Here is a 214,433-nt window from a genome sequence, read left to right as displayed (position 1 = left end):
CTAGAGAACAACAGTTCTCTATCAGAGAGCCCAAACTACCAGATCCCACCTTTTCTGTGTGTATGTGTTTGTGTTTCCTTCACTCCAGTCAGATCCATCCTTGGAGCCATGTAACAGACTAGAGAAACATTCTCACTCAAATCTAGCTTGGTAAACCTCTGGGTTTAATTGGGGTTACTTACAGGAACATGGGCGAGGAGTTCAACTGTTTTCATTTTAAGGCAGCAGTGGCAATTCCGTGCCTGGAGGACAGCATTCCACAGGGAAGTAAATTCTAGAGGAACAATTGTTCAGGTGCATTCTACTCAAAAGTAGTGCTCAGCATAGTGTGTGGTTGATGAATATTTGGCCCATTATCACTTTTGGCTAACATGAAGTTCTGTATGTATTCTCAATCAGTTTACAATCTGGCATGACCTTTATCTGAGGAAAATGTATTAAATTAATTTTTGGAACAAGGAGATGGTGTTAGTATTCAGGCATCTGTAGTGGCCTGACCTTGGGGTTCTGACAGGATACGCCCTCAGCTGCAACCACTAAGAGCACCACCTGTGCACATTCACTGTGTTCCCCTTTAAAAGGGCCCTGCCCACCTCCCATCCTTCCCTTTCTCTCCCTCTCTCTCTGCCTATTTGTCTCCTCCCCACCCTGCCTTTCTTTTGTTTTCTGCTGCTCCTGTCCCCAGAGGCTGGTATCACCCTCCCCTCCCCTCCCCCTTTCCTGTTCCCTTTCCCATAATAATAATAATAATAAAACCTCCACGTGTTCTGTGTGGCATGATGTCTTTTTCTCTCATGCCATGCTGCTTCTTGCTTTTTAAGAATTACAATAGTTCCCTGAACTGGAAAGGCTCTCCTGGCGCTTCCTCCGGCCTGCGGGCAGTTTGAGGCACACCAGGATCCTGAGACCTGGTCCAGAGAAGCCTCGATTCTCTGGATCACTGGCTCCCTCCATCCCAAACTGGCAAGATCCCTGAGCCACTTCCCCTTTCCCACCTCTGGCTATTTCCCAAGAGTGAGGACTCGGGTTTTTCGCTTTGGGTCTGGCACCAGGCAACCACGGCTCTTCTGGGTTCAGAGCCCTTGGCAACTACCTTTGCATGACGACTCACTGGGCAGCCTGTGCCTGTCTCAAAATCGACCCTCTCTGAATTCCTGGGATGCTGGAATTGCAGACCCTTGGGTCTTACTTCTCTGCCTCACTCATGGGAACTGTGTCATTGTCTACACCTCCGTGCTCTCATTGGATGTGTTTTGGAGACCCACTGACCATTCCTAATCAGCTATTGGTGCAGGACTACCAGCTGCTGACCACAGAGCTATCAAATATGCCTGGGTGATGTGGTGATGGGAAAGGGTCAGGTGCTTTAGGCCTAGGGAGTCGATTTGGATTCACCTCCAACAGATTTTGCCAGGTCCAGGCAGTGCCTGATGGTTCCACAGAGCCTGGACAGTGAAGTGAAACAGGTGGCCTCTTTCTCTCTCGTGCTGCTTTTTAAAAATTACAACACTGTGAAATATCGGGATGTGGAGTGCCGGTAAGCAGCACTCTGGATTAGACACAGTTCCCACAAGTGAATTGAAAATGAGACCCTGTGATCCTTTAGTTGGAAAAGTGATGCAGTTGAAGGTCCCGGCGCACCTCTGGGCAGGCGACAGGAGGGGCCTGCCAAATTTCACTGCACTGTGATATGGTGCAAGAGGGACCTTGGTGGGAAACTTCACTGTGGGTGAGAGACAAATACCCCATGCAGACAGAGCTTACATGGAAAGTTTTATTGGGGGAAGGGAAGGGAGTGAGGGAAGGGGAAGGAAGAGAGAGACACAGAGGGGGGAGAGAGAGAGAGAGAGACAGAGAGAGAGAGAGAGAGAGAGAGAGAGAGAGGAGAGAGAGAGAGAGAGAGAGCAAAGACCTGCCTGCCTCTTCAGAGGAGCAGCAGAAATAGCAGGAATGGGAGCAGCTTGTCCCTTAAAGGGGCTTTTGCACCTGCATATAGACTACTACATACTGACATAGCAGCCTTAGGAGACTGGACTGGCCAGGTTACTGCCTGAGGGCCTCCTGCCAGGTGACAGGGGGCAAGGCCAGCATAATGCCGGAATCCTAACAGATGGATAACTGGTTCTGTCCATGCCATGCATGAATCTGGTATTACAGAACCCCCTAGGAATTCATTCTTTGGGGGGGGATTTAAAAAATTGGTATGTTACCTCTTATGTAGATGACTTTGAGCTATCCATGGCCTTCTGGCTTACAGATCAAGAATAAATGCTTCTGTTCTCCCAAGTTCCTGGTTGCGCTGTTAGCATCACTTGATCCCAGCTTCATTGTCTGTATGTCTCTCTTCATTCCTTCAAAGCTCCTAGCCAGGGTTTGGACCCAAGCCTTTCACCAAGGCAACCAGGGTTGCTGAGAGGAAGTGACAAGAAAAGAGTGGTCACAAGTTAGGAGGCTGGGATCTGGGAAATGCCATTTGTGGGCCTGCTCAGGTTGGGCCTGCCATGTGTGTGATGGAGAAGGAAGCATGAGATTCCCCCCAGTTCTCCAAGTGTCCCTTGGCCAGGCATGGTTTGATTCCAACAAGGGCTCAACTGAAGAGGAGCAGGAAAATGCTACTTCACAAGGTGTTTGTGCCCTGGAGCCCAAAGTGTTCCAATGATAGCAGCCAAAGGACTTGGGGCTGCTTCCTGATGCCACAAAGTGCTGCTGTCTACAGCAAGAAGGCAGGGTGCACCTCCTGCAGCTGCATATCATTCAGGACTGCCAGATTGGGTTTGGGGATCTCAAGAAGACTGTTGTTCATACTAAAAAGGCTATCAGAATGGTTTGAGGGCCAAGAGCTGAAAGACTTGGCTTCTGGGGCTGGATAGATTGCTCAGTGGTTAAGAGCACTAGCTGCTCTTTCAGAGAACCTGAGTTCAATTCTTAGCACCTACATGGTTGCTTACAACCCTCTGTCACTCCAGTTACAGGCGATTCAATGCCCTCTTTGGACTCTGTAGGCACCAGACATGCATTCAGTACACAGACATCTGTGCAGGCAAATACACACACACACACACACACACACACACACACACACACACATATATATATATATATATATATTTGTTTTAGATTTGGCTTTGGCCAGCTTTTAATGAGAAGGCAGGAGATTCTCGGAAGGTCAGGTGGTAGGATGCTCACACAGCAAAGGGCATGCAGTAGGTGCCAGGGATCAGATCCCATTACCTGGGGATAACTGCAAAGACTTAAAATCCTGAGAGCAGCCAGGCGTTGTTGGCGCATGCCTTTAGTCCCAGTACTTGGGAGGCAGAGGCAGGCAGATCTCTGTGAGTTCAAGGCCATCCTGGTCTACAGAGTGAGTTCCAGGACAGCCAGGGCTACACAGAGAAACCCTGTCTTGAACCCCTCACCAAAAAAAAAAAAAAAAACTCCTGAGAGTAAGCTTAGCAGATGGCCTGACCTCTAGAGCCACCTATGTGCCATGTGGTTCACTACTAGTCGGGCTAAGAACTCAGGGGGAAAGCTTCTTCAAGTCTTCAGCCTCTTTCCTACCACAGGGTGTTAAAAGCTAAACAGAATTTGGAAGCACTGAGTCTGGTCCTCCAGTCTAGATCTGGATGCTCTGTCTCCTTCTTTTACTTCCCAACACAGGTTGCAATAATCCTGTGTCTTAGAGTTTCTATTGCTGTGATAAAACATCATGACTACAACTGAACAAAGCTCAGAGAGAGACTTTGGAGCACTCGCTCATAAATGGGATGTCTTTACCAAACTCAAGGATATACTCAGAAGAGGAGGCAGAAAGATTGTAAGAACCAGAGGTGTTGCAGGATGCCAAGAAAACAGCATCTTCCCGACACAACAGGGTGGATACACATAGGAACTCACAGAGACTATGACAGCATGCCTAGGTCCTGCAGAACTCCAAGCCAAACACAATCCCAACACGAAGGGGAAGTGGACCTGAAGTCCCACCCCTTAGCAAGAAGCTATATGCAATTGATAGCTTCTGGGAAAGGGAAAATCCATTGTCTATAAAGGAGTGTCACTGGGGGTAACCAAAGCACTCCAGGCAGGCCCCATGCCCAAGAGTAGTTGGCCGACACAAAATGGACTCCATGTTTTTTATGTGCTTTTTGTTTTGTTTTGGTATCATTTATCTTACTATTTGTTTTGTTGTTGTCATTGCTTGTTTTGATTTTCAGTTTTGTTTGTTTGTTTTCTTTTTGGGAGAGAGAGATTTGGGTGGATAGGGAGAAACTGGGAAGAGTTTGGGGTGGCAAACAAATATGATCAAAGTGTACTATATGGAAAATATTAAAGAAAACCTAACACAACCAAAAGCAACTTGGCAAGGAAAGGGTTTGTTTTTGCTTACAACCCTGAAATCACACTTCATCACTGAGAGAAGTCAGACAGGAACTCAAACAGAAGCCATGGAGAAACATTGCTTACTGGCTTGTTCTCTGTGGCTTGCTCATCCTGCTTTCTTATACAACCCTGGACCACCTATCTATGGGCTGTACCCTCCCACATCAATTGTTAATAAAGTCTGCCCCACAGACTTGCCTGAAGAAGGTAACCTGATGAAGTAATTTTCTCAACTGAGTTTCGTATTTCAGGATAACTGTAGCTTGTGTCAAGTTGACAAAAAACTAACTAGCACAAACATTGAAATGGCAATATTAGCACAAACATTGAAATGGCAATATTCATACATGGTAGGTTGTTGCGTGATGTCTTACTCTTTTTTTTTCTTTTGGCTCTTTTGGGGGGTTACCACCCAGCTTCCAAATCATTCACAGAGGCTTATTCTTAGTTACGAATGGCCAGTCTCAGCTTGGCTAGTTTCTTGCCAGCTTTTCTTAAATTAATCTGACTACCTTTTGCCTCTGGACTTTTTCCTTTTCTTACTTCTGTATATCTTACTTTTACTCTCTGGCTGGCTGTGTAGCTGGCCCCTGATGTCTCCCTCTCCTTGGTCTCTTGCTCCCTTCCTTGTTTCTCCTGTATTTATAATCCCTGCCTGCCAGCCCTGCCTATCCTTGCTCCTGCCTCACTATTGGCCATTCAGGTCTTTATTAGACTATCAAGTGTTTTAGACAGGCAAAGAATCACAGCTTCACAGTTAAACAAATGCAGCATAGACAAAAGTCACACACATTAAAATAATACAAAAGTCACACACATTTAAATAATATTCCCCTACAGTAGGCATTGACTCAAGTGTTTTACAGAGGCAGAGAAGCGAAGAATATCACCAACACCTAGTCCCTTGCAAAAAAAATCGTCAAATACTGCCACAGGGAGGGCCAGATTACTCAGCAGGTAAAGGTGCTTGCTTCTAAGCCCAATGGCCTGAGTTTGAGCCCTGGGACTTGTAATGGAAGGAGAGAACTGAGTCCCACAAGTTGTCCTCTGACCTCACAAATACCTAAATAAATGCAAAACAAAAGAATTTTTAAATTGCTGCAACAGACTTGCTACTTAAAAGGGACAAATACTCAACCTCTGTGCTGGCTAGTCTTAATGTCAACTAGACACACAATCTAGAGTTATCTGGTAGGAGGGAACCTCAATTGAGAAAATGTCTCCATAATATCTGGCTGTAAAGTTTTTTGTTTAGTTTTTGTTTGTCTGTTTGTGGCTTTTTTGTTTGTTTCGTTTTTTTGATTTTAGAGTTAGGATTTCTCTGTTCTGGAACACGATCTCTAGTCCAGGCTGGCCTCAAACTCACAGAGATCCACCTGACTCTGCCTCCCGAGTGCTGGGATTAAAGGTGTGTGGCACCACCACCCAGCTTGTTTAGTATTTTATATAGAGAAAAATTGTTGGGCTTAATGAGTGTCACATTCCCCAACAAGTTCTTGAGAGGACACTTCTGAGCAGATGGAGTTACAGTTTAGATTACTGGATATGGGTACACTGAACTTATTTGCCCAGTAGGTGGCAGTGTTATAAAAGGTTTTAATTCTCCTGATTTCCCAGGATACATTAAAGCAATGGTCCTCAAACTGTGGGTTGTAACCCTCTTTTGGGGGGGATCGAATGACCCTTTCACAGGGGTCACCTAACACCATTGGAAAACACAGATATTTACATTATGATTCACAACAGTAGCAAAATTACATTTATGAATTAGCAATGGAAATAATTTTACGGTCAGGGTCACTACAATATGAGGAAATGTATTAGAGTCCCAGCATTACGGAGGTTGAGAACTGCTGCCTTAAAGGGATCTGTGTATGCCCTAATTGGATGTGACCAAAAATGGACCTCAAGGGGAGTGGCACTATTAGGAGATGTGGACTTGTTGGAGGAAGTGTGTCACTGTGGAAGTGGGCTTTGAGGTGTCATATATGCTCAAGCCACATCCATTGAGACAATTCAGTTCTGTTACCTGTGAATAAAGATGTAGGAGTCTCAGCTCCAGTACCATGCCTGCCTGCAGGCCACCATGGTGATAATGGAATAAAACTCTGAAACTGTAAGCCTACACCTCAATTAAATGTTTTCCTTTAGCCGGGCAGTGGTGGTGCATACCTTTAATCCCAGCACCTGGGAGGCAGAAGTAGGCAGATCATTGTGAGTTCGAGGCCAGCTTGACCTACAGAGTGAGTTCTTGATCTACAGAACAGCCAGGACTACAGAGAAACCCTGTCTCAAAACAATAAAAAACAAACAAGCAAAATCCTTTCCTTTATAAGAGTTGCCATGGTCATGGTTTTTCTTCACAGCACTAGAACCCTGACAAAGACAGAAGTTGCTATCAGGGAATGGACTATTGCTGTGGTTAGTCCTATTGTAGTGGAATGTGGACTTGGGACTCTGGATTGGGAAATCAGTTGAATGCTTTAGGCCGGGCTTGATGAGCCACACTAATAGTGGTGGGAGCAATTGTAGATTATGACAATCCATCGGAAGAGGTTTCAGAGGGGAAGAACATTAATTAGTAAGTAGTCTAGAGGTTGTTCTTATGAGCTTTTGGCAAAGAATGTGGCTGCTTTCTGCCCTTGTCCCCAAAACATCTGCAGTGATATTTTCTTTGCAATCTTACAAATAAAGCTTGCCTGAAGATCAGAGTGCAGAGCTAAGCCACTAGTTAGCCACACACCTAGTTGAGAGCTAAGTCACTAGTTAGACACACACACACACACACACACACACACACACAAAAAAAAAAAAAAACCACTAGTCACACACCTAAGCAACTAGTTAGGCAAAGAGGATAGACAGTGGTGGCCACACCTTTAATTCCAGCACTCAGGAGACAGAGGCAGATGGATCTCTGTGAGTTCAAGGCCACCCTGGGCTACATGACAGTGAATCAGTCTGAAAGAGAAACAGAACTCACACCTTTGATCTCAGCACTTGGGATGACATGCCTTTAATCCCAGCACTAGAAAGGAATATAAGGGCAGGAGCTCAGGTTTGGTGGAGAGCATTGCAGTCTGCAGTCACTCTGAGGACAGGATCGCCCCCCCCCCCTTTGGCCTGAGCTTTGGTAGATGTAAGAACTCTTTAGTGGATTGGCTGCTTTTTTTATGATCTTCATCTTGAACCCCAATATCTGTCTCTGGGTTTTTATTATCCATGCTACACATGTCTGAGGCTAAACCGAAGATTTTGTATTCACGTTGTTGGCAGCCTAGTATTGACTTTGTCATGTAGTTATTAGTGTTCACTCTTATGCAGATCCTAATGAAAAGGAGCAACCTGAGCAAGGGAAAATACAAACTGTGCAGTTTAGGAGAGAAAAGGCACCAGGAAGTGCAATGGCTCTAAGACCAGTGCTCAAGGAGATAAAAAGTTTAAAAAAAAGGTCTGGTGCTAAAGGGGATAAAGGGACTGGTGACCTCAGGGCAAGACCCAACTCAGTTTAGCTTGCAACTTATGAAAAGGAATTCAAGAAAAGCTTAAGTAATGAAGGAACCAATTAACAACACAACACTGATGCAGATGTAATTGAATGAGGGGCCCATGGTCCAGCCCCAACAGCAGAACTTGGCAGCTTCAGCTTTAGAGTCAAATATCGAAGAAAGAGGTTGTATAATCTTCATCCTTGGCTAAGGAAAGCTGCAGAGGGCAGGCATGTCCCAGAGAGGCCATTGTGTGAAGCTGTGAAAGGGAAGTCATTGGAGACCCCAAGATGTTAGAGATACCAGAGGCATGGGATACCTGCCAAGAAGAGCTGCTAATAGGGCATGGAACCAGCCCAAGAGAGGGAAGTGTGCTGTAGTTAACCAAGAGGTCTGTACAGACAGATAAGAAGTGTTATGGCTGGGTGGAGAGAGGAATATAAGGCTGGAGGAAACAGGAACTCGGCGTCTTTCAGCTGAGGAGTTAGCAATGTAAGAGTTGGTTGTGGCTTGTTCTTTTCTCTCTGTGATCTTTCAGCATTTTCCCTGATATCTGGCTGTGGGTTTTTATTATTAAGACCATCTAGAACCTGTGTTACAGTGTTTGGAGATTTGAAGAGTGCTTTGACATCAGATATGGAGATGCAGAGTTTGGAGTTTGCCCAGCTGGTTTTCAGTCTTGCTTTGGTCCAGTATTTCCTCGTTATGCTATTTTTTCTTCCTTTTAGAATAGTAATGTATATTCTGTACCATTGTATGTTAGAAGTATGTGATCTGTTTTTACTTTGATTTTACAGGAGATTACAGTTAAGAGATTGCTATGAGTCTCAGAAGAGACTTTGAACTTTGAAGCGATTTTAAGACTGTGGTAGACTATGGGGACTTTTGAAGTTGTACTGAACCCATTTTTGCAATATGGTGTGGCTACAAGCCTATAGGGGTCATGGAATAGAAAGGTGTTTCTTTGTAGCAATAGGGCACTGACAAAAACAGACACCTAGCACTGAGATTGTGACAGCCCTTATTGACTTGTTATTTGGCCACTTGGTACGTGCATCAATGACTGATGAGCAGAGAACTTTTCACTGTCCTGGGAACTTAAACTTCTCTTGGTTCCCACTGTTGATGTGGTTTACTTGAATTACTGTTTGCTCATCCTCCTGCTTACCTATCCAGACCTGCCATCTGTTCATCCAGCTGCTCATTCATTCTTCTGGAGCTAGTTCTCCCCTTTCACTCCTGTAGCTGGACTCAACTCAACAGCTCATCTTTGATCCTGTGGCTCTAATCTAAGGTCGGTGGTGTCCAGCAGCCAGTTCTCAGCTTTGTTCACTTACCGATACAGCCTCCATTTGAACTTTCATCGGTTTCTGTGCTCCTCATTTCTGAAAAACTCTTGAATGCTACTGTAGCCTCTGAGCTCTTTATAGCCATTCTACAACCTTTATATCATATATACATATATGTGTCTACACACACACACACACATATATATTTACATATATTTACTGTATGATGTGTAATATATGACCTGAGAGTTAATATTAGTAGCAATATTGGAATAAAAGAATATTATGGCTGGAGAGATGGCTCAGCAGTTAAGATGGAGTATTGCCTTTGTAAAGGACTTTGGTTTGGCTCCCAGCATATAAATGCCTGTAACTCCAGTTACATGGTATCTGATGCCTTCTCCAGAACTCTGCAGGCACTTGCATGCACTCTACAGTTACATGTAAATGGAGTTCTTAATTGATCTAATTAATAAAAACCCAGTGTCAGATATAGAGGGAAATGCTGAGGGATCAGAGAGAAGGAGCAAGCTACACCTATCCTCCTTATCGTCTCAGCAGACAAGAGAGTGAGTTCCTGTTTTTCCCTGCTTATATCCTGTTTCCACCCAGCTAGCTCACTTCCTGTCTGTATAGACGTAAAGACCTCTGTGGTTAGCTGGTGGTAAGCTCCATCCTCTGACCTTCAGACAGGCTTTATTTGTACAAGCAAGAGATCACCACAGATCCCCCCTTTTTGTCTAAAAATTTAAAAAGGTTATAGTTAATATAAGAAAAACTATATACAATAAGTATAATAACTATATACAATATATACATGGCAATAAGTACATCAACAACGTCTAGTCCATTAGCATCTGACAAATTCCGAGAAAATACTACATTATCTATTTTTTCTTGATGAGTCCAAAGCCTTGTACCTAATTTATGGAACAAGCTTGTTTCACATGTAAGTCCCTTCTCCCTCTCCCTCCCCTCACCACCATCCCTCCTCCCCACCCCCAACCTACCCCCACCCCATCCACCCACCACTCCCCAGGCAGGGTAGGGCCCTCAACTGGGGCTCTGCAAAGTCCACCAAATCTTCCAGTGTTGGGCCTGGGCCCTTCCCAATGTGTCCAGGGCCAGAGTGTATCCCTTCATGTGGGATGGGCTCTCAAAATCCCTTCTTACACCAGGGAAAATACTAATCCACTTCCAGAGGCTCCCTGGAGTGCAGAGGCCTCCTTATTGACATCCATGTTCAGGGGTCTGGATCAGTCTTGTACTGGCCTCCCCGACAGCATCTGGGGTCGATGTGCTCTCCTTTGTTCAGGCCAACTGTTCCTGTGGGTTTCTCCAACCCGGTACATCGTCGTCAATCTCATTTTAGGGGAAGGGCTTTTAGGTTATCCTCTCCACCACTGCCTGGATTGTCAGATAGTGTCATCCTTGTAGGTCTCTGGAGATCTCCCTAGTTCCAGATCTCTTCTAGGACCTATAGTGGCACCCTCTAATATGGTATCTCTCATCCTCCTCTCTCTCCTCTATTCTTCCCCCAACTCAATATTTCTGCTCCTCCATTTCCTCTCCTCTACTCCTCTTCTCTTGCTCTTATTGTGGCAGCTCCCTCTCCCCTACCCTCATGCTCCCAATTAGCTCAGGAGTTCATGCCACTTCCCATTCCTGGGGACCATTTATCCCTTAGAGTCCTTCATGTTTCCTAGTTTCTTTGGTGAAGAGGATTATAGGCTGGTAATCCTTTGCTCTATGTCTAAAATTCATATATGAGTGAGTACATACCATGTTTGTCTTTTTGTGACTGGGTTACCTCACTCAAGATGGTTTCTTCTAGTTCCATCCATTTCCCTGTGAATTTCAAGATTCCATTGCTTTTTTCTGCTGAGTAGTACTCCATTGTGTAAGTGTACCACATTTTCTTTACTCATTCTTCAGTTGAGGGGCATCTAGGCTGCTTCCAGTTTCTGACTATTACAAATAATGCTGCTATGAACATGGTTGAACAGATGTCCTTGTTGTATGAATGTACATCCTTTGGGTATATGCCTAAGAGTAGAATTGCTGGATCTTGTGGTTGACTGATTCCCATTTTCCTAGGAAACCACCATACTGATTTCCAAAGTGGCTGTATGAGTTGGCACTCCCACCAGCAGTGGAAGAGTGTTCTTCTTTCTCCACATCCTCTCCAGCATACACTGTCGTTGGTGTTTTTGATTTTAGCCATTGTGATAGGAGCAAGATGGTATCTCAGAGTTGTTTTGACTTGCATTTCCTTGATGGCTAAGGATGTTGAGCACTTTCTTATATATCTTTCAGCTATTTTAGATTCCTCCATTGATAATTCTCTATCTAGTTCTGTACCCCACTTTTTAATTGGATTATTTAGTGTTTTGGTGATTAGCTTCTCGGAAGATTGAGTTGGGGGAAGAATAGAGAAAGACAGCAAGAAAAGAGATACCTTAATAGAGGGAGCCAGTATAGGTTTAAAGAGAAATCTGGCACTAGGGAAATGTCCAGAAATCTACAAGGATGACCCCAACTAAGAATCTAAGCAATAGTGGAGAGGCTACCATAAATGTCCTTCCCCTATAATGAGATTGATGACTACCTTAAATGCCATCCTAGAGCCTTCATCCAGTAGCTGATGGAAGCAGAATCAGAGATTGACAGATAAGCACTGAGCTGAACTCCTGGAATCCAGTTGTAGAGAGGGAGAAGTGATGAGCAAAGGGGTCAAGACCATGCTGGGGAAACCCTGACCTGAGCAAGTGGGAGCTCACAGACCCCAGTCTGACAGCTGGGGAACCAGCAAAAGACCGAACCAGGCCCCCTGAATGTGGGTGTCAGTTAAGGGGCCTGGGCAGTCTATGGAACGTCTGACAGTGGAACCAGTATTTATCCCTAGTGCATGGAGGGATACTCTCTCAGCCTAGATACACGGGGGAGGACCTAGGCCCTGCCACAAATGGTGTGACAGACTTTGATGATTCCCTCATGGGAGGCCTCACCATCCCTGGGGAGTGGATGAGGGTTGGTAGGGGACATGGGAGGACAGGAGGGAGAGGGAAATGGGATTGGTCTGTAAAATAAGATTGTTTTTAATTTAAATAAAATTTTATTTAAAAAATAAAGACCCAAACATGAGTACACATAACCTCATCCACTTAATATCTGACAGATACCAAAAACATAAGCTGGAGCAAAAGAAGTATCTTCAACAAATTGTGCTGGGAAAACTAGATGTTCACGTTCAAGAAGACCTGGATCTCTCACCTTGCATAAAAACAAACTCCAAATGTATCCAAGGTGTGAAATATTGAAAATGCTAAAAGAAAAGGTGGGCAGTACCCTACATGATGGAAGTGTGGGGAAGGACTTTCTGAATAGGATTCCATTTGCCCAAGAATTATGCTCTGCTAATGAAACAACCAGGTGAAGAGGAACCCCACAGAATGCAAAACAATCTTTGCCAGCTATATGTCTAACAGAAGTTTAATTTCTTTTTGTGTTTTCGAGACAGGGTTTCTTTGTGTAGCTTCGGAGCCTATCCTAGCACTTGCTCCGGAGACCAGTCTGGCCTCGAACTCACAGAGATCCATCTTCCTCTGCCTCCCGAGTACTGGGATTAAAGGCATGCGCCACCAACGCCCGGCCAGAAGTTCAATTTCTAGAATATACAAAGAATTAAAAAAACAGAATCAAACACCAACAACAAACAAACAAAATGACCTATTCAAAAACTGAGCCTGGGTCCTGAACATAGAGTTCTCAAAAGAAGAAAACATGGCTAAGAAATATCTCAGAAATGTTCACTGTCCCTAGCAATTAGAGAAATGTAAATCAAAACAACTTTGAGATTTCATCTTACACTAGTCAGAATCAACAAAACAACTGACAGTAAATGCTGGAGTGGTGGAGGGAAAAGGTTTCATTTACTGTTGATAGGACTGCAAACTGGTCCAGCCACTCTTCAGTTAGAGTGGAGAATCGTCAAAAAGCTCAAAGTAAATTTACCATATGATCCAAACTATATTACTCCTTGGCATATACCCCAAAGACTCAGCATCCTACTCCATAGATGCTTGCTCAGCCATGTTCACTACTGTTCTAGTCACAGTATCTGGGAAATGGAAACAACCTAAATGTCCTTGAACCAGTGAACGGATAGTGCAAATGTGGTGCATATACACTGTGGGATACTATTGAGCTGTAAAGAAGAGTGAATCAGGAACTATGCAGACAAATGGATGGAACTAGAAAAGATCATATTGAGTGAGGTATCCGAGACCCAGAAGGAAAAATGTTGTATGTTCTGTTGTCAGAGGCTTCTAGCTCCAAATCTTTAGATATGAATACATTTTCTTCAATAACTGCAGAAACTGGAAAAGCAAAAAGGACCTACTGAGCCAGGCATTGATGGCACAAGCCTTTAATCCCAGCACTTGGGAGGCAGAGGCAGAGGCAGAGGCAGAGGCAGAGGCAGAGGCAGAGGCAGAGGCAGAGAGGCAGAGGAGAGAGGCAGAGGCAGAGAGGCAGAGGCAGAGGCAGAGAGGCAGAGAGGCAGAGAGGCAGAGGCAGAGAGGCAGAGAGGCAGAGGCAGAGAGGCAGAGGCAGAGGCAGAGGCAGAGAGGCAGAGAGGCAGAGAGGCAGAGGCAGAGAGGCAGAGGCAGAGAGGCAGAGGCAGAGGCAGAGGAGGCAGAGGCAGAGGCAGAGGCAGAGGCAGAGGCAGAGGCAGAGGCAGAGGCAGAGGCAGGCAGATCTCTGTGAGTTCGAAGCCAGTCTGGTCTACAGAGCGAGTGCCAGGAGAGGCTCCAAAACTACACAGAAACCTTGTCTCAAAAAAACAAAAAGGGGGGGCAGTTACTGCCAGGGTAGGGGGTGGAGTAGCAATAGAGAGAGGAATAGCAGGGTACAAGTGATCTATCTGATCAGGGAAATGGGAAAAGGGGGGCCCTAATTAGGATGATGAGAGGGAGACAACTACAGAAGAAGGAAGGAGGATAGTAAAATAACAGTGAGAATGTCGGAAAATGTCATAGAGAATAATATATACCTACTATAATATCTACCTAAAAATAAACAACTACAATGCATGTAAGTCTCTCTCTCTCTCTACACACACACACACACACACACACACACACACACACACACACACACACAGTTTAAATGAAAATATTTCAATTGGATTGATGTTCCCTCTAAGAACCAAAGACCACCTAACAAAAACCCCAACACAAACAACTCCCAAACCTTACAGACTTTTGCTTGGTGTCCTCTCCCATCTCCCAGAGATGGAAGGTAAGTCCCTATTGCTGATGACACTATGTCTTTTAGAAGCAGAGCCTAGATGCTGCTGAACTGGAACTGACCTCAATGTCTCCTCCCTCAGGACTAGCTAGCTAGCTTGCATGGTATCAGAAGGCACCATGAAAGCTTCTAAAGGAGGGAAGCAACTAACAGTCACCCAGCTATGATACATATGAACCACAACAACCGCAGTATGGCTCAATAACCCTAAGGATGCAGGAGTGGCTCATATACCTTGGCAGTAACCAACAGCTCTCTAATTGGACCCATTCAACAAGAGGGAAATTGTAGTGGCATCTTGTTCCACCAGTGAACTTGGGGTGGTGGCCGCATCCTAGAGTAGTGGCTTCAGGTGTGTGGATGTGACCCCTTATAAGGAAGAGGAGGGGCTGGCTTGCTCTCTTCGGTTGTGGTCAGAGCATCCGGAAGGGCAGAGGCTGCATCTTCAGGAGCAGGAAGACCCTGTTATTTACCATCATACCCAGACTCTGAAATCAACATTTGAATGCTGACATCAATCAATACATAATCCTGGTCTTGATCATGAACCTGACCTGTCCTTCACACTAACCATACCCTTGAAACTCATTCTAAATCTGACTCTAAACTCTAGCCCTAGATTTAACAATGAACTGGATTCTAAACATTACCTCATTATTACCCCAACTGTCTCTAATGCCAAACTTGATCTTTACTCTAAGCATGAACCTGACCCTGCTATAACCCAAGTCAGAACACTAACACAGACTCTGAACTATGCTTAATACTTAACTCTAGCCTTGACCCTGATGCTAACACTAAGTATAACCCTAATGCTATCTTTGACAATAAACTACTCATTATTACCTTGACTCTGAAATTTTAATTCACTTTGACTGACCAAGAACCTGTTCCTGGCCTAACACTAACCAGGAATTAACTTTTTTTCTCTGACCTTGAGCCTAAATCTAGCTATAACCCTAATCCCCCTAGTGTAGTCTTAACATTGATTTTATAGGAAAATGTGTATATTATGATTTCATTTTCAAATATACTATTTTTGCTTTTGACACAGATCCTGCTGTATTGCCCAGGCTGGCCTCAATCCTCCACCTCAGCCTCCTAAGTTCTGGGATTGCACACATGTGCCCTGCTTATTTTGAGGGTGGCAGGGCATTGCACTTAGAGATGACAGTGCAGGGCCACAGAAAACTAGGCAACTGGGGTAGAGCAGGTGGGCCAAGGTGAGGGGTTGTGGCAGCTCTCCAGACTTCCCCTCTGGTTCTTTGAGACCATTATTTGCTTGGACTACCATAACACCAATAATAAAAGCCCAGAGACAGATATTGGGGTTCAAGCTGAAGATCAGAGAAGCAAAGCAGCCAGCCACTAGCTCTTACCTCTACCTCAGGCTAAAAGGGCTGTCCAGTCCTCAGCGTGGCTGGAGAATAAATGTCTGAGACTGAATACCGAATGCCCCACTCAAATCTTACATCCCTCTGTAGAGCTGGGATTAAAGGCATGGGATCCCACGTGCTGAGATCTTCTTTGTATGAGCTATGTCTCTTTTAGAGTGATTCACTCCAGTGTAATCCTGGGTAGCCTTGAACTCACAGAGATCCATCTGTCTTTGTCTCCCGAGTCCTGGGATTAAAGGTATGTACCTCGATTGCCCAGATTCTATAGCTAACTAGTGTGGCTGGTGAATTAAAGGTGTGTATCGCCATTGCCTGGCTCTATGGCTGTGGCTAGCTTTGCATTTTGATCTCCAGTTGCTTTATTTATTAGATCATAAACAATATATCAGACTACTGGTCGTCTGGTGCCTGGATTGACCACTTTGGCCTTGAATTTTTCCCCACCTTTCCACATTGCTGGTGAGATATATTTGCCTGGTGCAGAAGTCTGTGGGCATTGAGGGAAGCTTCTTCCAGGCTGAGACCCGTGGCTCCTCATAGAGATATTTCATAACTGTGCAAGAAGGGCTTGCCAAACACAAGCTAACCATCACATGTAGCAATGGTAGTGCAAACAGAAGTGAACCATAGCAGGACAATTGTCACCCAGGAGACATCAGCACTTACCAAAGTTAGGCTTTTCCTCTGATCCATCCTAATGTGCTTTAAATAATAAATATTTGCAAAATCAGAACTGGCTGCCTTCCAATGATGCTGCCTGGCTGCCTGGAAAATGCTGACAGTGCCCCCCCTCACAGCTCAGTGTAGTGGTTCTTTTAACTTCAATCCTCACAGAAGACAGAAGACAAGACATATAACACAAGCAGGATTTCACATTGCTGTGGCTATGGGTGTCTGTTCACAGAATAGAAACCATAACTAATGTAGGTAGCTAATGAGAAGGGGTTCACAAAAGAATTAGTATCTGCTTTGTATCCAAAGGACCCCAGTAGCATTGTGTATCTGGGCTGCTGGACTTCTTCATTTTCTCCTGAGCATGAGCACTTGTGGGTGGTTGGGGTGTCTGGCTAAGAGGAGGCACCACCTGGTAACAGAAAAGAAAATTTATCCATGGGAGCTGGTAGTTCACAGTGTGTCCCTGCCTCTCAAGCTCGTCACCCAATGCAGAGTATAAAATATGCAAGTGACATCAGGGTTCCCTGTTTCAAAGGACAGAGATGGGGCTGTGAGGACAGACCTAGGGAACCTATGTGTTAGTGAGTGTTGTTTAAAGGAACAGAAATTATAAAAGGGACACACACACACACACACACACACACACACACACACACACACACGGATTTTTTAGAATGACTCACAGGCTGTGATGCAAGTAGTCCAACAATGGCTGTCATACAACATAAAGGCAAACAATGAAGTTGTTTAGTTCATTAGACTGTACGTCTCAGAAATCCCAATCTGGTGCTGGAGTCCTGGGAAATTTCTAGAGAGCTGCTAGTCTTCAGTTATGTTAGAATCCTAAAGAGGTAATTTCTAACACCAGTGAATAAATGCCTCAGCAGCAGGGTAGATGAACTTGTCAGTAAGGATGAAGGCAAGCAGGCAAAAAGCAAAGTAGTTGCTCAGTATAGCAGGGTGGATGTCTAAGCTGGTCCTCAGTATACACTGGAACCCTGAATAATTAGGCTTTAATACCAGTGAAGGAATGGACTTCCTAGGGAAAGAGAGAGCAAGCAGGCAAAGAGCAGAAGCTTCCTTCCTCCATGCCCTTATATAGGCTTCCAGAAGAAGGTGTGGCTAAGATTAAAGGCGTGTGTCTTCCTGCCTCAAAGATCTGGATTAGAAGTAGATTTACCTATTTCAAATAAGCAAAAGTCCCTCACAGGTGTGCCTTCCATTTGGGGGTTTTAATTAATTCCAGATGAAGTCAACCAAGATTAGCCATTACAACCCACCCCTTGTCAACTTGTCAACTTGACCCACAATCATTTCTCCTTATTGTTATGCCAAGTTCGTGAGACCCCCTCCCAAAAAAAAAGACCACCAAGGAGCTGACTCACTGATGAAAAACACATAAGGTTTAATGTTAAGTTACAAGCCTTGGCAGGGACCCTGTCCAGCAAATCTGCACAGAAGCTGCAGGAAAGGGGGTGCCTAGCCTCAATTGCAAGAAGTTTTTAAAGGAAAAAACCACAAGCAGGGTGGTATGTGCCTTGGCTGTTCAGGATTGGATATGAGTAGGTGGCCTTTGGATTCTTTGATGTGGGGGCTAGGGGAATTCATAGTTTTGGCAGTACAACCTGTTATCTTACATATTTTTTACTGGTTGTCATTGGGAGGGTAGTCATGGGAAGGAAACATTCTATGGTTTTGGGGTTGTACCGTGACCTTTTCACTTTTCCCAAAAGTGGTCTGTTTTTTTTTTTAATTCCTTAGGACTGGGTAACTTGGAGGTCAAGGTGGAGTTGCTCTACTCTGAAAAAGTTGCTGAAGTTTATTTGATTTTTAACCCTTTCACTTATATTGTGATTACTTTCCAAATGAAAACAATAGGCCGGGCGTTGGTGGTGCATGCATTTAATCACAGCACTCTAGAGGCAGAGGCAGGTGCATCTTTGTGAGTTTGAAGCCAGCCTCCAAAGCTACAGAGAAACCCTGTCTCGAAAAACAAAAAAGAAAACAATAACCAGGCCATAATAACACCTAAGCATAACATAACTATTTCACATATAATCACAAACATTATATATTTAATCAGGTCATAATTAAACCTAACATGATATAACTATCCCTCATATAGCCACAAATGCATTATAAGTATAGAATAGGTGGCATTGTCTCTTGAGAGACATTCTTTTAGTATCACAAACTTAAATATGATAACCATTGACAGTTCTTAATTGATGTTACAACATACAATAAAGAAATTGAGGAAAGTAAGCACAAATACTCATAAAAATGCATTCTTCACAAAATACAACAGAAGCACTCATGGCAACTATAATCCTGGTTTCTGTAACTGGTCACGTGGCCTTAGCCGGTATTTATAACTACTTCCTCTACTATTCATCCTGTATTTCCTCCTCAGCAAGGACCTCAGCAGGTCTTGGCTCTTTTCCTGAAGGAGTGACCCACACCTTCATTCCTGATGGGTCGGTGTCCTTTGTCATCCTGGCTGGATTAGGCTGTTGTACTTTCCCATTGACTTTAATCACAGGACATGGTAACACCAAGAGACGCCCTAAAGGATCTCCTGCACTCCAGACATAATCCTTCTTACCACCATTGTGGAGAACCAATCCCATTTCCCCATGGTAATCTGGATCAAGTACCCCTCCTAACACTGTTACTACTTTCTTAGCCTGTTGGCTTAAGGGCGTCAGAAACCCAAAGCAACCAGGGGGAAGGCTGAGATTCCAGCTCAATGGAACGTTTGCTATGGCTCCTGGCAGGAGTGCTCCCCCTCTGGAACCAAAACTTCTAGAACTTAAGGTCATAGGAACAGGAAGCAAAGATTTTCCTAGTGGGTCACTAGGAGTGATAGTGAGTGAAACTATTCCCCTTTCCAGTCCTTGATTCCTGGACCTGTGGATCCTGGCTATGGGAGAAACCATATCATATACTGGACATTTATTCAAATCATACACCTCCTTCTGGAGAACCCTGCTCCTGCCCTCCAGGCTGCTGCCACCTAATTGGCACTTTAACTGTGTCTTCAAAAGGCCATTCCATCTTTCTCTCAGGCCAGCTGCTTCAGGATGGTGAGAACATGGTCAGAGCAGTGGATTCCATGATTGTGGGCTCACTGTCTCTCTTCTCTGGCTGTGAACTGAGTTTCTTGGTCAGAGCAATACTGTGTGGAGCACCATGTCAGTGCATCAAGCATTCTCCAAGTCTGATAATGGTGGTTTTGGCAGAAAAATTATGTCCAGGAAAGGCAAATCCATAACCAGAATAAGTGTCTACTCCAGTACTGACAAAGTGTTGTCCTTTCTATGGATGAAGTGGTACAGTGTAGGCAACCTGCCATCAGATCACCAGCTCATCACTCCAGGAAATGGTGCTGTATCTGGGGCTGTATTGGTCTCTGCTGTTGGCATGTCTGGCACTCAGCAGCAGCTGTCGCCAGGTCTGTCCATGCTGTTGAGCCCATGCCAACTCTCTGCCACCATGGCCACTTTATTCATGGGCCCACTGGGAAATGACAGGAATGGCTGAGGAAAAAAGGCTGACTGTCCACAGAAAGGCTCATCCTATCTACTTGATTATTGAACTCCTCCTCAGCTGAAGTCACCTTCTGATGAGCATTGGCATGGGACACAAGTGTCTTCACATCCTTAGCCCATTTGGAAATCTATCTACATATTCCTTCCCCAGGCATCTTTCTCACACATTTTCCAATCATGCTCCCTGACCATATATATATATATAGCCATTTCTCCATTCAAACAAACTGTATGACCATGTGTACTGCCTGAGTTCTGCGCACAGTGAAAATTTCTCATTGCTAGTATCTTTCAGGGTTGTCCGAGAAAGAGGCTGTAATCCTCAGCTGTCCACTTCTGGTTGCCTGTATAACATGCAGAACTATCAGTAAACCCGGTCCCGGTCCTAGTCTTCTCTTCCTCAGTCAACCAATTATAGGGAACACCCCATGAGGCCGTAGGTGCATGCTTGGCAGCAGAAGGCACTGTAATGGGAGTAGAAACCACAGGCATTTGGACGACTTCTTTACATAACTTGCCTGTGTCTTCAGGACCTGCTCAGGCCTGACCACGTATACACCCTGATCATGTATACACCACTTTCTTTTGGTAATAGATTGCTGCTGTGCCCATCCTACATTATGACTTGGTGAGTAAAATAACACCCAGCTCATGATGGGCAGCTAAGGTCACATGGTAACTTGTTGGCCATTGTCAAAAGTTCAGTTTCCAGTAAGGACAAATAGTAGGCCAAGTGCTGTCTCTCAAAGGGAGAATAGTTGTCTGCAGATGATGGTAGAGCCTTGCTCCAAAGGTCTCTTCTGTGATTCTCCTATAGGGGTTTGCCAAAGGCTCCAAGCAGCATCCCTGTCTGCCACTAACATCTCAAGTACCAGAAAGTCTGCTGGATCATATGGGCCAAGTGGTAGTGCAGCCTGCACAGCCTGGACCAGTTGAAGAGCCTTCTCCTGTTCCAGGCCCCACTCAAAGCTAGCAGCTTTGTGTGCCTCTTCACAGCAATAAAACCTTAACTAAGATACCCCCTTTCGCTCCCCTAATTAACAAGCACAATCAAAACAAGCCAACTCATCCTAATGCCGGTCTTCCCTTTTCCCTTTATAAACTGACATTTATCTAAACACCAGGCCTGTTTCCTTTATCCAGACGCAGTCCTTCACCCCTCTTGGTAAATACTCCTCCCCCTCCCTTGTTCCTTTCCCCTTCTTCCTCATTGTCTGTCTCTTGTCTTTGTTTCTTACTCCCTGCCCTTTATCCCTCTGGGGCAAATCTCCTTTGTGCTCAGTACTTGGTCTTCCGATGTCTCCCATCCTGTCAATATGAACCCACAGAGACTGTAGCAGCACACACAAGACCTGCACAGGTTCAAACCAAACCAAACAAAATCCTAACACTGATAAAAGGACCTGACACAAAGACCCACAGCTAACCAAGGAGCTGTTTGTAATTGATACCTGCCAGGAGGGAAGGGCTGTTTTTTTTTTCCAATGGAGTGTTACTGGGTATAAACAAAGCACTCCAGGGCAGGCCCCATGCCCAGAATAGACTCCATGTTTGTGTGTGCAGTTTTCACTTTGCTTTGATATTTTTTTCTTATTGGTTCTTTTGTTTTGATTTGTCTGTTTTGATTTTTATTTTTTATTTTGTTTTCTTTTTTCTTAGAGAAAGATAAAGAATGCAGAGTTGGGTAGACAGGGTGATGGGGAGGACCTGGAAGGGGTTGGGGAGGTGAAAGGATATTACCAAAATATATTACATTCAAAATAATTAGTAATTGTAAAAGGAGGATAAAGATGTCCATGCTGAGTTTCCTGGTTGTCCCTATTGTATATGTGACAAAGCCAGTGTGTTTCTCCTATATTAGATTAAGGTGGCAATACCAGACCTCAGCAGTAAGGTCTGTCTTTGACTAAAGAAATAGTTTCAATGTGGTTCCTAAGGTTTTTTTGGAATTAAACTCAAAGGAATAGATCACAAAATTCAAGGGTGCTCTATACATCCCTAATTCAGATCAATACAACCCTTTGTTAATAAGACAAAATTGTAATTAATCACATTAAGTTGTTTTGTTTTGTAAAGCTGATTTCGATTATAGATATTTATAAAGAAGAAAAAACAGTTTCATCCAAGTCTAGCTTAATGAATCAGTGAGTTTATTGGAGTTACTTTCAAGAGTATGAATAAGGGATTACATACAGGATCATGGGTAATTCGAAGATACCTACATCACCAAAAAGCTCAAAATACCTGAAAGATGTATTTATTACTGGAGCTCTCTACGGGACTCAGAGACAGATGGGCCAGTTGGACTCTCCTGAGTTCAACAATTTTTACTGTTTACATAACCTTGTGGAGGGAGGCGTGAATGTTGTAAGTTTCAGGAACTCCTTGAGATTTGTTAGGAGTTTTGCTTCTTGTGCCTTTTAAGTTTCACTAACTTCTTCAGTCTTTAGGAACTACCCTACCACAGGAAGAGATACTCCATAGAGGGTGGGGTTTTCATTTCTTTTCCTGATCCGTGACAAAGTATCTTTAGAAAAGCAACTTGAGGGAGTTTATTTTAGCTCACAATTCAAGATATAATGGTGGGGAAATCAAGGTGCTAAGAGCTCACAAGGCTTCCACAATCAGGAAATAGAGAGGGAGGAATGCATGCATGCTAACACTCAGCTGCCTGTCTCTGTTTTATACAGTGCAGGATGCCTAGCCTAGGGATTAGTCCATTTACAATTAGGATGTGTACTCCTCCATCAATTAACACAAGCAACATAATACCCACACAAGCACAGGTGCGCCCAGAGACCGATTTCCCAGGTGAGTCTACATTCTGTCAGCTTGACACGGAACAGTGACCATCACAGGTAGGGTCTGCAGGGTCAGTGACTGCTTGTGAAAGTTGAACTTTTGTAGAGCAAACAAGGGAGTGGGGACTTAACTTTGGGCTAAAACTGGGAATTAGCATCGGGAGAGGGAGTGCAACTTTGGTCATTGGAGGAGGACTTAGTGGCACAAGTTGGAACTTGTTCTCTGAAGGCAGAGATCCTGACTGGCTTTCTGGCAGGAGAAGTGAGGACAGCATCTCTAAAAGGAGAGACTAGAACTCATTTTTTCCAAGCAAACGGTGAGACTTGGTGGAGCCAATAGGGGAGGTAGCCTTTGGGAAGGAACATAAGTTGAGAGTTGAAACCTAGCACAGGGAAGACAGGACTGTAAGCCAGGTAGAGTCAGGTGTTAGCATCTGGTTTGAGGACCTCAGACTCAGTGTCTGACAGGTGAAGGTCAATGTCCACAACTCTAAACTTTAGTGTCTGAAGAGTCTGAAATTTCATGAACAAGCTGTCTGGCTCCATGGATACAAGTGGAAGCCTGAGACCCTGATCAGAACAAAAGATGTCTTTAGGATCTGGAGAGATGGCTTAGTGGCTAATATTGCAGAGGACCTGGGTTTGGTCCAGATATCTCATAATTAACCCCAGCTTCAGGGCCAATGCCTTCTGGCCTCCACAGGCACCTGCACACATGCCTCCCTATACTTAAAAAGAAATCTTTTAAAATGGAAAAAAAAAACAAAAAGAATCAAAGGATTTATCATTCATAGTAAACGCAATAGCCAGAGTATTTGTAGCATATTCAGATTGGTTTTCTACATCCCTCATCTCTGGGGGGGGTACAGATGCGTACATGTGCATGGCTGCACATGTTAGTGCTGGGTTATAGAAGAGGTGCGCTGATAGGACATTTAGTGATGTTATCATGAACAGGTTTCTGTAGATGTTACCCCATTTCCCAAGGGCACTGTCTGAGAAATGACCTGTGTAGTGTAGCCAGGGCTTTGCATTTTCGGTGTGCCTAGCCAAAAAGATGCAGACAATCTCAGGAATTTTTGCAGATTGTCATTTTTAGGAGACTGATTGAGATGCTGAGGAGATAGCTGAGTTGATAAAGTGATAGACTTATAAGGACCCAAGTTTGACCAGAACTCGCTTAAAAAGCCATGCATTGGGGGACTGGAGAGATGACTCAGTGGTTAAGAGCACTGACTGCTCTTCCAGAGATCCTGAGTTCAATTCCCAGCAACTACATGGTGGCTCACAACCATCTATAATGAGATCTGGTGCCCTCTTCTGGCCTGAAGGCATACATGCAGGCAGAACACTGTACACATTTAAAAGAGCCATACATGGTGTGTATTTATAATCTCTACACTGAGGAGTTGGAGATAGGTACCTAGCTGGTCTAGCCTACTTGGTCAGTTCTAGGCCAAGAAAGACCCTGTTGTTTTTTCCCTTCCTTTTGTTTATTTTTATGTGTACAGGTGTTTTTCCTGCATGTCTTTGCACTATGTGCATGCCTAGTGTTTGAGGAGGCCAGAAGAGGTCATTGGGTCCTCTGGAGTTACAGATGGTTGTGAGCTACCATGTGGGTGCTAGGAATTGAACCCAGGTCCTCTAAAAGAGTTTTCTTAACCACTGCACCGTCTCTACAACCCCAAGACCCTGTATTAAAACAAAAGGAAGCCTGTCAATGGTGGTGCACACCTTTAATCACAGCACTAGGGAGGCAGAGGCAGGTGGATCTCTGTGAGTTTGAGGCCAGCATAACATACAAAGCAGCTTTCAAGACAGCCAGAGCTGTTACACAGAGAAACCCTGATTTTTACTTTAGATTTCTCTACTTTATTTTGTGTGTATGAGTGTTTTGTTTGCATTTGTGTTCATGCAATGTGTGTGTGTGTGTGTGTGTGTGTGTGTGTGTGTGTGTGTGTGTGTGTGTGTGTTTCCATAGCAATCAGAAGAGGGTATCATATCCCAGGGACCTGGAGTTACAGATGATTGTGAGCTACCATGTGGGTGCCTGGAATTGAACCTGGGTCCTATGCAAGAGCAGCAAGTATTCTTAACTACTAAGACAACTCTCTGGTACTGTTCTAGTTAGCTTTAACTGTCAACTTGACACAATCTAGACTCACTTGAGAAGGGAGTCTCAACTGTGTGTTGTCTAGATCAAATTGACCCATGTGCATGTCTATGGGGGATTTCCTTGATTGTTAATTGATGTAGGAGGACCCCGCCCACTTCGAGGAATACCATTTCCTGACCAGGTGGTCCTGGACTGTACAGCAAAGCTAGCTAACTAAGCATGAGCCTGAGAGTGAACCATCAAGCAGCCTCCATGGTTTCTGCTATATCCTTGGCTATGAGTTCATTCCTGCTCAAAGGTAGTGCTGCATGGAATAGCAAGCAGTCCTGCCTTCGTATTCTTGCCTTGAGTTCCTGCCCTGACTTCCCTTCATGATGCACTGTGACCCACAAGCGTGAAATGAAACAAATACTTCCCTCTCCTAAGTAGCCTTTAGTCAGAGTGTTTTGTTGAAACAGAAAAGCAAATTAGACCAATAACTGACAGGAAAGACAGACAGTGCAGAGGCAGTAGTGTTTGCCATGGGTAGAGTTCCATCGCTAGGGAAAGGGCTGTAGTCTATGTCCCACAAGACTGTGTTTCCAGATTGCAGGTCCTAGACAGAAAAGTTGGGCTAAACTGGAGGCTTTTCCTAGAGGTCTGTTCTTCAGAATTTCTAGAATCCTTCACCATGGCCCCTAGAGCTCATTAGCCATTTCACTGTGCTCTGACCACCTTGATGGAGAAACTTGGCAGGCGAGGCACCTGTACTGGGAGAGATGCCTGTGTCGTGATTCTGCCATTAGATCATCCCTGATCACCTGAGGGTTCACAATGAAGTTCTTTTGCCCTCTTTGGAGTCATGGGTGTGTGACAACTCTGTTGCCAACTGAATTCCCCTGATTGAGGTATGGGGTTCAGAAGGAATCAAGTAGCAACCAATAATCTGAGGACAAGAGTGGGGCAAGGTAGAGGAGACAAGTCTGGTCTCCAGAGCTACCATGCTCCCTCAAAAGCCCCAAAGGGGAGGCCTTTGTGGACTGGGCTTGAACCCAGGTGTTCATAAATAACCTTGTGGAGCTGCTTCTCACAGCTCCTGACCTGTGTGTGCAGTGACTAGATCCTTAATGACATACCAAAGACTGAGAACTGAGCTAAAGCTGGACCTCCATCCAACTCCAGACTACCCGCTGGGTGGCACACACACAGGACATCTGAACAACACTGTAAACTTAGGAAACTGAATTGACATCAAAACCACAGCTGCAGGAACTTGTGGCTAGAAGCTAACTCTAGACTATCCACTGAAACAGACATATCCACATTCCTCATGTGATTTTCCACAAGTTCGGCCTCATAATGTACTATACAAAATGCCCAGGGAATATTCTAAAATTACTCAGCATACAGAAACAATGAAATGGGGAAAGATTACCAATACATGTCAAGAATGAGATCATGCAGATGTTAGAATTATCTGATAAATAATTATACAGCAGCCACTATAAAAATGATTGAAAAAGCAATCTTGAAAATTCTGAGGAGAAATATTCAAATGGGTTGAAGAGTGTAGCTCAAAGTAGAACACTTGCCTAACATGCTCAAAGCCCTACTTTGCACCCCCAGTGTTTCCAAATAGACATTATTTGAGGCAGACGGGGCACTTGGGAGACTGAGCTGGGAGCTCTTGAGTTTCATGCCTACCTGGGATACCTACCAAGACTCTGTCTGATTCATGATGCACACCTTTAATTCCAGCACTTAGGAGGCAGAGGCAGGTGGATGTTTGTGAGTTTGAAGCCAGCCTGGTCTCCACATTAAGTTCCATACCAACCACAGTTATACAGTGAGACCTCTCAAAAGCAAACCAAACCAAACCAAAAAGAAACATTAACTCTATAATTTAAAATCCATAAGGCACTCATTAAAAAATGATGTAAGATTGGAGAGATGGCTTAATAGTTAAGAGCCCTGCCAGCTTTTCCCAGAGACTAGGATTTGTTGCCAAGAAGACACATGGCAGCTCACAACTGTCTATCAATCCAGCCTCTGGGGTATCCAGTATTCTCTTCTGGCCTCCACAGGCACTAGACATGCATGAAATGCCAACACACACACACACACACACACACACACACACACACACACACACAGAGAGAGAGAGAGAGAGAGAGAGAGAGAGAGAGAGAGAGAGAGAGAGAGTGGGAGGGCAAAACACTCATACACACAAAAATTTTAAAAGAAAAAAATTGTACAAATAAATATAATGAGAATCAAGAGTCAAGTATCTGTTTAAAAATCCAAAAGAAGGGAGGGGAAAAAGAAGAATAAACAGGAAAATAGAGAAAATAGATGATAAAATCAAATATACCAGCAATTGTGCCAACTATAAAAGGTCTACATATACCAACTAAAATCCATGTTAGTAGAAGGATAAAAAGAATGATAAACTATATTCTAGGAGAAAAAGCCACTTCAAATGTAATGAGATAGGTAGTTTAAAAGCAGGTGGGTACCCTAAGAGAGACATACATAGTCCTCTGGAGAAGTGGAAAGAGACAAGATCTCCTTAGCAAATTGGGAGCATGGGGGGAGGGGAGAGGGAGCTAGGAGAAAGAGAAGGGGAGACATAAGGGAGCAGGAAGGTTGTGTAGGGGGAAGAATAGAGGAGAGCAAAATAAGAGATACCATCAGAGAGGGAGCCATTATAGGTTTAAAGAGAAATCAGGCACTAGGGAAATGTCCAGAGATCTACAAGGATGACGCCAACTAACCATCTAAGCGAAAGCGGAGTGACTACCTTAAATGCCCTCCCCTGATAATGAGATTGATGACTAAGTTATATGCCTTCCTAGAGCCTTCATCCAGCAGCTGATGGAAGTAGAAGCAGACACCCACAGCTAAACACTGAACTGAACTGGAATCCAGTTGCAGAGAAGGAGGAGTGATGAGCAAAGGGGTCAAGACCAGGCTGGTGGAACCCAGAGAAATAGCTGATCTGAACAACGGGGAGCTCTTGGTCCAGAGACTGATTACTGGGAAACCAGCATGGGACTTATCCAGACTCCATGAATGTGGGTATCAGTGAGGAGGCCTCAGAAATCTATGGATCAGTACTTATGCCTAGCATAGGAATGGACTTTGGGAGCCCATTTCACATAGAGGGATACAGGAGGGCCTAGGCCCTATCCCAAAGGATTTGACAGACTCTGAAGACCCCCCCCCCATGGAAGGCCTCACCCTTCCTGGGGAGCAGAAAGGGTATGGGATAGGTAGGGTGTTAGTGGGGGGCAGGGGAGGAGGGGAGGGAGAGGGAACTGGGATTGACATGTAAAACAATCTTGTTTCTAATTGAAATAAAAAAATGGAGAAAAAAAAGGCAGGTGGGTAGATTCCCTCACCTCTCAGCTCCTGATGCAGATACATACAATATAACGAGCACCTCAAGCTTCTGTTTCTATGTTTTTCTAGCATGATAGACTGGACACTTGAACTGTCAGTGGAAATAAACTTTTCCTGTTTAAAAACAAGTAAGACCTGGGACTGGAGAGATGGCTCAGTGGTTAAGGGCACTGACTGCTCTTCCAGAGGACCCAGGTTCAAATCTCAACACCTACATGCAACTCAATGCTGTGTATAACTGCAAGATCTGATACTCTCACACAGATATACCTGCAGGCAAAGCATATAAAATAAAAGTAAATAAATTTAAAAAATAGGTGAGACTTCAAACTGGATTTGGCCCATTTTATTTTTTAAAAAAGTAGGAACCTGGCAAGGTTGTTCAACAGGAACACTTGCTGCTCTTGAACAGGACCTAAGTTCATATCCCATTACCCACATAGAGACTCACAATCATCTGTAACTCCAGTTCCAGCAACTTTGTGCCATCTTCTTGCCTTTGTGTACCACAAAGGTACACAAACATACATGAAGGCAAAATACTCTTGTACTTATAAAAATAAAACTTTTAAAGGAAGATGGTAGAGAGTTGAAGACATGGCTTATATTGGATTTACAGTGGTGGGTAACCTTCCTAGTACACACAAGGCCCTGGCACCATATACATGCATGCAAAAGTAAGAGGTTGAAAGGTATAATAAAAGATATAAATATGAACCAAAAGAAAACTGGGCAAATTGGACCTTAGAGAAAAAATATCTCCAGGGATCAGAGAGGTGTAAATAATGAAGAAGGATCAATTCACCAAGAAGACTTACAATTGAGAAGCATATGAACCAAATGGCCCAGTGCCAAAACACACAAACCAAAAATTATCCTATCCAGTAGAGAAATAAGCAAATGAAATGTTATAGTTGTAGTTTTCTGTATCTTCCTGAGTTAGAAGAACGAGTAGACAGAATCATGGAAGGGCCAGGACCTGGAGAGATGGCTCAGTCAAAAATGTGCTGTCAAGTCTGAAGACTTGAATTTGGATCCCCAGCACCCATGTGAAAAGCACACGTGGTAGTACAACTTGCCCTGTTAACTTCAGTGCTGGGAGTGCAGAGACAGGAGACCCCTGAAGCTCCCTGGCCAGCTAGTCTAGTGAATTGATGGGCTCCAGAATTAGTGAGACACCCTGTCTCAAACAATAAGGTAGAGAGAAATCAAGAAAGACAGTTGATGGCTTGACCTCAGGCCTCCACGTGTACCTTTACATGCATATGTGAAAACCCACATGAACACATACATGGATACATGCACACACACACACACACACACAAGCAAGGACACAGAAGAACCTCCTAAATTTAATGGACATTTAGAGAACATTGTGCCCTAAACAGAATATACATTTTTCTCAAATGCATATCGATCAGTGAGATAGTCTATATGAGATAGTCTATAACTTGGCTCATAGATCCAATGAATTTCAAAGAATTGAAATCATAGAAATCATAGAATCTGTATTGTCTTTGGAATGAAGCCAGAAATCAATGTCAAAGACCATAACAGTAAACTCCCTGAGCATCTGCAAATTAAACAACACATTCTAGGGCTGGCAAGAGAGCTAGCTGTGTTTGCCAGAGAGCCTAACAACTTGAGTTTGATCCCTGAGACCCACATGGTGGAAAAAGAGAACAAACTTCTGACACTTGTCCTCTGATCTCCATGCGTGCACTGTGGCTATGCATATGTACACACACACACACACACACACACACACACACACACACACACACACACACACAATGAACAAGTAAACATGGGATGCAAATTTTAAAATGGGCTGGAGAGATGATGGCTCTATGGCTTCGTGCATTAGATAGTCTTCCAGAGGACTTGGATCCAATCCTAGCATCCGAATTTCACTCACAACCATCAGAAACTTGAATTTCAGGGATGTGACATTTTCTTCTGGCCTCTGCAGACACCAGGCATTTAATTATAGACATGTATGCAGGAAGAAACCCATAAAATAAATATAAAAATTGAATCTATTTGACAAAGAGAAAATCTAGAGTGAATATATATATATATATATATATATACATACATACATACATACATACATATATATATATATATATATGGTTTTTCGAGACAGGGTTTCTCTGTGGCTTTGGAGGCTGTCCTGGAACTAGCTCTTGTAGACCAGTCTGGTCTCAAACTCACAGAGATCTGCCTGCCTCTGCCTCCCAAGTGCTGGGATTAAAGGTGTGTGCCACCACCGCCCGGCGAAAATTAAAAATATTTAGAATTGAACAAAAATGAAAACACAAGCGGAGCACGATACAAGGCATGTAGTCCTAGCTCCTGAGGATGCTGATAATTTAGGCCACTCTGGGCAAAATAGCTAGACCTTATCTTAAAACAACTCTGGGTTCAAATTGTTTCACTGGTTAACTTTGTTGAATATTAAAAATGCAACAATAATTATATACATACTTTTCCACACACATGCAAGATCGATGTGCTCAAATTTATGAAACAGTAGTGAAAGACACTGAATAATTAGTGAGACATGCCCTGTTCGAAAATAAATGCCAAAGACCAAAGCTCTCTGAGCACTGAAAAGTATAACGATGCTGGCATGTTTAGTCTCTATTGTCAACTTGACAGAACTTAGAATAACCTAGGATATGCCTCTGGGAGTGGGTATGAGGGTGTTTTCCACTGAAGGCAGAAACCCCACCGTGAATGCAGGTGGAACCATTCCATGATCAGGGATCCCAGGCTGAACAAAAAGGAGAAACTGAGGTTTAGGTTCTAGAAAGTAGATGTAATAAGTCTCACACTCCTGCTTCCCCAGCTGAGTTTCCCCTCCCGCCATACCTTCCCTCTGTGATGAACTGTACTTGCACACTGAGCCAAAGGAAATGGCAAATTCTTTCTTGTAAGGTATTTTGTCACAGCAACAAAAAGTCACTAGTGCAGGAGCCAATTCTCTCAAATTGTCCAACAACTTTTAAAGAAATTCCAATTAACATTGGAGCATGTTTTATTCAAGGTGATCTAAGAATTTATAAATGGGCTGGTGTGCATTTCAGTGCTAGAGCACATGCTTAGCATGTATCTAAGTTCAATCCCCCAAACCCAGACATGAGTAAAATTAAATATTATTGGAGGCTATACTAACACAACTAAAACCATTCTGATGTTGGAAGCTGGTAGTGGTAGCTCATGTCTATAATCCCATTTCTCCAGAGGTGGAGGCAGAAGGACTAACAGGGGTTCAAGGTCTGCTTGGCTGACAGAGTGGTATTTTGTCTCAAAAAGAGAAACAAAACAAAGCAAAACTTAAACAAGACAGAATAAACCTGGAGAAATCACACTAACTAGTTGTATGTGTGTACGTTTGTGTGCATTGCACGTATGCGCGAGCGTGCTTGCTTGCGCATGTGCGTGCGTGCGTGTGTGTGTGTGTGTGTGTGTGTGTGTGTGTGTGTGTTATGCATAGTGGGCAAGCCCTTCACCACTGAGCTATATCCCCAGCCTGGCACTAACCAATTTTAAGGCCAATTTAAAGGGACAGAAAGAAAGAATGACAGTGGGGCACAAGTCAACTTTTCGGGGTAGTGAATAGATTCATTATTTTGCTTATGTCATTGATATGAATACATATAGCATATATATGAATGTATCATAATTTTTCATACTTTAAATACGATCAGGCTAATTATAGCTCAACAATATTACTTTAAAAATTCTTTCCAAGCTAGGCATGGTGGCATACACCTATAATCCTAGCACCTGGGAAATGGAAGCAGGATGATTAGGAGTTCAGGCCAGCCAAGTTCAAAATCAGCCTGAGCTACATGAAAGAGACCTCGTCTCAAATGAGGAGGAAGAAGGGGCTGGAGAAAAGGCTCAGTGGCTAAAAGCACTGGCTGCTCTTCCAGAGGACCTGAGTTCAATTCCCAACACCCACAGAGTGGCTCACAAACATCTGGTGCCCTCTTCTGTCTGATGCCCTCTTCTGTCGTGCAGGCATACATGCAAATAGAGCACTCATAAACATAAAATACATGAATAAATATTTTTTAAAAGGAGGAGGAGGAAGCAACAGCAACAGCAGTTAGATGGCTCAGCCAATAAAGGTGCCACCTGAGTTCAATCCCTTGCTCCCACACAATAGAAGGAAATAACTGAGTCCCATAAGTTGTTTTCTGACCGATTTGTGCATTCGTGTGCATTCACACACACACACACACACACACACACACACACACACACTCTCTCTCTCTCTCTCTCTCTCTCTCTCTCTCACACACACACACAATGAATAAATAAATGTAAAAAAAAAAACAGTAAAGAAAATTCTTTGCAATGTGATGTATTCATTTTTATATCCAGTAGGTGGCAGTAAGAACCACAGATTGTGCCACAGTGATTGAATCATGTCTTCTGGTGGAATTTTAGCTTGTACAATTACACACAGGCAGAGTCACACAATCATTATAAATCATCACCAAGTTTCAATGCATTAATTTTTTGAAGCTTTAGGTACAGCAAGTATGGAATGCAGAGAAACAATGGACACGGTCCCATTTCAACCCCAGAGCAATTTGCAGTCATCAGGCTGATAGCTGAATGACTTTTGGAATTTCTACAGGATTCTTTTTAATAGAAGACCTAGAGTATGTTATCAAAGCCACTCCTTATCTGTGAAAAATGCTCTACCTTAAGACAAACTAAGAATGTCATTCACTGTTACAATATGTTCTTAATATGCCACATCCTGGGTTTATTCCCTAGCACCCAGTCAAAATTATGAATTAAAGCTTAACCCTGCTATAATAATTAAAAAAAAGCTAGATTGAAATTTCATTGACTTAAGTCCCTTAATTCTCCAGTTGTCTTCAAAGCTTTTTCTTCTGACAGCAAGAAGGACATGCAGTTCACCCTGCATAGGAATATGGGGCAATCCCTTTGACCCCAAGACCAGTTATCTGTTGGAAAAAAAAGAATGAAACTGATGAATTATAGTCTTCAAACCATTGTTACAAAGGCTAGCATGGAGCTTATACTTGTAATGTCAGCACTTGGGAGGCTGAGGTAGGAGGGCTGCTGTGAGTGTGAGACCAGCCTGGGCTATACAGTGAGAGCTTGTCATACACAAACATCAAGCAAGTTAAGATTTAAAATAATATGTCTAGGGAATGGAGAGATGGCTTAGTGGTTAAGAACACTGACTGCTCTTCCAGAGGTCCTGAGTTCAATTCCCAGCAACCACATGGTGGCTCACAACCATCTGTAATGAGATCTGGTGCCCTCTTCTGGCCTGCAGGCATAATGCAGGTAGAACACTGTATACATGATAAATAAATACATTGAAAAAAATAATAACATGTCTAGCTACCTTTAATCACCTCTGCTTTATTTTCTATCACAAGAAAGAATTAGCTGACTAGGTATTATATGGTTCAACCAGTCATTCACATACATTCTAGTTCAATGAGCAAGCATGCACACTAACACAAAACAATTTTATCATTTTCTCACCTGTCAAGAAAAGTGTTTCTATGTTTCTACTTTTTTTAAACCTTTTTTTCATGTGCATTGGTGTTTTGCCTACATGTGTGTCTGTATGAGAGTATTGGATCCCTTGGAAGTGATGTTATAGACATTAGTGAGCTGCCATGTGGGTGCTGGGAACTCTGGAAGAGCAGCCAGTGCTCTTAATTACTGAGCCATCTCTCCAGCCCCTGTACTGTATTTTTTTAAAAAGAAGTATTGTGTTATATAGTCCAAGCTGGCTTTGAGTCCACCATCTTTATGCTTCAGTTTTTCCCAAGTGCTGAGATTAGAGGAGCTTACTGCCACAGCCAGGTTTCCACAAGAGTTTGCAACCCCAAAGTGTGCATGATTTTTTAAATCAGTGTTTGTTCTGTCACAAAAGTTGTTAAAAACCTGCATATCTTTTTACAACATCAAAACAATCAGATGATCTTACAAACACTATTGAAGCCTGAGAATACTTTAAAATAGTAGAAGTAGGCCAGACACACTGTCCTGAACTTTACATAACTTATAGTCTAGAAATAAAATAATTAAGTTTAGTGTGACTAGCTTAACATGCCAATCACATGTTTGTTTGGGAAATATGCAGAAGCACCAATCGATTATGAACATAATATCTCCCATCCTCCCCCAAATAAGACCACATCACCTTGAAAATGCCACCAGCATCAGGCTGCTTCAAAAGTCTTTCAGCATCCATCCCGTCCCTGGCACAGGTCACGTACATCTCAGAGTAATCTTTTCCTCCGAAGCAGCATGAAGTTGTCTTATCAACAGGCAACTTTACAGTTTGGAGTCTTTTCCCTAGGTCATCAAATACTTCATTTGAAATTTAGCTGCAGAGATTTGCAACATACACAACACTTCTGGACCTTTTATGAATGATAGGGATGGTCTAAGAGACCATGGAGGTCAGAATTCATCCCTTGGAAGGGGTTAATGTAGGTTTCACTCTGAACCCTCACATGACTTGGCTGCCTCAAACTCTTGTTCTAGCCTCCTGACTTCTAGGACTATAGCCACCATATTACCTGGCTCCCATCCATGCATTACCTTGTCTTCTCTGACAATTAACTTTTGGCAGAGAGACTTACTTTCATAGGAAAAGAAGCTCTGACTATAAATTTGGGGTTGTGTATTTTGTCTCCATTTCCAAAATCACCAGTTAAGACCACTAATATAACTCTAACTGTATTAGTAAGGTCGCTAGCACTGGTGTTTTCTGAACTGGCAGGGATTTTCTATTTTGCCTCCATCCTACCTGTCTCAGGATCTAGGCGAATTACTCTTCCTCCATTGTAACAGGCCACCCAAAGCTTCCCCTCAGCATCAATGCACATTCCATCTGGGATTTGTTCATCTTTCTCCATCTTGTAAACAATTCTGCGGTTGGCTGCGGTTGAAAAACAAAACCAAAACATGACAAAATAATGGGTCACACAATGCTGACAAGTGGACAGTGCACTTGCAAGCTGGTTATAAATACTGGTCACTTGGGCTTGTCTAGTGGCTGGCATGTGAACAAAGGATTTTTATCACATGATTTGGGATTGATTCACTCCCTTTGTCTTTATAAAGATATATCTGTCTAAGATTTGTAAGATTTCAGAGGAAAAGAAATGCTTTCTTTCCTCCTTTCCTCTTTTTTTTTTTCACTTCTGGAGAAATGTAGACAAGTGTCCTAGTGCTAGTCCAATAAAGCTGAATTATTCGTTTATCTAGAGACAAGGTCTCATTTTATATCTAAGGCTGGCCCAGAGCTCATTGTGCAGCCCAATCTGTCTTCAGGGTTTTAAAATAATCTTCCTGCCTCAGACTTCCGAGTACTAGGATTAGTCTTGAAGGATCAGTCAGCATGCCGTCTCAGAATTTTTAATAAAGTAGCAATAGGTAGTAGCTCTCTAAGGCTGAGCTAAACTAAAGCTTTGCAAGTCTAACTCAGACACCCTTCAGTCTGTGCTTAGATCACTATCTTAGTTACCAAAATTCCTACTTCAACCAAGCTAAAGATCTACGTGGCAGCTTAGTGGTACCATATGAACAATGCACGCACAAAACCTGGGGAGACACATTATTTTTCTTACTTGCTACAAAATCAAGAAACAATATCTAAAGGGGTTACTTCTTAATAGGGGTATTCTAAAACCCACAGGCTGCTTAGAGGAGATGCACAGGATATAAATAGTAACGCTGAAAGGTAGAGGAGGGCTGGAATGGCCCCTTAGTGCACACAACAAAGAAATGAGTTTGATCCCCAGCACCTCAAAAAAACAATGCAGAAAAACAGCCAGCTACAAAATTCAGGTCATTCCAGCAATCAGATTGAGGTAGAATGGAAAAATGTTAAAACCATGTGTAAGGAAATTGAGTAAGAATAGTCATAAAAAGAGCACTGCATACTTCAAAGAAGAGCATCTGTACTGGAATATTTTGCCCTTGATTAAATCTACATAAAGCCTTGTGACTTTTTTTCAAGTCATTTTTATGATTGGTTTTGCTCTTCCTGTCTGGCACTTTTCATCAAACAGTTTCAAGGTCTCCCTTCTAAATTCTTCTAAATAATTTCTTCCCTAGAAGTTTCCAGTTGATGGCTCATTTTACAGAACATTGATGGAACTGAACCAACCTGGAAGCACTTTTCTGTTATTTTTCCATTTCAAAGGTTGTTCATTTGCCTCTGAATACTTGCCTATGGTTAACTAAAGATCAAATAAGAATCAGGAACCAAAAATGTTCAGAGTTTTTCCCCCTTTTATCACGTTCTGTTGTATACTGTGTGCCTCTAGGCACTGTCTGATAGGGTAAGATTCTTTCTCCAGGGAGGCTCTTTCCATTGATGGAAAGAAAAAGTACAGGCCTAGCTGCAGTAGACCAGCTAAGCCCTAGTCCCAAATACCAGAGTTCGGATGTGCTGAGGACCACAGTTTGACTGGCAGCCCAGTCAAGTCTGTGTCATCATTAATTTCGAAGTTCTCTACTTGGCAAATAAAGACTTTTTCACATGGGCTGCAGGAGAGATCCCTTACCGATAACTAACATACAAAAATGATATGAGTGGTATTATAAAAATAATAAAGATGTTCGTACAGATCTGTCCTGTTTGCAGGTCATAGTCAAAGGCATCCACAGAGTAAGACAGGCTGTCAATATAGTAGAAAATCTTATGGTCCAGGGACCAATCCAAACCATTGGAGATGTCCACTTGGTCAAAGTATTTCTTTACACTGTGATCAGGAAAGAGGGAGTACAAGGACCCTTGGTGGCGCTCAAGAACTGCTGGGGCTGTTTCCTCAGCCATGGTGCCTTTGGGAAACAAAGAACATTGGCTCAGTGCCACAGTATTTATGTTAAGAGAATTTTATACAATCTCAAATTTAAACTGCCTCTTTTATATCTTTTAAAGATGGTAACTGCCTTTCTTATAATGAAGATTAAAAACCTGCCCCAAGGCTAGGTGTGGTAGCACACACCTATGATATCAACACTTTAGATCATGAGACAGGATGGTGAATTAGAAACAGCTTGGTGACTTTGAGGTCCACTTGGGCTACATAACAACCCCCTGTCTCAAACTCCTCTCTCCCTCTCTCTCTCTCTCTCTCTCTCTCTCTCTCTCACACACACACACACACACACACACACACACACACACACACACACACACAATTTAGGAATTTAGAGATATGGTTTCAAGTAAGAAGGGCTAAACATGAACTTACCTTTTCTCCTACTAAGCACAAGTATAAAACCTGAACAAAATGTACGGTATAAGCCTCCCCTGGACCTCCCCTGTAATGCTAGCACTCCGGAGGCCAAAGGAAGAAGATCAGGAGATTGAGGACAGCCCGAGATATGTAAGAATGTAACCCGTTAAAAGATATTTATGAACTCCTAGGCTCATTCTCAGCTTGTGTCACATAGATCAGATTGTAATCAGCATTGCAAAGATTTGGGGAATGGAGCTAATGGGTACAAGTTCTCTGCCCCAAATTAGGTGAGAGGTACACATGTGGAACACATCTTCCTTGTGCCTAACGCAAAGCAGGTTGGGATGACTGGCCATACTCAAATTGCTGCTTCCTGAAGTAACTATAACATGCTCTAAAGGATTTAAACTATGTTCAGGGGCTCACAACAATATTCATAACATCTAGGATATAACCTAAAATTATTTGGTGCTATATTTTGGTATCGAATGCCTCCAAATGCCCATGTGTTAAAGGCTTGTGAGATGCTGTGGGTCTTTAGGGGGTGGAGCCTATTAGAAGTCTTCCAGTCATTGGAGGCAAGACCTTTAAAGGGATTGTGGAACATGGGCAGTCTAGTCATCCTTTGCTTGCTGACTCGAGACATGTGCAATTTGCTCTACCACACATTCGCAACACAATGTGTTGTTTCACCAGAGGCCAAAAGCAATAGGATCATGGACTAGAACCTTTAAAATACGTATCACAATAGCATTTTTTTCTCTTTGTAAGTTAATAACCTCAGTTATCTCATTATTGTGATGGAAAGATAACTAATAAATTCAGCAATACAAGGGTAGATGACTCAATCAGTGTAGGAAATCAACAGATTCTGAAAATTACATGGCACAGATGTTGGAAGGTTTTGGTAAAGACTAATGCAAGTTTTATAAAACTAATTGTAAACAGTTATGGAACTCAAAATAGAACCCGTTACCCAAGTAGTAGAAGCTGTGAAGAATAACGAAACAAAACTATCGAGTGCATTGGAACAACTCAATAGCAGAAGGACATCAACAAGAGCAAAGAGTCAGTGGAGCCTCTGGCAGATCAATAGAAATCAGGTGCAGGGAAAAGCTGGGGAAAAACTTTGGAAGACAAAAAGAACAGAGCGTGTGGCCATGGGACAGCAAAAGGGCTAAAAGCTCACTGGATGCCTAGAGAAAAAGAAAAAAGGGCAGGGCCACAGGTTCTTAAAGATTACATGGCTCAAAACTCCCCAGATTGGGGAAGAGTATAGAAATTTTCAGTAGATTTTTTTTAATTTAAATTTTATTTTATTAGTTCAAATTAGGAACAAACTTGCTTCAGATGGCAATCCCTTCTCCCTCTCCCTCCCCTCCCCCTAGCCTAGCCCATCTGCCCCTAGCCATCCCCCCTCTACTCCCCAGGCAGGGTAAGGCCCTCAAAAGGGGCTCCCCAAAGTCTACCACATCATCCTGGGCCAGGCCTAGGCCCTTCCCCATGTGTCCAGGTCAAGAGAGCATCCCTTCACATGAGTTTTCAGTAGATTTAAGAAGCTGATCAAATCCAAAACGGAACAAACAGAAAGGAACCCACACCCAGACACACTGTGATCAAACTGTTGAAATCCAAAGTCAAATAAAAATACTTGAAAATGATGAAGGAAAAATATCATATTACATATGATGGGCAAAGAGGGGAGTTACAGGTTGAAAATGGCCAATTCACTAAGAATATACAGTAATTCTAAATGTTTATGTGTTTAATAGTAGAGCTTTAGCTGGGCAGTGGTAGTGCACACCTTTAATCCCAGCACTCAGGAGGCAGAGGCAGGTGGATCTCTGTGAGTTTGAGACCAGCCTGGTCTGAGTGAGTTCCAGGACAGCCTCCAAAGCTACACAGAGAAACTCTGTCTTGAACAAAAAGGAGAGCTTTAAAATACACAAAGCAAAATTTGTCATAACTGAAAAGAGGTAGAAAAATACTGAATTCTACTGGGAACAATCAATATCCTTCTATCAATGGCAGACAGAAGCTGACAAACTTTGGCAAGTGCAGTAGAAGAACAGAAAGCAGAGAGTTACTGATGCTTGCAGAGTGTTTCATCCAACAGCAGACTGATATGCATTCTTGTCACACACTTCATTCACTGAAGTCGGTATTCAGTATTCAGGGAGATGGACTCGGGTATCACATGATCTCAGAGGCCAGAGCAGACTCTGATTAGAATGAAGAAACAGGAAAGCTATTATTTCATACTTTAGTTGAAAGAAAAGGACAAAAGCTTGCAAATAGGAGAGGCAAGCTTGAGTGGCAAGAGGATGGGGTGGGTTCTCCTTCCCCGGGGAGGATGGGTCACTCAGCAGTTTCCTGCTCTCTCTAAGTCGGTTTGCTTTATGAACATTCTCCCACAGCAGCTACCTCACAGGAAGCTATTGAAGAGCATGTAAAAGGGCTAGCCTTCCTCTTTCCCTCCTTTTAGGCTGTGCTATATAGCCCACGTTGGCCTTGAACTTGCAATATTCCTGCCTCAGTTTCCTGAGTGCTAGTATAACAGGTGTATGGCATCAAGATCAGCTTCTTAATTCTTTGTCTGGCAGAAATTACTGGCACAGGGACTCTCCATGGGTTCCCATCTTTCATCTTTCAACCTGTGTTGGGTAATAGCTGTGGTTGTAAATAGTCCAACAGGGTGGGGACCAATATACAGCCAGTTTCTGAGAGCTTACCTGCCTTTTGTGGTGACAGTGAGCCACTATGGGATGGGTGTCATAGCCAACAACATGAAAAGGCAGTGTAGGGAGGGAAGACTAGAGATGGTGAATCAACTCTGGCTAATTTCCAGGGTGGCTGTGATGGGAGGTAAATGAGAAATAACTGTGATATTTTAAACTACAGTTAAAAGTCTTTTAAAGTTATATATAGTCAGATGTGGTGTTTGATGTGTGTCTACAATCCCAGCATTTGGGAGTTTCCAGCAGGAGGATTGCAAGTTCGAGGCAAGCCTTGACTGCATAGCAAGTTTGAGGGCATCCTGGGCCTCACAGTAACACTTTTTCTCAAAGCAACAAAACAAAAGAGCAGTTACTCTGAAGCAGAGGAATGCAGCCAGCAGTGCTTCAACACTGCCAATGAGGGGCAGGAGGACAGTGTGTACCTCCAGGCTGAATGCCCTGGGAAGGACAGAACATCACCTCCACATTATTCTAGCCAGGAATGTCTAACATCAAGCTAATCGCAAGGAAACATCAGACATCTACAAAATGAAGAATGTTCTATTATTAAAGAGGGTGGGTGGGACCATATTCTTTAAAAATGGCAATACCATAAAAGAGAGAGAAGGGGGGAGGGTCAAGGAGATGTTTCATATTAAGAGGATGAAAAGACAAGTAAGTACAGTATGTGATTCCAAACTGGATCCCTCACTGGAGGGGAAAATTCCATAAAGGATGTTATTTGGTTAGTTGACATAACAGGAATATAGGCTTATTGAATTTCAAACTTCCATAAGATGCTTTAGTCCCAGCACTAGGGAGGTGGAGGCAGGAGGATCTCTGTGCGTTCGAGGCCAGCCTGGTCTACAGAGCAAGTTCTAAGACAGGCGCCAAAGCCACAGAGAAACCCTGTCTCGGAAAAACAACAACAACAACAACAAAAAACATGCCATTCTCAAACTGGGCAGTGGTGTTGCCCCAGCACTTGGGAGGCAGAGGCAGGCAGATCTCTGTGAGTTCAAAGGTAGCCTGGGCTACAGAGTGAGTTGTAGGATAGGCTCCAAAGGTAGAGAGAAACCCTGTTTCAAAAAACCCTGTCTTGAAAAACCAAAAAATAAAAGGAATATGTCAGTCTCACTAGGCATGGTAGCACATATTTCTAATCTCAGAACTCAGAAGGCAGAAGCAGGTGTACTATGTGAGTTTAAGGTCAGCCTGGTGGTACATAGCAAGTTCCAGGCTGGGAAAGGTTGCATAGTAAGAAAGACCCTGTCCCAGGAAAAAAAAAGCCATTTCCTTAGAGAACACACACACACACACACAAATGATTCTGCAGAGAAATAAGTTTAGATAGAGTACATATTGAAACAAGAACAAAATGTTTATAAGTAACTAATCTAGGTAAGGATATATACATGTATCTGTGTGTGTGTTCATTATATAGTATTACTTATTGTGGTAGAACACTCATCTAGCATATATACATCTTTTGTTCCATCCCACAGCACCACACACACAGAGCAAGATTCAAACACAACAAATAGGGGCAAAAGAGAAAGAAATCATACCAGCAAAGTATCTCCCAGCAGGATCCACCTTCCCATCATTGAATCGATTGTTTGTCTTCTCTTTATCCACTGTAGCTAGGACAGATACTGATTGATTTTCCCAGTTCAAAGCACAAAACTTGGTCCCAATGGTGGCAACATAGCCCCCCAACTGCCGAAGTGCCACTGAGCTGACTGGGGCATCTGCAGAGGAAAAGGCAATACCTAGAAGGTAGTAAGCACTCTGGTGGTCCAGCACAGACATCATTGTGTCATGTAACATCTCTTAGGAAGGGGTCTAGTGATTCTAATGGTACCAAGATGTTGATTGACCATGTAGCTGAAGGTAGCTTCAATCTATAGGTTCTCTTGCCTCCACCTTTTGAATGCTAGTATTATAGGTGTACACTGCATATCTAGTTCATACCATTTTCAAAGGGTCCTATTTTATTATACTTAATTCCAAATTGCTTCTCATTTCTCAAATATTCTTTGAAAGTCTGCATGGTAAAAATAATACAATTGTATATGCAATGAAATACAATCTTTATAACTCTTTAATATATTCCTATATTTTTTATTTTAATACTTTAGCTTTTCTGGTTTTAGTATTCTTTCCTGTATTAAAAAAAACATTTTAAGTGGGGAGAGTTTAGCATGGTGAGTATCACAGGAAATACATTTATCTGAGTTTATTTAGAATCATTTCCTAAGCACCTCATCAAAGCTAAAAGCTCTTAGCTCAAAGCCCTGCTCAGAAGTTGACTCAAGTCCTTGGGGGCCCTGAGAATATGCAAGACCCTATAAGGAAGGTCATGCTCTTAACAAGGAATCTAAGCCTGACATGTCTCCTGGTAGTTTAGCTTTCTAAGCTCCTGCTAGCACACAGACCCTTTGCAAGACTCAGAGGCTTTGCAGATTAGGGGGAGGAATTTGGTGAATGCTGGGAATGAGGGACTGGGGGAGGCAGAGGCAGAAGCATTCTGCTTGGAGCTAGCTAGAAACACGTTGATAGGTAAATTAGAAGCTGCTCCAGGTGGAACCTGTGAGTTCCACATTACTCAGCAAGTCTGATGATCTGAGTTCAATCCCCCAAAACTCCCCAAAGCTGTCCTCTGACTTGCACACATGGTGGAAGGAGCAAACCTACTCCTGCAAGTTCTTGTCTGACCTCCGCATGTGTGCCATGGAACCAGAGCACCCCCACACATACAAAATCAATTTTTTCAAAGAAATCTGCTTTTAGTCTGGGAACAGAGCTTGTGGTATGCACACGTCCTGGGTTCAGTCTCTAGCACCAGGGAAAACAAGCTTTAAACTCACAGTTGGATTCATGGGAAGAGATAGCAGAAACCAGAAATTCCTGTAATCTTAGGAAAATCCTGCTATCTTCTTCCCATGAATCCAATAACAAAAACAGAAACTTATTTGTCTACTGATAATCACACCAGGCCCATTGCCTTGAGCCACAGAAAACCCTAGAAACTCCTCTGAAATCACAAAGCTCTCTTGGGAACCTTGTCAGTAAGCTCACATTTGTGCAGTGTGTAAACAGTCCTGGTTGATGCTTTTGAAGCCTAGGAACTCTTCTTTTCACAAAGAAGTAATACATCTGTTGCTGTTGTTATACTGTTGCTTTTTTTTAAACTGAGGTCTTGGCCTAACCAGAGTAGATAGCTTTTGCCATGCCACTAATGAAGCCTTTGCTGTGAATGATGTTATCTGAAGGCGATCAAGAAAAAGACACTATAGGGCCTCAGCATCAAAACAAAGCCAGGGCACTGGAGATATAGTTTCGAGGTAGAGAACTTGCTGAGCATGCCTGAGGCTCAGGGTTCCATCCCCAGCATCACAAAATAAAAAGAAGTTGGGAATGCTGTGCTCCATGGAAGAGGATGAGAAAAGTATTGATGATCCATCATTGGGTTCAAGTGGGAACAACACATGAATCACAGACACAGAGAACATGACAACCCGAAAGGTTTCAAAGCATTTTCAGTCAGGCTTTAACAAGAAGGACCCAGGGCAATGATGCCCCTCTCACCTCCCCCACCTCCCTCTGGGAAAAGATGGCTAACTTCGAGGAAAGGAGCTCAGCTTTCATTCTTACCCACAGCCACTCGCTGCACTCGCTTGCTCAGTGAATCCCATAGACAAACCTTCTTTGCAGGGATGTCTACAAACAGCAGAGAGTTAGATGCTCCCTCCCACACCGGAGACTCCCCACACCTGCAGTTCTCCCGTAAAACACATTCAATCTTGATGGAAGACATGGTTGCAGGAAAAGCCTATTAAAGGTAACAATAAATGAAAGGCAATTACATGGAGCAGATTCAGCACAAGACACAGTACAGTTGGTAGATACTACAGTTTTCACAAATTGCAGGTTAATGGCAATCCTGCACTGAGCAATTCTATCTGCACCAGGTTTCCAACAGCTCAGACAGTACTTAGAATTTTGAGCAATAAAGTATGTTTTTTAGTTAAGGGATGCACAGTAGCATTTCTGTCCATTGTAAATGTAACTTTTGTATGCACCAGGAAGACAAAAAATCTGTTATTTGTTTTATTATAAAATTAATTTTATCAAAGCAGTCTGGGACCAAATCTGAAATCTGCTAGTGGTATTCCAGTGTTGGATCAGAAGAGAAAGGTGAGTGTATTTTCCCCCACCCCCAATCAGCAAGGTGTGCAGCATGCCAGGAGGTGGTGTGTAGGAATAAGAAGAAAGGGTTGACAGGACAGGACATGAGACATCTCCAGTCAACTTACCAGTGAAGGTTTTTTCAAGCTACCTTTAAAATAGAACAGAAAGGAAGCCCTCTGCCACCCACACCTTGGAGGTAATAACTCGCAAGACTACCAATCAGTCCGTGCCCTTTATGCCAGCTCCCTGACCTCCAAGGGGCGGGCAGCTCCCTCATTGGTGGCCCCTCTGGGTGTCTGCAGGTCACCTTTTTATGTTGTCACCCTCCCCTCATCCATTGATGCTATTGATCTCCTTGGGGCTAGCCAGTTTTAGATATGTGTTCATCAGCGATAATATACTGAATTAACAGCCACAGGTTTGGTGCGTGCCTGGGTAGAACAATTTCCTAGCCTGTACTAAGACCTGGGGTTAATACTTAGCATCATCCCTACCTCCCCCGCCCCTCCCCCCAAAAAAACTATGTCCATTTTCCAATTCAGACAAAAGCAGATATGAAGGGCATTCTCCCTGGTGTGTGTATATTTTGTAGTGGAAGTGCTGGGGATAGAACCAGGACGTGGAATGCACTCTGCTACAGATCTCCACCTCCAGCTCCACCATGTGTTGAATGGATTCACAGCTAGCTCCCCTAGTTGAATCTGGCCTTCTTGAGGCCAGTTTGGCGGGGAGCCTTGAGCCCCACAGGCAAAGAACATTCTCTGCTTGGACTTTAGGCCAAAGACTGTGACCAGTGAACTGGGAGAAATAAAAAAAGAAAAATTATCAGAAAAATGGAGATCAGTGGAGAATTCTCCCTGGAAGGAGCAGGGAACTTTGCTCGGCAAGTCTGCTTGGCTAGGCCTTAGTGCTGATGGAAATTGCCTGCACCTTCACGCGCCTCCCACGTGTCTGCCTGCTTTGAACTAAGCGGTCCTATGCATGGGTAGGCAAATACAAGGCTGGTGGGGGGGAGTTTTGGTTTAATGTTTCCTTCAATAAATTGCATGTTTTTGGAAACACAGCACAGACCTGTCTCACACTGTAGCATTTGCCATGTTCATTGGCTGTTAAAAATTGGCCCAGGCTCCAAAGGGCTTTCGTGCTATCAATCTTAGATAAGCCCCAAGATCAGACGTGGGACTTTTGCAATAGCATTTTTAACCCCACAGTCTGTCTGTCCTGCAAGCAATGTGTGTGTGGAGGGGGGAGGGGCAGTGCTGCCAAATGACCCATTTCTGCCCCGAGTGGGAGGGTGCATTCTGGCTGCAAACTAGTGGCTTGGGCAGGGGTGGGGGAAGGGTGGTGGTAAAGGACTGCTGTCAGGGGTCCCCGCTGCACGTGGAGTACCTGTGCCAACCGGGGTTCTTCGCATAAGCTGGTAGCGCTGCTGCAGCCTCCCGGGGTTGGGGAGAGCTCTGGGAAGCTGAATGTCACCGAGTCTGCCTAGCTCCTGGCACGGCTCTCCGGCTGGTCACAGGGCAGTCTCTGCCTCGGGTTGGGAGACTGGGGTGGTTGAATCTAGCTTGCCGGTCGCCTGGGAATCTAGTTTCCTTGTCTTCTCCACTAATGCTGTTCTGGCCTGGATATTCACGGGTCTAGTGTGACTGCGCAGGCGACTCAAAGGTCAGGCAGAGAACCTTGGGAAGGGGAAAAAACTCGCCAGGGCCACAGAGGCCAGGTAGGTGGATAGCAGCAGGTCTGAGGACTAGCAGACCCCTGAGGGCTCACCCTTCTCGCTCCTGGCACTCAAGCTGTCCCTTCATCTCCTACAGCAACTGAAAGCTCCCGACTGAATCCACCCTGGGCAGGCGTGAGAAGCTGCAGGGGTACAGCAAATGTAAACTTTGGAGTTTGGACAGCGATCTAAAGTTAATCTCTTAGTTCAACAAACAGAAAGAAGTTGTTAAAATGCCTAAGGGATTGGGACAGGATCTGGTTAAACACAAATAGGTTAAAAAGGAAAGAACAAAGCGGTTAAACAAACCCCTTCGTCTCCCTAGCTGGGAAGACCTTGGTGGCAGCAGGCCAACACTTGCAAAATAATTTTGGAAGGGGAAGAAAAATGACTTTATTTGATATGGTTTAAAAATCACACGGAATGAATGCTCCTAAACAGCGTTAGCTTTACAGTCCCTACTGAGAGCCACGCATAGCTCCACTCTTCTCCAGAACACCCCTGAATTTGGGCAGGTGCTAGAACTCAGTATAGTGCTCACGTGGTATACCTGCAAGTTTCGAGGGCACTTTCATGATTTCTCTTCCCTTCATCTTTGTAGGGTTGGGGTGAAACTCAGGGCCACCCACCTCAAGGTGTTCTACCACTGATCCATACCCTTTGCCTCTAGTGGTGGTGGTGACACATGCCTTTAATCCCAGGAGGCAGAGGCAGGGGTAGGTAGATCTCTGTGAGTTCAATGCCAGCTTGGTCTACAAAGCGAGTTCCAGGACAGGTTCCAAAACTACACAGAGAAACACTGTCTTGAACCCCACACACACAAAAAAAAGGAAGAAAGAAAGAAAAAAGAAATTGTTGCTTGACAGTGTCATTGTGTATCACCAACCCCAAATCAAAACTCGCCCCCCATTTCTTTTCTTTTGAGACAGTCTCAGGTAGCCTGGGCTGACCTTAAGCTAGTTATGTAGGTGAGAATAGCCTTGAATCCTCCTGCCTCTGTCCCACTTTTTCTTTTTCTATAAAAGTTTATTTTTCTGTGTGTGAGTGGTTTGCTTGCATGTATATAAGTGCATGCATACATGCCTGGTGCCTGTGGAGGACAGAGGAGGGTGTGGATCGGGTGCTGGATGGGGTGCTGGGCATATAATCCTAGCACTCCAGAGGTGGAAGTCGGAGGTCACTGAAAGTTCAAGGACAGCCTGGTTTACCTGAGGGTTTCCAAGCCAGCCGTGGATGTATAATGAGATCATTTTAGAAGTTCAAAGTTAACACAGGGGCTGGGGAGATGACTTATTTGTTAAAGCCCTCACTGCTCGAGCATGAGGACCCAAGTTTGGATTCCCAGCACCTACTGAAGAGACCTGCTGTAGCTCTCGTCCTCACATCTGTAACTCTGGAGCAGAGAACAGAGCATCGCTGGCCGGCTAGCCTAGCTAAGTTGGTGAATTCAGTGTCCAGGATCCATATGGTGGAAGGCAAGAACAGACTCCCACAAATTTCCCTCTGACTTACACACACAGACTATGACATAAAGCATAAATAAATAAATAAATAAATAAATAAATAAATATAGCTAAAAATAAAGCATCTAGTCTTGTACTCAAGATTTGTGTACTTTATTGTATGTATATTTTCTAATGTTGCCTATCCTGAAAATACTGTCCCATTTTTTGCCTTCTGAAGTATGCTAAAATCCTCTGACACATTTAAAACACCATCAGTTTGGCATTATAATTTTAATTCACTAAGGAGGAAAGGAAGAAAATGAGCACCCAAAGCACAAGAAAATCCCAGACATGTTGGACATGATTAGAAGAAACTCCACTCAAGATTTTCTGTCTTTGGGCACAGCGTGCTGGGGAAGGAACCTAGGCTGTGTCCATATGCAGCACACTCAGTAGCGCTGAGCTGCACCCCTAGAACTCAATTTAAAGTTTAAGGAAAGGAACTTGGAAAAATCAGTTTCTGGCTTCCTTCACCCAAGGACATACTTAAGACAATCACTCCACTGTGTTCTCAAACATCTGAAAAGCAAGGAGACTCCAAAGCTGTATGGCCAGCTGGAGAAGAACATCTGCCAAACACACTAAGCCATCTAGAGAAATAGGACTTTTTCCTTGGAGGGAGTGAGACAGAGTTTTACTCTATAGCCCAGACTGACCTGGAACTCACAATGTAGCCCAAACTGGCCTCAAGCTCAATGGGATCCTCCTACGTCAGCATCCCAAATGCTGGCATTACAAGCACATGTCACCACACCCAACTTCTGCTGTACTTTCAAGGCAGTCTCTTATTGTTCCTGCCCTGTCTTCTCCTGCCGCCTGGAATGCGTGTGGCTGCCTCCCTAGGCTGTATCTCAGCCCAGATCTTTCCCAAAACTACAGCAGATCAGCCTCTTTCAACAGTCAGCAAGCCTGATGAGCAATCCGAAAGCAACCCCCTCCTCAGCAAACTTCCTGCTCTGCCTTCATGCATGGGAGCACCTGAACCGGGGCATCTCACCTCTGCTTTCCTAATTCAAGTCCTAATTCAAGTAGGAATGGCCCTTCTGACAACAGGAGATGGACCCCACCCCAGAACCCACATGGTCATGGTGGAAAGAGTGAGAGCCTATTCCTGTAAGTTGTCCTCTGACTTCCACAAGTGTGCCCCCCCCACACAGAAATTCCCTGTATCAAAGTCATAGCTAGAACCTGGGTCCTTTACTCTGGTGTAGGTATTTACAAAATAGTTCAGATGTGTAAGGAGCCTTGTAATCAGGCAGGCAAAGGCCTGGCTGAAGAGAGATTGGAAAGAAAGGGAGTATAGGCCCACTACCCAGCCACTGTAGATAAGAGTGAGATTGTGTGGAGTGTGGCAAAGTGTGATTAGCAAGATTTAGCAAACTATTTAAGGGACCAGCAGAACTGGGAACTTTAGAGTATACCATGACTCTAAGTCCTGGAGCTCTCCTCTGCTAACCTGAGACAACCAGTCCATCAAGCTGAGTTCTGAACCTGATACCATGACACCACCGGGCCCTTCGCCGGGCTGAATCCAGAGGAACAGAAGTTTCCAGCCCGAACCTGCCTGTGGCGGCAGGAGAGGCACCCACTGCTGTGAGCCTATTGTCTGTGGTTCTTAGGATTGTTTGCTTATGCTTGTGTGTTACTTCCACATAAGTGTGAAGTAAAACTTATATACTCAAAACCAACTTGCTGAGTTTGTCACTCCTCCCAGGTCAAAACCTGGTAAGGGCTGGAGACAGTGTGTCAACAAGTCTGGCTTTGGTGAGGTTGCCCAAGGCAGCAGTGTGGCCCCTGACCAAAGTGCAGCAATCAAGCAAAATCAACCAGAATTGTTGCCTTCTTCATTTAGCACAGGCGCTGGGAGGGTCCTAGGCCCTCTGGGTAGAGACCAGGTGCAGTAACAGAGTCACCCTGCAGTGGGTGTGGTTGGGTCTGGTTGTTCTCTCAGAAGCTTCTCCACACAGACACAATGAAAGCTGGGCCAAGCCAAGCCAAGGGACTGCTTATGTGCCAGCATGATCTTTATTGGGGCTGGGGATGTGAATCAGTAAAGCCCTTGCTTTGCAAGTGTGAAGGCCTGAGCTCACTGCCTAGAACCTGCCATGTATGGAGGCATGTGGTTGTAATGCCAGTGCTGGAAGGTGGGGGCAGGAGGGTCCTTGGGGCTCAATGGCCAGCCAGTCCAGCATAATTAGTGAGATATGAGCTAATGAGAGACCCTGTCTCAAAGGAGGGACAGCCCCAGGCAAAGGTTACTTCTTATTTCTTATTGATCTCAGACTCTTGATGGGCAGAGAGGGGAGACAGAAGACCTCCTGTATGCATTTCATCTAACCAGATGGCCTCCACCAATATGTAGCCGTAGTCCAGGGCTAACCACCATGGCCTGAGGCTGCTGCTGAAACGTACAGGGAAGCTGCTGTGGCCTGCAAGCCTAGGCCCAGGGCCTTCATGTCCTCCCCCTGTATTGGCATCATCTGCCATTTGGTGTTATCCCCAGGAAAGAAGAGAAGTCCCCCTTTAATGGAGTGATGGTTTTGACATGCTTTAATTCATTCAGGCCTCCAAGATCTCTCTCCTACGTTTCTGTCATCCTCCTGGGGACTTCATGTCAGCTCTCTGGATCTGCTATTGAAAAGACTCAGTGGTGTTTGTCACCTTTGTTTTTTGACACATAGTGGTTGTTAAAGTAATTAACTACTGTTTTATTTTTCAGGGAGGGATAACCTTATTTTTTTATTTTGGCTTTTTCTTTTGGTTTTTCAAGACAGAGTTTCTCTATGTAACAGTCCTGGCTGTCCTGGAACTCTCTCTGTAGACCAGGCTGGTCTCGAACTCACAGAGATCTGCCTACCTCTGCCTCCTGTGTGCTGGGATTAAAGGTGTGCGCCACCACCGCCTGGTTTATTTTGGCTTTTTTTGAGACAGGGTTTTATTATCTAGTCCTGGATGGCCTGGAACTCACTATATAGACCAGGTTGCTCTTAAACTCTCAGAGACCTGATTGCTTCTGCCTCCTGAGTGCTCGGATTAAAGTTAAAATTTCTCATTTTACAGAAAATTTGTGTCCTATTTTCATTTCTGTTGCTATGTTAGCATTTATAGAAGAGGCTTATTTGGTTACAATTCCAGGCTATAGTCCATTATTGAGGAGACATCAAGACAGGAACTCAAGAAGCAAGGCACCTCAAATCAACAGCCAAGACCAGGAAGAAATGAGCGCACGTGCTACTCACTTGCTGGCTCTGCTAGCTGTCCTCACTCTTGTGCACTTCAGGGTTTAGCCTAGGAAATGGTGCCTCTCACAGCCAGCTTCAGCAATTAACAATCAAGACAATCCCCTAGGGACTTACCCACAGGCCAAACTGATCTAGATTAATTCCACACAGTGATTCTCTTCCCAGGTGACTCTAAACTAACCAGCACATGTTGCAAAACTAGTGTAAAGAATTTATGATTATTCTTCATCTGGATTCTCCAAATGTTGAGTATTTCTCTCTCTCTCTCTCTCTCTCTCTCTCTGTGTGTCTTTGTCTCTCTCCTTCTTCATGGGGGGCACTTGAATCTAGGGTCTGTGCATGCTACTGCACTGCTATATAAACTACACTACTGACCTACATCTGAGTCCCTCAAAGGTGTTCTCTTCCATAGCCACAGCACAATAGCCACAGTCAATCAAACTTGAGTTCTCTGAGTCATGGCAATGAGAAAGGAGAACACACACCATGGGGAATGGGGCCATATTGCAGCAACACAGCTTTGGACAGCAACTATTGAAGGATTTGGCCCTGTGAGAGTCTGAGGACTGGATGCTGTCAGGGAATATGGGTAAGTTTATGATTAGTTATTTAAAATTTTAAATTATTTATATTTTATACATATAGGAGTCTTGCCTGTCTACAAGTCTGTGTTCTATGTATACCTGGTAGCAGCTGAGGCCAGAAGAGAGTGCACGATCCCTTGAACTTGGAGTTACAGATGGCTGTGAGCCATCACGTGGGTACTGGGGATTGAACCTAGGTCCTCCAGAAGTGCTTTTACCTGCTGAACCATCTCTCTGGGCCCTATTTAAAATTCTTTAAAATGTTTTTTATGTATATGAGTCTTTTGCCTGCATGTATATCTGTATACTAGCACATGTCTGGTACCTGTGGAGGCCAGAAGAAAGAGGTGAATTGCTTAGCTGTAATTGGATAGGATAGTTGTGAGGCACCATGAGGGCACTGGAATTTGAACCCAGATGCTCTGGAGAACACCTTAATCATTATCAATCCGCCTCTCCAGCCTTTATGATTGGGTAGAAGGCAAGGACAATGATAGAGAAGTAGCAAACATTAGTGCAAGCCAGGGTAGGTTAGTGTTTGCTCACTTCTGTGATTTGGACAACCTCTATGACTAGTCTTTCCTTTTATTTTTTACATTTATTTATTTGTGTGTGCGTATGTGTGCACACACAACCACATGCACCACAGCATAAATTTGGAGTTCCAGAGACAACTTATAGGTATCTCTTCTTCCTCCATGTAGGTTCCAGTTTCCAGGGATCAATCTCAGGCCATCAGGCTTGGCAGGGCAAGTGCCTTTACAAAAACAACCAAGCCATCTTTTGGCCCTAGTCTTGTATTTATATTGATCCATCACAGTCACAGAGCGGCTCTGTCTGATGTTGGTGATCTATGAACCAATTCATATTCAACAGGAGAAGATGAAAGCCTTGCTAACAGCACCATGGCAGCTCCTGACTGTCAGGGGCTGCACTGGTGTGTGTGTGTGTGTGTGTGTGTGTTGCTGGGAGAGAACCCAGGGCCTTGTACATACTTGGCAAACATCCCATCAATGACCCCTAGCCTGGAACAATTTTGTAAGACCAAATTGTAAAGATGGGAAGAACTTCACAAGCAGAATGAACATCCAAAAGTAAATGGACTTGTTAAAGTGTTTAAGGGAGAAATAATGAAATTTTTGTCAAGCAACAGTCAAATTCAAAGTAGTGTCTCTGGTTCAGGAAGAAAATCATCAGAGTGATATCTGTTGTTTTCAACCAGGTGTGGCACACCCTGTCATCCCAGCATGTGGGGTGGCTTTGCCAGCAGCAGTAGAGGCAGACACACAACACAGCTCTACACTGTGGCGCGTAGCAGGCTCAGGAGTTCTCATAATTGTTTAGGGACCTTGACTAGGTAAAGCCAGACCCCTGTCCCCAATACAGAAAAGACTTTCAGGACAGGCCAGTAGGGAGCAGAGTTGGAGCTCATTAGGAAGGGGAAGAAAGGCAGGCAGAGGAAGGAGCCAGTGTACCCAAGAGAATGGGGATGAGCTGCTTTCTCAAAGAAGAGTCACTTTGAAGTCTCTTGGCATTGGCTCCATGTACAGTTTTGATGGCTCTCAAGTTACATTTCAAAGGGCTGCTAAGCAATCCTTGCATTTTTTGATAAATGAGATTATAAGGTGGCTTTGGAGGAGCCTGGGATGTGACTATAACTGATAAGATAAAATCAGGAGCCACCAGGGCTACACAAGGGATTAGAATGTGTCTTTTTTACTATAAAAGGATATCTGGTGACATTCCTAGAAAATTGGCTGTTTTCATCTGGGAAGGGAAAAAAGGCCTTCAGCAATTGTTAACTGTGGTGGGAAGTTTTAAAGATTTATTTTAGTTTTAATTATGTGTATGGGTGTGTCTTTGTGTGGCTATGTGCACACAAGGAGGCTGGAAGAGGGTTTGGATCCCATGACGCTTCCATTAACGGTGGTTGTCAACTGCCTATGTTATTGCTCGGAACCACACCTGAGTCCTCTGCAAGCAACGCTAACCACTGAGTCATCTCCTATACCTTGTGTTGGAAATATTGATTCTCAGTTGACTTTGGGGGGGAGGGACTCCTTTCCCTTCATATGTTCCCATAATCTCCTCTTGTCTTTCTAACCAGCTTTGGGGGCCAGAGTCTGGTCTGGAGTTCAAGGACATCCTTGCCACTGACAAACAAAGAAACAAAAGTGATTTGTTTTTTTCTAAAGAGGGAGAAGACTCTCAAAGGTAAAGAAATCACTTAGTGGTTAAATAAAGCTCTGTTCTGCTGCCTATGGAGCTGAGAATGACTTTCAAGCCCTGATATTTCTGCCTCTTCATCCCAGGTGCTACTGTTATAGGCATGCACTCCCACACTTGGCTGCTCTGTTTTTTTTATTTTTTTTAGTTCAAATTAGGAACAAGCTTGTTTCACATGTCAATACCTTCTCCCTCTCCCTCTCCCTCCCCTCACCCATACCCCTCCTACCCCACCCCGACCTACCCCCCAACCCATCCACCCTCCACTCCCCAGGCAGGGTAGGGCCCTCCACAGGGGCTCTGCAGAGTCCACCACATCATCCTGGGTTGGGCTTAGGCCCTTCCCCATGTGTCCAGGGCAAGAGTGTATCCCTTCATGTGGGATGGGCTCTCAAAGTCCCTTCTTACACAGGGGAAAAATACTAATCCACTACCAGGGACCCCCTGGAGTGCAGAGGCCTCCTCATTGTCATACATGTTCAGGGGTCTGGATCAGTCCTGTGCTGGCCTCCCAGACAGCATCTGGGGTTGATGTGCTCCCCCTTGTTCAGGCCAACTGTTCCTGTGGGTTTCTCCAACCTGGTACAGACCCCTTCGATCTTCATTCCTCCCTCTCTGCAACTAATTTCCAGAGTTCAGTTCAGTGTATATCTGTGGGTGTCTGCCTCTGCTTCCATCAGCCACTGGATGAGGTCTCTAGGATGGCATAAAAAGTAGTCATCAGTCTCATTATAGGGGAAGGGCATTTAGGTTATCCTCTTCATCATTGCTTGGATTGTCAGTTCGTGTCATCCTTGTAGGTCTCTGGAAATCTCGCTAGTGCCAGATCTCTCCTCGGACCTATAATGGTTCCCTCTAATATGGTATCTCTCATCCTGCTCTCTTCTATTCTTCCCCCAACTCAATATTTCTGCTCCTCCATTTCCTCCTCTCCCCTCCTCTTCTCCTGCTCTCATTCTGGCAGCTCCCTCTCCCCTACCCTCATGCTCCCAATTAGCTCAGGAGTTCCTGCCCCTTCCCATTCCTGGGGTCCATGCATTTATCCCTTAGAGTCCTTCATGTTTCCAGTTTATTTGGTGAAGAGGATTATGGGCTGGTAATCCTTTGCTCTATGTCTAAAATTCATATATGGGTGAGTACATATCATGTTTGTCTTTTTGTGACTGAGTTACCTCACTCAGGATGTTTCTTCTAGTTGCATCCTTTTGCCTGAGAATTTCAAGATTCTATTGCTTTTTTCTGCTGAGTAGTATTCCATTGTATAAATGTACTACATTTTCTCTATCCATTCTTCAGTTGAGTGGCATCTAGGTTGCTTCCAGGTTCTGGTTATTATGAACAATGCTGCTATGAACATGGTTGAACATATGTCCTTGTTATATGAACGTGCATTATTTGGGTATATGCCCAAGAGGCTGCTCTGTTTTTAAAAACAAGATCCTACCCTGTAGTCCAGGCTTGCCTAGACATCACTATGTAGCCAGATTGATTTCAAACTCTGGGCAATCCTCTTGGCTCAGCTTCCCTGGTCCCAGGACTATAGTCATATGCCACTATGACTTGCCATCCATCACTGAACAACAATAAAAAATTATTTCTCAGAGTCATAGGATAAAAAAGGAGCATATACTGAGAGGCCTTCCAGGTGGTTGTTGAGTGAAGTACAATAGGTGAGATAAAGTGGGGCAGGGGAAGAAAGATTGCTGAAGAATCAGGAAATTAGCCTTGGACTGCAGTGATCTGTTTTTCAGCGGCTTCTGGAGGGCTCCTAACAATTCTTAGAGTTGCTAGAAGGTGGTGGTGCACTCCTTTAATCCCAGTACTCAGGAGGCAGAGGCAGGGGGATCTCTGAGTTTGAAGCCAGTCTGGTCTACACACAGAGAAACCCTGTCTCAAAAAAAAAAAGATAGAAAGCTAGAAAAAAACTCTTAGATTTTTTTTGGGGGGGGTGAGGGGGAGAAGTTGAAGGCTAGAATTCAAATAGGCCCTGGTGCATGCTGGTTAAACACTACTTAGCTATATCCCAAGCCTGAATTCTTTAGTTTAAAGTGGCCCCAGGGAATGAATGTTCAGTGGTCACAACAAAGGGATGTTTACTTGTCAAGTCAGGAAACTGGAATTTCACACAAATGCTTTGGAATTCTGTGAGATGTCTGTAGCTGACAGTGCCAGATAAGGTCTTTTCCTTTAAGGCTCCAGGGAAGTTTTTCTCTGGCATCTTTTAGAAAACCCAGCCTTCAGGTTTGAGGTTTTTTACAGACTTAAGGGTGTTTTTCCTTTTTGTAACTTTGGTGATGAAACTCAGGGAAGCCTTCTCCTGCTGAACCCCATTCCCAACAGTTGTGCCTACTGGGGATGAAGCTGTGGTCGTATCTGAGACCCTGAAGTAGTTGGTCATATCCTCTTGGGATGAGGTAGAGTTCAGAAGTGAGAGTATTTTCCAAGTACCTGGGCAAACTCATTATCAGCTCAGAAGGAACTAAACTTGGGACTGCTAGAGGAGACAGCTTTTTGTCATCAAGACGACAGGAAGCCAGGCATGGTGGCACAAACCTGTAATCCGAGCACTTGGCAGGTAGAGACAAAAAGATCAAAGCTAGTCTCAGCTATATAGAGAGTTCAAGGCTACGAGAGACCCCATCTAAACAAACGTTTTAAAAATGAGTCAACTATTTGCTATAAATGATTAACTTATCTATTTTAATGGCTACATTTTAATTTTCATCTCGGTTGCATTCATCTGTGAATGCAGTCGGTAGAGGAAAATGCAGCCACATTTTTTGATAGAAACACATGTCAAAAGCGAACATTTTGAAGATTTTTAATTGATGAAAGAAATTAGCCTAGAATAATGCTTCCAGAGGTGGAATGGAAATTGCCCCTTTTAAGGTGCTATTCTTCTTTATTTTGATTTAATTAATTGTGTGTGTGTGTGCATGTCAGTGTGTGTTTATGTGTGTGTTTGTTATGTGTGTGTTGTGTGTGTCTCTCTCTGTGTGTGCTTATGTGTGTTTTTTTTTGTGTGTGTGTGTAGGTTAGAGGAAAACTTTCAAGAGTTGGTTCTCTCCTTCCTCTTTGTGGGTCCTTGGAATGAAACTCAGGTCATCAGACTTGGCAGTACACATCTTTACCCTCTGAACTATCTTGCCAGCCCTGAAAGCACCATCCTCATAAGCTAAGAATTTGGATTTGAAAATTCATCTTCAGGGAATGACACGTAATATAATTGAAATAAAAGTCTAACCTTAAGAGTATTACATCTGAAGACATTGTGGGTGAATTTGTTAGATGTAATGACTTTGATAAAATTTTCACACACAGGCAAAATGTATACATTAGATTCTCATGTAGTGATCTGTTTTTACTTTGGAATTTGTAGTTCTCAAAGGCTTTTATTGCAAAAATAAAATCCATCCTTATACTTATGTGTCTCTTTCTTTCTTTCTTTGAATAATGTCAATATTTTAGGCTGCTAATGTCCTAGTGGTTTCTGGAAGTCTTGGTAATTGTAATTATACAATTCTCATTAATTTATGATAAGAGTGGTGTCATTCTAGAAAAGAAGAATAAAAGATTGCATTCAGTGGCCAGTATATCTATTTTTTACTTTGAACTATCAGTTTTTAATATGTTCAGTATATTTATTAACCAATTTAATAATTTTTTAGTTTTTCGAGACAGGGTTTCTCTGTGTAGCTTTGGAGCTTGTCCTGGAACTTGCTTTGTAGACCAGGCTGGCCTCAAACTCACAGAGATCTGCCTGCCTCTGCCTCCTGAGTGCTGGGATTAAAAGCGTACGCCACCACTGCCCGGCCCCAATTTAATACCTTTTTAAAAAAATCGTCTTACATTTGTTTATTTATTTAGTGTGTGTGCCTAAATAAACATGTGTCTGGGCACACATTTGCCATGGCACACATATGGAGGTCAGAAGGCAACTTGTGGGAGTTGGTTCTCTCCTTCTATCATGTGAGCCCTGAGGATAGAACTAAGATCATGAGACTTGGTGGCAAGTGCCTTTACCTGCTGAGCCATCCTGTTGGCCTCCCAACTTAATAATTGTATCTAAGGGTTAGAATCTGAAAATGCCCGGTAGAGCTAACACATGTTATCATTTCTAGCATCAATGTAAAAGTTTGATAAAACTGGACTTTTTCTGAGGCATCTGTTATCATCATTCCATTTAGCTGTCCTCATGTGTATGTAATTGTAGAAACATGGGGACTCATTTAACCCGTGAGGGTGGAGGGGGCTGGCTGTGTAACTAAGTTGCAGAGCACTTGCTTCATAAGCATGAGTGTGCCTCCAGGTTCCATCCATAGCATTGCCAAACACACCAGCAAAACCATAAGAAAACAGAACAGAGAATTTGAAATAATGTACCCCTATTCTGTATAAACTGATATTACATATATGATGCTGACAATTTAATTTTACTTAGTTTTTTTTCAATGCTGTGGATGGAGTCCAGGGCCTTGTCCATGCTGGGCAATATCTCTTCTACAGAATTTACACCTCCAGCTTTTGCTATGGTAAGTGAATGCTCCATGACTCCCAGTTGTGGGTAAACTAGTGGTGCACACAGGCCTTTATTCTCAGCACTGGGGGCGGGGGTGGGAGGCAGGCAGATCTTTGGAGACTAGCCTGGTCTACATGGTGAGTTCCAGGTAAGTCGGGCTATGAAATGAGAGCCTGCCACAAAACAACAAAAACAAAACTACAAAGGACTCAGTTGTGTCAGAAGCAGTTCTTTGTTTTGGAATTATGTTTCTTTCTTTTATCATAACCATAATAACAAAGACTTCTTGTCATGTAAAAATATTCCCAGGACCCACAAAAAAGAAACACAATTTAATAACCTTTTCTTTCCTGCTTTTAGATACACTGGATGTCACATTTGACATTTTGCCTAGATTCCTGGAGTGTACCTTCAGCAACTAAATGGTCTCTCTTTTGGATTAATCTTTAACATTTTCCTAAGGAGAGCAAAAGACAAGGAAGACAAACAGCAACACCAGAAACCTTTGCACAGTGTGCGGTTATCATTGTAAAGGACTTTGTTTTTTCTTGAAGGACAGAGAATAGAGACACAAAGTTCACTGTGACAAAGCACTGTGAGGGAAGGGACCTAGAATACAGCAGCTTCATAAGACAGTTTGGGCCCTTGACATTTCTTTCTTTTCTTTTCTTTTTTGTAGCTGGGGACAGAAGCCAAGGCCTAGCACATGTAACTCAAGAAAGTGCACTGCCACAGAGTTCCAGCTTCTCCACAGAGCTCTAGCTTCTCTCATTATTTTGACATGGGTTATCTCTTTGTAGCCCTGTTGAATCTCAGACTCAGTGTGTAGACCAGGATAGTCATAAACTCACCAGCCTCCTGCTTTAGCCTACTAAACTCTGGGATTATGGGCATAAACCATCATAGCCAGCTTCAACACTTAACAATTTTATCAATCTGAGGAAATTTAACTACTCCTTAATTCTTGAAATATGTTACATTGATTGATTTTTCCTTCTTGAGAAAGTTTCTCTGTGTAGCCTTGGCTGTCCTGGAACTCACTCTGTAGACCAAGCTGGGCTCAAACTTAGAGATCCACCTGCCTCTGCCTTCAAACTGCTAGGATTTAAGGTGTGCGCCACCACAGCCCAGCTTCAATTGATTTTTCAAATGCTAAACTGACCTTATTTCTGAGATAAATCCCACCTGATCATGATGCAGCTTACCAAATTTTTGTCTTGGTTAAGGTTTTTCTTTCTTTTTCTTTCTTTTCTTTCTTTCTTTGGTTTTTCGAGACAGGGTTTCTCTGTGGCCTTGGAGGCTGTCCTGGAACTAGCACTTGTAGAACAGGCTGGTCTCGAACTCACAGAGATCTGCCTGTCTCTGCCTCCCGAGTGCTGGGATTAAAGGCATGCGCCACCAACGCCCAGCTAAGGTTTTTCTTAAGAGCTTTCCATATATACTCACACTAATAAATGTGTGGTTTTCTTTTGTGTTTGTTTGGTCTTGTTGGCAGGGTAATGTAGAATCAGTCATATCCGTTCTGTGAAAGCTAGTTGGACTTTACTATCATGTCATCTGGACAGGGAGTGTCCATAAGAAAAGTTTTTAGCTGCATTATTCAATAATAAAGAGCTATTTATGTATCAATTTCCTCTTTAGCGAGCTTTCTAACGCATCTGTCCAGTGTCCATCTGGCGTTGACCTTTTAGGTATGTTTGTTCATCATATTTTGCTGGTATCCTTTTAGTGTCTAGATCATCTCCTCTCTCATTTTCATACTGATAATTTGTGTTTCTTTTGTTTTTCTTGATAAGTACCACAAAATTTTGATTTGCCTCATTTTAGTTTTCCAAAGAACCATCTTTGGAACCTATATTTCCAGCATTCAGGAGGCTGAAGCAGTTCAGTTTAAGATCATCTTCTGTTGCATAGCCAGTTTGAGGCTAGCGTGGGCTACCTTGCTTCAAAAAAACAACAACAAAAATAAAATAAGTAAGCAAGTAGACAAACAAAGCAACTTTTGGTTTTAAAACTTTCACTTTTTTATTTCAAGGCTGATGTTTATAGTTTCCTGTCTTCTACTTACTTTGAATTTCTAAACAAGTACTCATTTGTTTAGTATTTATGTGTGTTTATGTGGCATATACACTTGTTTATGTGGGTGTGTGCATGTGTGTACACACGAGTGGAGAGGCAGAGCTCGACACCTAGTCTTTCCTAGATTGTTCTTGACTTTTCTTTCTTTTTTCTTTTTTTTTTTTTTTTTTTTGGTTTTTCGAGACAGGGTTTCTCTGTGTAGTTTTAGAGCCTGTCCTGGAACTTGCTCTGTAGACCAGGCTGGCCTCAAACTCACAGAGATCCGCCTGCCTCTGCCTCCCACTGCCCAGATGACATTTGTTTCTTGAGACAGGGTCTCTCTTTGAATCCAGAGCTCATCAGCTAGGTTTATTGGTCCACGAGCCCTTCCTGTCACCACCTATGTGCTGTGGTTCCAGGTGTGCATTGCTAGGCATCTTACGTGGTTCTGGAGATCTGAACTCAGGTTGTCTTGCTTGTGTGGTAGACACTTTACAGACCAGGCCCTCACCCCAGCCAGCTGTTCTGTTTACTTTTTATTTTGAGATAGGATCTCACTATGTAGCCCTGACTGACCTGAAACTGTGTAGACCAGGCTGATCTTGGAACTTGTGTCAATCCTCCACTCTACTGTCATAGCATTATAGTCTGCCAGCACCCCCACTGGGCCCTTGCTTTCTAATACAAACACGAAATGCTCTAGAATCTCCCCAATATTGCTTTAGTAGCATCCAACTTAGGTTTTCTTTTCATCCCACTTAGGGTTTTTGTTGTTAAGATTGAACCTAAGGCCTATTCATGCTAGGTAACGTACTCTTCCACATAACTACACAACCATTCAAAACATGTTCTATAATTTCATTTTGAAAAATTATGTACCATGTATATATGTATGTATATATCTGTCGTCTGTCTGTCTGTCTGTCTATATCTATCATCTATCTTCTATATCTACCATGGTTCTGGGGATCGAATCTGGCATCTTCAGCATACTACATACTGAGTTCTGTCACTGAGCAACATCTTCAGCCCCCATTATTTCTTTTCTTTTCTCTTTTGAGTCCTCTGACTAATGTATTATTTAGAAGTGTGTTTTTTTTTGTTTCCTCTACTTGGATTTTTTTTAGGAATGCTTATAATTGATGTATAATTTCATTTCATTGCAGTCAAAGAACCTACTCTGTTCAACTTGAATCCTTTAGTTTGTTTTGGCTTAAGTTGAAATTTATTCTCTCTCAGTCCTGGATGACAGAAGTCCAAGGTTACTTACATTGGACTAATTAAATTGTTGGCAGGAATCACTACTTATATCGTCAAGCTTTGGTAGCTGTTGGTATTCCTTGGACTGTGTCTTTTGAAAGTAGTAAGACATGGGCATGGTGCTGAATACCTGAACGTGGTAGTACCATTTGGGTGCTGAAGGAGGATTGTGAGTTTGAGGCCATTCTGTCGTATATACTGAACTGCAGACCAGCCTGGTTTATAAGTCACTGTCTCAAAAGCACTGATTTGAAGCCAGGCAGTAGTGGCACACGCCTTTAATCCTAGCACTAGGGAGACGGAGACAGGTGGATCTCTGAGAGTTCAAGGCCAGCCCGCTCTAGTGAGCAAGTTCCAGGATGGCTTCTAAAACCACAGAGAAACCCTGTCTCACCCGCCCCCCAACCAAAAGTATTGATTTGAGCCAGGTGTGTTGGCTCACACCTTTATTATCAGCAGTCGTGAGGCAGAGACAGGCAGAGTTTGAAGGTAGTGAGTTCTAGGACAGTCAATGCTACATAGAGAGACTGTCTTAAAACAAAGCAAAGTTTTTTTTAAATGTTTACTGGCCTGAAAAATGGTCTTTTTGCTTCAGTAATATTCTGGGTCTTTTAAAAGTTATATTGATTTTAATGGTTTTGAACCTGGAGCATATGCATGTGCTTGGAATAGAACCCAGGACTTTGTGTATGCTGCGCAAATGCTCTGCTCTTGAGCTACACTCACAGCCTTGTTCTGTCTTGAGAAAATGTCTCTTGTTCACTTGAAAATGTGTATTTTGGAGTTGTTAGTTGAAAAGTGTACATTAAATCTAGCTATTTGAGTTTTATTAAAATTTTCTACATCTAACTCAGGTGTGGTGGAGAGCGCCTTTAGTCCTAGCACTCGGGGCGCGGGGGGCAGAGGCAGGCGGCTCTCTGTGATCTTCGAGGCCAGCCTGTCCACAGTTTCAGGACAGTCAAAGCTACATGGAGAAACCCTGTCTCAAAAATCAAAAAAAAAAATCTACATCTCTGATTTTGTGTACTCATTCTATTATTTAGATTATAATTGTGCAATTGTCAATTTCTCTTTGTAATTCTATCATCTATCATTTAATGTATTTAAAATGTTTAATTTTATTAACATGTATGAAATGTAAGGAGAGAGAGAGAATATGCACAGTGCATATGTATAAGTCAAAGGACAACTTTGTGGAGTTAATTCTCTTTTCACCTTTACTAGAGTTTTAGAAGTCAAAAATTGGATCATTAGGCTTGTGCGGAGTTTTTACCTACTGAGCTACCTCACCAGCCCTGTTTAGTGTATTTTATAGCTGTGACAAGGTATATAAACATTTAGGATTGTTTATGTTCTCTTAATGAATCTATCTTTGTAGGTTATTCAAACAGTGACCCCAGTCTTTTTTTCTCAGTAGCCTTGGCTGTCCTGGAACTAGCTCTTGTAGACCATGCTGGCCTTGAACTCACAGAGATTTGCCTGCATCTACCTCCCGAGTGCTTGGATTAAAGGCATGCACCACCAACACCTGGCTACATTTTAAGATTTCTTACAGGCATCAGAGTCATATTATTTGATTCCCTAGCTCTGACCAGGTATTTGGGCTCTCCAAGAACTCCCTCTCAGGCCACTCACTCTCTTTTTTTGGAGGAGACTTTGCTAACTAGAGCATCATTCCTCACAATGAGCTAGTACTCCCTCTTATCCTCTCATCTGGATGAACACTCAAGGATTTATTTATACTTTCCAGGGATACTTGAAAAGTACTGAGGGATACACTGGAAAAAGTTGGGAAGGCAGAATTGAGAAAACTATTTCTATAGAAGATTTTACTAAAAAAAAAAAATCATGTGTTTTCCATTTCAAGGAAGTGTTTCAGTTAAGAGCAAAAGTAAGGACTGATATGTGGCCCAGTAGTAGAGAGCACTTTCCTATCATGCACAAGGCCCTAGGTCCAGTCCCTAGCACTACAAAACCAAAGTGAAAGTACAATGCCAACTTCAGGGTATTTCCAGTCCAGATAGGTCTGTTGGGGATTAGGAGCACCTCTCTGAAAGGTTGGGGAGCATTTACTCTGTGCTCAATGTATTTATTTCCTACAAAATTCGTTTCCTACAAAATATCACAAATTCAGTGCCTAGTCTTATTCTTCAGCAGTGTTAAAATCACAGTGGGGGGGCGGGGGAAGGCTGAGTTCCTTCTGGAAACTTCTAAGGAGAATGTGTTACACCTGGCCCTTTCTGGAGGCCATTGGATCATGGCTCTTCCATTGTCACATATCCTGCTAGAACTTACACCCTTTTACCTTTCTACTTTGTATAAATATGTACTCTTGTGATGGTATTGGATGGGCCTGCTTAACAATACAAGGTAGTCTCCCTATTTCAAGGATCTTAACTTTAATTACATTGGGAAGGCCCCTTTAACTATGCAAATAACATAGTAGGTTCTGGGGAATACAGTGTGGGTACATTTGGAGAGCTATGGCTTAATTTCTATAGCCAGGTATCAACTAGTTAGCAAGAAGGCAGGACCTTCAGGTTCTAGATCTGATGTGGAGATTACCTTGCCCAGATTTGTGTGAAATATCCTGTTCTTTGAATATGAGTTTCTTGTTTGCTTTTGTGTAAGATGTCTAATTTTTCGAAGATTTATTTTGTGTACGAGTGTTCTATGTGCATACATGTACCTGCACTAAATGCATTCCTGGTACCCATGGAGGCCAGAAGAGTGTGTTGGTGCCCCTGGAAGGTTGTGAGTCACCATGTGGGCACTGGGAACTGAACCTGGGTCCCCTGAAATAGCAACAAGTGCTCTTAACCACTGAACCATCTCTTCACCTCCTAAGATGATTAATTTGGTTTATCAGTTCTATCCAAGATGGCAAGGATCCAGAGGCATCAAATTCATAACCAACCCTCAACAAAGGTTGTTTTATTCAGGGAGAAAATAGTAGGAGTGCTTGGAGAAGGTACCCTGCATATAGGAATCAAGCATGATTGTACTGTCTTCCATCTTGATGTATACTTTTCTATAGGGCCTTAAAGAAGTCTTAACAATTTGGCCTGTTTTCACATGTGCCAAATGGAGCCAACAGTCTCACCTTTACTATCTGAAGGCTAAACTGGCCCCAAGTGTGTTTCCTGGGTTGTTCTGTAAGGGACCCATGTAACTGTCTTGAAAGTACCCTTTATTTACTCTATTATTTGCCCAAATATTTCTGTCCATTTGGGGGATCTTGAGGGCAAGACATTGGATAAAATTCTCTGAGATATAGGCAGGCCTGTTTCTCATTGCTCCATCATTACTATTTAGTTAGCAAGTGTAACTGAAAAGGCTGAGTGGCCACAGTATTGACTTAGCCAATAGCAGCCTTGTGAACACTCATTGGTTTTACCCCTCTAGACCCTGTTTGCAGAGACAGAGAAATGTGAAAGAATTTAACTAGAGTTTCTGTTTTCCAAAGTAGAAGAGGAAAAACTCAGGAAAAAGGCCAGGTTTATCAAAGCAGGAAGAAGCATTTAATATTCATACCTCCATGAAGCAGTATCTATCTATCTATCTATCTATCTATCTATCTATCTATCTATCTTCTATTGTTTTAGGGCTGAAGGCATTACTTCTGTATAATTTTAATTTTCTAAATTTCAATTTTTAAGAGTTTAAGGTGAGAAATGACTAAAGTAACCATGATTTTCACATGTGTTTCAGGAAAGTAGCTCCATTACAGTTCAACACTTTGCACAACTCTGCAAAAGGTGGTTCTGAAAATGTTCTCTCAGTTCCAGCCACTGGGTTTGATGATCACAGCTTAAGCTGCTCAAAGTTCATCTTTCCAGATTTTTCTAAGCTACTCGACGCTTATCCTAACCGAAATGGAAGGGAATTGAAGGAATAGTGAAGGAGGGAAGGATGTTTGGAGCCTGGTGGCTAGGCCTTGCAAAATGCTCACACCCCAATCCACCTCAACAAGATGATAAATGTATTTGGAAGCATAAGGTGGAGGAATTCACCAGTGACTAGACACAATGGGTTGTGTAGTTACCTGCCCATTTCAGTGCAAAGACAAAGTCTTTAGATCATACAATTTCTTCCATTTTGTGATATAAAATCAACTGAACTCCCAGAAGCCTCCTTTAACAGTGCTAAATTGAGTGTCACACAGTTGGCTATATGGAGGGCCAGCACCAAGGTGGGATTTATTAACTAAACCTTCCTTTAAAACCATTATCATACAACTGCCAAGAAATTCAAATGTTACATAATACAGTTTTTGAAATAATACCACATCCAAGTTAATGGGTGCTTTTGCTGTTGTGTACTTTTCTTCAGTTCTTAAAGTTAGAAGGGGGTTTTTGCAACTCAGTGGGAGAGAGCTTATCTAGCATGCTTAAAGTCTTGGTTTCCATTCTCAGCACTACAAAACAGAAAAACAAATAAAAAACCAAATAAACAAGAAAACATATTGAGGATTTTGAACTTGCAGGGAAAAAATGGGGCATTTAAATATTTCTTCAACACAGACAAATGTTTACCTCCCACTGGAAATCTACACAGTCTTATAAACCCAACAGCCTTTGTTGACTGTAACAGGATATACTTTGTAGTTTAGTCTTCAGAATGAATTACCAGAACAGTCACCTGTAAACAAGCAAGCGAGGTAGACAGAAGCAGAAACAATCATTTTTACCTATTTTCACCACTGATTTACTCCACTGACAACTGGAAAATATTTACCCTCTCAAAGTCCTGTCATGAGACCATATAACTCTGATCACATGACAGACTCCCAGAACTCTATGTAGAATGAGCATTATAAACAACACCCTGGTGTATCCAGGATATATGTCCCTGGCCATTTTAAATGATGAACCTAAGGTCTTTATCTTCCTGGTCTGCTGAAATCATGGTTTCTTGGCAAAGTACAAAGGGCTCCTGGTGACTTCTGGTACTGACCTGAATTGTGAATACGTGCTTTTGCTTTTTTGGGACAGGGTCTTGTTATGCATCCCAGGCTGTCCTAGTAGTTATTATCTTTATGCCTCAGCCTTTAATGCTGGGATTCTAGACATGTGTCATCATACCCAGATGATTTGTGCTTCTAAACATTCAATTCTTCATCCCTGAACCTCCCTTTTAACATAAATTAAATACCTAGATTTAAAAAACAGTATGCCAAAACAGAAAATTACCACACTGACAGTAGTTAACAGTTTTCATAATTTAATGAAAAAGTACTGATAAAAAGGTGACATTTGAAAAGATTGAATTCATCTTCAAAATGAATTATGTAAGACAAGATGAAAAACATTAACAAAGGTTAAGAGGTAATACTTCAAAGAACAAAATGTTGCAGATGCATTTGGGGCATTTGGAATGTATACAAACTGAAGGCTCATTTATTTACTCAGGAAAATTCTGTAAAAAATATTACCATTTTATCTCCCTGACTTGAATGATATTTCAAGCAATACTCTCCCAATAGCATTACATATATAATTTGGCTAGAACACTGTTTTCCTGTTTGCTTTTCCCCCTACTCAGAATTCAAAGGTATAAAGGACAGGCAACCGATTTGCCTTTAATGTAAGGAATTTACCACTGACCTCAATTATACTCTCATTGCCATGAAAGTGTCACATTTATATGTACCTATGAGTATTCAAATAAGCACAGAGGCTGAGAGTATTAAGAGGAAATTCTCTTCATTTTCCAACTACAACAAAATACAGGACACCTACTACACATGTTCTGGTATGTTCATTCACACATGTTCATAGGCACAAAGGAAACATTCTGAAAATGCAGCCAAATGAAAGGCAAAATATAGAAGTTTTCAAAAAAGAGAGGGAACAAAACTCCAAAGAAGCCTTTAACAAGGTTCTAAGATCAAAAGTGGGAGAGAGGCAAACTGCTCCACAGCATTGGCTAGATAGAAGGCTACTGCCCTCTCACTGGCACCTATTGCAGCTGGCTTCTTTCACTAGCATGAAACTTCAGAAATTGAAAATGGCCTCTTGTTTGAAAATTCTCTCTATATGTTCCCAAACTAGAAGAAAGAGAATATTATTTTAAGGCTAAGAAGAAAAGGGAACTGAGAATTACAGTCTGCCTCACATTTTTACAAACTGTTACTTTCCCCTTTTTCTTAAATGAGAAGCAGGCCTGTTTTATCTACTGCTTCAAAATTCTCTTCCTCTAGAAATTAATCAAGGCCAATTATTTGGTAATGTGGTATAAGCAAGTTCTGAAAAATGGCTCCGACATTTATGCTTGGGAAATTGCCTTGTATTCAAAATTCATACAAAGCTAAATTATATCCATGTGCTAAACACATGCTTTCAAATTTGTCTGACAATAAAAATCTGTTTCAAAATTAAAGCAGGTAAGAATACTTAACCCTCTGTGCATTACACTATATTTTAATTATACCTCAATAAAAATTTTATAAACATTAAAGCAGGTATACAAAACTGTCAGCCAACTTTAGTCAAACTTATTTGAAAACAACACAAAAAACCCTGACCTGGTACAAATAACCCAGAAAGGTCACACTTTGGGAAAGGCTCTGGATGTCTTCACAAATGCCTTGAGAAGCAGAGCATTTTCCTTGGAAGTAGTACTTTTGTACTTTTGTAAACACTATCCACAAGTTAGCTTGTTAGCTGGATAAGAGAGTTATGAGTGTGTCCCTAACAAGCAGGTCTAGGAACAGGCACTGGACACTTAGGAGAATTGCCTTTATACTATACGATACTGTGAAAGAAACTCAACCTTGCATGAAGCAAGGAAGACAATAATAAGTGACAGTATCTGCTGCTCTCCTGGTCTCTGCCTTGAAGAGGTTTTATAGATACCAATGAAATTAGAAATTTTCTACAGACACAACCTTTAATGAGTCACATGTTATAGTTTCAAAAGATAAGTAGTTTTATTGTCTGCCATGTTATCCATCAACAATGCAAAGATTCTTAACATGTAGATTAATCAGTGTGTTAATGTACCCGGAAAGCAGTCCTTAAGTACTCACTGAGCAAATACTCTGGGCTCAAATGTTCCCAGCAGCCTCCAACAAAGCAACCCCAGACAATCTGCAACTCTTGTAATGTGCTTATAAAACTATACCTGAAACCTTTTCAAAAATGTCAAACCATTATTTTCCCTGCAATTCCTCCTAACATACACTAGAATGCTTTTGGTGTTTAAATTTCCCCCAGTATGTGGGGCAAAGGCAAAGGGTGTATTACCCTTAGGTGTTTCTGATCACCTTTGCATTGAGGTATGGGAATGAGGGTACGTCTTGCTTTTCCCATGGCCCTCCCGTGCAGAATCATGAGGATTTTCTCTGTCAGAACTTTCTCTCTTTACCCTTGCTTTTTCTGTATTCCCCTCCCCTTCTGCCTCTGAATCGCTTGGCTCTAAATCAGGGCAATACCCATCAGCTTCCTGATATGGAGCTCTTCCTGTTGACCGCCTGAGAAGCTGTCTACCCCACAACTGCTCCTTAGAGCTCACATTCTTAGTTGGCTTAACACAGTATTGGAGGTCCTCAGTGGGCCTCACCCATGTATTGGTGGCCTCCTTAAAGGACCTGCTGAGGTGTTCTATGCCAGATTTTCTAATGTTGCCCTGACTGGGCAAGTGGGAGCTGAGCATGGATTCCTGGTCACAGAACATCTCATCTGAATCATCTTTCTGGGACACATTCCCAGACCAGTTGCCCTCCAGTCCATTGGAACTGGCAAGCCTGGGCTGACTCTTCCCATTACCAATAGAAGCCTGTCCATGGAGGGCAGCCTGAAGGGCCAGAGGCTTCCCTAATGATTGCCCACGATAGAACTCTGCAGATGGAGCTCTCTGAGCAGGACTGGAACTCTTGGCTTCACTTCGAGAATGGCTGCGGCTAGCTGGAAAACAGTTACTATTGATTTCTAGTGGATGTCTTGGATATAGTTTTACATTCATGTCCAGTGGCTCCTCAGGCATCTGTGGGCTCCTTTTATTGTGACCAGGCGAGCTGCTGCCAGGAGAGGAGGGTTGGTGCTCTGTTTCTGTGGAGCTGCCTGGGCAGTCTTCTGAGGTTGATTTAGGCATTTTCAACTTTAAGGTAATTCGTGGTGGTGGGTAAAACAATGAGTTCTCTAGTGCATTTGTCACAGAAAGTCCTGAAATCAAAAAGATTTGTTTAACAACTGACTGAATTAATAGCATATATGTATATCACTATATATGTTCATGAACCCACTGTTCCAAACATCTAATTAGCACCTGTCTTTGATTAGCATGTATACCATGGTGAGCTGCTGAAGTGTGCTGCAGTAGAGGATGGACCCAGAGTCCCACAGAAAGCACTATCCATGGCTCCCAACATTTACATCTTTGCTTTCCTAACCTATAAAACAATAGCAACAACTAGTGTGCTCCGTCTTATGTCTCAAATTCCATGTCTTTCATTTCTTTGTGTATGTGTGGGGGCAATTGTACATGTGTACATGCATGTGGAGGCCAGAGGTTGATGCTGGATGTTTACTTCAATCGCCCTCTACCTTACTTTTTAAGACAGGGTTTTTCACTGAAACCTGGAGCTTATCAGTTGGCTAGATTAGCAAACTCTTGGGATCCTCTTGTCTCCACCTAACCAGTGCTAGATTCACATCACAAGGGTGTGCAGCGCACAGGCTTTTTATCTGAGTGCTGGGGATTGGACTCACTAACAGAGCTCTTGCCCTAGACATTTCCTTACCTTTCACTACTAAAAAGAATTCCAGAGAAACCCTGTCTCAGAAAAAAAAAGTTAGGTGGTGGCGGCACACACCTTTAATCTCAGCATTAGAGAGGAAGAGGCAGGCGGATCTCTGTGAGTTCCAGGCCAGCCTGGTGTTCTAGGACACCTAGAGTGAGTTCTAGGACAGGCTCCAAAGCTACACAGAGAAACCCTGTCTCGGAAAAAAAAGTCATTCACAGTGGTTTGGAATGAATTCTTTGGGTGTTTATGATTGGGCACATGGGTAATGAGCAAGACTGAAGATGTGCCTCAAACACAAGACATTTCAGATTTTATTCCGCTTTCTTCTCCAGGCATTCCCAAACAAGTCAAATAGAGAACTTCAGAAGAAACACAGTACAAGATTTGGTAGGGGAAAAGTACCTAGGTATTTTAACTTGGCATTAGAAGCAGTGGGTAAATATTTTATGCCCTTAATCTATAATATCCTGATTATGAATTGTCATTATGAGGTATGAGATAATTACTTGCAATAGCATATGTGTAGAGGTAGATGATAACATTATAAAGTCAGTTCTCTCCATCTTTACATGGGTCCTAAGGATCAAACTCAGGCCACCAGGCTTTTGAAGCAAATGCTGTTACCTGCTCAGCCATCTTGCTGGCCCTGGGGGAGGTTTGATAGTGGTAAGGGCCAGCAGCAAACGATCACAACATATAGGATTATCCAGGGATGTATTAATTACCTAGAATATGTCACCCTACAACTGGTCTTTGCCCATTATATTCTTACAATATATAGCTTCAAAAAATGAGATATAAAGAGGATGGCTTACAAGTATACTAAAGGGTACCATGCATTCCCCAACGGTCCATTTTGAACAACTACAGCCTCCATCTCTGCTAGGGCTTGCCACCTGTTGATGCTGTAAGCCATATTCTTATAATCAGAAGCTACTTGGCTAAGTCCAATCTTGTCAGCACACAGGGACTCCTCTTGTTGTCCTTCACTTCTTATTGCTTTGACAGTCATGTTACAGGGTAATCTTGTAGCTGAGTATCCCTGCTACTTCCTGCTATACTAGCATGCTTTAATGTAGTCACAAATACCCCAGGAGCGTTTGATACCTACCTGACATCTTGTTTCTATGTGTTTATTATTTTATGGTTGGCTTTTAGCAGGTGTGGATTCTATACATTTTGCCCAAGTTACCCTTAGTGTTCAGGTTCTCCCACCTATTTCTTTCTTTTTAAAAATTATTTTTATAGCCAGGCAGTGGTGGCACACACCTTTAATCCCAGCACTCAGGAGGCAGAGGCAGGCAGATCTCTGTGAGTTCGAGACCAGCCTGGTCTACAAGAGCTAGTTCCAGGACAGTCTCCAAAGCCACAGAGAAACCCTGTCTCAAAAAACCAAAAAAAAAATTTATTTTATTTGCATTGCTGTTTTGCAGGAATGTACGTCTTTGTGAGGGTGTCAGACCTGGGGTTACAAACAGTTGCTGTTAGCTGCCATATGGGTGCTGGGAATTGAACCAGGTCCTCTGGAAAAGCAGTCAGTACTCTTAACCACTGAGCCATCTCTCCAGCCCTCTCCTATTTCTATATTAAAAGAAACATAGGAAAGTATCACTGTATATGACTGTCATAATTTCTAGCCAAGGTTCTACTTTGGGTACTGTAATTATCATCACCTCTCTCTCTCATCAAGTGGGCAATGCAGGGATTCTCTGTTGACTGCTCTATCTTCTAGTTTAGTCTTAGTCCCTAGTACAGTGGTTCTCAACCTTCCTAATCTGCAACCCTTTAATACAGTTTCTCATGTTTAATGGCTCCCCAACAACAAAATTGTTTCGTTACTACTTCATAACTGTAATTTTGCTATTGTTATGAATCGAGATGCAATAGCTGTGTTTTCCAATGGTCTTAGGCGATCTGTGTGAAAAGGTCATTCAACCCTCAAGGGTGAAAACTACTGCCCTAGTATGTTCTCAATAAATATTAGTGAATATTTCAAAAGATTAGAAATATATATTTTTTGGTTTTTCGAGACAGGGTTTCTCTGTGTAGCTTTGGAGCCTATCCTGGCACTCACTCTGGAGACCAGGCTGGCCTCTAACTCACAGAGATCTATCTGCCTCTGCCTCCCGAGTGCTGGGATTAAAGGCGTGCACCACTAATGCCTGGTGAAATATATCTCTTTTAACTCCTGGCTGAGGATCTATTTTAACAAATGACCTTTAAGATGAGGAACCCTCTAGGCTTTGGTGCTAGCTTCTTGATTTTAGAAGTGAATTTGATAATTAGAAAACACTTTCATGGCTATAATTACTAGATTATCTGCTTTAGACTTGCAACTGCTCCTTTACTCCTATCCTGGAATTTCTTTTCCTTCCTTCCATGTTTTCTGGGAGGGGGGTTTCTACCCAGGAATTAATTTCTCATCTTGAAAGTTGACAGTTAAATAGGCTACATAATTATCAGGTTAGACCGAAGCAAATGAAGCAATTTAACTAAATTGTAAAAATGGATATAATCAGAGTTTATATATGCTAGGACAATTTTAACACACAGGTTCTTACCTTCTGTAACTTCTTGGTTGATAAGCTGAACTTGCAAACCAAAGATCTGTTCCTGCACTTTGGTGTGTGACAGTTTCAGTTTCTCTCGCCTGCTTATCATGTAGCATAGATTTCGGACCTGCAAGCCCAATCCCCAGCAAATGAAGATGTTTGTTATATTAAGCAACTTTACAGTTGAAATTGTTCAGTTATATTGAAGGTCATGAGTTCTTATGGCTGTGGGAGTAAGGAGTGAAGACAAGATCCAAGGGCCACAGACCACAACCCAAATCAAAGGAATTACTACACCATGAACAATCATGGGGACACGGTTCCCATGCCAATCTGCTCTAAAAGCAAGTGCTTCAAGCTTCCCTATAAACCTATTCTCTAGTCTACAATTTAACGGATCAATATTTACATATACAGTCCAGCTAAGAAGATAATAGCATCATATTTTAGCCTTCCCTATCTATCCCTGAGTATGAATGATAGCACTTGGCATCTGTACCACCAGGTCTTATTCATTTCTAGAGATTAGACAATTATGGAATTTCCTAGGGTAAATACAGCACCTAACTTTTCTTTGAATTTTTATAGCACTTAATTTATCCAATGAATACATCATGAGTTAAATTACCTGGTGAAGTGGCTGTCAATCAGAGATGATTTTAACCCCTAGGAGGAATCTGGTAAATTTGGAAAACAATTTTGTTTGCCAGAACCAAGTGTATAAGAGGACTGGTATATAGTGGGCAGAAATAACTGATGCTGCTAAACATCCTATCCTGTCACTCACAACAAAGGTCAGTACTCCACAATAAATAACTACTCAGCTCAAGATATCCATGGTGCTCAGTCTGAAAAACTAAGACAGTGCTTTTCTGAACAAAATTCACTCATCAGGCTTCAGTCTCAGAAATATGTTAGTAAAATATAGCTGAGCCATTTTAGACTTGACAGTGAATTAAAAAGTAAATCAACTGAGAATAATAAATTCAAAGTCAAAGTTCATAGAGCAAATACATGAGGTCTTTCCATTCACATGTCAAAATTTAAATAGAACCCAATGTCTGGGACCACAGAGAACTCAAATGATAAGGAAGGACACAAGCTTACACTATACAATGGGGCTGTCATTTTAAAATTGGAAGTGGTATCTCCTATCTCTATATAGACAATAGAGCTGGTCACCTTACCCTCTCTAGGTCCTGCCTCAGGTGCATAAACATTCTCATACGAGTATGAATGCTTTCTTCTTTTGGCTGTACCAAGACATGTTCTTCCTCTTCTTTTGGAGGAATTAATGGCTTGTTGAAGTTGCTTTTGCGCTTCAGTTTCCAGTAGTTATAGATAAAGTCGACAGTTAACGCAGATAGCCCCAGCTCTTTGGCAACATCATCTACCTGGACCAAGGTGTAGAATTCTTCTTCTAGTTCACGAAGCTTCTGTGCCCGCAGGCTGGTTTTCTCACTTTTTGCCTGGCTCTGCTCAGCAACTCTGTGGTGGTGGTACTCAGCTTCCCCAACTTTTGGCTTGTTTTGGCTATGCTTGAGGCAAAATGACTTGAACTTTACTTCATCACCCTCATCTAGGATGGTCTTCATTTCTAGACCGTGCTCAAAGGCACAGGTAACATGGAAGGCAGTAATACAGCTTTTCACAGAGCACTAAAGGAGAAAAAAAGTGTTAAGGCATTAGATGGGAAGAGGATAGGGATCCCCTATGTTTCTGGGACCAAACTGTGAGCTTTTATAGGAAGCAAAGGAAAGAGGGAGGGAAGGCTTGACTATGACAAATATTTTACAAGTAAAGAAAAAAAAGATGAAACAAAAAGAAAAAGAGAAAAATATTTTACATGATTTTTTTTTTACAAATAACCGAGGAAACTTGTTCATATAGAAAACAGCAAAAACAGAGGCAAAAATATGAAATTCCTATTTTAAGGTTTCAATTCAAGCAGCAAATAAGCGTTGAGCTGCTTTTTTTGAGAAGTCTTTGCTTTATTTAGTTATGGTTTCTTCTCTCTGTCCTCCATATTACCTATATATGCTTTTATTGTAGTACTTTTCACACACTACCTACTAATAGCTGAAAAATTCCTGGACATAAAGTTATGACAGAAGCTATGTCAACTACCTGTGCACCAGTATGTCATCAATTCAGGCAACACCATAAACTACTGAGAAAGCAGTTGCTCAGGATAAATGAAAGAAAACACACAGTCAAAATTATTGCTAGGACATCCATGGCTCTAAAAGGTCACAGGAACTTCAGTATCTAAGCAACCTAATTTCCTGAAAATTTTCTAATACAGCTGATCTATGCATTAGACTAGACAACTAGTCATGAAAAGCTATTTAAATATAAATTAATTTAAATGGGACCAAGATGATGAGCATGTTAGACCCCTTGTATTGCATGTGTGAGGCCCTGTGTTTCATCTTATAACTATAAAATGTTAATTAAAACTATATACTACAAGGAGCAATGGCTCAGCAGATAAGGGGGCCTTGTCAAAAAAACTGATGATGAATTAAATCCCTAGGACCCACACGGTAGGAGAGAGTTGACTCTTGCAAGTTATCCCCTAATCTCCACATGTGCACTCCCCTCAATAATACATATTATTTAAAATGACATACAATGAAAAATTTAACTCCTTAGTCACATTAGCCACACTTTAACCAAACTACACACACACACACACACACACACACACCCCAAAACAAACAGAAACATTTCCATCACTGTAGTCAGTTACAGAAGAATTTGGTTACAAGACATTTTCCCTTAAAGAAATGGAGGAAAAGACAAAAATGGGAAGAAAACAATAAATCCCCTAAAGAAAGCCAAAGAAAGCAAGGAAAATAATTGAACAAGTGAAGAAAACAGTCCAAGTCTTGAAAACTGAAATAGAGGCAATAAAGAAAACACAAACTAAGGGGATTCTGGAAATGTAAAATCTGCACAAATAAGCAGGAACTAAAGATGCAAGCATAACCAACAGAATGCAAGAGATTGAAGAGGGAATCTCAGGCATTAAAGATATACTAGGGGAAATAGATTAATTGGTCAAAGAAAATGTTAAACCCAACAAATTCTTAGCAAAAAACATCCAGGAGATCTGGTCCCCCATGAAAAGACCAAACCTAAGAATAATAGGGGTAGAAAAATTCCAGCTCAAAGGCACAGAAAATATATTCAACAAAATCATAGAAAAAAACTTTACTAGCCTAAAGAAGGAGATGCCTATGAAGGTACAAGAAGCTTACAGAACACCAAAGTGACTGGACCAAAAAAGTCCACTGGGCATATAATAATCAAAACACTAAACATACGAATAAAGAAAGAATATTAAGAGCTGCAGAGGAAAACGGCAAAGTAACATATGAAGGCAGACTGATCAGAATAACACCTGACTTCTCAATGGAGACTTTCAAATCCAGAAGGTCGTGGACAGATGTACTGCAGACACTAAGAGACCATGGATGTCAGCCCAGACTACTATACCCAGCAAAGCTTTCAATCACCACAGGCAGAGAAAACAAAATATACCACGACAAAATCAGATTTAAACAATACCTATCCAGCCCTACAGAAAGTACTAGAAGGAAAACTCCAACCCAAGGAAGTTAGCTACACCCATGAAAACACAGACAATAGATAAGCTCATAGCACCAAAACCCAAAGAAGGGAACACACAAACACTACCACCGCCAAAACCAAATGTAACAGGAATCAACAATCACTTGTCATTTATATCTCTTAATATCAATACTCAATTCACCTATAAAAAGACACAGGCTAACAGAATGGATACAAAAACAGGTCTCATCCTTCTGCTGTAAATAAGAAACCCACCTCAACCTCAAAGACAGACATTACTTCAGAGTAAAGGGGTGGGAGAAGATTTTCCAATCGGATGGACCTAAGAAACAAGTGGGTATAGCTATTCTAATATCTAACAAAATAGACTTCAAACTAAAATTAATCAAAAGAGATGGATTAATCACAATCCATCAAGATGAAGTCTCAATTCTAAACACGTATGCCCCCAATACAAAGGCATCCACATTTGTAAAAGAAACATTACTAAACTTAGCTCAGACATCAAACCCCACACATTAATAGTGGGAGACTTCACACCCCACTCTCACCAATGCACAGGTCTGCCTGACAGAAATTTAACAGAGAAATAAAGGAACTAACAGATGTTATGAATCAAATGAACTTAACAGACATCTTTAGAACATTTCACCCAAACAAAAAGAATATACCTTCTTCTCAGCACCTCATGGAACCATCTGGAACCATCTCTAACAAATCAAACCTCAACAGATAAAAAAAAAAAAACTGGAATAACCCCTTGTATCTTATTGGATCACCATGGCTTAAACTTGGAATTCAACAGCAACACTAACTGCAGAAAATCTACAAACTCATGAAAATTGGACAATGCTCAATTGTATCATCACTGGGTGAAGGAAGAAATAATGAAATGAAAGACTTCCTAGAATTCAATGAAAATGAAAGCACAACATACCCAAACTTATGGAACACTGTGAAAGCAGTGCTGAGAGGAAATTTCATAGCACTAAATGCCTACATAAAGAACATGGAGAAATCTCACACTTGCGACTTAACAGCATACCTGAAAGCCCTAGAACAAAAAGAAGCAAACTCACTCAGGAGAAGTAGACAACAGTAAATAAGCAAATTGAGGGCTGAAATCAACAAAATAGAAACAAAGAGAACACTACAAAGAATCAATGAAACAAAGAGTGGTTCTTCGAGAAAATCAACAAGATGGACAAACCCTTATCCAAACTAACCAAAAGGCAGAGAGAGAATATCCAAATTATCAAAATCAGAAATGAAAAGGGGGTCATGACAACAGACACTGAGGAAATCCAGAGAATCATCATGTCATACTTTGAAAACCTGTACTCCACAAAATTGGAAAATTTAAAAGAAATGGACAACTTTCTGGATAGGTACTACATACCAAAATTAAACAAATCAAGACCAGATAAACAATTTAAAAAGACCTATACCCCCCAAGGAAATAGAAGCCATCATCAAAAGTCTCCCAACAAAAAAGCCCAGGACTACACGGTTCAGTACAGAATTCTACCAGAATTCCAAATAAGAGCTAATACCAATACTCCTCAAGTTCTTCCATACAATAGAAATAGAAGGAATATTGCCAAACTTTTTTTTATGAGGCCACAGTTACCCTGATACCCGAACCACAAAAAGATACAACTAAGAAAGAGAATTACAGACCAACATCACTCATGAATATTGATGCAAAAATACTCAATAAAATACTGGCAAACTGAATCTAAGAACACATAAAAAATCATCTACCATGATCAAGTAGGCTTCATCCTAGAGATTCAAGGATGGTTCAACATATGAAAATCTGTCAATAAATAAATAATATAATATAAATAAACTGAAAGAAACCACATGATCATCTCAGATGCTGAAAAAGCCTTTGACAAAAATCCAACACCCTTCATGAGAAAGGTCTTAGAGAGATCAGGAACACAAGGAATATATTGGAACATAATAAAGGCAATATACAGCAAGCCAACAGCCAACATCAAACTAAATGGAGAGAAACTCAAATAGATCCTAGTAAAATCAGGAACAAGACAAGGCTGTCCACAGTCCATATTTAATCAATATAGTACTTGAAGTTCAGGTAGAGCAATAAGACAATAAAAGAACAGCTAAGGGGATACAAATGGATGGGAAGAAGTCAAACTTTCACTATTTGCAGATGATATGATGGTATATACATGTGACCCCCAAAGTTATACCAGGGAACTCCTGTATCTGTAAACACCATCAGTAATGTGACAGGATACAAGGTTAACTAAAAAAAACCAGTAGTCCTCCTATATACAAATGATAAATGGGCTGAGAAAGAAATCAGAGAACCATCACCCTTTACAATAGCCACAAATAGCATAAAATATCTTGGGGTAACTCTAACCAAACAAGTGAAAGACCTGTATGACAAGAACTTTAAGTCTTTGAAGAAATCAGAAAATGGAAACATCTCCCATGCTCTTGGATAGGTAGGATCAACATAGTAAAAATGGCAATCTTACCAAAAACAATCTATAGATTCAATGCAATCCCTATTAAAATTCCAACACAATTCTTCATAGACCTCAAAAGAACAATATTCAACTTTATATGGAAAAACAAAAAACTCAAGATAGCCAAAACAATCCTGTACAATAAAGGAACTTCTAGAGGCATCACCATTCCTGACTTCAAGCTCTACTATAGAGCTAAAGTAATAAAAAAACAGCTTCGTATTGGCATGAAAACAGATACATGGATCAGTGGAAGTGAACTGAAGATCCTGATGTTAATTCACACACCTATAAACACCTGAGTTTTTGAAAAAGAAGCCAAAATTGTACAATGGAAAAAAGAAAGCATCTTCAACAAAAGGTGCTGGTGTAACTGGATGTCAACATATAAAAGAATGCAAATTGAACCATATCTATTCCCATGCACAAAACTCAATTCCAAATGGATCAAATACCTCAACATAAATCGAGCTACAATGAACCTGGTAGAAGAGAAAGCTTTGAATACATGGGCACAGGAGATCACTTCCTAAATATAACAGCAGTAGCATAGACACTGAGAACAACAATCAATAAATGGGACCTTCTGAAACTGAAAAGCTTCTGTAAGGCAAAGGACACTGTCAATGAGATAAAACAGCAACCTACAGAACGGAAAAAGATATTCACCAACCCCACATCTGACACAGGGCTGATCTCCAAAATTTATAAAGGACTCAAGAAACTAGACACCAAAATGCCAAATAATCTAATTAAAAACTGGGGTACAGATCTAAACAGAGAATTCTCAACAGAAGAAACTCAAATGTCTGAAAGGCATTTAAGGAACTGCTCAACATCCTTAGCCACCAGGGAAATGCAACTCAAAATGACTCAGGGATATCATCTTATACCTATCAGAATGGCTAAGATCAAAAACACTAATGAAAGCTTATGCTGGAGAGGATGTGAGGTAAGGGGAACAGTCTTCCATTGCTGGTGAGAGTGCAAACTTGTACAGCCACATTGGAAATCAGTATGGCAGTTTCTCAGAAAATTGGGAATCAATCTACTTCAAGATCCAGCAGTAATACCATTCTTGGGCATATACCCAAAGGAATCACAATCATATCACTAAAGATGTTTGCTCACCTATGTTCATGGCAGCACTATTTGCAATAGCCAGAATCTGTAAAACAACCTAAATGCCCCCCCAATCAAAGAATGGATAAAGAAAATGTGGTACATTTACACAATGGAGTATTACTCAGCGGTAATGACACTTTGAAACAATGACACTTTGAAATTTCCAGGCAAATGAATGGAACTAGAAAAAAAAATCCATCCTGAATGAGGTAACCTAGACCCAGAAAGACAAACATGGTACATTCTCACTCATAAGTGGATATTAGATGTAAAGCAAATCATAACCAGACTATAGTCAACAACCCCAGGGAAGCTAGGTAAAATGGAGGACCCTAAGAGGGACACACAAGTAGGGCTCCAGGAATGGGAAATAGTTAAGATCTCCTGGGTAAATTGGGAGAGGGGTAGAAAGGAGGGCATAGGAACACGAGGGACTGAGAAGGCCAAGTTGAGGGAGGAACGGATGGGGAGAGCGAGGAAAGAGAAATCTCGGTAGAGGGAGTCATTATGGAGTTAGGGAGAAACATGGTGCTAGAGAAATTCCCAGGAATCCACAAGGATAACCCCATTTAAGACTCCTAGCAATAGTGGAGAGGGTGCCTGAATGGGCCTTTCCTTTTAATCAGATTAGTGACTACCCTAATTGTCATCATAGAACCTACATCTAGTAACTGATAGAAGCAGACGCAATAACCTACAGCCAAGCACTGGGCTGAAATCCTGGAGTTCAGTTGAAGAAAGGGAGGAGGGGTCATATGAGCAAAGTGGGTCAAGATCATGATGGAGAAAATCACACACAGCTGACCTGAGCTAGTGGGAGCTCACAGACTCTGGACTGACAGCTGGGGAAGCTGCATGGCACTGAACTAGGGCCTCTGAATGTGGGTGACAGTTATGTGGTTTGATCTTTTTTTGTGGGAGGGTTAGCAGTGGGGCCAGGACCTATTCTGGGTTTATGAATTGGCTTTTTGGAGCCCATCCCCTATGATGGAATGCCTTGTTCCGTCTTGATACAGGAGAGAAGGGCTTGGTCCTGCCTCAACTTTGTAGGCCAGACTTTGTTGACTCCCCAAGGGAAGCCTTACCTATTCTGAGGAGTAGATGGGTGGTGGCAGGGGAGGAAGGTGAGGAGGTGGGAGAAGGGGAGGGGGGGGAACTGGGCTTAGTATGTAAAATGAAAAAAAATAAATAAAAATTGCATCTTATGTCAGAAAAAGCAAAAACAAAACAGTCCTGGCTGTCCTGGGACTCACTTGGTAGACCAGGTTGGCAGAGATCCACCTGCTTCTGCCTCCCTGAGTGCTGAGATTAAGGCATGTGCCATGCTGTCCAGCAAGAGTTTATGTTTTTTAAATGTAAAAATGAAAAAAATGGTATTTTTCATAATTAAAGCAAGTACTAATTCTTTTGGAAGCCTGTATTTGGAGGCCACGGTGCTTGCTATATATGCGTTGGAGTCTTGACAAATAGAGAATAAGCCTGGATATAAATAAAGAATTGCATGACAGGTTTCCTTAGAAATTCAAGATACCCAATAGAAACCAAAATAAAATAATAGCATTATTTTATAATAGTTGACTTTTCCTCTTTACCATCAAAATGTACAAACTTCAATTATATCACATGGCTTTTAAAAAATTTGTTTTATGTGAACATGTGATTATGTTTACTATGTGTGTGCAGCCCCCATGGAAGTCAGAAGAGATGTCAGATCACCTGGGAATGTAATTACAGAGTTGTGAACAGTCCTATGTGGGTGCTGGGAACTGAACCTATGTCCTCTGCAAGAACAACAAATGTTTCTAACTGCTGAGCCATTTCTTCGGCTCCCACAATGATCTTTCCTAGAACTACTAGATGGTTTGATGGCAGTTTGCTAAGAGACATTCCTAATTATCATCTATGTATTTTTTATTTGGTGAAGTTTATATTTCAATATTCTGTATCTTTCAGCTAAGAGACAATCTGTTTTTAACACCCTATTGATAGTTGTTGAAGAATGTCTTTTATTATTTGTTGTATAATTATTTCATTTCTCATGAGTATTCAATCCTCTTCTCCTAAGACAATACTGTCAACTATTAAAGCATTCTTTTTTTGGAGACAGGGTTTCTCTGGGTATCCCTGGCTGTCCTGGAACTCACTATGTAGACCAGGCTGGCCTTGAACTCACAAGGATTGTCTGCCTCTGCCTCCCAAGTGCTGGATGTTATCACTTCTGGCAGGAAGATTACACTTAAACAAATTCAACAGGATAAAGGAATTTCAGGAATGGGACACAATTCTAATATCATCTAATCCAGCCTCACATTTATTATTAATTAAACTTCTTCAAAAAGAATCTGATTGGCAGGGTGATGGTTGCTCAGGCCTTTAGTCCCAGCACATGAGTGGTAGAGGCAGGCGGATTTCTGTGAGTATGAGGTCAGCCTGGTCTACAGAGAAAGCACCAGGATAGGCTCCAAAGCTACAGAGAGAAACCCTGTCTTGAAAAACCAAAAGAAATTATTCTGAATTAGACATGCCCCTTTCCAATGAAGTGGTAATCTAGCCACATAATAGATTCCTTCACTGACAAAAGCTCACAAAACAGTCCTCCTTAGCTTTGGATAGTTCTTTTGGAAAATTTGGTTATATTAGATGGAAATATGTATCCTTAAAATTTCCACATATTTGACAAACCTCATGAAAATGAGGATGAAGCTAGGTTCAAGATACATTTTTATCTGAGTATTTTTTATTATTGCTTGGCTAAAAATCTATACAGATACTTAAAAACCAAACAGTAAAGGGCCTTTTTTAGCAGCAACCAATAGAATGTTAAAAACAGATGTCTCCCAGGACAAACTTATAGAATGTAGAAAAATAAATTACACAAAAGGCAAATATATGGATGATAATAATGAATGTCTCTTAGCAAACTGCCATAAACTATCTAGTTTTAGAAAAGGTTATTCTGTGGTATTTATAATTGGAGGCCTGTACACTTTGGGGCTAAAAGAGCAAAGCCCAGCCAGGTTTTGGAGTCAAACATTTATTTATTGCTATTATAAAATAATGCTGCTGTGAAAATTCATGTAGAAGATTTTATTTTAGATTCATATTTTCATTTCTTTTGAATACTGTGTAGCAAAGGATTAACCTTGCACAAAGAAGGGTCTGGTCCTTTGCCTCTAGTACCTGAGAAGCAACAAAGTAAGCCTTTGGACTGTTCTGCTACATAGTCTGTGCTAACTGTGTGACTATGGTACATGCTACCAATGTGACTTCCAGAAGTACCCAAGAACAAGGTGTCAGGCAAATGGATAGTTAGCTCTTTCTATGTGGTGAATCCTCAATATTACCCCTGGTCTCCATGGCTCTGATGAGTGGAGAAATAAATACTGAATGCATGGTTTTGGGGGTGGTGGTGTGGTAGGGAGCATAAGATATACATCTCCTTGGACAACCTGGCATTTAGGCAGGGAGTAGAGGATCACTGTGATGAGTCATAAACCCAGTTATCTGCAGATTCCTGTGGAGACTGAGAACACAGAGTGCTTGGCCTTTGGGGCTGATACTTGGGCATTAGGTAGGGGTAGCAACTTATTTCTGTAGCCTCCTTTGGGGTTATTAATTCCTGGGTGGGGTCTGGCGGGCAGAGTGCTGTGTTTTCTTGATTCTTTCTGTCCAGTGCAGAACTCAGTGTATTGTTTGCCTTCCCATTCTTTGAAGCACCTGCATGTAAGCCTTAAATCAAGTATGAGGATTTGATGTGAATCTTGCCATATCCCCACACAAAATGAGTGAGTGAGTGTGTGTGTGTGTGTGTGATAGAGATAGAGAGAGAGGGAGAGAGATTCTGTGTGTGATGGAGAGAGGGAGGGAGGGGGAGGGAGAGGGGGAGGGAGAGGGAGAGGGAGAGGGAGAGGGAGAGGGAGAGGGAGAGAGAGAGAGAGAGAGAGAGAGAGAGAGAGAGAGAGAGAGAGAGAGAGAGAGAGAGAGAGAGAGAGACAGCTTGGCTCATGGGCTACTCACTACAGACAGCAATGGCGTCTAGTATCTAAAGAGGGGAAGCTTCTAGAGCAAATACATTTCTGATATGCACAACATATCCTGAATTAGTCCAGCCCTATAGGAGCAGTAGCATAGAGCACCAATTTGTACTGTGAGAAAAGAGGTATTAAGATAGATCCAGTGCCCTCTCTTCCCCAAAGCTGGTGCATTCTAATATTTAAAGACTGGGAAAGGAAGCTGGATCAATTATATATTTTTTAAAAAAATTAACCTATTTATCTCTTTATTATAGTTTTAAGCCTTTCAAAATATTGTTGTTTATAGTTTTATTCATATTCTTACCTTTACTTGATTTTATTTACATTTTTATATCTGTATTTTAAAACTGCTTACTCTTCTTCAGCTTCATTTTTTCCACTTTTTAACCTTGCTGCTGCTTCCTTTTTCCTGTCCCTTCTTTATTTCATTTATTACCTTTATTCATTTTTTTAGTTTAGGCTTGCCTTGAACTTCCAATCCTCCTGCCTTCCTCTCCATGTGCTGGGATTACAGGCGTGTACCACCTTTACTAATTTTTTGAGACAGGGCCTCCCTATATGAAACCTGGCTGGTCTCTACTTGCTATGTAGACAAGGTTGGTCTGAAACTCACAGAGATATGCCTGCTTCTACCTCTTTAGTGCTGGGATTAAAGGTATGTGCCACTACAACCCAGCTCTACCTTTATTAATTTTTAACTCCATAGTTTACTCCACACTTTTGGCACTTTCTTATCTTTACAAAGATTAAATTTAAACTTTCAATTCTGTATATTTGCATGTCTATATGTGGCTAAATGCATAAGAGTGCAGTGTCTGTGGAAGCCGGAAGGTGGCTTTGAATCTTCTAGAGCTGGAGTTCAGCGGCAGCAGTTGTGAGCAACCCAATTCATGCTGGGAACCAAACCTGGGATCTTCTGGAGAGCATTCTATACTATTAACTACTGATATATCTCTATATCCTCTACCTTTCTTTCCTACAGCTACTGGTGATATAGTAGCTTGACTTTTATTATATGTTTCATATTTGCTTTGTTTTGGTATTGTGATGATTAATCACCAATGTAAAATAACAGAGTTTAGAATCATCATGAAAACATCTCTGTGGTGTCTTTGAGACTATTTCTAGAATGTTTAACTGAGTAAGGAAGGATGGCTGAATGTGGGTGGCACTATCCTACTCGGTTAGGGTTTCAGAATAAATTAAAAAGGAGAATCGAGTTGAACATTCATCTCACTTTATGCTTTCTGACTAAAGACACAATACGACCTGCTATCTCATTCTTCTGACATCATGCTTTCCCTGCCATGGTGGACGTAGCTTCAAATTGTGAGCACAAATAAACCTTTCCTTCCTTAAGTTGCTTTTGTCAGGTATTTTGTCACAGGAACACATAATAAATAACTAATAGATGTGGATTCCTGCCTTTCCGCTCCACCCTCTGGTAGAGTGCCAGGGGGGTCCTCCAGTCAACCGGCGGAGGCCACTAGACCCTTCCTGCCACCAAATCCTGAAGAGGTACCTGGAAGCAGTCCAAAGTAGCCAGCATCAGCTACCATTCCTGCCTTGCTCCTCCACCCTCCAGTAGAGTGATAGAGAGTGAGCGAGCAAGCAAGAGACAGAGCGAGAGCGAGAGAGACAGGGGGAGGGAGGAATGGAGGGACCTGAAGGCAGAACAAAACATCCAACATCGGCCTCCATTCCTGTCTTGCCCCTGTATGATCTGGGAGAGAAGAGAGGATAGACCCTTGAACCCATACCCACCAGAAGAGGGAGAGACCCTATCTATACCCACTGTAAGAAGAGAAGGGAAGATAACACTATAGGGACACATCCAACAACAGAAAGACTTATATGACATCACCAGAATCTAGAGACTCTACAACACCAAGACCTGAACATCCCAACAAAGATGAAACAGAAGAGAATGACCTTAAAAACAACTTCATGAAAATGATAGAGGCCCTCAAAGAGGATATGAGAAAATCCCTTAAAGAAATGGAAGAAAAAACAAACCAAAAATGCAAGATATCAACAAATCTCTTAAAGAAAGCCAAGAAAAAACAAACAGATGGAGGAAACAATTCAATCAGTTCAAGACCTGAAAACTGAAATAGAGACAATAAAGAAAACACAAACTGAGGGAGTACTGGAAATAGAAAAGCTGGGTAAACGATCAGGAACTACAGATGCAAGCATAACCAACAGAATACAAGAGATGGAAAAGAGAATCTCAGGCACTGAAGATAAACCAGAGGAAATAGATTCATCAACCAAAGAAAATCTTAAACCCAACAAAGCCTTAACACAAAATATCCAGGAAATATGGGACACCGTGGGAAGACCAAACCTAAGAATAATAGGTATAGAAGAAGGCGAAGAAGCCCAGCTCAAAGGTGCAGAAAACATGCTCAACAAAATCATAGAAGAAAACTTTCCCAATCTGAAGAAGGACATGCCAATGAAAGTACAAGAAGCTTACAGAACACCAAATAGAATGGGCCAAAAAAAAAAGTCCCCTCACCACATAATAATCAAAACATCAAACATACAGAATAAAGAAATAATATTGAGAGCAGCAAAAGAAAAAGGCCAAGTGACATATAAAGGCAGACCTATCCAAATTACACCCAGTTTCTCCATGGAAATCCTGAAAGCCAGAAGATCCTGGATAGATGTTCTACAAACACTAAGAAACCATGGATGCCAGCCCAGACTACTATACCCAGCAAAATTCTCAATCACTATACATGGAGAACACAAGTTATTCCATGACAGAAACCAGACTTAAACAATACATATCCACCAATCCAGCCCTACAGAAACTTCTGGAAGATAAACTGCAACCCAAGGAAGTCAACTACACTCAGAAAAAACATAGGCAATAGATAATCTCACTTTACCAAAGTCAGAAATAAGGGAAAAACTCATACACAATACCACCACTAAAAACAAATCCAAAACAAACAAGAATCAACAATCAATGGTCATTAATATCCCTCAATATCAATGGTCTTAACTCACCTGTAAAAAGACACAGACCAACAGAATGGATACTAAGGCAGAATCTATCCTTCTGCTGCATACAAGAAACACACCTCAACTTCAAAGACAGATGGTACCTCAGAGTCAAGGGTTGGGAAAAGATTTCTCAATCAAATGGCCCTGAGAAGCAAGCTGGTGTAGCTATCCTAATATCTAACAAATTAGACTTCAAACTAAAATTAATCAAAAGAGATGAAGGTCATTTCATATTCATTATAGGAAAAATCCATCAAGATGAAGTCTCAATTCTGAACATCTATGCCCCAAATACAAAGGCACCAACATTCGTAAAAGAAACATTACTAAAACTCAAATCACACATAAAACCTCACACACTTATAGTGGGAGACTTCAATACCCCACTCTTACCACTAGACAGGATCACCAGACAGAAACTTAATAAAGAAACAAAGGAACTTAACAGAAGATATGACACAATTGGGATTAACAGACACCTATAGAACATTCCATCTAACCACAAAAGAATATACCTTCTCAGCGCCACAAGGGACCTTCTGTAAAATTGACCACAAACTCGGCAACATAGCAAATCTGAACAGATTAAAAAAAATTGGAATAACCCCCTGAATCCTATTGGATCACCATGGTTTAAAGTTAGAATTCAACAACCAAATTGCAGAAAACCTACAAACTCATGGAAACCAGTAATACCCAATTGCACCATCCCTGGGTCAAAGAAGAAATAAAAAAAAGAAATTAAAGCCTTCCTAGAATTCAACCAGAATGAAGTCACAACATACCCAAACTTATGGGACACTTTGAAAGCAGTGCTAAGAGGAAAGTTCATAGCACTAGGTGCCCACATGAAGAAACTCGAGAATAGTCACACTAGAGAATTAACAGCACAACTGAAAGCTCTAGAACACAAAGAAGACAAGGCACCCCGGAGGAGTAGACACCAGGAAATAATCAAATTGAGGGCTGAAATCAATAAAGTAGAAACTAGGAAAACAATACAAAGAATCAATATAATGAAGAGTTGATTCTTCAAGAAAATCAAGATAGACAAACCTTTATCCAAAGTTATCAAAGGGCAGAGTGAACATGTAAATGAACAAAATCAGAAATGAAAAGGGGGACATAACAACAGACACTGAGGAAATCCAGAGAATCATCAGGTCATACTTTGAAAACCTGTATTCCTCAAAATTCAAAAATTTAAAGGAAATGGACAATTTTCTGGATAGGTTTCACTTACCAAAATTAAATCAAGAACAGATAAGCAATTTAAATAAACCTATAACCCCTGATGAAATAGAAGCAGTCATCAAAAGTCTCCCAACCAAAAAAAGCCCAGGGCCAGATGGCTTCAGTGCAGAATTCTTCCAGAAATTCAAAGAACAGCTAATACCAATTCTCCTCAAAGTATTCCACACAATAGAAGAAGAAGGGTCATTGCCAAACTCTTTTTTTTTATGAGGTTTCAATAATTTTGGTACCCAAGCCACACAAAGACACAACTAAGAAAGAGAACTACAGACCAATATCCCTCATGAACATTGATGCAAAAATGCTTAATAAAATACTGGCAAATTGGTTCCAAGAAAACATCAGATCAGAGAAATCATCCACCATGATCAAAGCAGGATTCATCCCAGGGATGCTGTCTGGGAGGCCAGTACAGGACTGATCCAGACCCCTGAACATGGATGTCAATTAGGAGGCCTCTGAACTCTAGGTGGCCCCTGGTAGTGGATTAGTAATTTTCCCTGGTATAAGAAGGGATTTTGAGAGTCCATCCCATGTGAAGGGATGCACTGACACATGGGGGAGGGCCTAGGCCCAGGCCGGGATGATGTGGCGGACTTTGGGGAGCCCTTGTCAAGGGCCCTACCCTGCCTGGGGAGTGGAGGTGGATGCAGTGGTGGGTAGGTCTGAGGTTGAGGGGAGGGGAGGGAGAGGGAGAAGGGATTAACATGTGAAGCAAGCTTGTTCCTAATTTTAACTAATAAAAAAATTACAAAAAAAGTGGGGTACAGAACTAAAAAGAGAATTCTCAATAGAGGAGTCTAGAATGGCTGATAGACACTTAAGTATTCAACATCCTTAGCCATTAGGGAAATGTAAATCAAAACAACTCTGAAATACCATCCTGTCAGAGTGGCTAAAATCAAAAACACCAATGACAGTTTATGTTGGAGAGGATGTGAAGAAAGAAGAACACTCCTCCACTGCTGGTGGGATTGCCAACTCATAGAGCCACTTTGGAAATCAGTATGGCGATTCCTCAGGAAAATGGAAATCACTACCACAAGATCCAGCAATTCCACTCTTAGTTTTATACCTAAAAGAAACAATTCATACCACAAGGACATCTGTTCAACTATGTTCATAGCAGCATTATTTGTAGTAGCCAGAACCTGGAAGCAATCTAGATGCCCCTCAACTGAAGAATAGATAAAATGTGGTTTATTTACTCAAAGGACTACTACTCAGGGGAAAAAACAATGGGATCTTGAAACTCGCAGGCAAATGGATGGCACTAGAGGAAACCATCCTGAGTGAGGTAACCCAGGCACAAAAAGACAAACATGGTATGTAATCACTCATATAAGGATTTTAGATATGGAGCAGGGGATTGCCAGCCTACAATCCATACTGCCAGAAAGACTGGGAAACAGGGAGGACCCTAAGAGAGACATGCATGGTGCCCCAGAGAGGGGGAAAGGGACAGGATCTCCTGAGCATATTGGGAGCATGGGGGAGAGGAGGGGGAGCTGGGAGAAAGAGAGGGCCAGAAGAGGAGGGTAAGAGGACGAAATGGGCAAGCAGGAAGGTTTGAGTTGGGGGAAGAATAGAGGAGAGTAGGATGCGAGATACCATAGTAGAGGGAGCCATTATAGGTTTGAGAAGAGATCTGGCACTAGGGAGATTTCCAGAGACCTACAAGGATGACACCAACTAACAATCTAAGCAATAGTGGAGAGGCCACCTTAAATGCTCTTTCCTGATGAGACTGATTAACTACCTTATATGCCATCTTAGACCTTCATCCAGTAGCTGATGGAAGCAGAGGCAGACCCATAGCTAAACACCGAACTTAACTTCTGGAATCCAGTTTCAGAGAGGGAAGAGTGATGAGCAAAGAAAGGGGTCAAGACTGGGCTGGTGAAACCCACAGAAACAGCTGACCTGAACAAGGGGGAAAGGAAGGAAGGAAGGAAGGAAGGAAGGAAGGAAGGAAGGAAGGAAGGAAGGAAGGAAGGAAAGAAGGAAGCAGGTAGGCAGGCAGGCAGGCCGGCAGGCAACATGAGCAGATAATATCTACCCGGGACACCCTAACCCTGATATATGTATCTTTAGCAGTTCTTGTCATGCCATGGGAAGTGTATCCATTTTGTTGTCTTTAATCCTTAACAAATAGATGGTGTCAGAACAATTTGACACCAGAGTTAAGTGTGGTAGCATATATCTTTAATTCTGGCATTCAGGAGGCTGAAACAAGTGGATCTCTGTGAATTCAAGGCCAGCCTGGACTACATAGGGATTTCCAGGACAGTCAGAGCTACATAGTAAGACTGTCTCAAGAAACAATACATAATTGTTTACTGTAGACAGATTTCTCTTTGGGCTGCCAGCTCACAAAAAACCAGCACAGACACTTATTAATATGAAAGCTAGGCCTAAAGATTAGGCTTGTCCCACTAGCTCTCGTAACGTAATCCATTTATATCAATGTACATTTTTGCCTCGTGGCTTTTTACCTCTCTTCCATCTTGCACCTGAGCCTAGATTCATCATCTTTTTCTCTATCTCTCTGCCCTGAAGTCCTACCTAACCTCTTCCTGCCTAGCTATTGGTCGTTCAGCTTTTTATTACACTGATCACAGCAATACATTTTCACACAGTGTACAAATATCCCACAACAGTTTACAGAATTAATGTCATAAATGGTCTAAATTGCTGTACAAAACTGTTTGCTACTCTTAGGCTCTAACATCTACAGTGACTATAAGCTCTTATCTCTCAGCCCTACAATATGAAAAGAGATGTCACTGAAGTATTACCTAACTTTTCCTATTTTTTTAACAAATGGATGGCCTAACTATACAGCCAAAGCTGGCTTTGAATTCCTCCCAAGTGCTGGAGTTACAGGCATGTATCACATCACGTTTGGCCCATGTTTATATTTAAACATTTAAAATGTTTTGAGCTCCCAAAGGCAGGAAGATATTATAACAGTCTTAGAACAAGAACAACTTGTATTAACAAATTGTGAGATATGTGGAAAAAAATTGAAGTGCTTTTCTAGGTAGGTGGAGGAGAATGCCCTTTTATGTTGTTATGTGCACATGTGGAGACTAGAGGTCGATGTCAGGTGTCTTCCTTACTTGTTCTCCACCTTATATTTGAGACAAGGTCTATTTCTGAACATGAACGTCAGCATTTCAGCTGACTGACTAACCAGTTAAGTGATTCCAGGGTCTGCTTGCTTCTGCACGTCACTTCTAGTGCTGGGGTTACAGATGTATGATGCCAAACATTTAGTTTTAAATAGGTGCTGGGGATTCAAATCCAGGTCCTCATGCTTGTGAAGCAAGTACTTAACCACTGAGCTATCTCCTCAGCCTTCCTTTTAATCTTAGTATTTCATTTTCTTCATTGCATCACTTTAATAGTCATTGAAAATGTACTTTCTTATTTACCAGTTCCCCACTTGTTGAAGATTTTATCTTTCAGAAGTTAATATCCATAACAATTGAACTCATATTGGGCTAACAGTAAACTCATACTAATTTTCCAATTGATATTAAATTCTGTATACTTGTATGTGACTTCAGACAGGCCCATATCACTCTACCATCAATCCAAGCCACAAATTCTGGATGAGTCTAGTTTGGCTGGTCAAATGAATGTTAGGAATTTCTATCAGCATAATTAGACTTACTCTAAGGAATAATAATATGGGCATATACAATGATTAGCAGTCCCACTAACACGTATATTTATTTCTTAGGTACTAAGCTAATCTCTCTGCCATCTTAAGTAATTGCTATTATAATCTCCATTTACATATGTGAAAGCTTAAGCCCAGATGTTAAGGTAACTTTTTTAAGCTTACATAACCAGCAAGAAGACCAGGTTTCAAATCCTGGGAGACTGGAACCAAAGAGTATATTCCTCCTTTTCTTCTCTCCCATCTCTACCCTTTCCCACCCCCTTCCTCCATCTTTTCCTTCTTTCCATCCTATGTTCTAAGACAGGGTCTAACTATATGGCCTAGGCTGGTCTTGAACTGGCAGTACTACTGCTCCAGCTTTCCAAGTGTTAAGGCATATAGGTGCATGTTATCATCCAGCTTCAAAGCCATTATTTTCTAGACAAGGCTTTTTGTAGACTAGGCCAAGCCTCAGGATCTAGATAGAATGGGAACCTCAATGTAAGATACACAATAGAAAAATTTGGGAAATCTGGCAATTAGAGCAAGTATGTGTAGAAGCTGGGCAAAATCCAGGGCTTCTTAGACATCTAGCTTGAACTCAGACTATCATTTGCTAAAGGATTATCAGAAGCCTTCATGTTAAGAAAAAAAAGGCTCTTATTTGTTTAAATATTATCTATGGCTGCCTTTGCATTGCAAAAGTGGTGTTGAACAGCTATGACATGAAACTACATGGTCCATAAAGCCTAACATATTTACTATCTTGCTATTTGTAGAACAAATTTACCAGTCGTTGCTCTAACCAATAAGGACCTACATAATCTCTTTGATCTTCTTTTCCCAAACATTCCATTCTCATCTTAGTGGATTCTTTCTTGTTGATCAAATAGGCCAGGCGCACTCCTTTCTCATGGCTTTTTCAATGGCTGTTTTCTCTATCTGGAACACTTTTTTGTTTTATCTCAATTTTATTCTTTAGGATGGAAATGTTAGTACATCATTTGAGTAGGTAAGAGACAGGACAGAAATTCACACACAAATCACTAAGAGTTGCTACCCTTATTTTTTTATCTACTATTTTTGTATAAATTCTTATAGTTTTTGCTACATTAACCATCTTACTGCTTTTCAAGATAAGCACATGCTAATGGTAAACAAAAGAAATCAAATTGAAAAGAAATTGTAATGGAAACTCTCCCTTGTGCCTATAATTCCTGCCATCGAAAAGCCAATGCATTACTAGATTAGATTTCTTTTTATTCCTCTCCTTTTTTAATTAGAAAGAAAATTATTTTACATGTCAATCCCAGGTCCCTCTCCCTCCCCTCCTTCCCTGCCCCCCAACTAATGCCCTACCTATCCCATACCCTTTCTGCGCCCCAGGGAGGGTGAGGCCTTCCATGGGGGGGGGTCTTCAAAAATCTGTCATTCTTTGGGATAGGGCCTAGGCCAACCCCCTTGTGTCTAGGCTCAGGGAGTATCCCTCATGTGGGATGGGCTCCTGGAACACTTTTATACTAAACACCTGCATAGCTTTTTCTCTTGCACTGAAGTTTTTGTTCAAATGTTTACTCCATAGTTAGTCCTACCCTAACCTCTCAGCTTAAACTTGTAACTCATGCTCCCTGCATCTCACTTCCCAACTACTTACTGTCCTCCAGTCTTTTCCACAGCAGTCATTACCTTCTAACATTTTAACATCTATTGCTTACTGTCTACTTTTACAACTAAAATATAAGCTCCACAGTGCAAAGTTCTTTGTTATTTCATTGGTAGATCCAAACCCTAGTATACAATTAGGCATACACATTTGTTGAGTAAGCCCTTTATACTAAAGTTTGTGATAGGGATGTAGTTCAGTGGTAGAGCATGTACTTAGCATACTTGAGATCTTGGGATTAATCCCTAGCACCACACAAAAAATAAAAACATGCATAATAGCCTTAATTTAGTAAGATTTCTCTAAAATCAAGGATCTGAACTTTAAGAAATAAAAATAAGAACCATTGGTCTGCAGATGAGAAACCTCCTTTAATATGTTCCATCTACTCATCTATTCATCCAACATCCATGCATCAATTTATTGTATGTCTATGTATTGTGTGTTTATCATGTCAAGGTATGGAGGGAAGTGAACAAATCTAGGGAAGAAAAACTCATAGATTAACAACATAATAGAAGACAGAATGTGGAGTGTAAGCTGCAATGCAAACTGAGATCTGCAAAGGTTAAGGCCAACATTCTCTCTCACTAGTTGTTACTAATTACTAACCAGGATGAAAATAATCTTTAACAGCAAAATAGTGGGAAATATGGGTACCACAATGAGAATAAGTTATTGAATATAAATTCAATCTCTACTATAAAATTATTAAATAATGCACATGGAAAAATTTGTTTTAATGGAAAATATATATTATAAATTGACACAAGGAAACATATGTATTTATTCAACACACCCTAAATGAACACTAATGGGGGAATGGTATATCTTCTTGGACTTCAAGAGGCTCATATATGAAGAGCAAATAGGGAAGAACTTAGATGAACATATCATGTGTGAGGTTAGTGGTTTAGGGTTTCTATTACTGTGACAAAACACCATGACCAAATATGGTGTGCTGGTCCCATACACTTAATCCCAACAGCACTCAGGAGGCAGAGGTGTGTGGATCTTTGTGAGTTCAAGGCCAGCCTGGTCTACAAAGTGAGTTCCAGGACAGCCAGGGCTGTTACACAGACAGACCCTGTCTCAAAAAACAAAAACCAACCAAACACATGAAAAACCAGAAAAAACAAAGCACAAACAAAAACCCCACTAGACCAAAAGTAACTTGAGAAGAAAAAGATTTTTTTTTTCATTTTACAACTTGTATTATCCAGGGAATTAGGACAGAAACCCAAGGCAGGCATTGTTGCAGAGGCCCTGGAAGAGTGTTGTATACTGGCTTGCTCCTCATGGCCTGTTCAAACTGCTTTCTTATAGCATCCAGGATCATTAGCCTGGTAGTAGCACCCCTGTCCCCAGGGTGGGTTAGAACTTCCCATATCAGTCATAATCAAGAAAATGGACCACAAGTTTGTCTACAAGCCAATTTATTTAGGGGCATTTTCTCAATTGAGTCATTTGCAAAATGACTCTAGCTTGTGTCAAATTGAGATAACACTAGCCAGCAGAGTCAGTATATACCAGGGGGACATTTTTCCTTTATAAATACTAAAATGTTATAGCTAAGATACATAAAATCAGCCAAAAGAAATTTTTAAAAAGCAAGATAAGTGCTCATATTTGTTAGATAAGTCTGTAACCTGTTATGCTAAGCAGCAGTGAACTAAACGAAACACCTACTAGAGTCACTGCCCTAAGTTATGACATTACAGAGACTCCTTTCTCTGAAGGTCTTCAGGAAAATCTAATTTCAACCAGTTTACAGCTTACACACAGTAAGTCTGTGGAATGGAAGGTCAGTCCTTCCCACTTACAGGCAGCACCACCTTATTATGTCTGGGACAGAAAGTGAAGTGATATCTCAGAGAACATTACTTGTACTACTACATGCAACATAGATGACTATGAGAATGATTTTCAAAACTTGTCACCAGATTTTATCTATTCAAATGTACCTTTCCACCCCCAAGTGGTTACAGAGCCATCTACCTAATCATCCTGGATCTTAAAGGCATTGCCAATTAATGGATGAAGCTCTTCAGATCATGGGCCAATGATTTAGTTACCACTTGTTCCCACTCATAATGAAGTTGCTCAACTTCATAGTTCACTTAACTCATGAGCTGACACTAAAAGATAAAGGTTAAATACCATTATGAGTATTATTTTGAGAAAGAGTCTCACTATATTGTTCAGGCTGGACTTGAACTCCTGAGCTGAAATGATTCTTCTGCCTCAATTACCTGAATAGCTGGGCCTAAAGTGTGTATTATTATGCATGACAAACAATATGAATGTTGAAAAGAATAGGTCAAAGGTAAGAGAGATGGCTTAGTAAGAACATTTATTGCTCTTTCAGAGGATCTAAGTTTAATGCCCAGCACCCATGCTGGGTGGCTCACAACAACCAGTAAATCCAGCTCCAGGAGATCCAACACCCTCTTCTGGTCTCTGGGGGCACCCTCACACACGTGGCACCCCAAAGTACACACATAAATAAAAATAAATCATTAAAAAAAAACAGGCTGAACAGCCCAGAAGCAACAAAATTTCTACAAATGGTCTGTGGAATGGCAGCACCCTGCATATGAGAGGGGAAACTTTTTTTTTGGTTTTTCAAGACAAAGTTTCTCTGTGACTTTGGAGGTTGTCCTGGAACTAGCTCTTGTAGACCAGACTGGTCTTGAACTTACAGAGATCCACCTGCCTCTGCCTCCCGAGTGCTGGGATTAAAGGTGTGCACCACCACCACCTAGTGAGAGGGGAGACTCTTAAGTGACTTCTGGGTTAATGGGGCACTCTTACTGGGACCATGATTCAGGTCAACTTGGTTTTTAGATCATTACAGTACTTCTCAGGGCACTTACCTGAATACAAGCCCCTGTCTTCAGCTTGCACAGGCTGCAAACTAAGGCCCACCGGCTAGGTGGAATATGGGAGATTTTTGTAATAGGTTCCATTCTCTCAGGACAAGCAATGCTGACCTACAAATAAAATATCATCATAAGGCAGAAGCACCAGGACATCTTAGAAGCACTTTTCACAAAGTATAAATGATGTTATATGAGGCTGAGAACATTAAAACAATGAAGTACACCGTACTTCCAAAATTAGTATGAAACTAATAACAAAACACATCTCTTTCCATTGCTCAGTCCTCTAGTCATTTCTAGTAATGTAAACAATTCATATATGTGATGATAGTGCAGGAGTGCAGACTAGGTAGGCATGGTTACCTTAAAGAATCAAGATATATCCATTTTACTTATGAACTAAAGAAAGCTACTAAGGAAAGTAAATAAAGTTCAGAAATTCTAGTACCTGCCTTTTGTTAGAAGAGATGTTATCACATGACTTGCTATTTCATTTAATCAACTAAATCTGACAGATGGTGACAGATCTTTATATTTGGTTCACAAAGCAGGATAATATTGTTGGAAAGTAGCAGGATATCTATGTAATAAAGAGACTGCAGCACGTAATTAGAAAGGATGAGGATGATACCATTTTTAAACTCCAGTCTTTAAAACTATGTAACTATTATCAGCTTACCCTACTCTCTCAGCCAAAGTAGCTTCAAAGTGAAATTGAGTCTTTGGGGATGCTGAAAGGAAAGGGATACTTTAAAAATATGAAAAAATAATTTCCATATGGAAAGAAAGGGTCATGTGACTACTGGTAAAAAATGTGTTCTCCTTTATCTCTTGTAGTTTTGGTTGTGACCCTAGCCTTTAATGGCTAAGCCATCTCTCCAGCCCCTCCTTTATCTCTTTTACAAAGTTATACATGCCTCATTAAAGAAACAAGCTTTTAATTATTATTTTTCATTTTATTTTGCATGCACAAGTGTTTTGTCTATGTGTATGTCTGTGCAACACATGCATGCAGTACCCACAAAGGCCAGAAGAAGGTATTGGATTCTCTGGGATTGGAATTACAAATGGTTGTGAACCACCATATAGGTGCTGGGATTTGAACCTAAGTCTTCTGAAGAGCAGCCAGTGGTCTTAACCCCTGTACCATCTCTTTAGCACCAGAAAGAAACAGCTTTTAAAAAGTGAATAACTATCAAACTAAGGTGATTCATCTAGTACAAGTTCTATCTAGATGAGAAAAGAGAGATTTTTAATAGTCCAAAATGTACCAGAAATAAAGAATTAGAAGCCCCCAGAGAAGGTTAATAGCTGTGAAAGTTTATTTTTAATTTCTGAGATAGCATCTATGTATCTCAGGGTGGCCCTTAACTCATGATCTTATTCCAGTCTTCTGAGTGTTGGGAATTCTAGGTGATTTGTTTTATTTTTATCTATGTGGTATTAGGGATCAAGCCCAGGTCTTTGCAAATGCTAAGCAAGTGCTCTACCTCTGACCTACATTGCCTAGCTTTTGGTTTTTTTTGTCTGTTTGAGACAAGGTATAGCTATGTAGGCTGACTTTTCCATGGAAAATCTGACAGCCAGAAGGTCCTGGATAGATATTCTACCTACACTAAGAGACCACGGATGCCAGCACAGACTACTATACCCAGAAAAGCTTTCAATCAATATAGATGGAGAAAACAAGATATTCCATGACAAAACCAGATTTAAACAATACATATCCACCAATCCAGCTCTACAGAAAGTTCTGGAAGGAAAACTCCAACCCAAGGAAGTTAATTACAACCAGAAAAATATAGGCAATAGATAATCCCACTTTACCAACAACCAAAAGAAAAATGAGGTGGAAATCCACACAATTCCACCACCACCACCAAATTCATAACAAACAAGAATCAACAATCAATGGTCATTAATATCCCTCAATATTACTGGTCTAAACAGGCCTATAAAAACACACAGGCTAACAGAATGGATATAAAGACAGAATCCATCCTTCTGCTGCATACAAGAAACACACCTCAACTTCAAAGACAGACGGTACCTCAGAGTCAAGGGTTGGGAAAAGATTTTTCCAATCAAATGGACCCAAGAAACAAGTGGAGGTAGCAATCCTAATATCTAACAAATTAGACTTTAAACTAAAATTAATCAAAAGAGATGAAGGAGGTCACTTCCTATCATCACAGAAGAAATCCATCAAGATGAAGTCTCAATTCTGAACATCTATGCCCCAAATACAAAGGCATCCACTTTCATAAAAGAAACATTACTAAAACTCAAATCACACATAAAACCTCACACACTTATAGTGGGAGACTTCAACACCCCACTCTCACCACTAGACAGGAACACCAGACAGAAACTTAACAAAGAAACAAAGGAACTAACAGAAGTTATGGCTCAATCGGGTTTAACAGAACATTCCATCTAACCACAAAAGAATATACCTTCTTCTCAGCGCCACACGGAACCTTCTGTAAAATCAATCACATACTGGGCAACATAACAAACCTCAACAGGTACAAAACATTGAAAATAACCCCCTGTATCTTATCAGACAATCATACTTTAAAGTTAGAATTCAACAACAACACAAATTGCAGAAAACCTACAAACTCAAGGAAACTGAGTAATACCCAATTGCACCATCCCTGGGTCAAGGAAGAAATAAAAAAAAGAAATTAAAGCCTTCCTAGAATTCAACCAGAATGAAGTCACAACATACCCAAACTTATGGGACACTTTGAAAGCAGTGCTAAGAGGAAAGTTCATAGCACTAGGTGCCCACATGAAGAAACTCAAGAATAGTCACACTAGAGAATTAACAGCACAACTGAAAGCTCTAGAACACAAAGAAGACAACGCACCCCGGAGGAGTAGACACCAGGAAATAATCAAATTGAGGGCTGAAATCAATAAAGTAGAAACTAGGAAAACAATACAAAGAATCAATATAATGAAGAGTTGATTCTTCAAGAAAATCAAGATAGACAAACCTTTATCCAAAGTTATCAAAGGGCAGAGTGAACATGTAAATGAACAAAATCAGAAATGAAAAGGGGGACATAACAACAGACACTGAGGAAATCCAGAGAATCATCAGGTCATACTTTGAAAACCTGTATTCCTCAAAATTCAAAAATTTAAAGGAAATGGACAATTTTCTGGATAGGTTTCACTTACCAAAATTAAATCAAGAACAGATAAGCAATTTAAATAAACCTATAACCCCTGATGAAATAGAAGCAGTCATCAAAAGTCTCCCAACCAAAAAAAGCCCAGGGCCAGATGGCTTCAGTGCAGAATTCTTCCAGAAATTCAAAGAACAGCTAATACCAATTCTCCTCAAAGTATTCCACACAATAGAAGAAGAAGGGTCATTGCCAAACTCTTTTTTTTTATGAGGTTTCAATAATTTTGGTACCCAAGCCACACAAAGACACAACTAAGAAAGAGAACTACAGACCAATATCCCTCATGAACATTGATGCAAAAATGCTTAATAAAATACTGGCAAATTGATTCCAAGAAAACATCAGATCAGAGAAATCATCCACCATGATCAAGTAGGATTCATCCCAGGGATGCAGGGATGGTTCAACATATGAAAATCTATCAATGTAATCCACCATATAAACAGACTGAGAAAGAAAAACCCACATGATCATCTCACTAGATGCTGAATAACTGTTCGACAAAATCCAACACCAATTCATGATGAAGGTCTTGGAGAGATCAGGGATAAGAGGAACATACCTAAACATAATGAAAGCAATAAATAGGAAGGCAACAACCAACATCAAAATAAATAGAGAGAAACTCAGTGTGTTTCCCCTAAAATCAGGAACAAGACAAGGCTGTCCACTCTCTCCATACCTCTTCAATATTGTACTTGAAGTTCTAGCTAGAGCAGTAAGACAACAGGAGGAGATCAAGAGGATACAAATTGGAAAGAAGAAGTCGAACTTTCACTATTTGCAGATGATATGATAGTCTACATAAGTGACCTGAAAAACTCTACCAGGGAACTCCTACAGCTGATAAACACCTTCAGCAAAGTGGCAGGATACAAGATTAACTCAAAAAAATCAGTAGCCCTACTATATACAGATGATAAATGCTCAGAGAAAGAAATCTGAGGAACATCACCCTTTACAATTGCCACAAACAACATAAAATACCTTGGGGGTAACGCTAACCAAAAAGTGAAATACCTGAAGTGAACTGGAATCCAGTTGCAGAGGAGGAGGAGTGATGAGCAAAGGGGTACAGACCAGGCTGGTGAAACCCACAGAAACAGCTGACCTGAACAAGGAAGAGCTCTTGGTCCCCAGACTGATAGTTGGGAAATCAGCATGGGACTGATCTAGACCCCATGAACGTGGGTGTCAGTGAGGAGACCTCGGAAATCTACGTGGCCCCTTGTAGTGGATCAGTACTTATTCCTAGCATAGGAATGGACTTTGGGAGCCCATCCCACATAGAGAGATACTCCTTGAGCCTAGACACATGGGGATGGGCCTAGGCCCTATCACAAAGGATATGACAGACTCTGAAGTCCCACTATGGAAGGTTTCACCCTCCCTGGGGAGCAGAAAGGGTAGGGGATAGGTAGGGTGTTAGTTGGGGAGATGCAGGGGAGGAGGGGATGGAGAGGGAACTGGGATTGACATGTAAAACAATCTTGTTTCTAATTCAAATAAAAATGCAGGAAAAAATAAATGATTTTCAAACATTTGTTTTTTTTAAAAAGTAGTTTTATTTATTTTAAAATATTTGTTTTAAAAATTGTGCATATATGTGTGTGCGTATGTGTATATGTGTATAGGTGACTCTTTCTCTGGGAGTCAGAATTAAAGGCAGTCAGTTGTGAGCTGCCTGACATACTACTGGAACTGAACTCAAATCCTCTACAGGAGCAGTATGTGCTCCTAACAGCTATGCCATCTGCATCCCCCACACTGGTCTTTTATGCTACTCTTCTCATACAAGTTTATCAAATACCAGTGAAAGCAGCATCCACAAATACATAAATATGGGCTAATGTGCACATTTGTGTCCAAGGAGACCTGAGGAAGCACAGAAATTTCAGAAATACAGTGAGCAGGAAGTATTTCCATGTCAAGTCTGAGTCTGTCTAAACATCATGGGAAGGAGGGCACCCTGGAGTAAATAGGCCCAGATTTGAATAGTTTCTTACCTCTGGAATCCATAAGGCACAGCTGACATGAGCCCATCTAGTTCCTGTCCTGGTGGTCTTCATGGCTCCACCTTTCTTGGGACATAAAATACACTGTGGATAAATGCCCAGGACACAGGAGCGACACAACCAGCTGCCTTCTGGAATCTTAAGAATGCCATAGCATGCCTGTAGACACGAGGAAGAGATGCAAGAATGGTCAGTGTCTTTGTATTAGCACTAATACCTGTTTTGACACAGTTAAGAGAATACTCTCTGTTTTGGGGAGAAAGATATATATATAGCTGAACATGTTCTTATCCTGGATTTAGCAATTATTTTTTGGTTTTTCAAGACAGGGTTTCTCTGTGGCTTTGGAGGTTGTCCTGGAACTCGTTGTTAGCCCAGTGTGGCCTCAAACTCACAGAGATCTGCCTGTCTCTGCCTCCCAAGTGCTGTGATTAAAGGTGTGTGCCACCACTGCCCAGTCTCTTTAAATTTAATTTTTTTTATTGAAAATAGACTCTTTTTCCTGTTTTTCAAATTGTCTTCAATGTTTATATATTATAACAGGTCAGCAAAGCAGTAACATGTCATGTACTATTGCGATCAAGAAAAAAGGTGTTGAAGCACAAGTAAGCTAATGTTTATAAAGAGTCTAATAGTACCTGGTGCATAAAAATATTCAGCAAATTGTAGAAATTATTTGCTTGGGTTGGACCCAAAGACTTGTGAATTGAGTTCTAGGAGCCTTTTTAATTCTTTATGGAATGATACTGGAAAATAAACAACTCAGAGAGATGGAAGATTATTTAGAAATTATTCTAGACCCCCCATCTTCAATTTTGTTCATTTTCCCTCTTTATTACTTTAATCTATTTCAGAAGAAAACTGGGTGCCTCTAGGTTCCTTCCATTCATAATTAAACCCTATACCATCAACTGATTTACCCTAACAGTTCCAAAATTTGTGGATCCAAGAGATTCATCCGTAGGTGAGATTATTCATCTCTTTTCCACTTCATACCATGCTTCCTTTTCCATCTTTCAGACCAATTCCTGGACTTTTATTACCTAATTACCTTCATCCACTGGTCTCTGGTACTTGCTTCTTACACTGAGGTTGAACTTCCTTTCAATCCCCATCCTCAACACTACTGCTCTATCCAACTTGTCACACTCTTCTTAAATTTATTTCTAAATTTGTTTATTCATTCCTCACACCTTTAACCCCTACTCTATTGCATTATCAAATTCTTCTCAGTAAAATCAAGCACAACAGTAAATCTTCCAAGGATTTCTCCTGTTCTTATCTCATTTGCCCACCATCACCTAAACTAGGTGTTGGCTACTATTTAAGACCTGTTTTATAAGGCTAACACATTGTGAATGTTTTTCACATTTTAAAGAGTTGTAAGAGAAAAAGGAAAAAACACACAATACAGACCATATGCAGCTGGAAAAGTCTAAAGTGTTTCTGGACCTTTAAAGAAAAGGTTTAAAACAAACAAACAAACAAACAAAGGGTTTGGTGGCCTCTGATCTGAAGTTTGTACCTCCTCACACCTTCTCACCTCACATTTCAGTTAAACTCATGGAAAATAATTTGTATAGGCAGGCCTCTCAGTTTTCTCTATAACTGTTCACTCTAATTCTCATGTCCATGTGTCTTGTATCTGCCCTACTGCCTGAGTCTTGTGCTCTACTTCATGTGATTTCACTCATTAACCACACAGCATCTGTATTCTACTCTCCTGTTTTTTTTTTTAACTCTCCTAGTTTTGTTCTTGTGCTTCATAACCTCAGTGAGAATGGAAGGTCACTAGGCATAGTTTTCATCATTGATTTATATCAAATGCCCCTTTCCCCTGCTTAGTTTGAGTAGGTGGGTTGTGAGAACAAATTATTAATAATGTGTCTCAAGAACCCAAGCTGAACTTCCAATGAGGCTAGATTTGAATTAGGCTGCTCTCATGATAGCAGGGCATCATTTATACGGTTCCTATCTTTGAAACCCCTTTTTTCTGAGGCCTAGAATATTGCCAGGAAATGAAAAAAACATCCCCCCCCAAATTGGAGCCTGTTTGAGGCCAGTTGTTGGTTCTAAGAATGCCCGTGGTCATTCTATGGAGCACAAAATAATTTACAGAGTAAGCTCTTTTATAGATATAATAGTCATAAAACCATAATATATATCATAATGATTCTCAACTTTTCATGTATCACAAATGATGATGGTTGCAAATTCTGTTGAGAAAATAGCATGTTTGCTAATATGTTTTAAGGATAATTTCAGGATGTCAGACTCAGTGTCAACTATTAAAACTACAGTTATGTGCTATTTGTTAAATTTAATCCATTATCAATCTAAGTATTCAATATTTATACTAAGAAGGACTTGGAATGGTTTTAATTAACTTTCACATAATTTTAAGGAAAAAAATTAAGTTGTATGATGTTAAAATCTGAAGTCTATTGATACAAACTTCTAAAGTAATGTATTGTTGTCACTGAAGAACAAACACTGAACACGATGTGGTGGAGCAAAAAAAGCTAAACTGTGTTTAATAAATCCAGATGCCAATATACCACTATTCTTTTAGAGAGTGAACCAATAGTCTACATTATTAAGTGACTCTATAGCCAACAGAGGGAGCTCTAACCTAAGTAGTTATTTATGATCCAAGTATACCCACTCTATAAGAATCTCAGTATTTTACCCATATGCTTCCTGTTTTTCTTGAGATATTATATATACATATGTATATATGTACACACACACACACACACACACACACACACACACACACACACACACACACACACACACGATTGGCCTGGAACTTGCTATGTAGCCTATCAAACCCACAAATATCCTGCTTCAAGTGTACTGCCATGCCCAGATTGGAAGATGCTCTTTTTCTGAAATTTCATTTGGTAATAAATTCCTACCACCCATACATATCAGTTTATAGTCTACAAGGCCCAGTCAGTTGTTATTGCCAACGTGTGAGAGGATTATCATTTATAGTGATGTGGTGTGTTTCTAAAACAAATGCCATATTCTTGGGGGGTGGTTATTATGTTACAGCTAATTTTGTTAGTTAAAAGAAACTGAAAATATTTCTTTAATATTTTGCCCTAATTGTAAAAGACAAACAAAAATAGAAAATATATACAGGTGACCTTTGTCTTATTTCTTTCAAGTTTACTATAGATTCAATAATTATTTGAACCTTCTTTGACGAGAAATATCATGAAGTTCAGAAGTGTTTGGATCTTAGGAAAGTTAAATATATGGTACATTATAAGCCCAGTGGTACCAAGGATAATACCATATAATATGTTAGTATTTCCCTAAAAAATATGAGTAGTTACAGAAAATTGGTAAAAACTATAAACAGCCTCATATTAGTGAAGTTCTGGTATTGTCCACCAATTAGTTCTGGTTCAGTTTTTCAGCTAAAAGTGTAATCTTCAGAGATTTTTAATTCTTAAGATTTTAATCTTTGGAGAAATTAATTGTATGAGAGACACTATGGATCTGTATTATCAGATCATAGTTAAGTCAAAAATTTTGTTTCTGCTGAGAATAAAATATAAATGTCAATAACTGATACAATAAAATGAATTTTCTAAATTCATCATTTTTTAAAAGATTTATTTATTTATTATGTATACAGTATTCTGTCTGCATGTGTGCCTCCAGGCCAGAAGAGGGCATGAGATCTTATTATGGATGGTTGTGAGCCACCATGTGGTTGTTGGGAATTGAACTCAGGACCTCTGGAAGAGCAGTCAGTGCTCTTAACCTCTGAGCCATCTCTCCAGCCCCCTAAATTCACCATTTTAAAGATAGAAGTAAATAAATAAAAAGGCTAAAATGGTGTGGTGGTCTGAATAATAATGGCCTCCATAGGTTCACATATTTGAATATTTAGTCACTAGGGAATGGTACTATTTGAAAGGATAGAACTAGGAAGTGTGGTCTTTCTGGGGAAGTATGTCACTAGGGTGGGCTCTGAGATTTCAAAACCGAATGGGGATAGAGCATGCGCTCATATTCTCTCTCTCTCTCTCTCTCTCTCTCTCTCTCTCTCTCTCTCTCTCTCTCTGTCTCTCTCTCTCTCTCACACACACACACACACACACACACACACACACACACACGCTCAATCCCCCCCCCCATCCCCGTGGATCGGGATGTAGCTCTCAGCTACTGCTCCAGTGCCTGCCAGCCACCATGCTCCCTGCCATGATGATAATAGACTAAACCTCTGAAACCGAAAGCAATTGAATGCTTTCTTTCATAAGAGTTGTCTTGGTCATGGTGTCTCTTTACAATAACAGAACGGTGACTAAGATAACTAGAGACAAAAAATTCTGAGTTCCTCCTACGATACAGAAGATTAAGGTTAAGCAGTCCAAAGAAGGCTTAAGTCCTGGTTATTTTCTATCTCCTATGTTATGTAGTCCTATCACTCTGGTAGTTTTGACCAAAATGGTCTTTTGAGACTACAAATATCCTTTTAGAGTTGATGGAATAAATCAGAAGTTTATTATTTTGTCAGAAGAACCTTAACATGTGTGCCTTTTTTCCTTCCATACCCTCCAGCTCCTGGCTTTTCCTACTCCACTCCTCTATTCTTTTTTTCACTCCTTTATTCTTAAAGTACTCATAGATGGTTCCAAAATATTTTGCCCACATTGACTACTTGTCATGAACATATTTTCTTCTGACTGAACAGACCTCTCTTGTTTTTACTCATTAATGACATCTGTTTTTACTCTAAGATTCAGCATGAGCAGCCGGGTAAAGGTGGCCCACGCCTTTAATCCCAGCACTCAGGAGGCAGAGGCAGGCGGAACTTTGTAAGTTCGAGACCAGTCTGGTCTACAAGAGCCAGTTCCAGGACAGCCTCCAAAAGCCTCAGAGAAACCCTGTCTTGAAAAACCAAAAAAATAAAAAAAAAAAAGATTCAGCATGAGCATTATTTGTAATAGCCAGAACCTGGAAGCAACCTAGATGGCCCTCAGCTGAAGAATGGATGGAGAAAATGTGGTACATTTACACAATGGAGTACTACTCAGTGGAAAAAAAAAACAATGGAACCTTGAAATTCACAGGCAAATGGATGGAACTAGAAGAAACCATCCTGAGTAAGGTAACCCAGTCGCAAAAAGACAAAAATAGTATGTATTCACTCATATATGGATTTTAGACATAGCGCAAAGGAGTACCAGCCTACAATCCATACCACCAGAGAAGCTAGGAAACAAGGAGGACTCTAAGAGATACATGCATTCCCCCCCACCCCCCAGAGAGGAGGAAGGGACAAGATCTCCTGAGCTAATTGGGAGCTTGGGGGAGGGGAGAGGGAGCTACAAGAAAGAGAGGAGAACAGGAGGGGAGAGGAGGACATGGGAGAGCAGGAAGATTTAGTCAGGGGAAGAATAGAGGAGAGCAAGAAAAGAGCTATCCAATAGAGGGACCCATTATAGGTTTAAAGAGAATACTGGCACTAGGGAAATGTCCAGAGATCTGCAAGTCTGACCCCAACTAACAATCTAAGCAGTGATTGAGAGGCTACCTTAAATGCCCTTCTCCAATAATGAGACTGATGACTACCTTATATGCCATCCTAGAGCCTTCATCCAGTAGTAGCTGATAGAAGCAGAGGCAGATACCCACAGCTAAACACTGAGCTGAACTTCTGGAATCCAGTTGCAGAGAGGGAGGAGTGATAAGCAAAGGGGTCAGAACCAGAGTGGAGAAACCCACAGGGACAGGTGACATGAAGAAGGGGTTTCTCATGGACCCCAGACTGATAACTGAGAAACCAGCTGGGTTCCAGACCCCCTGAGCAAGGATGTCAGTTAGGAGGCCTGGGTAATCTATGTGGCCTCTGGTAGTGGATCAGTATTTATCCCTAATGTATGAATGGAATTTGGGAATAGAGGGATACTCACTCTCTCAGCCTAGACATTCAGGGGAGGGTGTAGGCCCTGCTCCAAATGATATGACAGACTTAGAAGATCCCCCATGAAAGGCCTCGCCCTCCTTGTGGAGTAGAATACAATTGGGATGGGGGGGGGCAGGGAATGAGGGGAGGGAGAGGGAACTGGGATTGACATGTAAAAGAAGCTTGTTTCTAATAAAAAATGATTCAGCATGGGTGCCACTTATTGGGAGTTTTTTTTTTTTAACCTTTCTTTCATTAGATGAATTTCATGGATTTTTCAAAAAAATCCATTTTTCACACGGATTTATAATCTATAAAATCACCTGGCACTCTGGTAAACTGAGTTTCTTTTTAGTCATTATACTATGGTTTTCCTGAGGACAAGGGCAGGAAGCATAGCTGGTTCGTTATCACTGTGTCACCATAATGCAGCATAGTCCTGGCTCATTGATGGTATTTAGTGTGTTTACATTATCCTGAATAAATTAGTAATATGAATAAAACATACAACATATCCAGAAGAGTAAAAATTTAGTTAGGCAGAAGTCAAGAATTGAATTGAACAGCCTGGAAGATATGTACACTTTGATAAGGCAGGAGACAAGACTGGGTATGGGTATGTTCATGTGTACATGGGTGCTTGTATGTGTGTGTGGAGGTCAGATGTCAATGCTGAATGTCTTCCTCAATTGCCCTCTACCTTGTTAATTGAACTAGGGTTTCTCAAATGACTTGGAGCTTGATTCAGCTAGATTAGCTGGCCAGCAAGTACCAAGGATCCTCCTATCTCTGCCTCTCCTTGTGTGCCCCTGTCCATGTGTTTTGGGAATTCAGGTTCTCATGCTTTGGCAGCAAGTACTTCACCAACTGAACCAACTCTAGCTCTCAGAAGAGATTTTTAAATTCAGATATGGCTATAAAATGGAGATAGGATAGTGTTAGCAATATTCATTGCTGTACTAATTTATGTGACCTTGTTTCACCACAGAACGGAGCATAGGATATGGGCAAGAGTTGAAGTGAGTGCCAGTATCATTAACATTGACATTATTATTATAACAGTGTGACTGAATTAATGTCAATAACTAACTTGGGTAAAGTCACTTAACCTTTTCTATTATTGTAATACTAAGGTGTTAAAACAGTCCTTTAGAGTCCTAGAATATATGGTCTCTAAAAGTGGGGTTGACATAGGTTTCTGGGAATAGGGAGAGCCTTGGGTACTAAATTAGAAATGTTGCCTTCTATGTATGTGTGTGTGTGTGTGTGTGTGTGTGTGTGTGTGTGTGTGTGTGTGTGTATGTATGTATGGATGGATGTATGGATGTATGGATGTATGTATGTTACTGATAATGGGTCGGTGATGATGTCCTAAAGATTCTAAGGCAGAGGAAAATCTCCAATGTAGAGGAGAGTCTCCAAGGCAAGAAGCATAGGGACTTCCTGAGTGAATCAACTGAGAAAATCTGAATGGTTTATAGACATGAAATGACACAATAAAGACCTCGGTTTAGCCTCGTGGGGGAACATTAGTAGGTAAAGCAACTTAGAGATCATAAGTAGGGTTTCTAGAGAAGTATTGAAGAACAGCAGAGCCTAAGTTTTATTTTCACTTGTAAATACAAGACATTACCTAGATGTGACCATTGGACCAATGAGATGGTTCATCAGATAAGGGCACGTGAACTAAACCTGATGATTTTAGTTTAATTCCCTGAACCCCAACACTAGAAGAACCAACTCCTAAAAGTTGTCTTTTGACTTTGACACTAATGTTGACCCTGTATGAGGGGATGGTCTCCATTTTCACTAACCTGATGCACACAGACGTTACACTTATCACAGAATACCATATCATTCCCTTCTTCACTGTCTGGAGACTGGCACACATCACAGATCACATCTTCATCATACTCTATTCCTAGTCCTTCTTCTGTCTCAATAGCATGGTTCATATTTTCATGGCAGTGGCGTTCCAGAACCTCTATTGTCTTTTCCATAAGAGTCTCATCGATTGGCCCATAACCTGCACAAAAATAAAAACAATCAACCATCATTATCTGTCCGCTGTCATTGCCAAATCATCTACTGCAGGGTTAGGTAGGGCGCTAAAGGATAAACCCATCTTTTTTCTGGTCTAAAGCAACCAGACTTCAAAGAACTTTTTTTTTTTTTTTTTTTTTTTGGAGACAGTGTTCCTCTGTGTAGCCTTGGCTGTCCTGGGACTTGATCTGTAGACCACACTGGCCTCGAACTAACAGAGATCCATCTGCCTCTACCTCCTGAGTGCTAGGATTAAAGACATGTGCCACCACCGTCCAGCAGTAATTTTTTTACAAGAGAAATTCTAACACTTATCAATTACAAGAAAATTAGTGTTTGATACATTAATGAAGAAATACATTTTAGCACATTTTCTTAAAACATTACAGACCCTTTCATTAAAAAAAAAAACAAAAAACTAAATCCTAGTCAGTGGATAAAGGCACTTGCTGCTAAGTCTGATGACCTGATTTTCATCCCTGGGACCCTCTTGGTAGATGCAGAGAATCTACTCTTCAAAGTTCTCTTCCATACACATGCATATGAGATATGTTATATGGCTACCCCTCCACACAAATAAATATAAAATTAAAAAATAAATCCTAGCCAGTCTCCTGATAAAATATTAATTGATTTTCTCTTAGTCATACTAATAGGACTTTCACAAAAAGGTGTAACTTTGAACATTTTAATTTGTAGCATTTAAATCTCTTACCTCTTTGAACACAAATAGTGTTATTATTAGTAACTTAACTTCACTAAGAACACCTAGTGGTTATACCAGGAACTTTTTATATGATAATGTATTTACCCATAAGAGAAAATTCTAGGATGGATATATATATTATATATATATATATATATATATATATATATTATATATATATCAATATATCACACACACACATACACACACGGCTATGTATATGAAATACTGTTTTTCAAACCTGATTTTTTTTTTCAAGACAGGGTTTCTCTGTGTAGCTTTGGAGCCTATCCTGGCACTCGCTCTGGAGACCAGGCTGGCCTCGAACTCACAGAGATCCGCCTGTCTCTGCCTCCCGAGTGCTGGGATTAAAGGCGTGCGCCACCAACGCCCAGCTCAAACCTGATTTTTTAAAAGAAGCAAGTACTATTTTTCAATGACAAGCAGTAATAGAAACCTCTTAACAGTCACAAAGATTTAAATATAATTCTGAAATCACCTCTTTTCATTCTGATTTCTTTTTCTTTTTATACTTTTCTCTCCTCACCTTCCACTCTTAACCTAACTGAAAGATTCATAGGGCTGATGCTGCTAAAAAAAAATATTTTTCTTCTTAAAAGGATCAATGATTTTTTGGACATTATTTATTCTTAGAAACTAAGGAATAATTTTCAAAATGATCCAAAATATATTTAATATTTGTAATGTAAGACACCATAAAAAACTTTCAAATCTGTATTAATTACCTTTTAAAATTTTTCTACTTATGAAGCAAAAAGCTTACTCAGGCTTATTTTTCAGCCTAGACATATCATATACACACACATACACTTACTTACATACACATATATGTATATATTAGATACACACATATAGGTATGTAGGAACAAAGAGTATAGTGTCTAGTCTGGGTATATCCCCAAAGAACTCTGTATTTCATCACACAAATATTTGCATATCCATGTTTTTTACTGCTGCTGTATTAACAATAGCAAGGAAATGGAATCAGCCTAAATAAAATGCCAAACTGATGAATGGATGATAAAAATATAGTACATATATACAATAGAACTTTATTAAGTCATAAAGAAAAATGAATATCACAGGAAAATGGATATAACTGGAAAATATTATATTAAGTATAGTAAACTGGTGTCAGAAAAATAAATACCATGTTTTCACTCATATATGGAGCCTAGAGATAATTTTTTGGTGTTTTTTTGAGACAGGGTTTCTCTGTATTGTTTTGTAGGCTGTCCTGGAACTCGCTCTGTAGACCAGGCTGGCCTTGAACTCACAGAGATCCGCCTGCTCTGCTTCCCGAGTGCTGGGACTAAAGGTGTGTATCACCAAGGCCCAGCAAGCTAATTTTAATATATTTATATTTATGTGACAGTGATTATGTGTAGAGTTCAGTTATTTCTCACTGTAAACCTTTTCATATACCTTCCCTATTTTCCTTCAAATTCATAGCTATTTTCATTAATTGTTGTTCCACGGATATATGTATATACATATATGCTCCTAAATATAAATCTGTTCAATCTGTATAATATTACATTTATTTATGTTTTTAGGGTTAACCATCTGGTACTGCATAACCAACCATTGTGCTTTTCTCTATTTCTCTTGCTCTCAGCATTCCTTAGTTGCCTGTAGTTTTTGTGTAGTTTCATGTGAGCATGGTATAATAAATTGAACTTAAAGCCCACTTAACAAGAGGGAAACAATACTGGAAATCTAGATATTTTCTCAGTGCAAGCAAAGTCATGGCTATTGAAGGAGAACCTACAATCACTACTTTATTAAAACAGTAAATCCCTAATTACATTATAAAAATTGTCCTTATATCCACAGGTAAGTGTAGTCTTTACCCTTCATCAAGGAAACTTGTCTTTGAAACAGATAGAGACCACCACAGAAAACCATAACCAATCAAAATGCAGAGTTGTGGAGCTCAGTCTCAACTGATATATCTACAAAACATGTCCACTAAGGCTCAGGGAACATTATAGATGAGGTAGCAGAATGATTTTAAGAGCAAGAAGACCAAGGAGTTTGCTGTGAGATTGTTGTGTCTCTTAGTGATGTCAGAAGCTACACACATAAAATCTCATCGACATGATTACTTAAATGTGAGCTGAACAAGGATGACACAAATAGACATGCTAAAGTAGACAAGGAAAAAAGTCTATGAGGCCTCACCCCCCCTGCAAAAAAAAAAAACCAACTCTTCTAAGATTAAATGGAGTTTGTTGTCCTGGATGGGACCCTAGACCAGAAAGAGATTAGTAGAGAAAGAACTGAAAGCCCCCAAAAGCCTGGAACATCAGGTAATGTGTTGGTTTCTTCATCCTGACAAATACATCATGGCCAAGATATATGTTAATATTAGGAACACAGAATATATTTTAGGTATACATTTGTATTCTATGTCCTGAATATCCATTTTTTCTGCAAATCAAACCATTCCATAATAAAAAGTAAAATTAGTTGTAAACCAGTGAACTTATAGGGCAGTTTCTTATCAAAGGTAGCATTGTGGTGACTGTGTTATCTACGAATTTTATATGCATGCAAAACCACACACTGTGGTACTTGATTAGGTTGTCATACTCTGCCTTTGTCCCTCTTTTATTCCATTCTCTGTGATTTACACTCTAAATTGGCCACCCCCAATTCCTCTTAGAGGACAAATCAAGAAGAAACAAAAATATACTAAGTGTTTAAGTGCAAAAATTAAAATTTAGTTGGCACCATAACTTCTATCACCATGTCAAAGATGATTTAATATGATTTTAACTTTTTTACATGTATTCATATGCTAGTTTTAACAAAGAGAACTACTTTTAGAGATATTTTCCCATAGGCCTACTATTCTGGTAACAAAATTAGAAGCCTTAAATTAAAGGGCAATGGTCATAGTAACCTGTCATTTGTAGTGGAATAGTGGGTACTGCTAAATGCTGTAGATAGATCTTTTCTCTAACACCTGAAAGACACACCTTTACCTATGGCCAAGAACAGGTCTCAGTATATCCTTTACAACCAGAAGTTCAATCAATAATCACCACACTAACATTAAGTATAATGAAGCAACTTCATGAAACTTATGAGCCATCTGTATCTGTGCTATTATACTGAATAAATAAAGGGAAGGTCATTTAGATCGTATCACTCTATTTTGATATAGATTAAAATAATAGATAAAATACTGCTATGCTTTATGTACCTCATTTCATCAAAAATAAAAATAACTGAAAGGGTAGGTAAGAAAGGAAAGCAAGTTTTACAGGTTCAAACAACTTAAAAAAAAAACACTGGTGAAGACAATGCACAACTTGTAAGAAAACAGCTTACCCATTTCTTCAAGGTCTTCATTGAGTTCCTGAAGCCAAAAGGTATCCATGTCATCTAGGTCATAGCGGCATGTAGATGCTGCCAGCTCTAGGGTATTTATATAGCCAGGCTCTGCAGCCTCTGGAATGGAGCAACGGATATATTTCCGGGGCCGGACAAAGAGAACTTCTTTTACTTTTTCAGATATAATCCTAGAAAAGCAACAGAAAGGCAATGGCAACAATTAACAAATGACAGATTTCAGGTACTGACAAGAAAAGCCAAGTGACTATGGCCATAACCGGGAGCATGCCATGCTATTCACTCTGAGAGGTATGACAGATCCCTTTCTAGAGTCAAACGGTTCTGCAAATTCAGTTTCATCATCATCTGTGAACTTACTGACTGATAATGATATGATTCATTGACCTCCACAGATCTGGGACCCTACTACTATTTATTCTAAGAAAATGTTAATGTATTGTGTGTTCTTGACCTAATGGTCACCAAGTGTATTTAGAAGGGAAAAACCTGGTAATGAATGTTATCTGCACAAAGTTATGCTTAAACATACACCTCAGCAAAACCCATGACTTTTTTTCCATGGATAGAGTTGGTAGTTGATAGTTGGTAGTGCAGAGCACAGGTTTTAGACTCACACAAGCCTGTTTTTTTTCTGTCATTCATTTGTAAAGTGGTCCTGAAAATTACTTAATTTAGGTAAGGTTCAGTTTCCTTTGTGAAAAAGCAGGGACAATAATAATAAACTATTAAAATAACATCAAACTGGTAAGATTAGTATGCTTACATGAAATAAAGTATTTAGTATGGTATATAATAAAAACAGGTTTCAGGAACATTAGTGTTATATTTCTTACAACTTTCTCTATGCAAATGAGATAAAGTCAAGAGATCATACAGTTGTACAAACTCAAGGTATTTCCCAACCATATATGAGAGTGGCTATAGGTTTGAGCCAGGGCTACATGATGGAATAAAAGATTCTTATTACTGTATCAACTTTTGTAGTGAGCTTGAGCAAATCCATAGCTCTCCTGATACCTAAGAACCCAAGGCAAGAGAACCAATCAGAGGAAGAAATGGAAAAATTTTATGTCTATAACTTATTCTATACTTGATGGTTTAAGTACCAGATGAGGCATCAGAAAATATAACCAAGAGGAAAACTCTGGATTATTATTTCCTGGAAATTTTAAAGAACAGAGTAGAGAGAGAGAGAGAGAGAGAGAGAGAGAGAGAGAGAGAGAGAGAGAGAGAGAGAGAGAGAAACAGACACACTCATGTTATCATAAAATAATGAAAACCATTCCTCTGGAAGGATTTGAGATTTAATTTAATTCTAGAGTCATTATATATAGGAGGATTAATAAACTTATCAATACATGTACTATATATATAGTTGACCATGCAAATGTAGAAAGTACATATTTTCTTCTAGGCATTCTTCCCAAAGCCTGTGATTCCAAATAATTATTTTGAATAATTACTATACATATTTGTATATTAAAATTCTTCTACCATATAGAGATCCAAAAACAAAAGCAATAAATATTTGAGGAAAATGCAGAAATTTTAAGAATTGAAGCTAAAATTTTGGGAACTGTATTCAGAGGCCTGCTTCCAACTGAAAAGGACAAAATACATGCTCTCCATAGATTTCAAGATCAAATATACAGCACTTCTTGGGTGCATGGCCTTACAAGGCAATTATAGACTATTTGATTTTTTTCAAGGTATCTTTTTCTAAAAAAAGACTTTATAGCTAATGATTCATTTCAAGTGCTTTAAATTATGCAAGGTAAAAGGTAGATTATAAATTTTCTTGAATGAACCTTATGCTTATAAAGCTTCTGGAAGAACACAAAGGAGAATATATTTATAACATCAGGGTAGGGAAAGATATTTTAAATGAAGCACAAATGCCACCAAACACAAAAGTAAAAGAATGAAAAAACTCACATACTAAAACTCTGGTTATTAAATGTGTGAAAAAGCAATTCATGGGGTAGAAAATATTTACAATTAAAGATAGACAAAGAACCCAATTAAAAAACTAGGCAAAATATTTATGCAGACACTTCATAAATAAGGCTACCTCTTATGGAAAATAAGCAATTAAAAGGCTCTTACCCTCACTAGCTACAATAGATATTGAAATCATAATCACTGTTATCTATCAGAATGGCTAATATTTAAAAGACTGACCCTAAATTTGCCTATGAAGGTCTAACAGAAGCAAATATATCTATTATTATACTGCTGGCTTGGGCATGAATTGATATAAGCCACTCTGGCAGCAAATATTATGGGTATAAAGTATAATAGAATATGAATAGACATGTGTCCTATGACCTAGCAAATATACTCCTAGGTATATATTTAATAAAAATGTATGGACATGAGTGTAAAAAGGTTCAGTTTCTGCAATTGCTAGAAACAATTTAAATGTCTATTAAAGGTAAATGGATAAAATGTGGCATATTCACACAATGAAATATAATGCATGGGTGAAAATTAATGAACTATTTCATGCAACAGCATGGATGGATCTCACAAGCATAATGATGAACAAAGCAATCCAGTCTCAAATGAATACATACTATAGGAGTTTATTTATATGAAGTTCAAAAACTGGCAAAACTGTTACCTACGGTGAGGGAGGTCAGTTACTGGCAGGGAGCAGAAGAAAGGCTTCTGGGGTGTTGGTAATGTTCTATTTCTTGATCTGAGTGGCAGTTAAATGAATACATTTAATTCACGAAAATTCATTCATCTATACAATCATGCATTCTATACTTTCTGAGTGTACACCATATTTCAATGCAAAGTTTATCATAATGATAATTAGAATGGTGATGCCATCTTAGTCATCTTTTCATTAAGTATAATGAACTAAAATCTGAATCTAAGGACTGAAACAATAGCACCAAATGCAAGAAAAACACATGGGTAGAAGGTCAAATTAATGTAAATTTACAAGAGAAGTTACTGAATTAATGACAGAGGAGATCTTTGAATATGTTACTTTGGAATTTTTATTTTATTTTTGGCTTTTTTTTCAGACAGGGTCTCACTAGGTAGCCCTGGCTACCTCACTAGGTAACCATGTAGATCAGGTTAGTCTCTAACTCACAGAGATCCACCTGCCTCTGCATTCTGAGTGCTACCATGCCTGTAGAATTTTACTTTTTGAGACAGGTTCTTACTATCCTTCCTGCTTCAGCCTCTCAAGTCCTGGGATTACAGGTGTGTTATCAGCCCCAGCCTGGAACTTTTTATAAAACAGCTTAAATTATCATCATTTACACACACACACACACACACACACACACACACACACACACACACACACACACAACACACACTCTCTCTCTCTCTCTCTCTCTCTCTCTCTCTCTCTCTCTCTCTCTCTCTCTCTCTTCTGGTTATCAAAAGACACTTTGCTTCATGTGTGTGTGCATGTGTGTTTGTGTGTGGTGTGTGCATGTGTTACAGCTTTAGAGCAGTGGTTCTCAACTTTCCTAGTGCTGTGACACTTTAATACAGTTCCCCATGTTGTAGTTACCCCAACCATAAAATTATTTCATTGCTACTTCATAACTGTAATTTTGCTATTATTATGAATTGAAATGCAAATATCTGATATGCAGGATATCTGATATGTCACCCCCAAAGGGGTTGAGAACCACAGGCTGAGAACCACTACTTTGAGGAAATCCTAGAACACTTATGATTTTCTTTGCCAGCCATTATGGACTAGGTATAGACACACTATGAACAGCATCAGATCACTGACCAAATCAGCAAATGTTCATAAACTCAAAGGTTTAAGTAATTTTGTCAGGACAAGGTAAGCATAGCTTTCAATTTAGATCCTTTAGTATAAATGAATGTTGTAGTGAATTTATAGACAACTGGCTATTGGCAAAGGACCCACAATCATATCTCTATAGAAAGGTTTATTCACCTGTTCTTCACTTGTAGGTCAGAGTGGCTGTAATACTATTAACTCTGGCCCAATTGGACACTACTGCGCCACTGAGGTGTTATTGAAAACGAAACTTCTATGACTATTGTTTGGACTAAAGCTTAACATAGTGTCTTATTGACAGTGACCTCTCAGGGAGTTTTTAAATGATCTAGAGATTTGAAGGATAGAGACTATGCTGTTTCTTAATGAGTGCCTAGAATTATTTTTGAATAATATAGAAACTATATATCACATTATAGATTTTTTTAAAGATTTGAAATTAGTATCTTAAAATTAACTAAATAATACTCTCAAAATGCCTTTTTAAAAAAAGATATGGTCTCAACTCTGTAAACTCATCACAAATCCCAGGCTGTCTTCAAACTCATGCTAATCCTTCTGTCTTTGCTTTCTAAGTGCTGGATTTATAGAACTGAATCACAACCCCTGATGCCATAAATATGTTTAGGTATAGTCTCCCAAAATGCCCCTTGTTAATTTTTTTACTTTGTAATGACCTCTTCTTCCCAAATCTCTGTGACTCAGTGTATGAGACAGTTACCATTTCCATGACATAATGGCATTTTCAAACTCCCACATATTCTTTTACAATGTGACTCTGGTATTCTTCAAGTTCTGAAGATTATTTCTCCTCCCTTTGAATAAGGGATGGCTTATGATGGTTTTGACCAACAGAAGTAATGTTATGAGGACTGAAAGGCTGAGTCATAAAAAGGAAAGTAGCCTTCACTTGGATGTTAGGAAGGAACAGGTACACTAAATCTTGTGTCTGGAGCCTATAAGGAATGTAACTGCTGAGACTGTCAGACTATGAGAGAGTCAAGCCACATGTAATCCTCATGTCATGCCAGTTAAGGAAAAGACCTTTATAGGTTTCTAAACCTGACCCCCAGATACTTTGCAGACTTCAAACTTCAACTCTAGTTGCTCTGAGCTGCTAAGTTTGAGGGCAATTTACTATTAGCACTGAAGCTTATAATGGAAACAATAGAGGCAGCTTTAGACTTCAAATAACAAACATGTATGAAAATGCTCTCTATATTGTACACACTATTCAATTTTCATAATCAAAATAAAGAATGGTAGAATTCTGTGGCCTAAAATGGAATGGGAAAGATGTGGGCAGTCAAGGGGTAGAGGAAGTAGTTGGAGATGTAAGAGGCAATGATGCCCAGGGAAGTTAAAAGGCAGGCTTCTGTACCCATGCATCATTAAGGGGCATTTTCTTTCCAACTTAAGACATGAACTCTGCATGTATTTTGAAAGTAGAGTCAACAGTATCTACTACATATGGAAACTGAATATGGGTCATAGGACAATAAACAGTAAATGATCCCAAAGATGTTGGTCTCAAAAAACCTTATCTCTTAGAATCAATCTCTCTCTCCCCCCTCTCTCCCTTCCTCCCCCTCTCTTTGTGGGGGAGGTCCTACTGATTGGAGGTTGCAGTATACTATGGCCTGGCAGCTCTCTTCAAGGTCAGCAACATGGATGACTACCCCATCCCCACCTCCAGCAGAAGGTGCTCTGTTCTCTATCTGACCTTATTTGGAGACTGTCTCTAGGCCTAGATGCCTGACTTATCTCTATTATGACCCTTGATGTAGTTCCCTGCAGAAGCTTTATCCTTGCTGCCCATGTGGTAATTAGACATTGTGCTAGCAGCATTACAATAGGACCATGCTTCCACATATAATAACTAAGACTTGTACTAGGAGCTTTATGATAGGAGCATGCTGTTTAATGCATGTTAGGTGATGCCCCAGCCACTATCCCCATCTTTTATATCACCCCTCACTCCTGAATAAAGTTGTGCTGATTCACTGAAGTTATCTCCTGGAGAGCTATATCTGCTGTGCTCACAGGCTCTCTGTCTTCATTTCTGTCCCTTGTCCTCATGGACTGGTGGCCAACAGGCCATGAGGGCAATGGGGATCCCTTCCTCCTTCCGTACCAGAAGGCTGACTGGGGTTTGATCCTGTGCAGGCCTTGGGCATATATTTTCTGGTTATGACAGGACTGTTGTACTCATGAACTCACAGCTTCCCAACTATTTTATTAGTTCAGTATCACCTCTATAACACTTAATAAAAATACCATGAGAAAAGAACACAAGGTTTTTCTCATGTCAGAAACATAGAGAAAAAAATTCTTAATGAAATATCACCAAATTATATCAAGCATTATACCAAAAAATTCTAAATTCAAGTCATGGACTGAACTGTACCATTCCACAGTCAAAAACCTAACCTCAATGTAACTGTGCTTGGAGACAGGGGTAATAGGGAATAGTTAAACTTAAATGAGGCTATACAGATAAAGCATGTCCATCCATTAAGAAAAGGTCATAATAGCAGGAAGGACTAACACCCTTATCAGAAGCTAAATCCTGCTGAACCTTGATCCTGAGAAGTTCAGCCTTTAGAATTTTGAGAAGTAAGTTTCTGCAGTTAAAAGCATCCAACCTATAGGATTTTATTTAAATGGCAGTCCAAGTTAGTATATAAAGATTTATTTCAACACTGCAAGCCTAGTCAATATTAAAAAACTTCCATTCACAATCTATGACATTAACAGGCTAAAGGAGACAAATTCATATGCTCCTACCATTTGATACAGAAAGAGTATATGAGATGATAAAAATTATAATGGATTAGGAGCAAAGGTGAGTTTCTTCAATTTGATAAGCAAATTTATAAAAACCCTATAGTTAATATCATACTTAATACTGAAAGATTGAATGCTTTCTACCTAAGACTGGACAGATGGTAAGAGTCTCTGTTCTCACCAGGTGTTGGTGGCACACACCTTTAATTCCAGCACTCAGAGACAGAGGCAGGCATATCTCTGTGAGAGTTCCAGGCCTGCCTGGTCTACAGAGCTAATTCCAGGGCAGCTAGGGCTATTAAACAGAGAAGCCCTGTCTCAACCTCTTGCCTAAAGGTCACTGTTCTCAATGTGATACTGGAAGTTTTAGGCACTGAGATAAGTCAGCAAAGAAAAAGATAAAGAGACTGGGAAGGAAGAAGGAAAACTATTCTTGTTTTTCAGGTGACATGATAGTGTATGTGGAAAAATACCTAGGAACTGAGACCTCGAGGCTCATATCTGTAATTCCAACACTCAGGAAGCTGAGGTAGGAAGATTGCCCATGAGTTCAAGGCCAGACTGGGCTATAAGCCAGACTCTAACCCAAAATATTTGTTTTTTAAAGGTTGATGGAGCAATGGTTTAGGCATTAAGATCACTGTCTTTGCTTCCAGATGACGTGGGTTCAATTCTAGCACATACATGGATGCCTACACTGATTCAAACTCCCGTCCCAGGGGATTCAAACCTTTCTTTGGTCTCCATGGACACTGCACAGGCATATATACAGGCAAGATATCCATATACAAAAAATAACTAAATACAAAAATCAAAATAGTTTTAAAAGACATATAAAAAGGCAAACACCTATATACATAAAAAATAAAATAATTTTAAAAAATTTAAAAATTGAAATTATGAAATTTGCTGAAAATGAATGGAACTAGAAAATATTGAGGTAACCCAGACACCCAAAGACAAATGCTCTGTCTTCTCTTTCCTATGTGGATCCCAGCTTTGAAAGCATAGATGCTGTGTTAACCTGGAGTGTCTTAAAGACCAGGAAGCTAGAAAAGTACCTTAAGGAGGGGGAAATAGTGGATACAAGTGATACAAAAGTAGAGAGGATAGTAGTGTTATTTAGAATGGGTGAAACAGAAATGAGGTGGGTAGATGAGAGAGATGAAGGAGTAGAAGGAAAAACTAACTAAAACTAAGGAGATATGAAAAAACCATATGTGGAAACTTACTACTAAAGAGCTGGAGGATAGGGAGAAGTGCTGTAAAACATAATCTCTTGGACATAATATGGCTACTGCATTCATGAAATCACAGCAGCTTAACTCCATTAAGACTTACATAAAATTTGGTTCTTCAACATTCCATCATGGACAGGGGAAGAGCTTGGAAGTTCCACACTTCCCTTTAGGAATGAACTATTGGCAGTTAATGGCTACTGGGGAAGAACCACCATTTCTTTTGGTGGTATAACCAGTAGGTTTTGCCTATGCTCTAGTAAATAACCTTCTACTCATGCTCATGTAAGCAATTCTAATTAAGCTTAAAAATACACAGGAGCCGGGTGTTGGTGGTGCATGTCTTTAATCCCAGCACTTGGGAGACAGAGGCAGGCATATCTCTGTGAGTTTGAGACCAGCCTGGTCTACAAGAGCTAGTTCCAGGACAGCCTCCAAAGCCACAGAGAAACCCTGTCTCAAAAAAATAAATAAAAAAATACACACAAAAGCAGGAGGGTTATTTGTTGGAAAGAAGTACTTCAAGAGAAATAGGAGGGAGAGAAGAGAGGGTAATGGAATGTATGTGATCAAAACATACATGCATGAAATTGACAAAGAGTAAACTTTAAAAATTAATTCAATATAGATCATACATTTAAATGAAAGCATATAACTACAATATTCTTAAAAGAAACACATGAGAAAATCTTTGAAACGGATGTAGGGTCAGGTGAAAAAATTCATAGACTTGACTCTTAAAAACACAACCCAAAAGAAAAAAAATGACCTGGAGTAAAAACACCTTTACTTTCTAAAAGACCACTAAAAGGATGAAAAGACAATTTACATCTATATTAAGCTATGAGAAAGTAAAAGCAAACCACATTTTTTGAGGCAGAGGCTATGTATCTCTCTCTGTCCTGGAACTAGATATGTAGACCAGGCTGGCCTTGAACTCCCAGAGATCTGCCTGCCCTACCTCCCAAATGAATGGATTAAAGATGGTACACCACCACACTGGGAGCAAACCACATACTTGACAAGAGACTCTTATTGCAAATGTAAAACAGTTCTGAAGACTCAATATTAATAAGCCAATATTAATTAATAAACTCATATTAATAATGATGTCAAGGTACCTTCGTGATTAAGGGCACTTGCCACTAAGCCTAATGACATGAGTTTGATTATTGGAAACCATGCTAGACAGAGAGCAATGACTTCTGAAAGTTATTCTCTCACTTCTACATAAGTGTATGTCTAACCCCTCCAAAAAATATAAAAGGAAAAAAAACCCAAGAAATAAATCGGAAAATGATCAAACATCATGAAGATACATTCCACTGAAGAGATTCAGGTCCTATACAGAAGCCAGTCTTGCAGCCACTTCATGTTATAGAGTCAAGTAAGTGTAATACAACAACCCAAAACATTAACTGAATTAATTTGATTTTATTTTGTGAGTCAGTGTCTCATCATGTCCAGGATGCTTCCTAAGTATTGTATGTACCAACATGGCTAAATTTGTTTTTGAAAATAGAGATGAAGATATAGAAATGTATTTTTTCAATATCCTAATACCATATCACAAAGACTTATTTTTTTAAAGATTTTATTTTTTATGTATATAACATTCTGCTTCCATGTATATCTGCACATCAGTAGAGGGCACCAGATCTCATAACGGATGGTTGTGAGCCACCATGTGGTTGCTGGGAATTGAACTCAGGACCTCTGGAAAAACAGACAGTGCTCTTAACTTCTGAGCCATCTCTCCACCCTGACTTAATTTTTAAAGTCCTACAAAGTCCAAAAAAATAAAAACCATAGAACACGCTGACCTCTGAAAGATGCTGGCTGTTTAAGAGTAGCAGGTGCAATAAGTGGTTGTAATTGAGATCAGGTATTTCAAATATAAAGCTTTGATTCTATAATTGAGCCTCCAAATATGGTTGATTACTATTTAAAGCCAAAGGGGATATTCAAAGGATCTTAAAAAGTACAAACTCCAGGGGCTAGGAAGATAAATTAGGTGGTAAAGTGCACACTTTGCAAACACAAGAACCTGTGTTTGATCCACAGGACCCTCATGAAAACAAGCAAGCAAACAAACAAAAAAAGAAGCTCGGCATGGTGGTGTGTTCTTGTAATCCCAGTACCAAGGATTCCCTGGGGCTTATTGGCCAACCATCAAACCTAGAGAATTCCAGACCATGACTGCCTTTAAAAAAGGAAAAAAAGGCCGGGCGTTGGTGGCGCATGCCTTTAATCCCAGCACTCGGGAGGCAGAGGCAGCCGGATCTCTGTGAGTTCGAGGCCAGCCTAGTCTCCAAAGCGAGTGCCAGGATAGGCTCCAAAGGTACACAGAGAAACCCTGTCTCGAAAAACCAACCCCCCCAAAGGCTTCCCCCTCTAAATAGTCTGAGGAGACTTGTAAAAATTGTTCACTACTCTCTTGGCCAAGAAAACTCCATAAAATCATACAAATGAAAAGGTTCAAATCCTTGTGTTCCCTTTAAGAATATCCTTGAAACTGTCTAAGTCATTAAGGGCATGCACATCAGAAAAGCCACTAAGTATCAGAAAATGTCACTTTTAAATAGTAATGTGTGGTCTTCAACATGTCTTGCATATTTGGGAAATTCACAGAGACAGATGATCTGGGCAAGTGGGAGCTCACTGACTCCAGACTAACAGCTGGGGAACCTGCATAAAACCGAACTAGGCCCTTGAACGTGGGTGATAGTTGGGGGGCTGGGCAGTCTAATGGGGTCACTGACAGTGGAACCAGTATTTATCCCTAGTGCCTGAACTAGCTTTTTGGAGCCCATTCCCTATGGAGGGATACCTTACTCAGCCTAGATATGGGAGGACCTCGGTCCTGTCTCAAGTGATGTGACAGACTTTGTTGACTCCCCATGGGAGGCCTTAACCTCTCCAAGGAGTGGATGGTGAGTGGGGTGGGGTGAGTGGGAACTGGGGTTGGTATATAAAATAAGATTGTTTTAAAAATAAAAATATTTTTTAAAAAAGTAATAATGTGTGCCTTTCTGGTAGTATAATGTTGGAATAAGTAGGTGTGTCCAGGTCAAACAGTAGGGCTGGACTTAGGGTCTGTATTTCAAAAACAATGCTGAATTTTTGCTGCATATATTTAAACATGCAGAGAGTAATGCTGAACTTAAGGGCTTAGATGTAGTCTCTGTAGTCATTGAACACATGCAGGTTAGCTTAACATGGGCTGTTGAACTTAGAGTTCATGGTCTGATTAACCCATACATGAATGCCCTCTGTCACACTGAGATGATCTTCACTAACAAAGAACAAATTGTGCTTAAGCTAGAAGAAACTGCATAAACTAAAAATGTATCCCCAAGAAACATAAACACTTACGGCTTGGGAATAAATTCAGCATAAATTTAAAGTTTAATAAAAAAAAGATGGATGGCACCCGAGGAATGACATCCAAGGTTGTCCCTGGAACTCCACATGCTTGTACACACACACACACACACACACACACACACACACACACACACACACACACACACACACCCCTACCTACCTACCTACCTACCTACCTACCTACCTACCTACCTACCTGTTAAAGTCAGGAATACGATTAACATATTCCATAAAAATCGCTCCCAAAGTGTCACCCCTAGACTACTAGTAAAAACACTGTTCGAGTTACTGCTAGAAATTCTTAGCTGAGTGTAGTGTTGCATGTCTGTAATCCCAGCACAGGAGGTGGCAAGGAGCTACACAGTGATACACACTATATAGAACAACAAAGCAAAACAAATTTAAGCCTCACACTTCAGATCTACCAAATGTAGGGGAAGCTGTAGCCACGCCTTCTTAGGGGCTGGCTACAGGAGTACCTGAGGGCTTGTGAGGGCGTGGTCAGAGTGAGTAGGGGGACTGCGTTTTCAGTTTCGGTTTCTCTTTGCTGCTTGCTGTACAGACTACCACCGGCTGGCTGGTTCGCTCTGTAAGTAAGGCTTTTCCCTATTAAATACCCTTATATTTCTACCTGACTCCGTATTGGTAATTTCCTACTATAACCAAACCAAAAGCTCTGAGATAAGGTTTAAAAGTCTTTTTTTTTTTTTTTTTTTTTGGACACAGGGTTTCACTATGTGTAGCCATGGCTGGTCTGAGAACTCGCTATGTAGTCTGGGCTAGTCTTGAACTCAGAGAGATAAGTTTGCCTGCCTTTGCTTCACAAAAGCTGGGATTAAAGGAGTCTGTACCATCATGCTCCCAGCAAGAAGTCTGTTTTAACAAATCTTCCAAGTACCTTTGCTAAGGAAATGAAATATATACTACAGAATGATTCTTATTTGACACCTTCTAAGAAATTCAAAATACAATCTATCAAGAGCAATCAGTTCTGAATTTCATTAAGGGATTTAATATGATCAATAATTAATTTAGTTGCTTACTTTGACCAATTAAAATTAAGGACTTTATAAAATAGACAAAAAATATGGGAAACAGAGGAGATTTAGTAAAAAATTGCAACATATAAAATGGTAAATATCCTAAACTCTTAGAATAAATTAGAGCACTGAGGGCTTGTATGAATTAGGGAGTAAAATGTCTCTGTGAGAGGAAGCTAACTCTCAAGTCTGTAAATTTACTCTTCTTAAACTATTCTAATTTTATTGCATTACTTATCAGGTAGATATAACTTTTAAAGCAGTACATTCTCCACTTAAGCCAAAAAAATAAAACTCATCCCAATAAAGAATATTTGATATACAGAATTAATACGAATTGTTTTAATAATTTTAATAATTATTTAATAATAATAATAAATTGTTTCAATAATCCTTGGAGCATTAATAGAAAATGCAGCAATAGGGCATTACATTGATATAAAAATATGACAGCTGTTTAGGAGGTGGGAAATGTTACCAACGATAAGCAAGTGAAACTTAGAATGTGTGTTAAAGAAGAAAGGGTTTGAGAGCTTTCTGTAACAGAGTATGGGGTACCTGGGCCTGCATTTCTAGAAGTGATTCTAGAACATAAATAGGACATATGAAACTGGTGATAGGAGTAGAGAAGTTGAGGATGTTTATCTCTAACTTTAAGAACCTAACATGGAGCTGAAGAGATGGCTCAGTGGTTAAGAGCACCAACTGTTCTTCCAAAGGACCTGGGTTCAATCCCCATCATCCACATGGCAGCTTACAACTGTCTGTAACTCTAGTTCCAGGGGATCTGATACCTTTACCCCAATGCATATAAAATAAATGTTAAATAAAAAATAAAAGAACCTAACATGTATTAAACATGGTGACATATGCTTGCAGTCCTAGTACTCAGAGGGCTGAGGCAGAAGGACAGTAGTTTGAGGCTATTCTGGGATATATAGTGAGTTCAAGGACTGTATAGTGAGACACTATCTCAAAAAAGGTACTACATGTTCTACCAGCCCTTTATCTGGAGCTGTGTATTCTACTTACTCATTCTTGCATTTGCTCAAACATACTGAACATTCTACTCCATGTCAGAGTTGTGTAAAGCACTGGGTACACCAAAACCAGTAGGATAAAATGATTTATAAAACCAGCACTACTTTTGAAGAGCTTACTACTCCCTCTGGAATAAAAACTATTTTCCCACAAATCAGTCGTTCTACCTTAACTGTTTTCAAGAATTTAAAATGAAGGTTGTGTGCTTACTGACACCAACTATTCTATTACTCCCTTTTCATTTGAATTTCTGTTTTAGAAGCTATATGCTTTGGCTAAATATTAGTACCATCACAAATGAGGCTCCACTTACATTGAAGCAATTTCCTATGGGAAACTTATCTCTTCAAACACTAATAAATGCTACTGATGGCTGATTCAGATATGGAAATCTTGGAGAAATCATTTCCCAACTTTATATTGGACTTCAAAGCATTTCATCTTATAAATTTCTTAGATAAATGAGCTGGAATTTATTGATCAATCATGACCTGGTATAATTGTGAGTTAGGTTAACTTTGTATGTTAAGAATGTATAACTACTCCTCAGTTTCTCCCCAAGAAATCCACGGAAAACCAAGAGAGCTCTTTTCCTAAGTCAAAGTTGTAAACATGCCAATACCTGAGAGAAGGTGTTGGAACAGAGTCTGGATTGGCTGGTACTTGAACTCCCTTTTCCCATTCTTCTTTCCATGTGTCAGTAAAGAGGTAATAGCTGTCAGGATTAACATGGTGAGAGTCAGGAATTTTCATGGCACTGATGAGGTCCTTTCGGAATACCTGGGAAAATACAAAATATATTGCACATAATTTAAAATCACCACGAAACTGGTACTGTTTAATGTTCTTAATAAAAAGATTATCCTTGCTCAACATCTCTAATAAGAGAAACATCTCCTGATTCCTAAATGGGCATGACAATTTCTGTTTGGGAAGATTTGGCATACTGACAGGGAAGTCAGCTCTTCTAGATTTAATAAAAGGTAAAAGGACTTCTAGAATGTTTTTGGCTTCTTGAATTTAAATAAACAATATAAGTTATTTCAAAGGAGTTTTAATTAAAAGAAAATCATTAACTCTCTTAAAGTAACAAGTATCTGCTGATGACTTACAATTAATTAGGCATTATGTCATTTAAAATTTTACTTAGAAATAATTGTACTTTAAGACCAGCATGGCCTTCAGTTTTAAATCCTGTACAAAAAATAAGAAAATGGTATAGCATTCTTATATTCTCTTGAGATAGTTTCACATACTATTAGCACCTTAAATTACCAGGGTAAATTGTTGAAATTTTTGTTTGTTTTGCTTTGAGACAGGTTCTCACTGCATAGCCCTGGCTGACCTGGAACTTGCTAGGTAGACCAGGCTGGCCTAAAACTAAGAGATTATCTTGCCTCTGAAAAAATTTGACTTAGTTTTGAAAAAAAAAATCTCACTCTGGTTCAGGTTGATCTAGAACTTGCAGGAATCCTCCTGTCTCAGCTTTGTAATGCTGGGATTACAGGCCTGAGTTGCTATACTGGCTCCTAAACTAAGAAATTAACATTATGTTATACCACTGCCTAATCTATAGACATTATTCAATTTACACCAAGTTGCCTTAGTATCCTTCTGTTCTGGAGTTCAACCCAGGATCCTCTATTACAACACAGTTATACCTCCTTGGTATCTTCTGATCTATGATAACTTCTCAATCTTTCCCCATTTTTCATGATTGACACTTGAAGAGTATTTGTAATATATTTTGGAGTGTGTCTTGCTAACTGGGACTTGTCTGGTGTGCTCTTACTGGTTTGAGAATATCCATGTTTGGGATTTGGGGTTTCTTTTGGTAAGAATATCACAGAAAAATTGCTGTGTTCTTATTCTATTTTTATCAGGATGTATAACATTAAATGTCTTGTTCAGACAATATCTTGTTAAATTAGTGCAGATGTTGGTTTTTATTGCTGTTATTTTCCTTTTGTAATGTAAGTATCTTGGAGTAGACACTTAGAAGACCATAAAAACATCTTGCTTCTCAAATTGTTACAGTTGTTTCCTATTTAGTGGAAATTATTGATGTCTTACATGAAAATATTTGCTCTTAGTCTGGATAAGCACTTTTAAGGCACTTGAGAAGGTATATTCTTTATTGTCTATAGTACCAAAATACACAATTTGATAGATATTAGAGCTACCTTACTATGCATGTTCTTTAGAACTTCTATTTCCTAATCTGTTTTTATTTACTTAATCTGTCTGATACTTTAAGATGGGTTCTGTTTCATTTTCACCCCTGTCCTGCTGAAGATTCATCCTTGGGCTTCATATCTGCCAGGTGAGTGCTCTATTCATGCTCCCATTTTATTTTTGTAAAGCAGGTTTAAGACTGTAGCCCAGGCTGGTCTCAAACTTGTGGCAATCCTCCTGCCTCAGCCTCTTATATGTGCTCATATTATAGGCATGAACCCCCATGCATAATCTTTCAAGTGTGTCATATTTTGTAATTACATTCATTATGCTATATTTTGTGTTTCTTTCTCCACCAGATTGCATTTTTTATTTTCATGAACACACAAGTGTATGCATATGTACCTAGAGATACATTATACTTCAGAAAGTTGGCAGCTTTATTCTAGTTATCTTTATACTTACAACTTTATTTTAGCCAGCTTTTCAATGTTTCTCATTATCAGTGAATTACTCAAGGGTGAGAAAGATATGAATGATAAATATGCTGTGGCAGGCAAGAGACTCCAAGTGAGGGCCTAAAATTCCATCTCTTTCAAAGAGACCTAACTGTATTGAAGTTCAAGTGAGAGAGGTAGGGCAATGATTAATGTACACAGTTACAATTTGGACTCAGGTAAACTAGTCAGTAAATGTGATTCAAATGTTTATGGTAGCCAGATTTCAGTTCTGCCTTGTCATCAAAAGAACAAAAAGGTATAACTCTAATTCTTAAGCTAACATGGCAATAATTTGTGTAAAAATGCCCAGTTAACATATAAGCAACAAAAAATCACACTTTTACATGCAAGCATACATATGCTGGTCTATGCTTCACAATGTCTACTATGAAAAATCATACCATTTACAGGACTAAGATGAATGTGCCTACATTTCTAGAAGATCAAGAGAAGAGACACTATCAAGCAAATTTTAGTCTTTAATGCTTATCAAGTCTCTCAAAGGAGAATGTCCAAGTTCTGTATAATATAAAAGTTTAAGTACATATAATGACCTGATAAAACAATGAATTCTCAGGAGCTGCAGTCTTGTTTAAACTGAGATAATTTTTACAAAGTATAGGGCCAAACTATCACATAATCAAATGATGCCATTTAAATGAGGAAGAGCTCACTCCATTTTGTACTTTGTAGGGACAACTGAAAATGTTTGTTGGTTTCACTTAGGAAGGATTTTTATGGTACAGCATAGAAGTAGTCTACATTAAACACAAAGGTGGTCAGGTGGCAAAAAAACCATCTTACTAAGAATCCTGGCAAATTAAAATTAATTGGGTGATGCACTGGAAGAAAGCTAAGGCTACAAGAAGCAAAAACTGGTTTATTACATAATGCTTCATATAAGTGGATAAGAGATCACAGACATAACTGTTTATACCATGTTTTAAAACACAGAGCTCAGTGTTTTAAGTGATTAGGAGACAATGAATCATCATTTTGCTGAACACTATAATCCAGTTTTTATAAATTACTAGAGAGCCTTTAATAAGCCAGTGGCTAAGTAGCATTAGTAGTTTATAATAACTAATGTCTTTGAGAAAAAGGTAGTATTGTGGTAAATCCTATCTTATATCTGGAAAAGACAACTAGAGCGAAATATCTGACAACAGCCCCATATACTTCATTATTTTCCAAATAATGTTCTTAAAAAATTATTTATTTTTATAAACATGAATGCTTTGTCTGCATATATGTGTATAACCACATGCCTGGTTCCCACAGAGGAGAAAGGGGCATCAGATCCCCTGAAACTCTGAGTTGCAGGTGATTTCGAGCTGCTATGTAGATGCTATGTAAGTGCTCTTAACTGCTGACTCACCTCTTCAGCCATATATATCAACTGATTATGAAATCACACTATGAACTTTAAAAGGCCATACCATCAAATGACACAGTATACTCTATGAGTTCATACTTTATAAGTCTGCTTATGAAAATCTGCTCTATATCGTTTCTTAAGTAACCTGGATACATGTTAGTAGGTTGATTGCCCATATCCTAATTTCCTGAATTCATAGATGTTTAAATGTTTAGAGAAAGAGGCTTTGTAGCTTTATTAAGTTAAGTATCTAGAGAAGAGATGATTATGGAATGTCTGGATAGACTAAATATCTCGTAGTAAATGCCCTTAATAGATAAAGGTAGAGGGAGATCTTTGAGAAAAGGACTGGAAGGCAGTGATGTACTGATGAAAAAATAAACAAAATAAAAAAATACCACCAGAAACTAAAAGAAGAATGGAACCTCCCCTAAAATGTCTAGAGTTCAGACTGGCTGATTTTGGGATTTCTAAACTCCAGAACAAAGAAAAAACCCTTATTATTTTAAGTAGCCTACTTTGTGGTAATTTATTAACCCAAGCCTAGGATGCTAATATATATATATATATTTACCCAACAAAGGAGTAATTTAAAAGACTACAGACAAGTAAAGCAGAGACTAATGACATCTGGTCCTTGTCCATGGCTCAAGAAATACTGAAAGTCCAGGGATCAGGTATTCTGTGAAGTCTGGGAAAGTTCAAATTGCAGACTAACCAACAAACTTACACTCATTTTCCCTAAGCAAATCAAAGGTAAATCCAATAGCTAGTACAGTTTTGACTTCCCCTTCTGAGAAAAACAGATGGCTTATGTGATAAAGCCCAATTTCAATTTTATGCTAGTTACATTAAAAGGTGTCAGACCAAGCTTTCTAGAGAAGCATTATTTTTTTACTTAAAGTATAGTATAAAAGTCTGCATTATCCTGATATATAAGTCAAATATTTCAAGCATGAGGCAAAATAGAAAATGCTGAAGAGATGGACATGTAGGTTCAGCAGCCAGACATATCTGCAAAATGATATGAAATATATTTACTGTACTGGTCTTATGAACCTATTTTTGATTAGAAAATGTATTCTCAAAGCTTAAAAAATATGAACATAAAGAAAATAACTAAAGCATTTTCTGATATATACACATACATGCATATTTGAATATGTTTTCATAAAGAAACTATCAAGGGATAACCTAAAATATGTGCAGGTGAGGCAAAGCAAAGGGAAGGGAATATCTTAGACTGTATCTTATTGCTATATAGCATTTGAGGTTGACTCATTTAGAAAGAACACATTTATTTGGCTCATGGTTCGAGAATCTGGAAGTTCTAAGACAACAGTGCTTTTATGTGGTGAGAGTCATTCCTGTAGCATCCTCGGGTAGAAGGGAATAAGAGCATGGGATAAAGATCAAGACAAGACCAAATCTGGACTTAACAACACATCCATTCTTATGACAGGCAGAGGGAAACAAAAGCTGGATCTTTTTAAATATATTTTGTTTTATACCTTGAATTCTCTATCTCACTCTATTCCTCTGTAAGATGGGGATAGTAACACTGTTCATATGGGTTGTTTAGAGGATTAATTAGGTATATTTGTATAAAAGGCTCAGCAATGTATTGGGTTTACTGTGGTTGTTAATAAACATTAGTTGGAGTTATTTTAATAAAATCATTAGTCTCAGCTTTCCTTATAAAAGCAAAAAGAAGTATATAGCCGAGTCCTATCTAGTCAATCAAGTAATTGTTGAGAAAGTGAGAAAGATGTGTGTTGGTTGCTCAATGAACATGTGCATTGTTTGGCTCCCAAACCAGCAGGATTCCCAAGCAATAGCACTAGCAGGAATATGAACTAACATTCTAGAAGCCATAGGTTATACAGAAACTTCACAAGCAAAACATGGTCATTAGTTGCCAAGTTAAAGATTGCAAATGAAAGTTATAAATGTATTCTTTCCAGATAATGAAGTTGAGAAGTTTACAAGTTCTTAATTGTGTGCCTATTTTAGATGCACTAGTGGTTTCCCCAAAAGTTACAGAAACAAAAGGGCTTTGTATTTACCAGATAACTGCTCATTTATGGTCAAAGAAGAGATTCACAAGCTAACATACAGTCCAGAAGCTATGCCAAGTCCAACACTGTGTATGCATCTGGCATCTCAGATGCTTGTAGGAACAAAGGAGGCCTCACTATGAATTCAACTAGAATATCAATGCAGACAGACAGGGAGAGAGAGAAGAGACAGAAAGACACACAGAGAACAAATGCTGGCAGGGGTTTAGGGAAGGGAGACCTGTATACATTGCTGGTAGAAATATAAACTAGTCCAAACACAGAGGAAATCCGTATGAAGGTTCCACTATATAACTCACTTATGTCACTCCTGGGAATATACTAAAAAGAAATCTAAGGTATCTAGTACCAACTTCTTGGTGCAGGACACCTGCACACACCCCCAAATAATAAATCTTTTAAAAAACAACAAAACTAAGTCATTTCTAGAAAAATGGATGAAACTAGAGATGATTATCATATTAAATGATCTAAGCTAGAGTCAAAAAGACAAACACCCCATATTTTCTTTCATATGTAGAGAATCTGAATTTAAACATGTAGTAACATGGGGCTGGGAATTTAGCTCAGTGGTAGAACACTTCCCTAACAAGTGCAAGGCCCTGGGTTTGGATCTCAGTTCTGAAAAATGAAAGAAAATTACAAAAATGTAACAACATGGAAAAAGGGACACTAACAGGACAGAAACTAATGGGACGGAGGATGGAGGTAGAACTAAATAAAAAGTGTAATGGGGTTGGTAACCATGAGCAAAGTGTAAGATACACATGTGTGAAGCTGTCATAATGAAACCACTATTTTGTACACTCATTTAAAAATCGAACAGCATGGGTCCTTAGGCCTATATGATGGAACACATTTGTAATACCAGCACTCTAAATGTTTGAGAACAATCTGGGTTACATAACCAGTTACAACCTAGCATGAGCTACATTTCTCAACCCTGCCCCTTCAAAAAATAAAAATAAAATAAAAAACCCAAACAAAAACAAGAGCATGAGCACTTTGGGGAAGGTTACAAGTTCAGGGAAAAAAAAACATGCAAGTCATACCCTTAAAACTCTCTATATAAATTTTAGAAGCTATATAAAATCTCTGAATCACATGTGAAAGCAATACAACTCTACTAAAATCTCTTTAACAGATAAATTGGGAGAAGCATGCATAGCAACCTCACTGATACAATACTAAACAACAGCTATTAATGTAGCTAACTGAATCCTAAAGAAAGAAATGATTCATATTGTACTTCAATGACTAACTCCCAGAGGGGGGGACACCCCATAAAATTTGATGCCTCTTCCTCAGACCCTACCACCAAGTAAAAGCCTCTACTGACAGTAAGAGTGGCTAACAATTGGGAATGCTGCCAGAGACATGATCTCTGAAGACAAGCACAAAAGGACCCTAAGACTCTAAGTCAAGAGGGCAGGTAAGAAGGCCCCTAAAGAAATCTCAAATCAGTGGTGTTAGAGTAATAACAAATTCAAACACCAGTCTATACTTCTGGTAAGACTGAAGAATGCTGACACCACTTTAGAAAATAGCTGGAGATGGAACTGGAGAGATGGCTCAGAGGTTAGGAGCACTGGATGCTCTTCCAGAGGACCCTGGTTCAATTCCTAGTACCCACATGGCAGCTCACAGCTGTCTGTAATTCCAGTTCAAGGGGATCTGGCCTGCTCACACAGACATATATACAAGCAAAACACCAATGCATATAAAATAAAAATAAATAAATAATTTTTTAAAAGATTTTTAAAAAGGAAAGAAAATAGCCAAGGAGCTCTTCAAATGATTAAACAAAGTTACTATATGACCCAAGAATTTAAGACAACTAAAAACACGTCAAGTCATAATAGCTAAAAAGTAGAAACAATGCAAATACCCATTAACTGATGAATGAATAAACAAAATGTAGTTGGTTATACAATGTAGTATCATTTGGTTATAAAAATGAATGAGGTACTGATATGTAGTATAACATGGGTGAACCTTAAAACATTATACTAATCAAAAGAAATCAGGCACAAAAGGTCACATACTGTATGATCCCACTTATAAGAAATGTTCACAATAGGCAAAGACAGAGATGGAAAGTAGCAGTGGTTTTTTAAGGGCTGGGAACAGGGAGACTGGGCAGTTAACTGCTATGGGTTAAAGAGTTTCTAATAGGAATGATGAAAAATTCTAAATTTATATTGTGGTAAAGGATACATAACTGTGGATACACCAGAACCTATTAAATAACAGACTTCAAATTGATAAACTGTATGAGGATTATATTTCAAAAAATATATTTGAAAAATTTTGAGACAGAGGAGATGTGTCTCATGTAGTCCAGGTTGGTCTCTAGCTCACTGTGTAGCAAGAGATGACTATGAACTTCTGATCTCCTGCCTCTACTTCATAAGAGCTGGGATTGAATACAGAGCTTTGTATATGCTAGGTAAGTGAGCTACACCCCTAGACTAGGTTTTGTCTTTTTATTTTTAATTCATTTTTCTTTAAATTAGAAACAAACCTGCTTCACATGTCAATCCCAGCTCCCTCTCCCTCCCCTCCTCCCCTGCCTCCACCAACCTCCTAACCTCCCACCCCATTTCCCCTCCCCAGGAAGGGTGAGGCCCTCCATGGGGGATCCCCAAAGTCTGTCATATCAATTGGGGCAGGGCCTAGGTCCTCTCCCATGTGTGCAGGCTGAGAGAGCATCCCTCCACGTGGAATGGGCTCCCAAAGTCCATTCATGCACCAGGAATAAATACTGATCTACTACCTGGGGCTCCATAGATAACCCAGCCCTCCTCACTGATACCCACATTCAGGGGATCTGGATCAATCAGTCCCATGTTGGCCTCTCAGCCATCAATCTGGGGTCCATGAGCTCCCCCTTGTTTAGGTCAGCTGTTTCTGTGGGTTTCACCAGCCAGGTCTTAAAGGGTAGCTAATGTGGTATTAAAGGATAGTAACAGAGACACTTTGATATCTACTCTCATATAACATTAGTAAGGAGTTCCCCTTGTCAAGGTGGTGTCAGCATGAATTAGGTAGGTAGCCTGAGCTGGTATCACCGCATATCAGTAATATGGTACCCCTTGATACTACCACTTCTCCTACTAGTTGAGACCATAAAGTGAGTATTACCATCAATACCAAGAAGTAACAGAACTCCATGTCTCCTAGAAAAATAGAACTGAGAAGGGGAACCCAAGCATCCTGCCACTGGTAGAAACAACACTTTTATTCCCACTAGCCTGGTTATAGCAGAGGTTTGATAAAACAAAATATATAGCATAATACCAAATATAGCATAATACCAAAAATGTCCGGGGTATAATAGAAAATTAGCTGCTATACTAAGAACTGGGAATGAGAACAGACAATTAATTAATAGGCACCAATACCAAAATGACTAGAATGTTAGAATTATTGAACAAGAATTTTCAGGCATCCAAGATAATTACGTTTCAATGAAAATTGCAAACACTCTGAAAATGACAAAGTCTCAGCAAAGAATAAAGGATAAGCAAATGGAAAATTTACAATGGAATAATACAAAACCAAACTTACAAACTCTTGGGTCAAGCTCAACTAAAGAATGAAATTAGCAAAAGAAGGAACCAGGGGTGGGGATATGGCTCAGTGCAATATCAAGGCCTTGGTTTCAATTACTACTACTGCTTAAAAACCACACACACAAAAGAAAGAACTAGTGAATGACAGATATCATGGGATCGCATAGTACACAGTGAAGGAAATGAGATCTTAAAGATTCTGGAAAAGTAACAAAAGTAACATTAAAGAAGGAGAAATAAAGTAGAGCTTAACAGATATTGAAAAATAATCGCTACAATTTCACCAAACTTGGCAGATTATACAAATCTCAGATTCAGCATCACAAACAGAATAAATAAAAAGGAATTCATAGGCTTGGAGATATGGGTCCATGGTTAAGAATAATTGCACTGGTGGTACATAACTGTCTATATCTATAGTTCAATGGGACCTAACACATTACTTTTACATTTCCACTGAATAATCACCAAACAAACAAACAAACAAACAAAAAAACCAAAACCATACCTTTGGCTATAAAACAAACCTCAACAAATGTAAAATTTTTGAAGCTACACAGTCTTCTCTGACAAAAGGACTCTAATTAGAAATTAACGCGGGCACACAAAATTAAATATTTGAAAAGAAAAATATAAAAATTAATAGGATGCAGCTAAAATGATATTTAAAAGGAAATTTAAAGCACTAAAAGTTATATATTGCAAAAAAAGAGGCTTGGAAACGTAGTTCAGTTGTAGATTCAAGGCATTGGGTTTGATCATTAACACATAAACAAAAGGAAAAAAATATCTGTCTAATTAATAATTGAAACAAAGCCTCAGTTGTAGATACTGGCCTAGTAAGTATACAACCAAAAAAATCCAGAATACAACCAAAATAAAACTAAAGATAATAGTATAAATAGGAATTGAAATTGATGGAATTGAAAAGAGAAAATAGAGATGATCTTATTGATATAATGGACAATTTAAAAAATAATCTAAAGTCTACTTAGGGTAGGGATGTAGCTCTTTCACAAAATCTTAACACCCTTGGAGACATCAGGGATACATAGGACATACCTAGACATAATAAAGGCAATATACAGCGAGTGTATAGCCAATATCAAATTAAATGAAGAGAAACTCAAAGCAATTCCACTAAAGTTAGGAACAAGACAAGGCTGCCCACTCTCTCCATAACTATTCAATATAGCACTTGAAGTCCTAACTATAGCAATAAGACAACAAAAGGAGATCAAGGGGCTACAAATTGGAAAGGAAGAAGTCAAAGTATTGTTATTTGCAGATAATATGATAGTATACAAAAGCAACTCCAAAAATTCTACCAGAAAACTCCTCCACCTTTAGTGAAGTGACTGGATACAAGATTAACTATAAAAAAAATCAGAAGCCCTCCCTACACACAAACGGAAAAAAAAAAGACTGAGAAAGAAATCAGGGAAACAACACCCTTCACAAATAATGTAAAATATCTTGGTGTAACTCCAACCAAGCAAATGAAAAAACTGTACAAGAATAACATCAAGTCTTTGAAGAAAGAAACTGAAGAAGATATCAGAATATAGAAAGCTCTCCCATGTTAATGAATAAGTAGAATTAACACAATAAAAATGTCCATCCTACCAAAAGCAATCTATAGATTCAATGCAATCCCCATCAAAATTCTAACATAATTCTTTACAGACCTTGAAAGAACAATACTCGACTTCATGTGGAAAAATAAAAAACACAGGATAGATAAGACAATCCTGTCTTCATAAAAGAACTTCTGCAGGCATCACCATCCCTGATTTCAAGCTCTACTATAGAGCTATAGTAACAAACACTGCATGGTACTACATAAAAACAGACAGGTAGATCAGATCAATGGAACTGAATCAAAGATCCAGATGTAAATCCACATACCTATGGACAACTGATTTTTGACAAAGACGACAAATTTATACATTGGAAAATAGAAAGTATCTTCAACAAATGGTGCTGGTCTAACTGGATGTCCATATTTATCATTCTGCACAAAACTCAACTCCAAGTGGACCAAAGAGCTCAACATAAAACCAGATACACTGAATCTGAGAGAAGAGAAGGCAGGAATAGCCTGAAATGCACTAGCACAGGAGACAACTTCCTGAACAGAACACCAATAGTGCAGGTATTAAGATCGAAAATACATGGGACCTGAAGAAACTGAAAAGCTTTGGTAAGGCAAAGGACACCATCAATTGGGCAATATGGTAACCCCACATCAGACAGAGGGCTAATTTCCAAAGTATACAAAGAATGCAAGGAACCAGATATCAGCAAACCAAATAATCCAATTAAAAATGGGGCAGAGATCTAAACAGAGAAATCTCAAATGACTGAGATACACTTCAAGAAATGTTCAACATCTTAGCCATCAGGGAAATGCAAATCAAAACAACTCTGAAATTCCATCTTACACCTGTCAGAATGGCTAAGATTAAAAACACAAGTGAGAACTCATGTTGGTGAGAATGCGGAGCAAGGGGAACACTCCTCCATTGCTGGTGGGAATGTAAACCTGTTCAGCTACTTTGAAAATCAACATGGTGGTTTCTCAGAAAAATGGGAATCGATCTAACTCAAGATCCAAAGGATGCTCAATTATACCACAAGGGCACTTACTTAACTATGTTCACAGAAGTTTTATTGGCAATAGCCAGAAACTAGAAACAACTACATGTCCCTCAACTGAAAAATGGAGAAACAAGCCAGGCGGTAGTGGCCCACGCCTTTAATCCCAGCACTTGGCAGCACTTGGGAGGCAGAGGCAGGTGGATCTTTGTGAGTTCCAGACCAACCCGGTCTACAAACCTTCACAGAGAAATCCTGTCTCGAAAAACAACAACCAAAAAAAAAATACAAGAAAAGAAAAGGAGAATGGAGAAACAAATTGTGGTACATTTACACAATGGAGTGTTACTCAGCTGTTAAAAACAATTGCATTATGAAATTTGCAGGAAATGGACAGAACTAGAAAAAAATCATCCCGAGCAAGATAACCCAGACCCAGAAAGACAAACATGGTATGTATTCACTCATAAGTGAATATTAGCTGTAAATAAAGGATAACCAGGCTACAATCCACAGCCTCAGAGAAGCTATGTAACAAGGAGAGCTCAAAGGGGGACATACAAATCTTCCTGGGAAGGGGAAATAGAGCAGACATCACAGGTAGAGAAGAAGGTGTGGTGGAGCAAGAACAGGAGAGATCAGGTGGAAGGAAGATGGAGGGAGATCATATTGGGAGAGACAATTGGAATTAGGGGACATCCCAGGGATGAGTTAGAAACATAGTGCAATGGAAATTTCCAAGAATCTATGAAGGTGATCTTAGCAAAGACTCTTAGCAATGAGGGATATGGAGCTTAAACCAGTCATCTCCTGTAACCACGCAAGACTTCCAGTAGAGGGATTGGGACACCAACCCAGCCACATAACCTCCAACATATAATTTATCCTGTCTAGAAGATGTGCTGGAGTAAAGGTGGCACAGAAATTGTGGGAGTGGCCAAGCAATGACTGGTCCAGCTTGAGACCCATGAAAAAGACTCTGCCTGGAGGGCCAGGACCCAGAGGCTGTATAGCCCAGAGACCTAGGATAGAACCAAACATGACTGGTCGAAAACAAAGTCAATGAAATGATTCTTAATTATATCCTGCTATACTCATAGATTGGTGCCTACCCCAACTGTCACCAGAGGGCCTTCATCCAGCAACTGATGTAAATAGATGCAGAGATCCATAGCTGGACCTTGAGGAATCCTTCAGTAGAGGGAGAGGAAGGATTGTAGGAGCCAGAGGGGTCAAGGACACAAGAAAATCCACATAATCACTAACTTGGGCTCAGAGTGGCTCACAGAGACTGAACCAACAACCAGGGAGTCTACATGGGATTGAGCTAGGCCCTCTGCATATATGTTACAGTTGTGTAGTGTGGCCTTCTTGTGGGATTCCTAATAGTGGGAGCAGGGGCTGCCTCCAACTCTTTTCTGGCTTTTGGGACCCCTATTTTCATTCTGAGCTGCTTTGTCCAGCCTTCAAGTTGACATGCCATGTTAGGTTGATATCTATGGGAGGTCTGTCCTTCTCTGAATAGAAATGGAGGAAGAGTGGATGTGTGGATATAGAGGGGATGTGGACACAGAGGTGATGTGTGGGGGGACTGGGAGAAGAGGGAGGAGGGGAAACAGCAGCTGGGTTGTAAATAAAAAACTAAAAAAGATATGTAGGATTACAACCTAAAATATAAAGTAGGGTGGGGATGTAGCTCAATAATACAGTACTTGCCTAGCATGTACAAGGCACAGGTTCAATACCCAATATTCTTTTGAAAATCCTAAAATATAAAGTAAATATATATAACCCCGTATTTTAAAATGTATGTAATTAACTTAGTTTTCATTTATTTATTCAGTACACGTGGATGTATGTGGATGTGCCACACCTCAAGGGTTAGGGTCAGAAGACAACTTGCCAGAATTGGTTCTCTCCTTCTACCATGTGGGTTTTGGAGAGAGAAGTAGATTTTTAGGCTTGGCACCAAGTGCCTTTAACTACTGAAGCCATCTTATCAGCCCTATATTTTTTTAAGTCAGGGAGAAGACATAAATTTTTTACATAATATTATTAAATATATTTGTTAACTCTTTCCTTCAGGAAGTGAATCCTTGCCTAACATCCTTGTATTTTAGTATGCCACCAGTACTAGAGAAAAGAACAAAAAGAAAGAAAAAAGTAATGTTATACCGGAGAAACCTCATGTTAATCAAATGATAATCTTTGATATAATGTGACAAGAAGGGCTCTTCATCCTGTTATATCATTCTCCCAAACCTTAATTATAGTCTAATAATAAGTCCAGTAAGTCTAGTAATAAAACAAATACCAGACAAACCCTGAGTAGAGGAAATTCCATTGAATACTCAATAGTATTAAATTATTTTAAAGATTTATTCTTATTATATGTGTATGAATGCTTTCTCTGCATATATGTATGTGTAGTACATGTGTGCTGTGTTGATATTTTGTTTATGATCTAACAAATAAAGCTTTCCTGAAGATCAGAGTACAAAGCTAGCCACATTAGTTAGCCATAGAGGCCAGGCAGTGGTGGAGGATCTGTTAGTTCAAGGCCAACCTGGGCTAAAATTGATCCAGTCTGAAAGAGAAACAGCTCACACAAAGGTTATCCCAGAACTTGGAGTGACACGCCTTTAATCCCAGCACTAAGAAGGGAGAGAGAGAAAGTGATATGGTTGGGTGGAGAGAGGAATGTAAGACTAGAGGAGACAGGAACTCATGGAAGTCTGAGGCAGCAGTCTGAGGACAGGACACCCCTTTGGTCTGACCACTGGTAGAGGTAAGAACTCTCTAGTGGCTGGCTGCTTTGCTTCTCTGATTCTTCAGCTTTCACCCCCTGATACCTGACTCTGAGTTATTAATGTTCTTCTGTGTATATGTTTGTCTTATTGGTTGATGAATAAAACACTGATTGGACAGGCAAGTTGATAGGTAGGACTAGGAGACAAGGAGGATTCTGGGAAGTGTAGGCAGAGTCGTCATATGATGCCAGGAAGTGATGTAGCTTCGCAGAAACTGCCACTAGCTAACCATAGAGGTCTGGAGGTCTGTACAGACAGGCAGGAAATGACGTAGCTGGACAGAATCAGGATATAAGCAGGGGACAAACAGGAAATCGCTCTCTTCTCTGCAGAAATGCTTAACAGTCATCATGTAGCAGGCAAAGGAACTGCAGGTCTAGCATTCCCCAGTAAGCCAAGACCACGTGGAAATACATGGATTAGTAGTTATGGGTTAATAATTAAGACAGAGCTAGCCGGTAAGAAACCCAAGCCAATGGCCAACAGTATTATAATTAATATAGTGTCTGTGTGCTTCTTTGGGGCTGAGAAGGGCAGCGGGACTAAGATGGGCCAAGAAACATTCACGTTACAAGAATTTGTGCTACAGTGTGCCCAGTGCCTGAGGAGGCCAAAAGGTGTTTTAAGCCATTAATCTTGTGATTATTTGCAATGCAGAAACAGTAAAGAATGCATTCTCTTTTTCATTTCTAGTCAAGGAAGTTTACTCTTAGTGAAAATGAAGGTCAATTTCTCATAATTTAATTTCCACTGAGGAAAGTCTGAATGATCTGTTAAATGCAAATACAATTCTAATAGTTTGATGCTCTTGGGGCAGATAACCAGCATCAGAGAAGTGAACTTTTTTCTGGGCTATAAATGTTTCAAAAGCTGTCAGAACTCAGTCCTTCCCTCTCTACCCACAACCTCTTTACCTTTCTTATACTATCTCCCACCCTCTAATGTAACTCCACTAGGCTACAAGAGCTTGGGATCCTTTACAGATCTCCAAGTCTAGCTCTCTCTGGTTTCCTGGCTAGGAGATGACCACTGTAAAACTGGGAACTTACTCCTCAAATGAAATCAATGTAAAAATTACCATTCTCATAAAGGAGAAAAGAAATGAAATATTTCTTGGAAAATAAGCACAATCATCAGAAAATGAACCAATCTATCCATTCATATATATTTTACTTTGCACATTTTCAAATTCTGGGTATTGTAAGTATGTTGGCAGAAGTAGATACTAGTTTTTTTAGTGTAAAAGTGAATATCTAATCTCACCTCTGCAGACTTCTTATGTTCCTTAGGATTTTTTGACTTTTTCCTATACATTGGGTGAGAAGTAAAGGAAGTGGAAGGACCTGCAAAAGATAATTAGAAAAAATACTGAAACATATTACCCACGACTTTAACTAAATGCCAACTAACTAGATATAGGAAAGACAGGAGATTACAGAGATCTCAAAGTATTGAAGAAAGTATTCAATTGTACGCAAGAGAGAGTCTTGATGGAGTTTAACACTTACTAGAAAAGACCCAGACTATAAAAGCTTTAATCATAGTTGTAAGATTCAACTTGGTGTAATCATACCTAATACTTCGGAATAACCCAATTCATGTTCTGCCTGGAGAAAAAGATCTACCAACAAAACAAACCAACCACCCCCCAAAAAAAACACCATGATAGAAAAACTAAGAATGTGGAATACATACTCGTTCAGCACTTCCCTAAAGGATATTGTTAAGGCTTTAAACAAATTGATAATTGATCCACAACCAAACATTTAGCACCATAGTTATAGTAGAAATCAGGATCTACAGTTTATATTCTCAATACTTTTTTCTTACATTCTAGAGGAGTTCTATTAATACTTTGGTAGACATAGCTTTGTTATAATTAAATTTACAGTGTTATATGACACATAAAACCAATTCTACTTAATTCATACATTTCTAATGTTAAATGAATAAAAATGGATCTTGACCTTTCTTTCTCAGTATGAAACAGTTTATTCTCAAGTCAAAGAAGAGATCCTCAAGAGGCAAAGATACACAAGTTAGTAGCTAGTTCTACTTACACTCATCTGAACTCTCACTACTGCTGGTAGGTCTCTGACGTTTCATCATGGTGCATCCTGGAAAAGAGAACATCACTGAGTGAAATGATCAATATACACTTGTCCTAGAGGTCAGTTAACATTTTACCCTATTGAGAGGCTGACATGAATTTAAAGCCAGATTAGACTATACTAGCCAATACAAAGTATGTGTAAGGTTGAGTGAGGCCATAACATTAGTCTAAACTATGAACAATGAGTGGTACACTGTTGGCCAAAATCAAATAAAGTGGTGTATTCTAGGTTATCTCCAGACATAGACCCCAATAAGAACATGAAAAGAAAAAGAAGTCATTAAAACATAGCTTTCAAGCAAGGGTCTAGACTGAAATGCATAAAAAAAAAATAGATGGCTGAAGGAAGCACACCTCACCTCTAAAAGAATGACCACATTTTTATATTCCAGTAGGTCAGAAATGTAGTCTGGTTATATTTGCCAGCAGGGCTGCATCTCTTTCTAGAGGTCCTTTGGAGAATGTTTCCTTGCCAAGCCCAGTTTCTAGAGGACTCATATTAATTCCATGGACCCTGGCCATCTTTAAAGCAAATAATGCTACATCTCTCAAATAACTACTTCTATAATCAGATCTAGATCTCCTTTCCACCTATTCACTTTCAAAGACCCCCGTAATTACGTTCAACCCAACCAAATAATTAAAGACAACGTCTCTATTTTAAAACCACTGCTTAGTAACCTTAGTTTTCTTTTGCTATAAAACCTAACATATTCCTGTTATTAGACTGATACCTTCTTATTTTTACAACTTCCACACAAATATGACCAATCTATTTTGATAAAAGTAAACAAATAGCATTGCTGAACTTGTTGGAACTCATGAACTCTACACTGACACCTGGGGAGCCTGCATGGGACCGAATCGGGTCCTCTCCGCATGTGGGCAATAGTTTTGTACCCTGGTCTGTTTGTGGGACCCCTGGCAGTGGGACCAAGATCTATCCCTAGTGAATGAGCTAGGTTTTTGAAGCCCATTCCATATGGAGGGATGCCTTGCTCAGCCTTGACACAGGGGTAGAGGTGGGGGCTTGGTTCTGCCTCAAACTGAATGTGCTAGGCTTTGTTGATCCTCCATGGTAGGCCTTACCCCTTTCTGAGGAGTGATGTGGGAGGTCCTTCTGTGTGCTGCAAATACGTGTTGCTTTTATTGGATGATGAATAAAGCTGTTTCAGCCAACGGGCAGGCAAGATTTAGCTAGGCAGAAATTCTGAACAAAGAAGCAGGGAAAAGAAAGACAAAGGGGAGAGGCCATGTAGCTACCAGGAAGATAGGATGCCTGAGCATTCTCTGGTAAGCCAAGACCACACAAAGATACACAGATTAATAGAAATGGGTTAATAATTAAGAAAGAGCTGGCCAACAAGAAGTCTGATTCATAGGCCAAACAGTTCATAATTAATATACGCCTCCGTGTGTTTATTTGGGACTAAACGCTTGTGGGAACAGAAAACTCTGTTTAACAGCAGCACTGCAATGTATGACATCTAAACCAAGCTTCAGGAAGAGTTAACTGGTATTGCATGGTATGAGAGCAAAAGCAATGCAAAGTGCACATGTTGTATATTCAGAACCAAGGCAGCTGTGAAATTATGTGCTGTAACACACAGTAGTGTACAACCAGAAAAATCATATTATGCATTTCATTTTGAATCCTTTGTCATTACATGTTCAGAAACTTATTATTTCCAAACTTTTCATGATTCCCACATTCAGTCATGAGATTCCCCCAAATGACCTACAGTTTAATAAACTATGTATATTAAACAAAAGAAATATTAAGTGAAATAAGCCAGATCAGAAAGACAAATAATGTGTTTTGTCTCATATGTAGAATGTATGTTGTGTGTGTACACACATGCACATACACGTAAACATCTGTGTGTAACATGAAAGTAAAATAAGATCTATTTGGAAGAGGAAGAATAACAGAAAAAAGAATGAAGGACAGAAGAGGGCAGTGGGGGTGAATATGGTCAAAATATATGATATACTCAAATGAAAATGTCATGAAACTCATGACTTTGTCCAATTAATATCTGCTAATAATTTTTAAAAAGAGAAGCATAGGAGAAAATATCAAAATTATAGGACTAAGCAGAGGATCCAAAGATTCAGAATTCTTGAAATTTCAAAACATGATTTACCAAAGGAAAATTTGTTTTCAACAAAATGAAAAGCTTTTACTGTGAGCAAGCCAGTGAAACCATGTCTCAAGAACAAAATAAACAAAAGAAATAAAAACCAGAAGTAAACCAAGCTATAGAACAGGATAGTCAAAACACACATTGTATGTATGTAACATTTAAATACTTATTACAAAATGTATATCTGACAGTAGATAGATATTTAAAATATTTAAAGAAGTCATCAAACTCAACAGTAGGGAACTAACTGACTCAATTATAAGATGAACACTTTGCCAAAAAGGCAAATGACAAGTAAGCATATAAAAAGATGTTTAAGACCACTAGCTATTACGGAACTGTAAGTCAAAACTATAGTAAGATGTCTTTATACATTTATTAGAATGGCTGGAATTTTAAAAATATAGTGAAAATATGAAATGCTAGAGAAACTACAATTCATATTTTGCTAGTAGGACTCAAACAATACAGCTACTCTAGAAAATAATTTGGTCATTTCTTGAAAAATTAAGCATTCAAGTATCAAAAAATTCAGCAATTATACTCCTGGGCTCTTATCCCAGATAAATGAAAACTTATGTTCACACAAGTATTTATGGCAGTTTTACTCATAATAGCTTAAAACTGGAAACAACTGAGATGTTTTTCAACAAATAAATAAAAATATCTGTGGCAAATTCATACTACAGACTACTTGGTAATTAAAAGGAACAAATCACTGATACATGTAATTAAAAAGAGCAAGTAAAAAACCAGGTTTGCTATCATTGTATACTACCATAATCACAACATTCAAAGGCAAGGGAGGAGAATCATCATATGATCTCATCTACAAGAACTGTCTAAAATAGATAAATCTATAGAAGCATGAAGTAGATTGGGGTAAGGATGGTGACTAGAACTGTAAATGATATAAAGCTCCATTGTGGGGAGACAGAAAAATTATAAAATGTGGATAATGTTGATGATTTCACAAATGTGTAAATATGCTACCCACTATGGCATTGTACACTTAAAACACAGATAAATTGGATGGCATGTTAAGTTTATTCATCAATAAAGCTAAGATAACTTACTTTACCAAAACATTTCACCAATGAAAACTCTTTTGGTTGTGTCAATAATAGCAACAGAAAAAAAAATGAGTCTACTGAATACAGCCTTCAAATGAGTGTCTCATGATGGAACAGAAGGCAACACATTCTTATTCCTTACATCTTTGGCTTTAGAAAATAAAAGAAACTCCAAATGAGTATTTATTTCTAATAAATTCTCCGATGAGATGCATTTCTCCTTAAATTTTACCCAGATACACCTCTAATTCGGTTATACTAACATCCACCACCTGATTTTTAAATAATCATGAAAATGATTATTAGAAAAAGTCACTTTTGTCCAAGTGTTAGTTAAAATAACAAGTATATATTAATACTGTGCTAAGAGAGGACAGGTAGTTCCCAAACAAACAAACAAAAATGAGGAAGACAATTTCTTTTTCATAGATGTACAAAAAAGAGAAACAAGTTCAGAAAGAGAGGATTATGAAGATAATAGAAACCTAAAGTTACTTAAGAATTCTGACTCACTAATCAGTTTCACCTGCACTGAAGTGCCAGTGAATGCTCATGTAGATTGCTAAATTACTCATAGACCAAGAACTCTTCACAGTTACTGCAGCTCTATTGTGATTCTACATGTTGACTGACTGCTCTGGCCATCATGCAGAAACCAAATTCCAACTAGAGATTCAACCTGATGAAAAAGGTCATATCATGGTAGATAAATTCTGAATATTAACATCAAAGGCACCAATGCAGTTGGGAACATATGTAAGGAAGCTTTCCTTAATTCAGCTGCAGTAGCTATTGGCTGAAAACTTGACTTTATAGACTATGATAACATCCCCACTGTGGTCTTCAGCCACTCACTCCTGTATTGACACAGTGGAATTCATAGAAGAGGAAATCATTTATAAATATAAGCAAGATCTACTAATCACTTTTACTTCAATGTATCATTCAATAACCATTAAATAGCTTATCATTAAAAGTAGAACTTTTTGATCAGACATTTGTTTAGTTCATTTGATTATATTTCACAATCATTAATTGACAAAAATATTAATAGCTCTGTGCTGATTTTTTCAGTCTCAAATATAAAACTACATTAAGTGCAATGAAAATAATTTACTTGCATTAACATAGCTTGCTAATTTTTCTTGTTTTGAGGGTTTGATATAACCTATGCAAAGACTGGCTTTGAACTCCTGATCCTTGTCATTACCTCCACAATATCTTTTTCTAGCGCTAGAGTCTCATTATATGCACACCGGATTGTACTCAAACTCGAGATTTTCTTCTTCATGAGTGTTGGGATAGCAGGCATGTACTATCAATTCTCAATTTTTATAGAGGGAAATGATTGTAGCTCTTTAGATATAAATAATACAAATGCACAAAACCTTTCTCCATATATTTTTAAGCTATTATTGTGCTCTGCATATTGCAAAGTTGCTTTTAGGATGTGACCTTTTAATAAATGTTTAAGATTTATTTTGTATGTATGAATGTTTTTCCTGTATATATGCCCATGGAGGTCAGAAAAAGGCAGCAATGGATCCCCTGGAACTGGAGTTATGGATGGTTGTGAACCATTTTGACGGTGCTGAGAACAGAACTTGGGTCCTCTGCAAGAGCAAACTGTGCTCTTAACTTCTGAGCCACCTCTCCAGCCCCTGTTATTTTTCTTCTGATCACCTATTTTATTCATTTGTTTTATATGATATTAAATGGTTTGTATGCTTTTTATATGATGATGTATATCAAAATTAGGAAAGAGAGGACAGCAGTTAAATATTTGAGAGCCATTCTACAAGTACTCTATGATTCCAGAAAGGGTGGGTTGAAATACTTCAGAAGAGTTTAGTGAACAATTTTAATATTGATGTTTTGCCATTTTTAGAAAGTTAATTAAAAATTGAAGACCATAGCTTTGTCTTAGAAAATTTATTATGAGCTTTAAAAGAAAAATCTAAGAAATTCTGTAAGGCAGAGTAACAAGGTCAAGAGTACAAGACACGGTTGCCATGACTTGGGTGATCACAGCCTGAAAAACTGTCACACATCAATGATGTGTGGCAAACCAATGAGAGTGGGGTTTCAGAGTTAATTCTAAAATCAATCAAGGCAGATGTGTGTGTGTGAAGTGAAGGAGGGGTTGTTGTTAAGCTCATGCCAGTCAGAGAGGCAAAGGGGCTATGGAATATGGAAGTTAACACACAAGTCAGGACTAACATGAAGAGCAGCACAAAAAGGAGGGTTGAAAGACAAATGAAAGGGTCTCAGAATCATGTTAATGTCCATTTAAAACATAAGAAAGAATATTTGCCTTCACAGCAGAGACCCCCCCAAGTTCCTATTACACAGGAAAATCTTCTAGGGACATTAAAAATCCCAAATCAGAATCTCTCTTCAGTGTTAGAAACTTCTATTTTAAATAACAATGACTTCTTTAATATAACCTTCCTTATTCTTGTTTTGGGTTTATTTTATTATCCCTTTTCTCATTTCTTAAACTGGGAATTTAAGATTTTTCATTTTAGCCCTTCATCTTTTCATTGTATACACACTTAGTGCTATGCATTTCCCTCTCAGCATTGATCTAAGTTACATTATACAATTTTGGTACATCATATTTTCAGTTATATTCAGATCATTGTAGTTATTCTTTTTTAAATATGACTGGCTTTGAACTTACAACATTCTGACTGTCTCTTGAGATCAGGGATTACAGGTATACATTACCATTCCTGGCTCCTGATTTCCTTTATCTTTTTCTACCCACATCCTTAAAAACTACCTATAACATTATATTGAATGGGGATAGATTGAAGAGTGAAACAGGTCTACTCCATCCAGTCTATAACTGGAAGTTTGCTCCTCTGCATTCTTTTCAGCTCCTGTCTAAATTTATTTTCTCAAACTCTTGTACTTCCACATTATTTTTTTCTCAGAGTAAAACAGTAACTGTTAAAAGAATAACCATATGATGAAAGTACAGATTATTCATTTTCCCACCACATCTGTAAGGTATTAATGTGAATAGGAAATAATTAATTTAAAATCTTAAAAGATTTTACTTACTGCACTCTCCTAAAGCAAAGAAATGGGCAATAAAATAAAACCTGTAAGTTTGGAGGTAGCTGTAAGGCTAGTATCTATCTGTGGACCTAGTAATAAGGCAAACTGGTAGGCAATAAGAATGGATATATTTTTCTACAAATGACAAATGTTCATCACATCTGGTATTCCATTACTTTGGGTACAGGGATCTGTGTAGCACAAATTCTATTTGGTCTTAAAAAAAACAACAACAACAACAAACCAACAACTCAGAGTCAGATATTGCGTTAATGCTGAAGATCAGAGAAACAAAACAGCCAGCCACTAGAGAGTTCTCAATCCTGTCCTCAGATTGCATCTCCAGATTGTGCTGCTGCTCAGACTGCATTCAGTGTTCCAATTTCCTCCTGCCTTATATCCCTCTCTAGTGCTGGGATTAAAAGCATGGAATCCCAGGTGCTGAGATCACCTTTATGTGAGCTCTGTTGCTCTTTCAGACTGGATCAATTTCATGTAGCTCACGGTGGCCTTGAATTAAGAGAGATCCATATGCTTCTGTCTCCTGAGTGCTGGGATTAAAGGTGTGTACCACCACTGCCTGGCATCTAGGACTAACTAGTGTGGCTAGCTTTGCACTCTGATCTTCAGGCAAGTTTTGTTAGATCTTAAAACAAAATATCACCACAGAGCTATTTTTTTCCAGCACTTGCACTTTTTCAGTTTTCCTGCCTGGATATTAGCCATTTTCAAAAGGTTAACAGATAAAATTCAAAATGTATTAACTTTTGAGACTGATTTAAAGCTCTAATCAGTTTGTTATACCACTTGTTAGTTCTAGAAAATAAATGATTAGGAAGTTGAAAACACTGACTAAAATGTGGCTTTCTGAGAATTAGTTGAGTTTAGTCATGTTTTTTTTTGCTGTGTACGCCAATACACCTAGGAGTCTAGATTTGTGTATAGATAAACAGATAATACAGGAGTCATTTGAAGCCAAACAGAAATGTTAGTCTGAGTTTTTTGTTTTGTTTTTGAGAGTTTTACTTTTGTATCTCTGGCTGTTCTGGAGTTCACTATATACTCTAGGTTTGCCTTGAATTCACAGCAATTCTCCTGTATTGGTCCTAAGTGCTGATATTACAGGTATGAGCTACCATGTATGGCACCCAAAATGGTTTTAAACACTTACATAAGCAATCACTAAAAGATCCAAGATACAGACTAGAGAGCATGGATGGACTCTAATAATCTCTTAATTAAAAAAACAAACAAAACAAAAAAACAAAGAAAACCAAAATATGTAAACTAAAAAAGAAATTCATACTGGAATAGGAAAAGGAAACAGGATATTACACTATATGCTGTCTTTTTAGTGCCATTTTCGTTATTTCAGACACGTATTTAAAAAAAATATGATCAGATACCAAACTCTCAAAATTCTGAAAAAGAAACTCATTGTTGAGGTACAATTTGTAGAAAGTAAAAACCTTGTCAGATATTTCATGATGAAAATTTTCAATGTTTTTTTATTTAAGGTTTTTAAGTTTAGTTTCATCCCTCAAGATCAAAAGCAAATAAATTAACTTGTCCCAGTGATATAAGAGAGCTCTGTAGAGCTGCCAGGAAAAAGAAACTCCATTCGTTTGCAATGTGTGGGAGTTAATACTATCAACTTGACATACTCTCGAAACAGCTAGGAGGCAAACCTCAGGGCATGTTTGTGAAGGAGTTTCTAGATTGGGTTGGTTGAAGTGGGAAGATCTACCATAAATGTGGGAAGCACCATTCCATGGACTAGAGTCATGAACTGAATAAAAAGGAGAAAGTGAGCTGAACAGTAGCATTCCTCTCTTTCTGTTTCCTTGGTTGCCAATGCAATTTGACCACGAGCTGGCATCATGACTTCCAGACCATGATGGCCTATGCCTCAAACTGTGACCACAAACAAATGCTTCCTTAAAGATGCTTGTCAGGTATTTTTGTTTCTTTTTCTCTGATTTTTTTCATGCAATATTTTGGTCATGTTTTATCCCTTCCCCAAATCTTCTCAGCTCCTCCCCATCTCCCTAACCACCCAGCTTTATGTTCTTTCTCCTTCAAAAACCCCCACAAAACAGAAACCAGTAAGACAAAAATGCTAAAAACAGTGCACAGTGGATGCCATCCAGGTGAGGTCCAACCCACCCAGAGACTGCCTGTATCCTAACCTCTCTTTCCACCCAGGGAACTAGGGCATTGGTAAGAGTGGGCCTGTTTCCAGCCCACCTTCTGCTGCCCTGCTCAGCAGAACCCATCCCAGAAAGGCCTAGCCTACCCTAAGAGTGACAAGGCCCCCGCTATTAGTCCCACCTCAATCCACAGGAAGGGGAGAGCTATCAGAGTATTAGACTTGCTTGCGTACATGGGAAAGGAACCTTGGTCCTGTACCCACCAGGAGAGGAAGAGACCTGAAACTGAGAGGCTTTTGTAATGCAAAGGACACAGTCAACAACAACAACAAAAAATGGCAGCTTATAGAATGGGAAAAGATATTCACCAACCCCACATCTGACAAAGGGCTGATTTCCAAAATAAACAAAGAACCCAAGAAGTTAGTCACAAAAGCACCAAATAATCCAATTAAAAAGTGGGGTACAGTACTAAATAGAGACTTCTCAATGGAGGAATCTAAAATGGCTGAAAGACACATAAGAAAGTGCTCAACATCCTTAGCCATCAGGAAAATGCAAATCAAAACAACTCTGAGATACCATCTTACTCCTGTCAGAATGGCTAAAATCAAAAACACCAATGACAGTTTATGCTGGAGAGGATGTGGAAAAAGGAGAACACTGCCAACTCATACAGCCACTTTGGAAATCAATATGGTGGTTCCTCAGGAAAATAGGAATCAGTCTACCACAAGCTCCAGCAATTCTACTCTTAGGAATATACCCAAGAGAGGGACATTCATACAACAAGGACATCTGTTCAACCATGTTCAGAGCAGCATTGTTTGTAATAGCCAGAACCTGGAAGCAACCTAGATGTCCCTCAACTGAAGAATGGATGGAGAAAATGTGATACATTTACACAATGGAGTACTACTCAGCGGGGAAAAAAAAACAATGGAATCTTGAAATTCGCAGGCAAATGGATGGAACTAGAAGAAACCTTCCTGAGTGAGGTAACCCAGTTGCAAAAAGACACAAATCGTATACACTCATTCATATATGGATTTTAGACATAGAGCAAAGGAGTACCAGCCTACAATCCACACCACCAGAGAAACTAGGAAACAAGGAGGACCCTAAGAGAGACATACATGGTCCCCAAGAGAAGGGGAAAGGGACAAAATCTCTTGCACTAATAGGGAGCATGGGGGGAGGTGAGAAGGAGTTAGAAGAGACAGGAAGAAATGGAGGGGAGAGGAGGACAGGATAGAACAGGAAGATCATTGAGTCAGGGGAAGAATAGAGGAGAGCAAGAAAAGAGATATCATAATAGAGGGAGTCATTATAGGTTTAAAGAGAAATGTGGCACTAGGGAAATGTTCAGAGATCTACAAGGTTGACCCCAATTAACAATCTACGAAATAGCCCAGAGGCTCTCCCATAATGAGATTGATAACTACCTTATATACCATCCTAGAACCTTCATCCAGTAGCTAATGGAAGCAGAGGCAGACATCCACAGCTAAACACTGAGCTGAACTCCTCGAATCCAGTTGCAGAGAGGGAGGGTTGATGAGCAAAGCTGCCAAGAGCAGGCTGGAGAAACCCACAGAAACAGCTGACCTGAACAGGGGGTTGCTCATGGACCTCAGACTGATAACTGGGACACCAGCGTAGGACTGTTCCCAGACCCCCTGAATGAGGATGTCAGTTTGGATGTCTGGTTAATCTATACAGCCTCTGGTAGTGGATCAGTATTCATCCCTAGTACACAAATGGAGTTTGGGAGCCCAATCCACATTTAGGGATATTCTCCCAGCCTAGACACACAAATGAAATGACAGAGTTTGAAGATTCCCCCATGGAAGGCCTCACCCTCCCTGGGAGTAGAAAGGGGATGGGATAGGGGGGTCGGGGTTGGGGACAGGAGATGAGGGGAAGGAGAGGGAAATGGGATTGACATGTAAAAAAAACTTGTTTCAAATTTAAAAAAATAAATAAAAAGTAATCATTGCCCTAGATATATGAGCACAATATCATCATAAGGATGCTTATGGTTTGAAAAAACTGTAACTCTAGTAAACTCTTATCTTAAATTTCTAGCTTTGAAGGCTATGAGCCAAGAAAAACATGTAGACCCTGGAAGCCAGAAATAGATTCCCTCAAAATGTAAAGAAGGAACATAACCCTTGAAATACCTTGTACTTATCCCATAGAGATCCCTATGAGTCTTGTGATGTCTGGAAATGTAAGATGATACATTTGGCTTGCTTAAAGAAATGAGATTTAAATCATTGTATCATAGAAAAATAAAATTTAAAAAACTGCTGTAAAATTGCTAAAAACAAAACAAAAGCAACATTGAAGAAATTACTGAGAATTGAATAAAAGCTGACTCACAAAAGCATTCATTGTCTTTCTAGACAGTTGACCAAAAGGTTATCTTTTACTCAACTATTCCAATGGCTCACTACCTAAAAGGCAGTCTATTTTAAATTTTCAATAGCTCTAAATGAAGGAATTATTTCATATGTACAAAAAGCTTCCAAATTTTGCATCTATACTAATTTGATGGCTTATCTTCATTGTCAGATTTACTAAATCTTAAATGGCTTACAAAACATACTCCTAGGAAATTTGTGAGAGTCATTTATAAGAAGCTTAACTGAAGAGAGAAAACAACCACCATTAATGTGGGCACCACTATCCCATGCGCTGTGAACCCAGACTAAATAAAAAAGGGAAAAAGGAGAGGGGGGCAGAAAATTTTAGGCCAACATAGCATTTAGGCAAGGATACAGTTACTGCTCATTGATCTTAGTATTATAGTAATAAGAGAGCATAGATCTATGAAAAGCATGCAGTTTAGTGAGAAACATGGACAAATTTCAAGTCACAGACAAGGTGGGTCTAGAGAAAAAACCTTTAAAAAGAAATCTCACACTTTATATAGGGACTATAGGAAAGTTACCCTGAAGTGTTAAGACTCCACCCACCAAAGGCTCCAAATTGTGGAAATGCAAATTCAATGGAAAGAGTGGTGAGTTGCAAATGTCAATTAGATGGGTTCCTGGTTCAAAAACAACTTCCTATGAAGGGTTTTCCCAGTTTTAGTAGCCAAGGTTTTGTATAGAGTCCATTACAACTATTGTAGATGGGGCCAGGCTACATCATGATCTGGCAGCAGAAAGTGGCAGCATCAACAACATGATGCTGATTTTTACAGTCATGTAATATGCAAGAGTGAAGTGGACATGGAGGTTTGAAAAGCTGTTGAGGCTAGGCAGCATGTAGAAGAGTCAGATTCCAATCAAGGAGACCCTGAGAAGTTACTGTAGAAACTAACAATGAGGCCCAAATTGTAATGCAATGCAGACCGTGGGATGCTAGAGATGGAAAGACCATGGGACCTGCACTGAGAATAGCTGCAGACAAAAAGTGGAGCTATCCAAATAGGTAAGTTACGTGTGCTACAGGAAGAAGAACTGGAGGGTAGGGCTTCCTAAGCCCATTGGAGCCCACATGATCACAAGTTCCAGATGATGGACATGGAGCTATAGGGTTTGATGTCCTGATACGTTTCAGTCTTGCTTTGTGCCAATCTTTCTTTGCTATACCTCAAGTCTTCCCATTTGGAGTGGGGTTGGTTTTACACACATGCAAACTGTAAGAATGAAGGGGTCATAGAGGCTTACAATATGGACGTGTCATTGTACAATGAAAGTGAGTTGTTTTGCTTGTCTTAGTTAAGACTCTGCACTTAAGACTTCTGAACAAAGTGTTGTTAAAACTTTTAAGGGGACCTTTAAGGACTTTTAAAGACTGATTAAATACATTTTGCCATATGAGATAGACCTGAAGCTTTAAGGACAAAAATGGAATATTAGCATTTAAAGTGATAGATCTGTATCTAGTTGACAAGAAGTGGAATTGTGATGGTTAATCTTTATGGTCAATTTGATTATTTAGAATCACATAGAACATATACCTCTGGGTACATCAGTGATGGTATTTCCAAGTAAAAATGGGGAGAAAAAAAACACCTTGAAATGAGCCACACCATCTCATATGCTGGTGTTCCATGATGAATAAGAAAGGCAAGCAAGTATGAAGATTTATCTCTGTTTCCAGACTGCAATATGATCCATTGTTTTATGCTCCTGCTGTTACAGCCAACAGTTGCTACTGCCACCATGTATTCTCCACTATGATGTCACAGTCATGAATAAAGTAATACAAGTATTTGTATCTGTTAAGAAATCTGTCTAACTTTATACCCAAATATTTCTTGACCATAATTAATTTTTCTCTAAGAAATATTCAATTGCTTTCTTTCCCTTCACTTGAAAACGTTTGAAAAATATCTATAACCTGTCTCCTCCTTTTCACTTACAGTCTGTCCTTGATTGGCTTCTGTAACAGACTTCTTAAACAGGTCATCTAGCTGCATGTTTCCCAACCCTTGTCTTTGTGCTACATCCCTCTCGAAACAACTCTTTTGGCTTCTAAAAGCTTTGTTCTGGTTTCCTATATTGTCATCTAACATACTTCCTCTGATTATTTTATACACGATGGTAGTTCCCTGAAGTGCCTTACATTCTTGAGGCTCCAGAAACAGTTCCTTCCCTTCCCCACTCTGGAGCTTTTTGTAGAGATTGAGATTTGGGAGAAGGGAAGAACAATGGAAAAAAGAAAGGTAGAAAGTAGGAAAGCATGCATGAAAATGTCATAATGAAATTTTCACACACACACACACACACACACACACACACACACACACACACACACACACACACACACACACACACACACACACACACACCACACACACACACACACACACACACACACACACACACACACACACACACACACGGGAAAATTTAGAATAAAACCAGAAAAGAAAAAAGTCCTTCCAACCAAACATATCAATGTATAAAATGAACAACACTGATGTGACTATCTTCTCTACTGTCTCTCTTTTCCTGTAGCCTCAGTAATATCCTCCTTTAGCTATGAAATCTAGAGAAACTTCTTTACGCTTTTTCTTTACCTCATTCTGTAACATCTTATCAATCATTAAATCTTAGCATGTCAACTGCTAAAATAATCTTCTAAATCAGCATCCCTTTCCCATCTCAGAAACCATTTTCTAAGTTTAGGACAGTCCCTCCAACCTAGAATACTACAGCAGCTTCCTAACTGACTCAGAGCCTAATTGTCTTCAAATTTACCCCCCTCCCAAGTGCTGTAGAGACTTATCTAAAATATAAATTAGACCACGTTGCTTTGTTCTAAGACTTTAATAGGTGCCTTTTGTTTCTAAGGCTTTCACTAATATCCTTGTCAAGACCAACATGGCCCTCCACAATTAAGCTGCATCTATTTCTAGTTTAATCCTGCTCCATACTCTGTCCTAATTTTATGTCAAGCAATGCTAAGCCTCTGTGTTCCCACTCCCAATGCTTTATATGCTCAAACTATCTTTTCAAGTATTTTCATTAAAAAGCTACTTAATTTTTGAAACCTCATAAGATATAGAAAAATAGAGAGACAGTGATAGGTTTTGCAAGAAAAAAATTTGCTGCTAAGCCTGACAACCTGAGTTTGATCTCTGGGACCCATAAAGAAGTGGAAGGCGAGAGCAGAGTACTACAAGTTGTCCTCTGACCCCCACAAGTGCACCTCTGTGTTACGTGTACACACACTCACATGTATGTAGGCCCACAAATGAAGTTACTTTATTAACAGGAAAATGAATTCAACTAGAAATAATCATATTAAGTGAAACTAAGTGCATTTAAGGGAGGCAAATATCACATGGTACACACACACTCTAAATAAATACACAAATGAATAAACCAAAGAACAAATACATCTTTTAGAAAAGAATAAAAAGGGAAATTGTGGAGTTTTCTTGGCATATATACTTGAGCTATTGTTTGCTTTTATCGGTACAGGGGTCTATCCATTTTTAAGATTTATATTTTTGTGTATATGAGTGTCTTGTTTCATGTATGCCTGTATATCACGTGCATGCCTGGTGCTTAGGGAGGCCAGAGGACATTTGATTCCCTGGAACTAGAGTTACACAGTTTTGAACCACCATGAAGATGCTGGGAATGGAACCTGGGTACTCTGCAAGAGTTATCAAGTGCTCTTAACTGCTGAGCCATCTCCTTCTAGTCCCCCAACCTTTTGTTTTCTTAAAGATAGTGTCTGAATGTGTAGCTCTAAGTTAGCCTCAAATCCTGTGAATCTAATGCTTCTACCTCCCTAGTGCTGAAACAGCACCACATTCAGCTTTTACATTTTTATTTTCCTGGCTTGTTTATTTCTTCTCAACTCTGGATTAGAGTTAAATGGTTTAAAAATCAAGACAATTTTTTTTTTGGAATACAGCCATACCCATTCATTTATGCTGCCTACCTTATAGACTGTTGTATAAAAAACCACTATAAAACTTAGAGGTCACCACTTTCTCAACTCATAAATCCTGTCATGAAATCAGAAGAGACTAAGGATTGCTTTTTCTGTGTGTATAACTTCACAGTGCATAGGACCCCAGTTGAGAAGATTTAAACAGATGGAATCATCTAAGGCTTCTTCACTTATCTGGCACCTTTGACCAAGATAGCTGTAGTTAGGCTCAAACTATCATCGGGCATTTACATGAGGCCTTTTTGTGTATCAGACAGATTTTCTCATTGCTATGAGCAAAACATGAGAGGAAATATTTATTTTGGTTCATGGTTTCAGTCATGACAAGGAGAGTTTGAAAGCGCAGAGAAACTCAATTCAGGGCATCCAAGAAAGAAGGATGGGGAGTAGGGGTACGGATGGCAAGGGCAGGCCAGTCACAAGCCTAGAAGGAGACAGAGACAGATAGACAGACACACACTTGGGGGCGGGCTTGCTAACAGGTTTTCTCCTTTCCCCCTTATAGTCTATCAGAATACTCAACCTATGGGATTGTACTAATTATATTCAGAGTAGGTCTTTCTACCTTATTCGTTCCTAGGCCCTTGTAAATCTGATCAAATAAGTTATCAATATTAACTGCTATGGGGGGGGGCCATGGGTCAAAACATTTTCGTGGTACCAGGGATTAAATGGAGGACCTCATGCACACCAGGCTAAATGCTCTACCATACCTCCAGCTCTAGGTTAGACTTCTTATATGACAGCTCAATACTATTCCAATTAACAAAGCAGTAGGTATATCACCTTTTATGACTTAGCCTCATAGGTAGCATACTCTATTGTACCAAAGGGATCACAAACTCATTCAGATTTAAGTCAGAGGATACCAGTCCTATGTCTTGATGAGATACATACCAAGAATTCACAGGTATGTTTACACCGCCAGTTAAGGTTTTCACATCATCTGTAACAAGAACCTAGAATTATTATTCAGACCTTAAACAGAGGAACATATAGGTAAGCAACAATACGAGTTTTACAAAGGACTGTAATCAAGGTCCCGACCATGAAAAATTTTAATACCTTCCTGTTTATTTTTGATGAATCTTTTAATTCTGAAAATATAGACTATATACATTTTTAAATGTTACATGAGGGACTGGGAGATATACCTTAGTGATAGTATGCTTTGTATGGGCAAGGTCTGAGGTTCTATTTCCCCAGAACTACAAAAATAAAAATTAAAAAAGGTATCATAGGAATAACCTTTAAGAATCTAGAGAGATCTGGGTATGGTAACATACATCTATAATGCCAGTACTCAGGCAGCCAGATTGGAAATTAAAGCCAATCTGGCTACATAGGGAGATCCTGCTTCAAAACAAGAATAAACCTAGAAAGTAAAATGACCTCAGTTCTCTGCCTTTTCTTATTTTTTGGAGGAGGGGTGAGACAGGGTCTTGTATAGCCAAATTTGGCCTTGAACTCCTGATCATCCTGCCTCAGACTCACAAGTGCTGATTATAGTATTATGTTACCATGTCCAGATCTACCTTTTATTTGTCTTTTCAAGTTGACTTTACAGCACTTTGACTCTAGATTGCTTTCTGACTTGGTTAGAAAAACAGAATATATCAGAGATATAGTGTAAGTTCTAAGCCTAGGTCTCAAGAAGCCTTGCTGCTTCTCTTTTTTTTTTTTTTGGTTTTTTGAGACAGGGTTTCTCTGTGTAGCTTCAGAGCCTATCCTGGCACTAACTTTGTAGACCCAGCTGGCCTCAAACTCACAGAGATCCACCTGCCTCTGCCTCTAAAGTGCTGGGATTAAAGGTGTGCACCATCAACGCCCGCTACTGCTTCTCATTCATATAAACTTTCCTAGACACTATAAACAAGCCAGGGATAGCTGCTGTTAGATGAATGAATGGCATGTAGCCTAGAGTTCCTATCCTTTATCTCAGTCCCAGTTGTCAGACAGCCAACCTTGGAAGCAGCTCCCTGCTTTACTGATCATAGGCATAACATACTGCTTTACTACAGCTCCCTGCTTTACTGATCATAGGCATAACAGGGATTAGTTGAGAACAGCCTAATTGCTCAACTGAATCCAACCTACTTAATATACCCACAGGTACCAACTACTCTTCTAACTAGTGATATAGCATAGTTAATTGGTGGAACTCAGAAGACAGTTCTAGTATTATTAAATTAATTTAGCTACAAACTAAACTTACAAAGTAGACACTGTTACTAGGATCCAATAAGGAAGATGACAAAACTATTGCTATGATAATAGAATGGTTAACACTTGATCAAAGAAGAAGCCTTAAGAGTAGCCACACAAATATGAAGTGCTAAGTCTTCTCATCTTATCATTATAATGCCAAGTCAGTCATAAGGTTAACATCATAATTTCTCAACTCAAGAGTTTTAAACTCCCTCATGAGAACTTAGCATTGCTATTAGAATCCTTCTCTTTTTTAGTTATAATCACCTTCTTATTTCTATCAGTGTTACCTTTCAATACACTCCAGTAAAGACAAGGCAGACAGCAACTCAAAAGATTAATTATACACATATAACTATGAAATATTTTTTGTTTTCAAAACAAATATACCAAAAGCCATACATCCAATTACAAGCTGGTTTCTGAGAAAGCCTCTAGAGTACCAAATATTTATTACAGCAATATAGTCTCTCTAAATACACAGGACAGTTTTTTTTTGTTTGGATTTGCCTCCTTCTGTTCCTTTGACATGGTATTTCTTCAAATAAAGATCTACAGAGAATGAATTTACATTTTGAAAGCAATCAAGTGTTATTCCCAGTATATTCAAGTGAAGATGGCATCGAGGTGTGTGAAACCAGTTTTAATTAGAAACAAGGCAAGAAAACACATTTCAATGCTGATTTTTAATTTCAATTGAGCCAGGCATTGGTAGCACATGCCTTAAATCCCAGCATTCTGGAGGCAGAGGCAGGCAGACCTCTGTGAGTTCGAGGCCAGCCTGGTTTACAGAGCGAGTACCAGAACAATCAGAGAAACCCTGTCTCTAAAATCAAAACAAAAACAAAAAACCCAAGAGTTCCAGGACAGGCTCCAAAGCAATACAGAGAAACCCTGTCTCAAAACCATAATAATAATAATAATAATAATAATAATAATAATAATAATAATTTCAATTGAATGACTCAACTGTCATTAGCTATGAGGCTAAAATTTCAAATGATTGCACACATACACAAAACAAGCAAGCAAACAAAACAAAACCTTAAGCTCTCTATAACTTACAATGCAAACTTTAAGCTTCTAGCCTATGTATCTGAGTCACTTCATAATGTGGTCAGAGCTAGCTTTTCATCTCATTTCCCTTATATAGTCTCCTCTTCCATGACATTAAGTCCTTCACTGTGCCCCACTTACATGTGTTGGTGCTTTTTTTGTTTTTTTAAGACAGAGTTTCTCTGTATTGCTTTGGAGCCTGTCTTGCTCTGCAGACCAGGCAAGCCTTGAACTCACAGAGATCTGCCTGCCTCTGCCTCCCGAGTGCTGGGATTTAAGGCATGAGCCACCTACGCCCAGCCAGTGCTTTCTTGTTAAAAATTAATTTTATTTCATGTGTATGAGTGTTTGCCTGCACATGTGAGTGTGTACCATATGAGTGACTGGTGCCTGCTGGAGTCAGAGGAGGGTGTTGGGTTCCCTGAAATTGAAGTTACAAATGATTGTGAGCCACCATGTGGATCCTGGGAACAGAACCAGGTCCTCTGCAAGGGCAAGTGCTCTTAACCACTGAAGTCATCTTTCTTGAACGGATGCATTTGTGCACATTCCTCTCCTGGAGCACTCAAAGTCCACATCACCTCTATTTCTGCCCCATATAATGCCCAACACTGTAAGTGACTCTGATACTTACTAAATGAAATAAATAACTCCTTTGGTAGTTAAGTGGCTTTGAAAGTAATTTCAGAAAGTAGAGTTCCAAAAACCTTCTGGGTGGTAGAGTAAATAGCTAATTACTAACACACATTTAAAGGATGAAATTATGGAATGCTATGAAGCAACTGCTTTGCAGTCATACCTAAGAAGGATTGATGACTCAAAGATTGAACAGAAATAAACTAAAAGTTCCAGCAATACTCCATTCTACCAGGATGATGGATTGCATTGTGTATATAATATGATGGATGGCACATTTTTAGACAGCAGGGCTCTGGGTTTTTAAAATTCTCCCCCAAAGAATACCTAAGTTAAGAGCAAATACTACTTTAATAAGATATGGGCATATAACAACTTATTTCAAAGAATAAAGATTCTAGAGCTAGGTGTGTTTCTTGGTTATTTTTCTATTGCTACTTGCTGATGGAAGAGACTATTTCAGCTTACACTTCCAGGAAACATCAGTAAGAGAAGTCAGGGCAAGGTCTCAAGGCAAGAACCTAGAGGCAGGATTTGATGCAGAGACCATGGAAAATGGCCTTGCTTTCCTCAAGGCTTTCTCAGTCTGCGTTGTTATACACTCTAGGACCACAAGCACAGTGTTGGTATCACCAACAATATGCTGAGCCCTACATCAATCACTAATTAATAAAATGTACCATAGGCTTGTCCACAGGACAATCTGGTGGATGCATTTTCTTCATCTGAGATTCCTTCTTCCCAAATGACTCTAGCTTTTGTCAAGTTGACATAAAACTAGCCAGTGTAGCACAGTAACTGGTAATCCCAGAATTTGGGAGGCTAATAGCCCAGGCTGATGTTTGAGGTCAGCCTGGGCTATACAATGAGATCCCATCTTTTTTTAGATTTATTTATTTATTATGTATACAGTGTTCTGGCATACATGCCTACATGCCAGAAGAGGGCACAAAATCTCATTATAGATGGTGGTGAGCCACCATGTGGTTGCTGGGAATTGAACTCAGGACCTCTGGAAGAGCAGTCAGTGCTCTTAACCTCTGAGCCATCTCTCCAGACCCCAATGAGATCCCATCTTAAAAAGAAAAAAAAACTGGAAAAGAATTATGAGACTTTTCCCCTTTTGGGTGAAACTAAAACCAACACACTGAAAAATTTAGAATATTCTCAAAACACTGGTATGATGAAATGTAAGAATTGCTATTGCTATATGTCAAAATGTTTGAGTATCAGCAATTTCACATGGTTAAATATATTTCAGGATTTTGTTCACATACAAAAACAAGCGAAGAAAAGCTTCTTTCCTTTGGTTTTCTTCTTTCATCTCCAAAGTCCATACTCACTCTAGAGAACTTAAATTCCTATGACCTTTTGAGGACAAAAAATACACAAAGACTTTCTGAAAAGCACACTTTGTAGTTCAAAACTCCTAGTTTCCTTTAGGAGTTATATTTCATTTACCAGACCAAACGTAATTGACCTGTACATCCCCTGCACCTCAAATTTCCAGGTCAGATCTGAGCACCATCTTCCCATGTTCCATTTGCACACTGCACATAGGCCATCACACAAAGGATTCCTGATGGCATTTAGTGCAAGAAGAGAGGTTTTTGACAAAAAAGTGCTCTATCCTGTGCTCAGTGCAAGTTGGGGCTTATGTGAGCCAGATAGTCTAGGGTTTTTGTTGTTATCGTTTGTGTTTGTGTGTGCTGTTTATTTTGTGTATGTTTTGTTTTGTTTTTGCTTTTCTTGCCTCAGAGTTGTATACAGGTAGCTGTATCTCTGGGTCTCTTGATGAGAAGGAGGGGAACCTTCATGGATACAATATCTAGCCCTGCATATATGGCCAGAGTGGTGAGGCTGTTTGATGCCATCTTCATGGGTAGCTACAAAACCCTGTGAGGAGTCACAAGTGCTTCAACTAACTACCACACTCCCAGATCACAGTCACATGCTGAGAATGGTGATCCAATTTTAATCCCTTTGAGACATTTCACAGATCATCCACTATACAAACATGTAATCAATGTAATGCTTTTGTGTGTTTATCGGGTTTTGAACTGCTAAATTTTCTGTATTGACATTTTAAGAACTTTCTGCACAGAAAATTTTAGTTACCCAAGACAAATATAAATGTAATTGTCTTCATGGTGAATGTTATTTCATGAAAAACACTGAATACATACTTTCAGCTTCAGTGGTCAGAAGATCCTGTGCTTTTAAGGTTTCTGTTAGAACTGTAAAACAAAGGCTGCAAAACTTTACCATCTCACCTTTGTTCCCTCACTATCCATTAAATACTCTTTTAATAAGATCTTTCATCCAATGTGTTTTATGTAGCCTTTCTCTATTTCCACAAGATTATTTCAGTATAATTATGCTCTCCCTTAGGAAGTACCACATCTGATACACAAAGAAAGATGAAATAATTGTGTCAAATTGTACAAACAAAAACATTTCACTTTTATCAATTTAAAAATTATAAAAATTAAAATTGCCCAAACTATCACATATGTAGTGATTTTAAACATCAGGAATTCCCAGGTAAGTGGTATTAACAATCTTTGTTCATTTAGTGCTTTCCTAGGTTTTAGTTTCAGAAGCCAACAGACGTTGACAGCTGACAACATCACAACCCCCCAAAAAACAAGTCCAGTGTTGCACTGTAGACCATATTGTCCATGCTTGTATTTGCAGGAACTAGCATACAAGACCTGGCATATCTCACATGTACTTCCTCACAGGGCCCAAAGAAAAACTCAATAAAGATTTGAAAGAACATGGGTTAGAATTTGGGAAGCTTGGATGTTAGACCAAATTTCTAATCCATAATGCATTAGCTAATCATTTTATTATAGTGGTTTTGTTTCAGGTCTTAATATGATAAAACAAACTCCTCTAAAAATTTCCTGACCCATGGGCATTTATTCTTTCCAAACTGCAGATCGAATTATAATACTTCATGTAACCCTTTCATTGCTTACTGGTGCTCACAATCGCTTTCTAAGAGTAGTGTAGTAAAACAAAGTATGCCTAGTTTATGGCCAACACTGAATGTTCAGAGAATGAGTCAGTGTCATCACTACAGAGCCCCTTTCTCTGCTCTGGCTCTTCATCAGGCTTTTTTCTCCTTTAAAAAGCCAGATGCTTTAATTCTAGCACTTGGAACAGAGGTAAGTGGATCTCTGTGAGTTTGAGACCAGCCTGGTGTGCATAAAGTGTTTTAGGCCAGCTGGAGCTACATACTGAGAACCTGTCTCAGAAAAATTCAACAAGCTGTGCCTGGTGGTCCACACCTGTGATCCTAGCACTTGGAAGGTGGAGACAGGAGGACTGTGACTTCAAGGCCAATTTGAGTTATGCAGACTTTTAGACCAGCTTGTGCTATATAGCCATATTCTGACAAAAACAAAACAAAACAAACAAGGATCCCATTTTTTTGAGGTAGTGAACCTCACTAAAAGTTCAGTGCCCACATTTTACACTGGGGTAATCATACAGCTGCCTCCTGACTGGCACACACCAAAATTCCAGACTCCAAGAAAAAAAACCTGCATTCAGCATAAACCACATGCTAGTACCAACACAGTTCAAGTACAATAAGCTACCTTTATTAATTCTAGGAATGAATGGCAGAATCTTCCTGAAAATCAAGTTCCCAGAGGAAAGTCCAGGGCCAACCCTCTTTCAAAATAAAGCTTACGGTGATAACACCTTTTTTCTTTTGCAAAGATGCCAATCACTAGCTGGGTACCCAGAAGTCCTTCTCGGACTTAAAAAGAGGTACACAAAACTGACAGTACTCTGATCAGGAGACTAAAGGAACAAAATAAACACCTATGCTTCCCAAGCATGGTAGCACATGCCCCAAATCCCTGCAGTTGGGAGGCAGAGGCAGAAGGATTACTGTAAGTTCAAGGCAAGTCTGAGTGAGTTCTAGGCTACATAAGCCCCTGGGGCTTGTGGGCAAGGAAAGGAAAGAGAGAATAATGCCTATCCCCCTTCCTGATAGCAAGAAAGAACAACAATAACTGCTTCCTGAGACAGGCAAAGCCAGAACCAGAGCCAGGTTTGGACCCATAACAGATATTGTGTGGTGCCTAGATTTAAATCCCAAATGTGTAAACTTGGCTAGTTAACCAAACAAAGCTTTATCTTGGGAAGTGAGCTATTCACATAGGCTGTGGTTATTAATCACTTGTATTCCTTGATGAAACTTTGTATGGCTTCCAAACTTCTTTCAAAACTATACAGCTATCAGAGGTGGTGCCAACTTTTTTTTTAACCCCACCTGTGTCCCTTCAGTCTCTGTGATCCAATGACTGGTGTCTCTTTTCAGTGCCTGCAGCATGCTCTCTTCTTCTCCCATGGCTTTGTATGTACTATCCTACTGTCTTACTTTGGACTGTCCATCATTATTCTACCTTACTAAATAGATCACTCTTACATCAGGTTTCAATTCAATCAAGATTTCTTCAAGGCAGCCTTCTCTCACTTGCTTCAGAAACTTTGTCATTTGCTTTTCAGAAATAGTAATTGCTTTTAAAAAATAACTATGAGCACATCAGAGTCCATTTTTAACATGTCTATATTTTAAGAAAGTAAGAATCATCTGTGTCATTCACTTGATGATAACTCCCTAATAAAAGCACTCATTATGTAATGAGTACTCAGTAACTGTATGAATGAAAGATTAATGAGGACCAACTTTCAGTCCATGTGATTGGAATCTGAGTAACTGTCCCTTCCCCCAAATGCACACACATCTATCTCCAAAAGTCTAAGTCATAGGACCCAAGCTAGACCATCAAGTTTCTTAAGGTTTATTTTTATTTTTTTGGCAGTGCTGGGGGTAGAACCCAGGACCTTATGCATGGTAGACAAGTACTCTACCAGTGAGTTGCACCTCTAGCTACAACCTAGGGTTTGAAGTAGTGGGAAAGAGGCACTGTATCTGATACAGATATCCTGATTAGAAGAAAACTTAAATCAGAGGAAGTTAAAATCAAAAATAGAAAATCTGAGGCCGCTCTGAGTACCAGATATAACCATTCCCAAAAGCAGCAACAATCTGTGGCCTATTCATTTACCAGTAAACTCTGTTTCCTAAGCTAACTTAAGTTAGATTTTGACATGTGTACCTGAAAGTCCAGTTATAAAACCCGCTAGAACTAGACATATAGTTGGTACAAAGAACAAAAGAAAGCCTATCAGCAAATCTAATCTGTGATGACTCTAGCTACTAGCCTACAGAGTCCTTAATAGCTTTTCAGATGAACAGGCTTGTTTATGGTATATGACAAAAAGATGAGCTAGGTGTGATGGCACATTCATATAATCACAGGATTTGGTAAGTGGGTATGGTGGATCACAAGTTCAAGCCAGGCTTTGGGTAATGATCCCTATACTCCTTTATACAGTAATACCCTGTTGAAAAACAAGGAGGATGAGAATAAAAGACAGGAAAAGGACAAAGAACTGTCCTAACTGCAAAGTACAACAAGTATCCATCCAGGCTGGTTATTATCTTAAAAAGTAATGTATTAGTGGAAACTAAAACAGAAACTAAATCCCCAATAGGCTAGTGAAAGAAAAATTGGTCATTAATAGCAAGTACAGGGTTTCTGAAAATATGACACTTTGAATTTACTTGTAGACTTATTTTTGTTCTAGCTATTCAATTTATTTATTGAGAAAATTACAGCTATATTGTATGAAGAGGCAGCTAACATGTCTCATAGGATTATATTGTTGAGAAGACGAAGGATCCAGACTACAGACAGGTAACTTGAAAGGAATGTTGTATGGAGTTTTGCTCTACTCTGGCTTTAATTAGAACTCTCATCAGTGACCCATGGTTATTGACCCTCAGAGGAATAACATAAATCGGAGGAAAGGAGAAAACTCAAAAGCTAATATAAGCAGTAAAAGTATACGACATATGGTAAAGTGACTACAGTTTTTCTACTTATTTATTTGTTTGTTTGTTTTCCAAGACAGGGTTTCTTTGTGTAACAGCCGTGGCTGCCCTGGAAGTCACTTTATAGAACAAGCTGGCCTTGAAATCACAGAGATCTGCCTGCCCTTGCCTTCCAAGTACTGGATTAAAGTCGTGTACCACTGCCTGCCTAACTACAATTTTTTTAAACATCCAGTCTTTTTTTAAAAAAGACGACAGAAGCTAACATTTTTTCCCTCAAGGAGCAGAAAACCCCTTTAATTACTAATTTTGCAGACAATTCTTAACTAATCATACTAATCTTAAGTGTTTGGACCAAAATTTCTCTGTTCAGTTTTTTTTATAGTAGTATAACCAAAGGGTGATGTAACTACTAAATATGGAACAAATTCAGAAATTTCAGCTTGACAAGTATACAACTATATTCCAACCTAAGTATTACTGTTAAACTATGACCAATAAAAATGTATCTAGGGAAAGAAAACAAGATTAGAAAACATTGGGGGATTATTTTACACACAGGACAGGTGAAAGGATGAGAATTTAACGGAAAATCCCCATATCCTATGAACCAATGATAGTATTTTCTAGATCACATCCTGAAAAAGCTCTCACAACTGAATAAAATGATCAAAATAGAACTGTTTTAAAAAGCAAATTCAGTAACTGCTTAGGCTTCTGTGAACAGGAAAATGGCTAGACAGAATAAAATCCATTCAGACTCTGGGATACTTGAAGAAGTTAACAACAATCAAGTAGGTCTACATATTAATTACAATGAGTTAAGAAACCTAAAATCCAAGTGGTATAATACAACCAAAGCCTTATGCTACACATTTCAAGTGAGTTGGAAACGTGGGGGTTGAAGAAAGAACTCACTGGTAAAGAGCACTAGTTGCTCTTGCAGAGAATCCAGGTTAAATTCCACAAACCAAATGGTGGTTCACATTCATCCATAACTCTAATTCCAGGGATTTGATCTTCACAACACCAAGCATCATACGGTATACATACATACATATGTATATATATGCAGGCAAAACACTCACATGTAAAATGAAATTAATAAATTCTGAAATAAATTTAAAAAGTGTATTGGAGAGGGTTATTACAATTATTTTTTACCCAAGCTATCAGAGCTCCACCTCCATCACTAGGACAATGCAATGTGACAAAGCTCATACTGGCTTTTGAACTTCCTTTTGGAAATGCACCCAGTAGTTTTACTAGCACTTTTTTATTGATCAAAAAAGTTGCATGGTTACATCTAACTTCATAAAGGATAGAACTCATGCTTCTGTATGCCTAAATAGCACACAGGCCAAACTATATGCTTCCTCATTAGCACTCTCATGCCACCCCTTCTGTGTGTATAATAATCAGTACAATATGTACTATGGAAATATTAATAGACACATAAAAAGAGAGCTAAGCTACATGTTTTGCTATGTAGAAAATACTCATTCATAATACCACTATTTATGTAAATGAAAATACCTATCTGAAACAAATGTATATTATTTACAAACACACACACACACACACACACACACACACACACACACACACACACACACACACACACACACACACACACACAAAACTGAGAAGGGAATAAGAACACCAGAAGTAATCAAAAGGAAAGTAACTATATGTTTTAATTTTAGTTAAGAAAATAAAATGACAAAATATTAATTACTGATTATTTCAGCTGCTGGAGAGGATGATTGTTCATCATACCACTCTTCAAAATTTTTCAATACATTAAAATCTTTGAAAATAACTGTTGAAAGAACCAAGAATGTTTCAGTCTAAAAAGACCACAGGTGAGAGAAAGGGAATTGGGAAGCAGAAAAAATGATTTAAATAATTTAACAAGGATGATTTTCTCTTTGGCAACTAAGAGGAGGAACATTCCTTTGTAACATAAAAATATGAGAGTTTTCTTTTGAACTAGTTATTTTGGCTACTATCAAAAGAAAAAAATAAAGTTTTACTAATAGAAAAGAAGTACCACTGACCTGTAGTGTTGTGGAAAGGGCCAGTGAAGTACAACACTAATAGGGTCATAACTCAGACAGTTCCATGCTGCTAACTTGCTCCCAGGCAAGAAGACAACAGATTTCAATTGTTTTAATGAATGAGGCAATATGCTATGTCTGAGACTCTTCTCTGTGAAAGCTATCATAGTTTTTAATCCCTCAAGTTTTTTTTTCTGTACATAGTTTATACATGCCCAGAAGGCTATGAGTTGCCCAGAAGGCTATGAGTTGAACAGTCTTTGCATGTCTAGAACCCAGTGACTCTTAATAAACTAGGAAGCTCACTGTGGTTTTTAAAGCATGTATGTTCCACCATGAATATAGTTAGCATGGTAGAACATAAAAACAAACACATGCATTACTTATGCATTTTGGTACATTTAAGATTTCCTTCCTTCAATGATTCTGTATCACATTAAGAAAAGAAAAAGGTAGTTACTTATTTGATAATTTCTCCTATAAAAAAACAAAAATGTGTGTTTGAGCTATACAGTTAGACACTGTCTCAAAAAACAAACAGAAGTTTTAACAAATTTTATCTACCCAGTTATACAAAACACTCTGAAACCAAGTACTTCAGAGATGTAATTACTCTGAAGTAGAGCATTCAACCCCAAAACATACAGCATGTGTTCTGGTTCAAGTTTTGTTTTGTTTTAAAAGGGAACTTCTAACACTCAGAGAAAATGGAGGGAAATCCCCTGGGTTTTTCCTCTCCTTTTCCTCCCCTCTCATGCCCGGAAGATCCCATGGTGGGGGCTGTGCAATGATACTGATTAACTTAGGGAGACTATAGTAGCTACAACTCCAAATGAGAGGAAACTTTTGTTCCATGTGGTGGAGCCATCAATGGCCCCAAAGAGTCAAATGATATTTCTTTTAGCCTTGAGGTGGGTTTTTTGTTTGTAGCCCAAAGTGACCTGGAATCCACTTTGTAGTCCATCACCTGTACCCACTGAAAGTAGTAGCTCTTACTCTAATGGGTGCATACATAGGACATATGTGAATCATACTTCAAAGACACTGAATGATGAACTAATACTGGAACTGCCACCCACAGAAAGCAAACTGGAACTTGTAGTTGGAATCTAACTAGGTTAACCAATGCTAAAACAAATGTATCAACAGCTGTCTTTGGTAGTTTGAATGTAATTGGCCCCCATAAACTCATAGGGAATGGCACTATTAGGAGGTATGGCTTTGTTGGAGTGGGTATGACCTTGTTGGAGGAAGTGTGTCACTGTGAAGGTGGGCTCTGAGGTCCCATATATGCTCAAGCCACTACCAGTGTTTCAGATCACTTCCTGTTACCTGTGGGTCAAGATGTAGGACTCTCAGCTCCTTCTCCAGCACCATGTCAGCCTACACACCACCATGTCACACCACAATAATGGACTAAACCTCTCAAACTATAAGCCAGCCCAATTAAATGTTTTCTTTTATAAGAGTTGCCATGTTTTATTAATACTCATAGGACATAGGACTCCCCTTTCCTAAACAGAAGTGGACAAGTGGATTGAGGGATGAGAACAGAGGGGGGCGGAGTGGAGGAACTAGAAGAAGAGGAGGAAGGGGAAACTGCACCTGGGATATAAGATAATTTTATTTTAAAAAAAGTGTTGCGGCCAGGAGGTAATGGTGCACACCTTTAATCCCAGCACTTGGGAGGCAGAGGCAGGCGGATCTCTGTGAGTTTGAGGCCAGCTTGGTCTACATAGTGAGTTCCAGAACAGCCAGGGCTACACAGAGAAACCATGTCTCGAAAAATTTAAAAAAAAAAGAATTGCCACGCTCATGGTGTCTCATCTCAGCAGTTGAAACCCTAAGACACCTTCACTGCAACGAAACAAGGTCCACATTCATATAACACATTATGAAAAACTTCCAAGGAAAAATCTAAAATTACTTGTTATACAAAAAGAACCATAAAATGCCAACTTACACACGGGAAAAGATAACAGATGCCAACAATAAGACAAACACTGAAATTATTTTTTCCCTAGGACAAAAATTTTAATTGGATGGAAAGAGGTAGAAGAAAGGGGAATAACACTGATTATGAGATTCAGGTGGTCCAAATGCTGAAATGATCTAATAACTTTAAATCAGCTGTTATAAAAAAATCTTCAAATAACTAACATCAAATGTGAACCCATTCTAATGAATGCCAAAATAAGCTGAGTATAGTGGGACAGGCCTGTACTCCCAATAATTGGAAGGTGGGGGCTGGTGAATTAAAGCTCAAATCCAGTTTGCATTATATAAGATCATGTCTCAAACAAAATGAAAGCTAAAATAAATATCAGTAAAAAACTCTACAAAGATATAAACAAATTGAAACTTCAGGAAAAGAAAATGAAATACCCAAAGTAAAAATTAATTGTATCATTGAATGGAAGACAAAGTGAACTTAAAGATAAAGAAATCATTCTATCTAAATGATAGGAAAAATGGAATAAAGAACAAACATCAGGAATATGTGGGATAATAAAGGATCTAATATTTATGTTCAGATACAATACAAAGAAAGTGTAATACCGAAAAGCTTAGTAAGAAAATTTAGTTAAAAGGTGCAGAAAAGCAGAGAGAATACCAAACAGACTAAACACAAATAAATTCAAGGTGACACACATCATAATCAGACTATAAAAACTAAAGACCAAGAACTGAAGAAACAAGACAATTCAACCTCAATAGCTACAGATCCCACTCTTGATAATAGAACTGGAAAGAAAATCATTAAGAACACAGAAAACTTAAGCAACACAATACACACACACACACACACACACACACACACACACACACACACACACACACACACACACGACCCAACTAGCATCTATCAAAATCTCCTTTGAGGACAAGCAAAATAAATATGCTTCTTAAGTACACAAGCTACATTTACCAGAAATTGATAACTAGACAATAAAATGGCTCAAAGCTCAGGAAAATAGCTTGGCACTTTCTTTCCTTTTTATTTTTTTCTTGAGTCAGGATTTCATGCAACCAAGGCTAGCCTCAAACTTGCTATGTAGCCAAAGCTGACCTTAGGCCTCCACCTTCCATGAGCTGGGATTATAAATGTACTTTGCCACACCCAGCAGCAGTTTCTTTTAAAAGCTAAATAGACATTTGCCACATAGCCCAGCAATTCTATTCCTATGAATTTACCCAAGAGAAATGAATAGTCATGTCCATACAAAGACATCTACTTGAATGTTCATGACATCATTATTCATGAGAAAAAGTATCAACATTCCAAATATCCATCCACTGGGAAATACATAACTACAGTATATTATACCTATATTACAGAAAATTATTTGCTATTTTTATTAAACTATTAATACATGGTAACAACCATCGATAAACTTCAAATTAGTATGCTATATAAAAGAGCTATACAGAAAATCCCATATATTACATGCTACTATTTTATGAAATTTCCACAAATCTACAGAAGCAGACAATGAATTGCTTGAAAACTTAACAGTGAGTTGACGATAACAGGCAAAAGAATTTTATTAAGTGATGGAAATAGTGTCAAACTAGATTTTAGACTGTACAACTTAGTAAATTTGTTTTTAAAAGTATTAAACTATATATTTAAATATAAATGTTATGGTATGCAAATTATACTTAAGAAAGTTGATATTCCTATAAGATTAGGTGATATGATTGTTTCAGTTTGTGTAAATACATACTATGTTTATTTTCACAACAAAATTATCTAACAACTCATTTCTTAGAACATCTCCCAGTTTTTAGAAAATATATTGACTATACTGTTTACACACATGTTTAATCTAGAAATTAGGCACAGAAAAATATTAACAACAATAAATATAACAATATAGTGTAATAGGGCTAGGGTGTTGTGCATGCTTTTAATCCCAGCACTCAAGAGACAGAGGCAGGCAGATCTCTGAGGTCTAGGCCTGCCTGGTCTACAGAGAGTGTTCCAGGACAGCCATGGCTACAGAGAAATCCTGTCTCAAAACAAACAAACAAAAAAGAAAAATGGCCAATTTAGCTTAATAAAAGTTTTATGAATGTAGTCCAGAAGGACTTCAACTTCAACATGTGATTTTATTCTCACAAATTCAAGAACTTTCACCCTTCTACTTGAAGAAAGAACTTAAAAGCATCCCTTTGGCATTTTTAAACTTTTGAGCCATTGAGTAAAATGAGGGCTACCTGAATATAAGCATAGCAAACACCTTGACAATTCCTCTAATAACAGAGTAATTGTTATCTGACAACCCAGTGAATCTGGGTGGCTAGTATATATAATGTGGATAAGCTCTATATAACATGCATAAGCTGTACAAAGTGCTGATTCACATTCTGGGCAGCACAATGATCACATCATTCAGAACAGATTTCAACTTAAAAGTTATGAATTGTTTATTTCTGAAATTTTATATTTAGAATTTTTCAGATTGTGGCTATAGTGGTTAATTGATACTATTAAAAAGGGAATCTGAAGATAGGGGAAACTAGCACATATTTAGTAAAATAAGGTTAAATAAATCCAAACTCAAGAGTATGTATGGTATAATTTCATTTATACAAGTGCAGTAAAAGGAAACACTATAGTCTATGGTAAAAAGTGGTTGACTCTGGTTGGAAGAAACTGACTGGAAAGAGATGGTGGCACTTTCTAGGGCAGAGGTTCTCAACCTTCCTAATGCTTCAACCCTTTAATACAGTTCTTCATGTTGCAGTGACCCCAACCATAAATTTATTTTGTTGCTATTTCATAACTTTAATTTTGCTAATGTTATGAATCATGATGTCAATATATGATATGCAACCCACAGGTTGAGAACTATTGTTCTAGGGTGGCATTAATGTTCTATATCTCAGGGTGTGGGCTACATACATTTGTCAATGTTCAAACTGTATTCCTAAAATTCTTGCATTTTACTATATATGAATTGTATTAATTAAAAGAAATTAAGAAACATTATATGGGAGTTGAGACATCTCAGCAGTTAAGATCTTACTAATCTTCCAAAGGAACCAGGTTTGATAGCAGCACCCACACAATGGCTTACAACCATTTGTAACTTTAACAGGAGACCCTCTTCCTGCCTCTGCAGGCACTAGGTGCACACATAGTGGTGCACTTACAAAACATGCAGGTAAGCACTTGTATATATTACTTGGGAGGCTATTAAGGCAGGAAAATCATGAGTTAGTTCAAAGCAAAACTAGGTAACACAGTGAGACATCATCTTATAGAAAAGAAGAAAAAGAAGGCTTCAAGAAGATAACACTGTTACTTATCAAAATGGCTAAAATTATAATCAATAAGTGTTGACAAACATGTGGAAAAGTGTCACCTCTGGTATACTGCCATTAAGAATATAAATTATTATAAAGGCTTTGGAACACTGTGTGATGCTGTCTATTAAAGTTTAACATGTATATATCCTATGAACAGCTACTCTACTCTTGGTTACATATTTGTCAGACAAGTACTCTGATAGTCTCCCCAAAACTTGCTTGTGTGTGTTCAGACACACACTACATGTAATAGCACCAACTGAAAGCATCTCCAAAAGTATTCATAAACAGTAAACCGAACTTTTAATGGTGTGTATTGCCAGGCATGGTGCTGCAACCTTAGTTCCAGAACTTTAGAAGCAGAAGAAGGATCTCTGTGAATTTGAGGCCAGCCAGGGATAGTGAGATCTTACCTTAGAAAAAGGAGTGGTGGCACATGCCTTTAATCTCAGCACTCGGGAGGCAGAGACAGGTGGATCTCTGTGAGTCTGAGGTCAGCCTGGTCTACAGAGACAGTTCCAGGACAGGCTGCAAAACTACAGAGAAACACTGTCTTGGAAAAAAATCTACTCCCTGGCCAACCAATAACTAGTCTAGCCTAAAACCCATGTTAGGAGACTAAGCCCATCTCTGACACGCCTGGAGCTCCAGGACCCAGAGGCTGGAGAGCCCAGCAACCTAATATAGAACCAAACATGACTGGAGACGAAAAAAATCAGTGTAATGATGTCTAACGATATTCTGTTATACTCATAGATTGATGCCTAGTCCAACTGTCATCAGAGAAGCTTCATCCAGCAACTGATGGAAACAGATTTAGAGACCCACAGCCAAACATTAGGCAGAGCTTGGAGAATCCTGCTGAAAAAAAAAAAAGGATTGTAGGAGCCGGGGGGGGGGGGGTGTCAAGGACATCACAAGAAAACCCATAGGAACAACTAATCCGGGCCCATAGGGGCTCATAGAGACTGAACTGACAAACAGAGAGCCTGCATGGGACTGACCTAGGCCCTCTACCTATATGTTACAGTTGTAGTGGGAACAGGGGCTATCTCTGACTTTTTTTTACTGGCTTTTGGCAGCCTATCCTTAATATATTGGGAGGTGCTTAGTCTTACTGCAACTTCATATGCCATGTTTTGTTGATATCCGTGGGAGACCTGCTGTTTCCTGAATGGAAATGGGAGGAGTAGTGGATTGGAGGGTGGGAAGAGAGCCAGAGACACTAGGAGGAGAGGAGGGAGGGGAAACTGCAGCCAGGATGTTAAATAAATTAACAAACAAACAAATAGGAAATCTACTCCCAAACCAGAAAGATGGTTCAGCAGCTAGATGGTTCCAATTTGGGCTACCATCAGCTAGATGGTTCTGCTAATCTTTTCTAGGCTCTCTCAAGCAGTGAAAGTAGCAAACTGGTTGGGACTGAAAGATCTAAGATGGCCTCACTCTTGTCTAGTTGCCAATTAACTGAATTTTTCTCCTTATATCATATTTCTTCCTCCAGGAAGCTAGTTGGAGTTTCAAATCATTGCATCAGGATTTCTAGAGAACAAGAAAGAAGTTACAAGACTTCTTTAAACCTAGGTTAAGTTCCCTACAATTAGCTTATACTATAGTGAATCAGCCAAAGCAACTCACAAAGATATCCCATATTCAAGGAATAGGTGAAAGATTCCATCCATTAATAGGAGCCATTGCAAAGTCACACTGCAAAAGGGTGGGCCACACAGATGAAAAGACAGTGCAGCCATTAAATATTCTACCATACTGTCTCATGCTAGTAATGAGTACTGAGCACATTTAGTCCCAGCTTCAGAGGTGGAAAGAACCACTGAGGTGAAAAAAAATGAGATCTGGAGGCACATCCAGGATGGAACAAATCCACAGGAATAGGGAGCATTCTAGACAAAGGCACTAGAGAAGACCAAAATAACTTCTGCTTAGACTCTAATGAATACAAACTTTGATAAAATAGGTAGAGGATTTAAAAATTATATGTAAGATTGTAAGAAAGGTTATGATTATGAGTGAGACATTTTGACTTCCATGATCTCTGGTATATAGACACTATCTGCTGTTCAGTGAGAAGCCAGGGCCCCGTGGTAACTTAACAGCAGTGACAGTGATGGGAAAATGAGGAAGCTTTTAGAGCCTACGTCTCTTTGGAAAGTATTCTAGAAGAAAGTTAAGTTGGATCTGCAAGGGTGGCACTGAAATCATGTCAAGAAAGTGACCTAAAGAGTTTCCCTAAAAGCAGATGCTTACCCTGAGAGGCTTAAAAAGCAGAATAGTTTTTACAGGTTAATTTATTTAGTAGTATTAAAAAATTGAAGATTAGCCAGGCAGTGGTAGGCAGATCTCTGAATTCAAGGCCAACCTAGTCTACAGACCAAGTTCCAGGACAGGTTCCAAAGCGACAGAGAAATCCTGTCTCAAAAAGCAAATAAAAAGTTGAAGATTTAAGTTAGTTATCCTAGTGCTAGCTGAATTTAGACTCATGACACAGATATACATAAAAACATGCATGCCCCTACCTCTCATTAAAAGATGTAAACTCCTCCTCTAAGAGAGTCTTACTATGCAGCACACAGGTGACTATCACTGTGTCTCCTCCTCGTCCTCTTATTAGCAATATAGTCTCACTATAAAGAGGCCAAGCTGGCTTTAAACTCAGTCTCCTGAATGCTGGTATTATAGGCACATGCTATCATTAAGAGGTTAGTTTCATGTGAAACAATAGGATACAGATGTTTACTATAATCTATATTTAAAAGATATCCAAATAACTAAATATTACATAATGGACAAGAATTCCAGCACTAATCCTAACACTTGGAGGCAGAGGCAGGTGAATCTCTGTGAGCCTGAGGCCAGGTCTGTCTACATAATGAGCTCCAAGAAAGTTAGAGTTACATATGGAGACCCTGTCTCAACTGTTTGCGCGCGCGCGCACACACACACACACACACACACACACACACACACACACACACACACACACACACACACACACACACACGAGAGCTGGAGAGATGGTTCTTGCAGAGGAACTGGATTCAGTTCCCAGCATCCATAGGGGCAGTTCACAACCACCTATAACTTCAGTTCCAGGGGATTCAATGTCCTCTGGCCTCTGTGGGCACTGCATGTGCATAATGCACATGCATATGTTCAGTTTTGTTATTAACTGAATATAATTAATATTGTTATTGATTCTCCATACATTTTTGAGCAGTAAGATGTCAAAAACTTTATGGTCCTATACTCTGCAAATAACAATTCAGTTGTATGCCTGCATGTAATACATATATAAACTGGTTACAGGATAAGGAAGCATGACATTTAGGTGCCATAGTGAATAGAAAAAAAAATTAATGGAAGTCTGAACGTGGATTAAAGGATGGCACTCAAGAGGATGGAATGAATCTGAGGCAGTGTGTAGTGGAAGGTCTTGCTGACATAGTATTTTGAAGATACTGTCATAGACAAGATAGGCAGGGCAACAAAAAAAGGGTGTTTCAGCTGTGAGGAAAGGTTCGTGGTATGTGACTATGAAAATGAAAGTTGGATTACTGGTAATGTAGAGGAAGTGAGGCAGCAAGAAAATATTTCAGAGGAGACATCTGTGAAAAACTATTTGAGACTTATTTCACCTAGTTCTCCTGAAATCCAAAGCAGGAAAGAAGTATTTGCAGTTGAAAATATTACAAAACTGAACTAACAAGAAAAAAAATGAGTATTTATATTCCTTGTTCCATATACTGAATTATAGCCATCATTTGGTGAGTTAACAGGTGGAGAAAATTCTCCAGGAAAGATATATCTTTGGTGCTATTCAGACTGAGCCAGACCATACTACAGAGAAGCCATGGGGAGAAAGTGATTTCTGTTGCATATTCTAATGATACAATATTATAGGGAGATCTTTGAGTGAGCATGCAAAATTTTAAAATTTCTTCCTCAATATGCTACTCAAAATTGAAGAGATTTCATGGAAAAAATTTTTTTTGTTTTTTTGTTTTTCAAAACAGGGTTTCTCTGTGTAGCTTTGGAGCCTATCCTGGCACTTGCTCGGGAGACCAGGCTGGCCTTGAACTCACAGAGATCCGCCTGCCTCTGCCTCCCGAGTGCTGGGATTAAAGGCGTATGCCACCAACACCTGGCAGAAAATGCTTTTTAATGTAACACTTGAGAAATCACTTCACACATGCTGTGAGGACTCCAAGAAGACAAGCTTTGTCAGTGTCAACAGTATTTTGAAAAATTATAGGGTTTGTGGATATAGCTCAGTGGTAGAATACATGTTTAGCACACTTAAGGCTTGGATTTAATTCTAGCATCAAAAAAGTTATAAAATAAAGTTTAATAATTTTTAAATAGCTTAATTTCTGGGGAGGTACCGAAGTTTATACACTCAATGAATGCTTTACCTAGGATTTCCTGTATAGACAGCATGATTTAAATAGTGTTAGTTAATTCTGAGCTATTTTCAGAGCTTCTTGTATAAAATATGGCACTACACTCAATTTTTGGTGAACATGATTCTTCCATGTTGAGAATACAAAGCAAACCACCAAAACTTTTCATTTTATTCAACCTTTGGCTGTTATACACTCTCATATATCCATATTTACTATGGAAGAGCTTTTAAATTTCTTTACACATTTTGAAGTTATAACTACCAAGAACACCATAGATTACTTAGTTACTCTTGCTTCAATTAATCAGAGAAATGTTTCTGATAAGAAACAATTCTATTAAGCATAATAATGTGTACTAAATATTGTTCAGATTTATTCCACATAATGATCCTAGATATTATTTGTTTTACAAATAAGAGACACAAAGAAATTAAATTCATTCAAGGTTGTACCACTAATAGTGAGAAAAGCAGGATTCAAACATGGGTTTCTGCCATTCTATATCATAATTCAAATTCTAATTACTATAGTGAATTACAGTATAATTTTAATAATCTCATTCCCAGGAATTACTCTAGAAAAATACAAACTTAAATGCACACAAATACTTGCATGTGAATTTTTACAGCAGTTTGATTCATAATCACCAAAACTCAAAAATAATTCATCTGCCCCTCCATGTTGAATGACTAAACAAATTGTGATATATCTGTACCATGGACTACTCTATGCAGCAAATACAAAAGAAACAAAATACTGACATAACACCTTGAATGATGTGAGTTCTCAAAAGCATATGCTGAGTAAAAAAACAAGATTCACAAAATGACATTCATATTGTATGTTAAAATGACAAAATTATAATGATGGAATACAGAGTAATGGCATCCAGATATTAAAGTAGGAAGGTTCTGTGATTAAGAAGCTAGAATAGCCAGGTGGTGGTGGTGGTGGTGGTGGTGGCGGCAGTGCATGCCTTTAATCCCAGCACTCGGGAGGCAGAGGAAGGCGATCTCTGTGAGTTTGAGGCCAGCCTGGCCTACAGAGTGAGTTTCAGGACAGCCTCCAAAGCTACACAGAGAAACCCTAACTAAAAAAAAAACAAAAGAAGGCTAACATAAAAGAATTTTCTGGGGTAAAGGAACCCTTCTGTACTTAGATCGCGGTTATATGAAAGTATACATGTCAAAAGCCATAGAAACTCATATAACTCCCAGAATTTCCATTTAGTGTTATAATTTTTAAAAACATTGTGTCATCATTTGGTTAGTACGAATTGCTGTACTTCCTAATATATATACATATATATATATATATATGTATATATATATATATATGAATTCTACCTACAACAATGGGATTCAATGTTAAAATAGATTAGAATATAGACATTTTAGAAATTGCAGTATCCTTCCCATCACAGAATTTTTATTGCCCTTGAGGACCCCTTACTCTACCTACTAGGACAGGCCTGTATTAGACTCAAATCTACTATCTTAATCATAATACAGGGTGCAACCAACCAATGTTTGCTAAACTGACTTGCTTTGGCAATGTGGAGGAAAGTGACAAACGCATGGTCATTAACAAAATCTGTATCTAGATAGATCAAATCTTGCTCTAATTTCTAATGAAACAATTACTAAGTTGTTAAAAGATATGATCAATAATTACAAGGCATACATAAAATTTTGAAAAAAAGCAGACAGCATATCTCCAGTGATACAGAGGTTTTTAAAGCCTAAAATAGGCAAAATCCAAACAACAATTACTCCATGCTCCCTAATCATAAAATTCAATGGGTTAAGTAAAAGAAATATAAAGAGAGATATATACTGACTTTCTAGATATGTGATATATTTCAGCTCAGATACATAAAGCTTTCTGAGGCCATCATCCTAGACTTAAAACAAAAAAGCTTGCCAAACTCAAAGGCAGTCTAGCAGGGAAGTAAAGTTGCAGGACAAACTACAACCCTCATATCCAAAAAGACCAGAGACCTACATAGAGACTCAGGTTTGGGCACATAAGCCTGTATGAATTTTGAACCAGAAATTCTATGATTAGCCATAGTGGGAAGCTTGTGTGTTCCATAAAGTAGTTTCTACCCCTTTAAAAAGCTTTTCCTATAGGAATCTCACCAACTTTCAAGGTGAAGACCAGGGAAAACCTAAGAAAAGGCTCCCATGGTGGTACTTGGCTGGCTGGCTGGCTGGCTGACTAAAACAGTTCACTGTAACTCACCGAGACCACCTTATCTAATCTTGAGTACAGAATAAAGGGGTAAATCCTCAGGGAGAAGGATATTAGTATATTCAACAGGGTGTGGTAAGGGATAGGAAGGAAGAGAAAGAAGCCTTATACAAGAAGAATGAACAGGAAATCTTGCTAGGAACACACTCAAGACCTAGGTTCTAGTACCTGACCAATCAGATAATCAGAAAACACCTCCTCAACAAACCATACCCTACATACCACCTACCTAGTAACAGTGGAATACATCTGGAAAAGCTATAAAAACCTATGTTTGGAAAGTAGCACAATGAACAACCCAAAGCCAAGAATAGTAAAAATGAAGTTATCATGGGGGCTGGAGAGATGGCTCAGCAGTTAAGAGCACTTGCTGTTTTTCAGAGGATCCAGGTTCAGTTCCCAGGACCCACATGGTGGCTCACAACCATGTGCAACTCCAGTTTGAGGGAATTCGACCTCTATAAACACCAGGTACACAAGATAGTCACATACTTGCAGGCAGAACACTCACCCACATAAAATAAACACTAAAAATGTTATCAGTAGAGGAATAGAAAATCTCTGGTGCCCCTACACTGCCTCCCATCTACACACACCCATGTCAACAAAAACATTGAACAGGCCAACTCCTCACTAAAGGCCTAGGAAAGAAACCAGAGCTTTCTAACTACTAAAAATTCATCAGAATCTCTTGCCCATGTGCAGCTTTCAGGATGTTCATGAGGTGTATCAAAAGGTAAGAAAAAAATACCCCAAGTTACAAAGCGGTCCCTGGGTCCAAACACAATAGTACAGATGTCGAAACTATCAAAAATGAAATTTAAAAGAATTATGATTCATGTTTAAAAGTCTAATGGACTGAAGAGATGGTTAAGAGCATTGGCTGATCTTCCAGAGGTCCTGAGTTCAATTCCCAGCAACCACATGGTGGCTCACAACCATCTGTAATGAGTCTGGTGCCCTCTTCTGGTGAGAAGGCATATATGCAGGCAGGAGACTATAGATAATAAATAAATAGAAAAATAGAGAAATAAATGTTTTTAAGAGTCTAACGGATAAAGTACATAATATGCAATCCAGACAGATCATTTCAGCAAAGAAATAGAACCTAGGAGAAAAAAGCAAATAGAAATACTAGAAATAAAAGTTTAAAAAAAAAACCCAACAGTAAACTTGATGCAACAAAGAAAAGTATCAATGAGCTTGAAGGTCATGTTTATTGATCAGGCCACTAAAAATTAAAACAAAATGGGACAAAGGAGACAAAAAGAACCAGCATGCAGGGGCTAGAATGATGGTTCAGTGGTTCTAAGCATTTACTGTTCTTGCAGAGGACCTGGGTTGGATTCCAAGAACCCACATGCTGGCTCACAACCATCTGTAATTCCAGTTCCAGGGAACCTGACACCTTCTTCTCGCTTTCACAGGCAATGCATACATGTGATGCAGACATATATGCAGGCAAAAATAAATATTAAAAGAAACAGCACACAACATTCAAGAACTGTGAGCCATTAGCAGTATAACAAACTTAGGATTGGAATCCTAGAAAAAAAAGCAAAATAGGTAGATTTGAAAAAGTAATGGCTGAGAAATTATAGACATAAACCACAGATAAAATGTTTGGAGAAGGGCTGGAGAGATGGCTCAGGACTGTCTGCTCTTCCAGAGGTCCTGAGTTCAATTCCCAGCAACCACATGGTGGCTTACAACCATCCGTTATGCGATCTGGTGCCCTCTTCTGGTGTGCAGATATATACATGGAAGCAGAATGTTGTATATATAATAAAAATCTTTAAAAAATGTTTGGAGAATATTAAACAGAATACATATGAAAAAATATAAAGCCTTATCTAGGTATATTATATTTAGACTGCTTAAAATCAAAGGCAAAAAGAAAACCTTTAGGGAAACCAGAAGCAAAGAGAGACATTAGATATACTTAAGGATAATAATGATACCAGACTTAACTGGATTATTTGTAACAGTGGAATAATAATACATTGAAGGAGGGGGAAATCTCTTCCAACCATTATTCTACATCATACAAAATGTCCTTCAAAAGTGAGAATATGAAAATTTTCTCACACAAACAAAAAGAGAAGTTACTGCCATCCAATCTACCCTAAAAAATGTTAAAGGAAATTCCTTTAGTCCCATTTTCCTGAAAATTATGTTTTATTTATTTATCTATTTATTTATGTTTTTCTTTTTTGGTTTTTTTTCGAGACAGGGTTTCTCTGTGGCTTTGAAGGCTGTCCTGGAACTAGCTCTTGTAGACCAAGCTGGTCTCGAACTCACAGAGATCTGCCTGCCTCCGCTTCCTGAGTGCTGGGATTAAAGGCGTGTACCACACCCACTCAAAAATTATGTTTTATTTTAAGGTAACGTTTTTATTAATTCTTTGAGAATTTCAGACATGCATACAATGTATTTTGATCGTATTCATCACCCACTCTTCCCTCTAAATCCTCCAAGATCCACCTCTCTCCCACATATTTTTTAAAAACTAGCTCATATAAAGTCCAAATTGTGCTGTCCATATATGGATTGGTGTAGGCTACCCACTACAGCATGGGTAATCTATTAGGGACTATACTCCTAAAGAAAACTGACTCTCCTCCTAGAAGCTATAATTCTCAATAGCTCCTCAAGTAGAAGTGGAAGCTTATGAGCCCCTCCTTCTCCTCCATGCTGGAGCATTGAGTAGCTAAAGAAAATTATTTAAGTAGGTAGGGAAACTAGGATTAACAAAAGAAATAAAAAGCACTGGAAAGGAAATAAATGAAGGTAGAATATGACATTTTATTTTTTGAATGTTTAAAAAGTCAATTTTCTATCTATCAGCCAAAGGCCAATTTTACAAGCAAGCCTTCCTACTGAGACAGCAGCCTCAAATCTGTTAGGTAAATTGCTTTCTACACAAAAGGACATATACTATAAACCAAAATTCTACAGCTAGTATTATTCTTGATGAGAGATGGTAACAAGTTAAGTGTTCCATTTTCACTACAATTCTGAAGATGAAAAATGTCAGAGTACTAATATTACTTATTTCAAGACTCACTACAAAACTATAGTACTCAAGAAAGTATGTTAACATAGTGTATCATAGCTAGGATAAGGCTCAGTGGTAGAGCACTTGCCCATCATGCTTTAGGCCATGAGATCTACCCTCAGCACTGCAAAGAAAATAAAGTAGTATAATTAATGGGAAAATGGCTGAGACACACAGATTCATGAAGCAGAGAAGCTCAGAAACAGATGCAAAGGCAATTGAATAAATAAAAGATAGACTTTTCAACAAATGGTGCAATAAAATATCCCATATGTGGGAAAATGTACTTCAGCACATACTTCACTTCCATGGCTTATTGAAATACAAATTGATAGAACCACTTTGGAGGACAGTTGGTCCACTTCTGTCAGAGAAAAGACCAGCAATTCCATTTACATGTATTTATCCAAAAGGAATTGAAAATTTATGCTCACACAAAGACCTATTAAAGCTAATATTTACCACACCTGTTGTCCCTTAGCCTACACACACGTAATTCAAAGCTGGAGTGGTCTAGTATTATGTTATACAAGAAAAGCCCTGGATAGGCTCAATCCCCAGCACCACACAAGAAAAAGTCATTAGTATACCAAGAAGCATTTCTAGGAGAAAATAACTTACCTGGATATCATACATAAATACACACACACACACACACACACACTCACACACACACACACACACACACACACACACACACAGACTCACACACACACACACACACACACACACACACACACACACACACACACACACACACACACACACACACACACACACACACGAATAGATCTGATCAAGTCACATTGGGAAGGAGTCCATAGGAGTACCCATCACTATGTATCAGCTCTCTTTTTAAAAACACATTTAATTTTTTTTTTTTTTTTTTGGTTTTTCGAGACAGGGTTTCTCTGTATGGCTCTGGAACCTGTCCTGGAACTCACTCTATAGACCAGGCTGGCCTCGAACTCACAGAAATCATCCTGCCTCTGCCTCCCCGCATGCTGGGATTAAAGGCATACCAACGCCTGGCTTAAAAAAAAACACATTTAATTTTTGAAATAGGAAAATAAACAACACATCTTAAAAGTCAAAAGGTATACATTGGAGCTTATGCAATGAAAAGTCTCCCTCTCGTTCATGCCACCAAACTGTCTGTGCTTGAATAGCCCTCCAGAAATATTTTGTGTCTACGTAAGTAAAAAACTACATACTCTTGCACTCAACTCATCTGTTTTACATACATGGTAATAACCACTCTACTCGGTTTCTTGATTTTTCTCACTCTATACATTATAGATTATATAACATACAGTATAATATTCTTGTATAACTAAGCCCTGACCGATACTTAATATATCACCAATCTTCTGCTACTATAGGCAATATTCCATTTAACTTATAAGTATTTATAGAATTAATTCTTAGATAAAGTGCTAAGTCAAATGCATGTTTATAAATATGAATGGCTCTTTTCGAGTTACTGACTTAAATATCAGGAATTCTAAATTTTTATCCTAGGAGGAAATAAAATCTAAGATTATATTATCACACAATTTTCAGGAAGAACATACACCCCTATGACGCACAAAATGAGCGTTTATTACATTTCCCACATTTTCAAAGATCATTACATTTTTATATAATAAATTTCAGCCTTCAAGCTGTTGAAAAAATCTATGTTATGTAAAGAATGTTACCTTTGAGATCTTCCAGAACAAGGTCAAAGCCTGATGCTCCAAGTTGGTGGACGTTGGCCACTCACTTCACAGTATGATACTGGATTCTTCACTGCAACCATAGGATATTTTAAAAATTTGAATAAATAAAACATATTTACAAAGAATTCTTTATCCTTATTACAATGCCCAAATAAGCATTTCTTCTCTTAGGTAAAAATTATATATGAAAAAGGGGAGGGGCTAAAGGCAAAATTGCCAATGTTCCTCTCATCCCATGGTGGTAGATTCCTAAATCTTTCTGCTTAACTACAAAGCATAGTACAAAAGGATTTTGTGATAAATACCGAATGGGTGTTGTAGAAACACAGGAGCTTCTTTGGTAATAGCTGGGTAAGATCAGAGAGCAACTGACCCATTTGTGAGAATATCTACTTCCAAAATCTCTAGCTTTCCATTCACTACCAATTATGCATTATTGCTGTAAAGGTGCCCAATTTGTTCACAACTCCTTACATCCACTCTTTGAATGGTCTGCCACAATGTCTCTGGACTTGGTCATGAATGCACTCTTGTGATTTACCAACAGAAAAATAGCAAATTCGACAGAAGCAGACACTTGAGAAAAGTACTTAGGTACTGGCTGGTGCTTTGTCTTACTTGCTTCTCTCTTTTGGGACTCTGAGTCTATGTTACTAAGTCCACACTAGCCACCTAAAAGAGACCACATAGAATGATGAGCCATCCAAGCTCATCTAAGCCTCCAACCTAAACATTTAGTCTACCAAGCACCAGCTATCTATGCAAGGCCATCCTAAATCATCAAGCTGCTAACTAACCACTTTCTCTTACCCACAAAAGCTAACTAGCACAGGTTACTTAAAAGTATGTTTGTGACCCAATATATATGGCAAGGGGAAGAAAACACTGCTTTTCTCTTGTGATGTTTACACTGTACATAAAAACAGTTTCCAGCCGGGCAGTGGTGGTGCGCGCTTTTAATCCCAGCACTCGGGAGGCAGAGGCAGGTGGATCTCTCTAAGTTTGAGGCCAGACTGGTCTACGCATCGAGTGCCAGGACAACCTCCAAAGCCATGCAGAGAAACCCTGTCTCGAAAAACAAAACAAAACAAAACAAAAAAAAACCACCCAAAAAAACCAACCAACAAACAAACAAACAAAAAGCCAGTTTCAAGCCAGGCAGTGGTGGTGCATGCCTTTAATCCCAGCACTTGGGAAGTAGAGGCAAGTGAGTCTCTGTGAATTGGAGGCCAGCCTGGTCTACAGAGTAAGTGCCAGGAGAGGCTCCAAAGCTACACAGAGAAACCATGTCTCAAAAAACCAAGAGTAAATAAATAAAGTTTCAAATATAAAAACCAGTACTTGAATGAAAATATGAAAAAATATTACATAAAAATGTTTCAAAAAAATGTTTCAATTCTTTCCAGAGTCTCACAAATGTGCTGTCTGCCATCACAGATGGCACACACACAAAATTTAAAACATGACAAATTTCCATTTAGTCACATTAGTATCTTAATTATGATATATTTAAACTAAATCCTTGTACTCCACAGTTCCATTTGTAATGCTAAATCTAGAATTCCAAAAATTACTTTTCCTCCCAATTCCAATTGTTTATCTATTTCACAGGGCTTAATGAAAGCTGAAGGATTAGTCTTAATGAAGCCTAAAATGCAAGATATGAACCTAATTAAACCTCTTTCTACCAGCATTCTTAAGCAGTACCTTCTTCTAGTATCAAGGCAACTTTTACCAATATTCACAGAAGACAGTAAAAGTCATCTACCAACATTCTGGTGGAGGTTTTATACAGAAACATCACCTCTATTGGAATAAAAAGTAGAATACTGAAGAAATGACTTAAAGCTTTTTTAGGCACCACTGGATACTTTTCTCAAGTACACACAGACACACACAGACACACACAGACACAGACAGACAGACAGACAGACAGACAGACAGACAGACAGACAGACAGACACACACACACACACACACACACACACACACACACACACACACACACACACACACTCATGCAGTTTAGGAAAAGTTTAATAAAATACCTTGAAGTAGCCTCTGCCAGTCTCCCAACTCAGTGCTATCACAACAACTATTTCCTCTGCCTGGCAACTTCTTCTCTCTACCTTTTAGCTTATTTATTATTATTCTCGAGGCTTCAAGAGTACTGCACTGGTTTCGGTCACAGAATTAATTCTATCTCTTCCTTGCTGTGTGACTTTATGCAGGTGAAGTCTGCCTTACCATTTTAAGATTCACACCTCTGAGAGGTATCCTCTGCTCATAGTGCTATCCAGTGCTCAACATAAAGAAAACTGTTACCAAAATCACTGTTGCTATTATTTTTATTATTCCATAAGGTAATTGCCATAGTCTTCCCTAGAACTAGAAATCCTACATTTATCTGTTGAAAAAAATAGCTCTTTGGATTCTACCTTAATACCTAACAATTTACATGTTATTCCCAACATACAGCATTTTTTGGTAAAGGGAGAAATAAATGTTTACAGAGCAACTATTACTTCAACTAAATTCTCACTACCATCCTCAGAGATATAATCTGGCACATGAAGAAACTGAGGCACAAAGAATTAAAGTAGCCAAGATCAAGAGGAAGAACCAGAATGTGAGTCTAAGTTTGCCTGATTCCATTGCCTGTGGTGGATGTATGACATCAAAGGATTCCCTAACTCATAAACTTTGTTATCTAAGAGCAGAAGGCCTTAAAGATGGATATGCACAGCTACATCCAGTTAAGTGACTCCCAGATATCTACTCTTCAGATCCTTAACCAGGCCTCTGTTCCCATCAGCATAACATTCCTCCTCCTAACTGTTGAAAAGATTCCTCAAATTCTTTCCACTGGACATTAAGCTCTTAAGGGGATGAGTATCATTCTCCTTTTATACCCCCAGCAAATAGAAAGCACTCAGTATGTTTGCTGAATGAATTAAATGGAAACTATATTAATGGCCACAAAGTTTAGGGTTTTCATAGTATTAAAATGTGACATAGGAAAACACACAACAAGAACAGTGAAATGGGGAGAGGGTTTCTTAAATAATTTTACTATTGGCCATGATTTCCCTATCTAGCATCAGAGATTCCACTTGATTTACAAACATACGCTTGGTAGCTACAGGGAGACTTTACCTCTGGGCCCCTCCCCACCACAAATGTTCTGCTACACCAGTGATTGCATCTGAGACACTCTTTATGACACAATGGCCTTAACAAATACCACTCTCTCCATGGTTATGCTCAAATGATTTGTAAAAAGAAACAGAAAGAGCAAATGAAAGCAAACTGTTTATAACTAGTGACCTTGGATAAAGGGACTACAGTGAGTTTTTGTACCAATTTTGCAACTTTTTTTGAAATGTTAATATTTTATCAAAGTTAAGTTTTCAAAATCTAAAAATGAATAATACCAGCAAATTTCCCAGGAGATTTCAACACAGAAGGTTCAGTGTATAGACCGGGTTGATATCACATTCTCTTATTAGCTAGTCCAAAAACAACATTCTAGCCAAGCATAGAACTCATGTTTTATAATCCCAGCACTTGGGAGGCTGAGGCAGGAGGATCATAAGTTGGAAGGACAGTCTGGGCTACACAGTAAACCCTGTCTCAAAATAACAACAACAACAGCAACAAACACACTGGCTTAGGCTTTTTTTTTTTTTTTTGCCTATCATCGGGTATCAGAAAAAAAATGACTTCTCTATGTAGTGGGGCATAGCCATGGTTTCTGAGTTGGAGTAGAAAAACTATTTGTTTCTTGAAGGACACTCATGGTATCACAGATGCCTCCTACTGGCCAAAGTCCCAGTACAACTTCCCTTTGCCAGATCCTTTTTCATCAGGGCATATCTGAACACCCATAGTGCCCCCAAGGACATCCCCTCATGCTCAGAAAGAAAGCCCTTTGAGTTCTTACCTTCCCTTTCCCAAGTCTGGCAGATTGGATCAGGTAAGTTTCCTTTTGTCTATGGAAAGACCTAGAGAGAGGACACAAAAATAACCATGGGGAATCACAAAAACAGTAAACTTAAAAGCAGTAGTTACTTGCTCTATAATGATCACCTGCTAGCACCCTCTTATTTATTCATTGCTCCTAACCAATCATCCTAGATTCTCCTCACCCTGGAAACCTTTATAAAGCTGAGGAAGCTAGAACATTTGCAACCACAGTAACTACAGTAACTAGAACAATACAAACTTATGAATGAGCCAACTTTTCCCACTTTGTAAAGGTATCAGTATAAGGGATAGGTAGCTCAGTGGTAGAATGCTTGTTTAGTATGTGCAAAGCTCTGGGTCCAATTTTCAACACCCAAAATTATGGCTAGGATAGTGCCAACGGGTATCGCCCAACACCCACCATTCATCTAGAAAAGTGAGGCAAGAAAAGATCACAGGGCTGGTTGATAATGGTGCATGCCTTTGATCCCAGCACTCGGGAGGCAGAGGCAGTCGGATCTCTGTGAATTCAAGACCAGCCTGCTCTACAAAGCGAGTGCCAAGATAGGCTCCAAAGCTACACAGAGAAACCCTGTCTTAAAAAGCCAAAAAAAAAAAAAGATCACAGTAAATTATCCTGATCAGATCATCTTAAGTCAGCATGTCAGTTCTATCTTCTTCAGTTCCTATTTTTTGTAAACTCCATGAAGAGGTACATTATGTCCCACGATAATATTCAACCTCATTTTAGCCTCCCTCTCTGCATCCCTGATCAAAGATTCTAAGAGCTCTCTAATATCACGTCTTCACAAACACCTGATGTCTCCTGATTTCCTCACCACCCCCAAAATATGTGATTAGTTTCAGCTAAACCTCAAAGTAAAAAAAAAAAGAGAGGGCTTTGTATAGCTTAGAGGACAAACATTTGTTATGGTTGGTAGAACACAAGAGAGGGGAAAGACAACATTATTAAAGGAGATGGCCATACTAACCCTGTAAGTCTTCAACATCCTCGTACTTTAGCTTTCACTAACCCACGTCTCAGGTTTGATAACTGCCCCGGAATCATCAGCTGTGATGATGGTCCTGGGACTCACCTCTACAAGCTAGAAAGTGATTCACATGTGCCCTGAAAGCTGTTTCCAAGTCGTTCCCGATCCCTTCACTTTGAACTGCCTGGAATAAGAATCATACCACACTGAGGAAACAAAGTGTGGATTCCACAGTTAGAACACTGTAAACCTGTATTATTTCAGAACTAATTGGTTAAAAAATGTGAGGAACTCTTTCAAGGCGACAGTGTTGGAATAAGAGCTCTTCTCTAGTGAACAGAAGTATACAGAAAAGCACAAGTGAAAGAAACGTGACAATGATGGTACCTGATGTTGAGAACTTAACATGAACTGGGCACTCCCCAGCTTAATATGAACAGCACCCCCCAACTTCTGTAATCCTCGAAGTGAGAGTTTATCCTCTAATAATTCAAGTATTTAAACTCAGAGCTCACCTTAGATAAAAAAGAAAACGATAATTATGGAAGGATACTCTTAAGGTTAAACAAAAAAGAAAAAAAACATTTTTACTTACCCATAATGTGAGAACTACACTATTCAAAGGGTACAAAGGCCAGGCTCTGTTCCCACCATTACAGATGTTATAGAAATACTAAACTAAATAAAACACAATGCTTTGTTTCAAGTGGACTCTGCTCTTCTCCCCACCCCCATTCTCCAACCCCCAAGGCTGACAAGAAGTGGCTGCAGGCAAGGTATTTAAGAAGTACTCTGGGAAAGTGGATTCTGGTTAGCATGAACTAGGCAACGATGTTGTGCAACCAGTTTTTACCTACTTTTTTTCATTACTTTTCAGAGTTTAGGGAGTAGCATTTATCTTTATCTGACTGAATGGAGGGAATGAAGTCGCCTTTCTGTCTAGGACACTGGAATCACAGTCACCACGGTTTTGATTTCTTGTACAACCAAACTGTGGAGCGTAGAGGGTGGGGTTCTCACCCTCAGCTTCAGAGATGAGTGCATCTCACAAGGTAGGGGTCGACCCTTGCACACACCTCAGAACACAAGAGTTCCTTCCAACTCAGAACGCCAATGGAGTAGCCAAACAAGTTTCTTGCCCAATCCCTATATATGTCCTAGGGCTGCACAGAGATAAACTCTTAAGCATGTCTTCACATACCACCATTGAGGACACTCATCTGAGATCCCACCTCACTTTCTTCCTGACAAATAATGAGCGCAGGTTGCCCTGTGTAATTTAAAGCCAGACTCCACCAAAGCCAAGGCTCTGCTCTGAAATGCAGGAGGAAAAGATTGGGGGATCAAATAAATAGATAGATAAATAAATAAACAAATAAATGTGCCCCCCTAAGAGGAGGTAATAAAACGAACTCAAGAGCTGGAGAAAAGTTAACAACTGTGCCATGCCCGGTGGCAGAAAAAAAAAATCTCCCCGTAATTGGCAAAGCCCCGGCGATTCTCCGACCCCCAGGACCGTAGGGCGCTTGGCGGCTGCGACCACTCGCAATGTTCTAACAATGACCGGAGAAAGGAAAGTTCGCTGGCCGTCAGGGCGCCCGCGCTCCCGCTAGGTTGGCATCTGGGCTCTCGGGGTGCCTGCTTGCTCCCTGCACTGCCCGTCTCCCCCTCTCCAGACACTCGGTGTCTTCCCGCTCCGCAAGGCTCAAACAGCCAGGGTGCGCCCTCTCGCTGCTCGGACCAGCCAGCCAGCCAGCCACAGGCGGCAGAAAAGAGCATGCCCTCTAGCCCCGAGGTCTGGCCCCCACGAGTCCCGGATAGCACGGACCCGGCAAGAGAAGGGGCACCGGGAGGGGACTCGGAAGGGAACGGCTGCCACAGTTATGGCGCTCAGTGCCTCCTGAGGTGGCCTAGAGGCTGCCGCCGAGCTCGCGTGTCCGTGTCCGCCCCCCCCCACCCCGCCGCCCCCAGCTCGGGCCACCAGGCACAGCGCGCCACCAGCTGAGGGGCGACCGGGCACTTTACCTCAGCCCACACACGCTCTCTGCTCTGAGGCTCTCGGGGGACACCGGAGGCGACCGCTTCGTGGAACTGAGCGCGGCGAGGCCGGGACCCCTAGCTCCACGCCGCCTTCGTCCCACTCCTCGAGGCCGCCACTCCCGCCGCCAGAGCCGCACTACGCCCACAGGCTCGCTGCTGCGGCTGCCCTGCCCTCGAGAGCGCCTACCTCCGGCGCTGCTGCGGGCTCCGCTCCTTCCCTGCAACACAGGGGCCCCTCAACGTGCCGAGCGAGTCCGGCTCGGGTGGTAACCGCCCCCTAGCCGCCCGCTTTCTTCTCTTCCCTCCCTCGCACCTGCCCCCTAATCTCCTCCTCACCCCGCCCTCCCGCCCGGGCCTCACGAGGAGCCGCGGGGGCCGCCCCCTAGCGCTCGGCTCCCGCCCTCGCCCTGGCCGCCTGGCCCGTCAGGCCTCAGCCCTAGGCAGGCTGCTGGGCGGCGGCGGCCGAGGAGGCGCGGAGCACTATTGTATTCCTGACACTGTGCGCTCCCACGCTCCGCCTCTTCCCTTTCCTTCCTCACCACCGCCACTCCCCCCCCCGCCCCCCCCCCGCCGGCTGCGCTCGCCCTACCCGACCGGCTCCCTGCCGTCTGCTCGCCTCGCGCTCTTCTGGCGGGCTGGGCGCCGTTGCCAACGCCACCGGCTTTGAGGCTCCGCCCACTTGGAGCTCCCGCACGCGCGGCGCGGCGCTTCAGGTGGGTTCTCCTCCCCTCCTGCTGCGCGCGCTGCTGCCCTGAGGACTCCCGGCCCCGCTAGGCGATAGAAAGGGCGAGGTGCCGTGACTCTTGCTCTATCACGGTCCAGGCTGAGCTTTTCAAGCCCCTCCTTCAACTCGAAAGTTCCGCGAGTGCCATTCGTATGTACACTCGGTGACCACTATTGACTTCTGTCATTTCTGCTTGAACTATGGAAAAATAATAAAGGCAAGGAGGCAATTGACAACACATTTGTCCAGTTGTAAGCACACATGCTTTTTATGATGGTGTGTGGCTTCTTTATCCTTTTGCTGAGGTCGATCTAGTTAGCTAGCCTACAGCTCCCAGTTATTCGACCCTTCATACAGGTGTTGCTGTGGAGGTATTTTGATAATATAATTAAAGGCCAGTTGACTAAAAAGTAGGGGACATTTTCTCAAATAGTGTAGGTGGGCCTGTCAGAATTTGGAAAAACCTTTAAACCAGGGCTGAGTTTTTCCTGAGGCAGGATTAGACGGCAGTTTAAAAAGTTCTATGTCCCTGGGTTCCAGCTTCCTGGTCGCTTGTCCCACAGCGTTTTTTTTGTTTGTTTGTTTGTTTTGTTTTTTGTTTGTTTTTTTTGTTGTTGTTTTGGTTTGGTTTGGCTTTTGTTGTTGTTTGCCACTATCACAACTATAAAAGACAATAGCTTCAAATGAATAAGTGGGAAAAATGATGTGTATTGTTAATATATAAAATAGGTGTATATAATTTACTAATGGTTCTGGCCCTTAGAATTCTGACAAATACAGAAGTTTGCAAGCAACTTTTTATTTACCTTTCTAGAATTAAAAATACAGCATTCACAATTATGTAAAAATACAGCATTCACAAAATCATAGTCATTTTCACTTATATTTCTAGGATAAACAATAATGTAGATTCATATTTTGTCTATTTTTCATACTATGGATGTAAATCTACTTCCTTGTATGTAAATCTGTGTGTGGTAAAATAGTCATAGTCTTTCACATTTACTTTTATACTTGATTGATTTTAAAATAAAATTCCACACAGAGAAGTAAACCTACTAAAGGAGTCTCAGAGTTTTCTCCCAGTGGTAATCTTTTATAACTATATCAAAAGCAAGATAGTGACACTAGTCCAATCCATAGAGCGCATTCAGGTTTCATCAACTTAACATGCATCCATTTCTGAATCTGAATATAAATAAGTTCTATGAAATTTTGTCACCCATGTAGATTCCTTTGACCAACACAACCATCTCAAAGATTCCCCCTGGTATCCTTTATCATCAGTCACCTCCTTTTCCTAACACAATTCCTGGCAACTCCTAACATGTTCACCACACCATCCCTATAATTTTGTCATTTCAAGCATATTATATAAATGGAATCATTCATTTTGAAATCTGTGGGGATTTTTCACTCAGCATAATTTCTTTAACATCCATCACTGTTTTTATTGCTGAGTGATAATCTACACTGTGGATATGCCACAGTTTAACAGTTTTTCCATTGAAGGACATTTAGGCTGTTTGCAACTTTACCCATTAAGAAAACTGCTGGGCCATGGAGATCGCTCAGTAGGAAATCACTAGCCACCAAGCCTGATGATCTTATTTTGATTCCTGGGATCCAAGAGTTGGAAAGAACCCCCTGAGTCTTGAGAACTGTCCTCTGACCTCCACACATAGGATACACGCACGCACACACTCACGCACGCACGCACACAGGCACACACGCACATGCACACAAAATTTTAAAAAAATAATTTTTTTAAAAAAGAAGAAAAGTGCTGTAAACGGTCTTATAGAGGTTTTTGTGAAAATAGTTTCATTTTCTTATGACAAATAACTGTTAAGTGCAATGGACAATCAGATGCTAAATGTGTGCTTAGTGTTATAAGAAACAGCTACATTTTTTTCAGACTAGCTGTACCATTTTGTTTTCCTAATTGTAAGAGATCAGTTTCTTTACTCTTTGTTCATATTTGTTAGAAATAGTCACTATTTCTGTTTTAGCCATTCTATGGTGATAGCTCATTTTAAATTGACTTTCCGTAGTGGTCAATGATGTTGAACATCCTTGCATGTCTTTAGTTGCCTTCTCTTTGGTGATGTGTCTGCTTATGTCTTTTGGATATTTTCTAATTGGATTATTTCTTACTATTAAATTTGGAGAAATATTTATATATTCTAAATTCAAGTCCTCTGCCAGATATGTGTATGATCAGAAAATAGTTTTCCCATCAGCAGCTGATCTTTTCACTTATTTAACATGAGGTTTCATGAACTATTTTCTGAGCAATTCAGTTTATCAAGTTTTGCATTTATATATAGTGCTTTTGGTGTCATGTCTAAAAAATCTTCACCTCCTCCCATTTGTCTTCTCTCATGTTTTCTCTAAAAAGTGTTATGGTTTTATGTTTTAAGTCAGTGGTTCACTTTGAATTAATTTTTGTCGTAAACTTGGACCTAAGGTAGAGCTTCTTATTTTTGCCTATAAACAATTGATGACTCAAATAAAATGATTGTCTTTGCTTCATTAAATTGCTTTTGTACCTCTGTCAAAATCAATTGAGCCAGCTGTATGGGGCCATTTCTTGGCTCTTTTGTATTCTATTAGTCTGTGTCTCTCCTGTGAATACTCGTCTTAATTGTGACAGCTATAGAACAAGTGGGTAGAGCAATCTCTCCCACTTTATTCTTTTTCCAAATTGTTTTGGCTATGCTGGTTATTTTGGCTCTGTTGTTTTGTTGTTGTTGTTGTTGTTGTGGGTTTTATTTTAATACTACATAGCTCTGACGGTCCTGGAACTCACTCCGTAGACCAGGCTGGTCTCGAACTCACAGTGATTCACCTGCCTCTGCCTCCCAAGTGCTGGGATTAAAGGCATTCACCACCTCACTAGGCTGGTAATTTGTCTTTTCATATAAATTTTGTAATGAACCTATTTTGTATTTATAAAAACGTTGATAGAATTGTAAAGGGAACTGCATCAAATCTATATATCGGTTTGGGAAGAACTGACATCTTCCTAACCTTCTCTTCTAATCCTTTAACATGATAATTTCCATCTCTCCATTTAGTTAGAAACTTCTTTGACTTCTTCATTGGCATTGTGGAATTTTCAGCATATAGATCCTATGCACATTTTGTTAGGTGTGTGCCTAAGTACTTTATTTCCTTTGGAGTGATTATAGCTGGTAATGTGTTTTAAATTCCAGCCACACATTAATTGTTCACTGCCAGCATAACATAGAATTGCAATTGATGTGTTGATCTTAATATCTTGTGACATACTGAACTCCATTATTGCTTCTATGAATCTTTTGGTAGGCACTTTGGAAATTTCTATGTAAAAAAAAAAATGTTATTGGGCTTGTAAGATGGCTCAATGAATAAAGGCACTTTCTACCAAGCCTGGCAACCTTATTCATTATTAAATGAATAAATGTAATTTAAAAGAAAGGAAGATAAATAACTTGAGTTGTTTGAAAGTGGAGATGGTTTTATCTCCTTTCAAATCATATGATTTTTTTTCCTTTTCTTGCCTGATTGCACTGAGGGGAGCATTTGAATTATATTGAATGAAAGTGACAAGAGTAGACAACCTTTGTTAGGATAGATCTTAGGGGGAAACATTTCCTCTTTCACCAGTAAATGCGGTACTAGAAAGGTTTGGGGAGATGTTCTTTATCAAGTTGAGAAAGTACCCATCTATTCATAGTTTGCTTAAAAATGTTTACCGTAGCCAGGGTGGTGGCTCACGCCTTTAATCCCAGCACTTGGGAGGTAGAGGCAGGCATATCTCTCTGAGTCTGAGACCAGCCTGGCCTACAGAATGAGTTTCAGGTCAGCCAGGACTATTACCCAGAGAAATCCTGTCTCAAAAAAACAAAAAGGAAACCCACAAAATTAATTATTCATTTTATGTATATGAATGTTTTGACCGTCTGTGAACCACATGCATGCCTGGTACCTGTGAGGGCCAGAAGAAAGAGATGGGTTGCCTAGGCCTGGAGTTATGGATAGTTGTGGGCTGCCATATGGGTACTGGGAGATGAAACTGGATCCCCTGAAAGAGCAACCAGTGCTCTTAACTGCTGAGCCTTCTCTCCAACCCTTCGAGTAGGTGTTTTTTGATATAATTTTACAGGGGCTGGGGAAATGGGTCAGCACTTAAAAATGCTTACTTCTAGAGGACTAGAGGTCAGATCCCATAACCCCATGTCCAGCCGCTCACAAATACCTGTAACTAATGCTCCGGGGGATTTAACACACTCGTGAAGCATAGGCAAGTGTGCGCGCGCGCATGTGCGCGCGCTCGTGAGCGAAAACATTTTTTAAATTACACTTATTTATTGGGGGGGGAAGGACATGTGTGGAGGTCAGAGGACAACTTGCAGGAGTCAGTTTTCTATTTCCATCATTTGGGACAGAGGGATCAAACTCAGGTCCTCAGTTTGGGTAGCAAACAACTTTATCTGCTGAGTCATCTCCCCATTCCCTAGTAAGTCTAGATTGTTGTTGTTGTTTAAGCTTTTGGTTGAGCCAACCTTACATAGTTAGGAAAAAACACCTCCTGGCTATAGTAAGATTATTTGTATACCTTTCAGGATCTAGATTCTATATTCCTAATATTTTGCTGGAGAGTTTTGTGTCCAAGTTCTTGTTAGATTAGGCTTTATCTTGGAGGGGGGTGGTTACTGTCTTTATCCACTTTTGGTATTAGGAAAATGCTGGTTTCATAAAATGAAACAGGAAGTTTTGAAAAAAATAGTAACAGGGCTTTAGTGGGAATCTAGGAACTCTGATTTTAGGAATGTCCTTAACATTTCCAGAACTGATATTTGTGGCTTACAGTGAATAATATGTTTGCACAAATGTGTGTCCCCGGACAAATACTCAGGTCTGCTGATTTCCAGGCTGCTGCAGAAAGACTTGACATAGCAAGTCTGACTACTGTTTTTGCACGTCTCAGTCGCAAAGGTGAATCCTTGCATGGTATTTGGAACTTGGGTTAGGGGAGGGTTCCTATCATTTCCAGACTAAATAATACACTCACTGTACCTTAAACTGTATAAACAATGTGCTTTATGGTGAACACCTATCTGCTTTCCTATTGGGAATCTAGAATTTTAAGTAAGTACTAGGCAGGAAGTACCTACATGAACAACCCCTCAGGAACTGAGTTTCTAACAAGCTTCCCTTGTAGACAACATTTCACACATGTCACAACTTGTTCCTGCAGGAATTAGTACGTCCCTTGGGTCTCTACTGGGAGGGGACTACTGGAAACTTACACCTAGTTTCCTCTGGACTTCACCCTTTGCTAGTTTTGTTCTATATTCTTCTGCTGTGATGTATTATAGCCAGGAGCATGACTGACTCTCTGAAGCATTATGGGAGTCCTTCTGCTGAATCATCAAGCATGGGAATGACTTGGAGGACCCTTGACACAAATATGTGCCTTTTTCTTTGTTATTCTAAAATAAATTGTGTTATTTAAATGTTTGGTAACATTTATCCAGTGAAATCTGCAGGCTTAGAGTTTTCCATTTTAGAGACCTTTAACATTTCAAATAGGCGGGGTATTGGTGTCACATGCCTTTAATCCCAGCAATCAAGCAGAAACAGGAGGATCTCTGAGTTAGAGGCCATCTTGATCTACAAAGCAAGTTCCAGGATAGCCACAGCTACATGGAGAAACCTTGTCTCAATAAACAAACAAAAAACAAAAAGAACAAAAAATCAAACAAAAACATTTCAAATACATTTTAATAGCTATTGAGCTACATAGGTAGTAAATACTCATATCAGTTGAGATTTGGTAGTTTGTGGTTTTTAAAGACCTATTTCATCTGAGTTGTCACATTTATATTCATAACACTCCTCTATTTCCTTCACAGAATTATAAGAGCTAAAGTAAGATCCCTTGTCCAATTATTGATGTCAGTAACTGTGTCTTCTCTCTCTTTTTATCTTGGTCAATATTTTAAAATTTTTTTGACATTATAATTTACATAATTTCTCCCTTTCCTACCTCAAAACCTTCCTATGTTCCCTACTCCTTTGCTCTTTCAAAGTCATGGACTCTTTTTACTTAATGGTTGTAATTTTAAAAAATATCTATTTTGTGTGTGTGTGTGTGTGTGTGTGTGTGTGTGTGTGTGTGTGTGTGTATACATGAAAACACACATGCATGCGATCCACAGCTTACATGTGGAAGTCGCAGGACAACTTGCCAGAGTCAGTGTTTTCCTTCCACCATATGAGTCTAAGGGATGGAACTCAGGCCCTCAAGCTTAGCCGCAAGACCCTTTACTCACTGAGCCAACTTGCTAGCCCTTAGTCTCTTAGGGTAGGATTTCCCTTGATTCATTTGTAACCTCTTTTTTTTCATTTTCTTTCTTTTTTTTCAAGACAAGGTTTCTCTGTGTAGCTTTGGAGGCTGTCCTGTCTCTTATTCTGTAGACCAGGCTGGCCTCAAACTCACAGAGATGTTCCTGCCTCTGCCTCTGCCACTGTTTCCCGAATGCTGGGATTAAAGACCCAGTACCTGGCCACCACCACCTGGCTCTCTTCGTTTTTTCTTTTTCTTTTTCTTCTTCTTCTTTTTTTTTCCCGAGACAGGGTTTCTCTGTGGCTTTGGAGGCTGTCCTGGAACTAGCTCTTGTAGACCAGGCTGGTCTCGAACTCACAGAGATCCACCTGCATCTGCCTCCTGAGTGCTGGGACTAAAGGCGTGCGCCACCAATACCCGGCTTTTGTGCATCTTTCTGATTCATTTATTTAGAAAATCCAACTTGACCACTATTATTGATATTTAGCATTTTATTTGCTGCTTTTATTTTTTTTTTCTCTGAGCCTGGTGGTGGTGGTGGGTGGTGGTGGTGGTGGTGGTGGTGGTGGTGGTGGTGGTGGAGGTGTGGTGGTGGTGGTGGTGGTGGTGGTGGTGTTGGTGGCGCACGCCTTTAATCCCAGCACTTGGGAGGCAGAAGCAGGTGGATCTCTGTGAGTTTGAGACCAGCCTGGTCTACAAGAGCTAGTTCCAGGGCAGCCTCCAAAGCCACAGAGAAACCCTGTCTCAGAAAAGAAAAAAAAATTTTTTTTCTCTGATTCTAATTCCTCTCTTTTTCTTTTCTGGCCTTACTGTGGGTTGTCCAAAAAATTTTTAGAATTCCATTTTGCATAATTTTCTTAATGTTTGGTCTAGATATTAAAACATATGTGTAATGTATCACAGGCTACCATTTTCAACATTTTACCACTTGTAGTGTAGTGTAGAAAATTGATTTTTTGTATTCGTTGAGGCTAGTCTCTCTTTGTAGTCATGGCTGGCCTCAAACTTGCAGCACTCCTCCTGCCTCTGCCTTCCAAGGGCCAGGATTACAGGTGTGAACCACCATACTTGGCTAGAAAACCTTGTTTTTGCTCTCTCTTTTTACCATAATGCTTTTGAAATAGAATTCTCTTATTTATGTCTTCTATCTATGAACTAGGCTTTTCTTATTTTTGTCTTTCAGATTAACCCTACTGTTCAGTTGTATAATTTTAGCTTGATATTTGTATAGAAAAACATACAAGGAAAAGGGTAGTACACTAGATTTATTCTGAGTGTTACTTATGTCATTGTTTTCCTTCCTTTCTAAAGTTCCAAGACTCTTTCCGGTATCATTTCTTTTTTGTTTGGAGCACTTCCTTTAGCCATTCATTAACGGTACATCTGCTAGTGAAACTTTTTATAAATTTCCTCTGTCATCTGAGAATGTCTTTATTTACCTTTCATCCTGAAGGATATTTTCCCTATACATGGGATTCAGAGTTGACAATTCTTTTCTTTCATCATTTGAGAAATGTACCACTTCCTTTTGGCCTTTCTTGTTTTAGATGAGAAATCTGCTATCATTTAAATCAGTGTTCCTTTATAGGTAATGCATAGTTTTCTCTCTAGCTGCTTTCCAGTGGTCCCCCTGACACTTTGTCTTTAGTTTTAAGAGGTTCGTTATGCTGTGTCTTGGTGTGCTTATTTTTGCTGTTTGCTGGCCTAAATTTGTGGGCTGTGGTTCCAATGACAATTTAATTTTTAGGCCCTGCCGGTGCCATTTTGGTCTGCTCTGTGTGTTAATCAGAAACCACCTTGAAAACCTGAATCATAGTATGCCACACCGTTAATTCTGTTCCAGACCTGCAGGTGTGGTGATCTAGGCAGGTATCACATTTGGGGCCAGGCAGGTGAATTTCAGGCACTTCCACTACAGATTTAAAGAATCCCTTTCTCCAGTCCCCTGCTCTCTGAGAGCTTTCCTTTACTCTAATTGGGAGGGTGTGGGGCACCAGCTGCTGCTGGCGGACAGGGTGAAAGTCCAGACTTCTCACTCAGTTTCCACTGGCATGGAAACAGCAGTGGGGAGGGGGAGCACCTGTCTGCATCCTCCGCTGGTGCCCGATGGTGGGAGGGAAAGCAGCAGATGTCCTGACTCCCTATGAGCTCTCTGCTGATGCCATGGGCGATAGGGAGGAAAGTGCCTCCCCAGCAGCCTGCCCTGTGATAGGGGTTAAGGGATCTGATCCTCACTGGTCCCCTGAAGTGTCAGTGGGCTTGTAGGTTAGAGTGTCTGCTAGGGCTACCCACTACCACTACACAGACATAAGGTGCTAACTCTGGTTTCCCTGTGGCTGTGGTGGAGTGGGGGCGGAGGTCTTTGCTACTCAGTGGGTATCCACCAAAGCTGCCAGCTGGGCAGAGCACGCCTCTGCCAGCTGCCTGGTGTGTTTGGAAGACTGGAGCTCCTGCTGCCTCTGGGTTGAGGCTGCCAGCCAGTAGCAGGGAGGAAAGTACTTCCCAAGCTCCCTTGTGCCTTTGGGACTCCTGCTTAATCTCAGCTGGTGTTCTCTTAAGGGAGATGTGCCTTTCCTCCAGCTGTCTAGGGCCACCAAAGCAAGTTGAGAACTTCTAGACCCCACTTAGGCCCGCTGACACCAGGACACTGCTGGTGTGGTCGACTAAGGTTTTTCTTCACTGGGCTAGATTGTCTCCTTTCCCAGTGCTTTGGCCAAAAAGAACAGGTTTTTCTTTGGTTTGCTTTGCTCTAATTGAGCTTCTTGCTTACAGGCCTCTTTAGTACCTATTCTGAACTACATGGAAGATAAATGGAAAAGTCCAGGAGCTCACCCAAATGCCATCCCTAGAACAGTAAGATCCCTGTCAACTTGGCTTTTTGCTTTCTACCTTGCAGAGTCCCTTCTGATGAACCTTCGGGAATATTAGTTGTGCAACGGCAAGAAGAATTGTGTATCTACTATCTTGTTTGAATCATAAACCAAGCTTTGTAGTACTAGGGATTGAACCTAGGGCCTTACACACACTAGGCTAATGTTCTGCTACTGAACTATATCCTCAGCTCTCTTTTTTGTTGTTTTATTGACTCTCACACTACAGTGTCAGCTGAGAATATCCTCAAATTCAGTATGTAACCTACACTAACATCAAACTCACAGCAATCCTCCTGTCTTAGCCTCCTGACTGCTGAGATTTATATAAATGGGTGCCAGCTAGCTCAATCTTATATTTTAAAATAACTAAATGAAGAGGGTTTTTTGTGTTAATTGGAAGACAGAATTTGACATTAAGGGTAATGACTTCAGTTTACACTTTAAAGAAAGAATTATCTTTAAAGGGATTGTTTATCTATACTTCTTGAACCTCTAGTAACTAGTGACTAGTTGATGAAACAGGGTGCAAGATCTTGAAACTGCTTAGGCTGTTTTATACACTCTATAGGGTGGCGTTACTTGCCATAAATGAACTCAGGGGACCCAAAGTGAAAAGATCAAGGAAGTCTAGAGAATTAAATGATCACTACTGGCAAGATCTCCTGTCCTTTTTCCACTATTGTTTTTCTTGACCATCACACCACAAATGTGACATGATAAGAATCAGCATCAGGCAGCATTTTCCTTGGACAAGTAAATACCTGCTTTCCACATGGGTTCCTCTGCCTGTGCACTGCACTGTGTATGTAAATTCATAGATAAGTGGTCTGAAAGGACACTGGCCAAAGTGATAATGGTAGTTACCAGTGGGAAGTGAAGAGGCTTGTAGATTTAGCTCTTGTTTTTCTCCAGGGAAAAGAACCCTCCATTTATAGTTAACAATTAATAAAGCAAAACAATCTGTGTGTGCCAAGCTGCATGAGTGTGATTCGGAAAAGCCTTTAAGTTACGCTTCTTTTCTGCTCAGTAAAATATTATTTCCCACTCAGGAAACCTGGTGACACCTTCCATTTGTCCAGAACATTACTCCCATGGCTTTTTCTACTAGATAAAAATAGGAAAATAGCTGACACTTCAAGTAAAGAAGCAGTTCTACACACACAATTTTATCTTCACTCAAGGTTGAATGATAATGTGTAAAAATGGTCTTTGTGTGCTATGGTTTCAAAATGAAATGCCCACACAGCATTTTGAAAGCTTGGTCTCCATTTGGTGGTACTGTATTGGGAGGTGCTAGAAACTTTGGGAGGATGGACCTAGCTCAAGGAAGTTGGCGGCTAGGGGCATTCATCTTGTGTCTCTTTTCCTTCTTTGCACTAAGAGGTGATTTGTCCAGATCACAAGCTCCCGTTGCAGACGTGCTACTCCCTGTGTCCAGAGTTAACAAAGCCAGGGGCTATAGACTGAAACCTCTGAAACTAGGTGACAAAGGAAATATTTCATCCCTTAAGTGACCTATTTTGTCGCTGATAAAGAAACGGACTAACACCATATGCACAGAAGCAAATATAAAAGAACCAGCAGTAAGAAGCTTTAGATGGTAGTAGTAGTATCGTTTTGTTTTATTTTTAAAGTGTAGGAGGCTGGGGAGATGGCTTAGTGTTTACAAGCACCTGCCACCAAGCCTGATAACCTGAGTTCAATCCCCAGAATAAACATGGTGGAAGGAGAGAACCAGCTCTTGCAAGTTGTCCTTTAACCTCAGCACGTGTACATCATGGCATGGGTACACACATTCAATAAATAAACTTAAGAAAACGTTTTTTTTAAATTTTTAATTAGTATTCAAAGTAATGAGTTTCATTATGACATTTTCACACACACTCATCACTGTATCTTACTCATTTCATGTCTACACTACCTGCCCCTGTCCATCTTCCAAACTGGCCCTGTTTCTCCTCTCATATAGTCCTGCTTCTGCTTTCATATGTAACACACAGACACACAGAGACTCACTTTCCCTCCTTCCTTCCCACCTCCTTCTTTCTCCCTTTCTCCTCTTACTTGCTTGCTTTCTTGATCATGCTTGAGAGAAAAATATGCAATACTTTGACTTTATTTATTCTATTACCCCCTCTAGTTCTCCACATCCCCTTCCTACCCTTTAGACTTTTTCCTTACCCTAATAACCCCCCCTTCTACTTTCTTCTCCTCCCTCTCTTTCTTACACACACACAAATGTGTGGTGATAAAACTCAGCCCTACATGTACTAAAAATGTGCTGTACCACTGACTACAGCCCCAGCCATTAGTTTTTGAGACAAGACCTCCCTGTGTAGCCCAAATGACCTTCAACTCATAACCTTTCTGCCTCTTTCTCCAGGATTCTATACTCAGCTGGAGAGAACTTTTAACTCACAAGACTTCATATGAAAGCCGTATTCATTAAAAGTGACCAAAATGTTATTTATACAGTATCTACTATGGATTTAACTTGTATTTTCTCATCTAGAACTCCCCAAGTCCTCATGATAGTAATAATTATTTACATTTTACAGGTAAATAAATGAATTCAGAGAGAAAATAACATATCAACATCATTAGTGGACAATAGGTATACTTCAAAATAAAATGCTTTCAACTTGCCTGTAGATTTGCATATTTTACAGTACTCACAATCTCTATCTCAAGGAAGAGTGGAAAGAATCAATTAAGCCAGTCCAGTACTCTTTTAATAAGTGTGGTATGAGAAGATAATTTATGAACGAAATGCACAGTTATTTCTTAAAATTCTTCCTTTTGGCCGGGCAGTGGTGGTGCACACCTTTAGTCCCAGCACTTGGGAGGTAGAGGCAGGCAGATCTCTGTGAGTTTGAGGCCAGCCTGATCTACAAGAGCTAGTTCCAGGACAGCTTCCAAAGCCACAGAGAAACCCTGTCTCGAAAAACCAAACCAAACCAAACCAAACCAAAACAAACAAAAAAACCCAAAACAAAACTTCCTTTTTAGGTATTCACTTCAATTAAAGAACAAATTTTCACACCAGTTAACAGACAGCAGTTTAAAGGAATATACCAATAGCATACCCCCAGTAGGTAGTTTTAGTTACTATAGTTTCCTCTTGACAGGTTGTTAGTGAACTTTATAGATCAACGATATATTAAAGCCATACTAGCAATATCAGCTCTCTCCTTGGAAGCCTGTCTGGGCTTGTGATTTATTTTCACAAAAAAAATGAAGTATTCACTAATGGGATTTAAAAAGAAAGCACTAGCTGAGCGCTGGTGGCACATGCCTTTAATCCTAGTACCCTGGAGGCAGAGACAGGCTGATCTCTGTGAGTTCCAGGCCAGCCTGGTCTACAAAGCTACACAGAGAAACCTGGTCTCAGAAAACCAAAAGAAAAGAAGGATAAGGAGAAGAAGTAAATTTGCAGTGGTTAATTTTATATCCTAGCACAAGTTAGGCCTTAAGTTAGGCCACAGTCCCAAGTTATCTAGATGATCCTGTGAAAGTGTTTTATAGACATGCTTCAAATCTATAAGCACTCGGGAGGTCTCTGCCTCCCGAGTGCTGGGATTAAAGGCATGCGCCACCAACACCTGGCTATGTTCTTTCTTTCTTTCTTTTTTTCTTCCTTTCTTTTTTTTTTTTTTTTTTGGTTTTTCGAGACAGGGTTTCCCTGTGGCTTTGGAGGGTCTCCTGAAACTAGTTCTTGTAGACCAGGCTGGCCTTGAACTCACAGAGAACCGCCTGCCTCTGCCTCACAAGTGCTGGGTTTTTTGGTTTTGAAGACAGGGTTTCTCTATGTATCCTTGGCTGTCTTGGAACTTACTCCATAGACCAGGCTAGCCTCAAACTCAGAGATCCACCTGCCTCCGGAGTGCTGGGATTAAAGGCCTATGCCACCCATCGACAGGCAATCAGTAAGGGCTTTTTTGTTTGTTTTTGAGACTGACTTTCTCTGTTTTGCACTAGTTATTTTGGGACTTGCTCTGTAGACCAGAGATCCACCTGTCTCTGCCTCTGCTGAGATAAAAGACATTCACAAGCACTGCCTGGCTCCATAAGAGATTTTTAAGGAAGATTATCCTAGATAATAATACAGTCAGCTGCAGGCGTTTTCAGAATTGGGCTTCCAAAGAAGAATTCTGCCTATGAATAACAGCATCAGCATGTACCCAGTAGCTTTTCTTGCAGCTTGTCTTTTCTGATGGCCTGCCCCAAAGATGGAAAATTTCATCAGAGTTGCCTAGCCAGCCTCCATAATGTCTCCCAAACCCACAGTGTCTCTCTGTGTATGTGTGTATATAAATGTGTCTCTTCCTCTAGTGGAATCTTGACTGCTACAATTACCTGCTTTACTTTTGTTTTGCAAATTCAAATCTATATGCATTTTAAAAATTAATTCTTCCCAAACTTTTATGTTCTTTCTTTCTTTCTTTCTTTCTTTCTTTCTTTTTTTTTTTTTTTTTTTGGTTTTTCGAGACAGGGTTTCTCTGTGTAGCTTTGGAGCCTATCCTGGCACTCTCTCTGGAGACCAGGCTGGCCTTGAACTCACAGAGAACCGCCTGTCTCTGCCTCCCGAGTGCTGGGATTAAAGGCATGTGCCACCAACGCCTGGCTATGTTCTTTCTTTCTTTCTTTTTTTCTTCCTTCCTTTCTTTTTTTTTTTTTGGTTTTTCGAGACAGGGTTTCCCTGTGGCTTTGGAGGGTCTCCTGAAACTAGTTCTTGTAGACCAGGCTGGCCTTGAACTCACAGAGAACCGCCTGCCTCTGCCTCACAAGTGCTGGGATTAAAGGCATGTGCCACCAACGCCTGGCTTGACTATGTTCTTTCTTTAGACTATTTTTATAAATCAAAAGTTTCAAAAAAGATTCCAGAGAATGGTCAACTTTAGATAGGAACCATCCTTGTCCATATTTGAAGTAAACTGTGTTCTGTGTGACTTAGGAAAGACTTCTTCCTCTTGGGAACTATCATCTAAGTGAGTTCTCACAAGGCTCCATAGTCAGCTTTCTGAAGATAGAAGCACCAAAGCCTTATGGGACAGAAACCTGTGACAACTGCTCTAGGCTTCCTTCTATGTGTGTATTCTCCAAGTCCATCCATAAATCCTGTGTGCTGGACATGATAAAACAACAACAACCAAAAAACTTGTGCTTAAAAAATCTCAACAGGAAAAAAATCACAACAGCAGTATTTTTGCTCCTTATGCTCTCCAGAAATTACTTGGAGATTTTTTACTTTTCTGGGACTAGTATCCAAGTGTTTTCATTCCACTCTTTCCCTGAAGGAACTTCTGGGTTAATTTCAGAAACGGTCTTAAATCTTTTCCTTCCTACTTTTAACAGGTTTTTAAACTCCATAAATTACCCAAAGCTCATTCTTTTTGGAAATTACTTAATATGAATGACAAATATGCATCAAATAGACCAAAACTATAAAAATGGTAGAGGACAGAGAAATAACAAAGAAGGGAAAGAAAAGAGACAGTAGAGAATAAAAGGGGACCGGAGATCAGAAACAATAGTATAATTATCTATATACTTTAATGATTTAAGCTTTCTAGCAAAAGGGACTGTATGGGATGGAGGAAGGCCACCAATGGGATTGGGGATGGGAAACAAGAGGGGTTAGTGGGGTAATTATAGGTAAAGATCCTGCTATGCATGTTAGCATGCCTAAAGGAGAGCCATTATTTTCTTCATTTATTTCAAACATCCTCTAGCACAAATAAGTACACACTTCAAAAGGTTCAAGAGAGGAACCAAACCAACTTTTTCAGAGAATTAGAAGTATTTTTGATGTAAAGGGAGGCATTGCCCCAGGGATTTGCTATTGTATCCTTAACCTTTTGCTTTCGCTAAAAAACACACAAAGCAATGCCTCTAACCCCAAGCACCATGGGAGCGGTTTCAAAAAGTATTTTCAACTTTTTCTAATTTTGCATTTTATTCTATTACCCTAATTTAGGAAGAATGTATCTGTAACTGCACAAAAAGGAATGAATTCTTTGTATTTCTTACTTAATGTTTCAGCCAAGGGCCTCCTTCGTCTGGTGGGGGTAGCCAGGTGTAAGGTCAGAGACCAAGGATCCTCCTGAAGTGTTTGTTTGTTGACTTGGTGGGGATGTCAGAGAACAAACAAAGGCATGAGAATGCACATGTGAGGCTCAGGTGCATCCCCACCTGACATCTAGCTGTCTGACGTGTTCCGAACAGTGTCAGCTTAGTGTGACAAATAGTGATAGTTGCTTACCCCGTATCCATTCTTTTCACCTTTTTTGTTAGAATCTTTATTTTTCAAGACAACAATGTGACTAGTGTTAACTATCTCCTCAGCTTCCTTGAAGCTAGGATGGCTAGCTGTGTAACTCAGCTCTGGCAAATGAGATACAAGTCTACGGAGAGGCTTTTGGCCAAGTTAATGTTTTCTTGATGAAAGGGGACAGAATTCACTGTTTTTTTTCCCCCACTCACCTGCTCCAGTCTTTCCGATTAGAATTCAGTCACAGGATTAGAGAGGTATGAGAGCCATTCTACCCACACAAAGCAAAACCACGTTTAAGATAGCAGAGCAGAGATGGAAAGGGTTAGGACTTTAAAGATACTGTGGAGATTCTGAGTTGCCTACCTTAAAGTTCTGAGCTGTGTACTCCCTTGGACCCCCCCCCCAACACCTTGGAACCCTGCTTAATAGTTTCCCCACCTTCCTGGTCCATTCCACACTGGTAGCCCATGGGAGGTATTCAATGAGTTACTGATTCAGTGGTATTAGTGTCCTAGAGTCTCCTCAAACACATCCATATTTGCATACATCTGGCTTCAGGTAGTTTCGGGCTGCCTGAGCCTGGAGGGGATGTGTACAGAGGTCTTAGTAGAGGTCCACAGAGAGCTTTGTGTCATTTTGGAAAAACAAGGCAAAAGAAAAAAACATGTTTAGAGAGGAAAACTAAGACTAAAGGTTAGTATTTTTACCTTATTCTGTAGAATGCCCCCAAATAACCATCAAACTGGTCAGAATTCTCATTTTGCAGATGAGGAAATAAAGGTGTTTAGGTGACAGATTTTCACAGTGGTATGTAGCAGGAAGTATGTCACTCTCAGATCTGAGAGTTCTCCACTCCACTTTTTTTGGGTGGGGGTTCAACTCTGACATGACTTGTGTGAAAAACATCAGGCATCAGTGTTTTCCTGAAGCAAAGAGAGCTTGGTCCTGTACTGAATGCTGGATAGAATTTCAATATCTGTGACAGGAGTGGGGAAAGGGATTCCAGATACAGAAAGGAACATAAGCAAAAATGAGTTTTCATTGATTGCTTCTGACTCAATAGTCAGGAAGCCTAGTGGCTAAAGCAGAGGATTGATTTCTTGAAGCAATTATCTGTTAACGTCATGGCCTGTGATAGTAACTGTGGAAAATTCACTGTCCACTTTGGGAGGGGGTACATGGGATATAACTGTTGTTCAGTTTTCTTGTTTTTTCATTCCTCCACCCCCTTCTCTCTGCTGAAGATTGAACTGAGAATCATTGGATTGCTAAGCATGCAGCCTACCTCTGAGCTACCTCCCCAAGGTGGCTGTTCCATTTTTGATGGTTTTGGTCTTTAAAATATTGTTATCTAGCTGGGGAGAGGAATTATTTAAGGGTTCCAAACTAGGAAGTGTCATAAACTGATCGAAGACTACAGATTACAAGCCCCAGAGCTATGCTTTTCTCTGCTGTGCTTTTACTGTCATTGTAGGGAGGCAACAAGAGGAAGCAAGGAGACAAGCTCTCAAATAAGGGCTCTAGTTAGGAGGCTTATGAAATCATTGCAGCCTCAGTAGCATCCATCAGGGTTTTCAGGGTGAGCACAAAAAGGAAAACATGGCCCAAAGAAACATTGCCCAAATCAGTATAGTTAAGAGTTACTTGACAAGGTGCAAAGCCATGGACATAACCCTAAAAAGTGAGCAGTAGAACTGAGAAAACTACATGGTACAGTGGAAAGAGATGCTAGGATGGCGAGACTGGAAGGATGGAAGTGATACATGTAAGGCCAAGAGAACTATTATTTCGTTATTATTTAATTGCACATAGTGGTTAGAAAATGGAATCAGATAAACAGCCAGTTATATTTGGTAGGGTCCTTGTAGCTGTGAGAAAGGTTCATGTACTTCAGGGAAAGAACATAAGAGCCACAGTCATCCTTCACACACTTCAACCTCCCATCAATATCATGTCCCATGGACTACTTGGATATGCTTTGACAATATTGCTAGAATGTATCTTGTCTAAAACCATGAAATACCAAACTTGGCTAAAAAAAGTTGAGTAAATTTTAAAGGAATTGAATTCTAACATGAAATGAACTCCAGCATGGCTTTCTGGATATGCTGATTTTGCCAGTTTTGAAAGCCTCCTTTGCATTCTGAACCAGGATCTACAGCCTCAGAAATGTTCTCCTTTGCTAGAACTTGCATTGACTTAGAACAAAAATGTGATTACAAATGAAAAACCACCCTTACTTTCCCAACAGTTTAATCTCTTCCTGTCCTTCCAGCCCCCAAGAGGTCCCAATATGGCACTTTTGGTGCAGTAGAGAAAATATGATACTTAAATTGTCCCCCTACTTGTTTGTATTTCTAACATCTTTCATCAAAAGGAAAATTGAGCTTTGGGTAACTGGTTAAATATAAATAATGCTCATTTCCCAGTTTAAAATTATAATGAGTACTTGTTAAACATTTGGTATTAAATTATGTTGTTTCAAAATATTATCTAGATTAGTCAGGCATGGTGGTACACACCTTTAACCTCAGTGGGTTGATCTTGGTGAGTGTATAGCCAGCCTATAGGGCTACATAGTGAGATTCTGTCTCAAAAAAATACCTAGAAGAAAAAAAGAGATAAAAGTAGAGGACTTTAGACTCTTTTGCTGTTCATTTGTGTGTTTTGAGATAGGGTCTCATTGTATAGTCCACAGTAACCTTGAACTCATGGTCATCCATCCTCTTGCTCAAAAGTATCAAAAGTAGACAAAGACTTTGCACCTGGGCATGACTGAATCTTCTACCATGCTGACAAATGAAGTGGAGAAGGGTAAAGGAAACCTACAGGATCTAGACAAAGAGACTAAGTCCTACAATTGGAAAATCCAAGTCCATCAAAGTACTTGGGCAAAAAGAACAGTTATCAATCTAGGGAGACATTTTAAAAAATAAGGGAGTGGGGCCTGGTGAGATGGTTCAGTGGTTAAGAGCACTGGATTCAGTTCCTAATGTTCAGATGGTGGCTAACAACCATCTGTAACTCCAGTTCAGGGGATCTAGCTCCTTCTTCTGACCTCTTTAGGCACCAGACATGAAACAGCACATAATGTACATTCAAGCAAAACACCCATACACATAAGTTTCTAAAATGATTTAAAAATTAAAAAAAGAATACGATACAGGGAGGGTGTGAATGAAGATACATCTAGGGA

General features: G+C 39.9%; 2 protein-coding genes across 17 annotated transcripts; both read right to left on the bottom strand.

Annotated features, from left to right (window-relative positions):
• Nucleotides 1-33,328: 33,328 nt before the first annotated feature.
• Nucleotides 33,329-44,194, bottom strand: Rgn (regucalcin). 2 transcript variants are annotated; one of them, XM_035450285.1, is made up of 6 exons: nt 44,032-44,194; nt 41,943-42,125; nt 37,038-37,253; nt 35,212-35,343; nt 34,600-34,754; nt 33,329-33,379 (listed from the first exon to the last, which is right to left on the bottom strand). In XM_035450285.1, exons 1-6 carry the CDS (start codon nt 44,192-44,194, stop codon nt 33,329-33,331), a joined length of 900 nt encoding a protein of 299 aa, XP_035306176.1. The 2 variants fall into 2 exon arrangements, with proteins under 2 accessions (XP_035306176.1, XP_035306177.1); XM_035450286.1 differs by lacking the exon at nt 37,038-37,253.
• Nucleotides 44,195-68,585: 24,391 nt separating this feature from the next.
• On the bottom strand, nt 68,586-195,328 carry Jade3 (jade family PHD finger 3). 15 transcript variants are annotated; one of them, XM_035450004.1, is made up of 16 exons: nt 195,217-195,321; nt 193,377-193,504; nt 193,095-193,195; nt 191,975-192,035; nt 188,011-188,101; nt 160,280-160,328; nt 144,468-144,524; nt 143,671-143,750; nt 127,916-128,073; nt 113,990-114,180; nt 109,695-109,906; nt 101,940-102,107; nt 96,725-96,841; nt 74,165-74,635; nt 72,987-73,104; nt 68,586-69,844 (listed from the first exon to the last, which is right to left on the bottom strand). In XM_035450004.1, exons 7-16 carry the CDS (start codon nt 144,514-144,516, stop codon nt 68,943-68,945), a joined length of 2,466 nt encoding a protein of 821 aa, XP_035305895.1. In that variant the 5' UTR covers nt 144,517-144,524; nt 160,280-160,328; nt 188,011-188,101; nt 191,975-192,035; nt 193,095-193,195; nt 193,377-193,504; nt 195,217-195,321; the 3' UTR covers nt 68,586-68,942. The 15 variants fall into 15 exon arrangements, with proteins under 15 accessions (XP_035305895.1, XP_035305898.1, XP_027288096.1 ...); XM_035450007.1 differs by lacking the exon at nt 195,217-195,321 and adding an exon at nt 195,015-195,204 and having other exon boundaries at nt 192,990-193,195; XM_027432295.2 differs by lacking the exon at nt 195,217-195,321 and adding an exon at nt 195,015-195,204.
• Nucleotides 195,329-214,433: the final 19,105 nt, after the last annotated feature.

Source organism: Cricetulus griseus, chromosome X (genome assembly GCF_003668045.3).
Source record: "Cricetulus griseus strain 17A/GY chromosome X, alternate assembly CriGri-PICRH-1.0, whole genome shotgun sequence".
In the NCBI taxonomy this organism is placed as follows: Eukaryota; Metazoa; Chordata; class Mammalia; order Rodentia; family Cricetidae; genus Cricetulus; species Cricetulus griseus.
The sequence above is the reverse complement of the archived record's forward strand: the minus strand, read 5'-3'. Positions and strand labels throughout refer to the sequence as shown.

What these genes read in the sequence shown, in the direction of transcription:
- Rgn (XM_035450285.1), bottom strand. Translation starts at nt 44,194, where the DNA reads ATGTCTTCCATCAAGATTGAATGTGTTTTACGGGAGAACTGCAGGTGT. An exon ending in TGCTGGGAGATACTTTGCTG is followed by an intron (nt 37,254 to 41,942) that starts GTATGATTTCTT and finishes TGTTTCCCAAAG; the next exon opens with GCACCATGGCTGAGGAAACA. An exon ending in ATGCTGGTGGCATTTTCAAG is followed by an intron (nt 33,380 to 34,599) that starts GTGATGTGGTCT and finishes TTTTTCCAACAG; the next exon opens with ATAACTGGTCTTGGGGTCAA.
- Jade3 (XM_035450009.1), bottom strand. Translation starts at nt 144,516, where the DNA reads ATGATGAAACGTCAGAGACCTACCAGCAGTAGTGAGAGTTCAGATGAG. An exon ending in TGAAGACCTTGAAGAAATGG is followed by an intron (nt 109,907 to 113,989) that starts GTAAGCTGTTTT and finishes ATTTTTGTGCAG; the next exon opens with GTTATGGGCCAATCGATGAG. An exon ending in GTAACGTCTGTGTGCATCAG is followed by an intron (nt 102,108 to 109,694) that starts GTTAGTGAAAAT and finishes TCGTGTCTACAG; the next exon opens with GCATGCTATGGCATTCTTAA.